This window comes from Puma concolor, chromosome B3 (genome assembly GCF_028749965.1).
Source record: "Puma concolor isolate L17-30 chromosome B3, mPumCon1.1.hap2, whole genome shotgun sequence".
Lineage (NCBI taxonomy): Eukaryota > Metazoa > Chordata > Mammalia > Carnivora > Felidae > Puma > Puma concolor.
This window is the reverse complement of record NC_141672.1, coordinates 117772727-118051990: the sequence shown is the minus strand read 5'-3', so window position 1 is coordinate 118051990 and position 279264 is coordinate 117772727. Positions and strand designations below refer to the sequence as shown.

At 49.5% G+C, this 279264-nt stretch overlaps 12 protein-coding genes across 29 annotated transcripts; 5 read left to right on the top strand and 7 right to left on the bottom strand.

Annotated features, from left to right (window-relative positions):
• Positions 1 to 42052: 42052 nt before the first annotated feature.
• PPCDC (phosphopantothenoylcysteine decarboxylase) lies at positions 42053 to 66698 on the bottom strand. Of its 4 annotated transcripts, XM_025918831.2 has the most exons (6): positions 66564 to 66698; positions 62034 to 62245; positions 47899 to 47994; positions 46895 to 47023; positions 43040 to 43208; positions 42053 to 42623 (listed from the first exon to the last, which is right to left on the bottom strand). In XM_025918831.2, the coding sequence occupies exons 2-6, from the start codon at positions 62169 to 62171 to the stop codon at positions 42538 to 42540; spliced, it is 618 nt and encodes a 205-aa protein (XP_025774616.1). In that variant the 5' UTR covers positions 62172 to 62245; positions 66564 to 66698; the 3' UTR covers positions 42053 to 42537. The 4 variants fall into 4 exon arrangements, with proteins under 4 accessions (XP_025774616.1, XP_086567364.1, XP_086567363.1 ...); XM_086711238.1 differs by lacking the exon at positions 46895 to 47023; XM_086711237.1 differs by lacking the exons at positions 62034 to 62245; positions 66564 to 66698 and adding an exon at positions 59842 to 60141.
• A 911-nt stretch (positions 66699 to 67609) lies between these two features.
• Positions 67610 to 88606, bottom strand: SCAMP5 (secretory carrier membrane protein 5). Its single transcript, XM_086711236.1, has 7 exons — positions 88451 to 88606; positions 76699 to 76762; positions 75755 to 75883; positions 72337 to 72493; positions 71088 to 71189; positions 70543 to 70660; positions 67610 to 70278 (listed from the first exon to the last, which is right to left on the bottom strand). The coding sequence occupies exons 2-7, from the start codon at positions 76703 to 76705 to the stop codon at positions 70084 to 70086; spliced, it is 708 nt and encodes a 235-aa protein (XP_086567362.1). The 5' UTR covers positions 76706 to 76762; positions 88451 to 88606; the 3' UTR covers positions 67610 to 70083.
• Positions 88607 to 110534: 21928 nt separating this feature from the next.
• On the top strand, positions 110535 to 112416 carry RPP25 (ribonuclease P/MRP subunit p25). Its single transcript, XM_086711235.1, has one exon. The coding sequence runs from the start codon at positions 111086 to 111088 to the stop codon at positions 111725 to 111727; it is 642 nt and encodes a 213-aa protein (XP_086567361.1). The 5' UTR covers positions 110535 to 111085; the 3' UTR covers positions 111728 to 112416.
• A 10660-nt stretch (positions 112417 to 123076) lies between these two features.
• Positions 123077 to 136396, top strand: COX5A (cytochrome c oxidase subunit 5A). The gene is made up of 5 exons (XM_025919439.2): positions 123077 to 123281; positions 129438 to 129554; positions 131459 to 131580; positions 132767 to 132889; positions 136230 to 136396. The coding sequence occupies exons 1-4, from the start codon at positions 123176 to 123178 to the stop codon at positions 132878 to 132880; spliced, it is 459 nt and encodes a 152-aa protein (XP_025775224.1). The 5' UTR covers positions 123077 to 123175; the 3' UTR covers positions 132881 to 132889; positions 136230 to 136396.
• A 13555-nt stretch (positions 136397 to 149951) lies between these two features.
• FAM219B (family with sequence similarity 219 member B) lies at positions 149952 to 155810 on the top strand. Of its 4 annotated transcripts, none has more exons than XM_086711234.1 (5): positions 149952 to 150256; positions 150469 to 150556; positions 151249 to 151326; positions 151713 to 151871; positions 153293 to 153486. In XM_086711234.1, exons 1-5 carry the CDS (start codon positions 150043 to 150045, stop codon positions 153294 to 153296), a joined length of 543 nt encoding a protein of 180 aa, XP_086567360.1. In that variant the 5' UTR covers positions 149952 to 150042; the 3' UTR covers positions 153297 to 153486. The 4 variants fall into 4 exon arrangements, with proteins under 4 accessions (XP_086567360.1, XP_086567359.1, XP_025775717.1 ...); XM_086711233.1 differs by having other exon boundaries at positions 149953 to 150256; positions 153290 to 153486; XM_025919932.2 differs by having other exon boundaries at positions 149964 to 150256; positions 151713 to 151761; positions 153293 to 155810.
• Positions 155811 to 156106: 296 nt separating this feature from the next.
• Positions 156107 to 164427, bottom strand: MPI (mannose phosphate isomerase). Of its 3 annotated transcripts, none has more exons than XM_025918861.2 (8): positions 164337 to 164427; positions 163729 to 163856; positions 162823 to 163023; positions 162018 to 162159; positions 161271 to 161453; positions 159102 to 159275; positions 158138 to 158340; positions 156107 to 157610 (listed from the first exon to the last, which is right to left on the bottom strand). In XM_025918861.2, the coding sequence occupies exons 1-8, from the start codon at positions 164350 to 164352 to the stop codon at positions 157392 to 157394; spliced, it is 1266 nt and encodes a 421-aa protein (XP_025774646.2). In that variant the 5' UTR covers positions 164353 to 164427; the 3' UTR covers positions 156107 to 157391. The 3 variants fall into 3 exon arrangements, with proteins under 3 accessions (XP_025774646.2, XP_086567358.1, XP_086567357.1); XM_086711232.1 differs by having other exon boundaries at positions 164260 to 164379; XM_086711231.1 differs by lacking the exon at positions 163729 to 163856 and having other exon boundaries at positions 164337 to 164361.
• Positions 164428 to 170729: 6302 nt separating this feature from the next.
• SCAMP2 (secretory carrier membrane protein 2) lies at positions 170730 to 194625 on the top strand. 2 transcript variants are annotated; one of them, XM_025918472.2, is made up of 10 exons: positions 170730 to 170906; positions 183554 to 183622; positions 184055 to 184153; positions 184727 to 184855; positions 185987 to 186104; positions 186658 to 186786; positions 187466 to 187625; positions 188692 to 188793; positions 192759 to 192879; positions 193070 to 194625. In XM_025918472.2, exons 1-10 carry the CDS (start codon positions 170850 to 170852, stop codon positions 193202 to 193204), a joined length of 1119 nt encoding a protein of 372 aa, XP_025774257.1. In that variant the 5' UTR covers positions 170730 to 170849; the 3' UTR covers positions 193205 to 194625. The 2 variants fall into 2 exon arrangements, with proteins under 2 accessions (XP_025774257.1, XP_025774258.1); XM_025918473.2 differs by lacking the exon at positions 184727 to 184855 and having other exon boundaries at positions 170735 to 170906.
• A 525-nt stretch (positions 194626 to 195150) lies between these two features.
• ULK3 (unc-51 like kinase 3) lies at positions 195151 to 201828 on the top strand. 4 transcript variants are annotated; one of them, XM_086711228.1, is made up of 16 exons: positions 195155 to 195341; positions 195998 to 196138; positions 196225 to 196345; positions 196821 to 196925; positions 197668 to 197811; positions 198020 to 198102; positions 198543 to 198608; positions 198753 to 198858; positions 199058 to 199098; positions 199327 to 199429; positions 199559 to 199623; positions 199709 to 199787; positions 199864 to 199904; positions 200293 to 200340; positions 200515 to 200581; positions 200700 to 201828. In XM_086711228.1, the coding sequence occupies exons 1-16, from the start codon at positions 195240 to 195242 to the stop codon at positions 200714 to 200716; spliced, it is 1329 nt and encodes a 442-aa protein (XP_086567354.1). In that variant the 5' UTR covers positions 195155 to 195239; the 3' UTR covers positions 200717 to 201828. The 4 variants fall into 4 exon arrangements, 3 of the variants coding, with proteins under 3 accessions (XP_086567354.1, XP_025774787.1, XP_086567356.1); XM_025919002.2 differs by having other exon boundaries at positions 198453 to 198608; XM_086711230.1 differs by lacking the exon at positions 195155 to 195341 and having other exon boundaries at positions 196000 to 196138; positions 196302 to 196345; positions 198453 to 198608.
• Positions 201829 to 206226: 4398 nt separating this feature from the next.
• Positions 206227 to 210544, bottom strand: CPLX3 (complexin 3). Its single transcript, XM_025919808.2, has 3 exons — positions 210276 to 210544; positions 209026 to 209113; positions 206227 to 207329 (listed from the first exon to the last, which is right to left on the bottom strand). The coding sequence occupies exons 1-3, from the start codon at positions 210437 to 210439 to the stop codon at positions 207105 to 207107; spliced, it is 477 nt and encodes a 158-aa protein (XP_025775593.1). The 5' UTR covers positions 210440 to 210544; the 3' UTR covers positions 206227 to 207104.
• A 123-nt stretch (positions 210545 to 210667) lies between these two features.
• On the bottom strand, positions 210668 to 227218 carry LMAN1L (lectin, mannose binding 1 like). 3 transcript variants are annotated; one of them, XR_015252807.1, is made up of 14 exons: positions 222995 to 227218; positions 220039 to 220193; positions 219811 to 219918; positions 219662 to 219720; positions 218229 to 218328; positions 217715 to 217835; positions 216817 to 216872; positions 216084 to 216216; positions 215628 to 215779; positions 214430 to 214497; positions 213454 to 213577; positions 212701 to 212828; positions 211451 to 211636; positions 210668 to 211272 (listed from the first exon to the last, which is right to left on the bottom strand). XR_015252807.1 is itself a non-coding variant. In XM_086711225.1 (13 exons), the coding sequence occupies exons 1-13, from the start codon at positions 223398 to 223400 to the stop codon at positions 211504 to 211506; spliced, it is 1743 nt and encodes a 580-aa protein (XP_086567351.1). In that variant the 5' UTR covers positions 223401 to 227218; the 3' UTR covers positions 211348 to 211503. The 3 variants fall into 3 exon arrangements, 2 of the variants coding, with proteins under 2 accessions (XP_086567351.1, XP_086567353.1); XM_086711225.1 differs by lacking the exon at positions 210668 to 211272 and having other exon boundaries at positions 211348 to 211636; XM_086711227.1 differs by lacking the exon at positions 210668 to 211272 and having other exon boundaries at positions 211348 to 211633.
• A 1180-nt stretch (positions 227219 to 228398) lies between these two features.
• On the bottom strand, positions 228399 to 246613 carry CSK (C-terminal Src kinase). The gene is made up of 13 exons (XM_086711224.1): positions 246474 to 246613; positions 233425 to 233504; positions 232970 to 233083; positions 232735 to 232847; positions 232135 to 232354; positions 231186 to 231279; positions 230934 to 230999; positions 230751 to 230850; positions 230559 to 230649; positions 230025 to 230098; positions 229734 to 229929; positions 229535 to 229621; positions 228399 to 229271 (listed from the first exon to the last, which is right to left on the bottom strand). Exons 2-13 carry the CDS (start codon positions 233437 to 233439, stop codon positions 229089 to 229091), a joined length of 1353 nt encoding a protein of 450 aa, XP_086567350.1. The 5' UTR covers positions 233440 to 233504; positions 246474 to 246613; the 3' UTR covers positions 228399 to 229088.
• Positions 246614 to 271984: 25371 nt separating this feature from the next.
• Positions 271985 to 279054, bottom strand: CYP1A2 (cytochrome P450 family 1 subfamily A member 2). Of its 4 annotated transcripts, none has more exons than XM_086711223.1 (7): positions 278928 to 279054; positions 277012 to 277839; positions 276345 to 276480; positions 275779 to 275868; positions 275476 to 275599; positions 274472 to 274558; positions 271985 to 273746 (listed from the first exon to the last, which is right to left on the bottom strand). In XM_086711223.1, exons 2-7 carry the CDS (start codon positions 277828 to 277830, stop codon positions 273449 to 273451), a joined length of 1554 nt encoding a protein of 517 aa, XP_086567349.1. In that variant the 5' UTR covers positions 277831 to 277839; positions 278928 to 279054; the 3' UTR covers positions 271985 to 273448. The 4 variants fall into 4 exon arrangements, with proteins under 4 accessions (XP_086567349.1, XP_025774496.1, XP_086567348.1 ...); XM_025918711.2 differs by having other exon boundaries at positions 276345 to 276465; XM_086711222.1 differs by having other exon boundaries at positions 277012 to 277842; positions 278928 to 279033.
• Positions 279055 to 279264: the final 210 nt, after the last annotated feature.

Here is a 279264-nt window from a genome sequence, read left to right as displayed (position 1 = left end):
GATTTACTGCAATCCCTATCAAAATACCAACAGCAGTTTTTCACAAAACTAGAATAAACAATACTAAAATTTGCATGCAGCCTCAAAAGACCCAGAGTAGCCCAAGCAATCTTGAAAACAAAACACAAAGCTGGAGGTATCACAACTCCAGATTTCAAGTTACACAACAAAGCTGTAGTAATCAAAATAGTATGGTGCTGGCACAAAAAAAATAGACACATATATCAATGGAACAGGATAGGCCCAGAAACAAACCCACAATTGTATGGTCAATTAATCTATGACAAGGGAGACAAGACTATACTATAGGAAAAAGTCTCTTCAACAAATGGTGTTGGGAAAACTGCGACATGGGCAGCGACATGCAAACGAATGAAACTGGACCATTTTCTTATACCATACACAAGAATAAACTCAAAGTGGATTAAGGACCTAAATGTGAGACCTGAAACCATAAAAATCCTAGAAGAAAGCATGGGAAGTAAATTTCTGACATCGGCTGTAACTACTTTTTTCTAGATACGTCTCCTGCGGCAAGGAAAACAAAAGAAAAATAAACTATTGACACTACATCAAAACAAAAAGCTTCTGCACAGCAAAGGAAACAGTCAACAAAACTACAAAACAGCCTACTGAATGGGAGAAGATATTTGCAAATGACAAATCCAATAAAAGGCTAGTATCTAAAATATATAAAGAACTCATAAAACTCAACACCAGAACACCCACGAAAAATCCAGTTAAAAAATGGGCAGGGACCCCTAAGTGGTTCAGTTGGTTAAGCATCCCACTTCAGCTCAGGTCATGACCTCACAGTTCTTGAGTTCGAGCTCTCTGTTGTCAGTGCAGAGCCCGCTTCAGATCCTCTGTCTCCCTCTCTCTCTGCCCCTCCCCTGCTCATGTTCTTTCTCTCTCAAAAATAAATGAGCTTTAAAAAATGGGCAGAAAACATGAACAGATGTTTTTTCAAAGAAGACATACAGATGGCCAACAGATACATGAAAAGGTGCTCAACATCCCTCATCACCAGAGAAATGTAAATCAAAACTACAATGAAATATCACCTCACACCTGTTGGAATGGCTAAAAACAAAAACAAAAACAAAACAAAAACAAAAACAAAAAAACAAGAAACAACAAGTGTTGGTGAGAATGTAGAGAAAAAAGAACCCTCATGCAGTGTTGGTGAAAATGCAAACTGGTACAGCCACTGTGAAAAATAGTATGGAGATTCCTCAAAAAATTGAAAATAGAAATACCCATGGGGTGCCTGGGTGGCTCAATTGGTTAAACGCCCGACTTCAGCTCAGGTCATGATCTCACAGTTTGTTGGTTGAAGCCCCGCATCAGATTCTGTGTTGACTCTCAGAGCCTGGAGCCTGCTTTGGATTCTGTGTCTTCCTCTCCCTCTGCCCCTCCCCTGCTCATTCTCTATCTCTCAAAGATAAATAAATGTTAAAAAAAAAACAACTTTTTTTTTTAAAAGAAATACCCTGTGATCCAGTAATTGCACTACTGGGTATTTACTAATTTGAAAGGATGTATACACCCTATGTTTATAGCATCATTATTTACAATAGCCAAATTATGGAAGCAGCCCAAGGGTCTATCACTAGATGAATGGATAAAGAAAACGTGGGGTATTCCGTATATACAACGGAATATTACTCAGGCATAAAAAATAATGAAATCTTGCCATTTGCGACAATATAGATGGATGTAAAGAGTATAATGGTAAGCGAAATAAGTCAATGAGAGAAAGACCGATACAATATGATTTAACACATATGTGGGATTTAAGAAACAGAACAAATGAACAAAGGGGGGAAAAGAGACAAAACAAACAAAAATAACCAGATTCTTAACTATAGAGAACAAATAGATGGTTATCCCAGGTGGGGGGTGGGGGGAGGTATGGGCGAAATAGGTGAAAGGGATTAAGAGTACACTCATCACGATGAGCACTGAGTAATGTATAGAATTGTTGAATCACTATATTTTCCACCTGCAACTAATATTAACACTGTATGTTAACTATACTGGAATTAAAATTTAAATTTAAAAAATTCAAAAAAACAAAAACAAACAAAAATCTTCCTTTGATGATTGGAACATTTCTGTCATCTTGGCATTAGCGTCTCTTCACTGTCTTTTTTCATGCAGTGTGAGACTCTCCTGGTTTCTGGTATGACAATCATCTTCTATTGAAACCTGGACATTTTAGGTATTATGAGACTCTGGATCTTATTTAAACCTTCCATTTTGACACTGCTCCAGAAGAGAAAGGGAGACGCCACCTCGTTACTGCAAGGTGGAACTAGAAGTCCAGGTCCCTCACTCAGCCTCTGTATTAGTCATCTAGGGCTGCCATAACAGGATACCACAGAATGGGTAGTTTAAAGAACACAAATTTATTTTCTCATGGTTCTGGAGGCTGAAAGTCAAGATTAAGGTGTTGGTTCCTTGATGAGACCTTTCACTTTGGTTTGAAGACAACCTATCCTCTCACTGTGTGCTCACATGGCCTTTTCTCTACTGGCACATCCCTGGTGTCTCTTTCTTTTTCTTATATGGATGCCAGTCTTACTGGATTAGGGACTCCTTATTGCTTCATTTAACTTTAATGACCTCCTTAAAGGCACTGTCTCCAAATACAGTCACATTTGGGGGGGTCAGGGCTTTAACTTGTGACTGAGGGAGAAGGGCAACAATCCAGTTTATAACAGTCTCCACTGACTCTTGAGTTTGGGGTACTGCTTGTCACTGATGGAAGGGCATGAGAGTTCTGGCTCCCACTGCACCCCCATTGCGAACTCTCTGGCTGTGAGGGGCAGATATGTCTCCTTCCTCTTCCCCACATGGCCTCCACTTACACTGGACTCTTCAGGATAGTAGCAACCCCTAGAGTGGAAAAAGGAGATATAATTTGGGAGGAGACAAAAGAGGCTTCAAGGAACTGGGAATTTTTTTTTTTTTTTAGTTGGGTGATAGGTATGCACGTGTTAACTTTATTGTTATTATTTAAACTGTACATATGTTATATAAGGCATACCCTTTTGTATATATGATATATTCTAGAATTTAAACAGTAAAAAAATGGAACCCCTCCCCCCAAATAGAAAAACCCAACCACAACAAAACAAATATGGTCTCTTAGAATATTTATAAATGGGCAGAGAATCTAAATAGATATTTTTCCATAGAAGACATACAGATGACCAACAGGTACATGAAAAGGTGCTCAACATCACTCATCATCAGAGAAATGCAAATCAAAACCACAATGAATTATCACCTCACACCGTTAAAATGGCTATTATCAAAAAGACAAGAAATAACAAGTGTCGGCAATGACGTGGAGAAAAGGGAACACTCATGCACTGTTGGTGGGAATGTAAATTAGTGCAGCCACAATGGAAAACAGTATGGAGATTCCTCAAAAAATTAAAAATAAAACTACCATTTGACCCAGCAATTCCACTTCTGGGTACTTATCTGAAGGGAAAAAAAAAAACTAATTAAAGAAGCTATATGCAACCTCATGTTCATTTCAGCATTATTAACAACCGCCAAGACATGAAAACAACCTAAGTATCCACCAGTGGATGAATGCATAAAGATGTGGTGTATATGTACAACAGAATATTATTTAGCCATAAAAAAGAATGGAATCTTGGGGTTCCTGGGTGACTCAGTCAGTTAAGTGTCTGACTTTGGCTCAGGTCATGATCTCACAGCTCATGAGTTCAAGCCCCGTGTCAGGCTCGTTGCTGACAGCTCAGAGCTTGGAGTTGCTTCGGATTCTGTGTCTCCCTCTTTCTCTGCCCCTCCCCTGCTCTCTCTTTCTCTGTCTCTCTCTCTGTCTCTCCCTCTCTCTCAAAAATGAATAAGCATTCAAAACATTTTTTAAAAAAAGAATGAAATCTTGCCATTTTCTATAATGTGGATGAAATTTGAAGGCATTATGTTAAGTGAAATAAGTCAGACAAAGAAAGACGAATACTATATGATCCCACCATATGTGGAATCTAAAACAAAAAAACGAACAGAAAAATCAAGCTTATAGATATAGAGAACAGATTGGTGGTTGCCAGAGGTGGGGGCTGGGGATGGACACAATGGGTGAAGGGTGTCAAAAGGCACAAACTTCCAGTTATAAGTAAGTTCTTGAATGGTGACAGCATGGTGACTATAGCTAATAATAATACTGTATTATATTTATTTGAAAGTTTGTAAAAGGGTAGATTTTAAGAGTTCTTAACACAAGAGAAAAATGTGTTAACTACGTATGGTGATAGATATTAACTAGACTTATTGTGGAGATAATTTCACAATATATACAGATATCAGATCATTGTGTTGTATACCCAAAACTAATATAATTTATATCAATCGTATCTCAATTAAAAAAAGAATATTTAGGGGCGCCTGGGTGGCGCAGTCGGCTAAGCGTCCGACTTCAGCCAGGTCACGATCTCGCGGTCCGTGACTTCGAGCCCCGCGTCAGGCTCTGGACTGATGGCTCGGAGCCTGGAGCCTGTTTCCGATTCTGTGTCTCCCTCTCTCTCTGCCCCTCCCCCGTTCATGCTCTGTCTCTCTCTGTCCCAAAAATAAATAAAAACGTGGAAAAAAAATTTAAAAAATAAAAAAATAAAAAAAGAATATTTAGGGGCACCTTGGTGGCTCAGTCAGTTAAGTCTCTGACTTTGGCTCGGGTCATGATCTCATGGTTTGTGAGTTCAAGCCCCGCATCAGGCTCTGTGCTGACAGCTCGGAGCCTGGAGCTTGCTTCAGATTCTGTGTCTCCCTCTCTCTCTCTCTCTGCCCCTCCTTATCTCTCTCTTTCTCTTTTTCTCTCTCTTTCAAAAATAAATAAACGTTAAAATTTTTTAAAAAGAATATTTATAACATAGCAGAGGTCTTCAGAAATAACAATCTAACATTGGTGTGAGTAGGCATTATTTATGTACCAGGCAGTGTGCTAAGCACTTTACACATATCATCTTATTTATTCCTTACCACACTCCTAGGAGGTAAATATTAACCCATTTTACAGATGAGTAAATTTAGATTTGAAGAGGTTATGTCACATGTCCAGAATCACAGAGATGGGACTCAAGCCTAGGCCTGTCCCATAGTACATTGAACAAGGTTAAAACCAATTAATATCTTTCAGCATAACCATTGCATGCCACACACCTGCCACAGCTAATAAAGTCTGACAGGGAACATCAGACTCCAACAGGACAGATAATGACTCTTGTGAGTACAAGTGGTGCCTGTACCCAAATTAATGCAGGCTATGACCTGAAGTGGATCAGGATCCACCCAGGTGAGCAGGCCTTGGGGCTGGCCAGCCAAGAACTGTGCTGAGGCCTGTCAAACTGTGTGGCCAGGGCCTTGAAAGACAGCAGAATGGGGAGGAAGGGGAGCCAGAGATGGGGAACCATGAAAGGGATCTCATCTCTTCTTTCAGAGGGAGGGATTCCAACAGTGGGGCAGGAGCAGTTTGAGCTGGAAGTATGGAATGGGGCCTGAAATGGGAAAATACTAGATCTACAGCCACAGAGACCCAGACACAATGTAGCCTGCCCTGTCCACACCTCCTCTGAAGCATAGAAGAGGGAGGCCACAGAAATCGAGTGATGATGTGCTAAGGTGGCCCTGTTGGGGAGCTCTAAACCACCTGCCCAACAACTGAGTGGCAAAAGACCTGCCTGGCCACTGGGCTGAGGGAATAGGCTGAGCCACCAGTCAGGAGCCCACATGGTCATTGACCATGGGAAGGTGGCTAAGGCCAAGAAGATGGCAGTTTCCATCGAGGACTATCCAACCCCCTCTCTAAGGCCACAGGCCCTGTAGTCCACTCCAGAATCAAGCTTGGAGTGTTCGTGCACCCCAGATTCAAGCTGAATCCCTAGCAGCTGAGAGCTTGCCTAGGATGAGGGAGACATATCTGGGTACTCTTTTAGACATCAAACAGAGTGACTAGGGTGGCAAGTGGCCCATACATTTCCCCTCAGAGCTGCTGAAAGGGCAGTTCTCCCAGCCCCAGTACATTCTGGGGATGGGTAAGGGCAGCCAATTTACAGCTGATGATGGCTTGGAACCTGGTCTGGCTATACAAGTGGGCCAAATAGATAACCCTTTAGGAATTTTATATTATTAAATTATTCCCTCTTTTCCTCTCATAATACTTCTTAAAGTCTATATTTCTAATACTAGTGTATCCATATCAGCTTTCTTTGTTTAATGTTTACAGACATACTTCTCTGTAAACTTTTACTTTGACTTTCTGTGTTTTTCTACTTAAAGTGAGCCTTTTGTATGCAGCAGGATTAAATTTTGGTTTTTTATCAAATCTGATAATCCTTGTCATTTAATGGCATATTTATACTGTTTACATTCATTGTAATTACTGATATAGTTGGATATCTCTTGCTATTTGTTTTCTACTTATTCTTTGTACTTTTATTCCTTTTTTCACTTTCCTTTGAGTTAATCAAGTTTTAATTATTGTTGTTGCTATTATTCCATTTTGCTCAACTATTACCTTTTATTTTTTAATGTTTATTTATTTTTGAGAGAGAGACAGAGGGAGGGGCAGAGAAAGAGGGAGACAGAGGATCCAAAGCAGGCTCTGCACTGAGAACACAGAGCCTGATGTGGGTATCAAACTTAGAGACTGTGAGATGAGGTCATGACCTGAGCTGAAGCTGGATGCTTAACCAACTGAGCCACCCAGACGCCACTCGACTATTAGCTTTTTATAACTCCATTTAGTTCTCTCCCATCTTTGGTGCTATTATTGTGCATTTATTTTTATGTTAAATTCTTATATTTTGTTATTTTAAATAGTCAATATAACTTATAATCATATACATACTTACCCTTTGCCATAGTCTTCATTCCTTCCTGCAATTCAATCAGAATTCATTTTCTTTCAGCCTATAGAACTCCATAAGAATTTCTTCTAGGGAACCTGGCTGGCTCAGTCAGTGGAGCATGTGACTCTTGATCTCAAGATTGTGGGTTTAGGCCACACATTGGGTGTAGAGGTTACTTAAATATAAAATCCTAAAAAAAAAAAAAAAAAAAAAAAAAAAAAAAAATTCTTGTAGTAGAGATGTGTACTACTAACAAACCAAATTCTTTCAATTTTTGTCATCTGGACACATTTATTTTGCCTTCATTTTTGAAGAATATTTTGCTGGGTATAGACTAAATTGACAGGGTTTTTTTCTGTTAGCACTTTAAAAATGTCATTTCATTGTCTTCTGGCCTCCATAGTCAGCCACCAATTGTATTGTTGATATTCTGTCTGTCTCTGTTTAAAAATATGGTTGCTTTAGGGGTACCTGGGTGGCTCTAAATCGACTTCAGCTCAGGTCATGATCTCACGGTTCATGAGTTTGAGCGCTGCATGATAGTACAGATCCTGCTTGGTATTCTCTCTCTCTCTACCCCTCCCACACACACTCTCTCTCAAAATAAATAAATAAATAAATAAATAAATAAATAAATAAATAAATAAATAAAATATATAACCATATTTATTTATTTTTGCTTTTAAGATTTTATGCTTTGTCTGAATTTTCAGAAGTTTAACTATGATGGGCCTATGCATAGTTTTCTTTACACTTACCCTGCTTAGAGCTCATTGATATTCTTGAATCTGTGACTTGTTGTCTTTCATCATATTTGGAAAATTCTCAGTCATTATGTCTTCAAATATTGCTTTTGTCCTATTCTTTTTCTTTTCTCCTTGTGAGATTCAAAACACATATTAGACTTTTTGAGCATGTCCTACACATCTCTTATGGTCAGTTCTGTTTACTCCTTTATTTTTGTTCATTCCGTGCTTTAATTTGGATAATTTCTATTGACTGGTCACTAACCTGTGTTCTGCTGTATACAGTCTCCTGTTATACCCATACAGCAAGTTCTTAATTTCAAATATTTTATTTTGCAGCCTCCAGTGTCAACTTTTTCTGTTTTATAGATTCAAATTTTCTGTTTACATACTTAGTCTTCTCACCCATTTTACCCATCTTTTGTTCTATTCCCTTCAACATATTAATCTTACTTATTTTATTTTTAAAAGTTTATTTATTTATTTTTTAGAGAGAGACAGCATGAGCAGGGGAGGGACTGAGAGAGAGGGAGACAGGAGACAGAGAATCCCAAGTAGGCTCTGTGCTGCAGGGTTCAAACTCCCAAATAGGATCATGACCTGAGCTAAAATCAAGAGCTGGACTCTTAACTGACTGAGTCACCCAGGTGCCCTATTCTTGTTTTAAAGCCCTTGTTTGCTAAATCCAATATCTGGATCATCTCTCAATCTATTACCTCTTTTATCTTTTGATTTCATGTCACTTTTTCCAGTTTCTTCATGTATCTAGTAATCTTGATGGTAGTTACTACACTTTAGAATCTGTGAATCTTATTATCTTTCCTTGACAAGTGTTAGGTTGTGTTCTGGTAAGCATTTAAACTACCAGTGGGTCACCTTCATCTGTAGAGGTTTGGTTTTAGGCTTTCTTAAGGTAGTCATTTCAGTTTTGCCCTTTCTCCCAGAATTTAGCCTTTACTCTTAGGGCATAGCCTTTCTAGAATCCTAGTTGAAGCTCTGGGATACTTACCACCATCTCTCCCCTTTGCCTGGGCCTGAATTTTAGAGTGTCCCTGGGATTGTTCAGCCTCTGAAGTCTGCCCGGCTCCCTGGATCTTTCAAACCCTCACCCTGAAACATGTGTAGGTTAGGGGTTGACCAAGGAACCAAAAGGAATTTTTACAAAGATTTTTGTATCCTACACTCCAAATCCAAGTGCACATATCTAATTTTGAGGTGGGGGAGCAGTGAGACACTCACTTCCTGCTTGGTCCAACTTCTTGCACTTCATTTTGGAAAATAGCCTCAGGGGGCAAGCTGGGTAAATGTAGGACTCACCTTGTGTGCCCTCTGTCTTTCAAAGATCATAGCCCTATACTGACTGCTGTCTACTGCCTACAAAAAACTGTCATATATATATATATATATATATATATATATATATATATATATAACATATATATATTTGCTTAGGATTTATAGTTGTTTACCAGGGAAGGTTCAACCCAAACCTCTACCATGACTGGATGTTCCTCCCTTTGGAATTTAAGAGTTTGAGGCTAAGTTGAAAAGGGGAGTATCAAAGAGGTCATGAAACTATGTCTGAAATCAGAGGTCATGCCCAGTAAGCTAAAAGATGAAGAAGTTGAAACAAATAATTTACTATGAGGAAGAGAAAACTGAACATATGGTGGGGAGGGGGGGTGGTATGACAGAAGAGGAGAAACCCCAAAGGAGGTCAGGAAGTGCCATAAGGCTATCTACCATGCCTTCTTGTCCTGACCCTATAGTGCCCTACACCCTGTGCCAAACTCTAGCTCCCGCGTCCATGCAGCCTGGAAAGCAGAGTGTCAGGGCAGAGTCAAGAGCCTAGAGAATCAAGCCCTAAGGCTCCTGTGAGCCACTGGGGCCCCTGAGGATGGCTGGAAGAGGGAGTAAGGAAGCATGAACAGCCTTCAGGCCTGGGTCTCTCAGTCAGAGAGGCCATGGAATAAGATGAGACAGCTCTCTTGGAACTATCCTCCACCCAGAGGAACACAGTATCCCATGTCTACTAGAAACACCAGGGCCCTTAATACTGTTCACATTTATTTGCATCTTTTTGCATGTCATTTGTCATTTTCACGGGGTCTCATTTTATGCCAAATCCACTCTTTCCACTTACTCTTCCCTATCTGGATGCAAGGAGAGGGTGGGCCTCCAGCTAAATCCCTTGGGAAATTTCATTTTAACTCACAGTATACCATCAGGGTCCAGATCAAACAGGCTGTGAAGAAGCTCTATGACACTGACATGGCCAAGGTCAACACCATGATCAGGCCTGATGAAGACAAGAAGGCAAACGTTCAACTGGCTCCCGATTATGATGCTTTGGATGTTGCCAACAAAATTGGGATCATCTAAACTGAGTCCAGCTGGCTAAATATAAATATATATTTTTTTTACCAAACAAGAACAAATAAATAAATAAAACATATCATTGGACTTGAGTGATCTTTTTTTAAAATATGTATTTATTTATTTTTGAGAGACAGAGAACACGAGCAGGGAAGGGCTGACAAAGAGGGAGACAGAGAATCCCAAACAGGCTCTGCACTGTCAGCACAGAGCCCAACGCAGGGCTCAAACTCATGAACTGTGAGATTGGGACCTGAGCCTAGTTCAAGGGTTGGACGCCTAACCAACTGAGCCACCCAAGCACACCTAGACTTGAGTGATCTTATTTTTTCCTAGATCTTAAAGCATTTTGCTGTTTCATCCTCCTCTAAGAATTATTTCATCATTATTCATTTATTCCCAATCATGTTTTTTTTTTTAAGAGAGAGAAACTAAAATAATAATAAAACAGAAGAGTGAAGGAACTTCCTGGAAGATTGATTCAATAGTGATATGAATCACTATTATTCCACAATTCTTCAGCTTTTCTTACTGCTTTCTCCAAAGCATTAGACCATCTTTTGAGGAGGTGTAAAAGGAGTCTGGAGACATTATCTTTGTGTGTGGTGTGTGTGTGTTTTAGCTTCCATTGCACACAGATGAGAATTCAAAATATTTCATTTTCCTACAAAGAAGGAGAAGACTGACAGAAGAAGAAATTTCATGGTTATTACAATGCAATGTGACAGACAACAGCAATCTAGACTGTAATGATGATGGTAAAATTATTGTATAAGCAACGTTGCAGACCATGAGTCTTCAGGTGAGGCTATCCTAGATGAATTTTCTCAAATTCAATAATTGTCCTCATTTTCCTGAGGGATCAGAGAGGAGGATACCAGAGAGGGGTGTTTCTTTTCCCAGGATCTTGCTTTGTCTATTACACAGAGATCTGTGACTGATCCATTCTTTCTCATGGCATAAAATAGGTTCTGCCTTGCCAGACAGGATAGAGATGGCTCTTGAGGTGAGGAGGCTGTCCAAATGCTCAAGTGCTGGCGCTCACCCAACTCATCCTGCCACCTTTACTTAAGCCTTGGGGTTCTTGAAGCTGTGGTTTTCCTCTGGGTGGTGACTCAGTGGCCAGGGCCCACCCCAAAAGTGATCCTCCCTTCCCCTGGGCCTCACTGACCACCCTGAAGAGAAGGCAGCTGTGGTTTCCCCTGAAGCAACAACCACAAACTGCCAAGCCCATTCCTACCCTCCATTCCCCACCCCACCCCTCAGTGCCCTTGCCCTAACCTCAGGGTGTCAACTGTAAGAGAACTGGGAAGGGTTCACACATCCATGGGCTGTGGTGTTTTTAATGAGCTATGCCTTTCAGAGCATGCTTGTAGAAGATATACCCATTAAATAGATGCAGAAAATGAGGCCGAAATGTTTTAGGGGCTTCTTTCAACGTAATCAACTCATTCATTCATTCATTCATTCAACATTCCTCAAAAGCCCACTAAAATCCAGGACAGTAGACACAGAGATGCAGTGCTCATATTCCCCTTCAGGGAAAGACTTGGTGCCCAGAAGGGTGGAAGGTCGGGGTGGGGCTGTAGCAGATGCTGGGTCTGGTCTGGGATACCTGGAGGGGAGAAGACAAGGGGCCAGAAGGAAGCAGGCACAGGATGATGGTCTTGATACACCACTGAGTCATAAATTGTCGAGGCAGTCAGGAAGCTGTAAGACTTTCCTGCCCCTTCACCAGACAGAGTGAGAGAAGTAGGTCTATAGTAGAGGAAATTTCCTAAGATCCCACAGTGACATGGAAGCAGAGTGGAAGCCTAAAGTGTGGATTCTTGGTTTGAAGATCAGCCTTGGGCTGAGGGGTAGACTGCATGCCCCTCAAGGCCGGCAGAGGACTCTTGGAGAAGGCCCAGGGAGACAGAAGGAAGTCCTTCCTAATTATTTGACTTGTCCAGCTCTGGGAACTCTCCTGGGGCTGATAAGAGATGAGAGTGGCTAGAAGTCAGCCTGCCCTCCCGACTGACCCTAGAGGGCTGCTTAGAGGAGATGTCCATCACTAAGAGCAGGGCAGCAGCTGCAATAAGCCAGTTTTCTGGCAACTCCCAGAAATCGTGTTGGAGAAATGTTGTCTTGGTGAAAGATGGGAATGAAGAGTCCAGTGTGGGAAACAGCCAGTTCAAGGTTGTATTTGAATATTTTGATTAGTGAGATTACTCCCTTGCAGCAGAGAAGCCGTAAAAAGTGCTTTCCATGCCAGACTCCTTTGTTTTGAACAAGGATGACTCATCACAGAGTGCACCATGGGCCCCACAATCCTCCACCCGCTCAAGGAGGAGCAGTGGGAGGGGACAGAAATGGACTGGGCACAGATTGTGGCTTTGAGTCTAGTCCAGGACGGAGGGAAACCACGTCAGAAAGTTTAGCCAGGCCACAGCTGCACCAACTCTGTCCCTGAGACAGCACTGGAGAGGGATGGAACCCGGCCATCCATGTCTTCTAGGCCAGGCCCAACTTATGTTCAGTTGTAAACACCATTAAGGAAGCTAATGGCGAGGGGTGAGGGCTCAGTCTGCAACCAGCATCAGGACTGTCTATGACCAGGATCAGGGTTCACAGCGTGACCAGGATGAGAGCTCAGTCTGTGCTGGCATCAGGGCCCTCACATTAAGGATCACCCTCTGGGTGGGGCTCAGAGCCAGGGAAGTTGTGGACAGTGTCCGAAGGCAGCGGGGGGGGGGGGGGGGGGGTGTGCCTGTGGGAGAGGTGAGAGGAGGAAGCATGAGTGCTAAGAGGTAGCTGGGCCTGATGCCAGCTGAGTAGAAACTAGACAGGCGGTCAGGACTCCAGCTGTGCCACTACCTGGCTGTGTGATTTGGAAGGTTACTTCCCTTTTGGGGGATCTCTTTTTTTGTGTGTGTAACATGAGAGATGTTTCATTCTGCCGTGCCTGATACCAACCATCCAAACAACATGCAACTTCCTATTTTACAAAAGAACCCTTCACAAGAACCCTCTCAAGGCCTGCCTCCCTGGACCACTGACAAGGGTGAGAATGCACTTTATGGCATAACTGACAAACTGGATAGAACTATTTGCTCAGTTTTTAAAGGGGAATTGCTTCAGAGGACAGGAAACTCTCAAAAGGGAAGACCCTTATTGTGGTCATGGTTTCTCCTCATACGTCTTTTAATTTTTATTTTCCAAGGTAATACATGCAAAGTGTTTGCAGAGTCACAGTGGGCTAAAGGGCTGTAACAAAAATAGCACTCTCCAACCCCACTCCATCCTGCTCTCCAAAATCAACCACTCCAACTCATTTGCTTACTTCCTCTGGTTTTTATCTCCTAAAGAAAGTATTTATTGCTATTATTGCTATCACCAGAGAGGTCCAATTTAGATACTGTCTCTTTGGTCTTCCTGTCATGACAAGTGAAGTTCACTTACGTCCTTTCTCCTCTCCTTTCAATATCACCAACCCCATATTTCTTAATTACATTCTCATCAGTAAATAGTGCTCACTGCTCTTGACACAAAATGAACAAATCTTTTAGAATTTCTTTTTTTTTAATTTTTTTTTTCAACGTTTTATTTATTTTTGGGACAGAGAGAGACAGAGCATGAACGGGGGAGGGGCAGAGAGAGAGGGAGACACAGAATCAGAAACAGGCTCCAGGCTCTGAGCCATCAGCCCAGAGCCCGACGCGGGGCTCGAACTCCCGGACCGCGAGATCGTGACCTGGCTGAAGTCGGACGCCTAACCGACTGCGCCACCCAGGCGCCCCTAGAATTTCTAAAAAAAAAAAAAAAGGAAGAGAGTTTTATTGAAGCCCAAGTTAGGACAGTTGCCTGGGATACACAATCTTCACAAAGCAGAGAGTTCTCCAGCAAAGGAACATTTGGTGTAGGGTTATATACATTTTTTACATGAAAGTTACCAATCAGGGACACCTGGGTGGCTCTGTCAGTTAAGCATCTGACTTTTGATTTCGGCTCAGGTCATGATCTCATGGTTTGTGACAGTGAGCCCCACTTTGGGTTCTGTTTTGATAGTGCAGAGCCTGCTTGGGATTCTCTGTCTCCCTCTCTCTCTGCCCTTCCCCTGCTCGCAGGCTCTCTCTCTCAAAATAAAGAAATAAACTTAAAAAAAAAAGAAAGGAAGAAAAGTTACAAATCATTAAACAAAGGACATTTTGAAAATAGACCTTATCTTACATTTCTGGTATCATACAGGGCTGTATCACTTTAATCTTATGGGGACCAGGGAAGTGGATTCCTTTGTCTTATTTTTGTTCAGAATGCTCCTTTTTGGTAATTTTCTTTTTTTTTTTTAACGTTTGCTTATTTATTTTTGAGAGAGAGAGAGAGTGTGTGCGTTCGCGTGCAAGGGACAGAGAGAGTGGCAGACAAAGAATCCGAAGCAGGTCCCACGCCATCAGCGCAGAACCCAACTTGGGGCTTGAATCCACGAACCATGAGATCATGACCTGAGCCGAAATCAAGAGTTGGAGGCTTAACCACCTGAGCCACCCAGGAGCCCCTTGGTTATCCTCTTTAATGAAGCAGATGTGCAATGTGTGCTGGGGGCAGAAATAGAGCCCATGCTTTGAGGATTTTCCCAAGTCATTTTGACTCTGGTTAATGTTAAAGTATAGCTTCTGTGGGAGCCCAGGAGCAGTACACACAAACATTAAAATTTGAAAATTTCCTTTATCACTGTTGAACCAATATGCTAGTACTACCTGCCTTTCCTTTCTTTGTAAACTTCTTTTCCCCTTCAGAGTTAATCATTGACTCATTTTTTTCACTTGCTTATTTTTTTTGACTTGTAGTTAAACCTTCCCACATCCTACAAATGACCTACAAAATGACTGTTAATACGCATTTCCACTATCAGTTCCAGTTCCTTTAAAAAAATTTTTTTCCCTCACAGACACCCTTTCTGGGGTCTTTGGTTCTCCTGTCTCCATCTGAGCTAAAGGCTTTCTAGATCAGCTACACAGCTGTCATCCTGGAATTTCTCTTTGCCATTCCTGAAACTTCTTCTCTTTCTTTCCTGGATTCCATTTCTTTTTCTTGGTTTATGCCCTTCTATGGTAAAAATACATCCTCTAGTAGCTTCCTGAGGAAGTTTGCATGGAAGATAATTTTTCAAACCTTGCATATATGAAAATATCTATATCCTACTCTCACACTATACTGATACTTCGGCTGGATATAGAATTTTCAGTTCAAAATTATTTTCCCTCAGCATCTTTAAGGCATTGCTCAATAGCCTTCTAGCTTTTAATGTTGCCATAGAGGGGTCTGATGCTGGTCTGATTCTTGATCCTTTGTATAAGATCTGATGTCACTTTCTGGACTTTCCTAGGATCTTCTTTCCATTTTTAAAAACAGCTTTATTGGGGTGCCTGGGTGGCTCAGTCAGTTAAGCATCCGACTCTTGATTTCTACTCAGGTCATGATCTCACAGTTCATGAGACTGAGCCCTACATCTGGCTCTATGATTTTAGAATATTTTCATTACCCATAATGAAACGGTCTCCATTACAAGTCACTCTCCACTCCCCCCAAATCACTCAGCTCTAGGTAACCTCTAATCTACTTTATACATGGATTTGTCTATTCTTGACATATATATAAATGAAATCAGGGGCGCCTGGGTGGCTCAGTCAGTTGAGCGTCTGACTTCAGCTCAGGTCATGATCTTGCGGTCTGTGAGTTCGAGCCCCGTGTTGGGCTCTGTGCTGATGGCTCACGGCCTGGAGCCTGCTTCGGATTCTGTGTCTCCCTCTCTCTCTGCCCCTCCCCTGCTCATGCTCTGTCTCTCTCTCTGTCAAAAATAAACATTTAAAAAAATGAAAAAAAATGAAATCATACAATATATGGTCTTTTGTTACTGGCTACTTCTGCTTAGCACCATGTTTTCAAGGTTCATTTACAATGTATCACACATCAGCACTTCATTCCATTTTATGGCTGAATCCTATTGTATTGTAGGGATATATCACATTTTGTTTACCCATCTGTCAGTTGATAAATGTTTTTTTTTCAACCTTTTGACTACTATAAATATAGCTGCTATGAGCATACCTGTATAAATTTTATATGGACATAGTTTTCATTTTTCTTGGGTATATACCTAGGAATAGAAAGGCTGTCATATATGGTAACTCTATGTTTAACCTTGGAGGAGCAGCTGAACAATTTTTCAAAGCAAGTCTACAATTTTATATTCCCAACATCAATATTTGAGGGTTCACACTTCTCCATATCATTGCCAATACTTGTTATCTGTCCTTGTTATTATAGTGGATATAAAGTGGTGGCTCGGGGTACCTGGGGGTTAAATCAGTTAAGCATCCGACTTTATCTCAGGACATGATCTCATGGTTCATGAGTTCGAGCCCCACACTGGGCTCTGTGCTGACAGCTCAGAGCCTGGAGCATGCTTCGGATCCTGTGTCTCCCTCTTTCTCTGCCCATCCCCTGCATGTGCTCTGTCTCCCTCTGTCTCTCAAAAATAATTAAATACTAAAAAAAAAAAAAATTTTTTTTAAGTGGTGTCTCATTGTGGCTTTGATTTGCATTTTCCTGATGCTTAATGATGTTGAGCATGTTTTCATGTACTTATTGGCTATTTGTATATCTTCTTTGGAGAAATGTCTATTCATCTCATTTGTCCATTTTTTAATTGGATTAAGTTTGTCATTCTATTATTGAGTTGAAAGAGTTCTGTATATGTTGTAGATACAAGTCCCTTATCAGATGCATACTTTTAAAGTACTTTCTTCCCTTCTATAGGTTGTCTTTTCACTTTCTTGACAGTGTATGTTAGGAGTTGAATTGTGTTCCCCAAAAAGATATGTTGAATACTAACCCCCAGTATCTCAGGATGTGAACTTATTTGGGAATACAGTCATGGTAGATGTAATTAATTAAGCCAAGATCAAACTGGAATAGAGTGGGCCTTAATCCAATATGACTGGTGTCTTTATAAGAAGATGACGTCAAAACACACATGGAAACCCTGTATCCATTACCAGTCACTGTGATGCCAGAGAATACCAGGTAATGACAGAGCAGAGATTGTAATTACGCAGTTGCAAGCCAAAGTATGCAAAGGATTGGCAACTAGGAGCTAGGAAATGGCAAAGAAGGATTCTCTCCTACAGGTTTCAGAGGGAATGGCTCTGTCAACACCTTGATTTTGGACTTCCAGACTCTAAAACTACAAAACAATAAATTTCTCTCGTTTTAATCCATCTAGTTTGAGATACTTTAAAAAAAATTTTGTTTAATGTTTATTTATTTTTGAGAGCAAGACAGAGTGTGAGTGGGGGAGGGGCAGAGAGAGAGGGAGACACAGAATCGGAAGCAGACTCCAGGCTCCGAGCTGTCAGCACAGAGCCCGATGCAGGGCTTAAACCCACGAGCCATGAGATCATGACCTGAGCCAAAGTCAGGCACTTAACTGATTGAGCCACCCAGGCACCCCAAGATACTTTTTTAATGGCAGCCCTGTGAAATTAATATAGTGTCCTTGTAGTGGAAGTGCCTGATATTAAGCTTTTTTTTTTAATTGTAATATAAGTACGTGACATTAAGTTTTTCATTGTTGAGGCATCCATTTCAAAGGCATACATCTTGAATAAACATATTGCCAGCTGTATGACACAGGTACCAGCTAAACAATTAGATACGAAGCCAGGCCACCCCCACCCATGAAGTTCCACTTTCAGAAAGTCTTCAGTAACCTAGATAATGAACCACTTGACAGACCCCTGTTTTTCTCTTTAAACATCCTAATTCCCACTCTTATGCTTTAAATTTTCCAATAAAAAGTGAACCCATGAAACCCTAGGCACCCACTCACAACCCCAAAGGCAGACCTCCAGGTCTGCACTCTCTCTCTCTCTCTCTCTCTCCATGAAGCCTTTGGTGTGTGACCCTCAGGGTGGCCATGTAAGAACCTATAAGTAATAAACCTTGTTTTTTCCCTGATGGATATCGCTGAGGTACATCTCAAAATCATAAGAGCGTCAAGGGCCAGTCCAGCCTCAACATTGGCTGCAGATGGAGAAATGTCTATGGGGGGTCAGTACAGTAGTATGGGTCCAGGAGAGTGCCTTGGGCCTTTCTAGCCAATACTAACAGAAACCAGTCCTTTGAGGCAAAAACAATATTAATTTTGATGAAGTCTAATGTATCTATTTTTTGTTCTGCTGCTCATGTTTTTAGTGTCATATCTAGCAATACTTTACTGAATTCATGGTCATGAAGCTTTCCCTTTTATTTTCTTCTAAGAGATTTTTTAGTTTTAGCTCTTACATTTAGGTCTTTGATCCATTTTGAGTCAATTTTTAAAAATGTTTATTTATTTTGAGAGAGAGAAAGAGCACAAATGGAGGAGGGGCAGAGAGAGGGCGAGAGAGAGAATCCCAAGCAGGCTCCGTGCTGTCAGCACAGAGCCTGATGCGGGGCTTGATCCCACGAACCATGAGATCATGACCTGAGCCGAAATCAGGACTTGGACACTTAACTGACTAAGCCATCCAGGTGACTTTTGAGTCAATTTTTTTATAAAAGATTTTATTTTTAAGTAATCTCTACAATGAATATTGGGCTTGAACTTACAAACTTGAGATCAAGAGTCACATGCTCTACCGACCGAGGCAGCCAGGCAGCCCTGAGTAAATTTTTGTATATGGTGTGAGGTAAGGATTCAATTTCATTCTTCACATGTGGATACCGAGATCCTCAGAACCATTTGTTGAAAAGACTGTTTTGGGGTGCGTTGGTGGCTCAGTCAGTTAAGCCTCCAACTCCTGGTCTCAGCTCAGGTCTTGATCTCAGAGTTGTGAGTTCAAACCCCCATGTTTCAAAAAGAAGAAAGAAAAGACTATCTTTCCCAATTGGATGGTCTTGGCACCCTTGTGGAAAATCAGTTAACTCTAGATATATAGGTTTACTCCTGGACTGTCAATTCTTTTTTTATTTTTTAATGTTTTCTTTCTTTTTTTCTTTCTTCTTTCTTTCTTTCTTTCTTTCTTTCTTTCTTTCTTTCTTTCTTCTTTCTTTCTTTCTTTCTTCCTTCAAGAGAGAGAGACAGAGAACAAGTGGGGGGGGGGGTAGAGAGAGAGGGAGACACAGAATCCAAAGCAGGCTCCAGGCTCTGAGCTGTCAGCACAGAGCCTGACACAGGGCCCAAACTATGAACTGCGAGATCATGACCTGAGCCAAAGTCGAATGCTTAACCAACTGAGCGACCCAGGCACCCCATGGGCTGTCAATTCTATTGCATTTATCCATATGTCTATTCTTGTGCCAGTACCACACTGTCTTGATCACCACTGACTTGTGGGAAGTTTTGAGTCTCCCAGGGAATGTGAGTCTCCCAACTTTGCTCTTTTTTTTTTTTTTTTTTCAAGATTGTTTGGCTGCTCTGGATTCCTTGAATTTCCATATGAATTTTATAAACAGTTTGTCAATTTCTGCAAAGAAGCCAACTGTATTAAATCTGTAGATCAGTTTGGGGAATATTGTTATCTTAATATTAAATCTTTCAATTCACAAATATGGGATGTGTTTCTTCCCTTCCCTTCCTTTCCCTTCTCCTCCCTTTTCTTCCCTTTTCTTTTTTCTTTTCCTTTCCTTTCCTTTCTTCCTTTTCTTTTCTTTTCTCTTTTCTTTTCCCTGCCTTTCCCTTCCTTTCTCTTTTCTTTTCTGTAGGCTTCATGCCAGGCATGGACTCAATGCAGGGCTTGAACTCATGACCCTGGGATCAAGACCTAAGGTGAGATCAAGAGTTGGATGTTTACCTGAGTCACCCAGGTGTCCCCCTCCCATGGAATGACTTTCTATTTATTTAGATCATCTTTCTCTTAATATTTTATTTTTAAGTAATCTCTACAACCAATGTGGGACTAAACTCACAACGTTGAGACCGAGTTGCACACTCCAATGACTGAGCTAGCTAGGAGCCCCAAGATCATATTTAATTTCTTTCCGCAATGTTTGAGTTTTCAGAGTATAAGTTTTGCATTTCTTTTTAAAAATTTACTCCTAAATATTTTATTATTTTTAATGCTATAGTAAATGAAATTGTTTTCTTAATTTCACTTTTACATTGTTCATTGCTAACATGTATAAATACAGTTGATTTTTGTGTATTGATATTATACCCTGAAAACTTACTGAACTTGTTTATCAGTTCTAGCAGTTTTTTATGGGTTCCTTAGGATTTTTAATATTTGAGATCATGCCTTCTGCAAATAAAAATGCCTTTCTAATTTCAATGTCTTCTATTTCATTTTCTTGGTTAATTGCCTTGGGAAAACCTTCAGTACCATGTTGAAAAGAAGTGGTGACAGTAAACATCCTTGTCTTATTCCTGATCATAGGGAGAAGTTTTCAGTCTTTAACCATTAAGTATGATGTTAGCAGTGGGTTTTTAATAGGTGCCCTATATCAAGTTGAGGCAGTTCGCTCTCCCAGTTTACTAGTTTTTTTAATTAATTTTTTTAATGTTTTATTTTTGAGAGAGAGAGAGAGAGAGGGAGGGCAGAGAGAGAGGGAGACACAGAATCCGAAGCAGGCTCCAGGTTCTGAGCTGTCAGCACAGAGCCCGATGGGGGGCTTGAACTCACAAACGACAAGATCATGACCTGAGCCAAAGTCGGATGCCCAACCAACTGAGCCACCCAGGCACCCCCCCTTTTGTTTTATCATGAAAGGGTGTTGGATTTTGTCAAATGCTTTTTTTCTGCATCTGTTGAAATGATTGTGTGAGTTTCTCCTTTATTCTATTAATATGGTGTATCTTATTGATTAGTTTTTATAGGTTGAGCAAACCTTGCATTCCAGGAAAAATTCCACTTGGTCATGGTGTTTTGTTTTGTTTTGTTTTGTTTTGTTTTGTTTTGTTTTGTTTTGTTTTGTTTTGTTTTAGTATCTGGAAAAGAACCTAGAGTCTTTTCATGTTTCTAGATTTAGTTTGCTAGTATTTTGATGAGGATTTTTTGCATCTATATTTGTAAGAGATATTAGTTTGTAATTTTATTTTCTCATGGTGTCCTTGGTTTGGATATCAGGGTAATACTGGCCTCATAGAATGAGTTAGTAAGTTTTACTGCTTCTATTTTTTTTGTAAGACTTTGTGAAGAACTGTTGCCAATTCTTCTTCAAATATTTGGTAGAATTCACCAGTGAAATCTGGGCCTGAGCACTTCTTTGGGAAGTTTTTAAATTACTGATTCAATCTTCTTATTATAGATCTGTTTATATTTTCTATTTCTTCTTGAATCAACTTCAGTCATTTTTTCTTTCTAGAAACTTGTCCATTTCATTTAAGCTATCTAATTTATTGGCATACAGTTGTTCATAGTATTCACTTATAATCCTTTTTAAGTTTCTAAGGTCAGTAGTGAAATTTTCATTCTTGATTCTAGAATTTTGAGACTTCCTTCTCTTTTCTTGGTTAGTCTAGCTAAAAGTTTGCTCAATTTTGTTGGTCTTTTCAAAGATCTGACTTCTTATTGTTTTTCTCTGTTTTTCTACTCTTTTTTAATTATTTATTTTTATTTTTATTTTTCAAATGTTTTGTCTTTTTTTGAAAGAGCGAGCGTGCAAGCAGGCTCCACACTGACAGCAGCAAGCCCAATGCAGGGCTCAAACTTATGAACTGCGAGATCATGACCTGAGCTGAAGTCAGACACTCAACGAACTGAGCCACCCAAGTGCCCCTCTACTCTTTTTTTCACATGTTTACTTATTTATTTTGAGGGGGGGAGAAGGGGGGAGATAAAAAGAGCATGCAGGAGTGGGGGAGGAGCAGAGAGAAAGAGAGGGAAAGGGAGAACCCCAAGCTGACTCCATGCAGTCAGCGAAGAGCCCTACGTGGGGCTCAGTCTCATGAACCATGAGATCATGACCTGAGCCAAAATCTAGGGTTGGACACTTAACCAACTCAGCCACCCAGGAGCCCCCATATACATCTTCACTTATCAGAATGTAGTTCAAATTTATTCTAACTTAATTCCAGTGAGATATAAGAACATTACTCCTATACAGCTTTGTTCTCTTTTCCTTGTGCTATTATTATTATATATTGTTATTATACATGTTGATATGTTTATAAATTATGTTTATAAATGTCTATATGTTACAAATTCAACAGTATATTGTTGAGATTATTACATTTATATAGTTGTATGTTTTGGAAAGAAGCTGAGAGAAGAACGGGTGTGTATTTATAGAGTTTGTTACTTACCAGTTTTGATCTCTTCCTTTGTTCCTGTGGATCCAAGTTAAAATTTGTTGTCATTTCCTTACTCCAATAGAGCTGTTTCCACCCACCTCCTTTCTGTTGTTATTGTCAAATTTATTTCATGTCTATATGTTATAGACCGAACAATACAATTGTAGACACTGTTCTATACAACTGCCTTTTAAATAAGTTAAGAGAAGAAAGAAGAAGAAATATACTTATACTGTTTTATAATTACATAATTACATTTACCAGCATTCTGATTTTTCATATGGTTTTGAATTCCTTTCTGGGTTCACTTGCTTTCAGTCTGAAGAACTTCCTTTAGTATATCTTATAAGATAGGTCTGCTGGTAACAAATTCTCTCATATTTGGGAATGTCTTTATTTCACTTTCATTTTTGAAAGCTAGTTTTGGTGAATATAGGATTCTGGGTTGACAGTTTTTTTTTTTTTTTCTATCAGCATTTTGAGTATGTCATCCCTCTACCTTCTGGCCTCCATTGTTTCGATGAGAACGTAGCTCTTATTTTTATTAGGGTTTCCTTGGACATGACAAGTCATTTTTCTCTTTGCTGTTTTCAAGATTTTCTTTGTCTCTAACTTTCAAAAGTTACTATAATGTGTGTGTGTCTGTGTGTGTGCATGTGCGTGCGTGTGTGTGTGAATGTGTGTATGTGTGTGTGTGTATCTCTTCGTGTTTATCCTACTTGGAGTTCATTAAGCATCTTAGATGTGTAGATTAATGTTTTTCATCAAATTTGGGAAGTTTTCAGCCATTATTTCTTCAAATATTTTTTATGTTCTTTTCTCTTTCTCCTCTCTTTCTGGTACTCCTATTATGCTTATGTTGGTGCACTAAACAGTATCCCACTTTTCTCTAAAGCTGTGTTCATTATTCTTAAATCTTTTTTCTTTCTTTTCTTCAGATTGCATATTCTATACCATCTATCTTCAAGTTTGCTGATTCTTTCTTCTGCCAGCTTAAATCTGCTTTGAGCTTCTCTAGTGGATTTTTTCATTTCAGTTCTTATATTTTTCAACTTCAGAGTTTCTATTAGATTCTTTCATATAATGTCTATCTCTTTATGGATGCTATCTATTTGATGAGATAGTATCATCATATTTTCTTTTACTTCTGTATGCATGGTTTCCTTTGGTTCTTTGAACATATTTAGAATGACACCTGTAAAGTCTTTGCATGCTATATCTGACATTGGGACCAAGAGGCAGCTTTGTCATTTGCTCTTTTTTTTTTTCTTGTGTATTGGTCACACTCCTGTTTCTTTGCATGCATCATACTTTTTTGTTGAAAATTATATTGTATTTATTTACTATATTATAATTGTGTATTTGTAATATAAAAATATATTAACACTTTAGATAATATATTGCAGCAATTGGATACTAGCCTCAACCCCGACACAGTTTGCTCTTGCTGTTTGCTTATTTATTTAGTGATCTGGCTGGACTATTTTGAAAAGTATTTCTTTTGCAGTGTGCAGTCTCTGATGCCACTCCTAAAAGACACAACGTTGGACATGTGCACTGTCACCTCGGGATGACAGTGGTTTTGAGAGGGCTTTGTCTCTTTCCTTGACTTTCTGTTAAGTATCACACCTATCTATTAGTCTCCACTAATTGCTGATTACTGTATTGTTTTCAACAATGCCCTTGGTCATAAATTGCTTCACAATCTAATCCAATTAAATTAAGCCCTTTGCAGGGGCAGTCTTTGAGGCTAGACTTCGAGCTCTGTTCTGAACCCAGAAGGGCTCTTCTCAGCTGTCTCTTTCCCTTCTTCTCTCTGATAAACTTCTAACTGGTTAAATGGTGTAGCTTGTTTTTCTCATGGAGCTACCAGCTTTCTCTTCATTGCTTACCACCAATATCTCCATTGTTTGTGAGAGCATCCGCAGGCTTGAATTTCCCCATCCTCTATTTGAAATAAAATCAGTTCCCTCGGGGAAAGTTTCAGCATTCTGTTCTTAAGGCCTCTCTCTCTCTCTCTCTCTCTCTCTCTCTCTCTGTACAAACCTCTGAAGTGTGTGTCTTGGAGTGACTCCCCTACTTTACAAGGGTGCTGGGTTGGAGCAGTAGCCTAATTAGCAGAGCTAGTTTAGAAAACTAGCCTCTCTCAGTGTGGAAACTCCACTCCATGGGTGAACCAGGGTGAAGAAGATCTGGGCCCCCATAGTCTCAGCCTGCCATGTTTGGGATAGTTTTCTCACCCTATGAGTTGGGGATGGGTTGAGAAAGAAAGTCCTCTTAGCTACTCTTTCCTGAAATGGAACTTCTGCAACACAGGGGTGAAGGAAATGGGAAATGCTGGTAGTATGTCACCCCCAGAGAGATACAGTAACCCTCAAGTGGGAGCCAAGGTAACAAGAACCCTGTGTTCTTGGCTGTACTCTCCTAGAGTGATGCTTCTGTTACAATGAGCTGCAAGGAGAGAGGGAGGAAGCAAGTCATAGCTCAGATGCCACAATCTCCTATTCTTCTTACCAAGTTTTAGATTTTCTTAAATAAATGTTTCTTTATTTGCTGTATGTCTTCAGAATACTTTTGAGAGAAATTTTTAATTAAATTTCATTGGTTATCATTGTTTTATTAGAGAGAAGATCTGTGGAGCTCTTCTTGTCACCATTCCAGAAATCATCTCCCTAAGATCTCTTAAATCCTGGTGTTCTAAGATTTCACAATAACAAGCCTTGGTGAGAGGTTTAGCTTTGTTTTGTTTTCATTTACTGTGCTGGATAGTCAGTGGACTCAATGTAGAAATGTTTATTGTGGGTTTTAGTTGTAGGTAGACCCAGATATATAAATATAGGATATAAGATCATATATATGATCATATATCATATATATCTATATGAGCAGCAAATATGTATCTTATATATATCTCATACCTATCTATATCTATCTATATCTATCTATATATCTATATCTATGTCTATATCTATGTCTATATCTATATCTATATCTATATCTATATCTATATCTATATCCATATCCATATCTACATCTATATCATCTATATCTATATATCTTCTCCCCTGAGAGTTGTCCCTATTCTCTCTTTCAGGAATTGGAATCAGTCAGATAGATGGTGAATCTCAAATAGATCTAATTTTCTTATCTCTTTTATTCTATTATCTATGTTTCTTTCTGTTTAACTCTCTGAAAGGTTTCCTTGACTACCTTTTCTGTCACTTAAATGTACTTGTTCTCTCATTGTTCCCCTTCTTGTGGCATCTTGTTCTTGTTTCAGGGTGCAATACTTTTCCCATTCTCTCTGAGATTATCAGTGATAGTTTCTTTGAGGTTTTCTTCTGTTCTTTGCAGCATCTTCATTCTGAGATCTTCGTTTCTGAGTTCTTTCTTTGTGTTGTTTTGGACTCTCTTACATGCTGGAAGCTTCCCTCAAATGCCTGGGGATTGGCTCTTTGTTTTGGAGACAGACATCCCAACCTGAAGTCATGTTCATGGCACCTGGACATCACTTTCCATGGAAGAGAAAAAGAGCCAGCTTGGCAGCTAGTCACACCTGACTCAAACCTCACCTCCACACCTCCCTGCTTCTTGAATCTGATTGGGTAAATCCCCTGAGAATCAGTTTCTCTTTTAGTAGAATAAGGATAATAATACACCCTTGCAGATCCCAGATGTTCCCATTAGTAACCCAATGTAAGGTACTTTAGTTAATCCTTATTGTCTCCATTGAGCATTGATGTGCACTTCTCCTTCTCTCCCTCCTTTCCTATCTGACATATTGTCATGACCATGTCTCTGCCAATTATGGAGGAACAGGCCATTCCTAATCATAAGAGCTTGCCATCATGCTGTCTTAAGAAGAGTGGTTAACTAGACAAATTTTGGTATCAGGTGGACCTGGGATGCAAGCCCTGCACTGAGCCCTGAAACAACAGATATGATGTAAAAGCAAAGATTCACCCAATGTCCCCAAGCCTTATGTGAGACCCATATTTACTACAGTCAAAAGGATGAGAGGAGGGGAGCCTGGGTGGCTCAATAGGTTAAGCATCTGACTCGAGTTCACCTCAGGTCATGATCTTGCAGTTTGTGAGTGTGAGCCCCACTGGGCTCTGTGCTGACAGTGCAGAGACTGCTTGGGATTTTCTCTCCCTATCCCTCTGCCTCTCCCGTGCTCTCTCTCTCAAAATAAATAAAAAACTTTAAAAAAATATTTTAAAATAAAAAAATAAAAATAAGCAAAAAAGATGAGAGGAAACAGGAACAATATACTCTGAGGGGTATAGAGCCCACCCAAGGGGAAGATCCTCAGTGACAACTGGCAACTGCTCCCCAAAGAACTGGAGAGTCATGTCTTAGAGCAAAGAGCACATCTTCAAGTCTCAACAGCCTGGAGAAGACACGGTTCTCCGGAACAGCTGTTGGACTTCCCGTGCCACATACACATGCTTCCCTGCCTTCCCACTTCCCCCCAACTTCTTCCTGCCATTCCCATTTTGCTGCTCAAGCCGAGGCCAAGGTTCTGTTTTCTTGAGGGTACCATGTCCCGAGCAAGGTTGTGAACTAAGAGAAGGGAAGGGACAGGCCCTCCCAGGGAAGGACACCCAGCAGGGAAGGTTTTGCTTCCTAGTGAGAATCCATGCCCTCTAACCACCCTCAGAACATTCTGCACCAGCCATTCAAAGTCTCCTCTGAGTTGGGTCTGGCCCTATTCCTTCAGGTCTCTGAACCAACCATGGCTAGTGCTCAAACCAGAGGTCTCTGGGCCCAGGTTGGGAGCTTGGCTAGTGCCCATGTCATAAACAGTGCCTTCTGGGAAGGGCATTCCATGCAAGGAGTTCCACACATCTGAGCCCTCTGTTGAGAATATGTGCCTCCAGACCTGTGTACCTCACCCTGGAGGTGGTGGGTCGCTTGAGTGGAACCAGCACAGTCGGTGCTCAGGGATTCTCCTGCACTCCAGTGACCCCATCCTTCATCTCTGTCACCTCTCCCACATTTCTGAGGGACACATACTGGGCACATATTCTGAGATATACTTGGCAAACTCTACACCCTTCCATCTAATGGACCTCAAGGGGCACCTCCTATGGGCATTGCTCTGTGCTAGGTAGGATAAGGCAAAAACAGTAAACAGGATGTATCCCTGTCCTCCAGCTAGTTGGAATAAAGGGCAACACTTGCTAAGTGTCCGATAATAATGCAGTAATGCAGTAGGAGCCTAGAGGACGGATCTATTTTAAAAGGATCGACCTGAGGGGAGCCTGGGTGGCTCACTCGGTTGAGTGTGTCTGACTTCAGCTCAGGTCATGATCTCACAATTTGTGATTTTGAGCCCTGCATCGGGCTCTCTGCTGTCAGCACGGAGCCCAGTTCAGATCCTCTGTACCCCTCTCTCTCTGCCCCTCTCCCATGCTCTCTCTCTCTCTCTCTCAAAAGTAAACATTTAAAAAAATTAAAAAATTAAAAAAAAAAAAAAGGATGGACCTGGAAATGTTCTCTAGCTTGATCTAGGTGGTAGTCACACAGGTGTATGCACATGTAAAAATCATCAAGCTGCACAGTTAAGATATATACATTTCAGTTACAAAAAAATTGTAACTGGCCCCAACCCCAGAACTCAGCAGAGAGTAGACAAGTGGGGAACAGAAGGCAGGAGGCAGTGCCATGGGGAAGAACAGGTCTGGCGGCAGTAGGAAGGAGCTAAGAGGACAGGATGGAGCCCTTGTCAAGAAAGAAGACAAAGGCCTGGGGACTAACAGAATGGCAAAGACAGAGAGGATCAAGAGTGAGCGTTCTGGAGTACAAAAGCCACAGCAGCCCTCTCTTTAGAGAAACAGGAGTTTTGGAAGGTCTCAGTATGCACACAGTTGATGGGGAAGTAAGGGACGGATTTGCTGGCTTCTTTTAGATTCTGACTGAATGGGGACCATATGATGGACAGCTGGAATGTCCAGGGTACCAGAAAACACTCAGATTTTGGAAGAGGTGCCCTGGTTAATGATTTCAAATGAGGACCAGCAGCAGCCAGCCCACAACCCAGAGACCATCCCCATTCCCAATGCCTGGTTTCCTGAAAGCAATCTAAACAGAACAAACCCAGAGCCCACTCTAGGCTAGCCAAGGTCAGCCCACCACCATCTTGGCCCAAGACCCTGTATTCTGGGGACATGTGTGGGTGAGTCTCCAACTCAGAGGTGGAAGAGAGAGGGCAGACAGGATGTGCTGAATCAGTGCCGAGGACTGAATCTAGACTGCCCATTAAGCTAAGCAGTGTTCCTCTCCACATCTCTGATCCCCCAGAGCAGAAGGCTCAGCACCTCACAGCAGCTCGCTCCGTTTTTCATAAGCCCGAAGTCCCAGGGTGTTTCTCTCTCTATGGGATTGAACTTTGTCTCCAGTAGATTCCTTGGAGTCTAACACATACTCCTGTCCCCTGGGGCTGCTCTTCTCTGCTCATCCAGCATTCTTGTGCACCGGTTCAGTTTGTTGGCTCTTCTGCAGATATTGGGTGGTGAGGACTCTGAAAGAATCACAACCCTTCAGGTGCAGTCTGGGCCAGGAGGAGAAACAATCACCTCCTTTGATCTGTATGCTATGGCACTATTAACGCAGCCCAAACTTCTGGGGAAGATACATGCATTGTTGTGTGTTCTCATTTACCTCGTGGCAGAGAGGAAACTGTCATTTCACAGGCACCTGCCTTGGTTTCGCACAGATACTTGCTGTGCCCCTCCAAACCCTACCCCACTGGGCTTCTGCCCATCCTATCCACCTTCACCCATTATCCTATGCCCTATTTAAGATTCTTCTTTCAGTTCCCCCAGCTAGCCCTCCCCTTCCTACCTTTGCACATGTAGTAGCCTCGGTCTGGAATTTTCTGGCTCATCTTCTCCAACTAACTCCTGGTCACTCATATTTCTTCTGCTCCTTTCCCCCAGAAATCTTCCCCAAAGCCCCCCTCTCGCCCTCACTAAATTAGGCCCCACAGTTACCACTCCCATAGCATTCTGTACTTTTCTTCCAGGGTGCTTATCAGAGTGTTTCCTCTTCCTTATCTGATAAAGTCTGTCTCTCCCCTAATCTAGCTAGCTAGCCCCTGAGGGCAGGGTGCCTATCTGCTTCTGCCCCTCACTGTACCCCCAACACTGAACACAGTGCCTGGCCTGAGGTATATGTACAATAAAGAGGGATCAAGGGAATGAATGAATGGACGGTTTGCCACACCACTCCATCCTGCCAAGACAGAGCAAGACGCCGCAATGTGGAATGTGGGCTTGAGACACAGGCCCACGTGGGCCCGTACTCCAGCACTGCCCTTACCAAGATTATGCCTTTGGTGAGTCACTTCACCTCTCCAGGCCTCAGTTCACTCACCGGTAAAATGGGAATGCTAACAGTGTCTACCGCACAGGATGACAGGTGAAATACAATCATGTACACAAAGAACCTGACACACAGTACTCAGAACATAACGACTCTCTTTTCCAGGCGGTGAGAAAGGCGTGCTCACAGCCTAGGACCTCCAACAGGTATGTCCTCATCACCTGTGCAGGGCTCCTCCGCTGCAGGCCCAAAACGGTGGGGGTGGGGAAGAGGTTGTCCCTCGTAGGAGAATTGCTCTGGGAATTCTCTAATCTAGTTTGGGACTATCTTCACTCTCAGATGGCCTCAGAGCCCCTCTATCCTCATCCCTCTTCCAGAATCACAAGGAAAGGGTACACGTCATTGTCCCCATTTTCTGACCAAGCAAGCTGAGGCTCTGAGCGCCGGCTGCACGGGGCACCCTCGTCTACTCCAGGCCTGGTGATGCCCCTCACAGGGGACTCTAGGGGGCCAGGTGACTCTGGCTGTGCCTCAGGCTTGCTGGGGAGAGGGGTCCAAGTCCTTGCCCTCTCTGTGCCTTCTTGGCTCACACTATTAGAAAGGAGTTTTCCTGGGGCACCTGAGTGGCTCAGTCGGTTAAGCAATGGATTCTTGATTTCAGTTCAGGTCATGATCTCCCGGTTTGTGAGATCGAGCCCCACATGGTTGGGGGGGGGGGCATGCTTCTGATTCTCTCTCTGTGCCCCTCCACCACTCACACTTGCTGTCTCTCAAAATAAATAAATAAACTTCAAAAAAAAAGAAAGAAAGAAAGAAAGAGGAGTTTTCCTGTGGGATGACTGGGTGGCTCAGTCGCTTGACCACCGGACTCTTGATTTTGACTTCGGTATGATCTCATGTCAGCTGCGCTGACAGCTCAGAGCCTGCTTGGGATTCTCTCTCTCTCCTTCTCTCTTTCTCTGCCCCTCCTCCCCAAAATAAATAAATAAATATTTCTAAAAGGAGGGGGTTTTCCTTTCTTCCTGCCATTTTCCTACAATAAGCACCAGGGATAAGTAAATGGAAAAAACCTGACCTCATCTAAGAGGCCCTTCTAGGCACAGACTTGTGCCAGGTGGGTCTTATCTGCTTCCCTGTGAGATAAGACTGAGTGGTCAAAGTTATTTCTGGGCAGAAGGGAAGGGGGCATCAGCCCCTGGGCCATTAGAAAAATGACCCTGTCCTCAAGGAGCTTGCATTTGAGGCACCAATGAAAACCTCTGAAGCATCTCCAGGACACATTTAAAGCCACAAATTGCACAATCCAGTACCTGGGTTTTCCCAGACTCTTTTAAGGGCCGTTGCTGGCCTAGCCCACGCCAGTAAGCTCCTCCTGCCTGCTCTGGCCCATCTGAACCCTTCCTTCTTCAACTAAACCCCTTAGTTTTAGGCTCTGCAGGATGGGATTCCTCCTGCCTCCAGCTACCACATCCAAACTCAAAGCCAGACCTAGAACCTGTCTGTATCAGATGGGCCAGCTAGCCCCGGGCCTTTGCACACACTGCACCCTACTCCTGCTCTCCCCGTCCTCTTTGCTAATGCCTACCTCTCTTTTAGAATTCAGCCCAGGCAGTCTCCTTATAGAGCTCCTCGTTCCTCAGACCACGTCTGCAGGCTGGGTGGGTTGTCCTGCAGAGCACCCTAGGATCGCTTACCTCCGTCCCTTACCCCCTCCCTGGGCTGGTCTATCTGCTCTTCTGTCTACTTCACTAAGAAGGAAGTGCCCTAAGAACAAGCCTGGACCTTGCCCCAGGACAGTGTCTGGACACAGAGTTCGAAAAATGAATGAATACAAGGAGGCTGTGCATGTGTTGGGGTTGGGATATGTAAGAACTCACTATACTTTCCACTCAATTTTGCTGTGAACCTAAAGTTGCTCTAAAAATTAAAGTCCATTCATTCTTTTTTTTTTTTTTCTTTTAATTTTTTTTTCAACGTTTATTTATTTTTGGGACAGAGAGAGACAGAGCATGAACGGGGGAGGGGCAGAGAGAGAGGGAGACACAGAAGCGGAAACAGGCTCCAGGCTCTGAGCCATCAGCCCAGAGCCCGACGCGGGGCTCGAACTCACGGACCGCGAGACCGTGACCTGGCTGAAGTCGGACGCTTAACCGACTGTGCCACCCAGGCGCCCCAATTCTTTTTTAAGTGAATGAAGGAATGAAGAAAGATGATCAGCCTTTGATGACACAACATTGGCTTACAGAGGCCTCAGGCTACTGTACTTGTGGAGACGCCACCCACAGACCAGTCACCCCTGAGGGAAAAGACTTCCCCTCCCTGCCAGCCTGCAACCCACCAGGGCGTGGGTGCACCCAGGTGGTGTGGTCTGCCGGGCTGGATGCCCAGCGGCCAACCCTGCCCATCCACCTGGGATGTAGTATGTCGAAGGGTCTGCAAAAGCCACCTGACCTTTGGGGCAGGCCCTCCGTGTCTGCCGCTGACCCCACTCCTGGAAGGCCAGACTGGCTGGTGAATGTAGGAGGAAGTAACTTGGAGGCTCACAACCCCTCCAGGAATGCATGGTCTTACCCACTCTCTGCCCATAACCTAGAGTATTGCGGCATCCCAGACTACCACAGTCTCTCCGGGAGCCCCAGAAGGACTGAGCCGGAGCCACGGCAGGATCTTTAGACCAGAGGGGACATTCCTGGCTCCAGGAAGTATGCCATGAGATTTCTTAGTGTTCCTGTTCACCGATTGTAGGAAGGGGGCAACTCAGTGAAGATTTTTTCCCCTAGAAATTCCATGCCTTGGCCACTGCCCCCCTGGAGGTCCGGGAAGATCAGGAAAGGCTGCAGAAGCCTTTGGGACCTCCACCCTGCCCCAGCCTCCTACCACACACTCACTCACCTTCCCCAGCCACTGCTCGTAGGCCAGTCCTGGAAGAGGCCACACGTAGACTGCCTGCCACACAGTCTGTCACACTCCAAGACCCAAGCTTTCCAGCTGTTTCTCCAGTTGGCCTCTTCCTCTGGTCATCTTCCAAAGGCTCTGGGCCTGGCAGACAGCCAGGGCTTGGAGCTAGCCAGTGCTTCCCTACTTCAAAGCTGTAGGAAGTTAAGCCTCAGTTTGCTCATCTGCCAAATGGGGACAATTTCCACCTTAGGGATTGCCATGAGGATTACATTAGAAATGGTGCCTATCACTTCCCTCTGGTGCCCTCCCATGAGAGTACTCTCCAGGAGGCCATGTCTCGGTTTGTAGTTAGGACAACTTTTGCACCCATCTCTCTGGGCCTCGGCTTCTTTTTTTTTTTTTTTTTTTAATGTTTATTTATTTTTGAGTGAGACAGAGACAGGATGCGAGTGGGTTAGGAGCAGAGAGAGAGGGAGACACAGAATCCGAAGCAGGATCCAGGCTCTGAGCTGTCAGCACAGAGCCCAACATGGGGCTTGAACTCATGAGCTGTGAGATCATGACCTGAGCCGAAGTCAGACGCCCAACCGACTGAGCCACCCAGGCACCCCTCGGCTTCTTTATTTTAATGGGATAACAATGCCTACGTTGAAGGATGGTTAGGAGGATTAAATGAGATAAGGTATACAAAGCACATGCCAGGTCCCAGAGAAGCAAGATTTCCCTTCCATGGTCTCTCCCTCGTTCCCATCATGTCAATTTTCCCACAAGAGTGGAGCTCCAGAGCTCAACTTCTCCCATCAAGAGAGTGATTGTTAGGGACACCTGGGGGACTCAGTCGGTTGAGCCTCCAACTTCGGCTCAGGTCATGATCTCACGGTTCTGGGTTTGAGCCCCACATCGGGCTCTCTGCTTGTCAACGCAGAGCTCACTTCAGATCATCTGTTCCCCTCTCTCTCTCTGCCCCCTCCCACTTGCGTGCTCTCTCTCTGTCAAAAACAAATAAAACATTAAAAAGAGAGAGTGACTGGGGCGCCTGGGTGGCTCAGTCGGTTGAGCGTCCCACTTCGACTCAGGTCATGATCTTGCAGTTCGTGAGTTCGAGCCCCTCGTCAGGCTCTGTGCTGACAGCTCAGAGCCTGGAGCCTGCTTCAGATTCTGTGTCTCCCTTTCTCTCTCTCTGCTTCTTCCCCGCTAATGCTCTGTCTCTGTCTCTCAAAAATGAATAAACGTTTAAAAAAAAAAAAAAAAAGGAGAGAGAGAGAGTGTTCAAAGTTGATGAGGGAGCTTAAGGCAAGCTGACGCGCCCCTACAAACATACCCCGCCCCCCTCAGATTGGATAAGTGTGACATTCCTAAGTCTGTCCTGGCTGCCCAAGAACAAAGGAAAGGACAGAAAACAAATGGTTAAACAGATAGAGTCTCCACCAGTTTACAAATAAATATCTTAGTCATATTAGAAGAAAAGGGCAATCTTATCAATAGCCTAATCTCCAGGAACTCCCTACCTTCTTAATCCTCTGCTAGAGGAACAAACAACCTAAACTTGACAATAGCTAGGCCTCCAGTAACCTGTGAGTCTTCTTTAGCATATGGAAATCCCTTTAAGAAACTTCCTCTGGACTTTACCTCCCCCACCTCCATAGTATATAACCAGTCACTCTTCACAACCCCAGGTCAGCTCTTTCTGCCCACAAGTCCTGTCCCGTGCTTTAATAAGATCACCTTTTTTGCACCAGAGACGTCTCAAGAATTCTTTCTTGGCTGTTGGCTCCGGACCCCACCATCGCTCTGAAACCCCATCAAAGTGACATATGAGCTCCCAAGCTGTGCTCTTTCTTGAGAGCCAGAAATGATCTTCACCCCCACCCCCACCCACGCTCCACTGCAGACTCTGAGGGGCATCCCAGCTTCCCCTTCCTGCATGCATCCATGTGTTTCTACCCACGTCGGCTGCTTCCAAGACCGCCGCTACAGCTGGAAACCCTCAGCCCTCACCCACCTGGCCCACATGGAGTGAAGGCACCTTTGAACTCTCTCTGCTCTTCCAGGAATCCAGAGGCCCAAAAGGGAATTTGTTGGGCCTCCAATCCCCATGGACCTGCTATCTGGGCCAACAGGCAAAGGGTAACCATGTACTTTCAGCAGATAAAGCCACCATGAGACCAGCCTGTTGCAGCAAGGAAATGACATACTCTCAGATCATAGCTGGATTAGCAGCATATCCTCCAAAGGCCCCGAAGCCCAAATCTCCCATGCCTCTTGCCCTCACACCCACCCACTCCTGACATTCCTTTGCTATTAGACAACTGACAGTTCCTCCAGCCTGATCCTTGCCTTGCTCCAGGTAGCACCAAACCTGCCTTGACCGTTGTAGAATATTCGGTTCCACCAGGAAGCTCTTGGTATAAACAACCTGTCAGTCACTGGGATCTGATTCCAGGCCTCTTTGTTCAGAGGCATTTGCGTGACATTTCAGATTTTTGTGCTGCCCTAGAAACCACAATGCATGTATGAAGGAAGCCAGAGGAGGACAAAGCTAATGAGGCAGCTACTAAATTGAGGCTACGAGAAACAGGCATCTGGGGGTAGTAGTGGTGTGTGGTAGAAGGAGTGTTTCAAAGGACCCCAGCGAGGTAAATGCTAATGAGGTGGAGCTCTGGTTCTGAGGCGACAGCCAGAGTGGAGGTGGCTGTAGGGCAGAAAGAGAAACTGGGTGGGGGACCCTCACTTCCCCATCTATAAGACGGAATTAAATATGTTAGTTGACTCCATCCTGAAGCTGTTGTTGTGTTAGGAGGGTGAAATGAGATCAACGCATAACACATATGCACAACCTGAATATAATCCAGGGCTCCAGGTGGCTCAGTCCTGCGCAGAGTCACATTCGGAGAAGCACACACTGGCAGAGGAATTTAAGAGGAACCCCAATCCTGGGGCGCCTGGGTGCTCAGTCAGTTAAGCGTCTGACTTCAGTTCGGGTCATGATCTCACGGTTCATGGGTTCGAGCCCCACATTGGGCTCACTGCTGTCAGCACAGACTACTTTGGATCTCTGTCCCCCTCTCTGCCCCTTCCCCCACTCACATTTTTCCCTCTCGCTCTCAAAAATAAACATTAAAAAAAGAAAAGGAACCCCAATCCTCAATCCTTACGTGGGTCTCTTGAAGAACCTTTAAGTGTGCCCAATGCAGGAGCGTAAGGCAAGCTCACAGGCCGCAAACACCCCCTCCCCACCCCCAGGTGGGATATGTGTGATATTCCTCGGGCACTCCTGGCTGCCCAAGAACAAAGGAAAGGGGAAAAACAAATGGCTAACTGATAGAGATCATAGTTCTGCAAGACTTGAGTCTCCATCTATTTACAAATATCTTAGTAAATTACAAGAAAAAGGCAATCTTATCAATAGCCTAATCTTCAGAAACTTATAGACTCCGGTTCCTGGAGTCCCAACATCACCCCTCCAGAGTGATGTGGGAAATAAAGGCAGAAGGAAATGGCAGATAGAACTAAATTTCCTTATAACCTGCACTGACAAATACTTGAGGCAGGCAGAGTAAAAGGTTTCCCCAGGACCTCCCTACAGTCCTAATGCTAATGCTTTGCTAGAGGGAAAACTACCTTAGCTTGACAATAGCCAGACCTCCAGTATCCTGGGAGTGGGAGTCTTCTTCAGCATATGGAAACCTCACTGGAAACTTCCCCTGGACTTTACTTCCCCCAACCCCATAGTATAAAACCAGTCTCTCCTCATGGTCCCAGGGCAGCTCTTTCTGCCCATGGGTCCTGTCCCGGTGCTCTAATAAAATCACCTTTTTGCACCAAAGACATCTTCAAGAATTGTTTCTTGGTCCTTGGCTCTGGACCCCATGAACCCCAGTGTCACCCCAAAAAACCTCATCACTCAGCAACATCCCTCAAAAAATCCCTTTTTTCCCCACCTCCAGGTTCTTGTGCCCCCTAGCAGCTCAAAAACTATCAAGCTAACATACAAACTGTACCCCAACTCCCAGCCAGACTGCATGGCCTTTCACGAGAGTCTCTCTCAGCTATTTTGGAGTTACTCAAGTCTCTGCTCCTGGCTTTAATTTCTGTCCCCATTTACCCAGTACCAGAATGTACCACACAAAGGAGACACAACCCCAAAAGTAAGACTCCCTCCCTTCCCTTTCTTCCCATCTCCCCAGTTCTCTAGCTCAGTCTGCTTTTTCCAGTTCTACACACAAAATGCCCAGGAACCATGAGGGCAGACTAAATTATCCCAAAAGAAAAAACAGTGGCAGGCAAAGCAAAATTCCTTTTAGTGGGTGGCACTGGGGACTGTTAATAAATCTTACAGTAACACACACACATAATTGCTATTAAGTAACCCCCGCAGCCTCGCCACAAGGACAGTGGTTCTTATACTTTCTAATCATGCTGACTTTTCTTCACATCATCATTCACTTTTGCACTCCATTTCCTTTCCAGAACCACAGGTCTGACCAAGGCCTTTAGCACAGCCTTGCTTCCCTGGCTTTGCATCTGGCTTCTTCCCTGACTCCAGGGTCTCAGTCCTCCATTCTGTCCCATGAATCACACAGCTGATCTTTGCCACACTCCCCATTCGTCCTGCTCCCCTGCTGAAGTTCCCGATGTCCCACCACACACAAAGCCTACGTGCCTATCCAGGTACCCCACATGAAGCATATGGCAGCATGTATTCACCCTTCACATCCACTTTTTTTTTTTTTTAATATTTATTTTAGAACAAGCGAGCAAGAGAGAGTGCGCGTGCACGCACAAGCTGGGGAGGGGCAGAGAGAAAGGAAGACAGGATCGGAAGCGGGCTCTGCATTGACAGCAGAGAGCCTAATGTAGGGTTGAACTCACCAAACACGAGATCGTGACCTGAGCTGAAGTTGGACGCTTAACCGACTGAGCCACCCAGGTACCCCAGTTTCACACCCACTTTTAACTTCACTGGTCCTCCAGTACACATGGGCCTGAGTTCCCCGCCCTCCAAAAGGGCCTGCCCTAACTACTTCTTGATTCTGAACATCACACTTTGTACCACACAGTCAGGTGTTTGATTCTGTCATTTGATTGTTTTAAGGCCTTAGATCTTCTTCCCATAAGCTCCTTGAGATCAGGGGCCTCAAAGGCTTGTAAGTAGCACCCAGTATTCAAAAGTTGTCGTCTATTAGCTCACGACAAGAAAAACAGATCCGTTTCTACTCCAAACGCCTTGATGGAAATCTCCAGACGCCCCTGCCAAGTCTTTTGCATTAGCTCCCTGCCAAGTCATTTTTAGGAACTTCTGGCTAAAGGACAGAAGGAACCCTTTTAAAAATGTGTGTATTTACCACTGTCTTGGTAGATAATACATTCATCTGCCTCACAACTTAGAATGAAGTCAGCCTCCCACATTTCTCAACCACCCAGCTCTGCGGCCAACAGGCAAACAATTGGGCTGGTTTCCTGTTCATTTTTCAATAGGTGTTTGATGCATCCACAAGCCAATAGAAATATATCCTCCTTCTCGCCCTTCACTTTTTTTTTTTTTTTAATTTTTTTTTTCAACGTTTATTTTTGGGACAGAGAGAGACAGAGCATGAACGGGGGAGGGGCAGAGAGAGAGGGAGACACAGAATCGGAAACAGGCTCCAGGCTCTGAGCCATCAGCCCAGAGCCCGACGCGGGGCTCGAACCCACGGACCGCGAGATCATGACCTGGCTGAAGCCGGACGCTTAACCGACTGCGCCACCCAGGCGCCCCCACTTTTTTTTTAAATACACAAGCTAGCGTGCAATGACACTGTTCTGCGTCTTGCATTTTCTGCTTAGCAGTGTATCTCAGACAGCATCCCCCATCCACGCCTAGAGAGCTCCCTCACACTTACCTTGTAGCTGCGTAGTGTCCAGTGTAGGAACAATTCTAATTTATGTAACCAAAGCTCCAGTTGTTGAGATAGCGAGGGTGTTCCCAGCCTTTTACTGCCACATACAACGCTGCAATGAATAGCCTTATTCAGACATAATGTGTCTGTGGGACAAATCCCTGGGAGTAGAATTGCTGGGTCGAAGGGTAAAGTACATATGTAATTTTGATAGATATTTCCAGATTGTTCTCCAACAAGGTTGTACCAAATCTGCACTCCTACTAGCAATGCAGCAGGGTGCCAGTGCCCTTGCCCTCACTGATCTACTAGAACCTCCCTTGCAGTGCAGTCTCCATTTGGTTTGCACCCCTCTCCCATGCATGTGGTTGAGCTTCTTCTTTTTTTTAATGTTTATTTATTTTTGAGAGAGACAGAGAGACAGAGAGAGAGCAGGGGAGGGGCAGAGAGACAGGGAGACACAGGATCCAAAGCAGGCTCCGGGCTCTGAGCTGTCAGCAGAGTTTGACATGACGCTTGAACTCACAAACCGTGAGATCATGACCTGAGTGAAATCAAGAGTCTGACCTTTAACCAACTGAGCCACCCAGGCAGCCCTATGAGTAGCATTTAATATTTAAGAGCCATGTGTCGCATACACGCACACGCACACACACGTGGACTCTATTTTTTATCCTCTGCTCACTTCTTTTATATTCTTGGTCTCTTGTATGTATGTATGTATGTATGTATGTATGTATGTATGTATGTATGTATGTATGTATTTAGAGTAGAGAGAGAATCCCAAGCAGACTCTGCACTGTCAGCATAGAGCCCTACACAGGGCTCAATCCCACAAACCATGAGAACATGACCTGAGCCGAAATCAGGAGTCAGATGCTTAACCGACTGAGCTACCCAGGCACCCCATTCTTGGTCTTTTTCTAATCAATGTATGACTTTTTATATACTAAGGGAATTAGCCCTTTGTTATATGACCTGCAGATAATTTCCCATTTGTTTGCCTTTTGACCTTGCCTATGGGCTATTGCTAGGCGGAATTGTTTATTTTTCTGTAGGCAAATTTATCAGCCTTTGCTTTTATGGCTCCTAGGTTGTATGTCTTTCTCAGAAAGGAACAGACTCCCCCTCCCCCCCACACACACCTTTTTTTATTTTGTCAGTATAAGAAGCTTGGAATGACTTACCAGGCTTTGTGAGGAATAGGACAACTCCTGCCCTCCAGATCCCAATTTCAGTGGATAATAATAGGGCCTGAATAAGGACCATTTAATCTAGCCTGAGTTGGCCAAGGACGACTTTCCAAAAGAGGTGGCACCCAGGTGTATCAGAGGCATGAATAGGAGTTAGCTGGGTGAAGAATGGCCTTCCAGTAAAAGTGGCAGCAAGTGCAAAGGTAAGAAGCTACAGGGCTCAGTCAAGGCTGTCCAGTCTGGCTAGAAGACAGGGAGCCTTGCATGGTGGCATGTAATAGGGGTGAAGCTGGAAAGGTAGGCAGGGGCCAGATCATGGAGGGCCAAGCTGTGTACTTCCCAGGAGTCAGTGGGGGGTGGAGGGGGAGGCATCAGAAGAGCTAGAGACAGACCAGTGTAGAGGCTGGGCCCTGGCCTGGAAACTTCTGCCTCTCACCCGGCAGTAGCCACAGGAGCCTAGAGAGGCTCCAGGGTGCCAAACAAGAGTGTGACTTTTAGACCCAAGTATTCTGTTCTGTCAAGCTTCCAGAATTCTATAAAAATAATCAGAGAAACTAGCGCCGTCTCTGAGAAACACTTTGAACTTAAATGCTGACAACTTTAAGAGCTTTGACTCTCGGTGGGGAAAGCTGTGGCCACTACTCCCACCTCAGCACTCCTCTGCAGCTGGGGCCAGCTAAATGCAGTCTGGATGCTAACTGCCCTCTCCTCTTAACTCCAACCTTAGGGGCTCGGGGGACACCTGGGCTCTTCAGCTCTAGCCAAGGCCCATTCATCCAGACCCTCATTCAAAATGGGCAACAGGGATCAGGACTGCAGTGATGGAAGAAGTGGACCCCAGGACAGAACCTCTTGCTGGCTGGCCCACGTCCATGGGGACATCTCTTCCCTTCCAGCCAACAAGGCTCAGTCCTGCTCTGAGGAGTCACAGCCGTTTGCAGACATATTAGGTAGAGGCCTATCAACCTCTCTGCTCCTGTGGCCTTTTAAAACAGGCGTTGTGGGGGGGCACCTGGGTGGCTCAGTCTGTTGAGCGTCCGACTGCTTTTTGGGGCTCAGGTCATGATCTCAGGGTTTGGGGGATCGAACACCATTTTCATGCTCTGCACTGATGGCATGGAGCCAGCTTGGGATTCTCTCTCTCCCTCTCTCTCTCTGCCCCTCCCCTGCTCGTGCATGTGTGTGTGTGTGTGTGTGTGTGTGTGTGTGTGTGTGTGCGCGCGCGCACACATGTGCACTCTCGAAATAAACTTAAAATAAAAAATAAAACAGGCATTATGTAGCAGGTCTTCCTAAAATGCCCAGCACAAAGCCTTGCACACAATAAGCACTCAGTAAATGGTAGCAGTTTCTGTTAATATTGGAGAGCCTCACCACTCATTAGCACATTGCTGAGGAAAAGACAGGGCAATGTGGACATGAGGAGGGGAGTTGGAAACCATTTAAATGGAACTTTGGGATTGTCTCTGGATTTCAATTATCCAGGCCCTCCCCATACCTCAACCTTCAAACCTGTCAAGAGGTTAGTTTGTGGTGCTACCACTTTAGTTATATTTTCTTTATTGCCGTAAGGCAATTTCATCCCAAAGGGCCACTTTGATTAAGTCAAGCACTGTAAAGATAAAGGCTCTTGGAGGCTACTGGAGGTCTTGGTCCCAGCCAGCAGGCTTCCTGGTGCCCCTCAGAGGTACCTCCCACCATCAGTGGTCCAAGAGCATGCATGGAGTGCCGACTCACCCGTGGGCTGGAAAGCAGGAATCAGACCCGACCTCAGCTCCAAACAGGCAAACAAGCCCCTCCCCACTGCAGCCACCAAACAGCAATTAGGTCAAAGACAGGGTGGTGGGGTTTTCTAGGGCAGAACATGCTTCTCTCTGGAGTCTACTTCCCATAATCACAGGTTCCACTGGGTGGGGTTGGAGGGGAGGCAGAGACACCCAGGTTCCCAGTCCTAGGTGCAGCAAAGCTGATGAGGACATCAGGAAGCAAGGGGCCTGGATTCCAAGGTGGGTTCCAACCCTGCTGTCTGTGTGCCTGTTATTTGCATAAAAGGCCATCTCGGCCTAGGGCTGGGGATTTTATTTTTCCCAAAATGAGAGGGTCTATTTCAGTCAATGTTAGAAAAACTCATTGGCCTGAATGCATACCTAGCTTTAACTTCCCTTTGACATTTACTATGTAAGGGGGGGGGGGGGGGCGGGGAGGGTATCTTGCACACATTATCTCATTTAATCTTCTCAAAAACTTCATGAGGGTAGGATAATACAGATAAGGAAAGTGAGGGTCAGAAGGGCTGAGCCTTGAGCCAAGGTCCACTGCTAGCACATGGCAGAGCTGGGATTTGAACTAGGGTCTGTCTGGCTTCAGAGCCCTCTGCCCTTAACCACCATATGATATTGGCCAGTCAGTCATCAGCCCAGACCCTCCCCCAGCCACCCCAAGCAATGCCCCTGATCTCCGAGGCCACAGGTAAAGGAAGGACACAGTCTCCTAAAAGTCACTCTTCTTTATTCCCCAGTACCCCCGATCTCACAGCATGGTCTGTGGAGAAACTCGGCATCTTGCCAACTTACAGGCTTCCCTGACTCTCTGCATGGCAGCTGGGCACCCCACCAAGGAGCTGAAGCGGCTCCCCTGCACGATGCAGAATCAAGGTTTCTCAGTCCTCCCTCAGTCCCCTTCCCAGAGCACAGGGCCACACAGCAGCAGCTTGCTATGCCTATCCCAGGAGAAGGTGGGGAGGGGCCCAGAATGCAGCCATCTCTTAGTTGGAAAGAAGTTGGGACCTGGGCCTTTGGTCTAATTTAACCTGAGGCAAGTGAGGCCCCTGGGGAGGCTCTGGAGCAGGCCCAGGCTACACCCCTACTCAGTAAACCCAGAAGTCTTCACCATATTTTGCCGATGTCCATCTTCTTCATAGACTTGGCCTGAAAACACGCAGGGTACAGAAGGATACAAACAACAGAAATCCCAGGTTCAGCTCTGCTGAGAGCCGCCACGACAGAAGAGGACTTCTTTCACCTTGTCCACAATGGTGCCCACCTCAGCCATGGCCCCTAGACCTAGAGAGCAAAGTTCTGCTGTGGCCTGCAGACCGAGGCAGGGCCCATCCCCCACCCACCCTGCTCAATGCCCCCCCGAGTGTTCCACCCAAAGCCCAAAGCCTTGAAGGCCAGAGCCACCTCTACATGAGCCAGACCCATCAAATCCCTTCCAAGGCACCCCCAGGACAGGACCCAGTAACAGTTACAGGAGCATCATGACTGTATATGGGCTGCGTGCCAGGGACAACGCAGGCCCTTTACAAACACTACCTCGTTTAATCTTACCAACTCTGAGAGGAACTAGGACTTCCATTTCCCAGATGAGAAAGCTGAGCTCACAGAATGGTTTTACCCAAGGTCACAACACACTGGGGTGTGACCCCAGAGCTGAGCCCTTCTGCGACCCTGGGCTGTGAGCCTGGCCAGATGCCCACCTTCATCTCCACACACCAACTTCTTGGCCACACAAGGAATCTCCACATAGCCGAAGGCCTTGAGCAGGCCCACCTGCTGCGCGGTGACAGGATGCTCCCACATGGCGGTGTTCATTGCCGGGCAGAAGAGCAGGGGCTTTCGGCAGTCCCAGGCCCGGATGACACAGGTCTGTGAAGAAGGGCCGGAGTGGGGCAGGTGGGTGCCTGCTGCTCTGGACTCCCAAATCCTACCCACCATCCTCTGGGTTGCAGCCAGCTTGGGATGACCGGGTGACACTTGTCTGTATCCCCCTACCTCGAATCTCCTCACCCTCTCCCTCTCTCCACAGGTGCTGGCACAGGGCCTGACACACAGGAGGTCCTCCAACACTCGCAATGGCCCAGCCACCCCCACGCAGACCTCCACTCCTATGCAGAAAGGTGCCTCTGAGCCAAACCACAAGGCTTCTCCACTGTGGGACACACACCACAGACAGAAAGCAGCCAGGTGAGCAGAAGTCAAGCTTCACAGTTACCTCCCAAAGCGAAGGCTCAGACCACTCATCAGGTGTGGCTCACCTACCCCAACACAGGCTCTACTTCGAGGCTGACTAGAGTTGGGCAATGAGAACACCTGCCACGTGACAAAAACTCTCATATGTATTATCCCATGCACCCTCACCACAACCCTGCAAAGAAGGTGCTGTCCTGTTTCCCAGATGGGGAAGCTGCACTCCTCACAGTCCCACGGAGACAATGATCCGGGGCATGAAGGTTTGCACGCCACCCAGTGTGATCCTCCGCCGAGGCCATCCCGCCACGTGCATGCCAGAGCAGCTGTGAGAGGGACCCACCGGCTCAGTGAGTTGCAGAATCACACAGACCTTGGTTCAAATCTTGGCTGTGCTATGTACGATTACTGCTAGCCGTGGGAACCTGGATGAATAATTTAACCTCAGGAGTCTTAGCTTCCTCTCTGCAAAAGCTCACTGGATGGTTGTGAGCACAGAAGGTGAACATGCTTAAGGCTCTTCACACAGGGCCTGGCCTCAAGTATGGGCTCCAGAAACAGTAGCTCCTGTGATTACTACAGGCACAGGCTCCCTGGACCAGGTGCTGCCTGGGAGAGAAATAAGCTTTGGGGCCCGCAAAAGCGTGCTCCCCTGGGCCCTCACTGCTCCAGCACCTCCTTCCCAGCTGTGGGCCCCTTGGGGAGACAGTGGTCAACACAGCCCTTCCCTGAAGCGCAACCCATCTGGTAAAAGATGGGGGAGTCCAGAAGACAATGCCGTGAACAGGCCAGAGCTGATGCCTACCCCTCTCAGTGCCCCTGCCCCCTCCTGGGGATAGGAAGGAAGTGGGACAGCACACAGCCTCAGGATCTGGCTGCCTGTGTAGTCCCAGACACCAGTGTCTGTTTCCCACCAAGTCCTCCCAATTTGGCAACTGGGCTGAGTGGACAGTTTCAGTCACACTTCCTCTTGGCCCCGTGCCACCTGCCGCTTCTGCAAAAGTCACGAACATACCTAGAAGAGCCCCCTGAGTGTCAAGTACAGTGGGGGCTGGGCTGGGGTTTCTGAGTGTCTTCAAAGCAAAGCACACCAACAGAGAAGAAACCAGTATGTCCGTGTCTCATGCCTCTGTAGCTTTCCCACCTCATCTCGAAGCTCAGTGCTTCCTGGACAAACCACAGCTCCTCTGAACCTTCTGGCAGCAGGAGGGATGAAAGGAGGTGTCAGTTCCTACAGTCACATCTGTTTGGCCAGTGCTGTGTTCAGTACCTCAGGCTCTGCCCCTGAGAACCCACCTGGGTGGAGAGAAGGCCTAGATTCTGATCAGGAGGCCAGCTCCTAGTTGACTGGTGACCCAGGGAAGTCACCTCCTGTTTCTAGATCTGCTTAGATATTAAAAAAAAACAATTTTTTTTTAAGTAATCCCTACACCCAACGTGGGGCTCAAACTCGACCCTAAGATCAAAAGTTGCATGCTCTGCAGACTGAGCCAGCTAGGTGCCCCTCTGCTGGGCTATTTAGCACACAGAAGGGGCCGGGGCCCACGCAGGTGAGAAGGCGGATGGAGAGGCACAGCACCCAGGCCAAGGGCCTAGAGGCCTGGTGCACAGGTCACAGGTCACAGGTAGCATGCTGCTCTAAAGGCCCCACAAGTTCTGGGTCCTGGAAAAGGGACAAGGTCTGAAGGAAGGGGGCAGCAGGGTGATCTTTTCAGGGATAAAAGGACAAAATATCTTCTGAGTGAGGACAGAGCCACAGAGCAAGGATGATGACAATTTAAACTTTATGAGATTTCTAATTGCCTGAAATATTTGTGTGTTCAAGTGAAACCTTTTGAGGCAAAAAAAAAAAAAAAAAAAAAAAAATTCCTGGGGGAACATATTACATTGCTCAGCCAACTCGGGAGGAGGGAACCCCCAAGACTTCAGGGAGTAGGGGCAGCTCTGATGAAAAAAAAAAAAAAGGAAGCAGCACTTTGGAGAGGCAGAAAGGAGCCCTCGGAGAGCCAGCCCAGCCCAGGGCATGACTCCCAGAGGCCAGTGTGTTTCATCCCACCAGCTAGTGCTGGCCAGCCAGTGGGAAGCCCAGAGGTCACACACAGCCCAGACCCACTGAGATGAAAGTGGCCAAGAGCCTCACCTGCTCCTACTGCCCGGTCAGCCATGCACCAGCCCCACTGGGAAGCCTTCCTGATAACACTGCCCCTAGGCTCGCCCCTCTCTCTACTCCCCTACCCCTGCTCCTTGCCACACAATCTGTGTGTTGCTCTTCTTCTGGTCATCCTGTGCTCTTATTCAAATGATGCTTCAGTCACTAGCAGATTCTTCGAGAAGTGCCTTATGCACCCATCAACAAGCATACAAGGAGACTAAGTTCCTGTCTGACCACCAAAAACTTTGGCCCAGCTTATCACATTAAACTCTGAAAAACTCTTTGCTCTTTGCCAAAGTAGAATAATTACCTCGTACATACAGTATTCACTGAACACTTACTATATGCCTAGAACTGTGCAAAGTGGTGACTCCACTGTCAAAGGACCGATTGGGGTCATTTAAGGCTGTACCACACACCAGAGCACATTCCCTTCTCACCTGTACGGGTAACCAAAAACCCTCTCCTTCCAGACTGAGAGCTCCAAGTGTCCTGTGGGTCCCTCAGCACGGGCCGGCTCATGATAGGGAAAAGCTCAGTGCACAAGGGAAGTGGGTAACAATGGAGAGGGAGGAGGGGAGAGAGATCACACACCTAGCTCCTCCCAGGATGATCACATAAACAAGGCCTTTAAGGACAACAGTTCCCTGGAGGTCCCTTAGGCCTAAGACAATCCCCACTTTGTGTAGCTGGACTTCTGTTCCTCTCCTCCACCATCCACCGGCTGGCACCTCTCACCCTTGCTCCTCTCTTCCTCTCTAAGTTTTCCAGAACATACAGGAAAACCGCATTTCTGCGGCCAATGCTACAGGAGAGATAAGTGTGCACAAGAGATCCATGAGGAAGTAAACACTCTTATCAGATTGCACATGTGGATGTCCAGATCCTGGGGAGAAGGCAGAGCTAAGGGGGACAGGCAATGGGGCCAGGCAGGGAGACCAACGGACGAGCATGTGGAGGGTAGCCCGTGAACGAAGGACAAAGTGTCAAGGGGCAGGTGAGAGGTGGATGCCCTCAGAGAATACATACAAGCTGAGTCCATCCATGTGCCCACTTGCCGGAACACAGGTGAGACCAGGTGGAGGGCAGGGGGTCCAGGGGGCAAACCAGCCCACCATAAAGAATTCCAAGGCAAGAATCCCATACAAAGGCAGTCCTGCAGCTCAGCAAACTGGGAGTGAGGCCCAGGGAGGAAGAAAGCAGAATCACTCACAAGCAAGTTGTCACATATACCACTGGCCACCTTCCCCAGGGTGTTGGCATCAAGAGGAGCCACCAGCATGAGATCTGCCCACCTCCGCAGGTCAATGTGGAGAACGGGGTCGGATCGGCACTTCCACATCTGGCAGAGGGAAGGAAATGGGGTCACTGAGCTAGCTACTCTCTCAGCATGGAGGGAGGATGCCGTGGGGGGGCAACGCAGGCCAGGTGCACTAAGTCAGAAACCGAGGAAGACCACCTGAGCACCCCGGCCCGAGTCCACTGCTGTTCCTCTCATAGCTAAGCTGGTGAGCACCGGCTGTGGAGCCAACCGCCTGAGAGAAACCAGGCCTGAGGAAACAAACGCCCCTTGTCTCTCCAAGCTATTCCCTTTATGGTTTGGTTTTCAAGAGAACTGACATCTGGCAGGGAACTCCTGGCCTGTCTGCTTGAGGCGGATGCTTGGGGTGTCCAAGCCAGTGGAAGGGCTCTGGGGCGGTGAGAATGGAGGGGGTGGGGTGGAGAAGACAGGCCAGCCAGAAATGTTCTAGGCTGAGAATGTTTAAAAATGCCTGGCAGGGCACCCCTGTGAGGCCCACACTCGACGTCTGGTGAATCGGCCGGTGCCCGCCCCTCTGCGGGAGAGGAGAAGCAGAGCCCAGTGGCCGTGGGAAGTGAGGCGCTCTCGACAGGCCTACACTGGGAGCCACGTGGACAAGGGTGGTGGGAAACAGAGCTCCTCTGTGGTTTCATCAGCCCAGATAAGTACAAGGACACTCCACCTCAGGCACAGGGCCAAAGCTGAGCTCTGCCTGGGGTGGGAGGAGACTTCAGGCCTCCCGCAGGCCAGAAGCTAGACAGATGTTTTCCTCATCGCCTCTGCCCAGAGGGCCCTGACCACTGACTTGAGCCCAGCCTGTCTGCTCTGGCCACCAGGACTATGAACTGCAAGGAGGACACTCCTGTCCCGTTGGTGGAAACACGATGGAACTCAGCCCTGGGGCCCCCAACACTGACCTCCCATTCATCAGCGTCGCTGTAGAGAGTGACAGGAATGTCCTGGGGGCTGTAGAAATGTTTGGCTCTCTCGGTGGTGACCACTGCTACTTCCAGCTGTCACCAAGAAAAAAAATAGAGGCGGGGAGAGAGAGGGAAAGAAAACTGTTACCAGAGCCACAGGCCTGGATGCCACACGGGGCCAGGCCAGGCAAGTGTTTTCTTCAGGGCCTGGCTGTGGAGACTTCTCCCTCCTCGGCAGGGAGCCCCATGTTTGCATAGCTACTTCCGCTGTCACCCAAAGGTCAGGCCCCACCAGATGTGGCTGTTTCACTTCCCTATTTGAGGGGCTGCCGAGGAATGAGTCACCAACTGCCCAGTGCATATAAAGCTGCAGGCTCCTGCCACTCAGGCAGAAAGACAGAGGCAGCGGGGAAGGAATGCAGGGCAAGAAGGCCGCAGAAGGCAGGAGGGGCCACTTCAAAGAGGCTCACAGGTCCTGAGCTCTAATCCACACCGCAACCCTGCCCTCTGCAGGCCAAGGTACCAGGGAGCCGGGGCCTGGCTTGCAGTGGCTGCATCCAAGCCCCAGAGAGAAAATAGGCGGTCGGTCCCTTCTCTACTTCTAGGAACCAGGCCTCGTGGGCGCTGGTTGCAGACAGACTCCAGGAAAACCAAACCTGGAAGTGTGCCCTTCACTCATGGGGCAAAAATGAAGTTCACCTCCACACTACTCACTCACAAGTAATTAATAAAGCAAACAAGGTGGGGGGGTGGCTAAGGTGCTCAGAACAAACGGTTGTGAGAAACAGCACACGTAGTGTGGACAGCGCTAGACCAGTTGCCATCATTTGTAAAATGAGATGTTAAACTAAGACGGCACAGTAAAGGGGCTCAGAAGCGGCTGGGAGGCGAAGGAGATATCTCTGGGGGACATTTATCCAGGAGAGAGAAGAGTCAAGGGTGACAAGGGCAGGATCATCAGCTGACCAGAACAGGAATCACGTATGGCATGCAGGCCAGATCCAGCCTACAGACATGCTATTTGGCCTGCATGAGGTTATAAACATTTTTGAGCCAATATATACAAATCGGGAGATTTCACATAGAAAATCCAATTTCCTGGCTTCTCTTGAAAACTAAAAGCTCTGGCACGGCCCAGCCCACATTCCTACTTGATAATGGTGGTACTGCAGGTATCGTGTAACGGCCACCTCTCGGAATGGGACGTGCCCGTGCCAACTCCAGTCCCCCAACCCTCCCTACCGTGTCACTGAGGCCCCCCTCATGCTTCCTGCCTACCAAGCGACAGCATTCTGCATAGCATGTAAGAGCAAAGCCGGCAGCAGGCAGCAGAAGTCTCAGAGAGACAGAGTGCACAACTTCAGAAGGTCTGCCGCTCCTAGCTCTGCTGGAGAGCTCTCAGGCGTGTCCGTTCTCTCTCACTCCCCTTAGAACCTAGCATCCCCAGAACCTGCACAAAACCTCGGTGACCTCTTTATTTATTTCTTTTTTTTTATTTTTTTCAACGTTTATTTATTTTTTTGGGACAGAGAGAGACAGAGCATGAACGGGGAAGGGGCAGAGAGAGAGGGAGACACAGAACCGGAAACAGGCTCCAGGCTCTGAGCCATCAGCCCAGAGCCTGACGCGGGGCTCGAACTCACGGACCGCGAGATCGTGACCTGGCTGAAGTCGGACGCTTAACCGACTGCGCCACCCAGGCGCCCCTCGGTGACCTTTTTAAAGGTCATTTAAACCAAACTCCCACTGAGCACTGGAGCCCTTTCTAGGACAGCTCTGAACAAGATGGCAGTGGGGCACCTGGGTGGCTGAGTCAGTTAAGCATCTGACTCTTGACCTCAGCTCGGGTCTTGATCTCGGCGTTGTGAGTTCAAGCCCCACGCTGGGCTCCACGCTGGGCATGAAGCCTACTTAAAAAAAAAAAAAAAAAAAAAAAGGCAGATGAACAGGGCTGCCATCTGTCCACAGAGCTCAGCCCATGGGCCCAGCACAGATAGGGAGAGCAGAGGGAGGCAGAATGGTGCTGAGACTCTCAAGACACAAGACAGTGACAAGGTAAGTTATGGGAATGGTAAGTCAGAGGTAACCAGAAGAAGAATAGGCAACTTTCAAACCACCAGAAGAAAGCTCAATCTATATGATAAAGGAGAGAAAAGAGAAAACAAGAAGCAGAGGACACGTGACAAGTAGAAAGCATTAAATAAGATGGCAGAAGTTTAGCCCTAATAGAATAGTAATATATAATAAGCTAAGTTCTCTGATCAAAATGCAGACTCTCATATTGGAGTTTTAAAATTAATCAATCACATCAAAAAAGACACATTTAAAACAAAAGGATATATTGGGGTGCCTGGCTGGCTCAGTTGGTAAAGCATGCCGATTTGATTTCAGCTCAGGTCATGATCTCCCAGTTCTGGAGTTCGGGCCCCATGTCGGGTTCTGCACTGACAGCACAGAGCCTGCTTGGGATTCTGTCTCTCCCTCTGCCCCTCCCTACTCGTGCTCTCTCTCAAAATAAATAAATAAAACATTTTTAAAAATTAAAAAAAGAATCGGGGCTCCTGGGTGCTTCAGTCAGTTAAGCATCCGACTCTTGATTTTGGCTCAGGTCATGATCTCATGGTTCACGAGATTGAGCCCCACATCAGGCTCTGCACTGACAGTGTGGAGACTACTTAGGATTCTCTCTTTCTCTCTCAAAATAAGTAAATAAACATTTTTTAATTAAAAAATAAAAAATAAAATCTTAAAAAAGGATACATAAATGTTAAATAAAAGAATAAACTTTCAGTTAAATAATGTGGATTCAACTTTGCTCCCTCCCAAAAGCCCAACTAAATAAAAGTAAAGGGATTTTTTTAATGATATAAACCAAGAATGAAAAGAGGACCAAAAAATAAAAAAATGAAAATGAAAACAAACAAACAGAAAAAAAAACCCAGAAACCAGCAGTTAAGACATGTCAACACTCTGGAAGATCAGATGAGATCAGATGAGATCAGATGCTAATGTTTTTTTATGAACATTCAGGGAACAACAACAAAAAAAAGCCTTGGAAATTAAAATTATAAACAGGAAAATAAAAAACTCAATATAAGTTTAGAAGAAATCTTCCAGAAAGCTGAACAGAAAAGATAAAAAAAAAGATGGGTAATGTTAGAAAAATAGATGAGAAGGTCAGAGGATCAATTCAAGAGGTCCAAAATCTGAGTTCCAGAAAGAACAGAAAAATGGAGGTGAGAAAATTATGAAAGAAATTAAAGGAAACTTCCCAGAACTTAAGAACTCAGAGGTGGGAGACAGCTCTTCTGCCTGCCCGGTGTTTGGTGAGGCTCAGGCGACCTGGAGTAAAAGTCCCTGGTACCCACTGAGTGTCTGCCTACGGAGCCTGAGCCCACATCAGCTCTTCTGGAAGCCACATCCTCCTGCTGACATATACGGAGTTTGCAATCAGCAAACTCAAAAGAGTTTTTCTCACCCCTGTTGCTGCTAAACCACAAACCCCAGCCTATAAGTGCACAGCTACTTTTCTGGTCCGTCACGCTTCCCTGGTAAATCCCACTTTCCAGAGGAGGCCCACAGAGAGTTCCTAAGATCTCAGTCCTCTTAGCACCACCATCAGGAGCCCCGCTGAGACATGAATCCAAATCCTGAACATAAGGTCAAGAGAAAAGCTCTTCCACAAGGTCCACAAGGTGGGGGTGAGAGATGATGGGAAAGAATAAAAAACGGATCCTTTCTGGGGCAACTGGGTGGCTTATTCGGTTAAGTAACCAATGCTTGATTTCGGCTCAGGTCATGATCTCATGGTTTGTGGGCTCAAGCCCCACATCAGACTCTGCACTGTGACAGTACAGAGCCTGCTTGGGATTCTCTCTCTGCCCCTCCCCTCCCCTCTCTCTCAAAATAAATAAATAAACTTAAAAAAATGTTTAAAAAAAAAAAGGAATATTCCAGTTCATCCTCTATCCTGAAATACAGAAAGCAGCTTCCTGAAGATCTAGTTCCCCTACTTTCCCTAACTCCCAAACTGCCTGCCAGTTCTCAAGTGAGGACCGTGCCAAAGGCCAGCCTTCAGAAACGTTCCCAATTTGGTAATGGCCCTGTTCTGGGGCTCCCTCCTCCCTCTCAGCTACGCCTACATCCCCACTCACGGTTTGAGCCCTGCCTTCCCTGGCCCCTAGGGAGTTCTGACCAGGGGGCCAGGTAAGCCCCAGCATGAATTATTCCTCTGAGCTCCTCCCCCAGTCTCTAAATCAATTCCTTCTCTGGCTACCCTCCCAGGTTACATAGTCATTGTCAGGGAGCGTCCCGGGGTCAACGTCTTTACCTCAAATGAAGAGAATGTGATGAGCCAACCTTCTCCTTGCCCGTCCCCTGACCCCACTGAAGCAGCTACCTCTCCTTGGCAGTGACCCTGACCCCCAGGCTGTCCAGCAGGCCCAGGCCAGTTTTTCTGGTTTTAGAAGGATGTCACTTGATCTGATTCATCAACCCCATGGGCTTTGTTCTTTCATTTTCATTTACTCTGCCAAATGTCCTAGGAGCCAAAGGCTAGGTCCTGGGTTTGCACACACTTTAAAAGAAAAAAAAAAAAAAAAAAAAAAAAGGACATGTTGGGTTACCTTCTGAAATACTAAATAACTCAGACTATTCACTCATTCACCCTGACCTTTCTCCTAGCAAATGCCAAGGAGCCCTGGAGGGGCAGGAACCCTCTTTTCTCTTACACCCTCCCTGGGTCCTGGTAGAAGTAGGGCTGGGATGAAAACAATCTCCCCCACATTAGAGAGTTCCTGAAAGGCAGCTCTGTGCTTGGTCCCCTAGTGAGACCCTGCCAAGAGTTTTTATATCTAATATTTAAAACCTGAACTTCTTTGTGTGATGCGATTGAGGTTTGGCCAGACTTTATTATATAAGCTGTCTGCATTTTGCCTGGCATTTACAGAGTTCCTTCCTGAAACCAGTTGGCAAGTCTAGTTTCCTTTTCTCTGCTGAAGGTATGTTAGCAATCCCATCTGGGGTTCCTGGAGAGTCAGAGAGGGGAAATGGAAACAGATTTTGGGATGAAACCTCCACTTTGACTTTTAGGCCCCGAGTCTGGCCCAGGCTGCCTCTGGGGCAGACTACCAAAGGATCTTGGGAAGCAGCACTGTCACGGCCATAGGTTGAGACAAATCCCATGGCCTGACTTTTCCCCTCCAATCCCATCTCTGGCCTCTACCTATAACCAGGAGCCAGCAGCACCCCCTCCCCAAGTTCAGACAACCAAAGATGTTTCTGAACCTAGTCCAATGTCCCCTGGGAGGCCAAACTGCCCCAGTTGAGAATGACCACGCTGCAGGATTATTCAACAGAACTCTGCAGCGATAGAAACATGTCATACCTGTGCTGTCCCCTATGGCAGTCTCTGGCCACATGTGGCTACTGAACATTTGAGGTGTGGCTAGAGTGACTGAGGAACTAAAGTTTTGGTTTTATTTAATTTTAATAATTTAAATTTAAATTTGAATGTGGCTAGTGGTTACTGTATTAGATAGCACAGCTCTGGCATATAGAAGTAAAGGAGAGACCCAGTGGGAACCCCCAGCTGAGTGGCCCCAAAAGAGCAGGTGTTTCTAGTAGGGCGTGTGATGATGGCTCCACAGGAGGCTCTAAGGATTCTAAAGTGGAAGCACCTGCCATGATTTAACCTGCAAGGTTTGGTGGCTCAGGCCTCTGGGCTGACACACACAGCAGAGACTCTGACACTGAGCTGACCGATGTTGACACTGGCAGTGCCCAGGGCCTGGAGAGCAGCCAAAAAGCTGACCCAAACCTGAGCATGGGGGCGGGGGTGGGAGGGTATACTCTAGGAAAAAGGACCCTTGGTGCCCAGAGCAGTTAGCACATAGGGTGGGGAGCTGTGGCAGTGGCGGCCTCATTAACAAATACCCCAGAGTGTTCCGGTTGGCTGAGTGGGTGTCCCAACTTATAATGTTCCAGCTCATAATGATGCCTTGACTTGTCAAACATTTACTGAGTCTACTATATACATGGGGGCCAGGTGGGGGGAGGTGGTCTTGGGCGAATCCCCTTCCTCTCTGGCCTCGGTTTCCCCTTCTGAGCCATGAGCCATTTAAACCACATGGCCTTCAGGGGCCCATCCAGCTCACTATGCTGTCCCAGCCCTCTTGTGGCCCTTGTCCTTTCCCACCAGGCTCTGGGGGTGGGGGGGGAAGCCATTCTCTCCTGGGCCTCCCTGTGGGCCTCCTGGGGGAGCTGGTGTTCTGGTCTCACCAGCCCTTCCTGCCATTCAAGTGAGACCAGGCTGCCAATCCCTCTGTGCCCTTCCCCAACTACAGAAAATTCTCAAGAACAGAACTTGAGAGGCAGACTGCAGAGCTGACTCCCTGGAGGAGCGGGCCAAGGACGGAAGGGGCTGGCCAAACCAGCAGAAGCCCAGATAAGCGCCTCAGACCACTGCTATTGAACACACCCCTTTCCACAACACTACCACAGAGCAGGCAGGTGGGCCCTGCCCAGAAAGAAAGGAAAACCTCAAACCAGGTCCTGTTTCTCCTGCTTCCTTTCCTCAGCGAGCATTTAAAGAAAAAAAAAAAAAAAAGCATACAGTTACAAAGAATGTTCCATAATATTCCCACTAAGAGTCCCACTGACTTTAAAAATAAATATACACAGAGGTTAGAAAATTAAGATTGAACACAATGATACCAAATGTGAGTCTCCTTTCCTGCCCCCTTTTCTGCACAAAGGTAACTACCTCCAGAGGAAAATCTGTAGGCAGTAACTCAGATATGTGAACATATAAAAGGAACCAGACAATACGCCAGCGGTCAGCAAACTTTTTTCTATAAAGGGCCAGATACTATTTTCGGTTTTGTCACAACTACTCAACTCTGTAGTAGCAAGACTGCAGTCACGGGCAATACTTAAACAAATGTGTGGCTGTGTTCCAATAAAACGTTAAGGACACAGAAATTTGAATTTCACGTAATTTTGTGCTCTCAAAATATTCTTTAAAAAATTTTTTAACCACTGGAAAATATAAAAACCATTCCCGGCTCACAAACCATACAAAAGCAGGTAATGAGTCCAGATTTGGCCTGTGGCCCATGGTTTGCTAACTCCTGTACCAAACTGATTTCATTTCTATCTTGAGGACAGTCCCACATCAACACAGAGATCCAGCCATTGTTCTGAAGGGCGCCTGTCATCCACTGTGAGGCTGCACCAAAGCTCTCTCTCTCTCCTTGGATGTTTTGTTTCCACTTTTATTTTTATTTTAAAATTATAAACAATGCTACAATGAACATCCTCCTACATATGGTGAATTTTGGCACACTATAGGATTCAATCCTACAGGTGAATCAAGAGCTATGAACTCTTTTGACCTCTCCAGACACTGTCAAATGGTCCTCCAGAGAAGCAGAATTCACTTCATCCTGCACGTGAGTGGGAACTTCTTCCCCTCACCCTTGACAGCCCTGAATGTCCTGACAGGCATTCTAGAAACGTAACCTTCTCTAAGCCCAAGGCCTGCCAACTCCCCAAATGGCAGACTCTCTCCACCTTTAGAAATCCCCTGCCAGAGGTGCCTGGTGGCTCAGTCAATTGAGTGTCTGACTCTCTCAGGTCATGATCTCATGGTTCGTGAGTTCGAGCCCCGTGTTGGGCCCTGCACTGATGCTGTGGAGCCTGCTTGGGATTCTCTCTCTCCCTCTCTCTCTCTGCCCCTTCCCTGCTTGCATGTGATCTTTCAAAATAAATAAACTTAAAAAAATACTAAAAAAAAAAAATTTAGAAATCCCCTTCCGGCTCCAGCCCTGCTGACTTCTGCCCTGGCAAAAGCTAAAGAGGTGTCTGTCTTCTCCCAAGTGAGAAGGGTGCTCAGACAGAACTGCAGCCCAATTAACATGACAATTATGGAACTGCAAAAGCGCCCTGAAGCTCCTGAATCCCAGGACCTTCTCCCAGGCTGCCTTCAGGTCCTATTCCTTTCTGCCCTCACATCTAGAACCTTCCACCACTAGTGCCAGAAGAGGCCTTGGAGACAGATCATTTTAGTACTCCCCCCCAACCCCTTCATTGCAGGGCTGAGAAAAATAGGGACATATGAAGACCTAAGTTGCCCAGAATCCTTTTGCTCAGCTGCCTCTCTTGAGGTACAGCTGACCCCCACTATCCAACTTCCCCGATCATATAAAGGCTCCAAGGCTTCTTTGCAAGGACCATTCTTCCTGAATGCTGGTATATGGGTCATGAGGCCAAATCCACCCCTCTCCAGCACCCCCTCACAATCTCCCTGGTCTGGCTCTAGCCATGCCTGGGCACACTGGTGAATCAGTAGAGGCATACCTTGGGATATGGTGGGTCTGGTTCCAGACCACTGCAATAAAGCAAATATCACAGTAAAACTTTCTTCGGTTTCCCAGGACATATAAAAGTCAGGTTTACACTGTAGTCTCTTACATGTGTAAGAGCATTATGTCTGAAAAAGCAACGTGCATATCTGCAGGACTGTGCTGTAGGAGTGCTGACAACACCGACTCCATATTGGACTCTCCATCTTGTTCATCCTGTGCAATGACCTCCCCGCAGATGCGTGTATGTACGTCCTGACCAGAATGCACGAAGGTTTGTTTGGACAGAGGGAGCCACTTGAGGTAACATACATATGACAGGCACACAGAGGGCATCACTTTAAAGCTTTTTTTTTTTTTTAGTTTATTTAGAGAGAGAGAGGCAGGGAGGGGCAGAGACAGAGGGAGAAAAAGAGAATCCCAAGCAGGCTCTGCACTGTCAGCACATAGCCCGATGCGGAGCTTGAACCCACGAGCCACAAGACCATGACCTAAGCCAAAACCAAAAGTTGGACGCTTAACCCACTGAGCCACCCAGGCGCCCCAGAGGGCATCACTTTAGAAAACCACCACAGAAGATCTGCGCACAGAGGGCACCACATTAGAAAACTACTCTGACCTCACCACAATGACCTGCACTCTATAGAAGCTGTGGATTAAGGTTCAGACTTTGCAGAGAATAGCTGCATAGTGCCTCGGTCATCATCTGCCCAACCTGCCTGCCCTCCTTATCCTGAATAAATCTCTATAAACGGTATGGAGTAGCTCAAAGTGCCTTCTCAGTCTGGAGGATACTTTATTCTCTCTCACCCACTTCTAACAATACCTTAATTAAAAGTACCCTATTGCTGGGGCACCTGGGTGGCTTGGTCAGTTAAGTGTCCAACTTCGGCTCAGGTCATGATCTCACAAGCTCGTGAGTTTGAGCCCCGCATCAGGCCCTGTGCTGACAGCTGAGCCTGGAACCTGCTTTGGATTCTCTGTCTCCCTCTCTCTGCCCCTCCCCCAGTCTCTCTCTCTCTCTCAAAAGTAAATTTTTAAAAAGCATCTTATTGCTAAAAAAGGCTAACTCATCTGAACCTTCAGCAAGTTGTAATCACTGATCACAGATCACCATAACAAATAATGGAAAAGTTTGAAATATTATAAGAATTACCAAAATGTGACATAAAGTGAGCAAATGCTGTTGGAAAAATGGCACCAGTAGACTTGCTCGATGCAGGGTTGGCACAAATTTTCAATTTGTAAGAAAACTCAGTAATGTACAAAGCCCAATTAAATTAAGTATACCTATAATTATGAGCCATGTCTGCAGACTCACTCAGCTCCCTGCACCCCACACTTCAGCTGCTTGTTTGCTGGTCAAACTCTAGCGATGCCCAGGGAGCTCAGAAAAGACCCAAGCATATGAATTCATGATGTAGGCAAAGGGCTGAGAAGGACCTTTCCAAGTGACAAAGACTGCTCCTGGGGGTGACCCAGAAAGACGGCAAAGGGGAGATCAGTACCATCAGGGAGTAAGGAGAGTGCGGGGGGTAGGACGAGGGGGAAAGCCACTGCATCAAGGCCAACACGAGGCAAGCAAGGATCCCCCTTTGGTTACCAAAACCTCACAAGGACTCCACCAAGCAAACCCAGGCTCTCTGGAGAGCTGTTCTATCTGCAGGAAGAGGTGAGAAGGTGGCAGGCCCCTCCACAGGAGCAGATGGACTGTGGCTCCCACGGCTCTTCCCACATGGGCTGTCTCTCACCAACCCAACAACCCCACCACGTGCCTGGCCCAAAGGACATGACAGCAAGGGGAAAGAAAAGGGTGAAGGAGAGGAAACACACACTGGTAAGTGCGTCCATGTGCCAGAAGCTGCACCCAGTTATTGGCACAAGATGAGAAACTTTTATTTCTATCCCTTCTTGAAGCCTTTACAAAAGCCTGAGGGGATGGGTGGCAGCAATCAGCTTTTTTTTTTTTTTAATTTTTTTTTTCAACGTTTATTTATTTTTGGGACAGGGAGAGACAGAGCATGAACGGGGGAGGGTCAGAGAGAGAGGGAGACAGAGAATCGGAAACAGGCTCCAGGCTCTGAGCCATCAGCCCAGAGCCTGACGCGGGGCTCGAACTCACGGACCGCGAGATCGTGACCTGGCTGAAGTCGGACGCTTAACCGACTGCGCCACCCAGGCGCCCCATCAGCTTTATTTTTTTTTTTTAAGTTTATTTTTTGAGAGAGAGAGCGAGCACCAGCAGGGGAGGGGCAGAGAGAGAGGGAGAGAAAGAATCCCAGGCAGGTTCTGCACAGTGTGGAGCTCAAACCCATGAACTTCGAGATCAAGAACTGAGCTGAAATCAAGAGTCAGATGTTTAAGAGTCAGATGCGTAACCCTTAACCAACTGAGCCACCCAGGTGCCCCACTAATCAGCTTTATTTTAATTTAATATTTATCTTTGAGAGAGAGAGAGAGAGAGAGTGCGAGCGGGGAAGGGGCAGAGAGGCAGACACAGAATCCGAAGCAGGCTCCAGACTCTAAGCGGTCAGCACAGAGCCCGATGTGGGGCTCGAACTCATGAACCACAAGATCATGACCTCAGCTGAAGTTGGGCACTTAACTGACTGAGCCACCCAGGTACCCCAATCAGCTTTATTTTAAATGAGAAAGGCAGGGGCCACCTGGGTGGCTCAATTAAGCGTCCAACTTCAGCTCAGGTCATGACCTCGAGGTCCATGAGTTCGAGCTGCACGTTGGGCTCTATGCTGACAGCTCAGAGCCTGGAGCCTGCTTTGGATTCTGCGTCTCCCTCTCTCTCTGTCCCTCCCTCACTCACACTCTGTCTCTCAAAAAGGAATAAATGTTAAAAAAAAAACAAAACATAAATGAGAAAGGCAGGCTCCAAGAGGCCAAGTCATGGAGTCCTCTCTCCTAGGTCAGTGCCCTTCTTGCTGCCTGACTTTCAGCTTCAACTCCAGCCAGAGAGGGAGAGCAAAGTTCCTGCTCCACACAAGGCTTGTCCCCACAGTGGGCCAGGCCAGAAGGCCTGGGGTGGACTGGAGAGCCTCCCCACTTCAGGCAACCCTTTCCTCACACCCCTGTAAATGCTGGCTGTGTGGGATGACAGGAAGCTGTGGAGTTGCCATTTCCTTCCGCTCTGAGGCTGCCCATCTGTTTCCTGGGATAGGACGCCCTGCCCCCACTCACCCCCAGTCCGGAAATTCACTTGCTCTGGGGCTATGGGAAAAGGGAACTGTATGGCTCCCTCCCTCCGGAGGGGGCAGAGGCTGTCACCGCTGCAACAACCCTTTCCAGGCCCCAGGCCTCCCCCCCATTCCGGGTGTAGCTAGTCAGCTGTACCAAAGGTGCTGCGCATGTGTCTGGGTGGGGGAGGCCACAGGTGGTGCTCTGGGCAGTACCAGCACCTGGCCTCAGAGCATCCATGAGACTCACCTCCCTTCCCCCTTCTGACCTGGCTGGCATCCCTGGCTGCCTTTCACTGCTTGTTCCGCATGAGGGGTGGAGTGAGGGGGTGACTTTCTGGGTAGAAGTTTGTGGAAAGTAAGAAGAAAAAAAATGAAAGATTTCTCACCCCTGCCTTCCGTGCTGACATGGTCATCTGCAGGTGAGCACTGCCCCCTGCTGGACACACTGGGTACATGCACCTGTGTCACACGTTAAGCTATGGGGCAGATACAAGGAAAAAGCACAGCCTGGGCCCCAGCAGTGTACACACAAAAGCAATGGGCAACAACATGAACAATATCAAAGGCAACCAATGATCCCATATCTTGGTCAAGATATGGTCAAACTCTAGTCAGGCTCCTATGTGTCCCTTTTTTGACTAGGGCCATCTTGGGGCCTGGTCCTTAAGAGCAAGATTCCCATTAAGTGGGTTTAGCCAGAATCCCCCACCCTCAATGTCTAACCAGCCTGGACAGCTCATCAGGCTCTTCATCCCTCAACAACCCCCCCCCCCCCCACCAGTGATTCATCACCCTGGCTTGCCTGCACCAAGAATCCTGTCAGGGCAGTGTAGCCAGAACCCTCCTTATTCCTGATGTTTCCTCTTAGTAATTTCCCATCCACTGCCCTCCACCTGGCTCCTTGCCTATAAATCCCCACTCTTCCTTGTATTTGTAATCAAAACCTAGTTCTATGCTGAGGCCTCTTTTCCCGTATTGTGATAGGTTTTCTGAACAAAATCTGTTTTTACCACTCTAACTACTGCCCATCTCTGGGTTTTTAAAAAAAAAAATTTTTTTTTTAATGCTCATTTATTCTTGAGAGAGAGAGAAACAGAGCATGAGTGGAGGAGGGGCAGAGAGAGAGGGAGACACAGAATCTGAAGCAGGCTCCAGGCTCCGAGCTGTCAGCATAGAGCCCAACGCAGGGCTCATGAGCCAAGCCAAAGTCGAACCCTTAACTGACTGAGTGACCCAGGCACTCCATGGTTTGTTTTTTTAAGTAGGCATCACGGCTAGCATGGAGCCCAATGTGGGGCTTGAACTCACAACCCTGAGATCAAGACCTGAGCTGAGACCAAGAGTTGGATAGATGTTTAATGGATGGAGTCACCCTGGTTTTTCTTTAATGCATCAAATGAGTTTGTTTGTTTGTTTGTTTGTTTGTTTGTTTTGAGAGGGAGAGATAGCATGCAACCCAGGAAGGGGCAGAGAGAGGCAGAGACAGAATCTCAAGCAGGCTCCACACTGTCAGCATAGAGCCCAACACAGGGCTCGAACTCACGAACCATGAAATCATGACCTGAGCCAAGACCAAGAGTCGGATGCTTAACTGAGCCACCCAGGTACCCCCAGTAGTTTATGTATTTTTAAGTAATTCTATGCCCAACCTGGGGCTTGAACTCACAACCTGGAGATCAAGAGTTGTGTGCTCTATCAACTGGCCATCCAGGCACCCCTCATCAAATGAGTCTGAAAAGGAACAGACTAAAGCCACAGGGGTTGAGGCAGGCCAGGAAGGCTTTCTTGTGAAGTATTTGTGCAGAATTTAGAGAGGCAGAGGAGCAGGAGGGCAGCACAGCCTGGCAGGGCCAGGCCAAAGCAAAGGCCATCAGGGTGGAGTATAGGCAGTGGGCGTTCAACAGAAAAATGTAGGACCTTAGATACTAGACAAGGAAATGAGGTTTTTACCTGCTGGCTTTCACACGGTCTAAAGCCTTGAACTTTCCCCACAGAAGAATCTGCCCCAGAAGCCCAATATATATAAAAACATAAAACTAATCAAAATTGAGGTACCCCTCCCCAGTACACTGTGGTGGCCCCTAGGCATCTCTGAACACATGAAGGAACAGTTTAAAACCAGAGCCACAGGCAATGGGGTACCCCTAAGGCTCCAGTGCATTTGGACTGACAGGACAGCCATGGTGTCTAACAAAGAGGAAGAACAGAGCTGCAGTGTTTGAGACGGAGTGGAAGCAGGGGTGGGGAGTCCAATGCAGCAAGGGGACCCGATGAATGTGCTACATTTCTGCAGCCAGCCTCCTCCCCCGCCAGAACCTCAGGGAACCAGGGTCAACATATGGGAACACAAACCCTCCACTAGCAAAGCATTCCTCCCCTCACGCTCTGTCCACACCTGCTAATCTAGCTCCGGATTATACTGGACTGTCTCAGGGACCCCCTACACACCAATGCACACAGAGGGCTTCCACAAACACCATTAACAAAAACCCCAAGCACTGCATAAAATGGGCTGGCTCCAGGTGCAGCAGCTCTCCCAGGCCAGAGGCTGCCATGCCCGTCTAATAAGGATACTCACGCCAGGAATGTCCAAAAGCCTAGACACCAGAAGAGGCAACTTCAGGGCTGCAACACTCCCAGTGACACCCACAAGGACACGAAACTGTCTCTTCGCCAAGGGTGCTGCATCTGCTGGACATGACGCACTTGATTCCATGTGGGGTCTAATAGCTTCGAATCCTGGGAAACTGCCAGGACTGGCCTCCAGAGGGCTCTATCAGGATTTAAAATCTAAAAGCAGAACAAGGGGTACCCACTTCATTCATATATTCGACCAAAATGTACAGAGTACCTAGGGCCAGATGCTGGGGTTGCAGAGGGGTCAGCAGTCCTGGCTGCTGGGAAAACACAAGTTAATGAGGTCAGATACCCTCACCAGACACAAGTCAGTCACCATGTAACACAGCCCAGTGCTGTGAAGAACATCTATACCGGGGAGTGCCTGTCCAGGAGTAACTGTCTGAGAAAGTCAGAGACCAAAAAAATGACATTCAGGGTGAGTCCTGAAGGACGAGTACATTTTCCAGAGACAGAAGAAAATAACTTTGCAAGAAGGAACCATCTCACAAAGGTGAAGAGGCCTAAGGAAGGCGGCAGGTTTGGGGAACAAGGAGAAGCTTAGTAATGAGGCTGAAGTGCGATGGGAGGTTGGGGGTAGCAGAAGGTAAGGTTACAATTAGGTCAAGGGCAGTGAGGGCCAGGGTGAGTTTTCACTTTAGAAAAACAGTGCTGGCGCCGACTGTGGAGGGGGCCCAGGACGCGGAGATTGGAGGAGGCTGGGCTGACTGAAGGGAGTAGCGGGATGGGACAGGTGCAGGGATGCCTGAGAGGTGGTAAAACCCTAGGCAACAAGGGGACTTGGGTGCTCCTGGCAGTTGAGAGATTGGCCTCTCTGTCACTGTCCCGGTATCTCAAACCCTACAAATCCAAGTCCAGGAAGAAACAAGCATAAAAGGGATGTTGGCCACCCCCATGAGACCAGCTGCTTAGTCTCTTCCTCTGGCCCTCAAATGTTGCCAGAAACCAGTGCCCACGATAATATGACTGATGGACACACCAAAACCTATATTCTACAAGCTGGGCCAGCAAAACGTACCTGCTCCATCAGGACAATCACTGAGGGACACTGAAATCTAGCACTGGGCAAAGGAATTGTGGAAAACATGCCACTGCCTTCAGGGAAGTGAGTTGAGAAGACAGGTGTCATACCTGCAATCATCTGAGATGGGCCCTATTCTGGGAGGCGCCTTTCTGGTGATCAGTGATTCAATTTGTTCATCTGTTTCCTTGCCTCTTCCTCTATACTTCTCCACCACCACTGCTGCCACCAGCAAGCTCCCTGCACTGTGACCAGGTCTAATTGTCAACCACCAGGCACCTGCTGGATGAATAATAAACTGCACCTTCTAAAGCAAGGTGGGGCACAGAAGTCTGGCTGATGAAGCAGGAGCCCTAAGCCCTGTCCATGGTTGGGCTCCCGAGCTGGTGCGTGAGCTCAGTTCTGGGTACTTCCCTCTGTGGACCTGTCTGTTCATCTGAAAAATATGGAGGTAGGACCAGGTGATCTCCTTCCAGCTGAAACTTGAGTCAATGTATAAAAGACAGCAGTGAGGACTCTCTGTAGCAGAGTCCTGGCAGATGCACTCAAAATGGGCAGAATCAGCAGCAAGAGGGGACACCAAGGCCAACTCCAAGGAGAAGCATCTGTGAGTCACGCAGTGGCTACCTCAGTGACTGCACACCCAAAGGGTCTTCCTCTTCACTCCACCGACCCCTTGGCTCCCTAGGGTCTCTTTGCCCAGTATTTGCCTTCGAGACTCAAGCACACACCCACATGAGCTGAGGATCATATTTGGGTCTATTATCCCACTCCTACTGGAAAGGTCTCCCAGAGGCCCAGACCCAGGGGTTAATCAGCAGGAGGTTAAGCACAGGCCAGTTCCCTAGAGCAAGACTCCTCCAAAGTTCCATTTGCCAGTAATTTCAATCTCTGCTCTACATCAGGGCCTCAGCCAGGGCCATGCTTGCCCAGAGCAGAACTGAGTCTACTCCAGGGCTTGGGGAGCCCTGTTAGCAACTGGCAAGGTCTAGAGGGCTTATCTGCAAGCTCCTTCCCAGGTCTAATCAGCACGCTGATTAGCACCCTCAGTAGGTGATGGAAACACATTTCTTGACTCTCCAGGGAAACCTACCTTCCAGATCTCAAACCCTGACACTGTCCCGCCCCAGCCAACTGGTGCCAAACCAGAGACTGAACTTTGTTTTGGCAGACCCTTAACGTCCTCTACATCAAGCTGATGATCATTCCCAAGGAACATGTTACTGAAAGTAATCAGCTAAACTTAGGGCACAAATGCATGTTGGCGACTTCAACTACTTCCTCACAGTTAGGTGGTATAGCCCGAGATTTACTACTTAGCCTGCTGAGCAAGTTTTGCTAAGGGCCAAAGCCTACCTACCTTTCTAGAAAAGTGTGTTCGTGTTGCAGGTTGGGGGGGGGCAGGTGTACTTGAGGAATAGAAAGTGGATAATTTAACCGTTTGAAGGCGAGGTCAAATTGGTTCAACCCAACAGTTATGTGAAGGGTGATAGCTGGCAGTTCTTTATGTTTACGCTCAAAAAAGATCAAATCCCAAACCAGTAGGCCCATTACTCTAGTTAGTTCCTGTTGGAACCACCTATTTACACAGCCAAGGTAGCTGTTGACAGTGCTTGATTCTTCTGAGCTTTGCTGGACTCATAGGAACTGTTGAGCAGCAGGAAGAGTTGGCAGGCAGAGAGGTTGTAGGGCTGAAGCCTATGATTACTGAGCCTCAAGCTCCCAGGACATCAGTCATGCAGGTAAGCCACAGCCAGAAAAATGGCAGGTTCTGTATCTACCCTTTAGAAAGACAGGGCCACAATAAAGAGCCTCGGCTTGTGGCAAGCTTGTGATGTGTAAGCCTCCTCTGTTGAGTGTAATTAGGGCAAAGTAAAGGTTTCAGGAACACCTGCCAGTCACAATAGGGGCATGTGTGGAGCCACACAGAACCAGGGCTAAAAAAAGGGCCAGAGAGTAAGAACCCTGCTCAACACAGGAACAGTGAGGGGCTGGAGCCTAGGACAAAGCAGAACCAAACATGGAGGGTTGGGGGAAAGGGAGCCAGGATGCCCTCACTGCTGGCTTCTGCTCTGGCCTTCTCCCCCACCAGTCAACACACTCTACTCTCTGCCCCCATAATAATGAACAACTTCTAGCTCCCCCAAATGTCACCCTGCTCCCAAACCCAAAGACATTAAAAGGCCACAGGGCACTTTAAATCCCTGGCTCCAACGTAAGGCAAGGAACTCAAGAGAGAGCTCAAGGGGCTGGCATTCTGCTAAGACTGCTCTTCTCGCTCACTAGAGGCAGGGATGCTTGACTCCGCAGCTTCTGAAATCCCATTTAGGCACTCCTGAAGCCCACGTGTTGGGGATATATACATATATTATATGCTACATTGTACATATTTTATATATATTTGTATTACATTAAACCATATGTAACATATTCACACACACACACGCTAGGAGCAAGGTGGTTACAGCCACTACAAGAGATGTGTGGGAAAAACCCTGCTCCCCAGACATTCACCACTTCCCCTACTTAGGAATGTCTCCTACTTATCCTCTGGTACAGGCTTCTAAACACTTCTAAAGACAGTAGGAAGTTTTCTTCTGGCAAAATTTAGCCTCACTCTAATTTTTAAATTAGCAATTTTAGGAGGATCTAGGGGATATAATTCCAACATGCCAAGGCTCTGCATTTTCTATTTTACTAACTTTTAAAATAAAGGGAACTGAGAGGCGCCTGGGTGGTTCAGTCGGTTGAGCACCCAAGTTCAGCTCAGGACATGATTTCACATCTCGTGAGGTCATGATTTCACATCTCGTGAGGTCATGATTTCACAGCTCGTGAGTTCAAGCCCCCCAAAGGGCTCTGTGCTGACAGCTCGGAGCCTGGGGCCTGCTTCGGATTCTGTGTCTCCCTCTCTCTCTGCCCCTAACCCACTCACATTGTCTCCCTCTCTCTCAAAACTAATAAATAAACACTAAAAATAAAAAATAAATAAATTAAAATAAAATAAAATAAAATAAAATAAAATAAAATAAAATAAAATAAGGGGAACCGATAGGGCACTAAATACATTTAGTTAAACGGCACTAAACAATCGCAGTGCAGCAAAAAGCAGGGGTGGGAACGCACAGATACAAATCCCCCCACTCCGGACTCGAGCCAGAAAGAAGTCCCTAATGCTCCGGCCCCACGGGCAGATAGGTAAATTCAGTCCCAAAGGTTCAACAGTCCCTACGCAGACATAGCGGCTAATCCACAGTGGCGAGCAGAGCTTCACCGGCATAGATAGGAAACTGAGGTCACACACACACACCTGCAGACCCACATCCTTCACACTCACACGCACGCGCGCAGGGACAGTAAGGTCACACACAAACAGTCGCAGATACACAATCAAGCGAAGCTCCTCGAACCTCCCTACCACCCGGCCAAGAGGACACAACCTCCAAGTACCCTGAGATTCCTCTCCAGCACCAGGCGCGTCTCGGGCAGCCCCAAATATCGCGAGATCTCAGCCGCCACTCCCGCCGTTTCCGCTTAGCAGGTAGTCTCACGAGAGCACCCGGCTGTCTACGTGCTCGCGCCGCCTTCTGGGAGTTGTAGTCTACTTCTCTGCCTTCTGGTAGTTGTAGTCCATTCGAAGGAATCCTTCCGCGGACGTCCGCTAGCTGTTTTTGATACTGCTGGTGCCAGCTGTTTTTGATACTGCTGGTGCTCTGCCCTGGGCCAAGCCTAATTGTCTGACCTCACCCCACATCCTCATACCACACATACGCACTGTTCATCCTTGTGGCACTTAATACTGAACATTTGCCGAGACTTTCCTGTGCTAGGTGTACAGGATACAAGGCTAAATCAGACCTGTCCCTGCTCCAGACAAGCAGGGACACAGGGAATTACAGAATAAGATCCTCCATGGGGAAGCATAGGGGCTAAACAACCAGAGGCAGGGAAGCCCTCTGAGGAGGTACTCTAGGTGAATCTTGAAGGATGACCAGAAGCTTCAAGTGCCAGCACAGCAACCCAAATGGAGGGCACAGCCTTGGCAAAGGGGTAGCAACATGAGAAAGCATATTGGGTACACTTCACTGCCTTCTTCATTCTCTGGCACCCAGACCCCCATAAGCCCTGTTTGTTGAGGCTGCTCAATCAGCTGCCAGTCTCCCATCAGTGAGACGTGAGGTGACCCCCTGTGTTCTATCCTTGCCCTTGTCTTGCAGCAACCATCTGGACCAAACCACCCCTCACCCGTTAATCCAGGCTTCTACTTCCTCCTCAGGCAACTCAGAACTCCTCCTTCTAACAGGCAGGAGGCCTCTGTGGTAATTTCAAGGCCTACTCAAGGCTGCCTCAGAGAAAGAACCACAAACAGATGTGTGACTTTTGGGCCCTGGGAAAGACAGGCCACAGACCCACTTGACCCACCCTACCTCCATGTCCCACAGCCCACAGTGAGGCTCCACACAGGCCCACATGAAGACACAGGACGCAGCAGGACACACAGGGCCAAATGTTCCCCTTTATTATGGTTCACTCAGTTACCACAGACAGACATTAGCTCAGGCAGGTCAACTGCCAGTTGGACAATGGTCTGTGTCCCCCAGAAACAAGGAGGAGCAACGGGCACCAGCAAAATGCAAAAGCAGGTCACTGGCTGGCCAGACCTGAGGATTCCCAGAACTGACCTGGGCCTTCCTCCAGCACTCCCCCAAGACAGACCATCCAGCAGAGATAAATTCGTGCCCAGCCCCCACTTCTCATACCGGTTCCCACCCTAGGAAAGTGCATAGTTGCCTGGAGACGCAGCATCCCAGGGCCTGGACAAGCTGGGCCACAACCAGGTAGCAGGCCTTCCCAAGAGCAGAGCCAGGGCATAGCCATATAGGTCTGGGCCAGGAAAGAAGAGGGGCAGGTAGGACAACAAATCGACCACAGGTGGCATCCAACAGGAATGGGAACCACCACAGCCCTCCTGGAGCTACTAGAGACCAAGGGAAAGGGAGCCAGAGGTCTAGGGTAGGGGAGAGGAAAAGTGAAGAAAACCTAGACCTAGGGTCTCTTTTTAGGTACTAGAGGCTTGTGACTAGAAGGCTCTGCCTTCCAGAGAGAAAATGGTAGAGCAGAGAGCCAATCATACTCTGGCCCAAGCCTAAAGGACCATTAGGAAGAGAACTTTCCAGAGCCCTTGGCTCCCCTTACAGAAAATGAAGTACCTGGAGCTCAAAGCTCAGATGGTACCTGGAAGCCCAAGTGCTGGGTTCCAGCCCAGAGTGACCAAGCTGGGTTTGGGTTTCCAGGCTAAACAGCCCAGGCAGAAGGGAGGATGGAAAACAGGTGGCTGCTCCTTTGCGGAGAGTCCACTCCCCTCCAGGCCTCAGAAAGAGCCAGGGCCTCCACCAGCAACATTTTCACGATGCTTAGAACAGAACAGCCCCACAAGACTTAAATCACCACCCTGCAAGGGAAAAGGAGTTCTGACAGGGTGAGGAAGGGCCAAAAACCAAGTCTAGTAGGCAGAAAGGAGCAAGTAATCTTGATTTGAAAAAAAAAAAAAAAAAGCCAGAGGGCTTTCCCTCCCATCCGGTCTACCCTGAAATCCCATTCCAGCCATTCATTGTGCTTGTGGATAGGACTGAGCATGTGCTTCTTCCTGGGCCCTGACTTCAAGAGCCCAGAAGTGCTCTGTGACCAAAAGCAAGCTGGGGTGGGAAGAGACACCCTCTCCTCTCACTGGGCCCTGCCTGCCTTCTCCTCCAATCTTCCGTCCAGGCTCAGCCCTCTGAGCCTGCCCCTCTACCAGACCCAAACAACAGCTATAGCTCCCAGAAATCCAATGGTCTTTCAGAGACACCTGGCACCTGCCCAATGGGCTTGGGCCAGCCAGATCTCCCTCAAAGACCATTACTTGCATACCCTCTGCTCCAGCTGCACCTTTATACCCCCAAATCACCTGGACACCACCCAGCTCTTCAGAGAAGACAGTGGAATCTGCCTTCATGGGTAGCAGATGCCACCTAGCATGGGACGAGGAGAGTGACATAGGCAGAGGGGCTCAAGGGGACTCTGGAAAGAGAAGGAGGAGAAGCAGGACAGAGAAGAGAGGAGCCTTCCCCTGTAGGCCACACTCTGAGAATCAAGGAGATGACCCTGCACTTCCACTCCCTGGGAGTCAGGTTCCCAGGTGAGCTCTGCATCTCCAGCTGCGTGCCCTCCCACGTCACCACTAAAGCTCAGCTCCTGTCTACTTCCTTGATCTGGGAATGGGCTCAGTCTCAGGAGCAGACACAACTGGCACACGCAGCCTTGGGGAAGACAAAGAAAAGCCACATGGGAAAGACAGAGACCCTGGGCAAGAAAAGAAGCCACAGGGAATCTGACACCAGGAAAAGAGGAGAGGAGAAGTGGGAAGTGGAGGAGACCAGATCAGAAGGAGCAAAGGAAGATCCCTGGCCTGTCCCCACCCTCCTACCTACCACCCCCATGAGCGCTAAATACTGTTGCTTCCCAGTAAGACCAAAAGTGGAGACAGTTTCAGCTCATGACCCTGGGGAGGGGCCAGGCTTTCTGCTATGCCTCCCTGGCCCATAAGGGATCCCTGGGCCAAGGTCAGATCCCTGGTGGAGGGTGGGGGCTGGTTGAGTTCTAAACATACATCTAGCACCACAACAACAGAGACCTCCACTGTGTACTATTTCACAAGGGGACATGGACATAGCTACCACTGCACGGGACAGCTCCACGTGCAGCCCACAGCTCTCAGAGTTCTGAGAGCAAAATCCAGAGGGGTGGGGAAAGGGGGGAGACATATACATATATATATATGTATATATATATATAACTCTGATTCTTTGTACAAAGTGGGGGAGGAGAAAAGGGAGGGGGGGAACCCTGCTTGGTCACCACAACTGATGATGTGGCTTGAGTCCCCATCCCACTGACCCCCAGCCCTGCCCTCCTGGTAGGCGTGGCTGGCTCACATCTCATTGGAGTATGTGTAGTTGGGGGTGGCGGAATACTGAGTCTGCGGCTGATTCATGGCACCCTGGGCCGCCCCCATGGCTGCATTCTGGGCCGCCTGCTGCACGTGTGGGTTCTTCCATGCCCCCGTGGTCCACTCCTCCTGAGCTTTGCTGAAACTCCCCCCACTGCCCCGGTAGAATTTATGAACCTGTAGGAGGAGGAGCACAAGGAAGGGTTAATCAAAGGGAAGGGGCAGACCTTCCAGGAAAGACCTGGAAACCAGAGACAAGTCCCTGTAAAAACCAATCCTCCCTCCCACACCTGCCCTGTGTACTAGGAGCAAAGTCCACCAAGCCGTTCTAGAGTGAGTCCCTTGGAAGACCTCTGGGTCCTCCTGTAACTTGGAGGAGGGTCGTTACAGATCGCAGCCCCTTCCCAAAGCCACCCTCTCAACCTTGAGGTGACCACATACCATGCTGAGAGCGATGAAGGAAAACACAGCCACAACCGTGAACATGATGGTGGGAATGAGCATCACCACTGCTGAGCCAACGTTTGTTCCGAAGAAGGAGATGGTGGCGATCCAGCCGCTGTAGAAAGAGGCCAGCTGTGGGGCTGCCGGCATGGTGACGGGTAGCCAGGAGCCACCCCACCACAGCCAGGAGCCATCTCAATGTCACAAGGAGGGGCCATATCATTGGATGCAAAGAGACCATCCAAAGGGCCTGTGTCAGTGGTTCAGAAGAATCCTGCCCCATGGCTCAGGACACAAGCTTCTCAGGCATAAGGCTTCTTTCCCTTGGGTTCTCCCATGATGCCTGACACACCTTAGCACCCCCAAAAGCCACTGCGAGGTTCTCCTTCCCCCCTGATGCCATGGGTATGTCACTATGACAACTATACTACCCTGATTCCTCTCACAGGCTAGGCAGCTAACACAGAGAGGTAAACAATGGACACACCCGAAGTGCCACCCATACCAACCCTGGGTCAATCCCAGACACCCCGGTCTCTTACCAGACTCCCCAGCCTGGGATGCCCACAGCCTGGATGATGCTGATGACCAGCTGGGCCATGAAGGTAAAGAAGAATGCCATGAAGCTGAAGGAGCTGTCAGTCCTGCACCAAAGGAGATGACTCCCATCACCTGGGAAGAGGGCCAGGGCTTCCCTGCCTTCAGGACCCCCAAGCCCTTCCAAGTTTAAATGAGTATGCAACAGACAGAAGAGACCCAAAGGCTTTAATTGAGAGGCAAAAATGGGACAGTGTTTACGAGGATCTTTGCAAGTTTCCGTGTGTAAGTTTCCGTGTGTTAATCTTGTGCGTGCAACATTACATAGGGAGAGATCTCCTCATAAATGGACCCTCACAGTACATGGATGGTTGGCCCTATTGGCATAGAAATAGATGGGTCGATTATGGTAGGAATAAGTAACCCCATCGTCAAGGGGATGGACAGCCTTACTGGCACCAAGATATCTAGCTCCACTGGCACATGGATGGACATTCCTATAAGCTCAGAGACAGAAAGTCTCATTGGTACAAGAATGGAACCCTACTGGCACCAAATAGTAGCCTAATTGGTATACAGTTGGATGATCTGATTGGCAAAGACATCTGAGGCCCCATTAGCACTGAGATTGATACTCCACTGGCACCAAGACAGATAGCCTTGTTGGTACATAGATGAATAGTCCCATTAGCACCAAGACAGAAAGTCTGTTTTACACAAGGTAGACACCCATTGGCACCAAGAGAGTTAGCCCCACTTGTACATGAATGGGTGTTCCCTTTAGCACATTTAGCATCCAATGAGTTGGATGACATCATTGGCACATAGTGTCAGTAGTACCTGGATGACTGGTTCCATTAGCACATGGCAGAGAGTCCACCTGGTGCCAAATCAGCTAGCCCCACAGGCACAAAGACGGGCAGCTTCACCAAGACAGGTGGTCCCATTGGCAAAACTTAACATACAGCTGCCTGGGGAAGGCAAAACTAAAATAGGCCTGATATCTATGTGGTGCCCACCCAAGGAAGTGAGAAAGTAAGGGGTGGGAAAGGAAGGAACTAAGACTCTTGACTCCCAGCACTGAGCTCTCAGGAAGCCCAAGTCCTACCTGGCAGTCTGAGCTGAGGGTGCAGAAGTGAAAGTGAGTCTAGGGGGTGGTCAAAAAAAAAAAAAGTGAGAAAATATGTAGGGAAGAGACAGGGTAGATGGGCAAAGAGACAGGGCTAGGAGCTGGGGTCAGCACCAACAACTTACTTGAAGGCCTTGTAAATGGGCCGAAACCAGCAGACGTAGGAGCAGGGTGTGAAGAGGATGAGCCAGAGAAAGGCCAGGCCAAAGTTGGTGGCTCCCCCGCCTCCGATCAGCCACGCGAGACAGCCCACCAGGTTCACGGCCAGCGTGACGCTGTTCACTGCAGACCCAGGAGTACATGCACGCACAGAGACAAACACCAGACACGCACACAGACACCCAGGCCCATGCAGAGATATGTGAGCACCCAGACATGGACACACACACACATAACTCAACAGACCCACAATCGAACACATGGAAACAGCATATACACAGAGAGGTAGATACACACAAACATGCATGAAAACCACATTTACAGAGATTCACACCCACAACGCACATCAGAGAATACACACAGATACACGAGACACACATGCATACACACACAGAGGGAGTACAGACTGTAAGAAAGAAAACTGGAAGCTTAGACCAATTCCATTCTCCTCCCCACACCCACTCCTAGAGATCTGAGAAATCCGGAGAACAAAGAGTCTCCAGAGCAGGAACCCAGAGCCTCAGCCCAACAAGCCCCGTTAAAGGGCCCCAAAGCCTCCAGGTGGTAGAAATGCTCTTCTTATAAGAATGGCTTCAGCTGCTGGCCCTCCCATATTCACAGCAATCACCAAGCCCAAGGCACAGGAAACCCTTACATCTTCTTGTGCAAGGGGTCCAAAAAGTGGAAAGTAAAAGGCCTCGTGGAAACATCTCTTCAAGCCGTTGTACCATCTACCCTGCTCTTAAAATGGGGCATGCATTGGGGCGCCTGGGTGGCTCGGTCGGTTAAGCCTCCGATTTCAGCTCAGGTCATGATCTCACAGTTTGTGGGTTCGAGCCCTGCATTGGGCTCTCTGCTGACAGCTCAGAGCCTGGAGCCTGCATTGGATTCTGTCTCCCTCTCTCTCTGCCCCTCCCCTGCTCATGCTCGCTCGCTCTCTCTCTCTCTCTCTCTCAAATAAATAAACATTAAAAATTAAAAAAAAAAATAGGGCATGCAGCAGTGGCTGGGATCTCAATCTCTATCTAATTCATTTCTTAGATAACTATTATGCCACTTCCTCCAAGAAGCCTTCCTTTACTACTCCAACTTTATTCATGTCCCATCCCTCTGACCTCTTTCAGACCTGGGCTGCTCTCATGCATGGTTTCCCAAGTACAAATCCCAGCCCATCAACCACACTAGCTCTGCAAGAGCAGAATCCAGGATCCCTCTCGTCTGTGTCCATATACTCTAGATGAACTCAGAATCACAGCATCACTGAGTCACAGCCAGCAGAAACCTCATACACAGGGCTTCTGACCTCAGGGCGCTCCCTTCCTCAAACGTTAAGTTGAGTCCCTTCAAGGCTCCACAAAGATCTGCTGAATAAACAAAAGCAGGCGGGCTCACTCGTGGCCTCAAACACGAGACATCTGGTCTTGGTTTCTGAATAGAACCCTTAAGCATCTCAAGGGTTATATACATTTCCTTGGGAGCATAGCATCTGGCAGGTGCCTGGTGAGGACTTAGGAAGATATTTATAGCCCTTAAATCCAGCCCCTGGATTTTCTCAGGGGCAGAGTTCCCAGAGCTCAGGGTCAGGTGGGGTGCTCCCCAAGTCTGCTCTGACAATGCTGTCACCTGGGCATGAAAACCCATCTCAGGGCCCCTCCTAACACCCTGGAGCATTTCTTCCTGTCCCCTTCAGTTGTATTTCCTCCATCTCTGTGTATTGCCCCCCAATTCCCCACAACTTTGGTGTTCTTACTGATTTTATTTGCTCTTTACATAGAACAGATATTAACTTGTTTTTATATTGGTTTATATCTCTCTTCCCAGATCCCATCTCTCTCCAGCTCCCTGGATCTAGTGCCTCTGTTACAATTATTCCACTACCTCTTTGGAACAGACATCCATTGACTTGGCTACTCTCTCTCCAACCATCAGCTTTTTTCTATCTCCACTTCTCTCTCTGTCAAGCTTGGATTCCATAATTCATCACACTTTTTCTAATTCCCTCCCCTGCCTGGTCTTCTGATCACAGTCACCCTTGATGAACACAATGCCCACCTGCATCTGAGCTGAATGTTGCTAGAAAAGAAGGAGCCTACGGAGAAGCTTGGTAGGACTATGAATTCACAGCAGCCAACCCCAAACAGACCCTGAGCATGGCCCAGAAGTCTTCAGGGTCATGTGTCTTTGGATAGTGTCCTCACCCTCTGCCCACAAATGCTATCATTCTAATCCCACTTTCCTCAAAACTCCCATCCTCACTTCTACATCACATTTGATGGGAAGAAATAGAAGCCATCAGAGGCAACCTCCTCATTCTCTTCCCAACATCTACAGACCTTCTCACACCTGCCCCATCTCTTCCTCCTCTCATGTTACACAGGGAAAGATTCCTTCTCTGCCCAAAGGCTAAGCCAGGGCTTGAAACTGAGTCTGTCTGTCCCCACACTCTTTCTATCACTCCATGAAGGACCTGCTGCAAAGACAGCATTCTTTACCACCTTCCTGGCACAAGCAATCACCTCCCCAAGTCAGCAGCTAAGTGCAGGCCTGACTCAAGGCAACATCACACCTGACACACCCTGCTGTGGTCACACTGCAGGTCTAAGGTACCTTGAGGCCAGTACCCAGCACAGGAAAACCAGCCTGCCCTGCGTGTACCTGCCTAAGAGGTACCTTTGACCAGCCTGGGCAGAGCAAAGTCCCATCCCCCTAAGATGACACTTTTCCACCAACCTGCCACAGCCCACCAGCAACTGGAGTCTTTAAACTCTGGATCTCGACATTGTAGAACATCAGAACTCTAGATTCTTAGAGAAGTACAGACCGCACAACACAGAACTCCTTGGAACCACGGTGATCACTGAGCCAACACCCTCTTCCTATAAGTGAGGAACCTGTGGCTTAGGATATAGGGCAATCAGCCCCATTTGATCTTGTATCTCCCAACTTCTAGTCAGTGCTCTTTTCTCTGAGCAGTTTTCCAAAGAAAGCAAGACAAATGTGGCTTTGAGACAAGGATTCCCCTCCGAATCCAGAATCCGGAGGTCCTGGCAGCCACCTGGAGAACCACTCCAGTGGGAAGGGGAAGGGAGAGCAAAAAGAGAAATGATGCTACAGACAGAGCCCCTCACCTAGATGCTCTGCGAATGGGAAGTGTAGGGAGAGAAGGGAGGAGAGGCCTAGATGGGGGGCAGGGAGGATGAGGGAAACCAGGGCCCAGATGGGTAGTCAACCCATGAGCAGAACCTGCTGGGAGGTGGCCCATGCAGATGCTGCAAGGGTGGACAGCCAAGCCCGCAGGCACCCCACCTTGATGTCTGGCACGCACCAGCCGTCCTCCCTCCCCCACCCCGCCCCCGTGGCCCACCCCCATCCTACAGCACTCACACATCCAGAGGTAGTAGAGGCGCTTGGTCATGCTGAGATGCTGGGGAGGAATGTCTGCCTCAAAGTCTTGGTAGAAACATGGCTTCAAGGGGATGAATTTGGGCAATGGTGGGAAGTTGTTCACTTTCTCTGTGGGTGAAGCACATCACATAGCATCACCTTGAACGTCCCCCTCCCCGATGACCCAGTGTGATCACTCTTGCCCTGGTTTCAGCTGTCCCCCGGCCCCTGTGGTCACAGGCTACTTTGCTATCCCCACACAGCCATCCCTGCTTCCTCAAGTCTGCTACAAGGTTCCCAAAATAACCAAAGGCCCTGAGGCAGTGTTGCTGTCTCTCAGAAGAGAAACAATAAATACTGTCCATCAGGGGCACAGCTGCCTCCATGGTGGGGGAGCCAGTTCCAGGCAGATGAAGCAGGATGGGTAAGCCTGGAGACAGGAGTTCCCGTGTCCACTCCAATATTCATGTTCAGGAGCAAGTTACCACCCCTCCCAGGACCTCCGTTTATCCAGTCGGGTAGGGCTTGAGCTAGATAGTGTCTAAAGGTCCCTCCAGCTCTGGCACTGTGTTTGAGCCTTTGGAAACCAAACAACTCAGAAATCAGAAGGAAAGGGTCTCAGAGTATTAAAGAGCAATAGTGACAGAGGGGACAGGGACTGAGCCACCCTTGCTGCTTATCACTCAGATGGCCAGCAGGACCAAGGCATCAGGGTGCTCAATCTCTGGTCCCCAGGGTCAGAGATCTGACAGAGAGCTCAACAATGTCATGTTGAGGGTCTCAAATAGATAGTCTCAGGGGGAGACCAGGGAAAGCCTGGGGAGAACAGAAAGGAGGACAGAAACAACTTGACCTCCAAAAACTAAAAGGGATAAGGAAACTAGGAAGGGGGCCACCCACCCTGTGCTCACCTGCATATCCTATCCACATGACCCTGTCCTTACCTGCCATGATGGCACGGGTGGCACCAGCTGGCCCAGAGGCCTGCCCACACCTCTTTGTCTTGACCTGGAAGGAAAGAAAAGCCAGAGAAGGATGAAGATCAGGCCTGGCCCAACCCAGTCCCTCTCTCAGCCCTGGTAGGGCTAGAAGCTCCTTAGGGAAGAACTGGGCTGTAACCCCCACAGTGGGATGAACCCAATGGAGGCAGCTCCCACACTGAGCCACCAGCCCTCCTTCCAAGCACTCCTGCCCTTTGTTTGAAGGCATAAAGTCTATCTTCAGAAACAAACCTGGGAGGGGATTCCATGAGGGAAGGCAAATGACAGAGAAGGCCTGAGGAGACTAGAGACCTCTGAAAAAGAAAATTCTATTCCTTGACCCTGAACATGGCAGACCTGGCATCAGTCACAGGCTGGCCTCCCCACTCTCCTGCCTTTGCCTTCCATCAGTTGTTCACTTACTGGGGATTTGTAATATGTTAGGCACCAGGAGACAGCACGATGTGGTTCCTGCCCTCTGCATGAAACAGTCAATAACCTGTGGAGTACCTATGCTAAAAGGGAAGGGTGGCCACCATGAAAATATGCACAATATAGAGCAAGGTGATCTAACCCAGTGTGGGAAGTCAGGGAAATTCAATGTAAGCAGTGAGCAAAGACCTGAAGAATACAGAGGAGTTGCCCAGAGCAAGGCAGCCTTCCAGGCACAGCAGAAGGCAAGCACAGACTCTGATGCAGGAAGAAGTCTCACACTTTTATGGGAAAGAGGGCGACCTTGGCCAAAGCAAAGAGTACAAATGGGAAGCAGCAGGAGTGAGACTGGAGGGGAGGTGAAGGAAGCAGGGAATGATTCTTGAGGCCCTTAGGAGGCAAGTTTGAAGGGGCTCAGAGGTGGCTCTGGGGAGTGGGGGGAGTGACACCATCAAGAAGACTTCCTGCCAGCTTAAACCACTGATTGCATGATGGTGGGGCTATTAACTGAGATCTCCATCATGGGCAGAAACCAAAAGAACAGGCACAGGGTCCCAAGAAATACAAGAAGCTGCTGCCTTACAGACATGCTAAGTCCAGGGCTGCCTTGTGGGCATTGGGAATATTCAAAATCAGAAAATGGTCTATGACCAAGCACCAAAGTGATGCAACACTTAAAAGTTGGGTAGAGAGTTCTATAAAGCTTAAAAATAGGCAAAACAAGGGGAGGCTGGGTGTCTCAGGTGGTTGAATGTTGGACTCTTAATTTCAGCTCAGGTCATGATCTCATGGTTCATGGGATCAAGCCCCATGGAGGGCTCTGTGCTGGCAGCACAGAGCCTGCTTGGGATTCTCTCTCCCCCCGCCCTCTCTCTCTGCCCTTCCCCTGCTCTCATTCTCCTGCTCTCATGCACTCTCTCTCTCTCAAAATATATAAACAATTATATATATATATATATATATATATATGTGTGTGTGTGTGTGTGTGTATATATATGTATATATATATATATATATATATATATATAGGCAAAACGAATCTATGGTGTTAAAAGTCAAGAGGCAGGGAAACAAAAAATAAATAAATAAATAAAGTCAAGATAGTGTTACCATTGAGGGAGCAGGGAACATAAGCTGAAGTATTGGTAATGGTCTGCTACTGGGTCTGGGAGCCGGTTACATAGTGTTGACTTTGTGCAAATTCATCAAGTATGAGATTACAATTTGTTCACTTTCCTATGTGTTAGGAAATTAAAAGTTTGCATAAAAAACAAGAACAAAAACAAAAAACAAAACCCTCGTAGAGTTCCAGTCAAATTCCTCTGGATCCAACTAAAGGTTTGGGCAGTTATAATCTTTTTTTTTTTTCTTAAATGTTTTTATTTATTATTTTTGAGAGACAGAGAAAGAGCATGGGGGGGCGGGGGGAGTGGAGGCAGAGAGAGAGGGAGACACAGAATCCTAAGCAGGCTCCAGGCTCTGAGCTGTCAGCACAAAGCCCAATGCGGGGCTCCAACTCACCAGTGGTGAGATCATGACCTGAGCTGCAGTCAGACGCTTAACCAACTGTGCACCTAGGCGCCCCATAATCTTTTATTTAATGCTTTTTTTTTTTTTTTTTTTTTTTTTTTTTAAGAGAGAGACAGAGTGCGAGTGGGGTAGGGGCAGAGAGGGAGACACAGAATCTGAAGCAGGCTCCAGGCTGTCAACAGAGGCTGATGCAGGGCTCAAACTCATGAACTGTAAGTTCATGACCTGAGCTAAAGTCAGAAGCTCAACCGACTGAGCCACCCAGGCGCCCCAGGCAGTTATAATCTTTAATGGCCCCTTTGTGATATTAAATCAAATACCTATATAGAAACCCAACAACACCTACTATAAAAGGGAAAAAGATAGGCATGATAGAGGGCCACAAGAAATGACACCCTTATACAGATGCATTCATTGTAGCATTGTTTGTAACACCAAAAGATTGGAAACAATCTACACATCAATAGAGGACTGATTAAATAAATGGTACAGTCATACAATGGACTGTTCTGCAGTCCTCTGCAGCTATTTTTTTTTCTATTTTTTTTTTTAATGTTCATTTATTTTGGGGAGAGAGAGATAGAGTACGAGCTGGGGAGGAGCAGAGGCGGGGCGGGGCGGGGCGGGGGTGGGGGAGCTCAGGCTCCAGGCTCTGAGTTGTTAGTACAGAGCCCAACGCAGGGCTTGAACTCAGGAGCTACGAGATCATGACCTGAGCCGAAGTCAGACACCTAACCGACTGAGCCACCCACGTGCCCCTAATGTTTATTTATTTTTGAGAGAGAGAGAGCGTGAGTGGGGGAAGGACAGAAAGAGAGGGAGAGAGAGGATCTGAAGAGGGCTCTGCGCTGACTGCAGAGAGCCCGATGCAGGGCTCAAACTCACAAACTGAGATCATGATGTGAGCTGAAGTCAGATGCTCAGCAGACTGAGCCACCCAGGCAACCCCTCTCTGCAGCTATTAAAAAAAAAAATAGTGATGTAGGGGTGTCTGGGTGGCTCAGTCAGTTAAGCATCCAACTCTTGATCTCAGCTCAGGTCTTGATGTCAAGCTAGTGAGTTTAAGCTCCGCACTGGGCTCCACACCTATTTAAAAAAACAAAACAAAACATGAAGATCTTCATGATTACTAGTCATTGAAAAAATGACAGACATAAAACAGTCTAGACAACAGACAACAAAAGATATAGACATAGTCAAAACAATATGCTACCTTTCATAGTAGGAAAAAAAAAAGGAGGGGAGAGGAGAATAAAAATGTTTTTTCCTTTTTACCCAATAATCCTACTCTGGTTATTTACCCACAAATAAGAAACAATAAATACATATGTCATTCAATGTGACACTATTTTGCAATAGCAAAATGTTGGAAGTAACCTAAATGCAACTGTTTGAATAAACTATGGTATATCATTCAATGGAGTACTACATAGATGTAAAAAGAATGGAGATGATCTCTATTAATTGCTGTGGAATGACTTCCAGGATATACTGTTAAATGAAAAAAGCAAAATACAAACAGGTATAAATACTATGCTATCTTTTGTGCAAAAAGGGGGGGGAAGGGGAAAGAATATACATACAAATTTGCTTATTTTTGCAAAAGAAGCACAGGAAAAGTAAACCAGACACTAAGGAAAAAAAAAAAAAATGGCCACCAAAAAAATGTGATAGAAGAGCTAGGATGAATAGTGAGACTTCCCTGGGCAAAAATTTATACATACTTTGTACATATAATATCTTACATATTCAAAAATGTACACCAGAAAGAAAAGCAATTCTAAAAGTGAAATAAAATCAAATGAAGCTAACTGTACAGGAAACTGATAACAACCACATAGAAAAAAGAACTAGCCAAGTAACTTTATCAGAGCACTCTGTGTTCTCTTAAAAGGATACATCTCAAGGACAAAAATAACTGGAAAGAAACCTGAAGTATAAGCAACTTTACTGTTACTGTTGGTATAGTGTAGCAATGCTGAAACCTTGTCACGTGTACCCTAAGAGAGGACATATGATGTCCGGGGTTGATGTCGTTGGAACCTGGGTTCTCACTGTTAAGAGTTTGGAGAGAGAATATGCAATGTGGGAAAGTAAGAGCCCAGGAAAAACAAGTTTTTTATACATGTTTCGGTATCATTACATCTTAGTATTATTATGGAAATAGTTTTTTTTAAGTTTTATTTATTTATTTTGAGAGAGAGAGAGAGTGTGCGAGTGCAAGCAGGGGAGGGCAGGGAGAAAGAATCCCAAAGCAGGCTCCAGGCCATCAGCACAGAGCCCGATGTGGGGCTCGAACTCACAAATTGTGTGATCATGATCTGAGCCAAAATCAAGAGTCAGACGCTTAACCCACTGAGCCACCCAAGTGACCCCGGGACATCTTTCTGAATTAAAAATCACGTAAATGTATCATCTGTTCAAAAATATAAATGGAAAAAACAAAAAAAGGCAGAAGAAGATGAGCTGGCAAAGAATGAGAAGGAGCAGCCACTGAGGCAGGAGGAAAACCAGGAGAGCATGGGGTCTCCAAAGCCAAGAGTAGACAGTGGACAAATATGACAGATGCCACTGCGAAGTCTGGCATGAAAAGAGCCGAACACTGAGGTGCATATAACACTCAAAAACATCAAGTCATCTGTGACCCTGCAAGAATTGTTTTGACGGCCATGGAGATGTGTGGGGTGGGCAGTAGAAGCCAAATTACAGCTAGCTGAACAAGCTAGCAAACTGAGAGTAGACACAGACAGCTCTTTGAAGAAGCCTGCCTAGGAAGAGAATAGAGATAGGTGAGATATGGGATCCAGAGAGGGCTGCAGCTGATGATTGTTCAAGATGGAAATAAGCTAGGGATGTGAAAGATCAAGGGAAAGGTTGCATTTACAACAGACACAGAGGTTAACCGGAAAAACAAGCCCCTAAAAAGGGGAGAAGCACGGGGTCAAGGAGGTGGGACAAGCCCCAAAGCTAGCAGATGGGAAGGAGAACATGATGCAAGCACATACAGGCTTGAGACCCTGGAGAGGACAGTAAGAGTCCCCTCCTTGTATCTGCCTCAATTTTGTTTATTGTATAGGAGACAGGATGGGGTTGAGAAGGAAGAGGTAAGGGTGGAGAACCCAGCTAAGTCAATGGACAATTACAACACAGCCTGAGAGATGCCCTGGAAGAACAAGTACAAAAAGCTGTGGGAACAGAGGAGCACCTCCCTGATCTGTCCTGGAGGAGTCACAGAGGGCTTCAAAGAAGAAGCAATATCAGAGCTGAATCCTGAAGGATGAATAGGAGTCGGCCAGGAGAGGATAGGAAAGCAGGTGAAGGTCAGGAGAGCAACAGCATGCATATTCAAGGGATTGAAAGGGTAGAGCAAGAATGAAGCTCAAAGTGAAGGGAGGGAAGGAAAGGCAAAAATAGTGCTGAAAGGTAGGAGGGGCCAGGTCATCCTGGCCTTGAAGGCCACCGGCAGAATTTGGGCTTTATCCTCAAGAGCCTTGTGAGCCACTGAAATATTACATTCCTCTTCTTTTAAAAAATATAGCCTTGGGGCACCTTGGTGGTTGAGTCGGTTAAGTGTCCAACTTTGGCTCAGGTCATGATCTCAGGTCATGATTCGTGAATTTGAATCCCACACTGGGGGTTCTCAGCACTGAGTCCACTTCAGATCCTCTGTCCCCCTCTCTCTCTGCCCTCCACCACTCATGTTCTCTCTCTCTCTCTCTCTCAAAAATAAATAAATAGGGACTCTCTCAAAAATAAATAAATAGGTTCAGTCAGTTGAGTGTCCGAATTCGGCTCAGGTTGCAATCTCATGGCTCATGAGTTTGAGCCCCGCTTCAGGTGAACTCAGGTCCCACTTCAGGCTCTACGTGGACAGTGTGGAGCCTACATGGAATTCTCTCTCTCTCCCTGTGTCTCTGCCTCTCACTCACTGGAGCTCTCTCTCTCTCAAAAATAAATTAACTTTAAAAATATATAGTAAAATATATATATGTATATAGCCTGATAGGGCACCTGGCTGGCTCAGTCAGTACAGCAAGTGACTCCTGATCTCAGGGTTGTGAGTTCAAGCCCCACATTGGGCATAAAACTTGAAAGGAAGGAAGGAAGGAAGGAAGGAAGGAAGGAAGGAAGGAAGGAAGGAAGGAAGGAAGGAAGGAAGGAAGAAAGAAAGAAAGAAAGAAAGAAAGAAAGAAAGAAAGAAAGAAAGAAAGAAAAATAGGGGTGGGGGGTCACCTGGCTGGCTCAGTCAGCAGAGCATGCAACTCTTGATCTCACAGTTGTCAGTTCCAGCCCCATGTTGGGTGCAGTGATTACTTAAAAACAAAATCTTAGTGTCAGAGAACTAGAGACAGAGAGAGAGAGAGAGAGAGAGAGAAAGTCTCATTGTTAACTAATTGTAATTTAAATAAAAAGTAAAAATATATTTGTATAGCCTCACCGTTTTGGTTTTTTTTTTTTTTTTTTTATAAAATGAAAATATGTTGCTTTTTAGCTATGTATAAAAATATTTGCAAGTTATAAAAAACAAAGTGCACACGGCGCCAGGGCGGCTCAATCAGTTGAGCATCTGGCTCTTGACTCTGGCTCAGGTCATGATGTGGAATTGAGCCCCATGCTGGGCTCGGCACTGAGCATGGAGCCTACTCAAGATTCTCTCTCTTTCCCTCTACCCCTCTCCCCTGCTCGTGCTCTCTCACTCTCTTTCTCTGTCTCTCTCTCTAAAAGAAATGTTTTTAATCTTAAAAAAACAAAGTGCATAAAGTTGAAAATAAAAGTTCTTCTAAACCCACCTTCTCAGAGGCCACCCCTTTAACAGTTTGACCTTTAGGGTTTTGTTTTTGTTTGTTTTTTTTTTTTCAAAGTTTATTTATTTTTGGGACAGAGAGAGACAGAGCATGAACGGGGGAGGGGCAGAGAGAGAGGGAGACACAGAATCGGAAACAGGCTCCAGGCTCTGAGCCATCAGCCCAGAGCCCGACGCGGGGCTCGAACTCACGGACCGCGAGATCGTGACCTGGTTGAAGTCGGACGCTTAACCGACTGCGCCACCCAGGCGCCCCAAGGGTTTTGTTTTTAATGTATATATTAGCATACATGACCAAAACGAGATCATTTTATACATGCTGTTTTATAACCTGTTTTTTTCCACTCAACAATATCTCTTGAAAATGTTTCATATCAATGAATACAGGTTATCTCAATATTTTTAATGACTGATCAACTGGGTTGATGCTATCACGGCCATGAAGCAGGTGTGACATGGGTTGATTTGGCAATTCAGAGGCCACAGTTTCAGGAAGTGGTGGGTGGGGTAGAGGCCAGCTGCCAAGAAATGAAAACAGGAGGAAGAGAAAGGAACAAGTCTAGCAGACTAGTTTTTCCAAACTTTTAGCTGAAATTAAAAAAAAAAAAAATTATGTTTTTTATTTATTTTTGAGAGAGAGAGAGAGAGAGGGCAGAGAGAGAGGGAGACACAGAATCCGAAGCAGGCTCCAGGCTCTGAGTGGTCAGCAGAGAGCTCGACGCAGGGCTTGAACTCACGAACTGTGAGATCATGACCTGAGCCGAAGTCAGGCACTTAACCAACTGAGCCACCCAGGCACCCTTGGCTGAAATTTTAAATACACACACACACACACACACACACAGAACATCAGTGACAACACTGAAACACCATAAAGCAAAGAACGAACAGCCGTCATCTCTGGGTAGTGAAATTGAAGTTGTTGGTTTTCTTTCTTTTTATCTTTATTTTCTAAAATTTCCACAATGGCTCATATCACTTTTGTAGAGGACAAAGCAACAGGTTTACAACAGCAGCAGCTGGAGGAGGACATAGGGTTAGAAAGGTTTATCCAGATAGAATACTTGAGCATTTATATTTAGAAGTGGGAGGAAGGCATTATGGAAAACAGTGGAGAGGCTGAAGATACAAGAGAAGGGAAAATAGCTGATGGCCAGTGGGACCTCAGAAGACAGAAAGGGCCAGCATCCATAGCGTAGAGTAGGAGCATTAGACTAGGAGCCCTCCTTCCCCTAGGATTTGAGAAATCCAATTCAAGAAATGGGGAAACATGGTTGCGGCTTCACCTCCCACATACCTAACCAACCACCCTCTCTGTGAGTAGAGTTTTAGGAGAGTAGTCCAGTTTGGAAAACTCCTCCCATGAAATGGAATGGGGAGCTGATGGGAAGAGGGGAAGGGTTTCTACAAGTAACGGAGGGACAGCTGAGGCTGTAGACCATGCTCTGAAGTAGAACCAGACTGCTCTGGTATATGACAGCCCCCAGAAACTTCCACATTCTGAGTGTAGAATCCAGATTTGAGGGGTCTGCTGTTAGAGTGGGACATACTAGCAAAGTTGTATGGCTGTTGAGAGCGCGGGCCGGTGGGCCATGGGGTCTTGGAAGGACATGGAAGGTGTGGGACAGAGAAAATGGAGATGTTAGGAAACTTGAGGTCTCCTCGAGGTCACAAAGCAGATAAAATAGAAGTTAAACTGTGCTTCAAGAAGACTGAAGCTTAAGATTTCAGAGGTAGTCACATGCCAATGATGACCAGACTCAAATGTGGCTGGTAGAAAGGGTAGTAGAAGGAGGCAATGGAGTGAGTGACGGTGGTCCAGCACTAAAGTCCTCCACGAAAACAAAGAAGAGAGGTGTGTGTGCATAGGGGGCAGGTAATAACTCAGATTGTGGGAGACTCAAAGGAGGAGACTCTAACCCTGCTCCAGCCTGACTCCCATCCTGCTCCCAGGCTGTCACCCAAAGGTGTGCCCATGGTTACAGAGAAGTCAGTGTAGCAGATTATGGATGACTCAGTGCAGGAGAAGCCAGAGGACAGAGCAAGGCTGTTTCCTTTGTTAATCCAGAGAATTTAGGATTGGGAGGGCTGTGGAAGGTTAGGGTCACAGTAATGGAGCGCTCTAAGCTACTCTGCCCTTATTTCAGAGCTAGCCTGTATGTGTGTGTGTGTGTGTGTGTGTGAGAGAGAGAGAGAGAGAGAGAGAGAGAGAGAGAGAGAGAGAAAGCCTGCAGTCACTGGTCTCTGCAAACCAAAATTCTTAGACTGCAAAATGGAAGAAGGAACAATCTGTTGTTCAACTGAGGTTTTCATAATATTGGATAGAGAGCTAGAGGGGTGCTACATACCTCCTAAAAATGTAGGTCTAAGGAAGCACCTCCTTAGTTATTAATAAGATAGCAAACACTACCTGAATTTTGTTCCAAAGAACCCAGACTGTCATTTATTCCATTTCTTACTATGAAGCTGGGAGGACAGAAAATCTTGAAGTGGAGAGAGTGAGGTCCAGGGCAGAGAGAAGGGAGTCAAGCCTGGCCTCAGATCAGGCTAGAGACCTGGGGCTAGTTCGAGGGCTTCCTGCTTACCAGCCTTCCCTCCTCTCTAGCATGAGTCTCTCATCCTTGGCTTAGCAATGGTCATTTTCTTCCCGTCTGTCCAGAGCCTATCTGCTAAGATGGAAGTTCCCCGCTCTTGCTCTACCTCTGGTCCCCTTATCCCACCCCAGACCCCACATCCCCAGCCCTGAAGTCCCAGAACTATGAATCATCCTCAGAAAACAGCACTCATCTGGCATTGCTATCACTGTCGTGTGATTACTCTTCAGTACCCGTGCTGATCCCGAGCCTGACATTCAAGGCCTCGTGTCAATCAGCTACAAACTTCCCAAACCACCACCTCTGCCTCTCCACCGTAGGCTGACCTGCCTCTGACACAACCTAGTTTCACGCAGAAGATCATGTCCAGCCACCTCCTTGGCCTCCAGTGCCCCATACCCTGTCACCTCCTCTAAGTCCTACTATTTCTTCACATCCCACCTCTTCTGGGAAGACTTTCCAGACATCCCTGCTGCACATCCCACTGCTTAAATTCTGAATCTGTTATTGGGCAGCAAGTGCTCACTCATTCTCATCCAATCTCTTCCTCACTCCCTCATGGATGAGTATTCCAGGAGGGATGCAGCACAGCACAGCACAGGGATGCAGCACAGGGCAGGGCACAGAGCACAGTCAATCCCTGTTCTTGCTTAAGATTTGAGTACCCTCCCAAGGGGTGAGAGTGGAGTGCCTGCTGCCCTCCCCCCAGTCAGGCTAAGCCCACAACCTCTGTCAACCCTGCTCTACCACACTTCCTCCTGGAAACTTTCAGAGATTCCAGGCTGTCAGCAGGGAACAAAGTGGAGTCAGTAGAGGAAATGCTGTGGGGAGGGGGAAGAGGTGGGGGGAGGGAGCAGGAAAGGAAAAGTTAGAAGAACTGGGAGGGACACTCTAAACTAGAACAAGTCCCTTCCTCAAGGGAGGACAGTACTTAGTCCTGTTACTTCTTCCCCAGAGAAAAGTGCTGGCAAAGAGCTACCCAAGAGGGGAACCAACTTGTTCAGAGGTAGCCAATTAGCCAGGGAAAAAGTGAAAGAAACAGCTACAGAGCCCAAGGCCCCTACCCAGAGCTCTCCTCCCAGGATCCCACTAACTCTCCACAGGTTTGCTACACCAAAAACTCTTTCTGTGACCTATTACCAGAGACATCCTTTCTCAGCTCTAGGGACTTTGCCTTCAGGCTCTCCAAGTGAACCCAGGTTAAATTTAAACTAACAAGATTTGTATAGCCCCAAACAAAATCTGTCAGTCATGCTCCTACAAGAACCATTTCTCCTTCAGAGCCCTGCCCCTGTGCAGGTAGAACAGGTAGGGCACAGGCTGCAAAATTCTCCAGACTTCCGCCACCCCGTGGGCACCTTCACATGGCTGGGGTCCCAGGGGGGCCTCCCCAACAGCTGTGCTTAGTTCCTACCGCTTTGCCCATACCACTCCCAGGGAATGCTCTTTCTTCACTCTCCCCCATCCAAATCTCCCCTCCCCCCAGAAGTCTATTCACTGGCTCTCGCCTCCCTTTCTCCTTATGTCCCTGGGAAAGTCTGCCAGGCCCTAGCTGATTTCCCCATCCCGGAGCTGGGGCATTACCGGTTTGAACCGCCAGAGATTGTGATGAATTCTCAGTAGAAATCTCTACTTGGTTTCCCCAACCCCCAGAGCAGGAGCTCCCTGAGGTAGGGGCTGGGATGGGTTCCCAAACGCCTCACCCCCACCCTCATAGCCAACTCCTGCCAATATTGGAATGAGCTACGTCCTGCGTCCCCAACTCACTACCCCAAAACCCTGGTGGAGCCCAGGCTCAATCAAGCCAGTGTACCCATCCCCCATAACCCTTAGGCGGTTCGGACCCGCCGACTAAAGGTCGGGAGAGGGACAGGGGACACAGCCTGGGTCCATCTGCAGGGACCTCTTGTGAGAAAGGACCCAAAGGAGGCCACTGTCACCCCGTCTCCAGTCGCCCCCATCCTTGGCCATGTGCAACATCTCCCCCACCCCCCGACAGGGGGAAGAGGCCGGTTTCCAGGGAACACCAGGTGGGGCTGGGGGAAAGGAGGGCCCAAGGCCCAGGCTCCAGAATCCAGGGGTCTGACGTCACCCAAGACCCAGGTTCCCTCTGCGGGAGCTGGGAATGGGGATGGTGGGGGTTAGAGGGACCTGGAAGCACCTGGGGCGCTCTTCTCCTGCCCCAATCAGGGAAGGTCACCTCGACTCCCCACCTCTCTAGCAGCTCGGCCTGCCTGCCCCTGCATGCAAAGGTGAAGCGTAGGGGGTACAAAGCTGGATAGTGGGTGACCGCATCTCGCCCTGCGCCCAGCTTCCCTGGAAATCCCTTCTCCCGGCCTTCAGGCCCAGGACTCACCCGCCGCTGCCGTTCGGCTGCCGAAAGGCCGTCGCCCTGCTCTGCGCTTCACCCAGCGATGCGGCGCGGAGCCTGCCGCGAGCCGCTCCGGGGCTGGGGGCGGGGAGCGCGCGCGCGCTCCTCCTGCCGGCTCCTCACGCGCCCGCGCCACCCTCGCCCGAAGCAGCAGCAGCCGCTCTCGCGAGACTCCCGCGGCACCTCTAGGGCCGCTCCTCCCGCGCTCGCGAGAAGGAAGGCCTGGCCACCCACGCACCTTACAGGAACTGTCCGAGGTGCTAAGTTCCCAGGCACGGCCGATCAGGTGGTTGGTGGGTACAAAGAGAACAAGAATACGTGGAGAACTAGAACGTAGAGAAAAAGAACCAAAGATGGGAGCCTGGTACCAGCAGCCAGAGCCTCAGCTTACAAGTCTGTAAATTGGGAAGAATAACCTCCCATGCTGACCCCAGGGGCTGCTGGGACGTACCAGAAAAGAGGAGAGAGAAAGAGCTTTGCGAGCAGGATAACTGATGACGGTCCTTCAGATCCGCAGGCCCAAAGTGACAGAGAGAAGACAGAGGATGGAAAATCTTAGATGAGACATGAAGAGACAGAAACAAGACATAAGGAGAATGAACACATAGATCCATGGAAAGATGGACATAGACGAGGAGAGTCACGAGCATAAAGACATAGAAACACGGAGAGACAGAGACACGGAAAAATAGGAGAAAGAGAGAACACGAAGTGAGAAAGAAATGAGAAAGAAATAGGGACAGGCAAGCTACACAAGGGAATAGAAAGACAGAACTTTAGAAAGAGAGACACAGAATAAAGAATCAAAGAGACTGTGATAGGCAGAGATGAACACCTAAAGAGAGTAGAGACCAGGGTTAATATTTAACAACCCAGAACTAGTGACAGTTGAGAGACCCACTTGGAGAGACGGGGTGGGGCTGGGAGTGAAAGATAAGCTTTTATTGTAAATGGTGTTTACATTGTAAACCTCCTGTGGGATCTCTACTGCCAGAGCCACCCTCTGTCCTGCCAGAAAATGGCTCCTGCCCTCCACAGTGCCCTCCACTAACACTATCCTAGGCCTGGAAGGGGGCCTCAGTGGGTGGGAGACACTGCGGGGATTCTTTGCCCAGAATAAGGGCCCATTGTCTAGCTCTAGCCTGCTGGGAGTGGGGCCTCACTCCCACAGCTGGGATGGAAAGGGGGTAGGAGTGAAGAAAAGCACACAAGAAATAGTGAGGGAGAGGGAAGAGAAGGGAGGGAGACTCAGGGGCTATGCAGGGTTGAGCAGGAACCATAATCTAGCCACCAGGCCAATAAGGAGGAAAAAGTCATGTGCTACAGGGCAGGACCCTGGGTTCTGCTGTTAGTCCTGTGCCTGGTTCACTCACATGGTCACTGCTCTCTGTCCCTGCTTAATGCAAGCTTTAACTGACTTACAGAGCTGTGGGGAGGACCCAATAAGATGATGAATGGAAACCTGAGGAGGTTGTCAAACCTCCTACAGGAGAGATTCTGGGAGTCCACGTGAGCCTCAGGGAAGATATAGGGATTCCCATGAGCCTTTAGGAGAGAGGTCTGAGGTCCACATTGGAGCTCACAGAGTACATGTCTGGGACACATATGGAATTTACAGGAGATATTTGTGGTTCATGTGGGTCCTACAGGAGAAATGTTTGGGTTCCCATCTGATGACCACAGATGACTTTTTCCCAGTCAGGAGAATCAGAAGGGCATTTAATTTCTCCAACAACTAAGGAAAGAAAAGTATCCATGTCTAAAGTCATAAGCACACTTTTGTCCCAATAGATTGCACCTTTAGAATGTGGGTAAATGAGGGGAGCCTGGGTGGCGCAGTCGATTAAGCGTCCGACTTCAGCCAGGTCACGATCTCGCGGTCCGGGAGTTCGAGCCCCGCGTCGGGCTCTGGGCTGATGGCTCAGAGCCTGGAGCCTGTTTCCGATTCTGTGTCTCCCTCTCTCTCTGCCCCTCCCCTGTTCATGCTCTGTCTCTCTCTGTCCCAAAAAAAATAAATAAAAACATTGAAAAAAAAAATTTAAAAGAATGTGGGTAAATGGAAGGGAATAATGCTGTCAGTAATGACAATCATTTAAACAAACTTTTATTCAACAATTATTTGTTGATCACCTACTATGAGAAACAGCATAGTGCAGTGGTTCAGAATATGGACGTAGAAAGCAGACTACCTGGCTTTTCCCAGCTGTGTTAGTTTGATCAAGGTACTCATTCTTACTGAAACTTAGTTCAGTGATATTATCAGGTGATAATAGGACCTGTATCTTAGGTTTCCTGTGATGATGAAATGAATTAACACCTGTAGACACATGTAACACACGGACAGTGCCTGTTACAGTGTTTGTTTATACTGTGTACACTGGGAATATGTCTTTCTGATGGTTGAGGGCAGGAATGAGAAAGCCTGGGCCAAATCATGCAATAATATATACAAAGCTTCTTCTCAAATATGGTGAATGCCACATGCCACTCACCAAACCTTGTCATATGGCTAATGCATGATAGACAGAAAGACATGCTCTCTCTAAAGGATGCAAGGCATGAAAAACAGTGAGGATGTCTAATTCTATTGCAGGGAGGGAGAAAGTAACTGGGAGCAATAATCCAATCTCTCATAGGGTCAGCTCCAGGCTGCTTGTCTTTTCTTGCCCATCTATGGCTGCTGAGGCATGTCCAACAAAGGGTCTCTGGGATAATATAGGATAATATATACGTTACAGGCCAGTAAACAACTGAAAATACAAGAGGACTTCTCTAGAATTTACTAAATAAATGCATTTTACTAAATAAATAGCATTTAATATGTCCAAATGAGATGCTAAGCCTCATGACTATTCCATAAAGTTGTGCTATTATCCCCAATCTGTATATGAGGAAAGTGAGGTTCAGAAAGGTAAAGTGATATGCCCAAGGAAACAAAATGGATGTATCTAAGAAACTAAAGAACCGGTATTTAAAAAATACCTGGTTTAAAAATACCTAAGGTTGAGTTTCCCCAGAAGCGGGCACCGTGATAAGGATGTGAGTACAAATAGTCTGTTTGAGAGCTGATCCTAGGAAGCACTAGTAGAGGAGTGGAAGAAGTTGAAACAAAGAAATGAATAATAATAATAATAATAATAATAATAATAACAACAACAACAATAATAAAAGCAAAGTGCAATAATGAGCAGGTTACCACTATGGGCAATGGGGGGCAGGGGTCCATCCTACTGGGGACCTCTGGAACACACTGCAGAGTACAACACAGTTGTCCCACCAGACAAATGAGGTTTGTTTGAGCTAAAGGTTGAGGGCTTCTGGCATTTCTAGATTTTCCTGTGTGCCTTCTGAGCAAAGAAAGCCCTCAGGCAGAAAATTCCAGGGACCTTCAGTAAGAAGCCATCAGATGGTTAAGGAAGTATGAAGACAGCACTATGTAGTAGCATCTACTACAACCAAGATGTAAACCCAAGTCCGCCTGGCTCTCAAGCCACATCATGCTTCCTCCAAGGTAGGCCATTAGTCCTGTGGAGGTTTGCAATATGGAGTCTCCTTAGTTAAGAAAGAACTCCCTGCTCCCCGCATCCTCTTCATGCTTCTGGTCTTGTGAGATGCCAAATCCCTACACTTAGCATATGTTTCTAATCGCACAGCACTGCATTTACAATGATACATATTCTTGCCTCCAGAACCATGGCAATGTCCGAGTAGCTCATCAAGCTCACTTACTACAAAGGTGGGCAACCCTGAAACTCAGAGAATTCACCTTAGGTCTCCCCATACAGTGCCTCTCCCCTCCACACCTCCTCCTTACCACCCTGCTCCTTGTGTTTGTCTTCTCTCCCCAACCAGACTAGAAACTCCCCAAGGCAACCCACAGAATAGGAAAAAATACTGACAAATCACATATCTGATAGAAGACTTGCATGTAGAATATATGAAGAATTCACAGGGGCACCTGAATGGCTCAGCCAGTTAAGTGTCCAACTTGTGATTTCAGCTCAGGTCATGATCTCATAGTTTGTGGGATTGAACCCTGAGTCAGGGATTGGGATCCACTCTCTCTCTCTCTCCCTCTCTGCCTCCTCCCTACTCAAATTCTCTTTCTCTCTCTCTCAAAATAAAGAAATAAACATTTTAGGGGCACCTGGGTGTCTGAGTAGGTTAGGCATCTGACTTCAGCTCAGGTCATACTCTCACAGTTAGTGAGTTTGAGCCCTGCATTGGACTCTGTGCTGTCAGCTCAGAGCCTGGAGCCTGCTTTGGATTCTGTGTCTCCCTCTCTCTACCCCTCGCCCATTCATACTCTGTCTCTGTCTCTGTATTTCTCTGAAAAGTAAATAAGCATTAAAATTTTTTGAAAAAGAAATAAACATAAAAGAAAGGAAGAAAGAAAGAAAGAAAGAAAGAAAGAAAGAAAGAAAGAAAGAAAGAGAAAGAAAGATCTCCAAAGAAGATATACACATGGTCAATAAGCATATGAAAACATGCTCACCATCATTAGTCATCAGAGAAATGCAAACCAAAACCACAATGAAACACCATTTCACATCCACTGGAATGGTTATAATCAAAAAGACAGATAATAAGTATTAATGGAGATGTGGAGAAATCAGAACCCTCATACACTGTGGGTAGGATTGTAAAATAGTTTAGCCAATTTGGAAAATAGTCTGGCAGTTCTACAAAAAGTTAAACATAGAGTTACAGTTTGACCTAGCAAAGTATAAACCCAAGAGAAATAAAAACATAGGTTCACAAAAGACTTGGAAATTTATTGCAACTTTATTCATAGTAGCTAAAAACTGGAAATAGCCATCAATAAGAGAATGGATAAACAAATTATTGTATATTCATACAACGTAATATGACTCAAGGATAAAAATGAATAAGTAACTGATACGTGCAAACAATATGGATGAATCTAAAATACATTATACGAAGCAAAATAAGTGCCCCCCCCCTCAAAAAAACAGCACTCTATGATTCCCACTTATCTGAAGTTTAACAACGGGAAAATTAATGTGATCCAAATAGAATAGTGGTTGCTGATTGGGAGATAGACTGACTAGAAAGTGACAGAAGAAAACTTTCTAGGGTGATGGAAATATTCCTGATCTTGTTTTGGGTGGTAGATACAAGTTATATAAAATTGTCAAAAATTATTACACTGAAAACTTAACATCTGTGTACTCTATTGTATGTAAATTATAACTCAGTAAAGTATTGTTAGCTTAAAAAGATGGGGATCCTGGGAGCAGCTTGCATCTAAGAAACAAGGATGATTCCCAGCCCCCAACCTCTGGCTGTGTAACAAGCCCTAGTCAACAGCCACTCCTCAGTGCTTCCCTTCTACAATCAGTGCCTCCAATAGACCACTTGGGGGCACCCACGCCTGCAGTGACTAAAACTTGCAAGAGCTAATTTTCCACCGCTAGGTTGCTCTGCTGGCAGCTGTAAGTACTGGGTGCTGAGTACCCCCTTGGCCTACACACAGTTCATCTTCTCACCACCACCTCTGATAACCTAGCCAGCAGCTCTGAACATGCAACACCCACTGCTTACTTGTCAATTTAGAACAGAAGTGCCCTTTCAGGGGCGCCTGGGTGTCTCAGTCAGTTAAGCATCTGATTTGGGCTTAGGTCGTGATTTCACAGTTCCTGAGTTCGAGCATCGGGCTCTAAGCTGACAGTGTAGAGCCTGCTTGGGATCCTTTCACTCCCTCTTTCTCTGCCCCTTTCCCAGCTTATGCGTGCTCTCTTTCCCAAAATAAATAAATAAACACTTTGGGACACCTGGGTGGCTAGGTTGGTTAAGCAGCTGGCTCTTGGTTTTGGCCCTGGTCATGATCTTGTCGTTTATAAAAACAAAAAACAAAACAAAACAAAACAGAACTACCCATCCAAAATTGCTCCTACCAACTGCCAAAAGAAAAAAAAAAAATGCCTTTCACAAATCCCAGCCTGATCCTGGCCTCGGCAGTAGTGACCTTGGGCTCTGGCTGAGCCCCTAGATGCCAAATCCATAGGACCTGTTCCAGTCCTCACCTGCTCGACCACTTAGATATATTGCAAAGCCAGTCTTGCTTTTACCCCCACGGTCTACCCTCCCCCTCCTCAGCCTGACCCTCCTGCTCTGGCAATCTCACCCCTTCCCAAGTCCTCAGCCACATCTGTGGTGCCTGATACTCCTAGAGTTTTGTCTCCGGTCTGAATTCTTCTCTGCACTCCAGCTCTATCCCAAACTGGAACCCCAGATCTTTCCCTATATTTGTTCTTCCTCCAGTGATCCTGTCCCCAAGAATGGTCCTATCATTAGTAATGAGACATATTGGCATCATGTACCTCCTGATATGATTGACTTCTGTGATATTCTTGCCAAAAAATGCACTTTAGTCTAACCACAGGAAAATCAGAAAAAACAAACTGAGGGACATTCTACAAAATAACTGACCAGTAGTGTTCAAAAATGATTGCAGGGCACCTGCCTGGGTGTCTCAGTCATTTAAATGTCTCTTGATTTCAGCCCCCAGTTCATGAGATCAAGCCCCACTTCGGGCTCTGCTCTGACAGTGCAGAGCCTGCACGGGATTCTCACTCTCTTCCTCGCTTTCTGCCCCTCCCTACTCATATGTGCTCTCTCTCTCTCTCTCTGAAAAATAAACTTAAAAAAAAAAAAATGATTCTGCCAATCTTCTGTCCTCTAAGCCAGACCCCTGGAAGTTAAGTCCTATCAATTCTGCTTCCCCATACCTTCAGAATCAATTCTCTTTTTTACATCCTCACACCCACTCCCCAATTCCATCATCTCTGTGTTAGTGTCCCCAAAATTTTCACCTCCTCCAGTCTTTCTCCACCTGATACCCTCTCAAGCCATTCTCCTGCAAGCAGCCACAGGGATCTTAATCGTGCCACTCACTCTCCTATGTAGGACCCTCCTGAGGTTTCCCACTGCTCTTGTGGATACATACCCTCTCCCCAGGCTTGGCTCACAGCCCTCCTTACCTCACCCTTGGCCACTTCTTCAGCCTCACCTCTTGCACACCCTCCCCTACAGACACTCCAGCCACCCAGTACTGCTTACAGTTCTAAGCACACGCATACCGTCCTCTCTTCCCCTCATCCGACTCCCATCCTTGTTCCTTTGCTCAGAAATTCTTACTCTTCCAGAAGACACTGTCAAATAAAAGCTGGTCTTTCCCCACCTTCGCATGGCCTGCAGGTTTCTATCCTACCTGAAGGCATACCACACCCTGGGTCCCTCAACTTCCCATCCTCTGTCCCTATTGTTTCTATCAACAGCTGGGCATTGCTCATGTTGGTCCTTTGGCTAGCTGATTCCTACTCATCCCTTGAGTGCCCACATGAGTCTCAGATTCTCTGAACACCTCCCTGGACTAAATACCTCAGCATCTTCCTTCCCCGCCACCCAGTGCTGTGTTGTTACCTAGGTTTCTGACTCCCCATCAGACTGAGTTCAGGGCCAGGGCTGAAGGAGCAGGCCCACATCTGTGTTGCATACCACAACCCACTGCCAGTCTCAGGGACTGGGGACCTCAGCTGAGCATGTGTTTGGTAAATGTTTAACAACCAGCTCTTCAGGGAAAAAATGTACATATATATTTATTGTAAGTTTTACTGATATAAAGGATGTATAACATAACAAGCATAATAAAATATACAATAGAATCTTATTGTAAATTCCATATAGCCAATTGAGTCTCACAGAATACTTTCATTGGTTTGTCCTTTATCCATAGCAGCCTACAGTTATAACTGATGAATGAGCAGAGATAATTAACAACGGCAACAAAAAACAATAAATCAAGCTCTGTATTTTTTTCAATGTTTATTTATTTAAGGGGGGGGGGGGGACAGAGAAAAAGGGAGAGAGAGAATCCCAAGGAGGCTCCACATTCAGCAAGGAGCCTGACACAGGGTTCGACATGGGGCTCGATCTCACGACCCTGAGATCATGACCTGAGCCAAAATCAAGAGTCAGATACTTAATTAACTGAGCCACCCAGGGGCCCCCAAGCTCTGTATTTGTAGTGTTTGTCGATTTCTGTGATGTAAGTACTTCTCCCATGGCTGATTTCAAGCTGCCAATAGATGTTACTAAATGCTGTGTTGGGCAAAGATACACCATAATGCACCCTCCTATAGTATTTCCATCACACAAATATGAGAAGCATAAATTAATTCAAGAGCACGAATAGTAAAATGTCATAAAGTTATTAGAAAGTGATGAGTTCTGAATGAGTTGAATATTACTTTTCTTTTAATCCATTACACTTAATTGTAAGCTAATACAATTAAATTTAATATATATATTTTTTAATTTATTTTTGAGAGACAGAGAGGGAGAACGCAAGTGGGGGTGGGACAGAGCGAGGGAGACACAGGATCTGAAGTGGGCTTTGTGCTGACAGCCCAACACGGGCTCGAACTCAGACCACGAGATCATGACCTGAGCTGATGTCAGATGCTTAACCAACTGAGCCACCCAGAAGCCCCCAATATAATTAAAATTTTAATAATGGCTATATTGAAAATTGAAAATCGAAAATTTAACAATTGGCTATTATGAGCCAGTATGAACTGCTTCTAGCACTAGTGTTAAGCTTTTCACTTTTGATTTCAAGGATCTGGCTGCTTCATTCTTTTGTTTTTATATGCAACTTACTATGAAAAGAACAACATGGTTATGCATACTCCTTCAGAAAAATTAAATCTTTTTGAAGCAATTAAAGTTTTTATTTATTTATTTTGAGAGAGAGAGAGAGAGAGAGAATGCACATGTGCAGGCACAAGTGGGGATGAGAGAACCCAAGCAGGCTCTGCACAGTCAGTGCAGAGCCCAATGCGGGGCTCGAACCTATGAACCATGAGATCATCACCTGAACCGAAATCAAGAGTCAGATGCTTAACCAACCGAGCCACTCAGGCATCCCATCTTTTTGGACCAATCAAAACAGTTAATATCATACATGACTGTCCCTAGATAACAATTTTGGTTATCATCAAATTCAGAGACTTGTTGCTCTGGCCTTGTTCCTCCAACAGTGCTTGGGCCACTTGATGCTGGGCTCCTTTGCACACTTCAACTCTTCCCTGGGTTCTGGCCCCTAGCCTCTTCCCAACCCTCATCTCTTTTTGGAACTGCTGGTGATCAGCTCCCAAATCCCCAATTCTGTAGCATGAAGAATAGTTTAGCCTCTACTTTCTATTCTCTCAAACATTTTAGTCTGAGAGCTATTTCACATTTTTATTATTATTTTTTAAATGTTTATTTATTTTTGAGACACACACACACACACACACACACACACACACACACACACACAGTGTGAGTGGGGGAGGGGCAGAGAGAGAGGGAGACACAGAATTCAAAGCAGGCTCTGAGCTGTCAGCACAGAGCTCTGCATGGGGCTGGAACTCACCAGCTGTGAGATCATGACCTAAGTCGAAGTCGGATGCTTAACCAACTGAGCCACCCAGATGCCCCTGTTTTACATTTTTAAAAATTATTCCTAACACCGTAGCACTTTGTAAGCATGATTTACCGAGATTTGCTGTATTATAAATTAAAATTGGGAATCTAAAAAATGTTTCTTCATAAAGTCATTTAAAATAACAATAAACTCATCACATGATAACATAAAAAAATATATTTATTTAAAAGAATTCTATTTTCCAAAACAAACACACAAAAAAAGTAGTGAGAAGTGTGGCACTGTTTTACAATTTTGCAGATCTCTTTAATGTCTGCATGAATACGAAACAGTTGAAGTCCCATATCTGCTTCTGCATTTAATCTGTTACAATAGGGGCATTTGGGTGCCTCGGTTGGTTAAGCGACCAACTGTTGGTCTCAGCTCAGGCTATGATCTCACAGTTTGTGAGATTGGAGTTCTGACTCAGCCTCTGTGAGACAGCAGAGCCTACTTGGGATTCTCTCTCTGACTCTCTCTGTCCCTCCCCCACACACGCATACATGTGTGCACGCTCTCTCAAAAAAAACAAATAATAAAAAAGAGGCGCCTGAGTGGCTCACTCGGTTAAGCGTCCAACTTTGGCTCAGATCATGATCTCAGCTTGTTGAGTTTGAGCCCTACGTCAGGCTCTCTGCTGTTGGCACGGAGCTCACTTTAGAGCCTCTGTCCTCCTCTCTCCCTGCCCCTACCTCGCTCATTCTCTCTCTCTCAAAAATTAATACACATTAAAAAATGCTATTTTTAAAAAAAGAACAGCTAAAAAAAAATCTGTTGCACTATCACACATCATGCAACCTTTGGAAAATTCACTGTACACTCATGAAATAATAAGAATGAAAAAGGCAAATAATGTCTTAGCATTGTTATAAAAATAGTTTTGACTTCATGGTCTCCCCCCACCAAGAAAAAGTCCTCGGGCTTTCCCTGGATCACACTTTAAGAACCACTCATTGCTCTAGACCATGTCCTGGGGGTGGAATGCTGACTCTTCACATCCAGAGAAGCCCATCACTCATTCATTCAACAACTACTGTGCACTGAGTATCAGACACTGTTCTTGAGTGCCAGAGACGCAGCTGGGGACCGAAGAAAGTCCCTGCCCTCGTGGAGCCTACATTCTAGTGGGAAAAGGCGGCAATAAACAATAAACAAATATAGTTATGTCAGATGATAACAAATGCCATGACAAAAATAAATAAATAAAACCAGAGAACAGAGATTGAAGGAGGAGGGATGTTATTTTAGGGTGGTCAGGGAGGCCTCTTGGAGAGGGTGATATTTGAGCAGAGCCTGAAGGATATGAGGGAGAGAGTCAGGGAGTGAACCTTCCAGGCAGAAGGGGCAACAACTGCAACAGCCCTGATGCAGAAGTATGTTCATCGTGTTTGAGGAAAAGCAAGGAAGCTGGTGATGTTTGAGCGGAATGAGTGAGGGGGGAGTAGGAGAGGAGGTCAGAGGAGGGATGAGTGTTCAGATTCTGGGTATATTTCAAAAGGGTAATGAGAGTTTCACTATCATTCGTGTTCCTTTTTGAGGCCACAGCAGTTTATTCTCCAAAAACGCCCACAGAAATATTTCTAGCCCCACATACTCTCCCAGAACATTGCCGTTCCCAATCAGGAGATAAAGTCTACTTCCTTTCCCCTTGAACTTAGGCAGGCCTTAGTGACTTCCTTGATAAACAGAATGTGGCAGAAGTGACACTGTGTGACACCCAGGGCTAGGTCGTAAAACACAGTATGGTTTATGCCTGGTTGTCTCTCTGTCATTGCATGCTCACCCTGGAATCTGATCACCATGCTGTGAGGAAGCCCAAACTAATACAAGCAGAAAGACCACATGGAGAGACCCACGGAGATCTGAGGCTTTCAGCTGACAGCCAGCAAGAACCAACAGACAAGCCAGTGAACAAACTTTCAGATTATTTCAGTCCCCAGCCTTCAAGTCCTCCAGCTGAAGCCCCAGACATCGTGGAAAAGACAGGGCATCCTCACTATGCCCTGTCTAAATTCCTAAGCGTTAACAAATGATTGTTTTACACAACTGAATTTTGGATAATTGTTATTCAGCAACTGAGAACTAGAACAGAGGGCTCTTGGCATTCTGTGTGACCTTTCCAAATTACTAATATAATCAGTATAGGCCTGATTAAAATCCTGCAATGATTGGGGCGCCTGGATGGCTCAGTCGGTTGAGTGTCTCAATTCAGCTGAGGTCATGACCTCACGGTTCATGAGTCTGAGTCCCACACTGGTCTCTGTGCTGACAGCACAGAGCCTGGAGCCTGCTTCAGATTCTGTCTCCCTCTCTCTCTGACCCTCCCCTACTCACATTCTCTCTCGTGCACATGCAAAAATAAATAAACATTAAAAAAATTTTTTTTCAATCCTGCAATGATTTAGCAGGCTAAAGTCAAAGGTGGTGAGCCCACTAAGGTATTAGAAAAGATGTCAGCGATCACTTGGCCTTCTTCCCACCAGGTTATGACTGGGCAGCTCTGGGATTCAGGCTAATAAATGGAAGCAGTCCCAAAGCAGGGTAATAAGAAGTAGTAATTGTCTGGCATGGGCAGTGCCTAGTTCCTGACATTCTTCTCCTCCAACGAACACAGGCCACATAAACACAAGAGAAAACTAAGGGTCTCCTTCCCAGGCTATTCTCACCCCTTCTTCTAACCATTAAAAAGCTCTTGGTTGGGGCGCTTGGGTGGCTCAGTCGGTTGAGCGTCCGACTTCGGCTCAGGTCAAGATCTCACAGGTCGTGAGTTCGAGCCCCACATTGGGCTCTGTGCTGACAGCTCAGAGCCTGGAGCCTGCTTCTGCTTCTGTGTCTCCCTCTCTCTCTGCCCCTAACCCACTCGCATTCTGTCTCTGTCTCTGTCAAAAATAAATAAACATTTTAAAAAAAAATTAAAAAAAAAAAAAAAAGCTCTTGGTCATGGGGAGCCTGGGTGGCTCAGTCGGTTCAGTGTCCGACTTCGACTCAGGTCATGATCTCGCGGTTTGAGCCCCGCCTTGGGCTCTGTGCTGACAGCTCAGAGCCTGGAGCCTGCTTTGGATTCTGTCTCTCTCTCTCTCTGCCCCTCCCCCACTCACACTCTGTCTCTCTCTCTGTCTCAAAAATAAATAAACATTAAAAAATTTTTTAAAAATTAAAAAAAAAAAAGCTCTTGGTCATGAAGAACTTCCAGGTGAATTCCTTAAAAGTTTCAAGTAGAAATTGCAACTGTGGGCCACACAGACCTGCATGAGGTCTTGTTTTAAAGCATGAGTTAGTTGATGTGGTAGACTGTCCACAGAATGGCTGCCATCTCCCCTGCCTGTACTACAGGTCAGGCCTTCCACTGAGAGGTGCAGTTTATTTCCCTACTGCTAGAATCCAGGCTGGACATTTATCTTGGTTTGACTAACAGAATGCAGGGAAAATAATACTGTGTGACTTTGAGGCCGAGGCCAGGGAGGCATTGCAGCCCCCATTTTCATCTTTTGGGGATCAAGCCACTAAAGAAATACACTTGGGACAATATGGAGAGAAGTTCAGCCAGCACCCCAGCCATTCCAACCAGTCCAGCTTAGGCACCAGACATGTGAGGGAAGCCACACTGAGTATTTTAGCCCCAGTCAAGTTCCCTGTTGAACACAAAGGAGTGAATGACCCCAGGATGTGGTACAGAAGAAATGCTCAGCAGAGTCCAGCCAAACTACAGAAGCATTAAAAATAATGGAGCACCTGGGTGGCTCAGTTGGTTGAGCTTCTCTTTTTTTTTTTTTTATGTCTATTTATTTTGAGAGAGAGCGAAAGAGAGCAGGAAAGTGTGTGCATGAGCAGAGGAGGGGGAGAGAGAGAGGGAGAGAGACAATCTCAAGCAGGCTCCGTGATTTTAGCATAGAGCTCGACGTGGGGCTCGATCTCATGAACCGTAAGAACCATGAGATCAAGAGTCGGACACTCAACATTAAATACTCAGGCAACAACAGATGTTGGTGAGGATGCAGAGAAAGAGGATCTCTTTTGCACTGCTGGTGGGAAGGCAAACTGGTGCAGCCACTCTGGAAAACAGTATGGAGGTTCCTCAAATAATTAAAACAAGAACTACCCTACAACCCAGCAATTGCACTACTAGGTATTTATCCAAGGGATACAGGTGTGCTGTTTCGAAGAGGCAATGTTTATAGCAGCACTATCAACAATGGCCAAAGTATGAAAGGGCTCAAATGTCCATCGATAGATGAATGGATAAAGAAGATGTAGCATATATATACAATGGAGTATTACTCGGCAATCAAAAAGAATGAAATCTTGCCATTTGCAACTGCATGGATGGAACTGGAGTGTATTATGCTAAGCGAAATTAGTCAGAGAAAGACAAATGTCATATGAATTCACTCACACGAGCACTTTAAGACACAGAACAGATGAACATAAGAGAAGGGAAGCAAAAATAATATAAAAACAGGGAGGGGGACAAAAACATAAGAGACTCTTAAATATGGAGAACAAACAGAGGGTTACTGGAGGGGTTGTGGGAGGGGGAATGGGTTAAATGGGGAAGGGGCATTGAGGAATCTACTCCTGAAATCACTGTTGCACTATATGCTAACTAACTTGGATGTAAATTAAAAAAAAAAAACAACAACAAATTATAAAATTAAAAAAAAATCATCTCTCACTGCAGTTTAAACCATTCATACATAAGATGAAAAACTATGTCTTTTTCATCTTATGTATCCTTAGCATCAAAAGGGCACAATAAAACCATTTAAACTGTTAAAAAATAAATTATCTCAAATGAAAAAAAAGAGATAGTCGGACACTCAACTGACTGAGCCACTCGGGAGCCCCAAGCGTGGGACTCTTGGTTTCAGCTAGGGTCATGATCCCAAGGACGGACCCTCCTGTGTTGGGCTCTGCCCTGAGCATGGAGCCTGCTTAAGATTTGTTCTCTCTAGGGGTGCCTGGGTGGCTCAGTTGGTTGGGCGTCTGACTTTGGCTCAGGTCCGTGAGTTTGAGCCCCACATCGGGCTCTGTGCTGGCAGCCTGGAGCCTGGAGCCTGGAGCCTGCTTCGGATTCTGTGTCTCTCTCTCTCTCTGCCCCTCTCCCACTCACACTCTGTCTGTCTGTCTCTCTCAAAAATAAATAAACATTAAAATAAATTAAAAAAAAAGATTTGTTCTCTCTCTCCCTCTCTAAAAAAAAATAATAATAATAATTAAACCAAATTAAAAGAAATAATAAATTATTATTTTTAGCCATGAAGTTTTAAGGTGATTTGTTACCCAGAAATAGGGAGCTGAGGGGCGCCTGGGTGGCGCAGTCGGTTAAGCGTCCGACTTCAGCCAGGTCACGATCTCGCAGTCCATGAGTTCGAGCCCCGCATCGGGCTCTGGGCTGATGGCTCGGAGCCTGGAGCCTGTTTCCGATTCTGTGTCTCCCTCTCTCTCTGCCCCTCCCCCGTTCATGCTCTGTCTCTCTCTGTCCCAAAAATAAATTAAAAAAACGTTGAAAAAAAAAATTAAAAAAAAAAAGAAATAGGGAGCTGAAACAGGTTGATAACATTTTGGGACATGAACCTGTAACACAAAAACATGAAATTTTTTACCTTGTTTTTTTATTTTTTTATGTTTATTTTTGAGAGAGAGAGACACAGAGTGGGAGTGGGGGAGGGTCAGACACGCAGCTTGAACTCACGAACTGGTGAGATCAGACCTAAGCCAAAGTCAAACGCTTAACCGCGTGAGCCACCCAGCTGCCCCTTAACTTGTTTTTTTGAAAACACTTGGACTTCAGGGCAGAAAGTGTGCACCCCCAACCCACAGTGAAGATATGTGGGCACAAAAGACAAGTAATTCATGGGCACCTGTGTGGCTCAGTCACTTAAGCATCCAAGACTTTGGTTCAGGTCATGATCTCACGGTCCATGAGTTTGAGCCCCACGTCGGGCTCTGTGCTGGCAGCTCAGAGTCTGAAGCCTACTTCAGATTCTGTGTCTCCCTCTATCCTTCCCCAGCATGTGCTCTGTCTCTCTCTCAAAAATAAATAAACATTTAAAAAATTAAAAAAAAAAAAAAGACAAGTACTTCAGAGATCTGCCTGTCCTCATGACTTCTCCTGGAGGGCAGAAATGACAGGGGCTAGTGACATCCACTCCTAACTCTGTTACCTTTTCTGAGGCAGGTTCACCAGGAAGGTCATTAATCAGCAAATACACATTATTTCTAGGCAGAGAGAGTTCTTCCAGAAATTCTGCAAACAAAATATGCTCTTTCCCTTGTTGAAATATATACAATTAATCTTCCGGGACAGTATGTACAGGGCACCTTGTGACTTACTTCAGAACAATAGACAGCAGGCACACTTGGTTAACTTCATCTTCTGCTCAAGAAAAGGAAAGACAAAATTAATTACCTAGTGAGAACAGGGAACCCTCATGGCCATCAGGGACTTGACCAGGTAGCTCCCTGAACTGGAAGGAGCCCCAATTCATCCAGCTTGATTTGGGGGCTCTGTTCTAGGCTGGTAGGACAGGGGGATGGGGTGACAGGGTGTCATGTAGAAAGAGCTGTTTCTATTCTCACCACCACGGAGAGGAAGGGGGCAATTGCCAGGAAGAGAGGTGACCCAGGGAAGAGAGAACTGTTTCCTGGCTCCTTCCCAGCGCTCCAGACCCTAGATGTCTCTACAGCAACAAAATGACATCGTTTTTCATAAGCCTGACTCCAACAGGATATGATGGGAGAAGTGCTCTCTATATGTAGCATGCAAAAAAGCTGATGCAGTCACTCCCCACTGAAATGAAGCCAAAGCGTTAAATCACACACAAGCCAAATAAAACCACTGGGCCTGCATTCCTGCCTGTCAACAGCTGGGGCCCAACAGTCCTGGCTGCCCCTGGAGGCTACCATTTTGTTCTGCCTCTCTCTCTCTGTCTCTCTTTTTTTTTTTTTTATCACACCTTCTGTTTGCCTACAAGCTTTATTGCTCAGTAGCTGAGTGTTTGGGCAAGGGATTTAGCCTGTCTCTGAAAAGCAGGAGTGATGATCTCACGGTAGTATTGGGAGGATAACCCAACAGTTCCAGGAGGTAAGTACTACTACCACCAACATCGCCATTTCCATTTAACAGGGAAGGATACTGAGGCACAGGGAGGTTCCAAACTTGACCAAGGGCACAGCTAGCAAGTGGCAGAGCTGGGGATTCAAACCCAGGGAATGGGCTCCAGAGTCTATGCCCTGAACCACTGCACTAGCTGCATCTGCGTGTCAGATAAGCAAGCATTTTGCAATTTGTAGAAAAATTCACACCCCTGAAGTGTATCCCTGAAGGACAGTTTTAATTCTAGTAAGGCATAAACTAAGAACCTCCAGGTTGGAGGAGGAAGAGCAGCCTTGGTGCCCCCATCCCAGGCAAGCGCTGGCAGAGCAGAACCATGCCCGGGGGTTCCAGGAACTTCGTTATGGATAACTAGGATGCCTAAAGCTGATGGCTTTCAGCCCTGCTGCCCTTCCTCCTGCAGGGGGTCAAGTGCCATGGTCAAGGACAGATTCTGGAGCCACGCTGTCTGACTCTGGATCTGGTTCTACCTTACTTATGACATGGGTAGCAGCTACTGCGTAGTGCTGCTTGTATGAAACGAGTTAGTACGTGGTAAGTGCAGAGTACGGTGTCGGGCACGCCGTAAGTGCTAAGTAAATGTCGGCTATTATTGGTAACTGTTCCCTCACCTTATCAGCTCTCTACCTTCCTCCTACCCCCAAGGTTCTCAAGCATCCTGTTTCTTTGGTTTAGGGTCAATTCCCCCCTGAGAAGTATAATCTTCTCTTCTGAGGGTAAAGCTGCTCCAAAGGTGTAAGCAATAATGGGGATTTCAGGGATCACTGCAGGCTCTTGGGAAGTCTTTTAGGGACCAGCACTCACTCTCCTGGGAACTCTTAACTTTGCCCAGGTGAGTGGCTTTATACACTTGCCTCTGGAGTCTGGAAGGAAGATGGGGAGCGGGGGGTAGTGGCAGCACCCAACTTTTGGGAAGATGGGGAAACAGCTCTGTTGGTTTTTTGCTTCTCCTTCCCCCTCCTACACTCCCATCTCCTCACTTATTCTAGGCCCCACATATCCTGTCTCCTCATCTTCCTCTTGGGACTCAGGTATCTTGGCCTGATGCTAGGAAAACAACTGAATTTCATGCAAGGTTGATGTTCACTGGGTCTGAACCACAAACTCCTATTCTCCGTCTGTAGGGCCAGAGCCAGCACAGAAGGAGCAGCCTGAAGGCACAGGCTTGGCTGTTGTTGGAACTCCTAGGCTGTCGTGGCTGGCCCAAGGGCAAAAGCAATAACTAGAGATGAGACATCTTAAGGAAGCTGGGCTGGGCTGGGCTGGGCTGGGGGTGGGGAGACAGAGATGGGAAGCTGGAATTAGAGCATTGCCCTAGGGCTTGAGACTCATTTTAGAGAAGAGGAACCCAGCCTGGGCAGGGACTCCTCCAAGGCGGAGCCCTCGAGCTCTCTCTCAGGCCAAGTTCCCCTCCAGGCTTCTTTGCCTAGCCACGTTAAATTTGCAAAGAGCTCTGATAGCTACAATCCCATGCATCCTTCCGGAGAGCCCTCTAAAGTGGCGGCTGCTCTTGTGCTCATGACCAAAGTCTTGAAAACGATCTTAGAAAAGTTGTCACGCATGCACCCATTTAGCAAAATTTAAGTGCTCTCTGTATGCCAGGAAATAAATCCGGCTTTCCTGAATAAGGTCTTGCCACATATTTGCTTCAATATATTGATTCCTGATTGCCCCTCCTCCTAAATTTGCCTCCCAAACACCCCCTTTCTGCTGTGGCTTTGAAGTATCTACAAATTTTTTGACACTGCTCCCTTCAAGAAGTAAAACCTAATTTCTCTTCAGAGGAAGCTGGGCTACAAAAGGCACTGTGGCTTCCTGCTCAGTCCCTCTCTCTCTGATCACTTGCTCTGGGGGAAGCCCACTGATATGTAATGAGCACATCTATGGAGACATCCAATGTGATAAGGAACTGAGACCTCTAATCAACATGTGAGTAAGCAGGGGAGCAGATCTGCCAGACCTGGCCAACATCTTGGTTGCAATCTCAGGAAAGGTCCTGAGCTAGAACCCCCCCTCCCTACAAGCTGCCCTTGGATCTCTAGCTCTCAATAACTGTGTAAGATGTGAATGTTTTTGTTTCAACCTGCTGAGTTTGGGGGGTAATTTTTTATGCAGCAATAGATAACCAATATATCTTCCTCACTGTAGGAACCCCCACTTTCCCCAAAACCAACTCATACCTTTCCCAAGTGGCTCAAATCATTTAAGTTTCCTTTCCTCTTACACTCAGGTGAGGTAGTAAAGTGAGTCAGCAAACCCTGCATTCAAATACCTGTGGCTGCTGCTTTTTAGCTGCGGTGCATTGGGCAAAGTTACTTAACCTCTCTGTGCCTCAGTTTCCATATGTCAAACAATGATGAAAAGGAAGATTATAAAGATGGAATCAGGGAATAGATCTGTGAGAATACCTGGCCCAATGCTGGATGTTTGGTAGGCACCTGATAAATCTGAGCTCCCTCTGGCCCCCTTCTAATCTTCCAGTTCCTGACCCCTTTGCATGTTCCCAAGTCCTTGCCTACAGAGGCTGGGACTAGGACCAGCAGCTTTAGGAGCTCCCCATTCTCTTCCTGCCTTTGGAGACAGAAGAGGAGGAGACCTGTCCTGAGCCTGGGTTTCTCCCAGTCTTGGGGTGAGAAGAGACTTGTCCAGAGGCAGGATGTACAGCTGGAAAGGCCCTTTTGCAGAGCAGGGGCTCCAGCCTAACCACCCCATCAGGTCCTCTAAGGATGAAAGGAGTCTACAGTGCCACTAACTAGGCCCTAACATATTAGGAAAACTGCTCTTACCAAGGCTTTGCCCATTTTCCCTTCCTTTCAACAGCTTTCTCCCCGCCTTTAAAAATTTTAATTTATCTTAATCTCAAATAATATATGAAAAATACTAGCCAACATTTCCCAAGAATTTACCAGCTAAGTTTCTAAGATGCTATGCGTCTCCCAACCAGTTTATGAGGCAGGTTCCTATGTTAGCCCCATTTCACAGTTGAGAAAACCAAGGCATAGGAGTTAAGTAAATTGCCCAAGGTCACATAGAGGCAAAAAGAAGCTAAACGAAGCTCAGACTCCAAGGTCAGTACCTCGTTTACACAGGCTGTTCCAAGGCTCTGCTTTAATTCTATATTCATATTTAGCAGTGCTTTTCTTAAAGAGGCTCACAAAATCTGGATGCTGCCTCAGAGGCAACAGATGCAGTATGCTCTTTTCTTAAAGATATTTTAAAAATACATTTACATCTACAAACACATATGGAAATAGATCCCCCCCCACCCCTCCGCCGCGCGCTTAAAAAAAAAAAAAAAAATACTTACGGTCCTACCCAGCTCTTTTAACTGAAAGCCTTGACCGTCTTTCCGTTTCTAACCCTCGCGGGGTATGCGCCACAGAAACGCACAGATATTTGCTCACCTTCCCAGAGTTCAGCCCTCTACTCCTCTACCAACCGCGTTCGCCCCTTCTCCGGGGTTCCTGGCCGCCTCCCCACGTGTTCTGCCTTCGTCCGGCTCCTCGTCCCCGTTTGCTCTCACATCGCCCCCTCCCTCGTGTCCTCGCCACCTCCCCTCCGTCCCCCTCCCTAGCTGCCCGAGCATTTCTCCCCTCTTCCAGCCTCGCGCGGGTACATCACCGCCCGTTTTTTACACCCCCATTGACCCCTCTCTCGCCCCCGCTTCTTCCCGGCCAATCTCCCTCACCCTTACTCACAGTTCCCCCACGCCTGACCCCTCCCACTTCCACCCCTCCAGCCCAGCCACCCTGTCGCCCAGCAGGAGCGCACAGCCGGCAGGCTAGGACGCGCGCTGACAGGGTAATGAATGGCTTCAGCGGTAATTAGCGACCCGGCGGCTAATCACGATGTACATTTACATTTTAAGTGCTGCAGAGGAAGCGGGGAAGGGGAGGGGCGCCGGAGGGAATGCGGGCCTGTTTGGCGCTCTCCCTTCGCTGGGGAGCGAAGTGAATCCGAGTCTTCTACAGCTGGCAGTAGTAGAAGGGGGAGAAGGGTGCTTTCGAGGGCCAACCCAAGCGGACGCAGAACAGCCGCGGGCTAACTCGACGCAAACCCGGAACTCCCAGGCCCCTTCCTCTAAATTGCAGACCCTGCCTGTATCCCCTCCAAGTGAAACTTCAGCCTAGGCTTGCATACTCCTGCAAGGAGTGCTCGCTTCTTCCCTAACCAGCCCGTTCTAACGTAGATTTCACCCGTTCCAGGACTTTCTTCCAGGCCTAGCCGAAATTGCTGCCTGAGGTTCCCTGCGCCCCGCCACGCGCTGCAGTCTTTGTGTTCTATCGAGGCTGCCGTGCCCGTTCTCCGTGGGGCTCGCGGGAGCTGGGGCACAGCTGAAGTCCCGGTTCCAAGTGGAAGGCGACCCCGAGAGCTCCTGAGCCCAGCGTGCAATCAGGAGATCCAGGCCAGAGTCGGTCACTCATACGTTGGGGCGCAAAGGTCCAGCCACTCCCCTAAGGGGCGAAAATGGGGTCAGCCGGGTTCTGAACAGCAGGGCCGAGAGCTAGGACATACAAGATGACGAGGAGATGAGAACAGCTGTGAGAAGGGAGAAGGAGACCCTGGCAGCTCCGTCTCAAGACTGGGACCCAGCTCCCCCCAGGCACCGTCAACCCGCCCTCACTTTGAGGTTTCCCGCCCGCCGCAGCTCTCCGGGAACCTCCCCGCCACGCCCGGCGGTAGTACCCCCTACCCGGATCAGGTCTGCACCGCTTTATCTGTGCGCGTGAGCGAGGGGGTGTAAGGGTGAAGGGCAAGGCCCTAGCGCACTTCTAGGGAGGGTCCAGCTCCTTTTAACTCCCCTCCCATCACCAGTCCTTCAATCCCAGCCTCACCTCTCACTGTCCACTTCTCCAGGTAGGAGGTCGGGCCACCCTCTCGGTCCTGTGGAGTTCCCGGAGAAGGGCACCCAGTAGTTTCATAACGCCCCCGAGGCTTCAACTTCCCACCTTTCTTCTCCCTCTCAAAACCTGCCTTCATCCAGCCTCCTTTTTGAAAAAGGACCCCACTGGGTCTCAGACTGACTAACAACGAGTACCACCTGGGAAGAAGGGGGTTCCACATTACCAGGGAACAGTGCCTGTTTTACCCTAAAACCTCCAGCTTTAATAGTAGACGTTGCGTGGGCGGAGGGAGCTTAACTCCTCTTGATAAGGTCTCTCCTTGTTCTCTTCCCGTTCGCCTCAGGGTCAGCCTGGCCTGGAGCCTCACCCCCTCGGTCCAGGAGTGTACTGGGGTCCGGGAGCCTCCAGCTCCGGTCAGGCGCGGCGAGCTGAGACCTCATTCTCTGGCCGCACTGGGAGTACCACTCCGCGACGTAGTCGTCCGAGGGCGGCACGGGGCGCAGCGGCAGCCAGCGCCTCCGCACTCTGCTGACCGTGCACAGGCTGTCCTTGAGGCGAAAAGAGCGGCTCCGGCGCGGGAGGCAAGTTGTTGGGGGGGGGGGGGGGGAAGAGGCCCCAGCAGGCCTCTCGGAAATACCTCCTTGAGAGGGGACAAGGGGCGGCCTTCAGTTGGAACGCGCAAGGGCTCGGGGACCGGCTTGAAGCGGCTTTTGCATCGCAAACGCAGTTTTTATTTAGGTTGTCCGTTAATGAGGGTTGGCTTAGGGAGGGCACTGGCGATTATGGGGGAACTTCCTCTGGCAAGTCACCCCCTGGCGCTGCCATTACACCTGCCGGTGCGCACCGCTCCCACGCCCCAGTGTCTGGACTCGACTGGATTCTGGAGCCGGGAGAGTCTAGGACGCGGGCGGGCCGAGCCGAGTTAGAGGCGGGGCCTGGCGGCAGGGGCGGGGGCTTCCAGGCTCCCAGGCGGGGCCTCAGCTAAAGGCGCGGAGCACCGCGCGCCTAGAGCGCGGCGTAGAGCAGCGTCCACTGGAGAGAAGTCGGAGGCGAGGATCGCGCCGTCCCACCCCGCCCAACAGCGTCCACGCCGCTTCCGCACCCTTACCCCTGCCGGCCCTTGCCGGGCGCGACCGGCGGCCATGCAGCCCCGGGGCTGAGGCGGCCCCATGGCGAAGCCCGCGTCGCCGCGGTCCGGGCAACGACGGCGCATGGAGAACTTCCGTAAGGTGCGCTCGGAGGAGGCGCCGGTGGGGGGCGGGGCCGAGGGGGGCGGCGCGGGCCCCGGCCCTTTCGCGGACCTGGCGCCGGGAGCCGTGCACATGCGGGTCAAAGAGGGCAGCAAGATCCGGAACCTGCTGGCTTTCGCCACCGCCAGCATGGCGCAGCCAGCCACGCGCGCCATCGTCTTCAGCGGCTGCGGTCGGGCCACCACCAAGACCGTCACGTGCGCAGAGATCCTCAAGCGCCGCCTGGCGGGCCTGCATCAGGTCACGCGGCTGCGCTACCGGAGCGTGCGCGAGGTGTGGCAGAGCCTCCCGCCGGGGCCCACACCGGGTCAGGAGCCTGGTGAGCCGGCCGCCAGTCTCAGTGTACTTAAGAACGTGCCCAGCCTCGCCATCCTACTTTCCAAGGATGCACTGGATCCCTGCCAACCCGGCTATCAGCCCCCGAACTCCCATCCTGCACCCTCGTCCCAGCCAACTGCACCGACGTCCAAGAGGAGCCTAGGGGAACCCGCAGCTGGAGAAGGCTCTGCGAAGCGGTCACAACCTGAGCCAAGTGCTACGGAAGAGGACCAGACGGCCTGAGAACTCGTGGGTCTGGGCCACCTACACCGGCTGGGTCTCACCCGCAGCGCCTCGACCTTGAGACATATCTCCAGCCTTTTACGCCTCGGTGCTCTGGACACAGCTCCTCAGACTGTCAGCGTGGAGCACAAGGCAACAAGAGAGGGACCCTAGGGAAGCTTCGTGGGTGGTTGCTTCTCTACTTGTGTTGCCTGAAGACGCAGAACTCCCACCTTCAGCTTTTCTGAGCCATACTAGGACCTTCTTGGAGGGGGGGCGAAGGTGGGTAGTGGTGGGCAGTGGGACTCTTGAGCCTTGCTAAAGACCCCCAAGGGTTAAAGGTATCCAGTATTCATGCGGGGGGCTGGAGTGTGGAAGCCCGGGAAAGCTCTTGGAATCATCTTCATTGGTGGCTAAGGGCCAAGGGTGAGAAGGCAACTGCTGGAGGGCAGGGGAGTCTGAGTTGGGGGGGAGTGTATTCTGCACGTCCCCTGGGACACCACTCCCTTCTAGTTTTCCTTACCCTGCTCTTAAGGAGCATCCTGAGGTCATACTGCAGGAGTGCCTCCATGGATGGACTCTAGCTCTTTTAACACCCCCCCCCCCCTTCCCCACTGGCCCAGAGGGAAAGACCCAGCACAGAAGTCTATGCCTACTCCCTGAATCTCACAGCTGGAGTCCTGCTTCCAATAAAACAAAAACAAAAAATGGCTCTGGCCCCCGGTTTTTTCCTTATCACTTAACCTAGGTGGAGGCTGTTTTGGCCTGCCCCCCTGTGTCTCAGTCCCCACCAGCCTGGAGTCCTTGGCCTTTGGAGTCTTCAGGGTCAGGCACAGAGACTGGATCGCCTCAAAATGGAGCAAGAGGTACATTGTCCAGTTTCTGTCTTCTCCCTCTCCCAGCCTTCCCTGGCTGGCTCTAGCCTCAGGGGCTTGTGGCCAGAAGGGGGCCTTTGTCCCTTGATGCATTACCTCTGAGGGTTGGTGCATTACCACATTGCTTTTCTGAGAAGGGAAGGAAGGCAAGCACCAATGAACTCTCCTGAGGGTCACTGCCAAGGGAAGCATACCCCACTGGGTTCCCTAAACCCGCAGCCTCCTGCCAATTGACAGCCTTATCCAAAAAGCTGGCACAAAACCCCTCATCGCCATCGGTAGGATCTCCCCTTCACTGCTCTCTCTCTCAGAAAGGACAGCACACCCTTGGGAGAGGGGGAGGAGTGAGGGTGAGGAGAAAGAATGAGCACAAATCCACTGCTGGAAATTACTATTCAGCAGAGAAGCTGGAACTTGGGCTGTGAATCACTGCAGGCTCCCTGATAAGCTGCTGCCTCCAGCCCTGCACAGCTGTCTGTTGAGAGATAACAGCCTCATAAGCCATTCTGCCCAACTCATAGTTGGGTGGGGGGAGGGGTGCTGTGTACAGAAGGACTCTAGCAAGTGAGGGTGGGGGCAGCACAGAGCTCCAGGATCTCAGAAACAGACCCTACCACGTGCAACTCAACATCACCTCTGGAAAAGAGATGGGGAGAATGTAAGTCACTTCGCTGGCAGAATCCTGAATAAATTCTTCCGGTGACAAGAGGTGAGTTTCTGCAGCTGAGAGGAGGGGCTCTTCAGGGAGTTGTCCCCCACCTATATTTCTCCTTGAGCTTTGGATCAGTGAGCCCTGTCATCTAGACTCTGGCACGGTTTACCCTCCCCAATTTCTTGTTCTTGATGAGTCCCTGGGAAAGGCCAAGGGGTTTATGTGTACTTGTCTGACCCTCTCACAGGTGGTCCAAGAAAGCTGGAAAAAATGCACTAGGTGCCCTGGGCTGGTCCTGGGCTTTGTGCCTCTAAAGGAAATGATAAAACTTGGAAGAGGCCCTGCATGGTAGAAGCTTACAAAAGACTGGTCTTGGTTCTGGAAAAGGGCCAACTTTCCAAAACCAGTATCTGAAGTCCTGATTGCCAGGTCACCAAGACTATGCAAGCAGAGGCTTGTCCGGGAGGGGAGGCTGCAGAGGCTTTCTTTTTTTGATGGCAAGGATCAGCGAAGTCCCTTTCCTGCCTAGAAACTCATCCTGTGGCATGGGGAGAGGGGCTTGTTTCCCCACCTTTAGGGCATTAACCTGCCCTGATGGTGGGCTGAGCTGCCCTCCGTACCAGAAAGCAAGTAATGAAACACTTTCTTTTCTGCACCCCCACTCCACCCCAGCACATTCAGTTCCCAAGCTTTTGATAGGTGCTTATGGGTGCCAGTGGAACCCAGCACCCATGAGCACCCCATCCCCGCCTTACTGATCCTCTGGCCCTGCTGACCCAGGAGCAGGCTCCAAAGGAAGGTGACAGATATGCATATACACCCCCCGCCCCCGAGACTGAGGTGGGAACCTGAGAAGTGCCGGAATAAGCGGGGAGTGGCTACAGGAGCACTCATCCACAACATCGTCAGGTCACACAGTCAAAATCCATTTGGGAACATAAATGTATATAATACAAGGACGGAGCATGTGGTCAATGGGCAGTGGATCTCCAGCTGGGCATTAAGGGACTTCATTATTGTTGTACCAGATCCCAGTCTAGGCACAGGGTGGGGCTAGGGCAGGGGGCTAGGGGAAAGGATCACAGTAAAATCAGACATTATTCCTGCCTCGAGGACGTCCCAGTTAGTGGAAAGAAAGAAAAGAAAGTTATAACACAATGCAATGGTAGTGGGAAAAGGTGGGAGCTCTGAGAAGGGGCGCTTAATGCACCCACAGGTGCTGATGCAGCTGGTTCCCCAAGGACCAGAGGAGTTAGCCAGCCTAGTAGGACTGGTCTGGCAATTCCAGGCAGAGCACAGAGAGGTGATGCTCTGTCTCGTGTTGAGGCAGCCACAAGTATCTGAAGGATATCTGGTTTTGTTTGACATCTGCTGATTATCATAGATATTGTGGGTTGAAGTGTGTCTCCCCCTCCACCCCCCAAAAGATATTTTGAAGTCCTAATCCTGGTACCTGCGAATGTGACTATGTGGAAATGGGTCCTTACAGATGTAATTAATATGTAAGAAGGGGTCATACTGAAGTTGGATGGGTCCTTAATCCAATATGACTGGTGTCCTTATAAAAAGAGACAGACATGCAGAGAGAAAAACAACATCTGAAGACGTAGTCAAAGATTGGAGTTACACAGCAAGCCAAGGAATGCTGAGGATTGCCCGCAAACAATAGAAGCTAAGAAAAATGCATGGAAGATTCTTCCCCGGATCCTTCAGAGAGAGCATGGTCCTGCCGACAACTTGATTTTGGACTTCTAGCTTCCAGAACTATGAGAGAATAAATTTCTGTTGTTTCAAGTCACCCTGTCTGTGGTAGTTTGTTACAGCAGACTTAGGAATCAAAAACAACAGGTATTCTCACCATATCCAGTGGAAACAGGGAAGAGGAATGTAAGGTGTTTGCCAAGGTCCTTGCTATCAGAATTCCCAGTCCTGCGTGGAGAGAGGCTCTCTATTCCGCAGGCCTGTGCTAGCAAATGTAATGCCTAGTGTCATATAGAACATACCATAGGCTTTGAAGAAAGTCAAGTTGACTGTGATTTGGGGCAACTTAATTCTTCACTGAGCCTCAGCTTTCTCCTCAGCAAAATGGGCCAGATTGCTGTGGGATAAAGGACATAATAATACCTTGCTTCCCAACCATGGTTCATCATCAGAATCACCTAAGGAAATTGTTAAAAAAAATACAGAATGCCTGGGCCGAACTCCAAACCAACAGGGTCAGAATCTCCTACAAAGGACCTGGAAATAGGCATTGTAATAAGATCTTCATATGATTTTTGATGGTTAATCAGGTTGACTATTCCCTGAGCTAAAATGTAGAGAACAGCACTCACTGGTAGGAGAGACATGAAATTAAATCCTGTTTCTTTCCCTTCACATTCAGCCACAGTTTGAACCCTTTTCTGGGGAGAGAAACTTAACTGTTGAAGAACTGTTGTGAGCTGCCCCCTAGAGGTGGTTCTGGAAAAGAGAGACCAGGCTCAGGGAGCTGGGAGGTAGAGGGAGATCCCTGTTGAAGAGCAGGTAATGAATGGACTCAGAGTACAGGGCTCCCCTGCCCTAGGCCCTGTTTCCCAAAAGGAAACTGAGGGTGTGGGGCCCAGCTCAAACAGCTACAAAGACTGGGGCGCCTGGGTGGCTCAGTCAGTTGAGCGTCCAACTTCAGCTCAGGTCATGATCTCACAGCTCGTGAGTTCGAGCCCCACGTTGGGCTCTGTGCTGACAGCTTGGAGCCTGGAGCCTGCTGTGGATTTTGTGCCTCCCTCTCTCTGCCCCAACCCACTTGCATTCTGTCTCTGTCTCTCTCAAAAATAAACATTAAAAAAAAATTTTAAAACAGCTACAAAGACTTATCTTTCTTTGTAAACAAATAAATTATAAGGATGTGGAAAAACTGGAAACCTGCATACGTTGCTGGCGGGAATGCAAAGTAGTACAGGCTACTTTGGAACAATTTGGTAATTCTTCAAAAAGTTAAACACAGAGTTACCACATGACCCATATCATACTACTAGATGTATACCCAAAAGAACTGAAAATATATGTCCATACAAAAACATCACGTTTGTACACAATATCCACAGCAGTCTTATTTATAATCGCCAAAAGGTAGAAACAACTCAAATGTCCATAAACTAATGAGTGGGTAAACAAAATGTGGTATGTCCACCTAATGGAGTATAATTCTGCGATACTGAGGAATGAGGTACTGATTCATGTTACAACATGGATGAACCTTGAAAACATCATGCTAAGTGAAAGACCCCAGACACAAAAAAACCCACATAGCGTCTGATTCTAATTATATGACATGTCCAGAATAGGCAAATCCACAGAGACAGAAGGTAAATTAGTAGTTGCTTAGGATGGGGTTGGTGGGTGCCACTGGGTAGAGAGATTCTTTTGGGGGTAATGAAAATGTTCTGGAATTAGTGACAGTGATAACACAACATAGTGAATAAACTACAACTGAACTGCACACTTCAAAAGGGTGGATCTTGGGGAGCCTGGGTGGCTCAGTTGGGTAAGCATCCAACTCTTGATTTCAGCTCAGGTCATGAACTCACACTTTTGTGAGTTCAAGCCCTGCATCAGGTTCCGTGCACTGACTTCACAGAGCCTGTTTGGGATTCTCCCTCTCTCCCTCTCTCTCTGCCCCTTCCCCACTCATGCTTTCTGTCTCTCTCAAAATAAATAAATAAATAAATAAATAAATAAATAAATAAATAAGGGGGGGTGGGTCTTATGGTATATAAGTTATATCTCAATAAAAATTACATCTGATTATAAAAGTAATATTTTAGGGGGCACCTGGATGGCTCAGTCAGTTAAGTGTTGGACTTTGGTTCAGGTCATGATCTCGTGGTTTGTGGGTTCGAGCCCCACGTTGGGCTCTGGGCTGACAGCTCAGAGCCTGGAGCCTGCTTTGGATCCTGTGTCTCCCTTTCTCTCTCTGTCCCTCCCCGATTTGTGCTCTCCCTCTCTCTCAAAAATAAATAAATAACCATTAAAAATGTTTAAAGTAATATTTTAGGAAATTACATAATAGAAATAATTAACTACATTGTGAAAAGGTACCATTAAAACCTCCTAATGGCAGCCCCACAGGATTACCTTTGAAGGCTATTTCCTTCCGCTACCCCTTCTCCCTGATTCTCAGGTGACCACGGTGGTGTATTTGTCCATATCACCTGCATGCCTTGTTACCCGTATCACAACCTGCCCTGCCCTGGGAAAAGAACTATAATTTTACAATAGGAAAATACTTTTTCTAGTTGCCATTTATTGAGCCCTTACTGGGTGCCAGCCAGGACAGTGTTTCACATGCATTATCTTATGTAATCCTCCCAATCTATTAGGTAGGTTCCATTATTATTCCCATTTTATAGATGAGGAAGCTATGGTTCAAGAAGTTGAAATAACCTGTCTAAGGGCATGTGGCAGAGCTATAATTCAATAGCAGCAAGAATGTCACGGTCTCAGGTGCCTTCCCTTGTTCATCCCCAGCCCCCTAGTAGTGAGATCCTCATCACTGGAGGTGCTCAAGAAGGACCCAAGGAAATGGAAACAATGTGCAATCGGTGAGACTAATGGCCACAAGGGTGACTTCCAGCCTTGAAAGGCAGCATTCATTTCTTTTTCCAGTACATGCTTCATTCCTATCAGAGAAAATAAGAGCTCTTCTGGACTGTGATCTTCCCTTTACTAGACATTCACATGGTGGAACACTGCCTCTATCCTCACAAACTCCTCAATCGCCTCATCCCCCCTTCTCTGCACACATCAGAAGTGCCTTATCACAGCTCTTCCAGGATGAAGGCTCTGGGCTGCAGCAGGAAGCTGACAGGCTGGTGACTGACACCCTTGAGGCGACAGAAGTCCAGCAGCTGCTTCTCCAGAGGGGCAGAAAAGGATTCAGGGCAGATGATGGTAGTAAGAGACAAAAGACTCTGATGGCTTGAGCAAGAGCCAGGATGTCTGGCCTCAACCTTTCGGGGAAGGAGCACCCACCAGAAGCAGCAGAATGGACTGGGGGCCTGGGAACATAGCTGGAGACAAACTTGGGAACAAGCAGCCCCCGTCAAGTGATGTGGTAGGCTGAATAGAATCTTACCTCTCCCCCCGATGTATATGCCTTGTATAATTGGGGAGGAATCTGTGAATGTTGATGGGGTATCATTTCCAAGATGAGGCTACTAATCCATTTACTTTGACTTAAAAGAGGTTACTCTGGATGTGCCTGACCTAATCAGAGGAGGTCTTTAAAAGAGAGTAAAGTGTTAGAGACCCTCTCGTGCTGGCTTGAAGATATAAGCAGTGGTAGTGTGAGAGGGCCTATGGAGAGGCCACGTAGTAAGGCCCTGAGGGTGGCCTCTCATAGCTGAGAGTGGTTCTATGCTAACAGTTAACAAGAAAAAACAGGGGCACTCAGTCCTACAATGTGGGGAATTGAATTCTGCTAACCACCTGAACAAGCTCAGAAGAGGATTCCGAGCTCCAGATGAGACCACAGACCTAACTAACATCTTGATTTCAGTCTTCTGAGACCCTGAGCAGAGCACCGGTCATGCCATGCCTGGACTCCTGACCTACAGAAACTGGGGAATAATAAATGGGTATTGTTTTAAGCTGCTTAGTTTGTGGTAAATTGCTATGCATCAATAAAAAACTAGTATAGGTGATGAGGGCTGAGAACAGTCCTCAAGGTAGCAGGGGCCTCAGAATTCACTGAGAAGCCATCAAAGCCTTCCTTCAGGGGTGGTGGGTGAAAAAAATCCACAACTTCTAGAATCAGACAAACCTGGGCTCAAATCTAAGCAGTACTATTTATTAGCTGTGTGATTCTTGGCCAAGCGCCCTTTGAGTCTATTCCTTTATCAATAAAATAGGGATAAGTACTTCTCTCACAAGGTTGTTATGAGACTTAGATGGGATAATAGTTTGCAGGAGTGCCTGGCTGGCTCTGTCAGTAGAGTGTGGGACTCTTGATCTCAGAACCTTGAGTTCGATGGGAATGCAAACTGGTGCAGCCACTCTGGAAAACAGTATGGAGGTTCCTCAAAAAATTAAAAATAGAACTACCCTACCACCCAGCAATTGCACTATTAGGTATTTATCCAAGGGATACAGGTGTGCTGTTTCAAACGGGCACATGCACCCCAATGTTTATAGCAGAGCTATCGACAATAGCCAAAGTATGGAAAGAGCCCAAATGTCCATCGACAGATGAATGGATAAAGAAGATGTGGTATATATATACAATGGAATATGACTCGGCAATCAAAAAGAATTAAATCTTGCCATTTGCAACTATGTGGACAGAACTAGCAGGTATTAGGTTAAGCGAAATTAGTCAGAGAAAGACAAATATCATGGGACTTCACTCATATGAGGAATCTAAGATACAAAATAGATGAACATAAGGGAAGGGAAGAAAAAATAATATAAAAACAAGAAGGGGGACAAAACATAAGAGACTCTTAAATACAGAGAACAAACTAAGGGTTGCTAAGGGGTTGTGGGGAGGGGGATGGGCTAAAAATGGGTAAGGGGCATTAAGGAAGACACTTGCTGGGATGAGCACTGGGTGTTATACATAGGGGATGAATCACTGGAATCTACTCCTGAAATCACTATTGCACTACATGCTAACTAACTTGGATGTAAATTTAAATAAATGAATAAATAAAATTTTTAAAAATAAAAAACAAAGATGTTAATCACACATTGTTCTGAAGCCAGAAAATGACTCTATGTCAAAAAAAAACAAAACAAAAACATGAGTTTGCGCCCCACATTGGGGGTAGAGCTTACTTTAAAACACAAATAAAAAGGGGCACCTGAGTGGCTCAGTCAGTTAAGCATCTGACTTCAGCTCAGGTCATGATCTCACAGTTCGTGAGTTCGAGCTCCGCATCGGGCTCTGTGCTGACAGAGCCTGGAGCCTGCTTCAAATTCTATGTCTCCCTGTCTCTCTGCTCCTCCCCTGCTCATGCTCTGTCTCTCCTTCAAAAATAAATAAAAACATTAAAAAAAATTTTTTTTAAACACAAATAAAAAAAAGCTTGCAGCATGCAGTGACACATAATAAATCATAACCATAATTGTATTAAACAACAATGCTCCATAGCCGAGCCAAGGCACTGTAAGCAATGTGGAGAGACCGACAGCAGAGAGACCAGTTGGGCCCAAGACTTTCTTAATTATGAGAGTCCTGACCTCATCCTGAGCTTCTAGCCCTTGGAGATTTGAAGAATACGAATTAAAACGCAAAGAGGTCAAAGCTTTTCCAAGTATCCTTTGGTTAGGATGGTGGGAGAAGGTGAGGGCAGATGCTTTGAAAAGAAAAGCTTTTTTATCCTTTTGCCAGCCAGGTTCATACCCCCTAAAACCACACTGCTAGGGAGGGAAAAGAGAATGGTAGATGCTTCCGCCCTGGAGAAAAGGCCAGAGTGAGCAAGAGGAGCCTCAGTGTCCATCTTTTCTTTCCTCAGTGAGTCCAGGGATAGAGAGTGAAGGATACCAAGAGACTGTCTTATTGACTCTGGGTGGCGGCACGGTAATTCAGGCCTGGGGAAGTGGCCCAGACCACATCCTATGTCAGGATGTAGTTAGTAAGTCCAGATTAGATGTTAAGAGCCTTGGAATTTAATCAACCCCATTTCAGAGCAGTCTGCTGTCGAAACCCTACTGTAGGGATTGGGGGCAGGCGTCTGGCCAGAGATATTGTTTTTGTTTGAGGCATGCTCAAAGACCGGGACTGTCTTCGCCAACAATTTACTTAGCACAGGTTCACTGTTAGTTATAATATATAATAATAATATTTCATAAGCCAGTAGCATACAGGATAATGTCTTCCAAAGAGTCAATAAGAAATAACACACTCCAAACCAGTGACAGATTAATTACACTATTATTACAGACAAACTGGAGATGAAAGAAACAAAGTCCATATTTAGTTGAGGTGTACCTTTTTATGAGTTCTTGGTAGAGTCTGTCCTTCCAACTAAAAGCTGGGTATCAGCTGCCTGCCTAGATCCCTCACTATTGGAGCACATAGTAAGCAGGCCGAGGCACTGCAAGATAGGCTGCTCTAAAGGTTACTACTCCAGGGACAATTACATGGCTTGTGACACTGCCTACAAGGAGTGGCCTTGCCAAGGCAGGAACAGATGTCCCTTATCTACCTAAAACTGCTGTGTGCTTTAATACCACTGCCAGCCAAGAGCAGCCAGCCTGGCCATGGCAGAAGCAAGTGTCTCAACTTCTTCCGAGAACAACAAAGGGTAGTGTTGTTCAGACACTCTGGTAAGTCCTCACAGATTCTTTTTTTTTTTTTTAAGTTTATTATTTGAGAGGGAGAGAGAGTGAGAGCACTCAAGTGGAGGAGGGGCAGCAAGAAAGAGGCAGAGAATCCCAAGCAGATTCTGCACTGTCAGCGTGGAACCCCGATGCAGGGCTTGAACTCAGAAACGTGAGATCATGACCTGAGCCCGAAGTTGGACGCTTAACCAACTAAGCCACCCAGGCGCCCCCTCACAAATTCTTTTTTTATTTTTTTTAAAAAAAAAATTTTTTTTTCAACGTTTATTTATTTTTGGGACAGAGAGAGACAGAGCATGAACGGGCGAGGGGCAGAGAGAGAGGGAGACACAGAATCGGAAACAGGCTCCAGGCTCTGAGCCATCAGCCCAGAGCCCGACGCGGGGCTCGAACTCCCGGACCGCGAGATCGTGACCTGGCTGAAGTCGGACGCTTAACCGACTGCGCCACCCAGGCGCCCCACAAATTCTTTATATTCAGAGTTTAAAAGTCCATCATGCCCTCACCTTGCTGCCAATGACCTAAGGGTCCCCTCCACTCCAGGTGCCATTGCTCATTCCAAAGTCTTAATATCTGGGGCGCCTGGGTGGCTCAGTCAGTTAAGCATCTGCCTTCAGCTCAGGTCATGATCTCATGGTTCTTGAGTTCAAGCCCCATATCCAGCTTTCTGCTCTAAGTGGAGAGCCCACCTAGGATCTTGTATCTCTCTCTCTGCCCCCGCCCCATCTCTCTCAAAATAAACATTAAAAAAAAAGTCTTAATATCCAACTTCAAAGAAATTTCAACAAAATAAGTTATTCTAAACAGATTGAAACCGCAAACAACTTTGTCTAAAACAAACTTTCAAAACATGGATTTGAAATCGTAAGTCGGTACGCAACAAACACCCAGGTTAAGTCGTCAGAACTGGGGATTTGAGAGCCTTGATTGCCAGCAAACAACCTACTTTCTGAGCTTATTTCTTAATCTGTAGTGAAGTGGCTGAACTCATTTTTTAATGCTTGCGGGTTTGTGATATAAGAATAGTTACTAATAAGATCCCTTATATGTAAGCAGTTGTTTTTTCCCATTCTCTTATTTTAGGCTCAAACGGGGACGTTAAACAAAGAAGGTCTTTTTATTACAACTTGACAATGTTATTATCGTTATCGGTTCCTTTTTTTTTTTTCCTTAAGTAATCCCTAAGACCAAAGTGGGGCTCAAACTCACGACCCTGAGACTCACGGTCGACTGACTAAGAAGGCCAGGAGCCCCTTATTGTTCCCATCTTGACGTGATGAAATCGCTTCCTGAGCGGACTTGAATCAGGATACCATCTACTGCCCACCGCTCACCTTCCTTACATCCTGGCTCCCGGAAGGCCGCTGCAAACAGAAACGCGGCAGCGCGGGACAGGGTACAGCGTTGGAAATGGTTTGTCCTTAGCGCGCCGCCGTAGCCTCCCAACATCCTCGTGGTACCCCGCCCTCCCGCCAAGGCGCGAGCGGCGCGGTGGGCGGGACCTCACGCTCCGCCCACCGTGCGTCGGTGCGTGAGTCCGGCCCCCACGAGCTCCCGAGCGGCCCTTGAGTTCACACCCGGCTTCCCTTCAGCCTTAGACTGCGCGCCGCCATAGCCGTCATGCTCGGCGCCGCTCTCCGCCGTTGCGCTGTAGCAGCAGCCGCAGCCCCCCGTGCCAGCCCCCGAGGCCTCCTGTACCCAGCTCCGGGTCCCGGCTCCGCCGCCGGTAAGGCCCCCGCCACCGCTGTTCGCGCCCGCGTGTCCTTGCGGTGACCTGGGTACCCGCCGCCACTCGAGGGCAGGCTCGCCCAGCGGCCTAGCCCCTGCCCTGCGGGCGTGCGGCGGAACCTGGTGACCGTTGGCAGCTCTCTCTGTGCTGCCTCCAGTTGTGGGGGACTGGAAGACGCGGTCCCCAGGCCCCCTGCCCCCGCCCCCAGCGCGACTTCCTGGTGCGGGCACCGCGGACCAGTCTGGTGTAGACCTGCTGCGGGCCCCAGTGAGGGGGCGCAGCGCACCTCTCATGCCCACTGGACCCCTTCGGTCCCTGGGCTGTGACCGTTCCCTGGCGCTGACCCCTGCAGCCATCTGACTGGGAGTGTCCGCCGCTGGCCTACAGCGCTTCGGCGAAGGTGACATTGAGCCGCTAGGCGCGTCTCACTCAGTGTAGGAGCAGGGGTGGCCCTTCCGGAGACCCCAGCATGGACACTCACAGTGTCTTCTGCGAGCACTATATGCTTACTTGTAGGACACAATATACTTTTTTTTTTATCAGGCCTTTCTCGGTTAGAGCTTTGTATGTCACCTTCACTGACCGTTCTGTCATTTTAGAGACTGCTATGCTACGTTTTAATTCTTCCGTTTTTACGATGGATCGTTATGTATGGCTGCTTCTTGAGCTGTGGAAGAGAGCCTGAATATTGATAGGTCTTATGATAAGAATATTACTCTTTCTGGGCGCCTTGGTGGCTCAGTGGGTTAAACGTCCGACTTCAGCTCAGGTCATGATCTGACGGTTCGTGGGTTCAAGCCCCACATCGGGCTTTGTGCTGACAGCTCAGAGCCTGGAGCCTGCTTTGGATTCTGTGTCTCCCTCTCTCTGCCCATCCCCTGCTTGTGCTCTCTTTCTCTCTCAAAAATGAATAAATATTAAACAATTTTTTAATTAAAGAAAATTAAAAAATAAAAAACATTACTCTTTCGAAAATTGAGTACCACAGACTCAGGAATACTGTGTTCTGCAAACATAAGGGAACCTTTATTCCGTGCTTCCAATTGGAACTCTGATTGCTGGAGTATGAGATGTGCTGCTAATTCCTGTCTCTTATTTTGCCTTCCCCTTATGTGTTTGGGGAGATTTTGTGTCCAGCACTGTACTTTTACTTAGTGTAACTGCACTTTAATCTTGGTCCATGATGATAGTATATGCTGCATTATGAGATTTAGCCCCTAAGCATGCATATTTAAACATGAACTCAAACTCAAAACTAATAAGGTTGTTCTCTTGACTCTTGAGTGTTCTAACTAGACTCTTCAGAACCTAAGAAATGTATTTCTGTTCATTCAATTTAGACTTTATCTTTTCTCATTTACAATAGGACAGAAAGGCTGGCATGCACTTTATGAAGACTAGCTTATAGAGGAGGAAATTGAGGCCCAACTTGGAAAACAGATCCTTTTATTAGTGGTGGAACTGTTTTCTGTTTCTTAGCCATAGTTATTTTTGGCCCATCCTGATGTTTGTCAGATTTTATGTTTTTTTAATTTTTTCCTTACCTAAATGTTAAAGTACTACAATTTTTTCATATAGATACCTTTTAGGGAGTTTTCTTGTGGCCTCTTGAAAAGGATTGCTACCTTTTTTTTTAACATTTATTTTTTATTTTTGAGAGGGGGAGGGGACAGACAGTGGGGGGGACAGAGGATCTGAAAACGGGCTCTGCCACTGACAGCAGAGAGCCCGATGTAGGGCTCAAACCCACAAACCATGAGATCATAACCTGAGCTGGCCAAAAGTTAAAGGAACTCAGCCACCCAGGTGCCCCAAGAATTGCTGCATTTTGTGGCAAGCTGGAGAAGAGGCAGAGATTTTTGGCAGACTAGGTTAAGGGGATTCATCTTAGTAAGTTTTGATATGTTGGTTTTTCTCCTAGCCATTCTATTCCCACTCTTGAGTATAATTTATAAACAAAAATCTTTATTTTAGGTGTCTGTCCCATAGACAACCTAAATATTTGCCACAAGGAGGTAGTATTGGTTACTTTTATGTTAGCTACTTTCTAGTTGCATGACCTTGGACATGTTAATTAACATAAAGATCCAAGTTGGCCATGGCGCACCTGGCTGGCTCAATGGGTAGAGCACTCAGACTCTTGATCTCAGGGGATGACTGACTATTGATCTCTGACTCTTAATCTCGGGGTGGTGAGTTTTGGCTCCACATTGGGCGTGGATCCTACTTTAAAGGAAAAAGACTCAATTGCCTCATCTCTAAAATCGGGATATTTGGCAGTTGTGAGGTTTAAATGAAATAATGTAACTCTTAGCACCTTGCCTGGCACAAACGCTTAATATGTCTTTGCTTTATTATAGGGGATTTCATTTGTGCAAATTATACATCAGGGTTTGTTACTATTATGAAACCGAACAGGTTGTATAAAATGAAAGTCAAAAGGATTAACATTTTGGATGGGACTATTCAAGGTCAAATGAGAGCATACTTCAAAGAGCTCTGGAAGGGTTAACCTGAGGGGCTTCAAGTTTGCTCTAGTTAAATGGCACCCTGAATTCCAGAAGCCTCCAACTTGAAACAATCGTTTTCCAGTAACTGCTGAATTAAAATGTTTTAAATAGTGGTTAGATTCTTTTAGTCAACCCTTAAAACTTAACACAACCCTAGCTCCTATAACCCTACCCTGATAACGTAGGAAAGTGAGTTTCTTGGCATAGGGCTGAATTGAGGTAGCGCTTATTTTTTAAGTTTATTTATTTTGAGAGAGAGAGAGAACGCGCGCACCTGCACTAGCGGGGGGGGGGGGGGGGGGGGGGCGCAGAGAGAGAATCCCAAGCAGGCTCTGCATTGTCAGTGCAGAGCCCAATTCAGGGCTCCATCCCACAACCATGAGATCATGATCTGAGCCCAAGTCCAATGGTTCACCAACTGAGCCCCCAGGCGCCCCTAGGTAGCATTTTTAATCACTTTCCAACCTTCTTTTTTTTTTTTTTTTTTTTTTTTAATTTTTTTTTTTTTCAACGTTTTATTTATTTTTGGGACAGAGAGAGACAGAGCATGAACGGGGGAGGGGCAGAGAGAGAGGGAGACACAGAATCGGAAACAGGCTCCAGGCTCTGAGCCATCAGCCCAGAGCCTGACGCGGGGCTCGAACTCACGGACCGCGAGATCGTGACCTGGCCGAAGTCGGACGCTTAACCGACTGCGCCACCCAGGCGCCCCTCCAACCTTCTTTTCAGCACTGTTCCCACACTTCTAGATTTCCAGCCTTTGAGTCCCAAAGTCCATGCTGTTCTTCAGCCTTGCACCTCAACAACGCCACCTTTGAGCTTGTTCTAGTGCCCTTTGCCATTATTCGTTTCTTTCCATTTCTCCTAGAATTACCACCACCAAAATGTCCATTTTGGGGGCTTTATCCAAGCTGACTAGTTATTAGTGGAAAGCTATCTGATTTAACTAAATTTAAACTAAAGGGATTAATTTTTCTGAATATGTTAGCTTTTTTTTCTTTTAAATAGCGTGCTTAACTGAATGCCAAAAAGTAGTGTTAGAAATACCTTTTTAGACTGAGTTTGTAGAAATGTCTCAGTTTTCAGGTACGTGCTTCTCTTTTCCTACTCTGGAACCTTCAGGTTGTATGAAAGCACTGCACAGTTGTTTTCCAAAATACTTTGCCTTGCAAACCTCAAACCTAAGTGGAAATGCTGTACGAAAGTTGGGTTAGTAGGGGAAGGAAAGAATGCCTATATAGTTTACTTAAAAATCAAAACGTTAAACATATGATAGGCATGTCCACAGTGAGGAGAATAGATCCTACTCCTACCCATTACTGAAATTAGGAATACAGTCTTTTATTTATTTATTTGTTTGTTTGTTTGTTTATTTTTATTTCGAGAGGAATACAATTTAAACCATGTAGGAGAACCTGATTTTGCCATGCTAGAAGGGGGATGTATGTTCGCAGTGTGTGTTTGGTATTATAAATAGTTGTTACCCATAAAGTTTTTTGGGAATACAACCAGTTTGTAATTTGGGACTTCCAGAAGGACGGTGAACAAATTATTGAAGGTGATCCATTGTTCTCCTTGACTAGGATGTGTAGTTGCTGATCATCTTTTTCTTTTGTTAGAAAACAAAACAAAGCTGCCAGCCATCTAGTGAAATCATGCCCAGCAGTGAGCAAAAGGAATTGATTATCATGAAACACTTCTGGGTGGTTGGAAAGGTACTTGTAATAATTACCTCCGGGGAAGGAATAGATATATTTCATTTGTCTTGAGTAAGTACTTAGAAATAGATTTACTAGGTGGTATGGTGAGTGTATTTAACTTGTCTTCCAAAGTGGTTGTAACATTTTATACTTGTGCTTTAAGTATTCAGCTAAGGATAATTTTAGTTTTTGAAAAAGATAGCTTCTAAATTTTTGATAACAGTGAGTTAGAGGATTGTTGTGACCTATACATTCTGATATATTAAATGTGAATATTAGTACTGTAAGAGTTATTAAGTATCCACATACTTTTGATGATGAAATGTTTGCACTTATCAAATATATTTAGGTCTAGAGATACATTATTTTTTCTTGTCATAGAAGTTAAAGCATGGCCAATTCCAGCCCATTTATATACATGTCCTACTTCATTCTGGGCTTGGATAATGGAGATATTTAGGTCTCTGGGAAGATTGGAACTTGTGCTGTGGTCTCTGTGACTAATGGCAAGTATTTTGCTATAGGCTCAAATGGTAATTTAAGTGAGAATCTTTTCAGTTGATATAGCAGTGACAGTCCCATCTCCAGAACTAGCTAGTCGTTCATATCTTCATCTTTTTCTGTTTTCTTTTATTTTTCTCTGCTTTCTCCTGCCATTTATTGCATTAAGGATGTATAGGAATAGGGGCCCCTGGCTGGTACAGTCCATAGAGCATGTGACTTGGGGTTGTGAGTTCAAACAACATATTAGGCATAGAGTTTACTTTAAAAAAAAAAAATGTTCAAGATATTCCTTACATTTGGGGTGCCTGGGTGGCTTAGTCTGTTAAGCATCCAACTCTTTGAGCTCAGGTCATGATCTCACAGTTTGTGAGATCAAGCTCCACTTCAGTTAATAAACGTCTGACTCTTGATTTCGGCCCAGGTCATGGTCAAGCCCTGCATCGTGCTCTGCACTGACAGCATGGAGCCTGCTTGGGATTCTTTCTCTGCCCCTCTCCTGGTTGCACTCGTACTTTCTCTCTATATATAAATAAATTAAAAAAAAAAAAAAAGAATTGGAATGGGCATCTTTTAAAATTAGGAATTAATACTGTGCTTATCATAAAAATTCAGACATTGTGGAAGTGTATAAAGAAATAGTTTTTCCTGGGGTCCTTGGGTGGTTAAGCATCTGACTCTTGATCTCAGTTCAGGTCGTGTGTGATCTCACAGTTTATAAGTTCGAGCCCTGCATTGCTGACAGTGCAGAGCCCACTTGGGATTCTCTCTCTGCCCCCTCTCCTGATCTTACTCTCTCTCTCTCTCTCTCTCTCTCTCTCTCTCTCTCTCTCTCTCTCTCCCTCTCTCCACCCCCCTCAAATAAATAAATAAACACAAAATAGTTTTTCCTTCCAAAGAACCACTTTTAGCAATTTGAAGCCAGCATTACACATTAGAGGGAAAAGATTTTTTTCATATCAATTTATAAAATTTTTTCCAAATGTTTATTTTTGAGAGAGAGAGCAAGCACACAAGCAGGGGAAGGGTAGAGAAGGGGGGAGACAGGATCTAAAGTAGGTTCTGTACTGACAACAGAGCCTGATATGGAGCTTGAACTTGAGAACCTCGAGATCATGACCTGAGCCAAAGTCAGATGCTTAACTGACTGAGCCACCCAAATGCCCCATCGTATCAGTATAGAAGATTTGTTTCATTTGACCTGCTGAGTAATTTTCCTACCATAATGTATATACTTGATTCAGAATTTAATGCATTGAATATATTTAACACCACTGAACTGTGCACTTAAAAGTAGTTAAAGTGGTAAATTTTTTGTATATATTTCAACACAATTTAAAAAAGAAAACCAACAACAACAAAAATACCCCAGTGTATTAACAGGATACATCAAGTAGTGTTTCTTTCTGAACATTGAACTCATTGCTCTTTTTTCGTTGCAGCTGTCCAGTCAGTTCGCTGCTACTCCCATGGGTCACATGAAACAGATGAGGAGTTTGATGCTCGCTGGGTGACATACTTCAACAAGCCAGATATTGACGCCTGGGAATTGCGTAAAGGTAATTGGAACATAGGCATATTTGTCTACTTTGGCATAGAATTGGGAAATACTTCATAGTGTTTGACTACTCTGTTGAAAACAACTATTTGGAAAATATGCATCATGTAAGCATAGGTATTATCATGCAGCTTTCAGTTGGGAAAGTTTATGACTTTTGGGGCCAGATAATTCTTGGTTGCAAGGGCTGTCCTTCGCATTATAGAATGTTTCGCAGCATCCTTGGCAACTGTCTGCTGGGAGACAAAATCACCCCTGATTGAAAGTCACTGTTAAATGATAGGTCAATGTGAACAAGAGTTAACACTTTTGTCCTTTATAGATAATTTAAGGAAGTAGTTATTTGGTTCTCCTCCCATCTCGGTAATAGTTTGGTTTTTTTGTTATTTTCTTCTAAGTTATGATTTGTCTCTTGCCCAGAATAAGTGTTCAGTCTAAGTAAGCTAGAACTTGTTTTTCCTAATTGTAGATGTGTACTGAACACGAGTAGGTAACATTAATGATAACTAGTCTAATAGGTAGCTAAGTAATTTTAAGAGTAGGTAATTTAGTTCAGTCTCTGTGACCATATTCTTTTTTTTCTTTTTTGTTTTTAAGAGAGAGAGAGCACGCTTAAATGAGAGAAGAGCAGAGAGGGGAGAGAGAGAAGTGGGGCTCATCCGAAACAGGGCTTATCTGAAATGGGGCTCATGCTCACCTGAAGCAGGGCTCACCCAATACAGGACTTGAACTCAGGAACCGCAAAATCATGACCTGAGCTGAAATCTCATGCTTAACTGACTGAGCCACCCAGGTGCCCCTCCGTGATTATATTCTACCATTGTAGTCACTGTGTCTTTTGTTTACGTATTTCAAAATAATTAAAAGCGAGAAACCTAAGTGATTCACATTTATCCACAGGAATAATAATCCTTATTTTGCTGCAACTAGGAAAATCCTTACTGAATAATCTTGAGTAGCAGTAATGAAAAGAACAGCAATTCTGCACTCCCATTAAGAGAATCTTAAATTTTATTATGTGTCATTTTGTGCAAAGCTGAAAGTAATTATGCCCAGTCATTTTCTGGTTGAATGTGCACTAATGCTTCTCTGTATCTACTTAATGTCCTCATTTGAGCTTCATTAACTCTCCCTAAGCATTTCTCTGGTTGTTTTTTAGATTATTTTCCAACCAAATCTATCTTAAAGCAACAAAAGTACATACACTGTGTAAGAGTTAAGGATATGAGTTGAAAATGACTCTTGGGGCGTCTGTTCGTGAGATTGAGCTGCCTTTGGGCTCTGTGCTGACACTGCAAAGCCTACTTGGGATTCTCTCTTTGCCTAGTTCTCTCTCAAAATAAATAATTAAAGAAAAAAATAACCCTCTTGTTTGAAAAGAAACCAGCTAATTATGAAAATTGTGTTTGCATGTAAGAAGACTCTTGGTTTTTGGTTGTTTTCTGTTTTTTTCTTTAATCTGCATGCTATTGCATAGTTCTTTCACTGTGGAAGATCCACTGTGGTCTTACTATCTAGAATTTGTTAAAGGTAGGTTCTCTTTTTTTCTTTCTTTTTTATTTTTTATTTATTTATTTGGTTTTTTTTTTTTTGAGAGAGAGAGAGAGAGAGAGAGAGGAGGAGACAGAGAATCACAAGTAGACTCTGAGCTGTTAGCACAGAGCCCAAAGCGGAGCTCAAACTCACAAACCGTGAGATCATGACCTGATCCAAAATCAAGAGTTGAATGCTCAACCCAATGAGCCACCCAGGCAACCCTAGATTCTCTTACTTTTATAGATAAAAGAATAGAGGCCCAAACAGACAAGATCATGTGTCTTTGACTCAGTAAAAATATAAGTAAGTATATTGTAATTTCTATGAGGATATCTCAGGTTGATATGGCTCTTGTTTTTAATTTGACAGGAATGAACACGCTTGTTGGCTATGATCTGGTTCCAGAACCTAAAATCATTGATGCTGCTTTGCGGGCATGCAGACGGTTAAATGATTTTGCTAGTGCAGTTCGCATCCTAGAGGTTGTTAAGGTCAGTGAAGTAACAATGCTAAATAAAGTTGTTCTGGAAGTGGGTGGGCTGTTATTAAGTATCGGCATATTCTGTGTTTTTGAATTTGTTGAAATAACCTAAAATTAGTTCTGATATAGCTAGAGGAAATGTAGATTGCAGCTAACAGTCTTTCTGGGGGGCAGTTTGGCAGAATTTATGCAAGATTTTAGAAATTGTGCTTGATCCCCATTTGTTCAGCATTTGAGAATTTATCTTAAGGAAATAATTAAGGATGTACAAAAGTTTAACTATAGTTTATCTTTGTTCTAATTGTGATATGAAGTTAAATATTAGTGGTTTCTTAAGATGAGACTTTTCAAGAGGTTATCTATTAATAGTGTGGAAATGTATTTAACATTAAACATTCATAGTGTATTAATTGAAGAAACTTCAGTTTTTGTGGTGTGACCTCATACATAGTTCATTTGATACATATGATCAAATGACTACATTTTAAACAAGAATTTTATAATTAAAAAAAAATACAATTAAGGAGACCTAGAATTTGTTAAAGGCAGAAGAATTACAGCTTGTTATTGTCTTAGTTCATTTGACTTTTTAATATTTGTCCTTGAGGAATTTTGTGAAAATACAGATATAATTATATATTATGGTGAGTATTTGTCAAAACTCTTTTGCCCTGGAAATCGGTAGTCTTTTCAAGTCTGTAAGAGGGAAAGTGTGACATTACTTTATCTACAATGGGTAAAATAATTAAGGGTTCTGTAGGCTATCAATCCATTCAGCACCAGTACTTAATTTAGTTAAGGTCTCAAATTGGAGGCAAATTTAAAAACTTTTTCTTGTGTTAACTTAATTATTCCTGTAGCCTGCTGGGCATGTTTAATTATCTTTACAAAATTCTGTCATCACCACCTTTTCTTGTAACTCAAGGCTTTATCCAGGCTTTAAAATGTTATGTTTTATTTTGTTTTGTTTCTGGATTTAGCCTAATGGTCTTAGTTTTTCTCAAGGTGCTTTAAAGCCTACCTTGAATAGCGCCTACATAGCTTATTCTCTTTATTGGACTAATAAGTTAAAAGTATGCGACTTGTATTCTCTGCTGTTAGCCTCTGCATACATGATTAAAAGTATTCTCAAGTTCATTTTTTTAATAGAAACAGCTTTTCAGAGAGCTAAATGTGAATATTTTCTTTGCCATCAGGACAAAGCAGGACCTCATAAGGAAATCTACCCCTATGTCATCCAGGAACTTAGACCAACTTTAAATGAACTGGGAATCTCCACTCCAGAGGAACTGGGCCTTGACAAAGTGTAAACCCCATGGGTAAGCAACACACCACTGAATAAAGGCAGGAAATGAATCCAGGAAGGGGGAGTCAATGACATTTCAGTGTTCTCAGAGTAAGACCTTTTTAATGGCCTCCTTAGAGGCCATGAACATAGAGATTTAGAGAGTACTAATGATAGGCTTAAGGAGCTAGAATTGTTATTTTTAGTTGTTATAATTGTTCTTTTACTGTTGTAATGGCAAGAAGACGCCTCTGTAATTAAAAATCCGTATAAAATATTTCAAACGTAAAGAATAGCATATGGGGTGCCCAGGTGGCTCAGTCATTTAAGTGGCTGACTCTTGATTTTGGCTCAGGTCATGATCTCATGGTTCGTGGGATCAAGCCCTGCCTCAGGCTATTTGCTGACAGCCCAGAGCCTGCTTGGAATTCTCTCTCTTCCTCTCTCTCCCACTCATGCGTGCGCACTCTCTCTCTCACAAAATAAATCAACATTAAAAAAAAATAGCATATACAATAAATGTAATCACACCCAGATCTTTCAGATATTAATATTTTGCCATAGTTGCTTCATTTTCCCTCCAAGAAATGACTGGTTTCACAGAGTTGAAACTCTCTGTGCACCCTTCCCTAATTCCAGCCCTCTTACCTCCCCCAAACTAAAGGTAATCCACTGCATATAAGGTATTTGTTACGCATGTTTTTGTACATCTGTTTCTTTTTAACGACAGAGTTTTATTAATTTGATGCATTTGTTTTTGCCCAAGTTAGAATTTAATAGTCAAGTAAATATTCACTGATAAAAAACCTTGTTTGATGGGGCTTGTGGGTGGCTCAGTCAGTAAGCATCCAACTTTGGCTCAGGTCACGATCTCACACTCTGTGGGTTTGAGCCCCGCGTCAGGCTCTGTGCTGACAGCTCAGAGCCTGGAACCTGCTTCAGATTCTGTGTCTCCCTTTCTCTCTGCACCTCCCCCACTCACGCTCTCTTTCTCTCTCTCTCAAAAATAAACATTAAAAAAAAAAAACTTATTTGATACCTTGTTCTCTGTGGGAAGGCAGGTAATAAAAACAGCCACAAGATTGTCTAGGTAGTGAGGAATGTGCAGAAAATCTTTTGTTTTACAAAGGATTTTGTAAAGCAGGAACTCTATTTTATTTAATAAACATACATAGTGTATATAACTCTTACTATGTCAGGTGCTGTTTTAAGTGCTCTATAAATATTAATTCTTTTTCTTCTTTTCTTTTTTTAAGTAGTGAAGCCCAATGCAGTGCTCTCATGACTCAGATCAAGTCCTGAGCTAAGATCAAGAGTCAGACACTTTACTGATAGGTCATGGAGGTGCCCCAATATTAACTCATTTAATCTTCATAAACTGTCCCATGAGACAGTACTATCATTTATTTATTTATTTTTATTTTTTGAGAGAGAGAGAGAGCGCGAGCGCACGCACAAGCGGGGGAGGGGCAGAGAGAGAAGGAAACACAGAATCCAAAGCAGGCTCCAGGCTCTGAGCTGTCAGCACAGAGCCTGACACGGGGCTTGAGCTCACAAACCGTGAGATCATGACCTGAGCCGAAGTCTGACACTTAACCAACTGAACCACTCAGGCGCCCTGAGGTAGTACTATCATTAGAATTATTCTCCTTTTCCTATTTTATTGATGAGGAAACTGAGACACCTTGTCCAAAGTCATATAGCTAGTACTGGAACTCACACTTAAACCTAGGCAGTCCAGCTCCAGAGTCCATTGCTCTTACTGTGCTGCACATCCTGTTTAGGCATTTACTAAGGCCATATTCATTCCTCAGAGGTAAACAATGAGGCTTAAATAGAGAATTTGCTTCCTAAGACATTTATTTTTAAAATAGTGGAACTAAACTGTCTTATAAAAGTGCACCCAAGGGATCCCCACCTGGCTCAGTCAATGGAGCATACAGTTCTTAATCTCACAGTCATGAGTTCAAGCCCCACGTTGGGCATGGAGCCTACTTTAAGAAGAAAGAGCGAAAAGTGCACCCAAAATTATTGAAGGAGCTAATGTCAGATCCCTCAAAAGATAAAGATCCTTTGAGCTCGGTTAAACGTTTTAGAGCAGGAGTCTTAATTTTATCTTTGTCCACTCCCATACTACTACTACTGCCACTACTAACTACTACCACCACCACCACCACCACCACCACCACCACCACCACCAGCGCTTCCTCCTCCTCCTCCTCCTCCTCTTCCTCCTCCCCCCCTCCCTCCTGAACTCAGATAGCCCATCTTTGTAATAAATGGAAATGTTTTTAATGTGTGTACTAATGATTTCTATGAGAAAATGAGGCATTCGGAATAGAATATTTCCTACTTACATGTTTGAAGCTCTTGTCTGTTGTTCATATTACGTAATGGACTCTTACAAGGTTGTCTAAACACTTTAGCTTAATTTTTATTTTATCAAGTAGTATTCCAAGGAGTCTAGAAGATCTTTGTTATTATATAGGATATATTCCAGCTGTGATGATATTCTTTCTTTTTTAATATATTTTTTAAAAAATTTGTTTAGTATTTTTATTATTATTTTTTAATGTTTTATTTATTTTTGAAAGAGTGAGAGAGAGCACACACACTCCTGCGGGGGAGGGGCAGAGAGTGAGGGGGACAGAGGATCCAAAGCGGGTCTGTGCTAACAGCAGAGAGACCGATGCAGGGCTTAAGCTCAGGAACTGTGAGATTATGACCTGAGCGAAAGTCAGGGGTTAACTGACTGAGCCACCCAGGTGCCCGTAAAAATTTTTTTGAAGGGCAATTCCCTAGCATTTTTCTGACTGGAAAAGAGGACTACCCCAGTAAGTACTAGGTGTATAAACAACAAAAAGGCGCAGAGCCAGTCCCTTGTGAGTTGGGTATAGGCAGGAGTAAGTAAGAACAGAAAAGGCTACACAGAGACAGTGATTTCCCTGGACCATTGCTCTAAAGAAGGTTAATTTTAGGGCACCTGACTGGCTCAGTTGGAAGAGCATACAACTTTTTTTTTTTTATGTTTTATTTATTTTTGAGAGAGAGAAACCAAGCACGAGTGGGGGAGGGGCAGAGAGAGAGGAATACAGAATCCAAAGCAGGCTCCAGACTCTGAGCTGTCAGCACAGAGCCCGATGCGGAGCTCGAACCCACGAACCATGAGATCATGATCTGAGCCGAAGTTGGATGCTTAACCGACTGAGCCACCCAGGTGCCCCGCAACTCTTGATCTCAAAGTCATAAGTTTGAGCCCCGTGTTGGGTGTAGAGGTTACTTAGATAAAAAACTTTTTTAAAAAAGGTTATTTTTAGTAAGATTTCTACGCTTCCTTTATTTTTCTAGCTAATTCTTCCTGTTTTCTCTTACAGATGGGCTTCTCAAGGATTTATTCATAATGCTACTTGATTGTAAACAATCACCTGGAAATACTGATGATAACATATTACCTTATTTGAACAAGTTTTCCTTTATTGAGTACCAAACCATGTAATGATAACTTGGACTTTAATAAAAGGGAAATGAGTTTGAACTGAAATTAGGTATTGTTCCATGTGTTTGCTTTGAAAAGCAGAAAATGAACTATCATAGAGCCATTGATTTCATGGGTTTTTTGCCACTGTATGCTGAGAAAACTTCTTAACTGGCTATGATAGATTTGGAGGCTTTCAGTGCTTAAAGAGCTAATAAATAGGTTTACCTCTTGAGAGAATTAATAAAATACACAAATCCCATCTTACTTCGGAAGCCACATAATATTGGAGACCCAGCTGTTGGAGAACCAGACTTATAGGTCTGAGGGATTTCTAGGATAGCCATTCAGACTACAGTTTCAGAGGAATGGGATTAACACTAGGTTGAGGTTAAAGCTAAGGAAATGTTAGTAAAATTCATTTTGGTAAGTGATCAACACAAATAACCTTTTATGAAAAAGACTGATTCCCCACCAAAAAGCTCCCCTCCCCTTTTTAAAAAAGAAGAAAGGTAAATAAACAAAAACAGCCACATATGTTTATTTAATTGCATGGTTGGTAGGTATGGTTCTTAGCTTTGACCCCTCTGTGGGCTAGCTCTTTCCCCCTCGTTCCATGTAGTATAATGTCCCAGTCACACTGCTCTGTTTTTTCTCCAAATTCTCTTCACATTGCTTCCCCCTAGAAATGACATGAACCATCAACGTAGGTCTGCCCTCTCAAATCCTAGAGGTGGAGAGGGGGTGGAGCAATCACATATATAAATATATATATGACATGTTTGGCCTTTGCACCATTGGAATGAGGAGGAGGGATTTTTTTTTTTTTTTGACAGCTCCCATATGTGCATACATAATCACAGACAAAAGTCTGTTTTTTCAGTTCCCCAGATCTAAAGGATTTACTATAACTAGATGAAAAAGGACCGTTCAGTATCATGGGCTCTTAACATATAGGAGGAATGCAAATGATGGAAATGGCTTCTGTTAAGGTCATGGGAGGGGCCTGAGGAGGGAACATAGGTTTGTAACTATTTACAAGGATAAGAAATAGTGCTATGTGGGTTTTCACACCACAAACATTTTAATACCTACCATATACCAAGCATTGTGCCGATTATTGATAATAGAGCCATGAATAGGAGATTGGAGATTTGGAGTTTGGAGAAACTGGAGTTAGGGTCCCCAGTACAGGAAATTATACAGTGTAGTTGTAACTTAATAAAGATTTTGAATTAGGATGGTAGTAGTAGGAATGGGAAAAGATGAATATTTTTTTTTTAAGTTTATTCATTTATCTTTGAAAGAGAGCGAGTGCACATGAGCATGAGCCACTGAGGGGCAGAGAGAATCCCAAGCATGCTGCATGCTCTCAGCACAGAGCCTGACATGGGGCTGGAATCCACGATCTAAGAGATCATAACCCAAGATGAAATCAAGAGTCTGATGCTCAACCAACTGAGCCACCCAGGCGCCCCTGGAAGAGACTAATTTTGAGAGTCACATGATTTAGGTGTAGTTACTAATTTGGTGAGGGGGAACGAGAACTCTGAGAAGGGCCATTTTACAGATTTGAGTGATGGTACTTACCATTCATGGGAAAATTGGAGTCAGCAAAACCAGGAGTTTGGTGCAGGGTCAAGAAAGTACTGCATTTGGGGCACCTGCCTGGTTCAGTTGGTAGAGCATGCTACTCTTGACCTCAGGGTTGGGAGTTCAGGCCCCACATTGGGTGTCAAGATTACTTAAAATCTTAAAAGTAAGTACTGCATTTGATCCTGGACCTGTCAGATTTCAGGCATCAGTGAGGGTTAGGCCTAGAGCTTTGAAAAGAGCTTGAGACTAGAGAAGAATTTAAGGTTTGAAACAGCAAAAAGGGAGTTTTCTAAGGCCATTTGGAGACAGATGTAATGTAGGCTAATGGCTGAAATTGCAGGAGCAGGTCCATTTAGAGGGAAAGGAATTTTTTCAAAAATTTCAAACATTACAAAGATAGACTATTATTTCTTAAGTTTCCATGTACTCATCACTCTACTTTAGCAATTAATAATTTATGGCCACACTTTATATCCTCTCATTTACCCCCACTCCACATATTTTCAGTCAAATCTCAAATATCCTATCATTTCATCTGTAAATAAGTATTTTGGAATATCTCCATTGTGTGTGTGTGTGTGTGTGTGTGTGTGTGTGTGTATTTAACCACAACTACAATAAAGACTTAAACTTTTTTTTAATGTTTATTTTTGAGAGACTGCAAGTGGGGGAGGGGGAGAGAGCAGCAGACAGATCTGAAGCAGTCTCTTTGCTGACAGCAGTATGTAGGGCTTGAACTCCCGAACCGTGAGATGACCTGAGCCCAAGTCAAATGCTCAACTGACTGAGCCACCAGGTGCCAGCCCCCCTTTATAAAAAGGAATTTTTGGTGATCTTTTTTATTTCAAATAAAAATATCTGTTACTGGGGGCACCTGAGTGGCTTAGTCAGTTGAGCATCCAACTCTAGATTACAGCTCGGGTCATGATCCCATGGTTCGTGGGTTTGAGCCCTGCCTCGTTGGGCTGTGTGCACAGAGCCTGCTTGGGATTCTCTCTCTCCCTCTCTCTCTGCTCCTCCCTTGAGAACACATGCACTCTCTCTCAAATAAATGAACATTAAGAAAAAAATAGATCTTTACTGGATTTTCTCATTTTAAGCATGATACATGTTCATGAAACAATACAGAAAAGTACAAGAATAAAACACCTGAAATTCCCCTATCCAGTTACAACCATGACTAGTATTTTGGTGACCATCTTTCCAGATGTGCATGTGTATATGCTTTTGCATGTTGTAATACAAACCTGTTTATCTCCTCCTTGCTAGGTCAAGACTATTATAGACCATTTTCTATATTGATTAATGTACCTCTGTCTTCTGCTTTTTAGTGGGACCTAATATTCCATGGTTTAGGTGTTTCACCTTGAGTGATGGCTTTTCTAATGACCTTGAGGCTGAATTATAGGTGAAGAAGAAGTGATTCTAGGCAATGAGGTAGTAGGGAGGAGTCCTGAAGAATGATTAAGTCCCAAGCAGGTGATTCGAAAGATGGTGATAGTTACAGTGTTAGGACTTCTCTGACATTCTAGAGATTTCGTATGGAGCTGGAAAGAATTGACTAGAAGTTACTGTTTCCTTTGCATCTTAAGTTCTGTTGATATTTCAAAATTTAGTTTTTGCCTAAGTAAGTCATTTGTGCTATTAGAAACAGATGGGTATTCTGATAACTTTATTGTAAATGCTAACTTTTAAGGCCCTTGAAGTTTGCTACAATAGTACCTTTGCAGAAATAAGCACTGCCTTTTAAATCGCTCTCATTTTGTATCACCTTTATCTCCAAGATGAGGGTGGCAAACTGTGGCCCTGGACCAAATCCAGGCCATCAACTGTCTTTCTACTGCCCATAAGATAAGAATTCTTTTTTACACTCTTAAATGGTTGAAAATCAATAAAAATAAGATTTTGTGATATGAGAAAAGTATATGAAATTCAAAATCCATTGTCCATAAACAAGATTTTATTGGAACACTGCCACACATTTTATTTATTCTGAGAGAGAGAGAGAGAAAGAGCCCGTGCAAAAGGGGCAGAGAGAGAATCCCAAGCAGGCTCTGCGCTATCCATGTAGAGCCCAATGCAGGGCTCCATCTCACGAATCCTGAGATCGTGACCTGAGCCGAAATCAAGAGTCAGATGCTTAATCGACTGAGCCACCGAGGTGTCCCACGGAATGTACAGTTCCGAGGCATTAAGTACATTGACATTGTTGTGAAGCATCTATGGCTGCTTTTGCAATACTGTGGCAGAGCTGAGTAGTTGGGATGGATATTACATGGTCTCCAAAGTCAAAAATATTTTCTTTCTGACCATTTATAGGAAAAATTTGCCAACCCCTAGTCTACAATAATAGATATTCTTTTCAAAGCAAGCAAGCTTTTAAGTCATAGGCCTATTACTAAGAGGCAAAAGTGACTAGATAAATTTACTGATAAATTTCTTATTCCCATCAACTGCCTGTTTTGTCATGTCAATCCCCACATTGTCTATAAGTCAAATTTGACTCTTTTGCTGTGCTTGAGAATATAGGTACATCTGCATGTGTGCTCTTGCTTTCTCTCTGTTTCTGTCTCGCGCTCTCAAAAATAAACATTTAAAAAAATAAAATCTTTTTTTAAAAAATTTTTTTAACTTTTTTTTTTTGAGAGAGACAGAGACAGAATGCAAGTGGGTTAGGGGCAGAGAGAGAGGGATACAGAATTGGAAGCAGGCTCCAGGCTCCGAGGCTGTCAGCGCAGAGCCTGACGCAGGGCTTGAACTCACGAGCTGTGAGATCATGACCTGAGCTGAAGTCAGACGCTCAATCAACTGAGCCACCCAGGTGCCCCTAAAATAAAATCTTAAAAAAAAAAAAAAAAAAAAAAAAAGGAGCCTAGTTCTACCTGACTGGTACAAAAAGAGGAGAGGCTTTTGAAGCAGGTAAGGATTCAATCCTCACCTCTACAACTCCGTGGTCTTTCGCAGATCAGTTAATCCCTGTGACCATCACTTTGCTTTCCTTATACCTATGTGAAATGGGTATGACAGTGACACATAAGGATGTGAGGATTGGGAAATATATCTTCCCAATGAGTTAATGTGGGGATGAAAGTAGAGCTGGTGACCTGGGACCCCAAAAAGACCTGTAGATTCATGGTATCCATCTGTCAATTATCTGCTCTACCAATAATGGGAAAAGTCAAAGGCTAGAGTCTGAAACCTGTGAGATGGGAAAAGAATTTCAGAGGGAAATAGGATAACAAATTCACTCTTGATGAACATGATGCAAAAATACTCAACAAAATATTAGCAAACTGAATTCAAAAATACATTAAAAGGATCATACTCCATAATCAAGTGAGATTTATTCTAGGGATGCAAAGAGGTTCAACGTCTGCAAATCAATGTGTTGTACACAACATTAACAAAATTAAGGATAAAAACTATGTGATCATCTCACTAGATGCAGTAAAAGCATCTGACAAAATTTAAGATCCATTTATGATAAAACCTCAACAAAGGGAGTATAGAGTGAACATACCTCAATAGAGGCCATGAATGACAAGCCCACAGCTAACATCATACTCAAAAGTGAAAAGCTGAAAGTAAGATTAGGAGCAAGACAAGCATGCCTACTCTCACCACTTTTATTTAACATAGTATTGGAAGTCTTAGAGTAACAATAAAAGGCATCCATATTGAAAAGGAACAAGTAAAACTATTTGCAGATGACATGTTATATAAAGAAAACCCTAAAAACTCCAACAAAAAAATGGTTAGAACTAATAAAGTTGGTAAAGTTGCAGGATACAAAGTCAATATATAAAAATCTGTTGCTTCTATATACTAACAATGAACTATCAGAAAGAAATTAAGAAAACAATCCCATTTACTATTACTTCAAAAACAAAATACCTGGGAATAAATTTAACCAAGGAGGTGAAAGCCCTCTGAAAACTCTAAGACATCGATTAAAGAAATTGAATAAGATAGGAAGGGGAAGATATACCATGCTCATGGATTGGAAAATTAATATTGTTAAAATGTCCATACTACCCAAAGCAATCTATAGATTCAATGCAATCCCTACCAAAATCCCAGTGGCATTTTTCACAGAAATAGAAACAAGAATCCAAAAATGTGTATGAAACCACAAAAGACCCTGAATAGGTAAAGCAATCTTTGAGAAAGAACAAAGTTGGAGGCATCATGCTTCCTGATTTTAAACTATATTTCAGTGCTGTAGAATCAAAACAGTATGGTATTGGCATAAAAACATACAGATCAATAGGACAAAACAGAGAGTCCAGAAATAAACCCACACATATATGGTCAATGAATTTACAACAAAGGAGGCAAGAATATACAGTGGGGAAAGGACAGTCTCTTCAATAAATGGTGTTGAGAAAACAAAATGGAAGTCAACCTATGGAGTGGGAAAAAACCTTTGCGAATCATTTATCTGACAAGGGGTGAATATCCAAAATATATAAAGAACTCCTACAATTTAATAGCAAAAAAAGAAGGGGGGGGGAAGGAGCCTCGGTCACTCAGTTGGTTAAGTGTCCAATTCTTTTTTTTTTTTTTTTTAATTTTTTTTTTTTTCAACATTTATTTATTTTTGGGACAGAGAGAGACAGAGCATGAACGGGGGAGGGGCAGAGAGAGAGGGAGACACAGAATCGGAAACAGGCTCCAGGCTCTGAGCCATCAGCCCAGAGCCTGACGCGGGGCTCGAACTCACGGACCGCGAGATCGTGACCTGGCTGAAGTCGGACGCTTAACCGACTGCGCCACCCAGGCGCCCCAGTGTCCAATTCTTAACTTCGGCTCAAGTCATGGTCTCATGGTTCAAGAGTTCAAGCCCCGTATCGGGGTCTTTGCTGACAGCTCAGAGCCTGGAGCCTGCTTCCAAATCTGTCTCCCTCTCTCCCTGCCCTTTCTGTGCTCACACTCTGCCTCTCTCTCAAAAAATAAAATAAAATAAAAACATTAAAAAATATTTTTTAATGGGCAGAGGACCCGAATATACATTTTTCCAAAGAAGACACACAGATGGCCAATAGGCATATGAAAAAGTGCTCAAAGTCACTCATAAGGTAAGTGAAAATCAAAACCATAATGAGATACCACCTCATACCTATTAGAATGATTATTATCAAAGAGACAAGAAACAACAAGTGTTGGCAAGGATGTGGAGAAAAGGAAACCCTCAGGTACTATTGATGGGAATACAAACTGGTGCAGCCACTATGAAAAACAGTATGGAGTTTTCCTCAAAAAATTAAAAATAGAATTACTTTATGATCCAGGAATTCCACTTTTGGGTATTTATCCAAAGACAATGGAAACACTAATCTGAAAAGATATGTGCACCTCCCAGGTTCACTGCAGCGTTATTTACAACAGCCAAGATATGTAAACAACCTGAATGTCCATCGATGGATGGATAAATAAAATATGGAATACATATACAATGGAATACTATTAGCCAGAAAAAGAACAAAATTTTGCCATATGCAACAACAGGGATAGACCCTGAAGGCATTATGCTAAGTGAAATAAGTCAGACAGAGAAAGACAAATGCCATATGATCTTACATATATGTGGAATCTATAAAAAACAAACAGGGGCAGGGGCGCCTGGGTGGCTCAGTCAGTTAAGCATCCAACTTCAGCTCAGGTCATGATCTCGCAGTCCGTGAGTTCGAGCCCTGCGTCGGGCTCTGTGCGACAGCTCAGAGCCTGGAGCCTGCTCCGGATTCTGTGTCTCCCTCTCTCTCTGTCTCAAAAATAAATAAAACGTGGGGTGCCTGGGTGGCTCAGTCAGTTGAGCGTCCAACTTTGGCTCAGGTCATGACCTCACAGCTCGTGAGTTCGAGCCCCGCGTCGGGCTCTGTGCTGACAGCTCAGAGCCTGGAGCCTGCTTCTGCTTCTGTGTCTCCCTCTCTCTCTGCCCCTAACCCACTCACATTCTGTCCCTGTCTCTCTCAAAAATAAACAAACATTTTTAAAAATTTAAATAAATAAATAAATAAATAATTTTTAAAAAGTTAAAAAAAACAAACAAACAGGGGCACCTGTCTGGCTCAGTCAGTAGAGCATGCAACTCTTGATCTCAGGGTTCTAAGTTTGAGCTCCACATTGCATATAGAGATTATATTTAAAAAAATAAAATCTTAAAAAATAAAAACAAAAAATGGGGCGCCTGGGTGGCTCAGTTCATTAAGCATCCAGTTCTTGATTTCAGCTCAGGTCATGATCTCACTGTTCGTGGGATCCAACCCAGCACAGAACCTGCTTGGGAATCTCTCTGCCCCTCCTCCACTTGTGCACGTGTGCTCTCTCTCTCAAATAAATTTTTAAAATTAAATAAAAATAAAAAAACACCAAGCTCCAAGCTTGTAGATAGAGACAACGGATTGGTGGTTGCTGGTGGTGGGTGGTTGATGGTGGCAAATGAGTGAAAGGGATCAAAAGGTACAAACTTTCAGCTATAAAGTAAGTCATAGGCACACTCAAATGAGAAATTTAAGATACAAAACAGCTGAACATAAGGAAAGGGAAGCAAAAATAATATAAAAACGGAGAGAGGGATAAAACATAAGAGATTCTTAAATATAGAAAACAGAGGGTTGCTAGAGGGGTTGTGGGAGGGGGGATGGGATAAATGGGCAAGGGGCATTAAGGAATCTACTCCTGAAATCATTATTGCACTGTATGCTAACTAATTTGGATGTAAATTAAAGGTTAATTAATTAATTAATTAATTTTTAAAAAAGAAAACAAAATAAGTCATGGGATGTAATGTACTACATGGTGACTGTAGTTTATACTGTATTGCATATTTGAAAGTTACTAAGAGAATAGACCTTTAAAGTCCTCATCACAAGAAAAGAAATTTTGGGGGCACCTGGGTGGATCAGTCTGTTGGGCCTCTGACTTAGGCTCAGATCATGATCTTGCACTCTGTGAGTTTGAGCCCCACATCAAGCTCCATGCTGACAGCTCAGAGCCTGGAGCCTGCTTCGGATTCTGTGTCTCCTTCTCTCTCTGCCCCTCCACCTCTCATGCTCTCTCTCTCTCTTTCTCTCTCTCTCTCTGTTTCTCTTTCTCTCTCAAAAATAAACATTAAAAATTTTTTAATAAATAATTTAAAAAAAAAAGAAAAATTTACTTGTAACTATGTATGGTGATGGATATTAACTAGACTTAACTGTGGTGATTATTTTGCAGTGTATACAACCTGAAATGAATATAGTATTATAGGTCAATTATACCTCTCAATTAAAAAAAAAGAAAACCTTCACAACTGTCCCCTTTCCCTTCCTATGTCTAATCCCAAATACTTGCCTAGATAAAGGAATTCAGCTCCAGTGGAGAGCAGAACCAGAATTCTCAACAGATGATGAAGATTCATCTGTCCCAGGACCATGAAAAGTTAGGAAATGGGTGAGATTCCCATTACCTGGAGTCAGGGATAAAGTGACTACACAGTGAGGTCAAGAGAGCCTGAAAGCCAGGGCGGAACTCCTTGCTCCTAACAGCCAAGAATTTACCCACCACCAACCCCAATGAAGAATAAAGTAAGTCTGAGAATCAGAGACAAGGAGGTACCTTATCTGTCCTGTTCATCATTAGATCTGCAAGGCCTGGGATAGCACTGCCCCACATTAGATGAATAAAGCTTTGCTGACTGCAAGAGCTAAGGATCCCCAGGCCCAGCAGGGGAGCCAGCACAGTCACTCTGGGGCTTTGTGTCCTGTGCACTGTGGAAGTTCTCGCCCTGAGGACTCGTCCTCTGACAACCTAGGTTTTATTCTTTGTTGTTTCTTTTGGGGAATGGGGAGTCATTTATTTTTTTCTTAGGTTCCTAGTGAACATGATATCTTAAGCGGAAAGGAGAATTGCTCACACCCAGGCAAGGACAGTTGGGCAATCACAGCTTCTTCATTAATAAAATGAGTTTGGACTGTATAATTTCTAAGATCCCTCCCAGCCCCAAAGTTCTATGATTCTAAACTAACTAAAATTTAAGAGAAAGATATGATATTCAACAAATATGAATTACTAGGACTTTGTGCTAAAGACAAGAGTTAAAAAGAAACAAGGTAGTCTGCCCTTTGGGAGTGTAAAGCCAAGTGAGAGAATGAACACTAAGTTTCTAGAACACTAAACTCTTTAAAGGTTACATTTTTTTAAAAAAGATTTTATTTTTAAGTAATTTCTGTACCCAATGTGGGGCTCAAAGTTACATCCCCAAGATCAAGAGTCGTATGCTCCATTCTCTGAGCCAGCCAGGTGCCCCCATAAGGTTACATTTCTTGAGTCTTATGAGATGCCATTCCAAGCACTTTACACTTTAACCTCACAATTCTTTTAGATACGTACTCGTATTATCCCCATTTCTCTGCTAAAGAAACTGAGACGCAAAGAAGTTAAATACCCTGCCAGTAAGTGGTAGAACACATAATCAAGATTCAAGGTCCATGTTCAATCACTTAGCAGTTAACTGAGCACTAATGATGGAAGATCCAGGAGGGGTATGGAGGAGGGCACTCCCACTCTTGCTACAAGTCCCTGGAGATTTTGTGACGTCATGTGGGTTATGACATTTTCTTTGGCCCTTAGTGAAGTCCCCATCAGTTTAACAGGCAGCACAGCTGATGTGGGAAACAAAGGCAAAAGAAAATTTAAATTTTCTTACAATTTACAGCCCATGAGACAGGCAGAGTGACCTTCCTCTAGGAACTCAGCTGCCTCAATGTTAATGATGAGGGACCATAAGGCAAGCTGAGGGCCAAGCACAAGCTAGCACAACCCCCCACCACCCAGGTGGGTTATGTGTGATATTCCTCAGGCACTCCTGGCTGCCCAAGAACAAGAGAAAGAACAGGAAACAAATGGTTAAACTGATATAGTCTCCATCTGTTTACAAATATCTCAGTAATATTACAAGAAAAGGGCAATCTTATCAATAGCCTAATCTCTAGGAACTCCCTACTGTCTTAATGATAATGCTTTGCTAGAGGGCAAAACAATTTTGACAATAGCTAGGCCTCCAGTAATCTGTTTCTTCTTTAGCATATGGAAATCCTTTTAAGAAACTTCCTCTTGGGGTGCCTGCATGGCTCAGTCGGTTAAGCATCTGACTTCAGCTCAGACCATGATCTCACAGTTTGTGAGTTCAAGCCCCGTGTCAGGCTCTGTGCCAAAAACTCAGAGCCTGGATCCTGCTTCTGATTCTGTGTCTGCATCTCCCCCACTCGCACTCTCTCTCTCTCAAAAAAAAAAAATAAATAAACGTTAAAATTTTTTTTAAAAATAGAAACTTCCTCTTGACTCTACCTCCCCAACTCCACAGTCACTCTGAACAACCCAAGTGCAGCTCTTTCTGCCTACCCTGTGCTCTAATAAAATCGCCTTTTTGCACCAAAGAGGTCTTTGAGAATTCTTTCTTGGCCATTGCCTCTGAACCCCCACCACCATTCCAAAAACCCATCAATAATACTTTGCTAAGGGCAAAAGGCAATCTTAGCTTAACATTATCCGACCTCCAGGATCCTGTAAGTCTCCTTTAACATATAAAAATTTCTTTGGAAACTTACTTTATATCCCAAGATACATGTTAGCAATCATCCTCCAAGCATATGGCCCTCTGACATACATCTGAAGGGTCTCCTAAGGTTTTATTAGACAGTAATAAATGAACTTTTCCTAACAAAGCTAGTCCCCTCAAGGTCCTGGAAACCTTGCCTCCAAATTCCTTAGAGACTTATGCTATTCCTAACCCCTTTCCAACTTGGAAGTATATAATCAATTGCTTCTCATAATCCCAGTGCAGCTCTTGCTGCCCATGGGTCCTGTCCCCATGCTATAATAAAATCACCTTTTTGCACTGAAAACATCTCAAGGATTCTTTCTTAGTCATTTGCTCATGAACCCAATTTCATAATTTCATCATCATGAGAATTAAATACAAAGTTGAGCCATACGAAGTTGTTTCTAGACATCAAAAACGGGTGGAACCTACCAAAATAGTTAACATTCCTCCGTGCTTCAGATTTTTCAAAAACTCCAGTCCTAAATTCCTTTATTCCTGTCCTAAAACACAGTTCCTCTCAACTGTTAGGGTGGCCCTGGGGATTCAAAATTGCGTATTGTTGATCTACCCTGTGGAGGCCAATCAATTAGCCTCATGGCAGCCTCATGAGATCTGGCAATTCCTACATGGATCTGGAGCTTCTTTCCAGCAAGGCATAAGCACATCCCTTGGGGGCCAGAGAAGCCAAGAGCCATGACAGCTCCTTGCCCTGCTACACAGAGAGTCAGTGCACTTTCACCCTTCTTTCCACAGCCTATTTTGCATTATTTGTTGCTGTATGACGGGTAGTGACGTTTGGTTCCATTTTAAAATGTGGAAACTGGGGCGCCTGGGTGGCTCAGTTAAGTGTCTGACTCTTGATTTCGGCTCAGGTCATGATCTCACAGTTCATGGGTTCAAGCCCCACATTGGACTCTGCATTGATGGGTGAGGAGCCTGCTTGGGATTCTGTCTCCCTCTCTCTCTGCCCCTCCCCTGCTTTCTCTCTCTCTCTCTCTCAAAATAAAAACATTAAAAAAATTTTTTAAATGATAAAGTAAAATGTGGAAACTGACAAGGGTGCTACAGGCAAGCTGAGGGCAAAGCACAAGTTAACAACCTCCTCTCCCCGCAGGTGAGATATGAGTGATATTCCTCAGGCACTCCTGGCTGCCCAAGAACTAAGGAAGGGGGAAAACAAAAGGTTAACTGATAGAGATCACAGCCAGGACACAAGTCTCCATCTGTTTACAAATGTCTTAGTAAACTACAAGAAAAACACAATCTTATCAATAGCCAAACCTCCAGAAACCCATAGTCTCAGTTTCCTGGAGCCCTAACATCACCCTTTCCTCCACAGTGATGTGAGGAACAAAGGCAAGAAGGAAATGGTTAACCCGTAGCCCATTGGCAAATACTTGAGGCAGGCAGAGTAACATTTCTCCCTGAACTCTCTACTGCCTTAATATTAACGCTTTGCTAGTGGGAAAAACAACCTTAGCTTGAAGACAGCCAGGCCTCCAGTATCTGAGTTCTCTTTAGCATACGAAAATCCTTTTGAAAACCTCCCTTTTTTTGAAAAAAAAATTTTTTTTCAGTCTATTTGTTTTTTGAGGCTCTGTGCTGTCAGCTCAGAGTTCCACATGGGGCTTGAACTCAGAAACAGCCTTGCACTCACAAAGTGAGATCATGACCTGAGCCAAGATTAAGAGTTGGAGGCTCAACCAACTAAGTCACCCAGGCGCCCCTGGAAACCTTCCCTTTGCCTTTATCTCCCCCAACTCCATAGTATAACATCAGTCACTCCTCAGAACTGCAGTGCAGCTCTTTCTGCCCACGAGTCCTGTCCTCGTGCTTTAATAAAGTCACCTTTTTGCTCCAAAGCGGTCTCAAGAATTCTTTCTTGGCCTTCAGCTCCGCACTCCCCTCCCTCCCCGCCCCACTCCAAAACCGCATCAGAAAGCAATGTCTACAGAGGGTTTAGTACCAAGTAGTATTAGAAATAACATGGGTTTGAAGTTAGATGGATCAGTCCAGGCACTGCCCTTAGTGTGTGACCTCCTCAAGGTCCTTGAACCTCTCTCTCGACCTTCTGGAGAAGGGCGTTAATATCTCCCTTTCTCATACAGCTCTTTTCAGTTCAACCCAGACTCTCCATGACCGGGTGAGACGCAGAGAGAACCCCACGAGGAGGCACTGCGGTAAGTGCTGGTGCGCTAGGGGGTGAAGAGCCCCGCCCAGCGAGCGTACAGCCGGGGCTTTCCATAAATATAATACTTTGCTTCCACTGAAGACAGAATTGGCCTCGACATGCCCAAGTTCAGGTGGCCGACGAGTACCGCAATGTGTCCCAAAACCCGGAACTGACCCTAACCAGTTCCCCAGGGTGCGGTGTAATTGTGCCAGCCCACAGCAGGCGGGGCCGGAAGTCTCGGGCGGCTGCGGCCTGCGCCTGCGCGCCGCCATCTTGTTCGGAAGAGACCGCCTCCCTGCCCGCCCAGGACTCGAACGCCAGGAGGCGGGGCTGTGCGTTGCGGCGGGCCGTGGCCGGGCCATGGCGAGCGCGGAGCCCAGCACGCCCGGGATGCGGGCTTCTACCCCGGGACCCCGGCCCGGCGGGACCCCGGACTGCGCACCGGGCGCCGCGAGGCTGCCCTTCGGGCGAAGCGGCAGCGGAGTCCCCCGACTCGGGGAGCGGCCCCGGGCTGTTGTGGAGAAGAGGGGACCGTACATGGTGACGCGCGCGCCTTCCATTCAGGCCAAGCTGCGTGAGTGCGGCCAGATTGGGGTGGGGGCGTTCTGCCTGGGCGGGCTACCTGGTCCCCTGGGCGGGCTCCGGAGCCCTGCTGGGGATACCCTGGAGGGGCAGCTGCAGCCAGCTCCCGTCTCGAGAATGTGTTCGGAGAGAGCGGGCTCCTGGCGTTTGGGAGACACGGCGGAGTGGGGAAAACCCCGCTGACCCGGGCCCTTTGACTTCCAGAGAAGCACCGGGACCTGGCCAAGGCCGTTCTGCGGAGAAAAGGCATGCTGGGGGCTTCGCCGAACCGCCCCGATTCTTCAGGGAAAAGGTCTCAGCAGGCGCCATCTCCTCTGTGCCAGCAGTTTCCAGAGAAGGCCTTACTCCTCACGCTGGGAGACAGTTCTCACGCTTTAAGACCGAGCTAGTGATTCACCTGGCGCCAACCCATTTAGTTTACTATTTTAAAATGGGAAGAGGAATGACCTTTTCTTTTCCTTTAAGGATGTGATGATGTCAGGGAAATGGCTTTGGAATAACAGTTTTGTCCGTGCTTAGGCTTGTTCACTGTTGAGTGTCAAGCTAGGCAGGAACACAGTGGCTGGGGTCTCCAGGAGTGAGGATAGCAGTGTGGGAACAGTCAGTCCTGTATTTCTTTTGAACAGAACGGTAAACTCTGAGGGCTGGATGGGACCTTATCCAGTGCATCTTACAGTTAAGAGCTAAAACTCAAGAGAGGGGAAGAGAGATTTGCCCAAGGACTTGCAGTTGGTTGGTGAGGAGGGGGAGCTTTCCCAGTTCTGGAAAGAGTAGCTGTGGTTTTCCTCAGGAGCAGTAGGGGGAGTGGTGTGGGGAACTGCATATTCTGAGGAGCTGTAGCAGGCAGTGGTGGCTGTGTGACCAGGTAGAAGGCAAGACCGTACTGCAGCCAGTTCTTTTTTCCATAAGGGCAAAGACTCTTGACTTTCCCTGGGAAATGTTGGTGCTTCATCTATGCCTGGTCTCTTCCCCATCTCCCCTCAGGTCAGTGAAGTTTAACAAGGGCTACACTGCCCTTAGTCAGAGTCCAGATGAAAACCTGGTGTCCCTCGACTCTGACAGGTGAGTGCTGTCTTTGGAACTATCCCTTGGGGGAGTGATATGGGTAAAACAGCAGATCTCTTCCAAGAACCTTCATGCATGTTCCAGGGCTGTCTTCAGAGCATTGTCCCTTCCCAGGATAGTTTGGTTAAAGCACTCAGGCGATCATGCTGTTCTTGGATTTGGAGTACCAACCTTGTGTGGGGGAATCATCCTCCCCTGTTATGTCTTCAGTGTTAGTGACAGTGACCCCGTCCCTGCTTGAGCCCATGGAAAGAGCCACTGGTACTCATGACAGATTCTGGGTTTCAGTTCTCTGATGTGTGGTCTTCATTTCACAAGTCCTCCAGACCCCCTTGCATGCTCTCCACAGGCATCCCCCTGAACTGACTGTTTTCCTCTTCTAGTGATGGGGAGCTGGAATCCAGATACTCCTCCGGGTATTCCTCTGCAGAGGCAAGTCCAGAGCGCCTTTCTGCACGGGGCCAGGCTGCAGGCAGCATCACCACCACTGCCAAATGCTTGTCTTGTGCCTGCTGTATGCACGGCACTGTGCCAGACTTACGGTCTGTTCTCCAATCTTCTACTCTGTCTTAGTCCCTCAGCAGAGGTATAGGTGTCTGAGGAGGGCTGTTGAAAATTCAGGAGACCATAGGGCTGAAAAGGACCTCACAAATCTTCTAGTGCTGGTCACCACTTAGAAAAATCCTTTTGGGAGGTAGGGGAGAATAAAAAAAGAGAGAAAGAGAAAAGGAATCCTCTTGCCAAACCCTGCCGAAGTGTTCGCCAGCCTCTGCTTGCTTGTGCCTGGGTACTCACTATCTCCAGGAAGCTTTCCCGCCTGCCCTTCCTCTAAAACAGACACATACACACACATTCCTTTTTCAGGTAGCTCTTAGATAAGGCAATATTATTGACTTGAAATGTCTCCTGCACGCTGGACTCAGTGGTCCTAGGCCTGTCTTCCAGTGTCACCCAGTAATTCTGGTTTCCCTTCCTTTGATTGCCTTTTATCTGAGATCAGCATTCCTGTCCCTCCCTTGGCCATCCTCCACCAAGGTTACTTTCTTCCAGGCCAAACAACTTCAGTTGTTCCATCTATGGGAACTCAGACTAAGATACTACTGGGCTGGCCTTTTGGACATGTTTCCAGAGTGACAGCCCCAGACACACAAGGACTGTGTCTGTTTTGGCATGTGCAGCTTTCTGCCTTAGAGGTGAAGTGCTGGAGACATGACTGTATGCCACCGGTATTTTTCCCTTGTTCTCCTGGAAACCCTTGGCCACTCCCTGAGTTTCTGCCAAAGAGAATAGAGGCAGTCTGTAATTTTTATCCTTGACTACCTGGGTGCCTAACATTGTTAAACCTAAGAAAAGAAAAATTAGCCAAGAGCCAGGGAAAGTTCTATGCCATTCCCAGCCTCCTGTTCCTTCTGCTCAGCAGAACTGGTAAAGCTAGGCTGACAGGTTCTGCTTTGCAGGGAAGGAGCTCTGCTAGCATGGAAGGCTAACATGTCTAACCAGCAGTGCAGACAAAGCTGCTCCCCACTTCGTTTCAACATAACTCATGTTCTATTCTACCCCATTGTTCTGGTATCATTGTCCCATATTCTTCAGCCTTCACAAGGACCAGTCTCGGTTCCCAGTGGGAGCAGTCAGGCCATTGACTTTCAAACATAATCTGGAATCTGATATTTACGTCAGATGCTTTGGGATTCTTTAGTGGGAACAGCTCCCCTGGGGGTTATTGACATTGCAGCCTGTACAGTATTGGCTCAGGGCACTTGGGGCCCCTCACTGCTGGGTGAGGCACAGGTAGAAAAAGGTATCACTTCCTCACATAGTCCAGTGATGTGTGGAGTTGGCCTAAGTAAGGGTGGAGCATGAACAGGAAGTTCTGGTAAGGAAATGTAGGTCTGCCTTTGGGCAGCAGTTATTTTTGCTTTACTGCCTGGCTTAAAGTTTTCTCCTCTCCTGCTCTTAGCAGGTGAACCAGGAAGTGAGCCGGCAGCTGCTCCAGGATGGGTATCACCTGGATGAGATTCCAGATGATGAGGACTTGGATCTCATCCCTCCCAAGCCTATGGCCTCTTCAACATGTTCCTGCTGCTGGTGCTGTCTTGGGGACTCTTCCTCCTGTACCCTCCAATAGACATAAGCCCCCAAGATGGGCCCTGCTCACCATGCCTGCAGAGCCCTTTTGGCCCTTCTTAGGTCACAGAGTGCAGTGGGGACTGCTGTCAGCCTCAGAATCACTGGAGGCACTGACCCTCTGGGAAGGTCAATGACCTATAGTTACCCCTTACCTGGTGCTTCTCAGGCCAGAGGCCCCCCATCTGGGCCATAGGGTGATAGGTGGAATTCTGCAGTTTTCCTCTGCTATTGGAGCAGAGTTTGGAGAAACCACCTTTATAAGGGCAGGAACAGATGAATTCTGGTTCTTGTGGTCAGTGACAAAGCTGGCTAAGGAAAAATTGCAAACATCTTGACAGGTATTTGTCATGCTCTTTGGAGGGAGAAAGCTTTTGTGCCCAGCCTATGCTGGATGGTGTATGGAAGCAGAAAATAGCACTTTATGGCTTTCAGTTTGGGAGTCTGAAAAAGAATAACTATATGGGACCAGTTTAAGAAATTGCATATGCGCTCCTCTTCCTGGCTCCATGATGGGTTACGTGCTTGACACTCAAGGAAGCATAAAGCAGGGCCCTTTGGCTCTCTTCCCTTGTGCCTGTTTGGCTATGGCAGGGAGTACAGCAGGTTGCTTGATGGCACAGCAGGATCAAGACTTTCAGAATTCCTGGATCCAGAGCATCTCCAACTGGCTCAAACTGTCTGGGTAGGTTTAGTGACTGTGGTCAGCCCACCCTAGTTAGAGAAAAATTGCTCCATTATGTACATATTTATTTATTTGTCTTTCCTTGGTGGCCATTCTTTGCCTTGTTGTTAGCTAGTTCAATACACTTTTTTGAGCGTAAAGGTCAGGTGAAGGGCCTGGAGCTTGCCCCAGAAGCCTGCAGGTTTGGGTTACCAGCAGAGGGAGCTGCAGGGAGCAGTCAGGTGCCTTCCTATTGAGCTTTTTAAACTTGAGAATAGCGATGGGTGAGTAGTATAGTCGTACAGTTGTGTGGGCTGTGATGTAGTCAGAGGCTCACAGGATGGAGAGGAGGGACCCATGGCAGCTTCCGAGAGCCTGCCTGAGGAGATAATATGCCATTGCAGAGGGTTTCCCTTCATCCAGCATGGGCCTCACGGCAGATACAGAGGATTGGGCTTCACGGTAAACCTCTGGTGCCACGCAACCCTCAGAGTAACACAGCTGGGACAGGCCTAATCTCCCCAGTGAACACGCTGGCCCCCTGCCCCCAGTATTTCATGCATCTCATCATCTCTTGCCATCCCAGTCCTCTCTAGAATTTAGTTTTCAATGCTTTTTCTTTTCTTTTTCCTTTTCTTTTTTTTTGGCCTCACCTAGAGCCCCGGTGAGGATTGAACGAGAGTGGACACAGTTCCCAGCCCAAGGGACATGATGGTCAGGATTGGGGTGTGGGCCCACATGGGAAAGTACCTGGTCTGTTACTTCATTTGATGTCTTGTGGCCTCTAGAGGTATGAGGAATGACATGGACTCTTGCTCTACCACGAGGTGATTGGACGGCTGAGAAGGTCCTTATTTGTTAGGTGTAATCTAGTAGCATCACAGCAGGAGGGAGATGGGACAGATGCCAGAGGCACCTCGAGTTAGGGTCTGGAGGATAGGGGACACAGATGCTCCCGAACGGGACAGGGCGATGTCACACAGGTGCCTCACATTCTGATAGCTTTGTGCAAATGCCCACAGGCATTTGAAGATGTGAGAACATCCTCATCCTGAACCCTTTGCCCATCCACCAAAGACTATTCAGGCCTTTCTGGTTTCTGCAGACACATGAAGAGAGGCCCCGATGTAGGGCAGTGTAAAGAAACTGATGGTGGCAGGAAACCCAGTGGGGGCCAGAAAGTGCTGTGGAAGCCCAGGGGGGCCACATTTCTGTGGGGGAATTGGTTAGGAGAGGGTAGCTGAGCATTTGGCAACAGCTGTGGTGAAGGCAGCAGGGCCCTAAGATGGACCTCCAGCTGGTAGTTACCGTAAATCAACACTGATGTATTTGCCTGCATCTGTTCCTGGAGAGGATGTTCCGGAGCTGGTTACTCCGTGTAGAAGGCATTACCTTTGAAGTTTTAGGAATAGGGTAGCAAGGCAGGGTAGAAACAGTCTCCTGTTTGGGGCCAGAGGTCCCAGGCTAAAATGTCACCAATAAAGGCACCAAGGTGCCTAGAGCCAAACTGCCTTAATTCAGAGTGCTGGATATTCTGCAGGTGACAGTGCCCTGGGGAGAGAGGGGTGTATTTGCACTTACCTCACAGAGGGGAGTATGTGTATGGTGTTTACAGAGTACTCTACAGAACTTTTGGCTTAGGCTTCTACAGCTCTGGGGGTTTCTAAGAATAAACACAATCATGCTAGTAGTTAAGCCGTCTCTGTGTTACAATAGGATTTTAAAGAAAGCCCTAGACCACAGCCTTCTGAAATGAAGAAACAGCCTAATAGCCCCAACTGTGACCATTCGTCCTAGGACCTCTTGTTCCTACTATTCCCAATGGGCATCATTTTCAGGCCTGTGTCATTGGAGACCATGGATGGAACAGGCCTTTGCACAGCACTTCTCTTTAGACTGCGTTCCCTTTGACAGACCTTTTCTTCCCAGGTCATTTTTGGGTTTTAGCTGAAGAAAACTTGGAGGCCAAAAAAAAGACACCCCAGAACAGATTTGCCAGAACTTTTTTGAAGGCAGTTTCCTAGATTTCCATTGTATAGGAGCTCTAGTGTGGGCAGTAGCCCAAGAAGATCCTTTTGTGCCAGTCTAAACCCTTACCCCACAGGAAGGAGCCAACAGCCTGGCTCTCTGCTAAGTCTGAGGTGACAGGATCTCGGACTGCAGTCAGGTACTTCAGTGGCAGAACCGACAGCTGTGCCACCTCTTGCAGACTAGAGGGTAGGCACGGGAAGAGCAGACGCTCTATGTATTTCCTGCCAGTTTAGAAAAAGTAGCTAGGTTTCTCTTCACAACACAAATTGGATTGCCCTGACCCCAAATCCCTGTGTATACAGTGACTGAATGTGCTCTAGAGAAGTGGCTGACAAACTCGGAAGGGTTGGTCCATATGTTTGGTGTTGCAGGCCCTACAGTCTGGTGCATTTACTAAATTTTGCCACTGTAGCCTGAAAGCAGCTGGATGGTATGTAAATGACAAGTGTGGCCAGCTCCAGTCTGCTGGCCTTAACATGCTGATCCTGGCCCTAAGGCCAACTGAAACATTGGAGAGGAGAATCTTACACTGACAGTACCTGTCTTTAGATCCACCTTCCCCATATGTAGGACTCAAGGCCTGCCTGCAAGCTCTGCATCTAAGGCTGAAGCCGGCTGCCCTTCCTATAAAAGGGCCCTGAAGTCCAGCCTGCCCTCCACAGGGAGCTCTTAGACGCAGAAATTAAAGCAAAAACTGGACATCCAGAAAGGGCTCTATCCTGGAACACTAAAGGTTGACTGCTCTCCATCAGCCTCAACACAATGATCTTTAATTGCTTTGACAGAGTCAGAGGGTGGCAATGAGTAATGAGTCCATAGGCCTACTCTTTTCCCTCCTTTGCGTTTGAGGAAATGGGCAGTCCCAGGGCCAGAACCCTGTTCTTAGAAATGGCCTATCCTTTTGCTGTGAGTGATGCTGAAATAGTACTAGATTTTAGCAGCCTGCTTAATGCCAAAAGCTGGAACAGCTGCTGCCTCCTGCCTTGAGGAGAGCCTGGCTGAGGTATGGTGAGAATACAAGGGGAGTGTCTGCTCTTAGTTCTCATCGGGGTCCTTCTCCCAAGAGAAAGATGACGGTTTGTCCTAGGCTTGCTCAGGAGGCACTACCTTCAAGCTTGCTACTCTACCCCAGCTCTTCCAGTGCACACCCAAGTCCAGAACAGGGAAGGGTTTGAGCTGGGCCTGAGAGGCTGGCTAGGATTTAGGGTAACTCAGAGGAGAGCCAGACAGGCTGTGGCCTCTACAGCAGGCAGCAGGCTCGGAACATCAGCAGGTCATCGGGCACAGTGAGCTTCAGTGAGACGCTCTCATTGGCCCCAATGAAGAGCACCCCACCACGCTGCAGGGGGATTGGTGTCTGGGCTGTGGGAGTGCTGGCTGTCACTCTTCCCTGTACTATCAGGAGGATGCTGGCCGAGTCCACTGCCAAAACCTTGTATTCAGTGATGGAGCCAGGGACCTGGGCAAAACAAACAGCAGGATGATGCGCTTCACTTTCTGTTCCTATCGGCTCACAGTGGGCCCAGGACAACCCCAAAGACAGTGAGAGGAGCGGTCAGTTATCTTCTTCCCCACTGCTCAGTCTCTTGTCAGCATGGAGGCCCACATCCAGTCTCTGGTACAAAGAAGAGTAGGTAGGTCCCGTGGCTATGCCTCCCGTACCCCCCACCAAGTGAGCTTAACAGAAAGGAAAACCAGCCCCAGGTACACTCCACATTGTGGACCTTGCCAGGGTTTTTCTTTTTTTTTTTTTATGTTTATTTTAGAGAGAGAGCATGAGCAGGGGTGGGTGGCAGAGAGAGACAGAATCCAAAGCAGGCTCCACACTGCACAAAGCCTGATGTGGGGCATGAACCATGAGATCACCACGTGAGCTGAAGTCCAATGCTCAACTGACTGGGCCACCCAGGCGCCCCTTGCCAGGCTTTTTCATGCCACACAAAGACAATCATCATAGCTGCCACCATCCCCACCCTCCCCACTCACCTCCATCTTCATGACAGTGAAGTCTGGCACAGGGGGGTTATAGATAGAGAGGTAGGGGTCTTCTTGACTCTGTGTTGGAAGAAAGAGCCTGTCCTTGCTGGGGGTATAGTTGAGCATTTCACACAGAGTTGGCACATCGATGAACTTGGGTGTCAAGCCAGCACGAACAGTATTGTCTGAACACGCCATGCACTCCACACAGTCTAGGGATAGACAGTTGTCATGCACTAACCTGATGAAGGATGCCTTGAATTTAGACTCTCCAGGGCTGGGCCTCCTAACGTTGGGTAAAACGTGTGAAATGTATAATCTGGGAGAATGGGCTAAGATATGAGATACTAAATAGTAGGTCACCTGCATATTGTCGGTCACGTTAGCCCCTGGGGGAGCCCCAACCCTCCCCAGACTATTCTACCACAGAATCCTGTCCATGAGTGGACAAATAGCCAAGAGTCAAAATGTGACACCTTTCTGTGAGAATGTATTTTCGCATAAAAATCTCTGGGTAAAGACACATGTAAAGGTAGCATAACGTAGGGGAGAGAACAGCAGCCTCATCCAATATAGCCTGGGTTCAAATTGTTAACCACACATGCACACAAGACTCAGCATGAGAGTACTGGGACCTCAAAGGGTGTGAAGAGTCAAGCAGTATATAACACAAAGCTGTCGTTCTCCATCCCTACTGGTTACTTCCCTGCCCACCCCAGGAACCCTGGGAGGTCAGAGCTGGATGGGACCTTAAAGGTCTCTCCTTGACCACCCCCTCCCCTTTTATCTAAATGAGGAAGCAAGGCTTGATAGGCTTGGTAGACTCACTGCTAAAACGTTGCTCATCTAGGGGCGCCTGACTGGCTCAGTTGGTGGAATGTGCAACTTTCGGCCTTAGGGTTGTGAGTTTGAGCCCCACATTGGGTGTATAGATTATTTAAATAAAAAATCTTTAAAAAAAAATGTGACTCACCTCCTTTCAGGTAGGCATGGGGCACATTGGCCTCCAGAAACATGGCCTCTCCTGGCTTCAGGGTAAGCAGGTTCAGGAAGTAGATGGCAAAGCATCCAATATCACCTGGATACTGCTGATGCAGCTGCAGCAAGAGCTCCCCATTGATGTCCTCCATGTTGTTTCCAGCAGCCACTGAGGGTCACAGAGTGCCCCAAGGCCATTTAGGAACCCCCAGTGGTGTTTACAGCCCCACCACGGCCACGAAGTCCTGGGGAAGTCCCTACCCTCAGAAATCTAGAAACTGGTGGGTGTGTCTGTCTAGCCACATCCCCACCCTTTGTGGGCTGGCCTTCCTTGATCTTCCAGCCCACAGAGGTGCCATTTTCCCTTGTTCTGACCGTCTATATGCTCAGCATTACCCTGGCCACTGGAAGAGCTAAGGTTTGGGGCCAGATAATCCTTTGTTGTGGAGGCTGTCCTGTGCATTGCACTATGCTTAGCAGCATCCTTGGCCTCTACAACCAAGATAGCACTAGCACCCCAATCCATGTTTTGAAACAAAAAATGCTCTAGACAGTTGCCAGTGTCCCCTAATTGAGAACCACTGCTGTAGAATCTCAATCTATTTAAGGGATAACCCAAGAGTTCCATGCGGAGTGACCAACTGCCCCAGTTGGCCCAGGCCTTTCCATTTCACAGCACTGAACATAACATGTCTCAGAAAAAGTCCCAGACAAACCAAGATGGTTGATTACCCCAGAGAGCAAGAGGCAGAATGAGCCCAGGGTCAAAACTGTGTCCTGGAGACTGACCAGGGTAGGGAGACCTCAGCCTGGGCTAGATTAGTGAGGGAAGTCTTGGAAATTGGGGCAGGGGAGGGTGGTGAGCTGAGATTTCTTGAGTGTGCAGAGAAGTGGGGAGGGCATGAGTAAGTAAAAGCTGAATGTGTCAGTGTCACAGTGAAGGAACTGGCTGCTCTGGATTGGAGGGTGGTTCTGAGCCTTCATACACAGACAAGCTGAATGTCTGTTCTGTGCAAAGCACTGGGAACACAGTCTCAAGGGGACAGATTCCTGGCCTGGAGAAAACCCAGGTGATACATGTGGTGATATAGACTCACAGGTGCTACACCTCACATATCAACAGGGTGTCCTGGGAGCTCCCAGCAAGAGTATCCCATTCTGCCGTGAGTGCCACTTGGAGCACTCTGAATGCCTCTCACACCCTCCAGCGATCAGCAGCCCAGAGGCTTACCGCCCGCAATCTTGGGTCTCAGTATTCATTCATTCGGTCCTTCACAGGACACAGATTTACTGAGAACCGGCAAAATATCGTGGGATGTTCTAAGGGCTGGTGATGATCCAAGAACAAGATAAGGATCCCTTTCCCTTTGTAGAGTTTACATTCTGGCAAAGGGAGAACGTGCAAATAGGTATAAAGGGGAGGCATGCAAGCAGAAACACCAAAAGCAAAAGAATCCAAAGAAAACAGTATGTTTGGGTAAAAGAGCTCCCTATGGCTCAGAGGTGACAGGAGAAATGTGTAGGGAGCCAGAAGAGCTCTGGGGTTGCCTGGAGAAGGGGCTGGGGCCTCATCATGTGTGTCACATAAGCTCAGAGCTGGAATGCACTCTGCCTTGTTTTACACTGCTTGTACTAACCTCCAGACCCAAATGTGACAGCCACACCCATCAGTCATTTCCTGAACCCTCCTTAGTTAGCACAAGGCTGGGCACGGAGCAGCTATTTAAGGAAATATATCTCTATCTATCTATCTATCTATCTATCTATCTATATCTATATATGTAATTAAAAAAAGATCTGATTGAAAGCTCTGGGCTTCAGGCCTTTGGAGAAGAGGAGGATGAGCATCCCCATGTCCCCTTCCTACTTTCTAGGCCCAAAGTATAAATCCATCCATGGAGAACAACTGTAAGGCTGGGGAAATCTCAGAATGCCTAGGTGGAAGACCTCCTAAAAGTCCTCCAGGCCACTCTGTCTCCAGCTGTCTAGAGAAACAAAGACTAGGAAAGAAACGCTCAGTTACTAACAGACCATCGAAGTCATCTAAGGCCCATTTTGGTGATGCGCTTTGAGCAGAGAGGTTGAGAACCCTGTCCTCCTCAGTGCCTGGTGCCCATGCTGGGGCAGTGCAGGCCGGGGGCACCGCACCGCCTACAACACCCACCTTGCTGGGAGATCCGCTTCACCAACAGGTTGAGCTGCTCCATCACCACCTTCTTCTCGCTCTTCATCAGGTGGGAGAAACAGCTCTGCAGAGCAGAGGCCACACACTGGGAGTCACTGCTCAGGCTCTGCTTCAGCTGTGTTGCTGCATTATCTCCAATAAGAAACTGGAACTCGGGCACCTCTGCAGGAAGGCCATGCCAGGGCCCGTATCAGGAATGGCAAGGTGGAACCCGCACGAGTGGGAAGTCGGAAGAGGCCTCCCTATCCCTTCCCTAACCAAGGAGCCAGGCAATGCTAAGCAAACTTTGAGGTGAAAACCAACTGCTTGCCACCAGCCCTACCAACCATACCTGAGCCTGGTCTCACAGGTCCACCCCAGTGGCTTTAAGAATTCATAGGGCCAGGGGCGCCTGAGTGGCTCAGTAGGTTAAGCATCCGACTTCGGCTCAGGTCATGATCTCACGGCTCGTAGGTTCGAGCCCCACATCAGGCTCTGTGCTGACAGCTCAGAGCCTGGAGCCCGCTTCAGATTCTGTGTCTCCTCTCTGCCCCTCCCCTGCTCAGGCTCTCTCTCCTTCAAAATAAGTAAACATTAAAAAAAATTAAAAAAAAAAATTCATAGGACTAAGCAGCCCCTCAATTACTGTGACACTTAGCCTCTGTTCTCTGCCCCTATTCCAGTTCTGCCCTGGGTTGCCTATGCACCGTAGGCCCAATATGCATGTTCTATTTTGCCCAGTCTTACTTGTCAGAAACGTCACAATTTCCTCAACTGGCCGGAAGCCACATAAACCCTGGAAGGAGGTGAGGGCAATGGCTATCTCTGGCTTATGGTTGGCATCGGGGTAGTGCTGTGGAGCCTGGAGGTGCAATTTCTCTGCCAGCTCCTGTGGGATGGCGAAGGGAAGAGGAGGATGGTCAACGTGCAGTCATCACACCTAGCAGGACACCAGTCCCACCCAGCCCTTGCTCTCTACCCGCCCTGGTCGCCAGATAGCAGTGGCTTCATACTTTTGGCAATGAGCCCAGTCAGGGCATAATGCAGAAACTCAGGGCCTGGACTGCAAATCAGGAAACCCCAACACCAAGTCAAGCTCAGACACTAACAAGCTGTGCAAGTTTGGTTAAATCCCTGTCTTCTCTGGGTCTTACTCTGCCCATCTAGAAATGAGAAATTTGGACACACAAATGCCTAGGAGTTGGGGCAATAGTTAGGGTGCCTGCCTTGCCCTGGAAGGCAAACTTTCTGAGAGAGCCAGGTGGGAAAACAGCAGGTAGAGTAGTCCTGGGCTGGATGAGGGGAACCCAGGAAAGAGCATGGAGAAACTCCCTGGGCACAGGCTGGCCAGCTGTCCGCTTAGACTTAGCTGCCAGCATGTGTCACCAGCATCTGGCCTTCCAGAGCTAAATTGGGAGTCGTCAAGCCTGAATTTAGCTTTGGGCTGGACTGTGGCACGTGGGTGGGGTAAAAGCAGCAGTAAAAGTAGTGGGAGGGCCTTGACCTGAGTTCTTCTGTACCCCGACCTCTGCACTCCACTCTAATCCTGTACCTTGTTAGGGTGTGCCTGGATGGACAGGGCAGTTTCAACCGAGAGCACTTTGAAGAGGAAGGGCAGCTTGCCATTAAAGGTGTCCTTGACCTTTGAGCCCAAGCAGTCCTGGTTCTCAGCGATCCACTGGCCTAGGGTCTTCTGTGAGATGCGATTGTCAAGGATCTTGGCATCTCCCCGGGGATGGCACCCCATCCACAACTGGAAAAACATAAAACTTGGGAGGGAAAAAGGAAAAACCGGACACCACCAACCTGAATCCTGAGACAGGCCTCCCAGGCCTGGGCATAAATGCTCATGCCATCACAGACATACAGGAAGGCAGCAGACCCCAGCATACCAGGAGTCAGGAGACCCAATTCAGGCTCTGCCCCCAACCGGCTGTGGAAGCCTGGGTTGCTTATTTCTGATCTCTTGGTCTCGATTTTCTCATCTGTCCAATCAGGAGAATGACACCTGCACTGTCAAGGTCACTAAAAAGCTCTCAAATGCCTCTGAGAAGGGTTAACATTCATTTATTCCAATCTCAGAAGTAGAGGCCTTCGGCCTTATACTTTGGCTTTATCTCCCCTAAATGGGCAGGAAAAACACATATTTTAGGTTATTAAGATGTAAAAGTCAAAGTTTTAATTGTCAAAGACGGCTGACTTAAAATTCAGTAAGTGCTGGTAGTTCTTGGGGGAAGGAAGATACCAGAAATCCCAGCCAATTATGACAAAACCTCTCTTCTTTTGGTGCTACCATCTGGATTCATTGCCTGCCCAGATCTGAAGAGCCAAGAGGGCTTCCCTCCCTCTTTGCTGCCTCCCTCTCCCAGCTGACCTAAATGATTTGCCCCAGGCCCTCTGAGTGAAGGAATCCCTTGGTCTCACCTGCTGGTAAAGTCAAACACAACCCAGGTCTCACCTCTGCATATGGCTTGTCCTCTGAGATCTGGGCCAGCGGGTCACTGCTGGCCAGCAGCCGAGCCACTTCACTGTTAGAACCTGTCTTCCCCCAGGCATACTGCTGCACCACACCGGAAAGGGGGAATACTGGGGGCATAGAGAGTGGGTCAGCTTCCACCCCACTCCTGAGGCCTGACCCTACTGTCTTGGGGAAACTAGACACGAGCTGAGGGTTTTGTCTGGGGGACAGTCATATAAGGGGTTTGTAGGTCGTTAGTTGAGACCCTTCTCCGCAGGCCTCGATGTTCCCATCTGTAAAGCGGGCAGTAAGGCTTTTCCGCGGACATGAGTCAGGTAGATGCGCTGAGGTGACGAGGAGGAAGCGGGAGGAACCTATTGGACAGCACCCCGTCTCGAAGTGACCCATGCGCGGCCCCTCCCCGCCAGACCCTCCTTCGAGCGCTGAAATGGCTCAATCCCCATCGCAAGTGCCCCCTCCTCTGCCCAGAGCCCATCCATCTTTCCGCGGAGACGCAAGCCTGGGTCCCACCTGGCATTTCAGGTCGGGAAGGTTCCCCGCGACGCGACCCTCCCCCAGTGTCCTCAGCAACACAGCCGACAGCCCACCTTGCTGAACTGCCATCCTCGCGGTACCGGACCTGGCTGCTGGCACGTATGCACTTCCCGACAGCACCCGCAACGCCCCTGACCCAGAGCTTCCTGGGAAATGTAGTTCCTCGAGTGCCTCCTTGGAGGGCCGTTTGCCGGGGGTGGCCACTGGGAGCACTCTCAATGCCTCTCACACCCTCCAGCGATCAGCAGCCCAGAGGCTTACCGCCCGCAATCTTGGGTCTCAGTATTCATTCATTCGGTCCTTCACAGGACACAGATTTACTGAGAACCGGCAAAATATCGCGGGCTGTTCTAAGGGCTGGTGATGATCCAAGAACACGATAAGGATCCCTTTCCCTTTGTGGAGCTTACATTCTGGTGAAGGGAGAACGGGCAAATAGGTATAATAAATAAGCAAGTCATATAGGAGGTTGAGAGATAAGTGCTACAAAAAGTGGGGGTGGGAGTAGGAAGCACTTTGCAGAATTTAAAATATCTAGGGAAGTCTTATTGAGGAGAGGAGATTTGAGCACAGGCTTGGAGGTGAGGAGGAATATTCTGACAGAAGAAACTGCTTGAGCAAAGACTACGGTGGGAACATGGGAATGTGTCTGTTATATTTTGGAATAAATAGCAGAGAAGCCAATGTGGCTGGAGCAGTGAGCATGTGTGTATATGTGTGTGGGGGGGGTGGTACACGTGAGGTGGTCAGAGAGGAAAGGCAGTGCACAGAACTCTGCAGGCTATTGTGAGAACCTCAGGTTTTACTGAGTAGCTCAGTCAGTAGCAAAGAATTGCTGTGATCTAAGAAGGAACTCAGTGATGCTTGATGATGTCAAATGTCACATGCAAGGCCCTTAACCTGAGCTTCAGTTTCTTCCTCTATAAAAGGGAGATAATAATGCCAGCCTAACAAGTATGTTGGAAGGTGAGATGAGATGATGTGGGATGCAGGAAGGCAGTCAGCACTCCATGCTCCTTTGATCCTCCCTGCCTTAAGTACTGCAGGACACAAAACCCCAGCCCCTCCTCCAGGCTGAGCTGCTCACATGTCAAACACACGGAAGTCAGGGAGAATCACCAGGAGCTCGGCATGGTGAAGGCTGGCTGGGCCTTGTTTGTGGAGTAAGCATGGGGCACCTGGGTGACTCAGTCAGTTAAGCGTCCAACTTCGGCTCAGGTCATGATCTCACGGTTCATGAGTTCCAGACCCGTGTCAGGCTCTGTGCTGACGGCTCAGAGCCTGGAACCTGCTTCGCATACTGTGTCTCCTTCTCTCTCTGACTCTCTCTCGCTCTCTGTCTCTCTCTCAAAAATAAACATTAAACATTTTTTTTTTAATAAATCCTCTGGAGGGGCACCTGGGTGGCCCAGTCGGTTAAGCGTCCAACCTTGGTTCGGGTCACGATCTCACAGCTCATGAGTTCGAGCCCCGAGTTGGGCTCTGTGCTGACAGCTGAGAGCCTGGAGCCTGCTCTGGATTCTGTGTCTCCCTGTCTCTCTCTACCCCTCCTCTGCTCATGCTGTCTCTCTCTGTCTCAAAAATAAATGAACATTAAAAACATTTATTTTTTTTTTTTTTTTTCAACGTTTATTTATTTTTGGGACAGAGAGAGACAGAGCATGAACGGGGGAGGGGCAGAGAGAGAGGGAGACACAGAATCGGAAACAGGCTCCAGGCTCTGAGCCATCAGCCCAGAGCCCGATGCGGGGCTCGAACTCCCGGACCGCGAGATCGTGACCTGGCTGAAGTCGGACGCTTAACCGACTGCACCACCCAGGCGCCCCAAAAACATTTTTTTTAAAATAAATCCTCTGGAAAAAGGTTCCGACATCCGGACCTCACTCAGCAGCCCAGGAGGAGGGCCACCAGCTGGGGCACCTGGAATGAGAGCTACAGTCCTGACTCTGCTTCCCCACCCCACCACTAATTCTCACAGCTTGTACCTCACATGCCCAGGGGGAAAAGGGGGTGCTCTTTTCCCTGCCCAGCTGTGGGCATTGACCTCTCCTGGGGTCCCCTGGCTCAGATAAATCAGCCTGCGTTTCAAAAGAAGCGTCACCATATACTGAGGAATAATAAAATGGAAAACACAAGAATCCTACAAACAGCACATCTCACATACCTCCTACCTTTGAATACCTTTCCTTTACCTCGTTCCAGCTCCTCCAGCTATGAACCTTCCAGTGTAAGAATGAAGGATTAGTTTAGGCACGGAGGTGGGGTGGGCAGTGTTCTTGGAGCACCTCCCCTACTACCACCACTGAAGCCAGAGTTAGAGTCACTCCTTCATAGTATCTCTACACAGGGAAGAAAGAACTTAGATCTTTGGGACAGATAGAGCCCCACCCCACTCCACTCTTACCTTCCTTACACACAGAAAAATCTATCTGCAAGGGAGACTGGTATGTTTGGAGACCCTAGAACCTTTCACCCTTACGTCTTGCTTGTCTCTCTAGTAGAACTGATCACGCTTTACTATCTAGTGATGATCTGCTTTCTTTTCTCTTTTCCCTACTAGACCTTATATGTAATTCAGCTTCATATTTATGCCAGTACCCAGCTATAGCTCAAGCTATAACAGCAGCTGACATTTATTTTGCTATGTACTAAATACTGTGCTAAGTCCTTTTCGAAAATTGTCTCATTTCATTCTCAACATAGCCTATGAGATAGGTAGTGCCCTTAGCCCCATTTTAGAGATGATAAAGATAGGTCTTGGAGAAGTGAAGTAACTGCTCTAAGAGTACAGAGTTCCAATATGCTATACCTCTTCCCCTGTTGAATAAGTGAATGAGTAAATAGTTGCATGATGTCTCTTTCACAGAGAAGTGGATAGATCCCAGAGGTCTTTAGAGACAGATGGGTAGGCAAGCTCCACATTGGTGATACCAAGTTCCATTCTTTCTTCATCAGCCCAGCACTGTACTAGGCTGAGCAGACGAGGAGGAAGCAGGCTTGCTTCATGTTCTGTGGCCTGTTCTTTCAGGCTGCAGACAGCAAAGATCTCTATGCTGCCTACGATGATGTTGTGGTAAAACGAGTTCCTGGCCAGAGCCCCTAAAACCTTTGTAATGTCCTAAGCAATCAAAGTGTTAGAGACATCTTTTGTTTCAATATTTGGCCTTTGACCCCAGTTCCTGACACGGAGCTCCTAAATCCTTTGGAATTTCCTGGGTGACCACAGCAACTTTGGTCCTAAGGAGGCACCTCTTATTGGGCTCCTGGATAGCTTTCAGGATGGAAGGCCAAGCCATGAGTAGAAGCTTGGGAACTTCAGCCCTGCCTCTCCCATCCTCTGTCCCCTGGGGAGGGAGAGGGGAGAGATTAAATTAACAATCAATCATGCCTACATGATGAAGCCTCCATTAAAAAAAAAAAAAAAAATCCCTGAACTAAAGGGCTTGGAGAGCTTCCGGGTGGGTGATCACATCCATATGCCAGAAGGGTGGCACGCCCAACTCCACAGGGAGAAGCGCCTGTGTATCTCTTCAACTGGTTGCTCATCTGTATATCCTTTATCATACAACAAACCAGTAAATGTTCCCTGAGATCTGGAAGCCAGTCTAGCCAGTTATCGAACCTAAAGAGGGGGTCATGGGAACCCTGGTTTATAGAAGTACAGGTGACAACCTGGGGCTTGGTATTGGCATCTGAAGTGGGGACAATCTTGTGGAATGAGCTCTTACTTAACCTGTGGGTTCTGATGTTAACTTCAGGTAGACAGTGTCCGAGCTGAAATGAATGCTACTGAGCTAGTGCCAGAAAATTGGTTAATGTGAGGAAAAGGAAACCCACGTTTGGTTACAGAAGTGTTTGGTGTGAATATCAAAGGAGAAACCCAAGAGTGTTTCTCTACACTGCCCTCAGAGGAGTGGTCGTGGGGGGTTAGAGCTAGATAATTTCTAAGGGCACACAAACGTGGACTCTTTTGCTTTCTCTTGCTTGAGGAAATTTCCCTGGAGAAAAGTTGAACAGGGCCGTAAAGGATAGTTGGAATTTAGACAGGAAAGAGGAAGGTAAGAAAAGTGAATGATGGTAAGAATAAATATTTACTAAATGCCTATCATGTGCTCAGTACACTGCTAGTGCCAGAACACCAACAGTGAGCAGAACAGACCCTACTCCTGCCCTTCTGGAGCTTACAGTCTAGTGGGAGGGAGAGAAATAAACAAATAACCACCTATACAAGTGTATACTTATAATCTGCAATACGTATTGTGAAACAAAACTATAGGGTAATATAAGCATTTGTTGTGGGGGAAGGAGCTGATCTAACCTATTGAGTAGAGAGGCAACTCCTGAAGAAGAGGCTTCTGAGCTTGGGTAAAAGGATAAATTGGGGTTAACTAGTCAAGGATGATGAAGGCATGGACTAAAGAGCATACCAGGAAGAGGGAACATCATGGGCAAAGGCCCGCAGGCAGGAGGAAACAAGGAATGTTTGAGAAACTGAAAAGCCACTAGGAAGGCCCGAATGCATGAGGGTGGGCACAGGAAGGAGTGGGAATAATAGATAGTTGGGGGCAGATCCTATAGGACCTAGAGGCCACACCAAGAACTTGGGCCTTTATGGAAAATAAGTGAATGACTTTAAGCAGAAACGTTTATAATAATATATTGTTTTAGAGGAATATTTGTATAATAATATTTTGTTTGTTTATTTATTTACTTATAATAAAGAGACAGAGAATGAGTAGGGGGAGGAGCAGAGAAAGAGGAAGACACAGAATTCAAAGCAGTTTCCAGGCTCTGTGCTGTCAGCAGACCCTGATGCAGGGCTCAAACTCACGAACTTCAAGATCATGACCTGAGCTGAATTCCAACACTTAACTGACGGAGCCACCCAGGTGCCCCTATTTTGTCCCCTTTAAAGAGATCTCGGGTAACAACATGAACAACAGTAGACCAATTAGCAGCCCTGTACCAGTCCAGGGGAAGGAATGACAGTGGCTGGATTTGGTGGCAGCAAAGATGAACAAAGCAGAAAGTGTGAAGAAATAAGGGTAGTGAGATGTGAATCGGCCATCTCCCCCATGGCTGATGGCTCTATTGCTGAAATTCCTCATTCACTAACACATGCTTGATGCCCTGAGTCAAATCCCAGAGCAGGTCCTAAACCTGTCTCTGGGCTCAGGGATCCTCATCCCTAAAACCATAAAACTTGACAGCAGGGGGCAAGACCTAAAAAGAGTCAGGACTCAGCATGTGTGTGGTGATGAGAAAGATTAAGGCAAGCTGAGAGCAAAGTACAGGCTAATAGCAGCCCCCATCCCCAGGTGGAATATGTGTGCTATTCCTTGGACACTCTTGGCTATCCAAGAATAAAGGAAAGGGGTTTAAGTACTTGCCATGGTGATGTAGGAAACTAAGGCAAATGAAAGATTAAATTCCCTGTATAACAGCCCATTGACAAGTCCTTGAAACCAGCAGAGTGACCTCCCTCTAGGAACTCAGCTGCCTTGATGATGACACTTTGCTAGGGGCAAAAGGGAATCTTAGCTTAACATTATTCTGACCACCCCCACCCCCCTCCCTGATCCTGTAAGTCTACTGCTAAAAATTCCTTTGGAAACTTCCTTTCTCAACTCCCCCAAGATATATCCTGGCAACCATATTCCAAGCTTATGGCCCCGTGATACACATCTGAAGGATCTCATGACTGAGGTTTACTAAACAGTAATAAATGGCGTTTTCCTAACAGCAGCTAGGCCTCAAGATCATAGAAGCCTTGCTTCCAAAATACCTTGGAGACTTTATCCCTAACCCCCTCCGAACCTGAGGGTATATAATCAGTTACCCATCACAACCACAGTGCAGCTCTTTCTGCCCACGGGCCTTGTCTGGTGCTTTAATAAAATCACCTTTTGCACCAAATTCTTTCTTGGCCGTCAGCTCTGAACCCCCCCCTCACCCCAAAACCCCATCATGTGGGATAGCTGCATGGTTGGTTCTTCCGAAAAAAAATCCCCTCTGCCCTGCTGGGTCCTACCCCAAGTCCTCTCCTAGCTCGACTAAGTCCTCTCGGGTCAGAAATTCCGTTCCCCACTCCGGCCAAAATAGGCTCGTTCTCCTGTCTGGACCAGTTGGACTTCCCAAACTTGCCCTCCAGGGAAATGAAGGGGTTAAGTTTCCGGCTCCACTTAACAGAGTTTACTTGGGAATTTTCCAAGACAAATTTGGAAGCAATCAGACCGAGAGGCTGCTGAGAACAGGCTGCTGGGAAGGGTTCCGGCCCCGCCTTCCGCTCTCTCGTGCCTCTGAGCCACCCAGACCCTTGAGGCACAGGTATACGAAAGGAGCGCCTGGAAACGGAACGCCCACCCGCCGCTCTGTAGTGGGCTCGACAGGAGGGCGGGGCGGACCTCTGTGACGTCAGGACCACGCCCCTCTGGGAGGGTGCTGCGCCTGCGCCAGAACGGCTGCTTCGCTCCCGGAAGTGGTGGGTTGGCACGGAGAGCGCCGCTGGGTCTGGGTGCCCGGAGGCCGAAGCACTCGCGGAGCTCGCCGGTCAGTCCCCGACCGCCATGTCGTCCTTCGATACCAATCCCTTCGCAGACCCAGTGGACGTAAACCCCTTCCAGGTAGAGCCCCCAGCTCACTTCTCCCCGGTGCCAAAGGCCACCGCCCGGGCCCCTCGCTGGAGCAGAGAGACGTGGCGTAGGAGACGGCCTGTCTGCCCAATGGGAGAATGGGCTCTGAGGGCTGGCCTTTCGTAGTGTCTGGGGGGCGGGACTAGCAGCAGGTGGAACTGAGGAGGGGCGGGACGCTGTAGCCTGGGAAGAAGTGGTAGGACCCTCTAGCTCCCCGGATGTAGCTAGCCCCTTTGGCCGGACATTGCTGGGGAAGCATACGGTCGGGGAGAGAAGCGACTTCACCTGTGTGGGAAGTGTGGCTACTACATCCCGCAGTCTTGGGGAGACACCTGCTTTGAGTCACGTTAGGAGAGGGGTGACAACAACATAATGAAGAGGTAGAAGCCTCTAGAGGGACAGAGAAATGTGGGAACATGCCACGTTCCACTCTCCCCCCCACTCTCGGAACAGGCAAACTAGCCTACAAGGTATAGGAGACCCACCGAGATTTGCTAGGAAAGGAAGGTTGGAAGAGGGTGTGGAGATAACCGACGCACGCTGAAATACGGACTTGAAAAGAATTCCACACTTTGGCCATGGGTCTATTTTGGACTGGGATTTGGCTAGACAGGAGAGAGAGCCCAGGTTAGGGAGGGAGGAAAAGTGAGGGGGCTCTGAGGGTCTTGAAACACAAGGAATGTTGGTCTGATGGACGCGTGTGTTGGCTAGGGAGTTGAGATGTGCTGACCTTTGAGCTGGCTTGACCTTTTGAACAAAGGATAGCTGAAGAAGTCTTCCTACTTAAAGCGGAAACCTTTCTGCCTCTGAGCTAGGATACAGGGGTAATCCAGGGGTAATATTTTGCACAGTGACAGGCTGGGGCTCCTGTTAACTCCAAATCTCCTGTGCCTCCTTTTCATGTCTGCTCAAAACCGGTTCTAGAGAAGCTGAATTGTGCTGACTGGTGATTTATGAGCCCTGAGGTTTCTGCTCTGTCAGTATGTTACTAGGCACATTAACTCATCTTGCTTGTGCTTTATCTGGTCATTGGCAGCTGCAGAGTTTCCTGCAGGTGTGGGGAAAGTACTTTGACAGATCTTTCCTGCGACTCACAGCATGAGGTTTCTCCCCTTGAATTCCTTCAAGGTCGGTGCAAAGACAAAGGAGACTAGAAGGGAATAATTGTACACTCTCAGGGGAGTGAACGTTTTATGTTTCTTTCTTGGTCTCAAGGTACTTAGTCAAAGAGAGCCCTCAAAGCAAATTTTGGTAGCTTGGTCTTTGTAACATCCTGAACATTCCTCTTACAACTTAATGCTTCTTGACAGACCTTTGCAAGGACCTTGTCTCTTATGTAATTCAGTCATCTCTATTAAGTAAAGAAAAAAGCATTTGCATTTTTTTTTTCCCCTGCCAGTGTCATCTGGTGGTAACAGTTTGGTTTAATTACAGAACTGCTGTATGACGCTGGGATCTAGTAGTCTTAAAATTTTTTTTTAATCTTTATTTATTTTTGAGAGAGAGACAGAGGGTGAGCAGGGGAGGAACAGAGAGAGAAGGAAACACAGAATCCGAAGCAGGCTCCAGGCTTTGACCTGTCAGCACAGAGCCCGACGCGGGGCTCGAACCCACAAACTGCGAGATCATGACCTGAGCCGAAGTGGGACGCTTAACCGACTGAGCCACCCAGGCACCCCATTTAAAAAAAAAAAATTTTTTTTTAATCTTTATTTTTGAGAGAGAGACACAGCATGAGCAGGGAAGGAGCAGAGAGAGTGGGATCTAGTAGTCTTTTGGAGTGTGTTCTTTGTAATGATTTGCTTTTTTTTCCCCCTCCCCTGTCAGAATTGGAAATAAAATGTCTGCTGCTGTCTGTCTGCCAGAGGCAGTCAGCCATCCAGAGATGCGGAGAGCTTGTCTCCAGTGCTAGCAGTGGGCGAGATAGTTGGCCCGAGTGCTGCCCAAGATTAATAGCAGCTTGAAAGTCTTAGTCTTAAACCACATCTCCAGCCCCAGGAATGATTGTGCAAACTGTGGTAGAAGTAACTTCTGCATTCACCGAGACAGTCTGTCCATCAGGCAGCCCCAGGATATGGCAGGACAGGAAGCAGCTGTGGTCCTGTAAAGAACAACATCTGGTGGGGGAATCCTGTGTGGGAAGACAAGAGCTGGCTGGCTGGGACTCTGCTCCTCCTTACCCTTGGCCATGTTTTTCCTCTTGGTGCACAGTTCTTCGGGGAGAAGGAACTTTGGACGTGATGCCCCACCAAGCTCTTTCGCCTGGAGAGCTGCCCTCCCTTTTTGTGATGCTGGTGTCTGCTTTCCTGACTGCCAGGGCTGGGACATGGGAAGGGTGCAGCCCTTGGGTGACTGGGTGTGAGCCCAGCTTCATTTACCCAGGGTATTAGCACAGAGCTCAGGAGAAAACAAGGGGAGAGGCAGCAGACTCAGAAACTGTCACACCTAGCCAGCTTTCAGAGCAGAGTCATGCTTTCCATCACTCTGTGGTGGTTCCTGAAAGTGTAGTGTTCAGAGTCCATGGTGGAGTACTGGAGCTGGGAACATCCTCAGGAATCTATTCTAACCTCTCGGTTTAGAGAGGAGGAAACCAGGAACCCAGTGAGGATGGTACCTGCCAGAGTCACCAGCTAATTTGCAGTGGGAAGGGGCCTAGATCTGGGTCTCATTCTCAGGACCTTGCTGTTTTAAAGGTTTTTGAAGTTCAGATATTGGTCTTAAACTGCGTTGGGGTTATTTAGGCCAGCTTCGTCATCACTGTCCCCATTCTTGAAATGAGAGTACTGGTAGGGGTGATTAGTACTAGCCAAGTGAGTTTTACCATTTGCTAATTAGTATTAGCTATGCAAGTTTTTTTCCCCAGTGTGTGGGGCTGGGATAATACAGATTATACTGTGCTTTTTAAGATAGTACTTTATTTATTTTTTACAAGTTCGAGAGAGAGCTCATGCTTGTGCGTGCAAGCAGGGGAGGGGCAGAGAGAGAGGGAGAGAGAGAATCCCAAGCGAGTCTCAGTCCCACGAACCATGAGATCATGACCTGAGCTGAAACCAAGAGTTGGACGCCTAATCCAACTGGGTGACTGAGCCACCCAGGCGCCCCAGGATAGTACTTTATAGCAGTTATGTTCTGAGTAATAACCAGTCCTGAAAGGTGCTCAGGGTTATGTGGTCAAATAATTTTGGGAATCACTATTTTTTTCTTAAAGATTGGCAAGACTTATTTGTTAAAGGCTCTGAGCAATCCTGCAATAAAGACATTTGCTCAACTTTTTTTTAATTAAAAAAAATTTTTTGTTTCATTTATTTATTTTTGAGAGACAGAGCCCAAGTGGGGAGGGGCAGAGAGAGAAGAAGACAGAATCCAAAGCAGGCTCCAGGCTCTGAGCTGTCAGCACAGAGCCCGACGTGGGGCTCGAACCCACAAACTGTGAGATCATGACCTGAGCCGAAGTCGGATGCCCAACCGACTGAGCCACCCAGGCACCCCTAGCTCAACTTGATCTGACCCAGAATTTCTCAGTTATCCAACCATGGAATCCTTTTTCTGCTAACTCTTGTGATCTGCCCTGCAACTTCTGGTGTGCCTTTAAATTGACTCCTTTACTCTTGTTTTTTATCCACCTCCTACTTCCACCCACCTCCCCGCCCTGCAATGTGGGTGTGGGCTTATATGACCTCTTCTCTGCGTGGAGTTATACTTGAGATTCTTAGCAAACTTCCTGCAAAGCAAGAGCTGTGAATGCAAAGTTGTCACAAGAGTGCAGCAGAGGTTTTACCAAACTTCCAGGCGGAAGCAGGAAACTGCAAGCCAAGTGTTGCCGATTTCACAACCTCCCCCTGGCACTCCCTAATTCCTGTGCTTATTATGGTGCATCTGCTTTGTACTCTCTGGATCTTTGGGTCCTACTGTGGACCGATTCCAGCATGTCTGATCCCAGAAATTTCTCAGGCAGTCTTGTCAGGTGGTGAAGAGGTAGAGGGCTAAAGGTGGGCATCGTGCCCATTTGAGTTTTCAGCGCTTAGCTAACAAGAAGGTCACCCAGGCCAGTGCTGGGCCTGCTTTCCTACTGGGCATTTCTTCAAGGTGGGGGGCGGTGTGAACTAGCTGGTGGTGCTGAACAGAGAAGGCCTTTCAGTGCCATGAGTTGCCAGATCGCAGAATATCACTTTCACACGTTGCCTCCTTGCAGTTAAAAGATAATCTCGGTGGTGTGGCTGCTTCCCGAGGATTTAAAACTTTTCTCTCCTGTGGGAGGAGAAAGTGGTGGCAGAAACGTGATTTGGGTGTGAACAAAGTTCCCTGCACAGACACTTCCCAGAGAGGGTGGGCTCCAGCTTGACTGTAGCTTTGGGAATTCTTACAACCACCAGATGGGCCTGTTAGAACTTTCCTGTGGAACAGCAGCATTGTCTCAAGAAATTTGAAAATGGTGAAGTTCATATAGTTTGAGTCCAGACAGCTGCCAGATCCGGGGGGTGGGGATGAGGGTAAAGGGGATGGGGGTTATCTCCCTGCCTTTATGGCTGGCACCTGGAGCCAGGCTGGGTGATTCAAAAGCACTTGGCCAGAGACACAGCTGGACTTTAACCCTACAATTCTGTTAAGTTTTCTTTGGAGCTACTTGGAGTAGGATAATCCTGTGTTCAGAGAAATGGTAATATTTAACCAGGACAAACAAGGGGTCCTTGCCACTCTTTCAGAGAAGAGTGCTAGTGCACATTACCAAGGTGTGACCCGCCCAGCAGTGCTTCTTTGAGGTGCCTACACATTTATGCACATCGCTGAGCTCCTGCTGTTCCAAGGGCCTGTGCAGGAGATTGAGGTAAATGAGCACACGGCCTGCCAGAGCTTCTGATCTGGCAGGAGAGCCAAGAAATGCTAGCTGTTCAATGATAACACACCGTGGGTATGATGAAGGCAGTCGAAACTTGGCAGAAGGAACTATGAGGGATCTGAGGAGGAAGAGCAGAGTCCTTTGGTAGAAAGGCTCAGGCAGAGAGCGGATGGGAAGAGAGGGTATTTCATATTTCAGGTGACAGAGCACCAAGAAGCGAAAGGCACTTGTGCATACTGTGGCCCTGCAGCCCCAGGCGCCTCCTCCCTCTTAGAGCCTGCCACCTCTCTGGCCACTGGCCTGGGACACGTCTGCTGCTTGTGGCACACTCGCTCGCCTGGCAGTCTCTCCTGTACTTCTCTCTGCCCTCAGCCTCTTTAACACTGGGGCGCTCACCTCCTTCCACCCGTTTTGAGGCTGTGAAGGCTGCAGTTCTGTCCTTTGACTTTGTTCTCACTGTATACCTCTCTGAGTAAGGTCTTCCATTTACACTATAGCCAAGGCGCACAGGGGTCCCATACAGACCAGGTTCGGCCAGTGGCCGCTGACAGAATCCAGAGGCAGAGAGACAAGCGTGGTGGAACAAGAAAGGAGTTGATTTCAGCGAGGCCAACACCAGGAAGACGGCGGACTAGCGGCTCAGACTGTCTCCAAAGTGCCGAAAATACTTCAGGTTTATATAAGGAAAATGTGGGACAGTGGTGGGTGTGTACATGTAGGTGGGCAGTGAAGGTCAAGTCGAGCGTAGTCTTGGAGTCAGTCAGGTGTGGGGCCTTGCTGGCTCAGGGCAGTTCTTGTTGCTTGAGGGGGTAATTTCAGTTCCCTGTTCTCATCAGGGGACGCTCTGCCCTTAGGGTCTTCAGCCTGAGCCCAGAGACCAACTGGAAAGAAGAACCCAACTAGAAAGCGTGAGGTCACAATGGAGGCGACTGAAGTCGTCTTTCACTGTGGCTTCAGAATAGCATCCACATCCCAGCGATCCCAGATCTAGAGCTGCTCTAGGGGCTCCTGGCTGGCTCCGTTAGTAGGGCATGCAACCCTTTTCTTTTTTTTTTAAGAACATGCAATTCTTTTTTTTTTTTTTAAGTTTATTTATTTATTTTGAGAGAGGGAGAGACAGCACACACATGAGCAAGCAAGCATGAGCAGGGGCGGGGCAAAGAGAGAGAGAGAGAGAGAGAGAGAGAGAGAGAGAGAGAAAGAAAGAATCCCAAGCAGGCACCTCACTGTCAGTGCAGGGCCTGACTTGGGCTTGATCTCAGAAACCATGAGATCATGACCTGAGCTGAAATCGAGAGTTAGATGCTTAACCAACTAAGCCACACAGGTGCCTTGAAACTCTTGCTCTCAGGGTCATGAGTTGAAGTCCCACTTTGGGCATGGAGCCTACTTTAAAAAAACAAACATGGGGCGCCTGCTTTCACACACCCGCTCCTGAAAAGCCTGTTCCTCTCCCGTGAACACTAATCTTGCTCAGGGGTGGCACTGTTCCCCGGTCACCCAAGTTAGCCACTGAGTTCCTCAACTTCCCTTCCCCTCCCCCTTTCTTGCCCTAGAGAGTGGCTGAGCCCGTAGCATCTACCTGAGCAGGGCCTCTGGAGTCTGTCGCCTCTTCTCCACCCCCAGTTATCATGCTTTTAGTTCAGTCCTCACCATCACCCCTGTGGACTGTGGTCCCGGCCAGTCCTCCCTCCCCTCTCACTGTGCTCTCCTCACCGTGGCAGAGATGACAGTCTCTAGTTGTCCTCCACCGCTCATGGGTGGAGTCCAAACTCCTGCTGTCTGGCTCAACCCTTTGTTCAGGCTGGTTCCTTGGCACACCTGGCTTCTGTCTCTCTTCACTTCACTGCACGGCCCCCAGAACCTTCTGTATAGAGGCCACTTTTCAGCAACAGACCTCAGTGGTGGAAATCTGAGTAAGGTAAAAGGGCCCAGAGTGACCACTGGGCTATATGCAAACAGGCTCATTGAGGCGACCCACCTCAAAATAGCCATTAGTCCTGGCTGACCAGTGGACTACTGACAATTGGCTACAGGTACCAAAAAGGAAAATTTTGTGCATTCCCATACCTCCTCACCTCCCCCCCATAACTCCAGCCCCCCAGCACTGCCTCTTGACAGTCTCTCCTTTGCTGTCCTGCCCACTGCTCCCTTGCAGTGTTTTCAATAAACTTCTGTGTCCTTTGTCCTCCTGTCTTGGGTGAATTCCGGCCTCCACCCTATTGAGTCGCCCCACATCCTGTGCCCTGAACACATAGAGGTGTGTTTGCCTTTGCACATGTTGCTTTTTTTTTTTTTTAATGTTTATTCATTTATTTTGAGAGAAAGCACAAGCAGGTGAGGGGCAGAGAGGAGAGCCAGAATCTCAAGCAGGTTCTGTGTCATCAGTGCAGAGCCCAGTGTGGGGCTTGAACCCGCAAACTGTAAGATCATGACCTGAGTCGGGTGCTTAACTGACTGAGGCACCCAGGCGCCCTGCAGTGCTGCTCTTGCCTCCCTCCTTAGTTCTTGCTAAACTTTTGTCCTCTCTCAAGATCCAACTCAGGTGCCATCTCCGTGAAGCCTACCCTGACTCCCAGACAGCTTAGTCCCTCCCTCCTCTGTGAAGCCCTCCCATCGGCCCTGGCCCTGCACTAGTCACGTGCTGTCACTTCCTGCCCTGGCTTCTTGTTCTCTGTACTGTCCACTTCTTTAGGGCAGGAACCAAGGCTTTTTGGTCTGGGTCCTAGCCCCGCACTTGGCGTGGGACGGTTAGCCTAGGGAGTAAACGAAGGTGGAAGGAGATGACAAGTGTCTCAGTTTGACCAAGGACAGGCTGCCGCCAGGGGTGCTGGCACCAGGTCCGGGAGAGCCTCAGGCGCCAGGCCAGGTGGGTGAGCCTCACTTTTCTGGGCCACTGTGTCCATCACTGCTGTGGCAAGGAGAGAGGCCTGGGTGCACGTTGCTCATTTGATGGGTCCTCAGGCTCTTTTTAAAAATGTGTGGGTATGTGTGCTTTTAAGGTAAAAATAACATCACATTGTGGAAAATTCAGAAGACAAAATAGATCATTTGTATTTCTGCCAGTCTTTTGCAACCATTGTTGTTCTGATGTGTTTTCCTGCCAGTCTCTTTTCACATGAATGCTTTTGACAAAATTGTTATGTGGTATTCATATAACAAAGTCTTTTCCATATTGCTGCTCTATGTTTATAGCTGTGATTATTTATTTTAAAAATAAAGTTTATTTATTTATTTGGAGAGGGGTGGTAGGGGCAGAGAGAGAATCCCAAGCAAGCCCATTCTGTCAGCACAGAGCCCGATGTGGGGCTTGAACTCACAAACTGAGAGATTATGACCTTAGCCAAAACTGAGAGTTGGACGCCTAACCAACTGAGCCATGCAGGTGCTCCATAGCTGTGATTTTTAATGGCTGTTCAGGCCATTGAGGGGATGTGTACCAAAACATTGTTGTGCTCACTGTCGTTGGACAGTTAAGTCATTTCCTGATTTTTTTCCTCCTGTTGTAAGCACTGGTGCAATAAATCTCTTTGCAGGTACAGATTTTTACATATTTGTGTCATATTTCCTTAGGATGGATTTTCAGGTAAGAGAGTACTGAGGTTATCTGTGGCTCTTTTTACTTGGGACCCAGCCACTTGGTTGGGGATGATTGCCCTTTTTTGTCCTATGACACACAGCCTTGTCTCCAAAGCAAATAGGACTTCCCAAGAGTTCCAAAGTATTGGTAACTCTGCCTCCCAGAGAGAATGGCCGAGTTTTTTTAGCTCATGAGGTATTTATTTAATGTGTTTATTTGGAGCCTGAAATAAACCCCACACTGGGAGCTTGGGTGGAGTGTAGGAGGCGAAAGCAAGAAAGAGTCACAGCTCAAGCACAGCCGACACCTGTGACATGGAAGGTGATTGCCAAACTGGAAACGAATGTGTTTTTCAAGGCCCTTCCCGGCAGAGCTCCAGCGCCTGCCTCTTTTCCTCTGGGTCCTCACACCCCAGCCACACGAAGGGTTCCCCTGCGCCAGCGGTGGTGAGCCTCTCCTCCGCTTCCCGGCCTCCCTTCCCCTCTTTTTCACTCTGCCCTGGGCTCTTGTACTATGTGCACGTGTCTCTGCAACAGTCATCCGCTCCCGAAGGTCAAGAGCTGCATCCTGTTGATCTCGGTTTGTCACTCACACTGTTTGTGACTCTTCCCAGAATGAAAAGAACCAAGTGCAGGAGCATTTTCTTTGTTATATATTCAGTAAAGGGCATTAGCCAGGCTCAGTCCTTTGTGTACCGGGGGGTTTTGGGTTACCTCTCTGTAGGTGAAACTTAGCTCTCGCCATCCTTTGAAATGACTACTTGACCCACTTCCGAGCCAGCTGATGCTTAGTGGGAAAGAAGCTTGCTGCTGTTGACTCGTTACTTGTGACTCAGAGTAGAAGCTGAGGGTCTTCATTCAGACCAGTCAGTGTGGTCCTTAGTGCAAGACTCGCTGCATGTCTCCTAACACAGGTGTTCCCCCAAGGACTTCCCTGAAGTCCAGGAATAAAAAACTGAGCAGAAGTAGTTGTCTTGGTCACTCATGGTGTCCCGTCAGTGTTCCTCAGGAGGGGGCTTCGTTCATTCAACCACACATTGAGCACCTTCCGTTTGTCAAGTGCCCTAGGCTTTGGGGGTACGCTGCTGAACAAGGTAGACCCTCACCTTGCCCTCTCAGGTTTACCACTCGTGTCCCTGGATACAGACAACTTGAATTCAGAATCTGGCTCAGCCACCACCCCTGGGATCTTGGACGAGCCACTTCCCCTCTCTGCGGCGGGGCTTTCTCCAGCTGCAAACTAAAAAGACATCCCTCACGGGGTGGTCATGAGGTTGAATGAGGGGACACCTCAGCTGAGCCACAGGGTTCAGAAGCTGGTTGAAGTGACGATTTATCTCTGTTCTTTCAAGGATGGAATAGAACCAGGATTATTCTAGATGCACAGGAGAGAAGTCAAGTCATTTCAGACAGTGGATGCCTTAGGGCACTGGGCCTTAATTCTTTTGAAGAACCAGGTTGAGGAAAGCTGGTAGAACCTTCTTTTCTGACAACTCGACACAGTGGCCGGTTCTGGGGTGACTAGAACTTCAAAATCACATCATTGTATAAGGACATTCAGTAAATGTCAGCTCCCTTCCTCTTTCACCAGGCCTGAGCTTCTCATCTTTCAGAAAGCACCCAGGTCTCCCAGAATGTTCCAGGGCCGTCTTCCGTGGCAGGGTGCTTGTGGGCCCTGGGGCTACCACAGTGATGCAGGTACCCTCCAGCTTTGGGGCAGTACCACCCAGAGAAAGTAGAGGAGAGCATGTGGCACATACTGTCAAATACTGTTTGACCTTCTGCTCTGCATCGGCCCTTCCCCAAGCACTAGGAGCCAGAAGTATGAACTTGAGAGAGAAGCATCTGGCTGTGGAGGTTACAGCATGCTGGTGGAGACAGTATTTGTTTATGGCAACTCTGGTGAGGGGTAAAGGACCAAGCTTTAAGACTTTAGAAAAAGGAGAGATCACTATGGACAGAGTAGTCAGCTTGCCCACCCCCAGAATCCTCTTCTGGCTGACCTTGGTAAAGAAAATGACATCTCTGCATGGGTCTGAAGGTTGCCTGTTAAACGCACGCACCTCATGTGGGACATGTGGGTCAGCGCCCGAAACAGCTACCAGAGCCACCCCTCTGTCTTCTGTCCTGTGACACACACTCAGGTAACCAGTTCCTTGCATGGTGGATCTGATTTCAGTGACTTCATCTCACTCACTGTGCTGTAGCTTGGTGTTTGCTGAGTCAGAAAGGGGAATGGAACCTGAGCTCCAGATCTTCCTTGCAGAAAGTCAGCCCAGTAATTCTGGGAGAAATCATTCAGCCAATAAATAACCTCAAGGCCAGTTCCTCCATCTCAGGTGGCCTTCTGAACCTTACCTTGTCCCTTTATCCAAGTTTCAGGGGCCACCGGGCAGGAATGCTGTCCAGCAGAATGGACATAGCCACATTGCCTCCTTGCAGAGGAAATTGGGTGGGGGTCCAGAGATGAGGTACGTCTAGAGAGAAGTGAGTTGGGGCTCTGGGCCCAGGGGCCAGCCAGCCAAAGTCTCACTCTTCAGGAACTGGAGACCCAGGTGGGAAGATGAGAGTTAGTATGTGTGAAAAACATCAGAGAACACGCTCACTGCTGACATTCTGTGAATGTACAGAAGAGGGAGCCAGCCATCTTGAGACCTAGGACAAGTACGGCACCACAGTAGGATCTGTTTCCACATCTAAAGAATTGAGGGGGTTGTTCCCTGAGGGTCTGTCTAATGTTAATATTGTGTTTGAGAATCCAGTCTGTGGATTCTTGGTGGAGGTGAGGCCAGGACAGCAGGATGGGAGCCTGTGGACCAGAAGTGAGGGATGGGGGTTAGGTACACAGAGCGGGGCCTAGGGGAGGCCTTGTAACCTGGGCCTTGGCAGAGTCCAGCCGTGGTGTGCCCAGCCTTCACAGCTGCTCCTCCCAGAGCCCAGGCATTGCTGTGGAGCTGGACTTGAGCCCCATACCTATTACGTACGGGGAAGGGGAAAGGATGATGGAGTGCTGGGAGGGGGTGAGATGAGGCCAAGTGGCCCCAGGCCATCAGGGAGGTGCTCGGTGGAGGAGATGACAGGAAGTGCTGTGCAGGCCCTAGGCGGGAGGGCTGGCCTTGGAGAAGGGAAAATTGAAAACTCAGGGAAAGACTGCGTTCTGAAGGACATTTTTGCATTTTCTTGAGGGGAAAAAAAAATGAACCCAAAAACATTCTCTCCGCTTTTCATCTGAGCCCTTCATGCCTCTGTTCTTAGCAAGTGTGCCTGATTTAACAAAATCAGTACTGGCAGCCCGCAGTGTGTTTTTGTTCCAGAACCTTAAACCGTCCTTTAAAAAATAAGAGGAGAGGGTGCCTGAGTGGCTCAGTCGGTTAAGTGTCCGACTCTTGATTTCGGTTTAGTTCATGATCTCATGGTTTGTGAGTTTGAGCCCCATGTCAGGCTCTGCACTAACAGTGCAGAGCCTGCTTGGGATTCTCTCTCTTTGCCTCTCCCTGTTTGTGCGGGCACAAGCCCACTCTCTCTGTCTCTCCCCCTCTTAAAATAAATAAATGAGCTTAAAAAAAAAAAATAATAAGGGGCACCTGAGTGGCTCAGTCAGTTAAGTGTCCAACTTTGGCTCAGTTCATGATATTGTAGTGTGCAAGTTCGAGCCCCTCATTGGGCTCTGCATTGCTGGTTCGGAGCTTGCTTGGGATTTTCTCTCTTCCTCTCTCTCTCTCTGCTCCTTCCCACTTGCGTGCTGTCCCTCTCTCTCAAAATAAATAAATAAACTTTTTAAAATAAATAGGAATAAATGCTTTCTGTAAAATAATAAAACAGTACAGCAAGGTTATGAATTAAAAAGTGAGTATTCCTACCACGCACTCCCTCCCCCCTGGAGGTAAATACGGTAAATTCTTTTGAATCTGTAAAGGGCACTAACAAGGACATGGTAGTGTCTGTTTTGAGGTCTCAGAATGTAAAGCTTGCTCTGGGTCTCTTCTGGGAAGTCATTGGGGCTGAACTCCTTTCCCAGAAAGGGAGAAGAGGTTGCAGCTCTGGTGTGGCAGGGGCTGGGCAGAGGAGCCTTTCTGGAGAGGCTTTTCAGGCCACCAGGAAGGGCCTCACCTCAGCCCCGTATCCCTGGGGCCTGCTGGCCTGGGAGGGGCCAAGAGATGGTTCTCTCTTCTCCCCAGCGGCTCATGGCTGTTTTTGTTTGTTTTGCTTTTTACCTTTGCAGGATCCCTCTGTGACCCAGCTGACCAATGCCCCGCAAAGCGGCCTGGCTGAATTCAACCCCTTCTCCGAGGTTGGTGAGCATGCCCTCTTTCCGAGTCCCTGGGTCCCCTGGGTGGTGCCAGGTTTCTGAGGCAAGGAGCCTTGGCAGAGGCAGAGACAGCTCTGAGAAACTGCAGTCCTAACGTGAACTTGGGGTGAGGATAAGGGTGAAGAAGCCAGCAGTTCTCCCCTTGGGATTTGTCATCTGGGCCCCTCCCTGAAGAGGACAGGACAGTGCTGGGGAGCTGTGGCTCCAGCAAGGCCAGGGAGGCCAGGTAAAGCATCACATTGCCCAGAGCCTGAGGCTCAAAGGCTAAGAATCTGCAGGGCCGGGCTGAGGCCTGCCCCAGAGGGAATGTCCCTCACAGGCAGGGGCACAGCACTCACCCCGCTGTGGGTCTGCCCCCGTGTGGCCAACTAGTGGAGCCCTACTCATCTGCCTCCTTTGGTGTGTCCCACGCAGACAAATGCAGCGACAACAGTTCCTGTCACACAGCTCCCTGGGCCCTCGCAGCCGGCGGTTCTCCAGCCCTCAGTGGAACCAACCCAGCCAACCCCCCAGGTACTGTTGACAAAAATCCCTTTGCTTCTTCTTTCCTGAGAGGGTAGCACCAGTAGCTGAGCCCTGAGATTGGGGGAGGAGGTGGACAGAGGGCCTTAATTCCTGGCTGCCCTTTAAGGGCCCTTTTGATAATCTCTTTGGAGCTGGTCACTTGCACATGGAGGGTCTGCTCAGCCAGCCTATATCCTCACCCCCACCCCATTACCACCACCAAACAATAACCAGGCTAGGGTCGTTGGTGCCTTCAGAGAGAGCATTTGCCTCTGTTGTGCCATTCCAGATCCTCGTGGGGCCTTTGGTTTGTCCTCTCTTACTCAGGGCCCTGAATCAATCGATCTATCCATCCATTCATCCATTCTCCTGGCCTTCCTCCCTCTGTCTCTCTGTCTCTCTTTTCTTTTTTTAGCCTCTTTTATTTCTGCCTTCCTTCCTATTTTCCTTTGTCCCTTCACCAAATACCGTGAATCTTGTCTGCTTTGTGTCTGACACTCGACTCCCCATCACCTCGCCGTCCTGCCCCATGCGCCTCACCACCCCAGTGAGCGTGACCCACAGTGGAGTTGTATGTTGCAGCTCCTGCGTAGACAGGCCAGCAGGTTCCTGCCTACCAGATTCCTGGCAGTGAGCGAGCTCTCAGAGAGGCAGATGCTACTAGGAGGAGATAGTATTCTCAGAGACAGCTACATGCAAAAGCTTCCGAAGGTAGGCGAAGTGTAGATGAGCATGAGGGAGGGCAAGGCCCAAGCCGGGCTTTGGGCTCTCGTGGGCCCCAAGAGGCTCTCGCCTTCTGACCAGACTTGGGAGGGAAGGCTGAGATGTTCAGCATGGTCCAGGATGGTCCATTCTGGTCCTGCTTTGGCCCCCAGTGCCTGAAATTGACCTGCTAAAGTCAGCCTTGGCTCTTTGGAGAATGCCTTTTGGAGAGAGTGAGAGAGCGAGGGTGTGTGTGTGCACATGCGCGCGTGCACGCGCGCACACATATATACACATATGTCTGGCTTACCATTCTGCGAGGTGACTGGTCTGATACCTGTTTCCTAAAACGACTGTAGACTTCGGGAATAACCAGGCCCCAACAGCTGTAGCCCCTGGAAGGAGTGGGGCCCTGGGCTGAAACGCCAGGGCCAGCTCTGCTCGGCCTCACGTTCCCTAGGTGCCTCACTCAGAGGCTCTTTCTGGACAGGGGATGAAGCTTGGACTCCGCATATCATCAAAGCCGGGCAGAGCAGGGCCAAGCCTAGGGGGCTGCGCTGGGGTGTAGCCGGTCACATTTTCAGGTGGACCTCAAGGGGTCAGCTCCTGGGGGTGGGGTGGGGTGGTACTTAAATATGGATCCATGAGGCTCCAGGTGCACGTGATCTGTCCTCACGTGTCCCCTCCGCACTCACTGCTAGCAGGTTGCACTGTTTCCCCTGCGCACACGCACCCTCCAGGCTCTTGAGATGAGGTGCAGCTCTCTGGGTTTCTGGCTACAGCTTAGTCTCTTGTGATGCCGTTTTCCCTTCGCTATTACCCCAGAGGTCAGTGTAGCTGAACTTTGCCTGCATTCCAGAATGGGGGAATGTTCTCTCGTCTCCAGCTCAGGGGTCTCTCCTTCATCCCTGATCCCAGATTAAGGCTGGTTAATGGCTAACGGGACAGAGGTGGTGTCGAGGCAATAGGAGACAGGTCACCTTGGCCTGTCTGTGGTGGTCTCTGGTACCCAAGACAGCATGGAGCTGGGACTGTCTCTCCCTGCATGGGGCAAGGCCCTTCTGACTTTCTGCTCACACTGACGACTGACATTGCCCCTCTGTCTCCCGTGTCCGGCTGCTCCACTTCCGTGCCCCCCAGGCCGTGGCCTCCGCAGCCCAGGCGAGCCTGCTCCGGCAGCAGGAAGAACTGGACAGGAAAGCAGCCGAGCTGGAGCGCAAGGAGCGGGAGCTACAGAACACTGTGGCCAACTTACATGGTAAGGGAGGCTGCCGGGCCCTGGGCTGCCAGGCCTGGCACGGGAGGTCTTCCTGAGCCTGCTTGTCCTGGGGCAGCCCTGGACCCCTGTCGGGCTTTTGATCATCTTAGAGCAGCCCTGGTGCTAGTGCCAGGCAGGGCAGGGAGATGGAGGCCAGGAGACCTGCAGTGTGGACCTAGCGGGTGTGGGTTATTTCTGCACTCCTTCCCAGCCCTGAAATTTTTGCTGAAGTAGGGACACTGGTCCTGCGATTCCCCTTCATCTTCACGAAGATGACCCCTTGTGCTTATGGGTTGGTTGTTCATAAAAATAATCACATAGGCCATTTTGCTCTGTTTGTCAGTGCATTTGGGATCTGTTAACCTTGGAGCAGGCTTGTGTGTGTTCGTGTCCCATCACCCTTTTCCCATCCCACTCCCTACCCTTGGAGACCCTGAGCCCCACTTACCAGTGCCCTTCTGGAGCCCTGGTTTGGCCCGTAAACTGCTGGAGTGTGCACCTCGCCATGCTGCTGTGGAGGCTGGGCCTCACCTCGTCGCGTCTTTCTACACAGTGAGAGAGAACAACTGGCCGCCCCTGCCCTTCTGGTGCCCTGTCAAGCCCTGCTTCTATCAGGATTTCTCGGTAGAAATCCCTGCTGACTACCAGCGGATATGCAAGATGCTCTACTATCTCTGGATGTGTGAGTCCCGCCCCGGCCCTCTTGAGCTTACGGGTGAAATGGGGTGTGACTCCAGGGCCCTTTCTGTGCTCTGTCTGCTCCTCCCGCAGACTCCAGCCTTCCTCAGCGCTGGGCTGGGATAGAAGGTACCTTCTGCCCCCCTAATTGGCCCTCCACAGTCTACTCCCTGTGCTGGGAACCTCCCCAGAAGGGCCAGTTCACACCATGGATCACGTAGAGTGAGACTAATGGGAGGCTTCAGAGTTCCTGTGGGGCTCGTTGCATTGAAAGGCCACCCTTAGGTGAAGGCCTCCCTCTACCCAAGTAGCCCAGCTACTCCCTGTAGCTCCAGGGTGGGCCATCTAGGGACAGGGACAGGAGTCTCCAAGGGCTTCTTTCCCTCAAGGATCAGCCCTTGAGTCTGCACCTTCCCTTTACTGCCACTCCCCACCCCCATCATATATCATATATCTGGTCCCTTCACCTCTTAGGAACGTGGTTTGGTCCCTGGTTTTGCTGCCCCAGAAAATCAGGATCTGGGAGCTCACTGCACCTAGGTGCAGACGAAGGTCCTGTAGTATTTCTGCAGCTCCCCTCACTGTATGGACCTCACGTCCTCCCAGGGGGTGGTTCACCATGCCTGGGAATCCTTCAGTCACCTTGGCACGAGCCCGTATCTCTCTCTCCTCCCCCTCCCCAGTGCACTCGGTGACTCTGTTTCTGAACCTGCTTGCCTGCCTGGCCTGGTTCTTAGTTGACAGCACCAACGGAGTGAACTTTGGCCTTTCGATCCTGTGGTTTATCATCTTCACCCCCTGTGCCTTCCTGTGTTGGTACCGACCCATCTATAAAGCCTTCAGGTGAGTGGGGCTTGGACAAGGGGTCAGTGTATGACTGGCATCCCAGGTAGCAGGCCAAGGGCCTTAAGCCCAGGGGCCCCATCCTAGTCTTAGAGCAGAATAGATTGGTGGGGAAATCCACTTTCCCATTCCCACCCACAGTGAGAGCAGACACGGATCAGGAGCCATTTTCCTAAGTTGTTGTGCCTGGGGTCTGCTCTGGACACTGTCCTTGGGTTAGGCATGGGAGATCTAGGGAGGGGTCTGCAGCTCTTCCCTGTGTTCTCACTGCTCCCATTCTGTCTGGTGCATTAGGATTTCAGATGCTGGGTAGAGGGAGGGGCTGCTCAACCCCTTTCTGAAGCATTAGCTACTCTCAGAAAGTCTGACTTTGATAAGCTCTCCATGGCTTATCACTCTAAGCTCTCTTGAGCCTGCTGAGTGCCAAAGCAGTTGACCTAGAATAAATACTGTGGACCTGAGTGGAGCTACCTCACAGACCCCTAGGGCTTGTGCAGTTGTGCCTCGGAGTTGATGCTTTCAGGCCTGGGAGCCTAGCAGGCCCCGGGAAGTTGGGGGGCAATGGCTGAACCCTTCCATGTACTCTGCAGAGGAGACCTGCGGCCTCAATCTATTCTAGCCCTCAAGGACATGGAGCTGGAGGTCTGGTCTAGGGTTCTGTGCTCCCCAAATACCTTTTCTTCCACCCAGGCCTACAGTTTTATTATTAGATATTTATACCTTTGGCTTAGATTTCCTTGCCTTCTATGAAATGCAAACACATACACCAGGAAATGGACTGTTAGGCTCTTTATATTGTTTTTTTGAGTGAGCAACTTTATTAGCTCTTTGAGTAAGGGGTCAAGCATTGACCCCTTAAACTGGAAGGCAAGGAGGGGCAAGCCTGTTTTGATTATGGTTGTGGGTGTCTGTGTCCCTGTGGACAATGTGGCTGGTCCCCTGGAGCTGTCTGTGCTCCCATCCTGCCTCCTGGCTCCTAATGAGGACCGATGCCATGCCAAGTGAGGAACCTGAGGAATGAGCCCCAAGCCCTCTTGTGACTTCGGATTTCCCCCTCTCTCCACAGGTCTGACAACTCTTTCAGCTTCTTTGTATTCTTCTTCGTATTTTTTTGTCAAATAGGGATCTACATCATCCAGCTGGTTGGCATCCCTGGCCTGGGGGACAGGTGAGACCTGGGGCAGCACGATGGAATTACATTTTAGAGGTGGCTTGGCCTCTCTCGCTCTGCTATCCTCATTCCCAGAGGGCCCTCGCAGATGACCCGTCTTCTACCCTAGCCGGGAGAGGGGTTGGGTGGACTTGCATCTGCCTCCGTGCACTGCCCCCAGTTCTTCACCGCTCACCAACTCACTGCCTTGCCTCATCGACCACTTTCTGGGGCGTTGTAAGTGGACTTGCCCTGAATCCTTAGGCTACCTGGCCTAAGTCCTATGGAGGACTGCATTTATTCCTTTTCTCCGGCCACGCCCTCCCAGAGGCTAGGGCTACTTCTCCCGGCCCCAGACAAGCTCTTGGATTTGGGCAGCTGCTGACAGATGCCCTGGCTTTTGCAGACTCTGTGCTGTGACTTTTCCCAGAGGCCCTGTAATGTCAGGAGATGGAGCCCTAGCCTCTCTCCTGGGTTGCCTCCTTCTTGCTTTGAGCATATAACTGGCTTGAGTTTCCTGGGCGCTGTAGTCCTCAGTTCAGAATTAGCCTTAGAAAGAAAACCTGATGGCTGATGTTTTCCTTTCCGCCCCAGTGCACAGGGAACATCACAGAATGGTCAGGCTGACGCTTGGCTGAAAGCCTGGGCCTGGAAGGGCTGCACTATTTTGGTCCCCTCCCTCCAGTGCAGCTGATCCAGAGAGGAGGGAGGGGCTGACTCACCTTGCATTCCGAGCACGTCCCCGCTGCCCTCCCACCACCCCTCTTCCCTCTCACCTTGCTGTTTCTTTTAAAAAAAAAAAAATTTTTTTTTAACATTTATTTATTTTTTAAGAGACAGAAAGAGAGCGTGAGCAGGGGAGGGACAGAGAGAGAGGGAGTCACAGAGTCCAAAGGAGGCTCCAGGCTCTGAGCTGCCAGCACAGAGTCCGACCTGGGGCTCGAATTCAGTATGGTGAGATCATGACCTGAGCTGAAGTTGGATGCTTAACTGAGCCACCCGGGCGCCCCTCACCTTGCTGTTTCTAATCTGGCCCCTTTCTCTTTGATTGATGACCCGGTTTCATTACTCACTACTCTTAGTGAGATCCTGGAAGACAGGCTGTGGCCTAACTGCTGTTTGCTTCTGGACTCGGAGTCAGAAGGCTTGAGTTCTGGTCCGGACTCCCCTCCGCCGCCCCCCTACCCCCATGACCTGCCTGGGCTTCCCTCTCTAGCCCTGCAGCCCCCAGTTTCCCAGTGCCTTCCTCACCTCACCTCCGGCCCCCCACAGCTGGCTGGATGTAATCCTCCTTTCTTGTTACTGATTGTGAAATACCCATAACATTTGTTTTATTTACTACTTAAACCGTCTTAAAGCAGAACATTCAGTGGTGTGTAGTAGATCCACAGTGTTGTGCAGCCCTCACTACTGTCTAGTTCCAGGACGTTTGTTATCACCCCAAAGGAAACGCTATACTTAATCCCTCCTTCCCCGAGCCCCTGGCAGCTGTTAAGCTGCTGTCTGTCTCTGAATCAGCCTATTCTGGACATTTCATATAAATGGAACCATACAGTAGGTGGCTTTTTGTGTCTGGCTTCTCTCAGCATAATGTTTTTTTTTTTTAATTTTTAAAAAATTTTTTTTTAACGTTTATTTATTTTTGAGACAGAGAGAGACAGAGCATGAACGGGGGAGGGGCAGAGAGAGAGGGAGACACAGAATCTGAAACAGGCTCCAGGCTCCGAGCGGTCAGCACAGAGCCCGATGCGGGGGACTCGAACCCACGGACCGCGAGATCGTGACCTGAGCCGAAGTCAGACGCTTAACCGACTGAGCCACCCAGGCGCCCCTCAGCATAATGTTTTTAAGGCTCATGTTGTAACATGGATTAGTATTTCATCCCTTTTTATGGCTGAATCATATCCCATCCATCTGCTTATCCACTCATCAATTGATAGACCCTGGGGTTTTTTCCACCTTTTTGCTGTTGTGAATACTGCTGCTATGAACGTTTTTGTACGAGCTGTTGAACACCTATTTTCAGTTCTTTTGGGTATGTACGTAGGAGTGGAATTGCGGGGTCAGATGGAAGTCTGTACCATTCCATTGGCGGTGTGTGAGGGCTGTGGTTTTTCCACATTCTCACCAACTCTGGTTTGGTTTGTTTTTTTTTCCCAGCCTAGAGGTAAGATACCTCACTGTTCTTTGTTTTGTTTTGTTTTTGTTTTTGTTTTTAAACTTTAACATTTATTTTTGAGAGAGACAGCACGGGTGGGGGAGGGGCAGAGAGAGGGAGACATGGAATTCGAAGCAGGCTCCAGGCTCTGAGCTGTCAGCACGGAGCCCAACACAGGGCTCAAACCCACAAACTGTGAGATCATGACCTGGGCTGAAGTCAGACGCTTAACCGACTGAGCCACCCAGGCACCCCCCTCCCTGTTTTTTGATTGACATTTCCTGAATGACTAATGATGTTGGCCATTTGTGTATCTTTGGAGAAATGTCTATTCAAGTCTTTCTCTAGTAATTGGGTTGTCTTTTTGTTGTTGAGTTCTTTATATATTCTGGATACCAGCTCCCTATCAGGTATGTAGTGAACACATTTTCTCCCCCCTGTGTATTATTTTTCTCATTCTTGTGATAGTGTCCTTTGGCGCACAAAGTTTTTTGTTTTTAAAAAAAAATTTTTTTTTTACATTTGTTTATTTATTTATTTAATTTTTTTTTCAACGTTTTTATTTATTTATGGGACAGACAGAGACAGAGCATGAACGGGGGAGAGGCAGAGAGAGAGGGAGACACAGAATCGGAAACAGGCTCCAGGCTCCGAGCCATCAGCCCAGAGCCTGACGCGGGGCTTGAACTCACGGACCGTGAGATCGTGACCTGGCTGAAGTCGGACGCTTAACCGACTGCGCCACCCAGGCGCCCCTACATTTGTTTATTTTTGAGAGACAGAGAGAGAGCATGAGCGGGGAGGGCAGAGGGAGAGGGAGACACAGAATCTGAAGCAGGCTCCAGGCTCTGAACTGTCAGCACAGAGCCTGACGCAGGGCTGAAACTCACCGTGAGGTCATGACCTGAGCCGAAGTCGGACGCTCAACGCACTGAGCCACCCAGGCGCCCCTTTTGTTTGTTTTTTAAAGTTTATTTATTTTGAGAGAGAGAGGGAGAGAGAGAATCTCAAGCAGGTTCTGCACCGCCAACACAGAGCCCAACGCAGGGCTGAAACTCCTGAATCATGAGATCGTGACCTGAGTCAAGACCAAGAATCAGCCGCTTAACCGACTGAGCCACCCAGGCGCCCCAGGTCTCTGATCCATCTGGAGTTAATTTTTGTGTATGGTTGAAGGGAAGGACCAGCTTCATTGTTTTCCATGTGGATTCTTTCCCCATTTACTGGTCTTGGCATCCCTGTCAAAAATCAGTTGATGATCGAAGTATCGGTTTGTTTCTGGACTCTCAGTTCTGTTCCATTGATCTGTATGTCTGTCCTTATACCAGTACTGCACTATTTTGAGAACTGTGGCTTTGTGGTAAGTTCTTATTTAATTCAGGCAGTGTGAGGATATCCCCTTTTATAGATAAGGACACTGGGGCCAGGAAGGTGATGCTGGAGGCAGAGGGCCTGCCCTGGGCCCCAGCAGGAGGAGCTGAGGTGACAGGATGGATGCGATGGCTTGGCCAGTGGTCCTCCTTCCCAGAGGGGGGTCCTTGGAAGCAAGCAGCCAGGCTTTCCATGTCCCCTAGAAGAGCAGGAAAAGGCCCTCCCCCATGCTACTCCTGACTGTGAGGGCCGTGTGGGGCCCTTCCCTTCAGCCTTCACAGAGGCCTGGCCTCTCCCAGGCCAAGGGCTCGTGGCCCCCTGGGCTCTGTGCTGGAGGGAGGTGCCTGGGTGGTGGCTGGTCAGCATACAGCGGCCACCTAGAGAAGAACACCTCACAGGGACCTCTGGGGCCCATTCCCACTGTGTCCCTTCTGGCTGCCTCCTCCCTTTGCAGTGGTTGGATCGCAGCCCTGTCTACACTGAAGAAAGACCACTTGGCTGTGTCAATCATCATGATGGTGGTGGCTGGCTTCTTCACCCTATGTGCCGTGCTCTCACTCTTCCTTCTGAAGCGGGTGAGTGCTGGGTGCTGGCCCAACAGCAGCCCAAGGAAGCCGGCACCTCTCTCCTGCCTTTGCCTCGAGCCCATCACTAGAACATTTGGGCTTCCCGAGTCCCAGAGGTCCAGCGGCTGTCACCAAGGCTCTGGATGGGAGGTCAGGTGGGGCCCCAGGGCGGCCTTCTCACCCCAGCCTCTTTCCCCAGGTGCACTCCCTATACCGCCGGACGGGGGCCAGCTTCCAGCAGGCCCAGGAGGAGTTTTCCCAGGGCATCTTCAGCAACAGGACCTTCCGCAGCGCTGCCTCAAATGCTGCCCGAGGAGCCTTCCAGGGGAACTAGTCCCCCTGACTGTCCTTCCTCTGCCCCAGCCTTTTCTCTTGCCTGCCTTCTAGCTGCACTTTCCGTGGGTGCCTTAAACGGTGGTTATGCCCAGCCCAGACCGGGGGAGGGTCTTGCCGGAGTTCTTCCTCTTTCCTCAGCAACCAGCTCTCCGTTCTGCCCAAGAAGGGGAGGGAGGGACAGGGACTTATTTTTTACATAACAGGAAAAAAAAAAAAAAACACAAAAAACCAAAACAGTCTTTCCTTCTCTGGTGGTGGTTTGGTAGGATTCGAAGCTGTGGGACTGAAGTTCACTTCCCCGTACCCACGTACACATGCACATACATGTACGTACTTGGGATCAGCAGCTGACCTGGGCCCATCCCAGGTGGAGTCTTACTTCTCCAGGGTCCTGGGACTTCACTTCTCCGCTAGCAGGCCTGGCCCAAATATGGCTCCACACACAAAGCCTGTGGCTTCCACAGTCCTCCCTTTCCTTCCCTCCCAGGCTGGGGTAGTCTCCCAAGGGCTGCCCTTTAGGTGAACTGCAGTCCAGGTGGATGGCAGGCTCTGTTCCCCAGAGCACTCTGGGGTGGTCTCTGAGCTTCCAGAGCCTCTGGCGTTGTCGCCCCAGGCTCTTCCCTGCCTTAACGTTTCTCACAGATTCATAGACCTTTAGTGCCCCCTGCACCTTCCTGGTATGGGCAGCGCCTGTGCCCTCTGGGGCCCTCTCTGAGCTCTTCCCTTTTTAGACTTACTGAATGTGCAATGGGATTGTTGGGATTTGGGAGTGGGGTGGGGAGGGATAAAAGACATTGACCCCAAGTTGTCTTGCCCAGCCTTTGGCGGTTTTCTAGGAGGGTGGAGTCTGGTTGTCCTGGTGTGGTGTGGCCCTGTTTGATTTCCTCTCCTCCTGAGGGATAGCAGCTCTTTACCGTGGCCTCAGATTCTACCCCACTCTGCCTTCCACTATCAGCAATAAGTCGTCTGTATGACTCTTAGGGAGGGCAGGAAGAATCAGTCCAGAACTGCACCCCTTCATGCTGGACTGATGAGCCATTTTTTCTGAGGGTTCCAGGCTCCATACCCTGAGTAGAACCCAGGTCACCTTTCACTGTTCCTGGGGATTCCTCAGGTGTGTCAGTGTGATTGGCACCCGGGAGTCCCCAGGTAAAACCTGTACCCTGTCCTCCAAAGGCTGTAGGGGTGGGTGTGTGGACTGAGAGGACCCCTCAAAAAGCTGGCCAATTGCCTGCCTCTGGGACCTGGATCCCACCCCGAGGCAGCCTGCAGACCGCCAGCTCACCAGCCCCAGAGCCACTGAATGACAGTGGCAGTGACCAAGGTTTTGTAAACTTTCTGGTGTTTTTTCTTCATGTATAAATGTATATGTTATGTCTCAATTTTTGTGCTTTAAATAAAAGTGACATTTTCAGACAACACTGGTCCTAATGTCTTGTGGACTTCGGAGGATGGGGGTGGCCTACGGAACCTGAACGGAGCTGCTCCAGTGATGAGGGGACAGTTAAGATTCTGCGATTCTGCAGCTGGCCACCCTGTTCTGGCTGGTCTAGGAGGGGCCAAACTCCTTCCTGAGACTATTGGTCTCTTCCAAAGGCACCTTCTTGTCCCAGTACCTCTAGTTCAGAGCTGTTGGTCTAGGTCGGAGGGGGACCCTCTGGAGCCTCTTTGACTTAACCCCCACTCCACACACCTGCTCAGCCTGGCGCCTCCCCTGTTGCCCCTCACGTGAGCCATAAAGCCTGGATGGGATTCCTCCTGGTCACCTTGTCTGCTGGCCTCGGCCCTCAAGGACCTCAGTGTTCCCAAAGGACCCTTGCGGGCCCTGGCGGATCACGCAATCACCAGGCGCCCGGGAACTGCACCTGGGGAACCTGGTGCGAAGCCAGCGCCCCGCCCACCGCGCTGCAGTCCCGGCGGGCGGCGCTGGGGGCAGCGTGGAGTGCTCCCCGCGGCCGCGCGTTCTGCCCGCTGGGCTGCGCGCCGGAACCCCGCGCCTGAAAGCAGGAAACGGCGGGAGCGGGGCGGCGGGGATGGCGGGGCCGGGTTGGGGCCCCCCGCGGCTGGACGGCTTCATCCTCACCGAGCGCCTGGGCAGTGGCACGTACGCCACGGTGTACAAAGCCTACGCCAAGGTGGGTGCGGGGCGGTGCATCCCCGGGGCCGGGGAAGCGTCGAGGGCCGGGCCCCTGTGCCCGCCAGACCCCGAGCTAGCCCCGGTGGGCGCCCGTCCGAGAGGTGAGACGCGGCGTGCGAGCAGGGAGGGGCCCGCGGGCGGCCGGCAGCGTCCGTGTGTCCTTCGGTGGGTGAGGTGGTTGCTGAGAGCCGACTGCCACCCTTAGGTCTTAAACACAAACACGCGCCCACGCAGCCCTGTTTTCTCCGGAGAGGCGGGTGGAGACCTCGGTGGAGCTCGGTGTCACTGGCCGAAGAACAGGCGCAAAAGAGGGAGGATACTTGAGGGGCTGGGAAGACCCTGGGACAGGGTTCTAGAAGGCTGAACCCAGTTAGGAAGCGGAGTGTGCCGGTCTAGAACGCTGAATGACATGCCTCAGTGGGGGCAGTCTAGAATACAATGGAACAGATTATGGAACAGGGTTGGTGAACATCAGAGTGGGTGGGGAAGCGGGGGGGGGGGGACGGGGGGGGATTCCAGAATCCGATGTCTCCCTGTCCTGAGAAGGGTAAGATGGGAAGCCGGTAGGCCCAGTTGATGGGGGAAGAGGGGCAGAGGGAACCAGAGCCCTCTGGCCCCTTCAAGGCAGAATCATCTCATCTCCTGTCCCCATAGAAGGACACTCGTGAGGTGGTAGCCATAAAGTGCGTGGCCAAGAAGAGTCTGAACAAGGCATCCGTGGAGAATCTACTGACAGAGATTGAGATCCTCAAGGGCATTCGACACCCCCACATTGTACAGCTGAAAGACTTCCAGGTGCGGGCCTGGGGTGGGGCCACCCCTAAAGGGACCTGGAGAAGGGCGGTTCTCTTCAAGCTGTTTGTCTGCTTGTATAATCACAGTGGGACAGCGACAACATCTACCTCATCATGGAGTTCTGTGCAGGGGGTGACCTGTCTCGCTTCATTCATACCCGCAGGATTCTGCCTGAGAAGGTGGCTCGTGTCTTCATGCAGCAGTTGGGTAAAAGCCTCTGACCCCAGCCTGACACCCCTTCCCATGATCTCTGCCCCCCCTCAGTCCCCCTCCCCAGGCTTAGAGCCCTTCTTAGCAGTTGCCTCTGTTCCAGCTTGGATTTTTAGGGCCCCCTCTTTCTCATGTGCCTATCCCTGACTTAAGGATGCCATGAGAGACAGAGAGGAGTCCCCATCTGTGGGGAGTCCAGGTTTCCATAATATAAGGAACTCATAGAATGTTCCAGGGCCCAGGGGTAGGACCCAAGTGCTTTGCCAAGGGACATAACAAGAACCTAAAGGGCTGGGGAGCCTGCCGGGAGGGGGAACTTGTGAAGAGGTCCAAGAGCATAAGGGGCAAATTCTTAGAAGTGGCAGGAACCTGATACTTAAGTATTAAAGCTTGAAGAGTCAGATGGGGAGGCGAGAGGCAGGTGGGAGATGGGCTCCTCTGACCTGTTGCTTCACATGGGTTTGTTCCCCAGCGAGTGCTTTGCAGTTCCTGCATGAACGGAATATCTCTCACCTGGATCTGAAGCCACAGAACATTCTGCTGAGCTCCTTAGAGAAGCCCCACCTTAAATTGGCAGGTGTGTCCGGAAGAGCAGGGATGCAGTTTGGAGGGTGGGTGTGCAGAGGCCTCCCTCTGCCTGGGCACATTCAGCAGCCCTGGTTCTCATGCACCCTCTGTTGAGTCATCACACAGTGATGGGCTGGGGAGTGCAGCCCCACCACCAAAAGGCAGGACTTTTCTCAGGCTACCCACACCCGACTCCAGAAGTGGACTGGACTCAGTGGGGCAGGGCTCAGTCTAGTGTCAGGGTCAAGACTCAGTGCGTGACGAGGCTCAGTGTGTGAGCAGGGTCAGGAATTGGTCTGTCACCAGGATTAGGGCTCAGCTTATAACTCGGTATGTGGCAGTGTTGGAGGGTGGGAGGTGGGGGAGGACGTGGCTATGGCCCCTGATGGCACTTGGAAAAGAATGGACTTGAGGCTGGAGGCCAGAAAGCCAGGTATAACCTGAGCTTCTAACCCCTAGTGGGCCCTTATCCTTGTAGCTCACGCGATCAGGGTGGGCTTCCTGGAAAAGGAAGCCTGAGGAGGCTGTGCAGGGTGAGTGGGATTTATTCTGGCTCCCAGAGGAGGATGTAGGAGGGTGTTCTAGGCTGATCTGGAGTGAGGGGCTGTGAGCAGAGGCTGCAGGGTAGGATTGATCCTGGTGAGCCTGGAGGGTGGGGAGGAGCCCTGCCCTGGAGTCCAGGGTGAGGCTTTAAAGGTCTGGAGTAGAAGCACCTACAAGTGGAGCTCTGCTGCCTTGCCTCTTGCCTGCAGACTTCGGCTTCGCACAGCACATGTCCCCCTGGGACGAGAAGCATGTACTGCGTGGCTCCCCTCTCTACATGGCCCCTGAGATGGTGTGTCAGCGGCAGTACGACGCCCGTGTGGACCTCTGGTCCGTGGGGGTCATCCTGTACGGTGAGAACTCTGTCCCCGGCCCTACCCCGGGGCCTGCATCCTACATCACATGTCCTCACACCGGGCCTCTCTGGGCTACTCCTGAAGGGGTCTAAGGAATGTGACTCTGCGGGCCCAGGGACCTTGCTCTGGGGGTATCTTCCAAAGGTGGGCCAGGCCAGGCTTGACCCTGTCCCCTCCCAGCCTCCCATCTGCCTCCCTTCCACAGAAGCCCTCTTCGGGCAGCCCCCCTTTGCCTCCAGGTCGTTTGCGGAGCTGGAAGAGAAGATCCGGAGCAACCGGGTTATCGAGGTGAGTCTTGAAGGGCCTTGGACACTTGTTGGGCAGAGGGATTCAGGGCCCTGAGTTTGGAGACCTCACTGCCAGCTGCACAGATTGGGGTGTGGGCTCTGGGCCAGCTCTGTGGTGCTGGGGCATGCTCTAGAGGGGAAGTTGAAGTTCCGTATGGTTCTGGAAACCCAGACCAGCTCACAGCAGGCAGCAAAGGGCTGGCCCCAGGGATTCTTGTGCAGGCCCCTTTGGGAGGAAAGCCAAGCAGGCGCACGCGCAGGCCCAGCTTGGCGCCCCCCAGTCCTGACGGACCCCTGGGTGGGGTTGAAGTGCTGGAAGCCCATGTGATCTGTCCTCCATCCTCCCTGCAGCTCCCCCTGCGGCCCCCGCTCTCCCGAGACTGCCGGGACCTGCTGCAGCGGCTCCTAGAGCGGGACCCCAACCGTCGCATCTCCTTCCAGGACTTCTTCGCCCACCCCTGGGTGGACCTGGAGCATGTGCCCAGTGGGGAGAGCCTGGCACGAGCGGTGAGCAGGCTGGTGGGATGGGGTGGGGTGAGGGCAGGTTGGGGGGCTGGCTCATCTACCCCATTCGGTGGCGAACGGGGGACCTGCCCTTCTCTGTTCATGGTGAGCATGGGAAGCGGACATGACTCCCGATCTGTCCCCCAGACTGCCCTCGTGGTGCAGGCAGTGAAGAAGGACCAGGACGGGGACGCCGCGGCCGCTCTGTCTCTCTACTGCAAAGCTCTGGACTTCTTCGTGCCCGCCCTGCACTGTGAGTGCCTGGAGCCCCTGGGTGCAGCAGGGGTGGGGCAGCCACAGCTGCGGTGGATGGATTCCAGAAGCAGCTCCCCACCCAGAATTTTGTGGGAGACAAAGCAGAGGGTAAATCTGGAACTTGGTCCTTTTGAGGATTCCAGAGAATTTGGTGTGGGGCAGGGCAGACTCCTCATGTGAACCCCCCCTTTCTACAGATGAAGTGGATGCCCAGCGGAAGGAGGCAATTAAGGCAAAGGTGGGTGAGGGAGTCTCCGGAGGGAAGCAGGTGAGGGAGCCTGGGGCCTCTGCAGACTGGTTCCTTAGAACTTAGAACCAGAACTTCCTCTCCTAGTTGAGCCTCAGTCGACCCCCTGACATTACAGCTTGGAGTAGTCACTGAGGACCCAGAGGGATAACTTGGAGGTGGGTGCTGGTGAGGGAGGTGGGGTGGGACGGCCCCTCTTCAGCCCCTCGCCTTCTGCAGGTGGGGCAGTACGTGTCCCGGGCTGAGGAGCTCAAAGCCATCGTCTCCTCCTCCAATCAGGCCCTGCTGAGGCAGGGGACCTCGGCCCGAGACCTGCTCAGAGGTAGGCCTGGTTCCTGGCCTCGGCCTCCAGCAGCGTCCCACCAGCCCGAGGGGGAGGCAACATGGGGTGGTCTCCCTGAGATGAAAAACAGGCTGCTCTCCTCACCCTGCACCCTTGCCCTCATCCCAGAGATGGCCCGAGACAAACCTCGCCTCCTCGCTGCCCTGGACGTGGCTGCGGCTGCCATGGCCAAGGTTTGTGCCCAGTGCAAGGGGTCCTGGTGGGGCAGGAAGAGTCCGGGTCATGACCCGAAATAACCTGGTGTCCCCGTGGCTGCAGGAGGAGGAAGCTGGTGGGGAGCAGGATGCCCTGGACCTGTACCAGCACGGCCTGGGGGAGTTATTGGTGCTGCTGGCAGGTGAGGCCCCCTATCACCACACTCCCCAGGCCCTGGGCTGTCCGGCCCTCACCACGTGTCCTCCTTCTCTTTGTAGCGGAGCCCCCAGGCCGGAGGCGGGAACTGCTTCACGCTGAGGTGCCCACTGGGTTTGGGAGCACTGGGGGGCTTCCTCTTGTCTTCTTACCCTGCTCCTGCATGGGGGACCTCCTCAGCTTCCCTCGGGGTGTTCCAAGTCTGCGAGTCAGTCCTCACAGACTTGGTAAATCAGTAGCCCCATGCGCTCCATAGGGGGCACGGGTGCTGGGGGTCAGGGCAACGGAACAGACGGATCTGGGAACCCAGCAGCAGGAAGTGGGCTGGGCTGCTTCAGGTGGAAAGGCTTTCTGGAGAAGGGAGGGATGACGAGGTCAGGGGGAGGTTGTTCCGATGGGGTAGAGGGCTGTGGAGAGTTTCAGGAGTGAGGAGGCAAGCAATTTGAAGGCCCCTTTGACCCACACCCCATGGGCACGTCTTCCCTTGGCAGGTTCAGAACCTCATGGCTCGAGCTGAATACCTGAAGGAACAGGTCAAGGTGGGCACACGGGCCAGATGAGTTCTGCTCCCGGCTGGCTGTCCCCTGTGCCCCTTTGTGTGTCTCCCTCTCTGGTCTCCCCACTGCGTCTCTGTCCTTTGCCCTTGTGCTCTCAGTGGCTCGGTGCCTGCCTCTGGCTGCCTCTCACCCCTGTGCCGCCTTTATGCTCCACAGATGAGGGAGTCCCGCTGGGCAGCCGAGAGCCTGGACAAAGAGGGGCTGTCGGAGTCTGTTCGTAGCTGTGAGTCCTGCCCTGGGGTCTGACCCTCTACGAAGGAGGGGTGAGGGCTGGGGGCAGCCCTGGATTCTGCCTCTTGGCCAGAGACTTAAGACTGACTTTCTCCTTTTCCCCTCCACAGCTTGCACCCTGCAGTAACCCCAGAAGGATGACTGGACAGACCATAAGCCACCTGAAATGGGGGACACACTCACCTAGACTGATGCCCAGAATTCTGTGGTCCTCTGCAGTGCTGTGGAACAGGCTTCCTGGATGGGCAACTCTGCGACCCCCCACATCCGAGGATCCCCAGCTCCCCTCAGGATACTCTGCACTTCCCAGACCCTGATGGCCCGTGTTTGTGTTGGGAACACTAGGCCTTGGCCCCTGAGGGAAGGGGAGCAGGACTCTGGGAGAAGTTTCCTTCATATGACTTCTGTTATTTGGTGGTTGCTGGACCCTGAGCCTGTCACTTCTGGGGCATCGGGCTCCTGTTTTTGTTCTGGGAACAGGACAGGGAGCCCTCTGCTCTTGCCCTTCTCTGTCAGCAGGCAGCTGTGCCTGTGCCCACCCCTGCCCTTCCTGGGAGCCCTTATGGCAACTCCCTTCACTCCTTGCACTGGAATGGGGCTCTCCAAGACCCCTCAGGGACCACCCACCCCACGGTATGCACCCCACAGAGCTCACCAGTCTTCGTGGGAGCTGACCCCTGCCCACCCTCTCAATATTTTAAGATAATCCTTCAGACGTGAAAATAATGTACTTCATATGGGTGGGGCAAATTTAAGAAAGCCATGCCTTGTTCCTGCTCTGGCCCAGGGGGCACGAGGGGAGGGGTCCTCAGCCTTCATCCTTGGCCCCTACTAGCCACAGAGCTGGTTCTGGCCTGGAAGGGGCCCGCATGGGGGCTGCCTGACCCATCAGGCTGCAGAGGACCCGGCGATCCAGGAGGTCTGATGTTGCTGCTACCCCAGTGTGTGACCCTGGGTGCATCCCTTCCCTTTTCTGGGCCTGGATCCGCCCATCTCTCTAATGGCGCTGTTAATACCTCCTCAGCTCGCCACGTGAGCTAAGTGACTTTAATCTGGAGAAGAATGTACACACGTGGAGTTACTTGGGGGATTCTTTTTAAAAACTGCACAAGGGTGTTGACGATCTCTAACCTTTGTGCCCTTCAGTGCCTCCTTGGGGCAAGAGGAGTCTGTCTTCCTTGCAGGAGGCTAGGTGTAAAGAATATAATTCATGGTTTCTCTATTAAATTATTTTCTGAACTTGTGCCTCTCTTCTTGCCCTGGGAAAAACAAGAGAGGTAGCACCTGTTCTCAGGCTGGGGCTGGAGAGGCCCCAGGAAAAGCTGGGAAACCTCAGGGAGGGCGGGGGAAGGTCCCAGACAGAACCCCTGGCCACCCTATCCCCCCTTTCCCTGCACCAGTGAGTGAGCAGTGAGCCAGACTGGGACACAGGGCATCCTCTAGGGTGTCTTGTGCTCATACCCAGCTCTCCAGGGCTTCACACTCTCCCCCTACCAGGTCTCAGGAGCATCTTTGGGGACTTAAAGCCCAACCCCTGGGGCAGCAACAAAGGCAGCAGTTGCCTAGCTCAGATACCACCAAGATGCTCAGCCTTCCATACTGGAAGGGCTCAGAGGGATCGGATTTCCCCAAAACCCTTGGCCTGGCCGTTGGGGGGCAGTGTAGAGCAGTGGTCCAGAGGGCAGAAGGCCTGGCTAAGGTCTCAGCTCTGCCATTTGGCCCTGAAGCTCAGGACCCATAGATTAGCCAGTTTCTTGGTAAAATGAGGATAAAGATAAGCGCCTTGTGGCAATTTGTAAGGATTGTTACTGTGAGCCTGACACATGGTACAAGTTCAATAATGTTAATTTTTAGATTTAGGGAGAGGAATGCACTCTGGGTTATCTCGGGATGGGCTGCACAAGAAAGCTTCAATGAGAAAAATGAGGGGAAGGAAGAAGAATGACCGGACCCAGTGGGCAGGTGAATGGAGAAGACTGGATGGGGGAGACAGTGGGAATGAGGAAGGACGGGATTCAAAGGACAGTTGAACAGAAGGGTTATGGGCTGGAGGGTTGGCCCACAATATCTGCATTGGCTGTGCAAGAACAGAGCCCAAAACTGTCACATGTGTGGGTGTGGAGAGGAGTGGCCCCACTTTGGGTATAGCAAAGGCCTGGGAGGCTGAGGCTAGCGAGGAGGCCCTGGGGAAGGGCCCTTCCTGAGCAAAACGTGTAGATGACCTCCTGGCTGTCCTTTGTCTAAGCTACCTGCCAAGGAGGGAGGCAGCCCAGCCAGAGGAGGTGGGGCTCACTCTCTAGGGTTCTCTTTGGCAGAGACCTATGGGAAATATGCTAATCTGTCCTATGCACAAGTGCAAAGGACAGAGACGGCAGTGGGGAGACCTTCAGAGGGAGACCAGAGGGGGAGACACACAATACATATGTATATATGTGTGTGTATATATATATATATATATAATTTTTTTTTCCTCCTAGGAGCAAGTTTCCACTTCTCACCTTTATCAGTTTGAAAGTGTGCAAAGCAGGGCAGACATGCACCAGTGTCTGCGTGCCTCACTTTGCCCTGTCCTCCCACCTCCACTTAGTCCCCCGAGCCCAGAGCCAGCACCAGGTCAAGCTGGGGGAGCACCTGAGCCTGGACCCCTGTTTCCCAAGGAACCAGCCCTGGGAGAAGCAGGTGGGCCACTGGAGCAGACTGAGGGACCCAGGTGTTCCTGGGCCCAGCCTGCCCTGTCTTTTGTTAAGCAGGGACATAGGGCAGGACATCGAACCTTGGTCCTTGCAGGAGGTCATCGAGAAAAGTTCTTGTCCCCAGAAGCCAGCTGCTGTCCCAGCCGCCCCCCCCCCCCCCAGCACCTGGGAGATAGCCCAACCCTGAGGCTGCGACATGAGGGAAGGGCCATATCACTTTCTCTACAGTAACTCATACCCACACTTGAAATCCCACAGACACACAAACACACAGACACAGACCCTAACAGGCCACAGGCAGCATACAAAAACAACAAAGCCATGTTCAGGTTCACAGAACCATGCAGACCTGACATGGATTTATGCTCATGATCATGCACACAGAGGCATAGTTCCTGCTGAATAAGGCTGAGGCAGCCTCAGTGCCACTGCTCCCCCAGATCAGCCCACCCTGGCCCCCTTGCTCTCCCTGTCTTGCCCCATAGGATTCTGGGAACAGCTAGGCCTGGCAGGCACAGGGTTAGAGGGAGGGGAGCAGGCTCTGTGGCTCCCTCCTGCTCCCCTTGCACAGCTCCCCACCCCCAACCCAGCCTCAGGCATCAGCTGGGTCAGTAGGCACGGCCAGCCTCTCAGGCTCAGCAAGTGAACATTCCCCCAGATGTCCCCAGTGCGTGCCCGGGGGCCTCCATGTCTGAGGAGGTACCATCTGGCCAATGGGGGAAGGGGAGGTCCTCTGAACTCCAAATCCCCTCACCCTCCCAACTTCTCCCTGGAGACCAGCTGGCCTCTGGAAAGTCACTGCTTCCCTCTGTACCACTCTCCCTCTGAGAGCTAGGCCTGAGCTGTCTGGGTGGGTAGAAGGCAGAAGAAAGGGACTGGAGTTGGTCAGGGATCACCAATCTTCCTGAAATCTCCAGTATTATGGGGCCAGAATCAGGAGTCAGGGTGAGGGGAGCAGGCCGGCCATCTCTGCCATTGCTTTCTTCCTGAAAGCGTGCAGGGGGGTGGCAGGGGCTGTCTCGTCCCCTTTCAACATCTCCTGTATCCATAGACTGCCTACAAGCATGAGAGGAAAGAAGGAGGGAAGAAAGGAGAAAGAAAAAGGCCCAGAGAGGTAAATGGTTTACACTAAATGATGGTGCCGTAATGGCAGGGATTTGCTTGCTATGAACAGGGAAGTTTGGGGGCAAGTGGCTTTCTTTGTGGCCCTCACATCACACCAGGTGGGCAGACCGGTCATGGACCAAGTGACTGAACAGGTGGAAGCAGAAGCAGGCTGGGAAGAGAGTAGTCACGTAGACAGGCGCTGAGGGCTTGGGAGTGCCGGCAGGTACAGAGGAGGCCCCAGCGTGGCTGTTAGCCCCCAGCTGAGGGCATGGGTATAGACAGGTATGAGCCAGGAATGAGGCAGAAGATGGGGAAGACAGAAATGAAAGGGACATGGAACTGACAGAGAAACCCTGAGAACAGGGGAGGGAAGTGGGGAGGCAGGGAGAGGCCAGCAGCGCCTGGGGACCCCTTAGCCTGTCCTCCTCGTCTGTCTCTGCCCGAGCCCCAGAGCTGGCTTCTTTAGCTCCAGAGCCTTCTGCCCCCATTCCAGGGATACACAGACACGTCAGGGCTTCCTGGGGTTCCCAGGCGTGAGGAAGAAACCAGTGTGAGGGCTGAGCCCCCTCCCGCTCCCTGACCCTAGGCCCCAACCAGCTCATTTTGTGAGGGTTCAGTGAGTGCTAACTGCCCACCTCCGCAAGGCCTGCCTCCCTGCCTCTTTCATTCTGGGTCCTGCAAACCACTGAGGGAAAAGGGGTCTGTCCAATCCCATTAGGCAGAAGGCCCCTGGAGGGTGGAGTGCTGACGTGGGCCTGGCTGCTGATGCTGCTGAGGAGGCCCCCCCGCCCTACATCCAGCCTGGGGCCCCAGCTTGGGTCTCCTCCAGCTCTCGGAAGGTCAGGATCGGTTTTTATCCAGAGACTGCCCCCAGGGCCCAGGCCCCTTACCCGGAGATGCTCAGGAGGGAAAGCCCAGCGTGACAGCCCAAGCCTCCCTGTCCTGAGCCTGCGTCCCTCCCTCCCCCACCCCCCTAATTCCTCATCCTCCCTTTCTTCTCTCTCTCCCACCTGCTTCTCCCCACATTACCTACTGAACAGGTTTTATGTTTCTTGTCCTTATTTTACAAAGGACACCTAATGGAAACTGCCCTTGAAACCAAACCCTCAGACGGCTGTTCGGTCTCTGAATCTTGACTAGCTTCCCCACGGGCTGGTGCAAGCAGGGACACCTGGGGTTAGCCTGTAGCATGTTGGGGCTCAGGCCCCTTGGGCGGTCTGCTTGTGGGGCCTCCTGGTTGGTTTCCTGGACCCCCCACAAGTAAGTAGCATGAGATTTGGGCTCCTCATTTCTTTGTTAAGGAATGAGTTGTCATTTATTGATGGTCTACCATGTGCCAAAGGCTTTCCAGACGGCTTTAAAACATGTATTATTATTTAGGGAGGCGGTAGTTCTTCATGTCACAGCAGGGACAATAGGCTCCGAGAGGGAAAGGGGCCTACTCTAAGTCACACAGCAGTGCCAGGACTGGAAAGCGGTTGCCCTGCCTTCTTTTTGTTATACCTTCCATCTCCGAGGTGAGAAGGGGGTATAGGCGCAGGCGCCAGAGACAGCTGTGATTGAGCCACAGCCCCTCCTGTGGTTCCAAGTAGTGGCCCGGAGGCCTGACCTTCTCCAGGTGCATCCCCATCCGGCTGGCTGCCACATCCTCCTCAAAGCCCAGACCTATTCTGGCCCCGGGCTGGACTTGGTGCTTGGGCAGTGTGGGGACCCCGCTCTTGCCCAGGGCCCCCAGAGGGTAGAGCTTGCTGGCATTCCTATGAAGCTATGGTTGAGGAGGGTTGTGGGGCTGTGAACCCCCAGACTCCTGGAGGTCCATAAGAAGTGGGAGGATAGGTACATCTTTTCAAATTTTTATTTTTCGCTGAGCAGAGAGAAGAGATCCAGCTATGGAATCCGGAGAGAGTTCTATGGGAACAGAACAGAAATTGCCTGGGCCTGGGTCCAGAAAAGGCCTAGAGCCGCCTGGGCTACCGTTCAGTGCCAGCTTCGTCCTTGGCACTCGGCCCCTCACACAGCATCGCTCAGCTCCTGAGAGCCAGAGCCCACAGTACAATGGCAGCCACTAGAGGCTACAGCTACAGCTGCTGTCCTGCCCAAGGAGTGGTGTGGGGTTGGCTCCGAAGGCCAGGGAGGCCAAGCCAGAAAGTCTTAGAAATTAGCCAGTCCATCGCCATTTTAGAGATGGTGACATGAGACCCAGAAAGAGCAGTGGCTTCCAAGGAGAATGAACGTGGAGGCTCAACCTTGGGCCTCTTGTCTCCTGAGGGTATCTGCCCACAGACCCTGTGTATGTGCGTCTGTGCCAGGGTGTGCCAGGGTGTGCCAGGATGCAGCTGTGGCATACGCCTCGGCACATGCCACAGCTTCTATGTCCCTCTGTGGGTCTCTCTATGAGTGATCCTGTGTGCAGGAACTTAGGGCAATGGCCAGAGAGGGATGGGCCTATTCCTACAATCTTAGGAGGCCTCTCCAGGCTGAGTAGAGAGGGTGGGTCCTGAGGAGAAGGGTGAGGAATGGGGACTTTGTTCCTAGTGGAAAGAGAAAGACCAGAAGGCAGACTTGGGCCACAGATGGGAAGGGTCCTGAGCTAGCATGGGACAGGGGGAACAAAACTAAGATGGGGTATGGGTCCCTGAACACTGGGACATGCTCTTAGCCCTCATGTGGGCCCAGCCCTCTGGTCACCCCAGCGGGCAGCCCCAGAGGAAGTAGTCACATGATGTAGCACTTCTCAGCTGATTGCTTGAGGTCCCCCAATGTGGCCTGGGCCTTGTCCTTGAGTGAGCCGAGGTCTAGGCCAGGGAGACTGGCCAACTGCCCGAGGACGGAGGCCTTCTCCTCCTCCTCCTCTGTGTCCTCCTCAATCATCTTGGCCAGCTCCCGGGGCAGCTCCACGTCTCCACCTGCCATCTGAATCTGGCTCTCATCTGTCTCGTTCTGAAGGGAAGAGGGGAGGGTGGAGTGTGGTTGGAGGTCCATGAAGACCCAGAGTTGAAGGGACAGGGAGGACGCCTGGACTGGGCTCCCAGCCCCTAGATTCTCGAGCCGCCTGAGAACTCACTCTGGTGAGTTCAGCCACCCACTCCCCCACCCCCATCCCAGGATCAAGCTTTTGACACTTGGACATGGAGACCTTGCACTTTTATACCACCTTACTTCACTCTGAGATATTGAAGACACCAGCATAGTGAATAAAGCAAAATGAAAATACTTAGGAGTCAAACTGTGCTAATCAGCCAAGTCACATGCTGACTATCATTAACTACACTGGAGGACGTTACTGATAATAGTGATGGGTACCATTTATCAAATGCCTGCTGTATGGCTGACATTCAAAATAACCCTGTGAGGTGGGTATTTTTATCTGTATTTTACAAGTAAGGAAATTGAGGTGCAGTTTAAGTAAATTACTCAAGTAAGCAACTTGGGCAAGGTCACACAACTAGGAAGCACAGACGCTCGTTTTAAACCTACATCATGGATTCCAACATCTGTGCTCTCTTTGCACAACACCTACTGACTGCCATTGCATTTCTCTTTCCCTTTGGGAACCCTGGGGCTTTCCACTTTATGTCCTACTCAGTTACCGCCAAGTCTTCCCTCTTCTACTAGACTCAGAGTTTCCTGGTGGCAGGAGTTGTTTCTCTTAATGTGGCTCGTGCAAGCATTTGAGGAATGACTCCATTCCTGGTTGTTTTTTTTTTTTTTTTTTTTTTTTTTTTTAATGACTCCATTCTTAGCTGGGTTTAACTCAGTAGCTTTCTAGGCTTTCTGGAGTGGTTTTCCCTCTGAGAGACTTCCAGAAGGCTGGTGCCCTGTGGAACGTCAGAGGCAGCCAGGGGATCAGTAAACATTTGTTGAATGAGTGAATGTAATGTTCACATGTCTGATCTTTCAATTCAAGTGGAAGATTCTAGGCACTGGGAGTAGCTTGTGCCTCAGTTCTCTCCTTAGGCAACACTTACATGCCCATGTACTGCTGTAGTGCCTATGGGAGACGTCTTCCTGGCTGCTTGGCCAACCAAGGGGCATTTTGCTCTCTGCAGACAGACACCACACCCTGGAAGCCAGCCAGGAGTCCTGGAGCAAGCTGAGGTTCAGTATTCACAGGCTTGAGCTCTGACCCCAGCTCCATTACTAGCTGGTTGTATGGCCTTGACAAGTCCCTCAACCTCTCTGAGTCTCAGTTTCCTTATTTGTAGTGTGGGTGATAGCTACCTGGAAGTGTTATTGAGGGGTTACATAAGGGCATGAAGGTCAAGGGCCTGGCACACAGAGGGTGTGCATTCTCTACCCCACCCCACCCTCCATGGGTGTTCAGGAGCTCGGAGTGTACTCAACCCTGGGGTAAAATCTACTGCCTTCCACTTCTTCATCTGCCTGGGCTTGACTGGAGGGTTGGGAGAGTGGTAGGTGGGGGAGAGAAGGGGCCTGAACTGGCGCCAGAAACACAAACCTATCAGCCTTGGGAAGACTGGGCTTTGAGTCCGAGAACGAAGGATCCAACCAAGAACTCGTCTCCATGAGTTTTAGGAGCTGAAAGTTGTGGTGCCCAGCTGTGCTGGGAGAAAAAGTGGGGAGCCCCAAGCTCAGAATCCCAGATGTACCTGCCAGCCCAGGCTCGTAAGCTTACCTTGGGCAGTCGGTATTTATCTCGGAAGTGGCTCCGCAGCGTGGCCCGCTCTGCCTTCCTCTGCGTGAACTGCGCATCCCGCTCCATCCTGCGGGGGCACCGGGGCGGAGTCATCTCAAGGGCTGAGAGAATGGGCGGGGTCTGCGAGGAAAGGGCCGGCGGGGTCTCCGTGTCCCGGCGCCAGCCCGTTAGCCTCTGTGTCTGACCTGGCGGGCCTCCGTCAGTCTTTGCTGCCTCTCTCCCATCATAACTGTCCTTTGTTGCCTCTGCACCAGCCACTGGACTATGGGGCTGGAGAGTCAGCTGGTCTGGCTCACTCTGCAGACCCTAATGGGTACCTCTCGCGGCCTCCAACTCCGTCTGTCTTTTCCCTTCCTGATAGATTGTGTCTTGTGGGGGAAAGTATTCGGGGCAGACTTGGGTTTGCGTCCTGGCTGCACTACCACTTTCGGTATGTCTTTGGATAAGTCACTTATTTTCCTCTTTTGCAACTTACAAAAAAACTGTTATCAGGAGTAAGCAAAATAATAGCTAATATTTAATGATTTACTATGTTCCAGGCACTGTGCTATGAAGTTAACATGCGTTAAATAATTTAATTCTTATACATATATAAGGCATGCTTTATGATTACCATCACCATTTTACAGAAGAGGAAACTGAGGCACAGAAAGGTTTAAGTAACTGGCTTAAAGTCATCTAGCTAAACAGACACAAAACCTGGATCTAAACCTAAGCAACCTAACTCTGGGGTCCAGCTCCTTATCCCACCCCAGCTGCCTCTCTGTCCCAGCACTGCCTGCACACAAGAAGACACTGAGGCTCAGTATCTATGAGTGCCCCATCTCAAGATCTGTCTCCGTGATTTTGAGCCCCCTCAGATTCATTACTTTTCTCGGAGCCTCAGGCTTAGAGGAGCTCCAGTTGGAAGATGCAGACGGTTAGGACCAGATCGGATTAAGGGATTACTTGTTTCGTCAGAAATGCACGTGCCCCCACCCCATCCCAGGTCCCTATTGCCCCTGCCCCCACTCCCTCTGAGCCCTGAGTGCGAAGCTGGGGCCGGGTCCTGGGTCTGAGATGGGGCGGCACTGGGGGCAGCCTAGAAAGCACAACCCAGCCTCCTACCGCATCTAGAAAAGTAGGGTGAGAGGGCTCGGGGTCTGAAACCGCCCTAGAGGTGGGCCAGGTAGCTGGAGGGGGTGGGGGTGGGGGGAAGGTCGTTGGAGCCAGGAAGGGATCCCACTCACTTCTCTTCCACCAGTTGCTTCTGATACTCCTCATACTCTTCTCGGCTCATGCCTTGCGCTTCGGCCGCCGATTTGTCCCCGTCCCCCTTGTCCTCGCCGCCCCCCAGGCTCCCGGTGAGGTTCTTCAGCTGGCCGCCCACCATAGTCTTCACCATGAACGCCATGGTCTTCGCTGGCCCTGGCACCGGGCGCCGGGCGCCAGGCACGTCCGCACCTACTTCAGCACTAGGTCTCGCGGACAGCTCCTGCCGCCGGCCCGCGCCCCACGCTCTGAGCCTCCCGCCTCCCGCCCCCGCCCAGGCCCGCCCCCACCTCCCCAAACCCCTCCTCACGGGGGGCGGGGGGCATGCACGGGGCTGAGGAGGCTGGACCACGTGCCCGCTCCGCACTCCCGCCTCCCCCACGTGCCTCCTTCAACGCCAAGCTCCGCCTGGGCATTGCTAACAACGGATTAGGGCCTGCGCGGGGTGGGGTCGCTCCCCAGGGAAAGGGGCTGCACTGATGCGCGTCCAGAACCCTGTTTCCTACTCTCCCCCCACTTCCTCCTCTCCCAGGTCGCTGATAGCCAGGATTTCAGCTGGCAGATCCAAGTGGCAGCAAGGGGCAAAGATCCAGCCCTGGGCCCTACACCATCCTCCCCACCCCGCTGCCCCAGCAGCTGCCCAAAGAGCTGGACGCTGGGAAAGGGAGACCAGAAAGCGGGAATCCCAGTTATGTCTCCATGGGTTGCCTCAGAGTTCTCCCTCATATGCCAGCTCTGCTGACCCCTAGAGCTACAGGAAGTGGGGAGGGAGAGAGTTGTTCATGGTGATGCTGGCTGGGCTGGGCCAAGAGGGGCACCTGGAGATTCCACTCTTTGTTCTGGGGACAGAATTACCACAGTTGTGACTCCCTCTCGATCCACAGTCCAGAGCTCGAGGCTTGTGGGGTATCTGGTCTTTTGGCAATCAGACCAGTCCTTGATGTCCTTGCCCGCTTGGAGCCCACTCCCAGCTACCTATCCAGAGAAGGTGAAAGCCTTCAGAGAAATTAAGGTAAAGCCAGAAGGTAAATGAGCATATCAAACAAAACGTGGGGAGATGGAAATCACCTTTAATAAGATTGGAGCTACCCAAAAGCTAAGGTGTGGGCAAGAGCTGGGCACCCAGAAGGAGAAGTACGGGCCAAACCCTCACCCCCTGGACACCATCCACTTCCTGGGGAGATTCCTTCAGGGCTTCGAGGTGAGTCATGCGTGTATGCTGGAGGAGAGAGGCTGCCTCCTCAGAATCCCCAGGGCGCCAGGAATGCGTGGTGCAGGACACAGAGGAGGGCTGCCTGTGGACAAACAGTCCTGAAGGCTCTTGTCCAGCTTCTGCCTACTGCCAGGGAAAGGAGAAGAAGGTTACTTGGATCTCTTCCTTCAGGGCTCTTGAGACCAGGCTTCCACATTCACCTCTCTACCATCTCTCCATTACAGCCTCCCTTGTTCTAAGACCTTCTATGGCTCCCTTGGCCTGCCCCATCAGGACCAGACTCTTTCCTTGGCATTCAAGGCCTGTCTAGGTGGCTCCAGCCTTATGGCCACCATCGAACTCGTACATAATGCATAAGCTTGTCATCATTTCCACTTGGTACCTTTGCTATTTTTACCTGGAGGCTGTCCCTCCTTCTACTCTGCTTTTAAAGCTCAGCATGCTTCACTCCTCCAGGAGCATCCCAGACCACACTGATTCTTCTTGTCTTGACATTCCACCAATAAGGACTGTAAGTCCGATTTCTGAGCACCTTAGCACACTCACCATCTCTAAATGTTTCATTCATTCAACAAACACCCGTCAAGCAGAATTAGTGACCTCCTTTTTATTCTCTTTTAAATTCTCTTTTAAATTCTCTTTGCCCAGTTTCACAAACTGGTCCCACCTTTTGCTTTGACACTGAACTTGACACTTTTTCTCCAGAATATTGTGCTTTTTTTCATGCTTCCATGCCTTTTCTTATCCTGTTCCTCTGTATTGATGCCTTTACTTATCTTGTCAGGCTAGAAAACTCCTAGTTATCTTGACCCACATCCAATGTCCCTTCTAGTCAATTCCTTGATCTCCCTAAGCTGGGTCAAGTGCTTTTTTCCCATACTGTTACAGCCCCTGAGCTCCCTGCCATTGTGGCACTGACCAGATAGGGTGTGACTATCAGTTACTCATCGGTTTCTCACATTAGCAAGTGAGTTTTGTGAGGGCAGGACTTAGATGGGACAAGCGGTTGAGCAGGCGGCCAGTAGAGCTTGTTGGAAAAATGGGTCCTAGCCTGGGTGCTGCTCCTTGTCCCTGGTAGACCAGGCATGTTACCCCTGGGCTTCAGTGCCCCATGTCCCAATCGAATGGCTATGACCCCGAATCAAGAGATGTCAAGTAGTATAGCATGTCTCAGTCATGGGAAGACCCACCTGAAGTGCACATAACAGAAGAAGCCTATAGTCTGAATGAGGAGGAAGAACAAGAAGATGCTGGGCCGCAGGCACAAGGAGGCTTCTGGGGGTTGGCCAGGTGGGCGGCGGTTCTTGGCTGCCGCTTTCTGAAAGGGGACATTCTAAGGTCCTGGATCGGCTTCTTACCCAGAAGGAAAAAGGGGACCTGGAATCTGGGCCATGTGTGGGCTCTATTTCCCTCCCCCAGGCTTGGGGCACCCTGGTTCTCATCCAGGGAGCTTGGAGAGGAAGCTACTTCCCCAACCCTAGCTCCCCTGGCTCCATCTGTGGGGACGGCTGGGAAGGCCTGGGGCCAGGGATCACCAGGGGTCTGAAGGCTCTAGAGATGAGAAAGAAATAGAGTGAAAGACAAGGTGATGGTGAGGGCCAAGGTAGGAGCAAGATGGGCTAGGGACACAGGGAAGAGAAGGTTCCACCATCGATCTCTAGTACTGCCATTTCCCTTCTGGTCACTGAAGGGGTTGGACCAAATGGTCCCCAGGGCCCTGCTGCCATTGAGAGTCTGTGGGACTCTCCAGAGTGCAGAGAGGGCAGAGAGAAGGTGAGATCGGTATCACAGACACAGGCACAGATACAGGTGTGCCTGTCAGCAGTCCCGGGAGGGGAGTGCAAGGGCAGAAGGGGCCTGGGGACGCAGAAGTGCTGGAAGAAGGGGGCTGAGCCAGAACCTCAAGGATGGGGCCCCCATGGCACCCCTTCCTTCCCCCTTACCAGTGGGCCCCGAAGGTCCTTCTGCAGGAGGCCCAGGATCTGGGCCAGCTCTGAGAAATGATGCTTGGTGCCCACAGGCAGATAGAAGAGCTGGGCTTTTGAGACCACGTGGGCAGCTGCATCCCTGGTGGGGGGTGGAAACCAAGGGAGATGACTCATTATCTCTTCTGGTTGCACCCAGGCCTCCTAACCATTTCTCACAATCCCTAACGGCAGCACCTGGTGGGAAACAGGCACCATCCATAGGGCTCCTTCTTAGGGGCTGGTCTTACCCCAAACCTTCTTCCTATATCCTCAGACAGCTTTGGCTCAGAGAAGGGTCTTCCTAACGTTGTCTGTTTCAACTCCAGGCTCCCTGGGCTTTGTTTTCCATCCCCAGGCCCCAGGGGATTTGGTTCCTCTCCCTCTTCCCATCTTCCCATCCCCAAGCATCTAGATGTGGGTGAGGGACCCAGAATCCAGCACCCAGCCTGAAGCTTCCGTGCTCTGTAGCATCAGGGTGACTTCCCTGTCCCCAGAGCCCCGTGGGTAGCTCCCTGGGCTTGGCCTAGGGTGGGGTGCCGGGAGGCTGGAGGGGGGCAAAAAGAAGTCAGGGACTGCCCTCTTCAGCTCAGCCTGATCTTGGTTATGGTTCCTCCAAGAACGCCATCAAAACATCCCCTCATTCCAGCAGCTGTCCCTGAAGGAAGGCTCAGATTTACTAACTCTCCCTGGGGAGGGGGTTTGTGTCCCTCCCCAGGGAGAGTTACTTTTAAATTAGGATTTTCAAAACTTTAAACTTGATTCAATTAAATTCAGGTCAACTGGACAGACTTAACTCTGCCCCCGCCCCTCCCTGTGTGCCAGGCTTTGTGCTGGATGCTCAGGAAGTGAGGAAAGGAATAGGGGGCCAATGGAGGAACTTGAGGCTGAGCAAGTGGGTGGAGCCGGACTTCTCTGCCCCTCCCCCAGAACCCCTCCTCGCAGGTGCCCTTACCTCATCTCTTGCAGGTCCTGGAGCAGAGACCTCTGTCCACGGAGCAGGGCGCTGACCTTGGCAGAATCCTGCAGCAGGGCCGGCCTGTTCTCCAGGGCCCAGGCCACAGCCCTTTTCTTCTCAGAGTCTACCTTCCCGAGGACACCGTAGCCCTCTTCCTTCTGGAACACCTTACCACCTCACCTGGCCCTTCCTCAGTTTGGACATTATCTGACACGTTGAGTTTATCCCCTGTGCATCTGGGCTTCTGGATTCCCCCTCTTCTCAAATCCCTCCCCCTGAGGGTCATGGGCTTCCTCCCCCTTTCAGAAGTGGTTCTGCCCTTAAAGGAGGCAGAGGCCCAGTCCAGTCTTCTACCTACCGCCCCCCTCTCCCCGACCCCAACCGCAGGGCACAGTCCAGGATGGGACCAGTGCCGAGCAACTCTCAATGCTTAGGCCTCTGTCTCGGTGAGTGGCCTGGAGAAGTGGCTGCCCCTCTCTGGGGTGGAGAGAATCTGGCAGCAAGAGTTCTGGGCCTGGAAGTAGGATCATAGAGGCCTAGCCTTGGAGTGTGGCCCCGTCCCCACTCCCCCACTCCAGCAGCCCAGCCTCAGCTGCTCTGGCCTGAGGACACGAGATGTAAACCCTGAGCTGCCAGAGCCCAGCAAAGCCCACAGGAGCCGCCGGCCTCTGCTGCCTGGCATCTAACAGCTTGACTGAGTTCAGCTCTCGGGCCCCAGGCTGGGCGTGCCACGGGGCATGACTGTTTGGAAGAGAAGCCAGGATGGCAGTGGAGATAAAAACGAGGATTCTGGTGCGTCTGAGCATTAAGCAAGCCGTATGGGAACCAAATCACATGTGGAGCTACATGCAAATTAGCACCCGGTCTATTTCTGGTGCTTGTCTACAGACCCGTGTCCAAATACCTGGCATCTCCTCTCCCCAGCCCCGGCCGCGTGGATCCGTGGGCATTTGCTCGTGCAGGGCTACCCTCCTGTATGCTCCCCCGCCTGGCAGGTCTACCCCCTCCTGCAACCTGCAGCACTGCACCCCTGCCCTCCTTTCCCTCCAGACCTTGGGGGAGACTAGATCCTAAGTATAGTGCTTGCTCCTCTTTCTGGACAGAGGGAGCTCACCGGTGCCAGGAACCCAGTGGCTAGGGAGCTTGCTTTTCCAGGCCTGCAGGCAGGGCCTTGGGTGCCCAAGGGGCCACTCACCCAGGCTCCCTCAGGCCTGGCATGGCCTGGGGTCCCCAGGTGCTTCTTCCACTGCCTCTCGGCCTGGGCCAACTGTCTGGAGAGACCCTGGAGAGCCTGCAGGATCTGGCGGTGTCTGCCCAGCGTCTCTTCCAGGCCAAGGATCCTTTTTCCTGGAGATTGGGGCAGAGCTGGGCCAGGTAGCCCACTGCAGTGGGGTAGCAGATCCTATCTTTGGGACTTATTGGAGAGGAGGGGCAGAAAGACATGGCTTCTGCCTCCAGCTCTCCCCCAGAAAGTTGTGTCTGGGTGGTGGGGTGGGGATCGGACAGAGCCTGGGCCCCGGGGTCTGCTAGATATGGCCTCCTCGAATCTTCGTCTCCCGATTGGTTAAAGCACTCCTGATTCCAAGGGAAGAGGATCCTGTGATGCTCAAATGGACCCCTACTTCCCCTGCCTGCTCCCTGGGGTCCCTACCCTCTTCCTGGACTTCGGAGCTCAGCTTTGGGATCACATCCTCCCTGGCGCCCAGGGCCAGCCTTGCCCGAAGCCCTTCCAGCTGCTTCACCAGCCGGAGCTGCTCCATCTCCAGAAAGGGTGGTGGGGGAGGCTGGAGGAAGAAGACCAAACTCAGGCCTGAGACCCCTGGGAGAGCTGCGGGTGAGGGGAGCCTTCCCACGGGGCCTCCACAAGTCCAGTCCCGCTCCCGGACCAAACACGCATCCCACCCAGGGAAGAAGCACCCGGCCACCAAGCCCTGTGGTTTCAGGCTCTGCTGCTGCCGATCCCCCACGCTTATGTCTCCAGCTGCCGCCCAGGCCCCAGCGGCTCGCCCAGGACTCAGACCTTTGTGCTGCTCCTCCACTCAGCTACTCTCTCTGCCCTTTCAAGCTCATGCCTTCCAGGTGGCTTTCCCTGCTCCCCTGGCTGGTTAGGACCCGTCCTCTGTGCTCCCACAGCCCCCTGACGGCCTGGGAGGTGCTTCAGGAACGGGGCCTAGCTCTAGGTCACCTCTGGCCCCCCGCACTGCCCAGCACAAGGCCTGGTCTGAGCAACTCAGAGAGAGAGAAAGAGAGGGAGAGATCAGTAGAGATAGCGGCTCGAATGACAGGGCTGAATACATCATGACATAGAAGCATCCGGGGCAGGAAGGGGTCCCTGGACTGTCTCCCCCAGCAATCCCTGAAGGCTGACCCAGGGGTGGCATCACCTTTGGATCCGGCTCACTCAGACTGAAGGTCAGGAAGGACAGGATGTCATGGTCATCTGGAAGGGGGGGCAGAGAAGGGAAGGTAAGACCCCCGCCCTTGCCCAGCAGCCCACTCAGCCCTCACCCCCCCGCCCCCCGGTCCCCCTGCCCGGCTCTATTATATTCCAGGCAGGCAGGAGATCTGGGTGACTCTGGGCCTCTCTAACCTTCGTCTCGCTCACTTCATGGGAAAGGTGTGAAGGGGCAGACAAGCAGATGGGTGGACCGTGAGGGTTGACCCACACGCAGAGCCAAGGGTGAGCCCACACTGAGTGGGAAAACTGGACGGTCCTGGGCTACAGCCATGGCAACAGAATGAGTGACACCCTCAGGCCCCAGAGTGGCAGAAGCAACCATAGGACGGCCACCTCCTCAGCATGGCTCTGAGACCGTGTCACTTTCCTCCTTGGAAACCTTCCACTGCTCCCTAGTGCTCAGAGTCTAAAGACTAAAGTCCGAGCCTTCAAGAACTCCCACCCTCAAACTGCACCCTGCTTGCCAGCTGTGGGTCCCTCCGTGGACTCTTCATTATGTTACACCCCTTTGCGGTTTCCTCAATGTCCTCATGGCTGTCCCTCTTCTACTTGCCCCACAGTTCCCAGCTTGGGGCACTTATGGGGCCATCACTGGAATAAAAGCTTCTTGTGCTTTATCCTATTTGAGACTTTCAGCAACTCTGCAAGGCAGACATGACCTTGCCCCGATGGTAACAGAGGCCCAGAGAGGGCTCATGACTTGCCCAGACCACACAGAGAGGAAGTGGCTGGCCCCACACCCAGAGCTCTTTGGAAGGTGTGCTCAGGATGTTTCATTAGGTACCATTCCTCTGCTCTCACCTGCTCAGAAGGAAGGCCCTCACCTGCCAGGGTGCCAGTGGCTGCCGAGACCCCAAAGAAACCTCCAGGAGCCAAAAGCAGTGGACCCACGTCAACACAGACCTCATCTAAGTCGTTGGGAGTGAGGCCACTGTTCAAGGACACCTGAGGGGCACAGAGGAGTGAGCCTCTCACGGTTGGAACCCCCCACCTCTCCCCTGACCCCGGCAGCAGGTTGTCATCCCCACCTTTGATTCACTGGCTTCCCTGGTTCTAAATGTGGGCAAGCGGCCACCCAGCTTGGTGTCAGCATGGCATGGAGGGGCACGCTTGCCTGGTCTCATGCTAGCCCTCGTCAGTATGTGCTCTGGGATTAGGAGTCTGTGCAGGGAGGAGGGTCCCGTGTGGGTGCCACCTGTATGTGTTGGGCCCCTGTGTGGTGTCACAGGCACGGGTGTGTTGGGACCATGGGCACTCACATAGTAACTCCGTAGCTCTGAGTGCTATAGTTTGCACTCCCTGCCCAGAGAATCTGAGAAAGCAGGAAGGGCTACTCACCCGCAGCCTCTGCCCCCAGTAGGTGATCCGAACTCTGAGGGGGTTCGGCAGGTTGCGGAAGTCCCGGCGGCAGGAGCCCAGCACCCCGCTGGCTGCATCCCTATGGGCACTTGGAGTTCAGCCAGGCCACACAGGACGCAAGGCCTGGACAGTGGGGGTTGTCCCAGGGGCCCTTCGGCCCAGGCCTACAGCACACCCCCACCCCCCCACCCCACGGGTCACTTGGGATGGAACGTGTCCCTGTTGTCTAGCATGAGTCTCCCTTGCTTCTTTAGCAGGAGAGAGGGGAGCTGGAAAGCAAGCCTTGCCTGGCAGAAGACGCCAGGGCCTTCCTGTGACTCTTCCTTGGGGGGACAGAGCCTGGAGCAGCACTGGAGCTCTGCCCTCAACCCCCCAGGCCCACCACCTCCCCCACTGTTCCCCCCCCCCCCCCCCCCCCGACTCCTCGTTCCCCTGCGCCTCTGGGGAGGGCTCCTCTTTCCTCTTTTTTCTGCCAGGCTCAGACTGCAGCAGGACAGACTCAGGACAGAGGACGGGAGCCACGTTCTGTGGGCCCGAGAGGTCCCAGGTTTCTCTGGGCACACAGACAGCGCTTCCACCTGCGGCTAAGAGGGAGGCCGCACAGAGCAGGGAGAAGCCAGCTCTGCGATTTGCACTCTGTGTGACCTTGGGCAAATGACCACATCTTTCCAAACCCGAGCTCCCCCGTCTTTAAAATGAGGATAATAATTGGAACTAGCTCATAACATTGTTATGAGGGTTAGCTAAGACAATGAATGTAAAGTGCTTGGCACTGTGCCCCGCAGACAGGTAAGCTCTACTCCATAAATGCTAGCAATTATTCTAATTGTTATGAGCTAAGGGATGCGTGCTGGGAGACACTGATGACGGGCCTGGGTGGGATGGGAAGCCTCGTCATCGTCATCGGGGAGAAAGGGAAGGCTCTGGCAGGCAGGCGGCTGGCTCGGGAAGGGCGGGGACCATCTGACCTCAAAGCTCAGCTCTGCGAACGGCTGTGTGACCTTGGGCCATTCACTCCACCTCTCTGGGCCTCAATGCCCTCATCTGTAGTTGGGGACTAATGATCTCCCCTTCTCAAGAGTGTTGCTGATCAGATGAGACGGTGTGAGTGGCAACACTCAGTGCAGGCTACGCCCTGTGTCGTTTCACGTCCCGCCCCCCAACCTGGGGCGTTAGGTTGAATGAATTGAGGACTCAGTGGCGCAGTTCCTAGGAAGAGCACGCAGACTCTGGTCCCTGTCCTGGAGGAGCCACAGGTGGGACAAGCGAGAGGCGGTTCCAGGGCAGCAGCTATCAGCTCAGATGAGTCCCCGTCAGAGGCTGGGGCAGGGGCTTGTGTACACAGTGTGGGTCACCGCTGAGGCCCTTGGGGCCCAGGAATGGGGTAGGGGTGTGTCCGGACAGGCCCTTACCCACGCGGCTCGTAGCGAGTGTGCGCATCACTGGCCAGTACACGGATGATGGGGCTGCTCTGCATGGGAGGTGACGAGTAGCCTGAGCCGTGGGCACGGGGTGGAGGGGGAGGGGGAAGGGGGGAGGGGGACAGGAGATCACTACTCACCTGGGTATCCTCGGTGGAGGAGTCGAAGAGGATCCCGATGCCGTCCCACGAGGCCAGCCCCTCCAGGACAGAGCCTACTTGGCCCCTGCCCCGGGTGTACCACACGGCCTGTGGGTCCCCAGCTGCTCAGCCCGGGGGGGGGGGGGGGCTGCAGGACACTGAACCTCGGGCTCACCACCCACCTCCCTGACTCACCCCCTCTGCCGGGTGTGGTTTGGGGCCACTCACCATGCCCTGGGCTCCCCGCCGCCCTGGCCCGGTCACCCTCATCTGCACATGCACCTCCCAGGCAGAGAAGGGGACAGGGGCCCTGCTCCACACGGCGCCGCTGCAGTTCCGCATGGATGGGGCCAGCCGCACTGCCTCCAGGCCCAGTATGGCATCTGTGGACGGGGGCAGCTCAGGGCCAGGGCCCCACCATCCCCTACGCCCCTAGCAATCTCTGTCACTGGCCTGGGCTGGGCTCTGGGGTAGGAAGGAAGTAACATCAAGGCTTGCCATTAAGAGGTGGGCAGTCAGACGCAGGAGAAGTGGGACACGGAGCCCAGCAGGGCTGGCAGGGCCTTTGCCAGGGGGCGGATGCCTTCTCACATAAGCCTCACCACAAATCCGTGCCGCCTGCTTTTCTAAGACCCCACCTGACACATGAGGAAACTGAGGCTCAGAGAAGTTAAGGAACTGAGTGGATTGGAACTCAGCTCCATCTGATTCCATAGCTTTGAATGGCACAGGTCCACTTCCATGTGGAGTTTTTTTTTTTGTTTTGTTTCGTTAAAAAAAATTTTTTTTTTTTACCTTTATTTATTTTTGAGAGACAGAGAGACAGAGCCCAAGTGGGGAGGGGCAGAGAGAGAAGGAGACAGAATCCAAAGCAGGCCCCAGGCTCTGAGCTGTCAGCACAGAGCCCGACGCGGGGCTCAAACTCACGGACCGTGAGATCATGACCTGAGCCGAGGTTGGACGCTCAACCGACTGAGCCACCCAGGCTCCCCACATGTGGAGTTTTTTTTCGATAAATACAGTACGATAGCGTAAATGTATTTTCTCTTTCTTAGGATTTTCTTAATAACATTTTCCTTTCTTCTCCGGCTTTATACCGAATATAATACATACAACATAAAAAAAAAAACGTGTTACTCCACGGTCTATGTTATTGGTAAGGCTTTGGTCGACAGCAGGTTGTTAGCGGTTAAGCTCTGGGGGAGCCGGGTTATTATTATGCTCGAATTTTCCACTGTGTGTGGGGTCGGCGCCCCTAACCCCTGCGTTGTTCGGGTGTCAGCTGTAACACGTTTCTCCAACAAGAGACATTTGCGTCCACCCCTTTCTGTTTCTCAGGGGAAGAAACAGGCCCCGTGAGGGAAAAGGACACGCCCGAGGCCACCAGACACAGGAGAGTACTTTGCGAGAACAACCATGTTGGGGTTTAGGACTCCAGGCTGTGGAAGCATGGAGAGACTCCAGTGTGGCCCATTGAGGCGGGGGCGCAGGGTGGGGCTCCGGGTGCAGGTCCCCAGGGGGCATTCCAAGGTGAGGAAAGCCTGAAAGCAAAGGTGACAACTGGCTGACAGGACTGTGAAGAAAGGGAGTGTGTGTGAGAGAGAATTCACAGAGGCTGGGGGTGGGGGAGGCGAAGGAAAGGGGAGAGAAACTGAGGCAGGTTTGGCAGGAATCAGAGGGGAGATCAGAGGCTTCACCCCAGCTGGCTCCCCACCCCTCTGGTGCCAGCCTGGAACCTGGCCCAAGGCCCAGTCCCTGCCAGGACTTTCCGGAGACTGCTAATCCAGGCTGTTTGCTCAGCAAAGGCCAGGGTTGGGGGCAGGGAGGCTCGGAGGCTGCAAGGCCAGGAGTCCTGGGGGGCCTTAGAAGCCACCACTGCCTCCGAAGTGACTTGTGGGAGGCAAGGATTGCCCACTGTATACTACACTTACGCATTCAGCTCTATGTGGATCGTTCATGAGGCCTCACCCCAAAGTGTGGGCTCCCTGAGTCTGACTCAGCCCTGTGTCTCTGGCCTGGGCACAGAGGGGCATGGCGGTAGAATTCTGGCAAAAGGATGAGTGAATGAGTGAGTGAAGGAATGACTGAATGGACGGTAAGCATATCACTGCGTGATCTTGGAGAATGTGCCTCTGCTCCCCGCTGTGGTCTGTGACACGCCAGACTTGACAAGGCCCCCGGCAGTGAGTGCTGTACAGGCCCTGCCATCCTAGGCTTGAGGCAGGGCCTGGCTTGGTGCTGTGAGAATCAGCCCCTTCCTTTGTTTACCTCCTGTGCCTCTGTGAGGGAAGATTGGGCCAAGACCCAATCAGAAATCATGCCGTTCTCAGAACTTACATCTCACAGACACAGAAATACATAACGAATCCGCTTTCTCTTTTTGCTTTGCCTGCTAGGTGGTTCTGAACCAGATCCATGGCCCAACTCTGAAGGGTGGGCAGACCTCACAGCATATTTTGGCCACAAGCCCTGTTCCTGGATTCATTTCATGCCTCCGGCCCTAACCCTAAGTCTCATTCTTCTTGCTCATTCCTAATTTAAGCTCCTCTCTACTGCATAGGTCCTTGTAAGTCCTCAGAAATCCTTAATGAACAAGATCAAGTAGAAGACAGACTCCTTGTAGGTCTGGGTTTGGAAGTTCCTGAAGTTAAGATGCTCTCGTGCCTGTTTCCACCCAGCACACACACAGGGCAGAGCTGGTGCCCTCTCTGGCAAAGCAGCTGGCCGCGAGGGTGCCTCCCTTCGGGCAGTCCCCCCGTTCTCGTGGGCAGCAAGGAGCAGGGAGAAGGGAGGTTGGTGCTGGTCCCAGCTGCCTTGCGTCTGCGTGTCTGGGACTCAGCACGTGAGCATGTGTGTGTTTACGGGTCCAAGGGGCAGAGGAAGGAGAGGGGGTCCGAGGAGAGGCAAAAGGAAAAGAGAGAAATCCTAGGGCAGAGAACGAGAGAGGCAGAGAGGAGAAACGGAGACTGGTAGATGGGGTGGGATTGTGGTGGGTGGGACGGGAGACAAGCCTGGGAGGGGTCCCGGGGCGAAGGTCCTGCCTGCCCCAGGCCTGGCCCCGTCTTGGGCAGAGGCTGGTACCGGCAGGCCCGCTCTTCCCCAAGTCACAGCCACCCAGAGCTGGTCAGCCCCTCCAGCACTATGAGGGACCCTGGGCATGGCTGGTCCCCACCCCACCCCTCACCTCCATGATGGCTCCAGAAGGGTATTCCAGCCCCAGGCAATGCCAGTCTTGGTCCTTTGAAGCTGAGCTTATACTCAAACCTTCTCTGAGGAGGACCGGCCCCCACGGGGTTGTGGGGGCCCACGAGCAGGAGGAGGAGAAGGCAGAACAAGGGATCAGGGCCCCTGATCACCAGCATTGTGAAGGGAACTGGTGTCTGGGCCCCTGAGTGGAGCCGCAGCTGGGAGGCCAGGGGAGGGGCCCTGGGGACGGGGCCAGGTGGGGAGGAGCTGGTTTCTGTTGGCACTCCCCTCTCTCCCTTCAGCCCCAACAGACATCCTGTTCCTTCCAGGCCTGACCTCAGGCCCAGCCCCTTCCTCATCTCCAGCCTGACCCCTGACCTGTCGCCCACCTGGCTCTGCCCCATTCCTGGGCCCTGGCCATCTTTCCACCTCTCTTCAGCTCCGGCAGCCGTAAGGCCTCAGGGATCATGAGGACAGGCCTCAGCCCTCAGCAGCCCTGGCCTCTCCCCTTGCTCAGGACGGGCCTCCACATCCTGCCTCCTTCCCGCAGCTAGGTGCCCCGACTATCTGGTCATCATCCTGCCAACCCCGGACTTCCCCGTCCTGCTTGCTCCGCTGTGGTGCCCAGCTCTGTCCCACATTCCCAAACACACATGCCTCCGGGCAGCCCGGTTTCCTCAACACGCAAATGACACGAAGAGAAGAAAGGGAGTCTTAACAGACAGAGCAAATAAATGCCATGTGTGGACTTGTTTGGAGCCTAATTTTAACCTACCAACTGGGGGGGGGGGGGGGGGAAACGAGACTGTTGGGGAATCCGAACAATGAATGCTTGATTAAATTAAGGAATTATTGTTAAAGATTTTAGGCGTGATCATGGTATTGTGGTCACGGTTTTCAAAAAAGGGTTTTGTCTCTTAGAGAAACGTACCAAAGCTGTACAAACGAAATGATACAATGTCTAGGGTTTGCTTCCAAGTGTCCCAGAGTTTGGGGGCAGCGGGGTGTGGAGGGCACAGGACTGGTCTGGAGCTACTGTTCACGTGGGATGGTGAGGATGTGGGGGTTCATTACAGTCTTCTCCCTACTGCATATGTTTATGTGATTATATCCATACTAAAAATGTTTTTGAAAAGAAATCCTATATTTCAAATCTTTTCACGCCAATAAATGTTCGTTTTCCTGAGTGGCTCGTTTGCCAAGAATTCTGGCTAGCTGAAGTTTTACTGTGCTTTGTAAGTTCCCAGTAGGATGGAGTTACCGAAGCTCTACCAATGAATTAAAGTCAAGGCTGTAAATGGAAAATTTTAGGACATGCTAAAGGCAAACCTTCATTTCTCAACAGTAAGTAAGCCCTCAGCCGCCTCCCCCCGCTCGCCCCTCACCTCCATGGCCATGCTGCGGAAAGGCAGGCCCCAGTCTGGTCCCGCTCCCTCGCCTGTCACTCAGTCCCCTTCTGGCTCCGGCCCCCACTGCCCCATGAAAACCACTCCAGCAGGCCTGACGGTGACCCTGTTCTTTGTTTCTAGTGCATACTTCTCAACCTGTCTCTGCAATGAGGGATGACGTGAACATCTGCTTCCTTGTCTCCCCTCCCCTGTGCTCTGAGAAGCCTCCTCGTGCCCCGCAGGACTCCCCTACCTCTGACGGCCCCCTTAGCTGCTCCTTTGTCACTGCTCTTCCTGCCTGGCCCCACACACCGGGGCTCCCTGTGTTTGCACCTCTCTTCACTCTCCACGTGCTCCCTGGCCAAGTTCACCTGCGTCCACGGCTTCTAGCCATGGATCCCCAAACCTCTTACAGTCAACCCGGCTTCTCCCAGAGCCTCAGGCCTGAATGAATGTCTAACTCTGCAGGGGACCTCTCTGCTTGGATGTCACAAAGGCCCCCAGACAACATGTCCAAATGAAACTCGTGTTCTCCAGCCTCTGGCCCATCCTGGTCCAGGGCTAGGGTCTCATGGATGGCAACCCCCACCTTGTCAAGCCTGAGCAAGCTCTTCAATTTGTTCTTGCTACTCTTATATTGCCTTACCTGATCCTCTAATCCCCAAGCCTTTTCTTTATCTGTACAATGGGGCCCCGAGAGTCGACCAGAGGGGTACGCGAGACGATATGTCTAATGTGCTTAGAACACAGGGCCTGGCAGACACTGAGCACTCAGCTCAGTAAAACGTCAGCTGTGTTCACCTTCCTTCCACCTCCTATGGCTTCCCCAGTCCAGGCCACCACCAGTCCCCTCCTGCCTGGCCACCATAGCCTCCTCGCGGTCTCCCTGTCCCCCCTCTGGACGCTCCCACCCCCAGGGCCAGATTATAACCAGAATTATTTTTCTGAAATGCAGATCTGACCACACCACTCCTTGCTTGTCCCTGAACACAATTGCTCCTGGCCACCTTTGTATGAAGTTAAATTCATGGGGCCTGCAAAGCCAGGTGGGCCTGGGCCCTGTTCTCTCTCCAGACTTACTTCCTCCCAAAAGACCTTCATTGGCTCCTTGGGCCCAGCCACGCTGAAGCACGTCATCTGGCCAGGGCACCTCAGCACCTTGGCCTGGGCAGTGCCCCTCATTTGCCAGAAACACCTCATTCTCTGTCCCTGCCTGACCTCTGCATGTCTGAGAAGCCACCTAACGCCTCTCGCCTCCTCCACCTCACCAGACCTCTGGGCACCAAGTTGAGCCTGAGTGGGATCCCTATTAGTCACGAACAACTTGAGGGTAAGAGCTCCATTTTGCCCGTCTATGGTACGCCAGCGTCCAGCACAGAGCGGAAGAGAAGGATGGGAGAAAACAAAGGAGGGAACAAAAAAGCCATAAACCAAGAGAGAGAAAGGAAGTAAGGAAGGGATGGGGAGGACTCATACCACCAGGCGGAAAGCTTGGGAGCACCTGGCTACCTGGGCCTGCGTTCCCGCAGCCCATCATCTGCTGGACACCGCCCCTTCCTGCCCCTCCCTGCTTCCTGCTCCCGATCCCGTGGCCCATTGCAGGTTTCTGAACCCGAGCCAACAGTCAAATGTGCCTCCAGTGAAGTCAGGCTGGGAGCTTGACATCGGCCGTGGTGAGAGTACGCCACGGGGATCAGCAAACTCCAAACCAGAACTCCCTGCCACGCCACCCGGGGTCTGATTATTATTGTCACCGGGGCGTCGCCCATGGGTCCCTCTGTCCTTCGTCAGGACACGGGCTCCCATTGCAGGCACACGCCCTTGTGCTCTAAGGAAGGCTCCCCTTCGATCATCACCATCCCTGCACCTCTATCTTGTCTGTCTGCTCAGCACATGGGTGCGGCCAGAAGGTAAATGTCATTTCCTTTGGCATCGGATCTGCCCACGCCTCTGCCTCCTTCCAATCTTCTACCTCATCCTCTTTCCTCTTCTTACAGCTGGGTCTCCCAAAACTGGCGACATTCCCACATCGCTCGCACCCTCCTCTAGTGAGGCCTCAGATCTGCACCCCTGCAAACTCAGGTTTTGCTGAAGTCACCGGCAACCTCCTCGTGGCTAACACCGGCAGTGGGCTCCGGTCTTCTGGGAAGAGGGGACCTGCTGCCTTGTCGCTCACCTGTCACAGGGCACTCTGCTGCCTTCCTGTCTGTATCTGGCCTGGTCAGCCTCCTCTCCTAGGCCTTTGAATGTTAAGCGCTCCCCCAGGCATGGTCCTGGGACCTCTCCTCTTCTGCACGTCCTCCCACAGTGACCTCCTCCTTGTCCATGGCTTTAGATCCAAGCCACACGCTGATAATTCTCAGATTCCCCTCTCCAGCCTCTGGGTTCCAACAACTTGCTCATTGCCTCTTGGCAGTTCACAGGCACGCCTGAAACTCAGCACGTCCTGAACAGAACTCAAGATGTTTCCTCCAGAAGAGGAGTCTCCTGGTGCACCCCCCACCCCCAGCCATCCTGCTTATCAGGGGTCACGGTGGCTCCTCTCCCTCCTTCGCCTACGTTATGAATCCATTGGCAAGTTCGCTCAGCTTTCCCTTATATCCTTCTGGAAGCCATCCACTCCCACCGTCCTCTCCTACACTGATCAGTCCTCACTGTGCTCCCTGGAACTTCACCAGGAGCTCAGAACTGTCACGGGCTCCCCGTGGCTCTCAGTGTGATAAAAGCCAAACCCTTGCCCCAGCCTCCCTGTCCACCTCAAAGCTCACCGCCCATCTTCACCATCTTCCCGGAGACCTCAGAACAAGCTATCCTGCCTCCTGTCCCAGCCTCTCTTCCTGGAATGCTGCTGCCCACCCCCCCTACCCCCCCACCTCCCGATCATCCTTCTGATCTCAGCTTACGTGCTGCCCCTTCCGGGAAGCCCTTCCTGACCTACAGACAAGATCTGACCCCCACGTTATATATGTCTTTTTCCATAGCACGCTATCAGTTTGTAGTTGTCTGAGTGATTGTCTTCCCAACTGGAAACTCCTCCAGGTCTATTCTGCTCATTGCTGCATCCCAGTCCTGGCACAAAGCAGGTATTCAAATGTCACTGAACGAATGGTCTGGTCTTAGAAAAACGAACCTCGCAGTGTGCAGAAGGGACGGACTGGGGGAGGTGAGGAGGCTCCTGCTCTGGGCTGGAGGGCAGGGGTGGGGGCAGACACTGGCGGCTGGGCTGCAGGGGGCTGAGGAGCAGACACGAGGCACACTACAAAGTCAGAACTCCCTGGATTTCAGGTCCTGCTGGCTGGGACAGGGCTGAGACAGGGTCAGAGCCTCAGCTGCCAGTCTCAGGGAATGAAATGAGCCTCCCCCAACCATGATAGCTTCCGCACTGACCACAGCACCCGGGGAACCTGAGTAAGGGGAGGAAATACGGTGGCTGGTGCTCATTCTCCATCTGTGGTCCCCCAGGTGGGGTGGGGAAGCCCCCCCACCCCCCAACCCCTGTATCCTCAGGCACGGGGCTGGGCACACGTGAAGGGACAGGGCAGCGCTATTACACTGTAGGTGAGTCGTGAGAACCACCGGCAGCTCAGAGCCTCCCCCTCCCTCACTCTCCAGGGTCAGGAGACATTCGACGCAGGAGACACGTACGTTGCCTCCTACCAGGGGGACCCCACTTCCATCCAGTCGGGCTCGGCTTCCGCCCTCCTTGTGCTTGAACAACGTGGCAGCCGAGGTGGCTGGGACCCTCAGACCTTACCCTGTGGACCGGGTCCCAGCAGGACGGTGGGGGAGGGCGGGTGGCGACAGCTCCCCCACGGCAGACACAGGACACTCGCTCGTGCAGCTGACACAAAGCGGCGGCTACATCTCCCGGCCGTGCTCCCCACCCCCCTCCACTCCCAGGGCAAGCACAGCCCCGCTCACAGAGACAGGGGGATGGACAAGATGGCACGGGGACAGGGGGCCGGGCGGGACGGGCAGGCTCGGCGGAGGAAGCGCCGAGGCCGGGCAGCGGAGTCCTCATGGAGTGGTTTATTACGATTCCATCTCACAAGGCAGGTGGGTGGGCGGCAGCGGCACATGAACGAACTCCAAGCCCCTGACAGACGTCTGCCTCGGGCGCATGCAAACAGTGCAACATGGTCAAGCGCAAACACGGGCGACCGAGGCGACACGGGACACGGCACACGGAATGGGGAACGAGGCTGGGGCGATGGGTCCCCAGAGAGGGGCCTGGTCTCCCCAACCCTCGTGGGCAGGACAGGAAAAATAAGATTCGTACTTCTTGTAAAATGCCCATTTGCTGGGTACTTTCTTTCTCCTTATCTTGAAAAATAATAAAAAATAAACACGCAGGAAAAAAATCTCAAAAAAGGAAAGGGATAAAACTCTAAGAAGGCGAGAGATGGGAGGCCAGGGGGAGCCTGACCGCGGTACGGGGGGCGTCTGCCTCACGCTCCTCAGCCCCCTCCCTTCTTGGCCCCTTCAGTGGGGCTCCTGAGCCCCACAGGTGGGTCCATGAGAAAAGGTGCCAGGCCCAGGCGGGGTCTCTGGGAGGCCAGAGGGGGCGCAGGCTGGGTCAGAGGAGAGAGGCCCGCCGGCCCGCTGGGCTCAGTTCAGGCTCGGGCCCGGCAAGTGGGGGCACCGGGTCCACAATCTATCCAGGTTCAGTCCCCGCAGGCCCGAGACCTGGGCGGCGGCTGGCGGTCACAGGTGCAGCTCATGGGTTTTGATGTGCTCGAGCTGCTCCCGGAGCTGCAGGAAGGAGGGCCGCGTGGCGGCGTCCAGGTGCCAGCAGCTCTTCATGACCTCGTAGACCGCGGGCGGGCAGCCGTCCGGGGCGTCCATCTTGTAGCCCTTCTCCACCCGAGGGACGACGTCCTTCAGGGGCTGTGGGCGGGTGGGTGGTGTAAGTCCACACGGGGCCTCACCCCCAAGAGGACCCCTACTCAGCTTCGGGGATCCCCTTCAGACCTGGGCCTCAGAGCCTGGCCCAGGAGGTCACCTGGAAGGTCCCAAGGGCAGGCCTGTGGCTTCTAGGCCTCAGAATGGGAGGCGGGGCCCGGAAAGGGCCCCCTCCCCTGCCACCCCCTCCCTTGCTCTAAGCCTCACCCCCAGCCCCAGCCATGCCCTGGCCCCAGCGCCCAACTCACAATTCTTGGGTAAGGCACTCGCCCAAAGGAGTAGATTTCCCAGAGAAGGATTCCGAAGCTCCACACGTCAGACTTCGTGGAGAATTTCTGCCACGTAGATGGGAGAAGCGGTGTCAGACCCTGGGAGGCTGTGGGGGGAAGGGGTGACCCAGGACCCCCATCCACCGCTCCTCAGGCTCTGGGGAGAGGCCCGCTTCACCTTCTCTCTCAGGGCCTCTGGGGCTGTCCACTTGACTGGCAGCTTGCCCGTGTCCTGGGTGCTGGAGGCCTCCTTGGTGAGGCCAAAGTCGCTGACCTTGGCCACGTTGTCCTCAGACACCAGCACGTTGCGGGCAGCCAGATCCCGGTGCACGAAGTTGTTGCCCTCCAGGTATTCCATGGCCTCACAGACATCTCTGGGACACAGCCAGCCACATGTCCCCTCAGACAGGGCTTCCACGGCAGCACGGGGTCCGCCCCCCGCCCCCCCAAAGGGTGCTGCTTCACTCACAGTGAGAACTTGAGGAGACAGTCTCCGCCCAGCACCGACCGACCTCTCGACCTCAGATAGTCCACTAGGCTTCCCTGGGGCGGGACAGACAGACCAACCGGCCCCACAGGTCAGACCTGCCCTCCAGCCCTCTGGCATTGTGGGCTGGGGCTGAGTAAGCACTCGAGGGACGTACGAGGGGAGGGAAGGAGCAAGGAGGGGTTGGGGTATCACTTCTGAATATCAGATTCTATAAGCTGGACACTGCACTCAGCAGTTTTCATGCATAAATCTCTAAGGTAAACTGTGTTACAATCTCCACTTCACAGATGAGGAAACTGAGGCTTGGAGAGGTGACACAACTTGTCCTTGGACATAGGGAATAAACGATGAGTCAGGACAAAAGCTGAGCCCTGCCTGGTGACTTCAGAGCTCAGCTGTGGAGAGGGGCCTGGGGGAGCAGGGACCAGAGGACGTGGTGAGGGGTTTGGGGCAGTTGGAAAGCCCAAGTGTTCAGCTCCGGAGTGGGGATGGGATCTCGGGGCAGGTGCACACCTTGGCCATATACTCAGTGACGATGTAGAGCCCGCCCTTCTCTTCCACGATCACGCCCAGGAGCTGTACCAGGTTGCTATGCCGAAGTTGCCTAGGGCAGGATGGCGTGCTCAGAGCCTGCCAGTCAAGCCTCCCCATCTCTTCCCTATCCCGGGGAGGTGACCTCCGCACCCACCCTCGGCCCCGACTCACGTCATGACCGAGGCTTCAGCCAGGAAGGCCTGGGCGGTGGCGTCGTTTTTAATGCACTTGACAGCGACTTTGTTCCCTCTGTAATCACCGAGCATCACATCTGGGGGAGGAAGATTGGAGCTTGTCCCCCGGACTCTCCACGGGCCCTTGGCCCTCCCAGGGCTGCTACCCCCTCCCGCTCACCTCCAAACTCCCCCTTCCCGATGGTCTGGAGCAGCTTCAGGTCCTTCATGTTCAGTGCCCAGCCGCCTGGTGGGGGGAAGGGTGTCAGTGAGAGGTGAAGCCACGGCAGAGCCCACGGCAGACACAGGCGGGACTACGTGTGTGGAGTGCCCTGGAGGTATCCAGAGCCTCTGGGATGGGGGCAGTGCCAGGGAGCCCGGGTGGGAGGAGGCAGGCGGGCCAGCGAGGACTGGGGGCAGGGATGGCACTCACTGCGGAAGAACTCATCCTGGGCCGCCACCGTGCCCTCCATGACTTTTGGCTTGATGAGACGAGTACAGAGTCCATCTGCATCTGAGGTGTAGTGCTGTGGAGGGCAGGACAGGCACTCGAGGGCCAGCCCACCGAGCGCCAACAGCTCACATGCACTGCCCGGATCTGACCACCAGAGGGCGGCGGAGGCCGATCCCACCCAGCCTGGAGCGGCTCTGCGCTGGGAGGGCTCCCCATTTCCCACAGGGGAAGGGACGAGGGCGGCCCAGACTCAGATCCGTGACCCATTTCCCATGCCACCTCACATCCAGGTGCTGGACAGCGGGCTGCTGCTACCACTCCGGGCCTCACCAGTATCCCGAGGCAGAAGGTAAGCCCTGGCTCAGTCCACACATACACTAGCCTCTAGCCAAATGTGGCCAGGACCCTCCCAGCCACAGGCCAAGCCAGTTTAGCAGGGGGAAGGGAGCTGAGAGTGCACGCAGGAGAATTCTGGGAGACTTCTGGGGCTACCAGAAGCGAGCTGTGGCCTGAACAGGGCTAGCAGAGTGGGCCTTGGGAGTTGCAGGGACACGTGGGCACATCCATGTAGGTGTAGGAGCCTGGCAGACCCTAGCCATCAAGGTGTAGCTCATGAGGACATGCTTACATACACATACTTGGGCATGTAGTTCGGACTGCCTGGAAAGAGGCCGGGTTCTGGGATTAGACAGACTCAGATTCTAGTCCTGGCACCTCTAATTTATAACCATGTGACCCAAAGCAGGTCCCTTAACTGCTCTGACCCTTTGTTTCCTGGCCTGTGAAGTGGGGACAGTGCCACTCTCCCTGTGGTGGCATCATAGCAGGTGCTTCATCAAGGTGTGAAGAGACACAGGCTCTCAGAGGCTGCACGTGCCGAGGCCACGTGGCCAGATACGGTGGTGCTGTGCCGGGTGCCCTGGCTCACCTCCACCAGCTGCATGAGATTCTCGAAGTACACCTCCTCGTCAATGCTGAGCTTGCTGGCGTGGTACATGATGCGGTAGTGCTCCACCTTGCCGTCACAGCTCACGCACAGCGTGTAGTCCCCGGGGTAGTTGGTGCTCTCCCGCACCAGGAACAGACCTGTCTCCGGTGGGCACAGCAGCCGCTCTGCCTGCTCCCGTGTGATCTTGCCATGGAACCAGCTGCGGGAGGCCAGGCCAGGGCTCGTGGTGGCTCAAGGGTACTGACCCCTGCCCCACACATCTGCCGGGCTCCACTTTCTGAAGGCCCCCGGCTCTGGCTGACACTGCACCACGGCCCCCACCGGCTCAGTCAGGTATCAGAGGCCCTTATGTCCTGCCTCCCACCCTTCTTCCTTCAGTCCTCCTCCTGGGCCTGCCCCCCGCCTTTGAGGTCCAGTACCCACACCCTTCCCCTCATCTTGAGAAGCCTTCACACATTCCCCCCCCCCCCCCCCCGCACTCTTGCCTCTGTTTTCGTGAGTCTTCTAGGGGAACCAGGCCTTCTTGTCCTCTTTCCTCCCCAGACTGGGAGACCCCAACTGCTCCTCAGCAGTACTCACGGCATGAGGCTGAGCTTGGTGCCTGCCTTCACACCCTCCCGCTTCTGGACGTAGTTGGCTGGGATGATGCCCTCACGGCCCACCTTGTTCTTGGCTTTGTACCAGTTTGGGTCCTGGGGAGATGGAAGCCCAGACACGCTCTTAGGCCCACCGTACCCTGCAGGGGAGCCTGGACCCAGCAGGAACACCCGGAGGTGGGAGGGGGTAGGTGTGGGCACGTGAGGTCCCTCATTACCTTGGTGACGGCCACAATGGTGAGCACGTCTCCTTTGCAGAAGGGAAGGTCCTGCTCGGCAGTGCCGTGGAAGTTGTACTTGGCAATACATTCTGTACCGGACGGCCAGGCGGCCTGCGGGGCAGGCGGCAGGTGGGCGGGTGGATGCAGCCCGGGGCCCACCTCCACCCACTTGCCCACCCACTCTTGAAGTCACAGCCTCCTGGTTGGCCTCTGTGAGCCTGAGTGAGGTGCTCCTCCCCATGAGAACTCGGGGGGCCTTCCAGCTGAGATTCCCCCATCTCTCCCAGATCTGTACTCCCATCTTCAGGGTCCTGGGTCTAACAGCACACCCTAGAATCTTCCCTTGTTGAAAGCCAGGGTTGGGAAAAGGGGAGCAGGTCTACATGAGCCCTCATTCTCTCTCTTCTGCTCAGCACCCCCTCAACTGCCCTAGACCCCTGCCCCCATGGTACCTGTATTGCTGACATCTTCTCAGAAGATCTGGCGTCCCCGTGTCACAGGAAGGCCAACCTGTCACTTGGTACCATGAGAGCTGCGGGGAGAAAGGGAAGATTGAGGAGGGGTGTGAGGAGCCGGTCTCCCCGACTCACGGAGCTCCCACTCCTTCCCTGCAGCAATGTGAACAGGTACCAAAGGCCCCCAGAGCCGGAAGCTGGGCCAGGGCCATCCTCTCCAGTCTCAGCAGGCTGAGCGCACTGGATAGGGAGGAAGCAGGAGCACAAAGGCGGTGGATCCTCAGGGACAGAGGGGTCACCGACCCTAAGCCCACAGGGGCCTCACAGCCCAACTGAATGGCCAACACAGGCAAAGGAAGCTCAGAGGTGAGCAGCACCAGTGCCACCCACCCCACGAGCCCCAGGCCCGGATGTGACTTATGTGGTCTGTGGGGGAAGGGAGCCCAGGGCAGCTGTGTGAACCTGGGGAAGGTGCAGTGCAACCTGGGAAAGTCACTTGTTCTCTGTGGGCCTCATAGTTCCTCTGCCTATAAAAACGTGCCCGGGCAGTACGTCTACAGCCAAATGTACATCCCAGTCGCCCCACATCTAGGTGCACCCACAAGAGAAAACAGGGCTGGTGTCCTCTGAGATGGGCACGAGAGCGCTCACGCAGGATGACTGTAACCAACCTCACGCTGGGAACTGCCCAGATGCCCATCAAGAGTCAGATGGGTAGACTGTGGCACGGTCACGAGTGGGGCGCCGCATAGCAGTGGACGTGGATGTTCAAGAGCACAAGGACAAACTCCCGAGTAGTAGTAACCGAGACACCAGACTGAAGAGGACAGACTGTGTGACCCCGTTCACAATGCATACGCCACATCCACGGTGCACCATGGCGAGTGCCCTCGGGAGGGGGCGGTGTGACTGGAAGTGGGGGAGGGGGGTTCGCTCTGTGGCACCCTTATGATTGGCGCACTTTTTGGTGTGTAGGTTTACTGCAATAAAGTCAAGCCCCTCCAAAAAAGCTACCCCAGCCAATGCATACCTCAAGGGCAGTAAGCCAATCCGTCCCGCACATACTTTGCGGCCCCTGCTTCAAGCTCCCTGGACTGCTGGCATTTTCCCAAAGCCCAGAGCCCTTGTGTACCTGTCTCAGGAAGTAGACAGGCTAGGGCTCCTGTTCTCTTTTTACAGATGGGGAAACTGAGGCAACTGACGTGTAGACAGGGCCAGTGACTTCTCCGTGGGTACAGTGTGTTAGAAGAAGAACACCATGAGCCCTGTTCCCAGGCTCATTTGACAGGATGGACCAGGTCTAGGGCCGGCTGTAATACCACCTTCCCCAGGCCAGGCAGTGGGAAGAGACGCCAGCATGCACACATCTTAGAGGGGTTGGGGTGTGAGGCAAGGCCTGCAGGGTGTAGGCGGGTTTCTTGGAGCCCCAGAGCTGAGCCCTAAAGAGCGGAGGGCTTAGACGGCAAGAAGGCTGGCCGGAGAAGGCGCCCCTCCTTGGTGTGACAGCTGAGCAAGGGTGTCCAGGCAGACAGGGACAGCCGTGAGGAACTGGCCTGGCTGCAAGCTCGTGGGGAGGGAGGGTGGGAAGCAGACCCTGACCATCTGAGCACCCTACCAGTCTGCTGTCAGGGGACGGTTTGGAGGTGAGCCTGCCTGGCATAAACCCTGCAGGGTGGCAGGAGCTTCAAATGACAATGTGAGGAACCGGGGCTTGCTTCTGGGGACCTCAGCCGAGAAGCGCGCGGCTGAGGAGAGCAGAAGCCAGGGAGTGCCACCACCACTCCCAGGCCTCACTCCTGCTTCAAGTCAGGCAGACCTGGCTCTGTGGAGTGTGCAACTCAGAAGAATGACTCAACCCTTCTGAGCCTCAGATCCCTCGCCCTGAAAGGCCTCCCCTGCAAGCAGGCTGTGGAGGGAGAGAAGGAGAGCCCTGGACTGGGAGGGTCTGGCACAGGGCTTGCCATAAACCCCCTCCCTCTCCTCCAGACAAAACGGCTTCCCTTCCTCCCAGGGTACACAGTGCTTCTTGTCCCCAGACGCCAGCCCGTCAACCTCTGCTGTCAGCACAGGGAGACGGGGGCCCACCAAGGCTGAGCCTAGACACCTCCCCCCACCATCAAACACGTTCAGGTGACTGGGCTGGGGTCAGGAACCACCCGCTGGGCTCCACAAGCAGTGGTGAGCTGTGAGCTTGTCTCACCCCCGTTCTATAAAAGCGGAAACTGAGGCTCACAAGGTTGAACACCTTGTGTGAAGTCACACGGCTAGTTATAGGCGACAGGGTTCCACTGGGGTTGGCCGGGTCCTCGACCTTCAGGACTTCTGAACACGGGCTCTGCTAGCTTTCCACATCCCCATGCCTCCTCTCCCCACCTACCCCCCCACCTCCAAACTCGCCACCACTACGCCACCACAGAGGGTGTGGAGACTGTGGCACCGTTAGTCACCCTCCCTGCTGTCAGTTTGCAAACACTCCCTTCCCGGCCTGCAGCTGCTGCTGCTGCCGCCTCCCCACTGACTTGATGATAATAATAAAAATAATAACAGGCCCTGTTTTCTGAGCACTTATTCTGTGCCAGGCCCTGCCCTTGGCACGTAATGGCTCATCAGATCCTCTAACAACTGACGCTATTCTTACCCTCATTTTACCTACGAGGACCCTGAGCGAGGTCAAGAGGCAAGGTGGCCTTGCCTGAGGTTTATACCTCCAGTAAGCATCCTGCTCTGCTCAGGTGTCAGATGCCCGAGCCCCTGCACCATGCCCTGGGAGCATCATGCCCCGGGAGCACCATGCCCCGGGGCCACATTGGCCTAGAAAAAGGACAATGCAGGGCAGAAGAGAAGCAAGCGGTGCCCAGAGTGGGGACGAGCCCACCTAGAGTGGTTGGGGGCGGGGGGCGGGGCTTCCTTGAGGGGCTGGGCTATGACAACCACAGATATGGAAAGCAGGGGGAGGAACTGACTCCTCTCCCCTTTTCTACTGGCAATGACTTTGGGACCAGTTTTTCCATCCATGCACTGGGGTAGTGATAACCCTGCAACACCTGGGGCTGCTCTGAGGATGGGAGCTGCCGGGAGCCCACTGCAAGCCGTGGGCTCTCTCTGACAGCTCCTCTCTGGTGAAGTCACAAGCCCAGGGTGGCTCAGTAATCTCCCTCCTTAAGGCCCCGAGGGTCCAGGGGCCATCCTCCTCCAGGTTAGAGACTAAGAGCCAGAAGGGCTGGAGGAACCATAAGGAACCTAGGCTTCTAGTCTGGCCTGGGCCGGGCACACAGGGGTCCTTTCTGGGTTATGTGAACCTGCTTTCAAGCTACTTTGTGGAGTCAGAGGCTCTGAGTCCTGGTCCTGGCTCTGCCACCAATTTGCTGTGTGTGACCTTGGGGTAGTCACCTGGCTTTTCTGGGACTTGCTGGCTCTCCAGCACCTCCGCCAGACCTGTGTCCCACCTGCTGTTTCCACCTCCCTGCCTATTGCTCCCTCTCTACTCCCTCTCTCTTCTTTGCCCAAGGAACCTCCTCTCAACCTCCGGGATGCAGTTGAGGAATCGCTTCTGTTTCACATGTGCCTAAAAATCCCTGTGGAACCGTTTGTGGTAGCAAGAGACTGGGAGACAACCTTTCATGTTCATCAGTAAGCGATCAAGTAATAAATGGCCCGATATCCCTAAAACGTAATGAAAATTCCAGCGGTGACAGGGCCCAAACAGAGTTTCAGGTGCTGACACAGAGCACCCCCCAGTTCAAGTCGCTGAAGGAAAAGCTGCTGGGGGGAGCGAGACGGTGACACGGCTTCCAAAGACCACTCCGCAGATTAATCGAAAGAAAAAGCACCTGCACAACAGGTAGGTCTGACAGACACCTTGTTAACCATGCGATTGAATTAATAAGCATCACCCACAGTGAGAGGGACAACACAGAGTGGAGCGCCCCCTGCTACGACGAACGGAGGAGGGCACAGGGTCCCTGGGCGGTATTCTGGCAGAGCCGGCTAACACGACTCACATCAGGAAGGTGCAGTCAGGCACAGCCCCAGCAACTGGCTTGGACTCTTGAAGTAAATGTCGCAAAAGACAAAACAAACAAACAGAGGCTGGGGAATGTTCTAGATTAAACAGAACACTAAAGAAATGGGACAAAACAACAAAATGGTATTCATGTGAGGTGAAGGAGGTGTTAACTAACCTTACTGTGGTTAACTGGTTAGCAATACAGGTACACCAAATCACCACACTGCACACCTTAAACTTATGCAACATCTTAAGTCAGTTACACCTCAGTAAAGCTGGAAAAAAAGGAGAAAGGAACATGACAACAAGATTCAATGAATGATCCTGAACTGGATTCTGGCTCAGAGGGAAAAAATAGTAGCTATAAAAATCATTTGAGGACAGTTAGGAAAATGGAAATGTTAGGTAATATTATGGAATTTTAATGTTAATTTTCTTAAGTGTGATCATGGTGCTGTGATTATGTAAGAGGTGCACGCTCAAGTACTTAGAAATGAAAGATGATGCTCACGCTAATGCTCAAACTGGCAAAAAACCACATATACTCACATGTGTAGGTATACAAAAGAGGTACCGAGCACAGCAAAATGTTAAGACTTGGTGAATCTGGGTAAAGGATACATGGGTATTCGTTATACTATTATTTCAGCCTTTTCTTTTATTATTATTGTGTTTTTGTTAAGTCATCCCTACTCCCAACATGGGGCTCGAACTCGCAATCCCGGGATCAAGGGTCGCGTGCTCTACTGACTGAGCTGGCCTGGGGCCCCTACTTCAGCTTTTTAGTAGGTTTGGAACACTCCACGTTTAAAGGCTGTGACAAAAGGCAAGGGGCAGGACACCCATCTTCCATGTTATGTTAAAAGTTGTGTTTTTTAAGGAGACACACAAGTCATTCTGTAACTCAGACATGCACAGATTATCTTTGAAAGAGAAAACGGGCAACAGCAGTTGCCTCTGGGGTAGGAAGGCGGGAGTCAAGTTTAAGGGAAAATTACTTTTACGGTGCATTTGCTATTTTGTCCTTCTTGATTTTTTTTTTTTTTTTTTAAACCACATGTATCTATTACTAACTTCCCCCTAAAAGGAAGATTGAAAATAAATCACTTTTTGAAAACCACCCCTGCCAGGAGCATTCCTTAGTTCCCCGGCTGTGCTGGCTGCTCCAGGCCTCTGCAGCCTCTCACACATCCCTGCGCTCCAGTGAGAAACTCACTGATCCTGGCCTGGGAGCTCTGCAGGGGGAAGGCCGGGAGCTGACTCATGTCCCCAGCAAGGGCTGAGCCCAGAGTGGCAGCTCAGTGAATGAGTGCTGAATGAATGAACCAACAAAGGAAAGGAGGAAGCAAGGCCGGCTGCATCACACCGAGGTCCCATAACTGACGGGACTATATTTAACCCCAAAGGGACAGCAGCTGTCACCACACCCACAGAGGACTAGGGGACAGGGGGCTTGGAACTCTGTGAAGTCAGCGTTTCACTCTGACTTCCTGCCCCAAACCCTGCTCCCAGCAGTCCTTGTGCCGGGGTCCCGGGAACAGGCTGGGCATTATGCCCAAGCACTGAGGTCAGCGGCTGCAGCCTCAGGCAGGCCTTTCTTGGTCGCCCAGGCTGGTGGGGAGGGGAGAAGAAAGGAGAACTGGGAGCCCAGAAACTCCCCGGTTGCCCTTTCCCTGCCCTGGGGGCAGCTGTAGCCCTCACAGTCTATCATGTGTCCAAGGCCGGGGCAGGTCAAGGGGCTCCTTGCCCTGCCCCCCTCACCAAAACTCCACTGCCTAATGGGGCGTGGGAGCCTTCAGTAACTGTTTACACCCATCTAAAAATACCCACCGAAAAGGGAAGTGCACAAGGGACCCTGTGGCCCCCAGAGAGTTCGGTCCTGCCACAGGACCCAGCTGGAGTGTCTGGGGGGGCAGGGGTGGCCACCAGAGCAAGAGGCATGTTCACTATGCCTTCTCATTCTTTGAGCCAGTGTTTCAGGAGCTTCCCTGTGCAATCAGCCCCTTGCTTGGTGGGCCAGGATGGACAGGAGGAGGAAAGGGCCCATGAGACACCAGGGGGCTCTGAGAACTCCACTCATCTGTCTCTCTTCTGTGCCCGGCCCAGGGCCACCACCAAAATGCAGTCCTGCTTCTGTCCTCTTGGCTACCAGACGATCATGGCCAGGTATGCTCAGTGACCCAACAGACAGGAGAGACAGGGGCAACCCGGGAAGGCTTCCAGAAAGAAGGGGAGGGGAAGTGGGAGGATTTCAGTGAAAGCAATTGGGAGGGGGGTGTGCTAGACCAGACCAGAATTAAGCTTCCAAAACTGGGATACGGAGGGAGTTAATTAAGGCAGAAAAAGGCTCAGGGTGGGGGTCCACATAGGCTCTGAACCAGCCCGGAAGTTCTGATCAGTCACAGGACAGATAATAAGTAAAACTGAATTTCCGATGTGGGCACGCCCCTCTGAAAGAGCAGTGCACCTGAGGAGGGTGGGGCACCGCCAGCAGTCAGGCTGGTTTGGCAGCAGTAAAATCAGCCCCACTTCTAGTTCTGCAAAGGACACTTGGGCTGAAGGCACTGTGATGCTCTCCCCCTCCCACCCCCTGCCACACACCAGGCTGTGGGGCTGGAGGGCTCCCACTGACCCAGGCAAGCAGTCCAGAGCGCTCAGCATACCCACTGCACATGTCTCAGGGTCAGGCACTGCAGAATTGGGCACAAGACCCTGGGAGATGCCGAAACCTCCTGGGGGTCAGGAAAGGGCTGAAAGGATGGCCCCACTTCGACTCCAGAGTGTGCTGCCTGACCCTCCCTCTGCCAGCCACGGGCCTCCCTCAGCCTTCAGCACCCCTGCCCCAAGGGTAGGGGTGAGTTTAACGGCTGACAAATGTTTAAAACTAAATTACAGCAACTCACTGGCTTTTTCCTGCCTCCAGTGGCTTGTGGGACCGGAAATCCCATCTAGTGGTTTGGGAGAGGTGGGGGCTGGAGTCACAGAAGGCTAATGGGGAGCCTCCTCCCCCAGGCACCACTGCGGCCTGAGGCTGACACTCCTGGCCCAGAAAGGTTTCTAATTACCGCTCAGGAGCCTAATTACCTACATGCACTGGGCAGCAGGGACTTGGGGCTTCCCCAGGGCCCTAACACAGGCCTCTGTTCTCCTGCCCCCAGCACAGGCTATAGCCTTTGCGTGTCCATTTGCCTACATTTACGTATAGCCTCTCAGCACTGACCTCCAACAGACACTTAACAATGATGAGTGTTAGGGGCCCCTGGGTGGCTCAGTCAGTTAAGCGTCCGACTTTGGCTCAGGTCATGATCTCACGGTTCGTGGGTTTGAGTCCTGCGCTGGGCTCTGTGCTGACAGCTCAGAGCCTGAAGCCTGCTTCAGATTCTGTGTATCCCTCTCTCTCTGCCCCTCCCCAACTAGCACTCTGTCTCTGACTCCCCCCTCCCCCCAAAATAAATAAAAACGATAAAAAAAAAAAATGATGAGTGTTGGCCCCTACCTTGAAGCCTCCTATGCACATTACAGGTGGGGGGGACTGAGGGCCAGAGGCCCATGAACTAACAACTTTGGCCCCCAGATTCTTGGTCTCTCCATCTCAGAACTGGGACCCACAGAACACAGAACTCAGAAGGTAAAGCTATGGGGGCCCAACGCGAAGGACTTCCGGTCTTGCTACCCACCTGAGGGAGGAACCTCCTCCCCTAGCAGGATGGGCTGTAAAAATGAAAGTATGAGATAAGAGCCCACTGACCCAACCCTATGTTACTTACTTAATCCTCAAAAACCCCTGTGAAGTTTTACTGTTGATCTCTGTTTGATAGAGGAGGAACCAGGCTGACAGGACACCCACCTTTCAAGGGGTAGAGCAGGGATTTGAACTAAGATCTGTCTGAACTTGGTCAAGAGAGAAACCTCCAGCCTTTCCTTGGGTAGGACGGATGACACTCGGAAAAAGGGCAGCTAGGTGAGAGCGGGCGGCTGAAGGCAGGTCTGCCTAGAGCTTGGCCCTCCTGCTCTGGGAAGCAGAAGTTACATGGGTGCCCAATCCTTGCTCGTCTGCCATATCCTGCATCGCACAGAGAGGCCAACAGTCTGTCCATAGCCACAAAGCAACTAGAGAAGCCAACAACTCTAGGGAAGGCAGAAGCTCCAAGCGAGGAACTCAAACACTTGATTTTCATGGCCTTTCCCTTCTAGGAAGCCCTCCTGGCTGCTGCAGCCTACGCAGCTCCCCGGCTTCCGAGCTCCCACCAGCCCTGCCAGGAAGTGGAACCACAGGCCTCCCCTGACTCCTCTCTGCGTCTCTACTGGCCAGCAGGGGGGCTCTCAGGGTTTTCTTCATTCTGCCCTCCAGTCTCCCTGCAGCGTGGACAGCACAGGATGACAGCATAGGATGACGGGGCCTGGGTAAAGACCAGGTGTGGGGCTGGACAGGGCTGAGAAGCAACAGCCAGGGTGGGCAGGCGTCAGATGACACCCAGGTTCTCACCCGCCCACAAGGCTTCCAACTGTGCAGAGAGCAGCACAGGCAGGGGGGCGCCTCTCTTCTGCTTGTTCCTGCAGCTCTGGGCCCAGATCACACGGAAGGGGCGGGTGTGGGGGGGAGCAGGGGGACGGAGGGAAGCTGCGGTTGGAGGCCCAGCCCCGCTGAGGCGTACACAGCTAGTGTGTGATGAGAAGCTCCTCTCATCACAGTACCTCAAAACCAGGAAGAGAAACTGAGCAGGCAGAAAGGGCAAGCTAGGCTGTGTGGGGCCCTCAGGTCCCTGGGGGGCTGCCAAGGGGCGTTCCGGGACAGTGGCTGGACAAAACATTTCCCCTTCTGGGCCTCAGTCTCCCCACAGGAAAAATGAGATTCTCTCCCTGGTCCTGCCAGCCTGCCTGATTGGTGCAGGCTGCATCATGCCGATAAGACAGACGCCCCCCGGTTGGTGGAGGACTCCTGATCCCCCAGTGGGCTCTGGCCTCTCCTGGGAAGCAGGGGCTTGGCCTCTGAAGCTAGCCTCGCCCTGCTCACTTCTCCCCTCAGCCACACAGGGAGCACACTAGCTCTTCCTTCACCAGCTCTTTATTTTTAGGTCTGAATTTGACTTTAATCATTACTTAGCGGATTCTATTTCCAGCCCTCGAATGAAGGGACCCACAGGAGAGGAGGAAGGGAGGCAGTGCTCCCTGCCTGGCATGGGGGGCAGCCTGTTCCTCCACCCATCCTGTCCCCAACCAAGGCAGGGGGGAATGAGAAACACCCAAAGGGTTTGCCCCAGCCAGGCCAGCATCTTGCAGGGGACCCCACCCTGTGACCTCATCCCAGCCCAAACTGTGGGACAGGAGGGCAGTTGTAATGCCCACTTCCCCTAAGCCAAGACCGGGGTGGAGGGAGACATTCCACAGGCAAAAGTCTAGTGGCTAGAATCTGAGGTCATGTGCCTGGGGATCTCTGTATTGAATGGCTCACCTGGGGGAGGGCCTCCCGTGAGTATCGGGCTGCCTTAGGGTCATCTGGGGCTATGGTCTCTTAGGCCCAGGAGTGCCAGGTTGAGACTGATTTCCTCCTACTGCCCATGGGGTGGCCCCAGGAGGGTATTCCCAGTTACTGTGGTCTCCACAGAAGCAGAACAAGGGGAAGCAGGGGGTGTGCTCAGGTCAGACCCGGAACACCTGCCGAAGAGGAGGCCGCTAATGCACGAAACTTTCCCAGTGATTTGTGGACCATCCATGTTCCCTTCCAACTCCCATCTGGGAGACTGGAATCCCTGCCCCACCCCCACCTCCAGTTTTCTTCCCTTCCCCCAACCACTGGGAAAGGGTAGGGAGACGAGGCTGGCATGCTGTCCCTGGGTTGGGGCTCAGGATGCCTGGGCTCCTTGCCCAAGTTTTGGTTTTCCCAGGGAAAGTAGGCCTCTGTCTCCACTGGGGGAATTCAGGGGTGGCCTAGGAAGCAGCCGAAACCAGGGGCAGGCAGCGGCCGGTTTCTCAGAGGATAGACCTTGTCCGGTCAGCTCTGGTGCTGGCAAAGGGGGATGGGGAGGGTCAGGCCCCAGAAACCAACCAGCAGCCCATCTTCCCAGGGTCGGGTCCATGCCCAACCATAGCCCAGTACCTCAGGGACAGAGAGTTTCAGAAGGGTTCCATGGGCAAAGCCTCGCCCTGCTGGGTGGACCCACCAGCCAACTCTGGCCCAGGTGTCATCCCCACACGTTAAGGCAGCCTGCACTTGGGTCCCCTGTGAACGCTAACCTTCCCTTACAAAGTGCTTATTGGGGGCCCGGGGCTGCACCAGGTACGTTCCAAGTACTTCGGTTAGTTCATTCACACTCTCCTCAGATTCCCGTCTGGCCCAGGTAAAGCCATCCTTTTGTGTACATAAAAGAACCCCATCTCAGAGGGTGACCTGTCCAAGGCCCCTCCGTGCTGGCCTAAATCGCGCAGCTGGGCGGGGAACATCGGATGGGTGCCAAGCTGCCCACTCTTTCCAATACCCCAGGCTGCTTTGGGGCCTGTAGTAACAACAGCTATACCAGCGACAGATGGGAACAACAATGCGCGCGCTTAGTACGAGGGTTTGGGTGACGCTGCTGCAGCGGAGCTACTTGGAATGCGGTGTAGCTTCTTAGAGGTGAAGTTACACAGACTGAGAAAATGCCCAGAAACACAGAATGAAGCGAAAAAAGGTGTCATGGCGCGCATACTCAAATGACAACAGAGATGAAGTGGGGGGCGGGGGGGGGGCGTGGAATCAGGAAGAGACAGGCAGGGAACTCTAAAATGCAAACGGTCACTGCTGGTGAAGAAATTGTGATTTCTGTTTTGTTTTCTAAGTCTTCCTATAGTGCTGCTTTGTTACTTTATTCATTAAGAAAGTAATCCGTATGTAGTTTTCCCATGAGATCAGACTTGGTTCCCTGGGACCCATCTGGCCCCCAGCTCTGGCCCTGATGTCTGGAACATCTTCTACCGTGAGATGGCCTTTCTGATATGCAACAGCCCCTCAGGGACCTCAGGGTCTCTCCCTACCTTCTCTTTCCCAGACCGAACACCTCTTTCTTTGGGGACTATGTGTCAAGGCTTTCAAATGCCTCAAAAGGTAGGGCCCAGAACTGGACGCAGGCCGTTCTGCCCAATCAGGCCAGCTGGCAGCTTGTTTGGGTGGCTGGATCACACTGTGTATTCTGGGCTGCTCAATGGTAGCTCAACCTCTTGGGGCCTGGTGCCCTCGGCAGTGGCCCCGGAGACTATCATCTGGTCCTTCCTTGCCCCTGACCCAACACAGAGAAAAGAGTAGCCACTTCTGAGAGGGAGGAAGGCACTAGGCTCACCAGATAAAAAACACATCTCTGCACACGTGCTAGCCTGAAGCCAGAACCCTTTTCTACAAAGGCCTTGGGACCCTGGAGCTGCACCCACACAGCTCACGGTTGGTATAAAGTGCCCAACAGTCAGGCCTCAGCCCCAGGCCCTCAGGCTGCAAAGGAAGTTAGGGCTGGCTGGGGGGCTGGGTGACGGGAGTCTCTCAGGCCCACCACATCTGGGTCCCTTCCACCAAGCATGGTGGGGCAACCGTTAAAAAACCCTACATCAAGAGCAGAGTCCTGAACAGGACGAAACCACCAGCGGCCCCAAGGGGGCCCAGACACAGCTCAGCATCCTCCAAGGAACCTCTTATCCCTCCAGGGAGCAAGAGGATCCTGCCACACTCCCAACCTTCCTCCTGCTGCCTTTGCCCTGTTCCTGCTGGGGCCCCTCCAAGAAAAGACACTGGGATCACCAAAGTGTGGGGGGCTCGAACAGGCCCCCTGGGTGTCCCCACTCTGACAATGCTCCTATGCCAAGGCTGTGGAAACAGGGCTCTCACCTTCCCCATCTGGATCCCATTCATGTTCTGAACTTGGCTGCTTCTGTGCCAGCTAGACCACATGTGTGGGAGGCTTGGGTCAGGACTGACTACCAGGTTGTTTCAACTTAGCGCCAGGGCCACACCAGACAAGGTGCCCCTCTCCCACCACATCCTGTCAGTGGGGCCCAGCCTCAGGCACCAAGGGGAAATCCCATGGGCAGTGCTGATGCTGCCTGAGCCCAGACCCAGGCAGAGCTGGGGCCGGAAGCCCTCTGCAGGGAAGCACGTGTTCACCCCACAAAGTCCCTTGGGTCAGGCTGGGGGCCTGGGTCCTTGGTGGGTGAAGGTCCCTGCCTGGTTTCCCTCCATCCACAGGAGTCCAGCTCTGTAGAGCAGAGGATGAACGGACAGACAGCCCGGCCCTGCTAGAGGCCTAAGGTAGCAACTTCCCCCTTTGAGCTTCAGTACCCTGGTCCACAAAATGGGAGGGGAGGTGAACCCCCAGTTAAGCTCCAAGGCTCTGGTGGCTGGACACGCCTCTTCCTGACACCTGGCCTGGGCCCTGAGAAGCCTGGGAGAATGAGTTGACTAGGCTGCCAGGAGGTGGGAGCATGGTCCTGATGCCCAGTGTCACGTCCACCCACACAGAGGCCCTGCCCAGTCTCCCTACCCAAGGGTCACAGGTCTCTTGGCTTAGGCCTTGTCTTCTGGGAGGCAGACAGGCTCAACCTCTGGCAGGCTCCAGGGAGGTGGCTGGGCCCTGGACTTCGTAGAGCCAGCCGGCTCCTCTCAGTGGGGGGATGAGGGAAGGTGCAGGATAAGGCAGGCCAGGGAACCTGCAGGGAGGGCCCGGGCAGGGAATGGCAAAGTGCCCACTCTCCAGGGCCCTGGCCCATGCTGCCCCTCCTTCCAGGCTCCAGCCAGCCCCAACACGGCGGGGAAAGGAGGGGACAGACTCGGAGTGGCCTGAGACAAGTCTGTGGGGCTCACAGGGCAGTACCTCCCTGGTGAGCTCCCCTCCCAGTCGGGCTGACATCGACTCCCGGGAGAATTCGAACCCGGGAAGGAGGGGGTAAGGGAGGTGGGGGATGGGAGTGGACGTGACCGCAGCTGCAACGGAAGCAACAGAAGCGGGACGCGCGACCTCCACCCTCATCCCCTCGAGAAGCACTTGGACGCCCACCTCCTCCAGGCCCTCCAGGCACTCACCTCTCTCGGGGCACTGCGGTCCGGGCCACCTCGCTGCGGGCAGCATCAGCGGCCTGCGGGACGGTCCATGCGGCCAGGGGGGAGGGGAGGGGCGCAGGGGTCCCCGGGGGGTGCGGTACAAAGAGGTATTGGTGCGAAAAGAGGGGGAGGAGGGACGGCCAGACAGAGGCAGGGGGATGGCCGCGCGGCCCGGGTCGGGGAGGGAAGAAAGGCGGGGGAAGGGGGGCGGGAGGGAGTCGGGGGGAGGAAACAATGTAGCCGGCGCGGCCCCGGCAGAGTTCCGCTTCCGAACGCCGCCACCGAGGTTGGAGTTTGGAACGTCGCGCCGGCTGCCGGGGGGCTGCCCCGGACGCTGGATCGGGGGCCGCGGGGGCTCCCCGAGCTCCACGCCCCGGAGGCTCTGGCGGCCACAGGCTGGCTGGGGCGGGAGGGACGGCTGGCCGGGGGACGGCCCCGACGGCGGCGCGGCCGGGCGGTCGCCCCGCTCGGACCCCACCCCGGCAGGCCCCCCGGGCAGGGTGCGGGGTGGGGCGGGAGCGGGAGGACGGCGGCGGTGTCTGCGGCGGCGGCCAAGCTCCGTTTGCCCGGGGCTCCGCTGGGAGGAAGCTCGCAGGCCTGGCGAGAGGAAGCGCGGCCCGGATCCTCCGCCCGCGGCAGCGCGCCTGCGCGAGGGGGCCTGCCCGGCGCGCGGCGGGGCGTGGGCCGGAGGAGCGGCGCCCCCTGCCGGGCGCCGGGGGCACTGCGGGGGGTGTGTCCGCGCCCACGCCCTGCCCCCACCTGCCGGCCAGCGCTGAAGTCTCCCCAAGGTCCCTCCCAGAGGGCTGGCCCGGCCGCCGTGGAGCCTGCTCCGAGCTTTCTCTGGGCGCAGACTCCCCCGATGTAGCAGCAATTGAGGCCTCACCTGGGCCTGTCTCCTCGGATCTCTTTGTGGAGAGTGGGCCTCCTTCGCAGCAGTAAGCATTCATTCAAAAACATTTCCTGGCTCTGACAGCGTGACGGGCTCTGAAGTCTACGAGTAGGGCCACTTGGTTACTGTCAGGGAGTTCTCCGTGGGATAACTCACAGGCCAACACACCAGTGCAAAGAAACAACTGATAAACGTGGAGACGTGGTGTACAAGGTCCACAGAAAGCAGAAAAGAGGAGAGGGCTAATGGGAAGACTTCATAGAACTGGGACCCCAGGCAGGAGAACTGCATGAACAAAGGCAGAGAATGGTGAGAGCCTTGACGGCTCTGGGAACTGAAAATAGCTCAGTACGGCTGCAAATTGCAGTGTGGCCTCAGGAGAGTGGTGGGAGACGGGGTCCCTGCAAGGTGCAGGGACGAGAGAGATCCAAAGAACTTTGTGGGACTTTGTTGCGCTTTGTTTTCAGCCTGGAGGCAATGAGGAAGTCGTCAGTAGCTTTGTGACCTTGGGAAAGCTATTTAAACTCTGTCCTATGGTTACCAAATGGGGAAAATAATAGCACCAATTTCTTAAGGTTCTGTGGTGAGGAAATGAGTTAATTCATCTAAGGTGCTTAGTATGCAGCGGCTGGCACCTGATCAGCCCTCAGTTAAGTGTCACTGTTACATATCATGGTTAATGAGGAGCAGGGAAGTGGTCTGCTCTCAGCTGCAGGAGCAGACCGTGTGTGTGTGTGTGTGTGTGTGTGTGTGTGTGTGTGTGTGTGTGTGGCGGTGGTGTGGGGGGAGGTTAGTGATGGAGGAGAGACCAGAGACTCCGGTGTAGGTCGGAGGCATCAAGGCACTTCTTAGGGACAGGGCTGGGTGGGCAGAGAGGAGGGGCACTGTCTGGTGGGGGAAATGAGGTATACTGACAAAGGCTAGTCCACCCAGACCTACGGAATGGGAGGGACAGTAACGGGCCCGTCGGAGAGTGGGCTGGAGAGACAGTGTGGCGGCAGTTTGCATAGAGCCTCAAATGCCAGGAGCAGGAGTTGGGTGTGACTCCCCAGACAAACCACAGGCTGGCTCTGTGACGCAGCGCACCCCTGGGCCAGCTTCCCAGTGAGGGACTAGCTCCTCAAAGTAGGGAAGAAGTAGTCCCACTCCTACCCTTTGGGGAGACATCAGGTCCCAGAGATTGCTATGGTGTAATGCAAAAAAAGCATGGATTGGGGGTTCAGATCTCAAAGTTCAATCTCAGCCGGGCCACTTACTAGCTGTGTGACCTTGGGCTAGTTACTTAAGGTCTCTGAGCTCAGTTTCCTCTTTTGTAAGATCAGGCTCAAAATATACTTCTGCTCATGAGAGATGCTGCAGATTCAGCAAGATAACAGCTCTAGGGGTGGGGTTGGGGAGGGTTTTCAGCTCAGTTGGTTTCCCTTTCTTTCCTCTGAGGTCAAGATGGAATGATAAAATAGTGCCTGATGGGGCCTTCTCTCAGCCTAAAGGAAGGCCCTTCAATAGCTCTGCAAAGGCTTCTGAAAGGGAGAAGTTGACATCTCCCCTCCTCTGATGGAGTCGGCTGGCAAAAGGGGAAGGGACTGTGGGCATTTGGGGGAAATGCTCTAATTCCTGTCCCAGTTTGGTTACCGACCCATCTTCCTTTGCCTCCAACACATTTGACTTCTTCCCCTGGTTTGCTGTGGCAAGGAGTGTGAACTTTGGAGTCAAATAGAGTTGCATTTGAATCCTGGCTCCACCTCTCCATAGCACAGTGAAATACGTGTTTTAACTTCCCTGAACCCTAGGCCCAGGAGGCAGATCAGTAAGTACTCTGCCCTATTAGGTGTCCTCTCTAGTGAAAGAGCCAGTCAATGTTCAGTCACTTATTCATTCACAGACTCACTCAACAAACACTTATTGAGCACCTACTAAGTGCTAGCCGCCGTCCTGGATGCCGGAGATGAAGGTGTAGGCAAGGTCACCGTGGTTCTTGCCCAGCAGGATAAACAAACAGGGCGATCAGACACTGTGGCAGGAAGGCAGTGAATTCTGGATGGAGGAGAGCAGGCTACGGGAGCCAGGCACACAGGCTCGGCAGCTTCAGGAACAGTCAGGAGGCCAAGGTGGTGAGGCCTGCAGGTCGGGGAGGGAGGTATTCAGGGAAGGGGTCAGATCCTGGGGGCCCTTGGGGGCCAGGTGTTTTATGACATGAGTTTGGATTTTATTATATGGCCAATGGGGAGCCAGTGGTGATGGGCTTGGGCTCCTGTGGACAAAGGTGAGCCATGGGACAGCTCTTGTTTAGGTGCTGTTTGTGGGGAGTAAGGCCACAGGAGAAAGCAGGCCTGATCTTTGGGTGTGGCTGGAGCATCTGGGCAAATAGCCAGGGAGGCTCCTGCTAGCTGTCCCAGGATGGGCTACTTGTCGCCACACTGGAGGGAGTCCAGAGAAGAGAGGCTGGAGACTCCTGGATGTGGAGGGTGGAGGTCAGGACTTCGGGCTGGACTTAACAGTATGAGCTAGACCAGCGCTATGCACAGATGGGTAGGTCATTGGTTGCCAGAAGTCCAGAGCTTAACCACCTTTATGGACGGACTGCGCTGTGTTCCCAGGGTCGGTCCCTTGGGAAGGGAAGGGTCTCTCTCTTCCCTCCATCCTGCCTCCTCCCCTCCCCCAGCCTCTTTGCTCTGAGATGACAGTTTAGAGAAGCTGGTGTGAAATAGTTTGAAACTCAGAACTTCTGGGCGGTCCCACAGGGCAGAAAACAGGAAGCCAAGATTAAAGGCAGATTTCCAGCAAAGTCCCCTTGCACTTCCTGCGGAGCAGGTGCTCAGGCCAAGCTGACTGTGAGCAGCTGCCCTTGCTTGACAGTACCTCAGGTGGCCTCCTGCTTCGGGAATATGCTTCGGCCTTGTCATCACCACCCCCACTGGGGAGGTCCTGCTAGGCCCTTGGGGAATGAGCCTCCTCCAGAAGGAGGCTGTGGAAGGTGGAAGGGGAGGTCACTGGGAAAGAGGCCGAGTGGCACCAACAGGAAATAGCACCTGGGGACACCTGGGCAGCAATGAGACCTGGTGGAAAAGGCATGGCTTTGGGGTCACTCAGGCCTGGTGTGAATGCCACTGCCCTGCTGCAGGGTCTCGCAGACCCGAGGGCTGGGTTGAGGGGTGGAAGCAGTAGACAGGGGGGCTTGAGGGAAAGTGACCAGGGAGACCAGACCAATGGCAGCGGCTGGGAGTACCTAGAGAAGGGCAGAAACCAGGAGAAAGCAAGAAGCCACAGTGGCCTCTGATATCTCAAAGCCAGGGGCTGCTTGGCCGGATGGCCAAGCTGATATCCATAGCTGCTAGAAGCTCAGGGAACCAGGGGCCAGGATGGGCCTCTCCTGTGGCCTCTTTCCCTTCCTGACCCACAGGGGAGCAGGCTTCCATGGGCTCCATCAAGTCACAAAGCTGCACCTGCCTCATGTAGGCCTGAAGCCTTGGCTTTCCAGATAAGCCCTTGTGCCTGAGCCTGAACTCCCACCCTTACAAAGCTGTCCTTTAGAGTAAGCAGTGTCCACTTGAATCTAGAGGTGTCACACATTGAAAACCTCCACCCTTGGGCTGCAGAGTTTATCATGAGGATGAGGTGGTGGCCTGGGAAACCCAGGCTCTAGGGACAGATCTTGCTTGTGACTTTGGGCAAGTCCTCCCTGTCTAGGCCTCAGTTTCCCCACCTATGTGCTGAAGGGCTACATTTGGGGGTCTCCTACAGGTCTGACTCCTTGTGCAAAAGTGTAGGCCCTGAGGATGAGGGGAGGTGGCTGCCGATTGCCTCCAATTGACCCCCTGGGACCAGAGAACTACCGAGCACCTACTATGTGCCAGGCACTTCATTATCATTACTGATGATGACAGCTAAAATTTACTGAGCACTTACTATGCACAAGCATTGCTGATGTCAGATAAAGGTCTCTTCCCTTCACGGCACCAGTTTGCTCAAGGGAAATGTCCTAGGAAGTTAGTCTTTGTTTCTGACATGATGGTGGTAGAAGTCTTGGTGGTGGCAGTTTGGTGGCTTTGTGGCTTTGGCCAACTGAAAGGCCGCTGGGGAGTTGGAGGACCCCACTCTTGTGGCCTGAGTCCACCCACACACAGGTCTTCCCCCGCTATACAGGGGTTAACTGGCCAGTCCCCTGACTGCAAAGGTCACGGGTACTGGGCTGCCTGATTTAGAACCTCCCTGAAGTGGGAGAATGCAGAGCTAAGTCCATGACATGAACTGGTCAAGATACCTGTCATCCCTGCAAGCCGTCTCGGTGCCGCCCTCATGGCACAGATTTCTCTCCTCCTCGGTCCCTGTCTTCTTGGAATGTTCTGGTTGGGGGGGCACACATGTTGAGCAAGGTGATGAGCGTTACCAAGAGGATGTGCAGGTGTGCCGTGGGTTCAGCGCAGAGGAGCCCTCCTCACCTGAGTGTTCAGACCCAGCCTGGGGGGAGTCAGAGGGGATGACAGGAGCAAAGGCACTGGAGCTGGAAGGAACTGAACTTGAGAGGAGGGGAAGGAGGCCAGGATGGAGTGAGGGGCAGGGCAGGGTGGCCGAGCCCTGAAGCAGAGCAGACCTTGAGAGTCTGTGCAGCTCCTCCCCAGGTAGAGACACTGGGCTCTTTGAGGGTTTTACCATGGTCCAGCTGTGCATTTGTGTGTTTCTGAATATTTTATTATTTGTTTATTTATTTATTTATTATTCTTAAAAATATTTTTTTAAATGTTTATTTTTGAGAGAGAGAGAGAGAGTGATAGAGTGTGAGCATGGGAGGGGCAGAGAGAGAAGGAGACACAGATCTGAAGCAGGCTCCAGGCTCTGAGCTGTCAGCTGTCAGCACAGAGCCTGACTCAGGGCTCGAACCCACAAGCCGTGAGATCGTGACCTGAGCTGAAGTCGGACACTCAACCGAGCCACCCAGGTGCCCCTATTATTATTATTATTTTTAAGTAGACTTCAGGCCCAGTGCGGAGCCCAGTGTGGGGCTTGAACTCCCAACCCTGAGATCAAGACCTGAGCAGAGATCAAGAGTCAGGCACTTAGCCCACTGAGCCACCCAGGCGCCTCTTTGCCTTTGAATTTTTTTAAATTTACTTATTACATTTTTTAAATGTTTACCTATTTTTGAAGTCGAGAGAGAGCGTGAGCAGGGGAGAGGCGGAGAGAGAGAAGGAGACACAGAATCCAAAGTAGGCTCCAGGCTCCGAGCTGTCAGCGGAGCCCGATGCGGCGTTGGAACCCATGAGCCACGAGATCATGACTCGAACCAAAGTCAGACGCTCAACCCACTGAGCCATCCAGGCACCCCTGCATTTGAATTTTTAAATGACACTCCTGGGGTGCCTGGGTGGCTCAGTCAGTTAAACTTCTGACTCTTGGTTTCGGCTCATGTTGTGATCTCATGGTTCATGGTTCATGAGTTCAAACCACACATCTGCACGGACAGTGTAGAGTTTGCTTGGGATTCTCTCTTTCTCCCTCTCTCTCTGCCCCCTCCCCTGCTCTCACGTGCACTCTTGATCTCTCCAAATAAATAAGTAAATAAACTTAAAAAAAAAAAAAAGAGAGCTACTCCTGCTTACAGGTGGAGAATTTGCTTTCTGTCCTACAATGACCTTCTCCAGATCCCAAGGCTAGACCACTCCCCTCTGCTGGGCCCCTCAACAGGCCCTGTCAGCACTCACTGACTGCCCCTTGGTGGGGATTTCCTGATCTGCTCTTGGAGGCTGAAATGCAGTGTTCTCAGATGTTGGTGGGATGAATAACGTGAATTTTAATCAATAATAATTAAAAAAACCAATAATGAGGCAACACTAATATGGGGCTGACAATGTGCCAGACAATATCCTAAGCACTTTACGTGTCCTAATAGTCATTTAATCCTTGCAATATACTCTTGAAGTAAGTATCATCATTATCTCTGTTTTGCAGATACAGAAACTTAAGAGGGATTCTGTCAGGGAACTCAGTCATCAGATCCTGGGTAGGGGAGGAAGGACCCAGAATGCCACCGCATCATTATCACCCAATTTATTTTAACAAGTCTGGGTTAGAGTCCTGGCCTCACTCCTGCCCAGCTGTGTGACTGTAGGCAAAGGTCACTTAACCTTTCCTAGCCTCAGTTTCCTCATCTCTAAAATGGGGATGAGAGGCCCACCTCACAGGGTACTTGTGATGCTAACGGGAGACGATGTAAAGCTGATCATTTAGCACAGTGCTTTGGCACAAAGCATGCTTTCGCTCACTGGCAGGCAGAAGAGAGTTTTTGCTCTGAGTCCCAAAACGGGCTGTGTAGTCCTGGCCCTCTCCTGTTGTCCTGTGAGTATTCAGTGCACCTCCCTGAGGCTTTTGTCTGTGCCTGTCCCTACGGTTGGCTACAGAGTGGCTGATACATTCAAACCCTCCTTCATCCATTCACCAAATATTGAGGGTGTATTTACTCCTCTCCAGGCCCTGGAGCCCCTGGGGTTGGGCAGGGCCAAAGCTTCCTGGAGTGCTGGGCTCACAAACCCTCTTACAGGTTGATGCCCAGAGAGCTTCACCTGCCAGGTGTCATCTTTGAGCTGAACCAACCCCCACCCAGAAGTGCCCAGGCTCTGCCTCGCAGATTGGAAGCCCCAGTTGGTGCTGTTGGGGCTTCTTCATGGGAACTGCTTGGGGGAAAGCAAGAAAAAGCATCCTGGGGTTCTCTGAGGTGCAGAGGTTGGAAACGTGGCCCGGGTGGGGACTGGCAAGGAGAAGGAGCAGGAGGTTTGCCTGGCTTGGGCAGCAAGGTGAGAGCAGCTGGGGGTCAAGCTTTTGCAAATCACATGCAAATCCTCCTGCCCTGTTGCACCTGTGAATACACCTGTGTGTCAACACCTGTCCCTGTGGGAGATTAGGGGAGCTTTGAAAAGACCCCTCTTTTGGTTGGGAGTGGAGTGGAGCTGGGCAGGGAGGGGACCCTCCTTGAGCTGAAGGAGGTTCTAGAAGCCACCTGAGTCAGGAATGAGGCCTGGAGGGCCCTTCTTCAGTGGGCTGCAGGGAGCCCGGAGGAAAGTGTTCCTTCCCTCCGGCTGTTAAGCCCCCCAGAGTTGAGTTCTGGGTTGTGGGTGTCTTGGGGACGGGTGAGCTCTCTGAGGACAGGGGCTGGCTTTTTTTCCCTCTGTCTGTCCATGGGGGGGGGGGGGCACAGTGCCCATGGCAGGCCAGTTCTGGTTGGAAAGATGGCCCTCTTATTCCCCAAAGACCTCCCCCCACCCCAGGGGGCCATGCAACTCCAGTTCCTCAGCAGCTAGGGTGTCGCCAGACCTCAATCCCCAGCTCCACTGGCCAGTCAGCAGTGAGAGTGGCAGCTTTAGAGAGAAGTCAGGCCTGCCTGAGTCTGGGAGCCAAGGTCCTTGGTGCTTGATGTTGACAAGGGACCTAGTGTTGGTTGAATGAGTGAAGGATTAAGCTTGGGGTGAAAGTGACCAAAGCTTGGCAGGAGCTGGTTGCTCCCCTGAGCTGTGGTGCAGAGAACACCAGACCTCATGTCAGCTAGGGTGAGGGTGCGTGACAGAAGGATGCAGTGCCACAAACACCAGCAACCCTTGGAGATTATTTTCAGTGGCAGCTGGGAGCCGAGAGGCTGGGGGCAGCATCCTGTTCAAACCGCACTGAGAGCCTGATCTTAGCTGTCTCCTTGTGGCCGTCTTCCTTGGATGACTGCCATTTCCCCTGCGTGTTCGGTCTCTTCTGCTGCTTTTGTGAACAGTACGTTTATTTTTTGCTTATATGAGCCAGAGGTCAGTTTCCGTTTGTCACTTAGAACCCTCCGCAGTCACCCTGAGCCCATACCCGTTGTTGTGGCAGGAGTATGAGGTAAGGTCCTGCGTGGGAAGTGTCAAATTCATAACAGTAATCAGACAAAGGTCATTTTCTTCCCCTTGCACTCCTCACAATGACTTGCCTTCTGTTCTCTTTTAGAATGAGTTTGGTCTCTCTGATGGTGCTGGCCTGTGGTCTCATCAGGTCTGAGAGGGAACAGCGCCTCCTGGCGGCCAGAGAGGAGATCCCAAGGGAAGGGGAAGGTGGAGGGGCTGGAGGGGCAGGGCAGAGTCACAGGGCTCTGGCCAGCAGCCCCAGAGCCACGTCTGGAGAGCAGGTGCATGTCTGGAAATAGTTGTCTGCTAGAAGCCTGGAGAGGACCCTGTCCCGGACTCAACTAGGGCCAGAGCCAGAGCTGACCCTCTCCAATTGGGAGTGTTGCAAGGCAGGTTCTGGGCAAGGCTGGCCCGTGTAGATGAGGGAAGGGAACCAAGGGCAGCCGGAAGGGGAAGAGATAAGGTGACTTCTGGAAAACATGGGTGGGTTGGTCATCCCTTCACAGAGAGGCAGAAGTCAGCCCTTCAGAGAACCACTCCTAGCCGTTCTCCATCTGGCTCTGGAAGGCCTTTTTCCAGATGGGGTGCTAGTGAAGGACAGCCAGATCAGCACCAGGCTGCTAGGATTCCCCAGGGTCCCCGACCTCGGGCTGCTCTCTGATTCCAAGGCCACCACCACACTGGCTCTCAGGGCATCTGGCCTGGCCTCAGCATTGCTGACATCACTGGAATTCTCCTGAATAACAGGAGCAGGGGTGCCTGGCTGGCTCAGTCGGAAGAGCATGCGACTCTTGATCTCGGGGTTGTGAGTTCGAGCCCCACGTTGAGGATAGAGATGACTTAAAAATAAAATCTTAAAAAACAAAACAAAACAGGAGCAAGGGAGGGTGAGACAGAAGGAAGGCACCGTTTGTGGAACACCTATCATGTGCTGGGTGTTTGTACACTCGATCTCATTTCCCCTCAAGGGAAATAGTAGCATCTTGATCTTATCTGTACAGCAAAAGAGAGGCTCACAGAGGTGATTTGCAGAACCATCCCAAAGCCTGGGCTCTCTCTTCTACCCCATGAGAGGCTCTCAGACAGCGGTTCCAGAGGCGGGCCCCACGTCCTAGGTTTGTTTGGCAGTGAGCTGGGGGAGATGTTTACACCCCGCCTGCCAGGCCTCCCTTGAGGAAGAGAGGAAGCTCTCTGCTGCTCTCTGCCGCTTCAGAGCCTTCTCCTGCCAGAAACAGTCCAGGTAGGAGTGTCTGGGTTGAATGGTCCTGGACCCCGAGATGGGAGGCAGAGCTGGGACAGTGGTGGAGGCAGGGCTGGGATGGAGGGCATGAGGGGGCAGATGGGGGTCACTCGTGAGCTTTCCTAGCATGCCTGGTGTGGGCCCCGGGGGCATGCTTTGGTGCAAGGACTTCTGCAGGAGCTGCAAGAGTCACAAGCAAAGCTGAGGTCAAGTCTGACTCTGTAGATGGCTAGTGGTGTCATCCTGGGCAAGGGATCTCCTCTTCTGCACCCAGCGGGCATGAGCACCCTGCCCTCACAGAGTGCCGTGAGGACCAAATGGGCAAAGAAAGCAGCAGGAGGGATCTGGCAGAAAACAAGTGCTCAGGAAACTCAGGTGGATTCTCAAGCAGAATCAGGGGAGCATCTGGACATCTTCCAGATTCTAGCATTTAACCCCTTTGGATAGAAGATCTCTGAGAAGAGGTAGGTGAAGGTGTAGGTCCCTGTAGAACAGGCCGCTCCCGTCTCTGGGCCTGTCAGTGCACCTGTAACCCTCATTTGCTCACCTGTTGCTCCAGTAAGTAGCAGTGTGAGTCCCTGGAAGTCAGGAAGGGTCTACACCATCAGTGTTCCTGGTGTCCCCAGCACGGGGAAGATGATGGGTCAGCCTTGGGGGTAATGATTCCCTGAACCTGGAAGAGAACAGAATTGAACTCCTGGCAGGGAGTTGGACAAGGAGTTTCTACTTCAGGCAGATCTATGTAGATCGTGCCAGGAATGATGGAGGAGGGGGGTAGGGGGAGAGCATCCTCTGACCATTCTTTTTTTCTAGAAAAAATTTCTAAATTTGAGTATTGCTGACAAACAATGCTACGTTAGTTTCAGGTGTACAACATGGTGATTTGACAAGTTTATACATTATGCTGTGCTCACAGATGTCACCTACAACACGACTACGATATCACTGACTATATTCCTCATGCCATGTATTTTATTCTCGTGACTTACTCCCTGCTTGTAGGTCTGTATCTCCCGTTCCCAAACCTCACCCATTTTGCCCATCCATCTCCCCCTCTGGCAACCATCCGTTTGCCTCTGGCCATTCTTAGTGGCTTCTCCAGAATTTCTGAGTGGGAAGCGCTTGAGACTTGTCTTGAGGCTGCGTTTGCAAAATAAACTTGCTTTTCCTTCGCTTGTCCATCCCGGACGGGGTCGTCAGGGCTGCCCCCTACCTTCCGCGGCTTCGGGACGCCTGTTCTTCTCCGAGTGGCCACGAGGGGGCGGCCCAGACTGCATTCTCGCTGCGGCAGCTCCCGGCAGGGGTGAGGGGGTCAGATCTAAGCCTGAGAGCTGAGAACCTGGCTGGGGGCAGGAAGAGGGCTACAGAGTTGGACAGCTGCCTATGCGGGGGTGCGAGAAAGGGCCACTCGCCTTCCCGCAGCTCACAAGGCTGACTTTTGGGGGCGGGGCAGGTGGGAAGATCTCCTTTGAACAATGAGCCCTAGTGCTGGAAAAAGCTAACAAATTTTGAAGACCACTGTTGTGGCAAGCTTCAAGGAAGCCTGGGCATCTAGGAATGGATTACCCTTCCTGTGTGGCAGGGAGAACAGGAGAGTGTGGCTGCTGGGAGTGGGGCACAGGAGGAGAGGACCCCCCCCCCCCCAACCAGGGCAGTGCCCACACCCAGGTGGGAAGCATAGAGGAGGGGGACAGCAGGCACAGAGGTGAGCTGGCGGGGAGTGCCTGGAGTGCCTCTCATCATCCCCTGGGTGGGCAGACCATGGTGCTGGCTTTCCAGTCTCCCGAGCTTGCATATCCGGCTTGCAGACACCTTGCAGAGAAAGGAGGCTGGAAGGGGTGCTGGTGTGCGGGACTGGTCTTCCCAGGTCGCTCCTCCCCTGGGCTCCACCCCGGCTTATTAGCACAGGCACAGCAGTGGGTAAGGCCTCAGGATTCCACCTCCCCCTGAGAGTGGGGCTGGGACCCTCTCTGGGAAAGGAGGTGGCGGGGCAGGGGGGGGCGGTGAGTAGCTTGAGGAGAAGGCAGCTTCTTGTCAGATTCACCAAGTATAGGTCAGAGAGGGCCAGGACCTTCTTGGGCTCCAAGTTGGGAGTGCAGGGCAGGGGCCAAAGAGTCCAGCCAGACCCCAGGATGGCAAATAGGAGAACTTGCCCAGATATGATCATAAGACAACTATAATTATATATATAAATGAATTTTTTTTTAACATTTATTTATTTTTGGGACAGAGAGAGACAGAGCATGAACGGGGGAGGGGCAGAGAGAGAGGGAGACACAGAATCTGAAACAGGCTCCAGGCTCTGAGCTGTCAGCACAGAGCCCGACACGGGGCTCGAACCCACGGACCGCGAGATCGTGACCTGGCTGAAGTCGGACGCTTAACCGACTGCGCCACCCAGGCGCCCCAATATCTGCCTTTTTAGTAGATAATAAATTCCATGAAAGCAGAAGATAACCATGCTAATCTCGTCTATTTTGGTCTCTCTACCAGCCAGCATAGCACCTAGTAGTACATAGTAGACGTTCAATCAATACAACATAAATTCCTTTTTTTTGAAATAGGAAATCTATATACATGGTACGAAATCAAAAGTTACAAAAGGATGAAATCTCTCAAACCCACGTCCTCCAGATGTGTGTTACCTTCTTTAGAGAAGAGCCTTACTTGTTCTTTTACATCTTTGCAGGACACTCTCTGCACATATTAGTAGATGGTTTTTATTTTATTTATTTTAGTTTTTTAAATTATTTTAGTTTATTTTTATTATTTTAATTAATTTATTTTTTTTTTTTTGAGAGGGAGACAGAGAGCAAGAGGGAGAGGGACAGAGAGAGAGGGACACACAGAATCCAAAGGAGGCTCCAGGCTGCCAGCACAGAGCCCGATGTGGGGCTCGAGCTCATGAACTGTGAAATCATGACCTGGGCTGAAGTTGGATGCTCAACTGACTGAGCCACCCAGGCGCCCCAGTATATGGTTTGTTTTTTTTTTTAAATTTTTAACGTTTTATTTATTTTTGAGACAGAGAGAGACAGATCATGAATGGGGGAGGGGCAGAGAGAGGGAGACACAGAAGTGGAAACAGGCTCCAGGCTCTGAGCCATCAGCCCAGAGCCTGACGCGGGGCTCGAACTCACGGACTGCGAGATCGTGACCTGAGCCGAAGTCGGACGCTCAACCGACTGAGCCACCCAGGCGCCCCAGTATACGGTTTTTAAAAACATAAATGATAACAAAACTAGATATTCTGTCCTGGAGAGTCTTCCATATCATGCATGTTGTCTTGTATGGGTCTATTATAATTTATGTAGTCACTTCCAGGTTATTGGGATTAATGAGATGCTGCAAAAAAAAAAAATCACTGAACATACTGTCATTTGTGTCAGCTTAACTGAAGCATGAGTTTCTAGAAGTGGCATTTCTGGGTCAAAGGTATACACTTTTTTCCCTAAAGATTTTACTTTATTTTATTTTAATTTAATTTAATTTGTTTTAATTTATTTTTTAAGTTATCTCCACACCCAATGTGGGGCTCAGACTTACAACCCCAAGATCAAGAGTTGCTTGCTCTGTTGACTGAGCTAGCCAGGTACCTCCAAAAGTATATACTTAAAAATCTTTTTTTAAGATTTTTTTTTTTTTTTTTTGTAATCTCTCCGCCCAATGTGGGGCTCGAACTTACAACCCTGAGATCAAGAGTTGCATGTTCCACTGAAAGGGCCGGCCTACGCCAGCCGACTCCATCTTGTTCTGTGTCCTTCACCTTGACCACACCTCCTCCCCTTGAGTAACCCCCCCTCACCTGCCTAACAGGACTCGACCCTTCCCCAGGACCCTTCCCCAGCCAATCGGCTGAGGCCATAGCCATTACCTCACCAACTGCCCCCAGGCCCCAATAAAACCTTTGTCCTTTTGAAACTCGCTCTCTTTCCCTGGTATCTCACCGCTGCGTCGGTGCAGGTAGGGGATTGAGCTCGAGCTAGCTCGAATAAAGGCTCTTTGCTTTTGCATCAAACTCGGCTCCCTAGTGGTCTTTGGGGATCACGAATTCTGAGCATAACACCACCAACTGAGCCAGCCAGGTGGCCTTATGCTTTAAAATTTTTGACAAATATTGTCAAAATTCATTTTTAGAGATTTATTTTTTAACTAAAATTCACTTTCACCAGTAATGAATATGAGTGACTGTTTTTAATCCTGTGGCCAACACAGTGTTATCAAATATTTCATGTTTGCCAATATGATTGGGGAACAAATGTCTGTCATTTTACGGTTTTTTTTGAAGTTTTATTTACTTAAGTAATCTCTGCCTTCAATGTGGGGCTCAAATTCACAACCCAAAGATCAAGAGTCACACGCTCTTCCGACTGAATCAGCCACGTGCCCCTCTGTCATTTTTGTTTTAAGTTATATTTTTGGGGGCACCTGGGTAGCCAAGTCAGTTAGCGTCCAACTCTTGATTTTGGCTCAAGTCACAATCCCAGGGTTGTGGGATCAAGCCCCGCAGTGGGCTCTGTGCTGATCATAGAGCCTGCTTGAGATTCTCTCTCTTTCCCTCAACCCCTGTATCCCGCTTGCATTTTGTCTGTCTCTCAAGTAAAAAAAAAGTTATATTACAAGTGAGGCCAAGTATCTCTTTATAGTTTAAAATTCATTTGTAAAAAAATAAATAAATAAATAAATAAATAAAATTCATTTGTATTTTCCTGTTCTGTTAACATTTCATGTTCTTTGTCCATTTTTATTAGATTGTTGTTTTTCTGTAAGAACTCTTTGCATATTAAGGAAATTAACCTTTTACCTATTTATCATGTATGTACCTAGGTATCATGTACCTATGTATCATGCAGGGTTCCGACAGGAAACAGATGGCATTCTTGTTTTTTTATTTATATAAATAGATATCTATAGATCTATATATATATAAAGAAAGAGAGAGAGACAGAGACAGGGAGAGACAGGGAGGGAGGGCGGAGGGGCAGATAGGGAGAGAGAGAACCCCAAGCAAGCTCTACACGTCAGGGTGGAGCCTGACGTGGGGCTTGAACTCACAAACGGTGAGATCATGACCTGAGCTGAAATCGGGCATTAGACGCTTAACTGACTGAGCCACCCAGATGCCCCCAGATGGCATTCTTAAATAAGTTTAATTTGAGGAAGGTTTAATACAGGGATTATTTACAAGGGCATAGGCAGGGAATAGGGAGGAGCTAGAGGGATAGTTCAGTTGTCTGAAGGACGCTGCTGGAGGGAACAGCTGAGCCCCAGGGAGAGAGCTGCATGGGGAGGGAGGTCTGAGAGGACACATCCCCCATCTTCCATTACAGCTTAATTTCCATGTACCCAGCTAGAAAGCAGAGGGCAAGCGAGCCTGTGGGGGAGGCTCCTGCAGGTCGCCTTCCCATGACAAAGAGCAGAAGGGTAGAGAGGGGGATCTGCAGGGGCAAAATGGAAGACACATTCATTGCATGTCTTTTGACTTTATGATTCATTTACATGCAGAAATGATTTACTTTGGGGGCGCCTGGGTGGCTCAATCAGTGAAGCGTCTGACTTCGGCTCAGGTCACGACCTCACAGTTCATGGGTTCGAGCCCCGCATCGGGCTCTGTGCTGACAGCTCGGAGCCTGGAGCCTGCTTAGGATTCTGCGTCTCCCTCGCTCTCTCTCTGCCCCTCCTCCGCTCACGTTCTGTCTCCCTCTCTCTGTCAAAAATAAATAAACATTAAAAAATTTTTTTAAAAAGAAATGATTTATCTTTATTGTAGCAGAATCAATCTTTTAGAGCTTTTGGACTTGTGTCAAATTTAGAAAGGCTTTTTCCACTCTCAGATTATTTTCAAGAATCCATTAATTCCATTTTCTTTCGGCCTTTTACGGTTTTATTACCAACATGTAAATTTTTGATCCGTTTGAATTTATTTTGGTTGTTAGGACAGAGGGAGGTATCTGGTTTTTTTCAACATCATTGATTCAATGGTTGAACCATTGATTCCCACACTGGTTGGAAACGATGCTTTGTAATAACTTGTATGAATGAGTGAATCGGTAGTATTGCTGAAAGCAAAAACTCATTGTTGTATCACTTGCTACACAGCGCTAGACCTCCGCCATTATCCCTTGGCTCTGTCTGGGGTTCATCTCCAAAGCCCTTTTACGCCCTAGTGTCCTCTGAACCTCCAAAGTGGACATAGTGTGGGGTCCACAAGAAGATGTAGGTCCGGGGGTGGCCCAAGAGCACCAGTGGGCCGGTGGGGAGTGGCGGTAGGCGTGGGCACGCCTATCGAGCACTAGTCCTGGGGGGGTGTGTAAGAGGCTGCGGATGGGGTGGGGGGCACCTGCTCTCGGTGGGTGGGTGCACGCGGGCGAGTGTGGGCCTGGAGTGGCCAGGTAGATTTGCGTGCGTGAGTTTGCCAGGTGTGTGTTCAGGCGAATCAGCACACCAGCCAAGTATGTGCGTGCTTGCAGCCAGGCATGTGTTCGCAGGTGTGCCTGCCATCTCCTGTGCCCTCCGGGCCACGGGAGCTGCCCGCTCGCGTGCCTGAGTCCTTGCCTTGAGAATCGTGAGAATCAGGAATCTCTCAGTCCCCAGATTAGTGCTTCCTCCGCAGTGGGGGTGGCCGTGGGGAGGTGGCTGGCAGGGTAATTAGGCAGGTTTAGGAAGGATGTGTTTGCTCCTCCTGCTCACAGGCAGTGGTCGCACCTGAGAACCTGGAGACCTGGACCTGTTGGCCAGGGGAGCTGAGACCCTGCCCAGAGCTCTGGGCGGGGGCGACACGGGGAAAACAAGTAGCTGGGGCAAGATCCAGGCGGACCTCAGCTTCCATCGCACATCAGACAAGGCTGCGCTCTGGGCCGTAGCATCCGCACACCCAGGCCAGGAGGGCCCCGCCGCAGGGATGGTCTCATCCAGTCCACACCTCATGCACACACGGCTTCTCGGTGGGGAAACCGGTGCCTAGATGGGGGTGCTGTCCAGAGCCTCAGGTGGCTAGCACCCCTGGTGTGAACCCTCTGACACGTGCTGCTGGGTATGGACAGGCAGAGTGGGAGAAGAGCGCCCCCCTTCCCTCCACCCTCCTCCCTGGCCTTAGAGAGCCCCTAGTCTGAAGGAGGAGGCACTGGACCCACCCGGAATGAGGGGGATGTGCGTGAGAAAGTTGGGGTTGTAGGTGAAGGAACTGCTCTACAAATGAAACCCTGTGTGGTGGAAGGACTTTTGAGGGAGAGCGAGAGCACCCTTGGCCCCCCAGCAGTGGGCCCTATGCTCTCTCGAGGGATTTCTGGGGCGCTGGCCTCATCGCTATCTGCAGTGTAAGTTCTGGCTGAGCTGGAGCCTTCTCTCTCTCATCTTTCCTGGCTCAGCCCTGGGCCCCCGACTATCCCTGGACTGGCTTCCTGCACTCAGTCGCTCACTTAGTTGGTCAACACTCATGGAGACTGCTCCAGCCGGGCCACACACTAAGGGACACAGGGATGAATGACAACGGAGTCCTGGGCTCCTGTGGAGGGGGGCAGGGATGCCTTGGCCAGAGCAGTACAGGAAGCCAGTCCAGGTGGTAGGGACAGAATGCACCCAGAGGAAGAGGCCTGGAGCACACAGAGGCCCTCCCCTTGAGCAGCATGGGGGTCTCCAGGCTTCCCTGGAGCAGGCGTCAGGGTGGTGGCGGCCTGTCCCACTGGGAGGTGAGTTTCCTTCCGGCAGCTCCTTCTCACGCAATGGGCCGGAAGGGGTTGGGGGCCTATTGTTCCCTGGCACGCCAGCACCCCCAGCCCTTCCCAGCTTCTGGGCGGGGAGGGGGGGGGAGCAATGGAAGGAAGTGGGCTGAGCCCAGACCCTGGCAAGACCCCAGTGAGAGGTTGTAGGGTCCCGGGAATGCTGGCTCACACATGTGTGCCTGGCATACGCACAGCTGCAAATGCAGCATGCGTGTCATGGTTTTGGTCTTGCCCCGAGACCTCACTTCCCAGCATTCCTGGTGTGTGTGTGTGTGTGTGTGTGTGTGTGTGTGTGCTGAGCATTGACCTAAATAATACCTGGCACTTTACCCACTGTATCTCATCAAGCCTCCCAGCAGCCCTGTGGGGTAGGATTGTCATCCCCAGTCGCACCATGGGAAAAGCTACACTCAGAAAGGTTATATAACTGGCCCAGGGGTGAGCTGGGATTTGGACCTCTCCTTGTGAGCCAGCCTCCTGCCTTATCTCCTTTCCCTTTCCCAGGCCCTGCTGGGGATTGGACTCCTATCATCAATTACCTGCCCAGAAGGAAGTGGGAGGTGCAGACATGAAGGGGCAGTGTGGGGAAACGTATCGAGTATCACTGTGTTATCCTTCTAAAACCAGAGAAATCTGCTGGCCCCCAGGGCCCCCAGGCAGAGTGCAGGTGGCCTCAGAGAGGACCAGAGATGGCCCCCCTCGTTAGTGCAAGGTGAGGGCTTTGCACAGGGCAGTCTCCTTCCCCCAAAGTTCTCCTACCCTTGCACATCTTTGAATTTTGGCCCCAACTCCAGGGGGACCCTGCGAACCTGGTGTTATGTCATGGTAGAGGCATAACCAAAGTGCAGGGGCTTGGGGGCTAATTTTGAGGGAGGGCATCATTGCAAGGTGGGGCACTCAGGTGAGGGTGTGATGAACTCTGCTGGCAGCCCCCTCTCGGGCACAAGAGCCAATAGCAAGGATGAGGCGGAGGACAGACTCAGGGACTGACTTTCTGAGCCAGATAAACTTTGGAGTAGGAAAATCTAGCCTCTGCTTGGTTTCCCAGACGTGCACCCACCACCCTGGTTTCAGTCTGCCCTGTCCCTCAGATTTCTTTTTTTTTTAAATTTTTTTTTTTCAACGTTTTTTTTATTTATTTTTGGGACGGAGAGAGACAGAGCATGAACAGGGGAGGGGCAGAGAGAGAGAGGGAGACACAGAATCGGAAACAGGCTCCAGGCTCTGAGCCATCAGCCCAGAGCCTGACGCGGGGCTCGAACTCACGGACCGCGAGATCGTGACCTGGCTGAAGTCGGACGCTTAACCGACTGCGCCACCCAGGCGCCCCTCAGATTTCTTTGTCAACTGGAAAATCTTTCCTTGGGGAGCAAGTTGCCTTAGGACTGAGACTTATCTGGGCAGATCTGGGTTCATTTGCATCGGGACCGAGGGGATCCTGGGAGAGAGGTCACCCTGCTGACAAAAGGATCAAGGCAGGACCACCTGGCTCAGCATCACTATAGCCCCTTCAGAGATGGGTTGAGCTGCCTTGGAGTAAGAACAGGGATGGTCCTTCTCCTTTCCTAATCAGAAGGCCCAGTCTTGGAGTATCAAGGAGAATATGGTTGTTCTGCACTGAGGGTGTGAGGAGGGGTGGGCCAGGCAGGAAAGTGACAGGTGGGAGTTCTTGTGCCATCATCTCTCCAGCGTGCTGTGACCACTTGGATCAGACGTGAGCAATTGCTCCAAGGTGACCCAATCACTGGCTAACCTGTGACCTCTCACCCATAAGGCCTCGGTGGAAAAAATGGCTTGAGCCCATCACATTCCTCTCCAAGAACATGAACTAAGACCTAGTAGGTGGATGATACTTGAGATAAAAGGAGTTGGGGATCTGACTGGACATGCTGGGAGGCCGAGGAGTCATTTCACTTTCCCCCTGAGGCAGAGGCGGGGTTCCCACTGTGTTCACCAGAATTAGCCCTCCCCTGTGCACTGCCCCTCCAGGTGTGCCGGAGCTTCATGGGATTTTGCCCACAGCCTGAAGTGAGGCTGGCAGAGCAGGGATATTGTTCTTGGCCCTGGCTTCAGGTTTACGGTGCTGGAGAAGACATCAGAGGTGGTTGAAGACAGGGGTCTGAGGCCCAGAGATGGGGAGGGACATGCCCAAGGTCACCCACACCTGGAACCTGAGCTCAGGGCTCCAAACCGTCCCACTGAGTGCCCTTTCCAACTCTCCACAGGGTTCACTGATCAAACTGCATTTCGAGAGCCATCCTGTTCCAGTCCTGGCTAAGTGGGGGGGTGGGGGTGGGGGTGGGGTGGGGTGGGGAAGAGGAGCAGGCAGGGAAAGAGGCTCTGCACAGGTGACACAGCCCTGAGTTCCTCCCCCACCGGTTCCAGCACATGCTTTCCCAGGCGTGGACTCCTTGTCTCCAAGCAGGGTATAATGGTGCCTACCTCCTAGGGTTGAGAGAACACCTTGCGGTGATGTGTGTCCCACACCTGCCCAGGAAGGGGCAGGACATGACTGTTCCAATCGGCCTCCAGCCTGCTGTGGGGGGCAGGGATGATTAGCAGGGGTGAGGGGTTGTGGAGTCTCTATGTCTAATTCCTCCAACTTTGGCTCTGGCCAGAGGTGAGCCCTAGGCCAGCCTGGGTGAGTTAAAGATTGGCCAGGCATGCGTGAGAAGCTCAGGCCAACTCCTGACCACAGGGAGCAGGACAGGGTGGTGACCGCTGAGTGACCTGTGAACCTGAAAGTCAGCTGGGACCTGGCTGGAATCTCAGATTGGCAAAGTATGGCACTGTTTGTTGCTTGATGGGGTCTTCATGTGTGCCACAAGGGTGCATCCATGGAGTTTTCCACGAGGGAGAGGATCTGAAGGATTGGACCATGTTTACCCTCAGACTGGGGCTCCCAGAACAAGGCAATGTTTCCTTCTTCAGACAAGGCCATGCTTCTTGAGATTCCAGGGCTGGGCTCCACCCCCATCCTCAGACCCGGACTCTCAGGGCAGGCTCATTTCCCCCTCAGAGTGGAGCGGCCCCCCCCCCCCCCCCCCCCCGCCCCCGGGGCTGTGTCTCCTCCCCTCAGTTTGGGATGTCCAGAAAAGTTTCAAGTCCCCAGGGCAGGACTTTGTAGTCCTCCTCAGGCTGGTGTTCCCTAGGGCAGAGCTGTGCCTCTTCCATCTGATAGGTGAACTGAGTTTTCTCTCAGATGGAGGTTCCTTGGAGAGTTTGCTTTAGGTTTGAGGACAGGTGTGGGCACAGTTGGCTGGAACCCAGGTGGGGTGCATCCTCCCTTCAGGCTTTTAGCACAGACTCCAGCTGATTTTGCTTCTTAAAATGTATTAACCTTTTCAAAGCTACAGATGACCACAATTGTTTCCAGAACGTTGGGGGCCGTTGTGCCATTGGATGAACACTTCAGAAATGAAGGTCTGGCTCATTTTCATCTCGTCTCATCTCGGAGAATTGTAATTTGTAGGACAGATGAGGCTGAGTTTATTCCAGAAAGCAGGGGGTCATAACAGCTGGAGGGGCACAGCCATTCTTTCTGTGTCCGACCTCCTTCAAGGGCCCGCCCTGAGGATTCCTCCATGATTTTCTCTCTTCCATCCCACTCACACCTGGGTGGGTACTCTGGAGTCAGTTGGTCCCTTCAGGCATAAAGGCGTGTCCCTGGAAAGAGCCTGGGGCCAGAGGGGCATTAAAGAGTCAGGTGGCCATTCAGGTGTGTGGGGGAAGGGGGGAAGCCCAAATCTCAGCATCCCCTAGTTTCCTGTTTCTGTTTTTCAATGGGGAGGGGATAAGAGATGATGAACAGCTTTCTCTTTTTGTAAAGAACAAAGCAAACTTCTTATACACTTAGAACCTAGGGCTCTTATGAGATCCACTAATCCGACTCTGCCTCCATTCTGCAGGTGGAAACACTGGTGGTGAAATCAGGGGGCACTGGAGTGGAAAATGGGGGCTCCACCCCCAGAGCTACGTGGAGAGATGGAAAGGCCTGGACCTTTGTTTAATGTTCTGGCACTATATTATTGTGTTATTTGTCTTTTTTTAATTGATAAACTTTCATTTTTTTATTTCAGAGAGAGAGCTGAGAGGGGCAGAGAATCTTTTTTTTTTCTTTAAATGTTTATTTTTGAGAGAGAAAGACAGAACATGAGTAGGGGAGGGGAGAGAGAGGGGGAGACAGAATCTGGAGCAGGCTCCAGGCTCTGAGCTGTCAGCACAGAGCCAGCCACGGGGCTTGAACTCACAAACCATGAGATTATGACCTGAGCCAAAGTCGGATGCTTAACCGACTGAGCTAGCCAGGCGCCGAGAGAGAGAGAGAGAGAGAGAGAGAGAGAGAGAGAGAGAGAGAGAATCTTAACCAGGCTCCATGCTCTGCACTGAGCCCAACGCAGGGCTCAATCTGGGATGAGCCTGGGATCATGACCTGAGCTGAAATCAAGGTTGGAAGCCCAACCAATTGAGCCACCCAGGCGCCCCAGATAGGCTTTAATTAATTAATTAATTGATTAAAGCAGTTTTAGGTTTAGAAAATGAGCAGAAAGCATGGGGAGTTCCCACATACCTGCTTGCCCTGCTTCCAGTTTCCCTGTTATTAACATCTTGCATGAGTAGGCACATATTTTGCAATTAATGAACCAGTATTGATTCTTATTATTAACTAAAGTCCATAGTTTACATTAGGATTCACTTTATGTTGTACATTCTGTGGGTTTTGACAAATGTATAATGCCATGTATCCGCCATCATAGTATCACATGGAATAGCTTCACTGCCCTAAAAGTGCTGTGTTCTACCTGTTCATCTCTCCCCCACCCCCACACCTCATCCCTAAACTCCTGGAAACCACGGATCTTTTCTTTGTCTCCACCATTTTTCCTTTCCCAGGATATCATACAGTTGGAATCATAAAGTAGGTCACCTTTTCAGATTTGCTTCTCTCTCTTAGTGATAGGCATTTAAGCTTCCTCCCTGTCTTTTTGTCACTTTGGTAGCTTATTTCTTTTTACTGCACGCAATATTTCATTGTATTACTTGCTTTTTAGAAAAATTGTGGTAGGAGTGCCTGGGTGGCTCAGTCGGTTAAGTGTCCAACTTCAGCTCAGGTCATGATCTCATGGTTCCTGAGTTCGAGTCCCACGTGCTGTCAGCACAGAACCTGGAGCCTGCTTCGAGTTCTGTGTCTCCCTCTCTCTCTGCTCCTCCCCTGCTTAAAAATAAATAAAACATTAAAAAAAAAATTAAAGTCCCCTAGTATTGTATTACTGTCTATTTTTCTCTTTAGGTCCATTAGTATTTATATATTTAGGGGTCTCTATGTTGGCTGCATAAATATTTACAGGTGTCATATCCTTTTGTCGGATTGACTTCTTTATCATTATGTAATGACCTTCTTTGTCTCATTACGGTCTTTGTTTTAAGCTCTTTTTTTGTCTGATGTGATCCCAACTTTCTTTTGGTTTCCATTTGTATGGAATATCTTTTTTTCATCCCTTCACTTTCAGTCTGTGTGTCCTTACATCTGAAATGAGTTTCTTGGAGGCAGCATATAGTTATTTTTTTTTTAATCTGTTCATCCACTCTATGTTTTTTGATAGGAGAATTTAGTCCATTTACATTTAAAATAATTATTGATATGTAGTGATTGCCATTTTGTTAATTGTTTTGTGTCTCTTTTGTATTTCTCCTGCTCCTCTTCTTCTTTTGTTCTCTTCCTTTGTGATTTGATTATTTTCTGTAGTGGTGTATTTATTTTTGTTTTTGTTTTGTTTTTAAATAGGTTCCACACCTAACATGGGGCTTGAACTCACAATCCTGAGATTAAGACCTGAGATCAAGAGTTGGATGTTCTACTGATTGAGCCACCCAGGTGCCCCTTTTGTTTTTGTTTTTGTTTTAATTTTGAATATAACATTTTATTTAACACGCTATACCAAAAATATAATTTCACCAATATACAAAATTGAGATATTTTACATTTTTTGTACATCTTCAAAATCTTGAGTGTATCTTACACTGACAGCACATATCAATTTGGATTAGCCACATTTTAAGGGCTCAATACCCCCATTAAACTAGATTGTATGAAAAGAAATTGGCCTGTACCTTTCTTTTTTTAAATGTTTTTTTAAATTTACTTTTAAGAGACAGAGAGAGACAGAGTGTGAGCAGGGAAGGGGCAGAAAGAGAGGGAGATGCAGAATCTGAAGCAGGCTCCAGGCTCTGAGCTATCAGCCTAGAGCTTGACATGGGGCTGGAACTCGTGAACTGGGAGATCACAGCATGAGCTGAAGTTGGACACTTAACCTACTGAGCCATTGAGGTGCCCCAGCCTATACCTTTCTATTGTCTGGTCTTACTAATGTACTTGTGGACAAACATTCGAATGTCTGCTACTCTCCAAACTCTATATTCTATCATTACAGATTTGGACCAAGATATATTACTAGCAGAATTTATATATTAACAAAATTAAACAGTGTGAGACCAGTACCACATCTGATACTAGATAAATTGCAACAAAAATGTCTACCATATGAAGTTCCTTTCAATTATTTATCCATTTATAGGTATTAACACAGCTAACAGTGAGTGGACAGTCTTGTTTGTAGTACTTACCACAATTACTCATTTTCTGTATTTTTTTTTTTTTTTACTCATAAAAAATGTGTGTTGTATGTGTGTGCATCTGGATGTGGAGTGTTTAGATTCCTTTCTCTTTATCTTTTGTGTATCTACCATAGGGTTTTGCTTTATGGTTACAATGGAATGACCATTTATATTTATTTTTTTTTAATTTTCTTTTTTTTCAACGTTTATTTATTTTTGGGACAGAGAGAGACAGAGCATGAACGGGGGAGGAGCAGAGAGAGAGGGAGACACAGAATCGGAAACAGGCTCCAGGCTCTGAGCCATCAGCCCAGAGCCTGATGCGGGGCTCGAACTCACGGACCGCGAGATCGTGACCTGGCTGAAGTCGGACGCTTAACCGACTGTGCCACCCAGGCGCCCCACCATTTATATTTATATAACAAATTATTTTTATAACCATCTAGGTTTTTAAAAATCATTATTATAGCCATTCTAGTATGTATGAAGTGGTATCTCACTGTGGCTTTGATTTACATTTCTCTAATAATTAATGATGTTCAGCATCTTTTCATGTACTTATTGTTCATTTGCATGTTTGCTTTAGAGACCTCTATTCCAGTCTTTCTCCCATTTTTAAATTGGGTTGTTTGTTTTCTTGTTGATTTGTAGGATTTCCTTGTGTATTCTGGATATTAATCCCTTATCAGATATATGATTTGCAAATGTGATTTGCAAATCTTTTCTCCCATTCTATGGCTTATGTTTTTACTCTTTGATAATTCCCTTTGATGAGACCTGGGCTCTTGCAGATAACCTGAGGACTTCTGGGGAACTTGTCCTCCCCTAGCTGTAGATGAACAAATGAAGGTCTTGTGAGAAGTCAGATGTTTTGAGGATGGGTCATGAAGTTCCCCCCATTCAGCCATCTGGGTTTGGTCCACAAACCTGGGTCCCTTCCTTCATATTCCCTTCAAGTGTTCAAAGACTTGGGTCAAACAGGAAAGGAGAGAAGAGAGCAGTGAACAATGTACCCTCAATGATGGAGGAAACAAACCTGGGCCTACTCATAGTACTCAAGACATTTGATACTGATACATGCTATAGCGTGGATAAACCTTGAAAACATTACACTAGTAATGTATAGTAAAGTGAAGAAGCCAGTCACAAAAGACCACTTGTCACAAAAGTCACAAAAGACCTCTTGTTGGATAATTGCATTTATATGAAATGTGCAAAGTAGGAAAATCTATAGAGACGGAAAGTAGATTAGTAGTTGCCTAGAACTGGTGGGACTCGGAGGAGGGTTGGGGAAAATGGGGAGTGACTGCCAGTGGGTATGAGCTTTCTTTTCCAGTCAGTGAGAAGTTTCTAAAATTGATTATGGTATGGTAGTACAACTCTGTTGCAATTTGTGGTTTATGAGAAATAGATGTTGGTCATACGAATGACCAAACATATTTCTCATATATATTTGGTTTTTGTCCACAGATCCTGGCTCACAGCTTCTCAAACCCTTGGAATTTCCTAAGTGTTGAGAGTGATGAAGGTGTCTTTTGTTTATATATATGTATATATTAAATGTATATATATATTATTATATATAATATATAATATATATTAATATATATTTAATATATATAAAAAGTATATATGTATTTTAGAGAGAGTGAGTGAGTAGGGGAGAGGGGCAGAGAGAGAGAGAGGGAGGGAAAATCTTAAGCAGGCTCCATGCTCAGTGTGGGCTCAACCCTGGGATCGTGACCTGAGCCGACTGAGCTACCCAGGCACTCCATCTTTTGTTGCATTAATGAAGGTAACTTTGGGAGATGGTTTCCAGGAGGTCCAACCATGTGATTAGAGTGTTGGATCAGTCTCACTCCCTGATCTCTGGGGAGGGGAAAGGGGCTGATGGTTCAATGAGACAGTGGTCAAGGACTTAGTCCTGAGTATGCAATGAAACTTCCATAAAATCCCAAAAGGACTGGGATCAAAAGCTTCCATGTTGGTGAACACCCAGAGATTGGGGAGAATGATGTGCCTGGAGAGGGCATGGAAGTTCTATACCCCTTCCCCAGACCTTGCCCTGTATATCTCTTTGTCTGGCTGCTGATTCCTATCTCTCATCATATCTTTTAATAAACTGGTAAACATAAGTAAGTGTCTCCCTGAGTTCTGTGGGCCACTCTAGCAAATTAAAGAACCTAAGGAGGGGAGGTCATTGGATCCCCCAGTCTGAAGCTGGTTGGTCAGAAGCACAAGTAGCAGCCTGGGGCTTGTGACTAGCAACTAAAGTCAGGAGTGGAGGGTGGGGGGCAGTCCTGTAGGATTGAGCCCTTAACCTGTGAAGTGTAATGCTATCTCTGGGTAGACAGTGTTAGAATTGAGTTGAATTCTTGGACACCCTGTTGGTGTCCAAGAATTGCTTGGTGTTGTATGTGTGGGGACCCCCCATGTTGAAACTGGATCCAGGAACCCCCTGAGATCTGTGAATATACTAAAAGCCATTGGATTGTCTACTTTTAAGAAAGTGAATTGTATGGTATGTATATTATACCTCAATAAAGCTTTCATTTAAGAAAAAGGCAAAAAACAAGGGCTGGGGACCCATGGGTGATCCTCACCCCTCCCTCTGCCTTGGCATGCTGGTGTCTTCACTTGATGGAGAAACGTGGCCGGGCCTGGACGTGCTCACAGCGGACGTGCTTCATGGTCAGTCCATAGATGGGAGTTAGGTCTACTTTCACACCCGCTGGCACGCTGAACTCCAGCTGCTGCAGCAAGATGGCTAGGAAGAGGAAGACCTCCCACTTGGCCAGGACCTCCCCTATACACCGGCGCTTGCCCAGGCCAAAGATCATCACCTTCTCACTTAAGATCTTGTTGATGGCAGTGCCATCAGCAGTGAGGAATCGCTCTGGCCGGAACTCAAATGGATCTCCCCACACCTTTCTGCAAGAGGAACAGAGGAGATGGGATTTCTGGGTGGGGGAGACCCTGGGAGGAAAGATCTGGGGGAGACTTCTGTTGATGGTACAAGTGTTAAAATGGGTCGAGAGTGATGAAAAGAGAGTGGAGAAAGTGGCCAAACCGTATTTTGATGCTTATTTCTTTTACAAATCTCTCTCTAAAATGATTGGCCTTGCAAATGGTGCTTTTTAATATTAGTTTGTTATTTTAAAGAAATAATGCTTCAATTACAAGAAATTAAAAGAAGGAAAATGTTATCTCCATCCTACTCAATATATAAGGGGAATCAACAGTACATCCTGGTTTATGCTTATTGCTTTGGAGGAATTGTTGGTAGTATCCCTTTTCACACTCAGGAGCGCCCCCGTTTAGATGGTAAATTATATGGTCCCCCTACCTACAGGCTAGAGTGGGATTTTCTAAAGAGAGGTCACCAGGCCATTGCCATCAGAATCACCTGAGGTACTCCATTTTACCTACCAAAGTGGAATCTTGGGGGATGAGGCACCCTAATCTAACCAACCTGCTGGTCATTTCCTATGTGCACTATAGTTTGAGAAACATGGACCTAAAGTCTGTTACTTAGAACAGACTATGTATAGCAATCAAGGCCCCATTCCTCTATTATATAACCAGTTCCCAGGGGGACAGACAGCCTTCCTGACTGCTGAGCCTCACGTAGTTTTTAGTGGGAGATGTATACTCACTGGTCATGATTGACCTGCCACTGGTTTATGAAGACAAGGTGTTTCTCTGGGATGTAGAAGCCATTCAGTGTCGTGTCCCTTGTTGTGCTGAGGAAGGAAGAGGGGGCAGTCAGGCTCAGGGCAGGAAAACTGGGGCATGTCTTTGGGAACTATTCTCTCCTACTTCCGCCCCAGCCCAATAGCTTGCTCGCCACAGTCTCCATACCCCACACTGGGAGGGAATGTCGGGTGCAGGGAAGCGGTGAAGTTATCCTTCCCCTTCCTCAGCGCCTGTTTTTCACCTTCAGCCAAGCAAGTGTTTACTAAACTTTTTTGTGCATCTGGCTGTGCACTTGGCCATCCTCTGGAGCCAAGAAGAAGGCAGTCTGGGCCAGCCCTGCGGGAGTTCCCAGCTTGGCTGAGGAGTCAGACCTCTTGCTCCAGGAATGACTAGACCAATATATGGGTAGAAGTAAATGTTCACTAACTCTCTTGACATTGTGAAAAATCCCAGGACATTATCAAAGACAAACGGCTGAAAGTTCTGCAAGATATCAGAGAATGAATCTGTGCCAGCCAGTTGAGTCAAGAAAGCCTGATAGCGAAGGGGAAGTTTGTGTCAGGATGGACCTTGGGCAAGCACAGGATTCTGGTAGCCAGAGAAGAGGGTAGATGGCATTCCCGGCCCAAGGTCCAGCATCAGCAGGATTGGAGGTTGGCTTCATCGTGCTGGTGAGGTCCAGTGAGGCCAGCCTGGCAGGGCTGAGAGTACTTGCAGGGAGGGAATGTGAGCAGAGGCGAGTGAGAGCTGAGGTCAAGAATGTGACTTTCTCCTGAAAGTGGGGTAGTTTGATCAGGCTTGGACTGGCTGGGGGACAGACTAGAGGCTGAGGGTCTGTGAGGAACTTGGTGACATGGCCAGAAATGAGATGCCGAGATCTGAGCCAGGGCCAGGGCTGAGAAGATGGGAAGAAGAGACATGGTGAGGACTTCAAAGGCGGCAGGGCAGAATAAACAGATCTTACCTGTGGGGGACAGTGAAGGGGATGAAGGAGGAGTGTCGGAAGATCTCCAAGATGGAGGCCTCCAGGTAGGGCAGCTGGAGTCTGTCAGACAACCGGGGCCGCCGTGCCCTGCCAACCACTGTGTCTGTAGAACACGGAAGACCAAACAGGGCTTAGGGCCGTCCTGATTGCTCCATAGCATCTGCGTCCCCTATTATGTCCCCTATTACATCCCCTGTTAGGCCCATAACGGCCACGTGTAGATCGAACAAATCACCTGGGGATCCCAAGGCTTCTCTCAGCCAATGCATCTCTGCCACGTACCCAGCTCCTCCTGGATCTTTCTCTGTTTCTCAGGATTTGTCACAAGGTACATAAGGCTCCAGGAGATGGCTGTTGTGACAGTGTCAAATCCTGGGCAGCATGGTGTAAGGTAAGGAAGTAAGAAAGCCAAGAACAAGAAACCGGCATTCCCCAAACACCCAGCATGAATGTACCAAGCATTGCTTTCTCTGCCTTCTTCCCCCCTACCTTCTCCACCCCCTCCATGAGTTTTCTGAGGGCAGAGACAGATCTTCTCACCGCAAATTTGGTCACTGGTTTTAGAATTCGTTTCTGGAATTACAGGGACCCAGACTTCCAGGCTAGAGAACCCTTTATTATTCAGGTAGGGAAACTGAGGCCCAGAGGCAGAGAGGGGTTTGGTTGAATTTCCACTGACAGTTGTTGGCATGGCCTGGACTCAGACCCTGAACATGGGCCAGGTGTCTGCGTGTCCTGCACCCATCTGGTATGTGGTTGGCAAGTTATCTGATGGACTCAGGGGCTGAACAAGTCTGTGGGTGGACAGCAGGCAGTGATGGATGGAGAAGCAAGGGTCTGACTCCTACCGGCCCCAAAAATGTCGTTGATAAGGCTGACAATCTTCTCGTGAGGGATGCGGCCACCATTAGCTCTGGAGCCCTTCTTACAGTGCTTCAACAGGGCGCCTGCGATGTCCTGGATGTTGTTCTGTGAGGACACAAGCTTAGGGACAACCCTGGCATTTCCAGGGCCAACTACTGAACCTTGCCCCATTCCACATGGCACCTCCCCCTGGCCTCTAGGCAGTAAGCTGGGCTTACAGTGGGAGCTGGTGGCAGCCCTGGGGACCCTTCCTCCCAATAACCCCAAGGGTCCAGTTTCCAAGGAGGAGGCTGGGGTGAGTACTGGGAAGCAAAGTGCCACCTGAGCTGGGGATTAGCCTCTGTCAGCATTCAGATTCCTGCAGAACAAAAGCCTTCTTAAGACAACAACCCCCCACATTGCAGGACTCTGCCAGGGGCCCATTCACAGCCAAATATCTCTGGGGCTTCAAGCCACCCTGAAAGAGAGGCAGGAGGGATGAGGAAACTGAGGCCAGAGAGGGAAAGGGATTGTTTCCAGGTCCCACAGCTAGTCCAGGGTGTTCCAGAGCCTTCCTAGGCCTTGGCAGCAGCATATCAGCTGTGTGTGTACCTTGAAGCTGAGTGAGAGGGACGGCACCCAGGCCCTGCAGCTCCAAAACCCTGGGCTCACCTCGTCAAAGTCCTGGTAGTGCTCCTGGATAATTTTCTGCAGGAACTGTACCAACTTCTGGTTGAAGGCCTTGAATCTCTGCAGGCCAGGGGTGGGGATATATTGAAGGATGGGGAAGAAGTCCACAGGGTTCCCGGAGGACGCATTCTCCACGAATATATTGCTGCTGTGTATGAGGCTGAGCTTTTCCTCACTGTCCTGAGGAAAGTGCTGCCCAAAGCACATGGCACCAATGACATTGGCCACTGACAGCACCACTTGGCTATGGGGATCGAAGCTCCCGACCTCTGCCATCTGTTCCTGCAACCTGCTGAGGAGGGCCTCGGCCTCCTTGCTCACGTGGTCTTCCAGGTAGCAGGAGGATGCGGAAGCCGGGTCTGAGGCAATGGAGAAGGTGTTGAGAGCGCTCTGGGCCAGGCGCCTGCGGGCGGCCCACACCGGTCCAGAGTCTGGGCTGAAGGTCATGCTGTGGCCATCAGTGACCAGACTGAAGCTGTAGAGGTTGGGCCGGCCCTTGAAGTCATCACCCTGCTGCACCAGGGCCTGCCGGATGGTGTCCAGGCCGCTGAGCACCAGCACGGGTGTGGAGCCGATGCGGATTTGCAGCACGTCCCCGTAACGCTGGCTCAGCCTTGCCAGCACCAGATGTGGGTTCTTCCCCAAGGTCAGCACGTGCCCGAGCAGAGGCCAGCCCCAGGGCCCTGGTGGTCTCTTCAGGCCTTTGGGAACCCGAGGCTGCCAGGCCCTGACCACCCAGAACACCAGGCAGAAGACAAAGGAGGCCAGGAGAAGCTCTGTGGCCGTTGGGGATATTGCCATCTGTATCAACTACTGGGGAAGAAGGTGGAGCCAGGTTGAGCATCAAGATGGAGCCATTCACTCGTTCATTCACTCAGTCAATAAACACTGGCACATGATTGGTACTTGGCTCCTAGCTAGATGCCAGAAAGACTTAAGTGTATCCACCGTAGGTCCCGTGTCCCAAAAGCTCACTCTTAGAGCATCACCGAATCTGAGGCCTGGAAAGGAGACTCAAAATTCCCAACCTAAGTGTCTGAACTCTTACCCCTGATGCTCCCATCTGCCCATCACCTCAATTTCCAATTCTGAGGCTGGAGTGGAGGCAATTGACGACTTCAAAACAGGGAAGCACCCTTGCCAGCCCCCAGTTCAAGGTTATGCTGGACATTATGCCAAAGGGTCCCTGCCGATGCTGACTTCCTGCCAATACCTCCTCCTACCCAGGGAAAGGGGAACAGCTCCCACCCAGCAACAAACACTGAGGGGGCCAGGGTCCCAGGGCTCATGCAAATGACTGGTGATGCTTCCTCCCCTGGGGCATTCTTTACCAGATCAAGGAGAGTCCTTCCTCTGAGGATGAGTCCCCACCCTCTCACAGTCTTGGAGACTGAGATTGGGCTGCAACCAAGCCACAGCCAGGGCTGCCCTCGTGCCAGGTGGGGACCCCTCCCCATCTCTCCATTCTAATCAGAGATGGCCCAGTCCAAGTTGCTAATTTAAAAATGGAGACAGAAAGAAAATTTAAAAATAAAAATGGAGAGGGGCTTTTGGGTGGCTCAGTTGGTTAAGCTTCCAACTCTTGATTTCAGCTCAGGTCATGATCTCAGGGTCGTGGGATTGAGCCCTGTGTTGGACTCCACACTGAGAATGGAGTCTGCTTTGGACTCTCTCTCTCTCTCTCTCTCTCACTCTCTCTTTCTCTCTCTCTTCCTCTGTACCTCTCCCCAACTCTCTCTCTCTCTCAAGATAAATAAATAAATAAGTAGAAACTGAGGTCTGGAACTGGTCAGGGTGGACCAGAACTCAGGCCTCCTACACCTAACTCAGGGTCTATTCCTCTCCATTCATTCCCAAGATATTTCCCAGGGACTGAGAAATGAGCCCAAGAAAGGTACCTGTAGAGGCAGGTGCTTGAGATCAGCAGGGTTATGGAGTCTGGCACGGAGCTTCTGTCTCTGGGTGAAGGGCCTTTTATAAACATCACCCTCTGTCAGATTGGCCTGGCCATCCTGGTCACCTGATATCAATGTCATCAAATGAAGTCAGAAGGGTCAGCCCTTGACCTTGGGCAAGGATCCCTCAGCTGCACCGACTACCCAGGGCCCAAGGCAGGTCTTGTCATGTCCCTGGGGAGGAATGTCCAGCTGTTTTCAGGCTCCAGGGTCAAAACGCTTTTTTCTCTCAAGGGCAGGTCAGGGTCTAGGAGCAAAAGACCCCTGGGCTGTTTCAGTC

Excerpts from the sequence above, each read along its gene's own strand:
- PPCDC (XM_025918831.2), bottom strand. The coding sequence starts at position 62,171 with ATGGAATCAAGTGCGTCATGTCCAGCAGATGCAGCACCCTTGGCGAAG. Across the intron at positions 47,995-62,033 it reads GGCTTTTGGACATTCCTGGC|CTGGAAGTAGCAGTGGTCAC; the intron begins GTGAGTATCCTT and ends TCTTGGTGACAG. Across the intron at positions 47,024-47,898 it reads GCGACGCTGATGAATGGGAG|ATGTGGAAGTGCCGATCCGA; the intron begins GTCAGTGTTGGG and ends TCCCTCTGCCAG.
- SCAMP5 (XM_086711236.1), bottom strand. Across the intron at positions 70,661-71,087 it reads ATCCCAGGCTGGGGAGTCTG|CGGCTGGATCGCCACCATCT; the intron begins GTAAGAGACCGG and ends CTCTTTCTACAG. Across the intron at positions 70,279-70,542 it reads CCTTCATCGCTCTCAGCATG|GTTCATAAATTCTACCGGGG; the intron begins GTATGTGGTCAC and ends CTCCTCCTACAG.
- RPP25 (XM_086711235.1), top strand. The coding sequence starts at position 111,086 with ATGGCGAAGCCCGCGTCGCCGCGGTCCGGGCAACGACGGCGCATGGAG.
- COX5A (XM_025919439.2), top strand. The coding sequence starts at position 123,176 with ATGCTCGGCGCCGCTCTCCGCCGTTGCGCTGTAGCAGCAGCCGCAGCC. Across the intron at positions 123,282-129,437 it reads GGGTCCCGGCTCCGCCGCCG|CTGTCCAGTCAGTTCGCTGC; the intron begins GTAAGGCCCCCG and ends TTTTCGTTGCAG. Across the intron at positions 131,581-132,766 it reads GCATCCTAGAGGTTGTTAAG|GACAAAGCAGGACCTCATAA; the intron begins GTCAGTGAAGTA and ends CTTTGCCATCAG.
- FAM219B (XM_025919931.2), top strand. The coding sequence starts at position 150,043 with ATGGCGAGCGCGGAGCCCAGCACGCCCGGGATGCGGGCTTCTACCCCG. Across the intron at positions 150,557-151,248 it reads CCCGATTCTTCAGGGAAAAG|GTCAGTGAAGTTTAACAAGG; the intron begins GTCTCAGCAGGC and ends ATCTCCCCTCAG. Across the intron at positions 151,327-151,712 it reads GTGTCCCTCGACTCTGACAG|TGATGGGGAGCTGGAATCCA; the intron begins GTGAGTGCTGTC and ends TTCCTCTTCTAG.
- MPI (XM_025918861.2), bottom strand. Across the intron at positions 163,024-163,728 it reads AGGACAAGCCATATGCAGAG|TTGTGGATGGGGTGCCATCC; the intron begins GTGAGACCTGGG and ends ATGTTTTTCCAG. Across the intron at positions 162,160-162,822 it reads TCCAGGCACACCCTAACAAG|GAGCTGGCAGAGAAATTGCA; the intron begins GTACAGGATTAG and ends GCCATCCCACAG.
- SCAMP2 (XM_025918472.2), top strand. The coding sequence starts at position 170,850 with ATGTCGTCCTTCGATACCAATCCCTTCGCAGACCCAGTGGACGTAAAC. Across the intron at positions 184,856-185,986 it reads ACATGCAAAAGCTTCCGAAG|GCCGTGGCCTCCGCAGCCCA; the intron begins GTAGGCGAAGTG and ends CGTGCCCCCCAG. Across the intron at positions 188,794-192,758 it reads ATCCCTGGCCTGGGGGACAG|TGGTTGGATCGCAGCCCTGT; the intron begins GTGAGACCTGGG and ends CTCCCTTTGCAG.
- ULK3 (XM_025919002.2), top strand. The coding sequence starts at position 195,240 with ATGGCGGGGCCGGGTTGGGGCCCCCCGCGGCTGGACGGCTTCATCCTC. Across the intron at positions 195,342-195,997 it reads TGTACAAAGCCTACGCCAAG|AAGGACACTCGTGAGGTGGT; the intron begins GTGGGTGCGGGG and ends CTGTCCCCATAG. Across the intron at positions 199,905-200,292 it reads GGGAACTGCTTCACGCTGAG|GTTCAGAACCTCATGGCTCG; the intron begins GTGCCCACTGGG and ends TTCCCTTGGCAG.
- CPLX3 (XM_025919808.2), bottom strand. The coding sequence starts at position 210,439 with ATGGCGTTCATGGTGAAGACTATGGTGGGCGGCCAGCTGAAGAACCTC. Across the intron at positions 209,114-210,275 it reads AAGCAACTGGTGGAAGAGAA|GATGGAGCGGGATGCGCAGT; the intron begins GTGAGTGGGATC and ends GTGCCCCCGCAG. Across the intron at positions 207,330-209,025 it reads ATAAATACCGACTGCCCAAG|AACGAGACAGATGAGAGCCA; the intron begins GTAAGCTTACGA and ends TCTTCCCTTCAG.
- LMAN1L (XM_086711225.1), bottom strand. The coding sequence starts at position 223,400 with ATGGGGCAGAGCCAGGTGGGCGACAGGTCAGGGGTCAGGCTGGAGATG. Across the intron at positions 220,194-222,994 it reads CTTCTGGAGCCATCATGGAG|ATGCCATACTGGGCCTGGAG; the intron begins GTGAGGGGTGGG and ends CCCCGTCCACAG. Across the intron at positions 214,498-215,627 it reads CCAGGCCTGAGGGAGCCTGG|GATTCTGCCAAGGTCAGCGC; the intron begins GTGAGTGGCCCC and ends GCCCTGCTGCAG.
- CSK (XM_086711224.1), bottom strand. Across the intron at positions 232,355-232,734 it reads ACCAAGCTCAGCCTCATGCC|CTGGTTCCATGGCAAGATCA; the intron begins GTGAGTACTGCT and ends GGCCTCCCGCAG. Across the intron at positions 231,280-232,134 it reads ATCTCATGCAGCTGGTGGAG|CACTACACCTCAGATGCAGA; the intron begins GTGAGCCAGGGC and ends TGCCCTCCACAG.
- CYP1A2 (XM_086711223.1), bottom strand. The coding sequence starts at position 277,830 with ATGGCAATATCCCCAACGGCCACAGAGCTTCTCCTGGCCTCCTTTGTC. Across the intron at positions 275,600-275,778 it reads AAAGATCCAGGAGGAGCTGG|ACACAGTGGTTGGCAGGGCA; the intron begins GTACGTGGCAGA and ends CGTGTTCTACAG. Across the intron at positions 273,747-274,471 it reads TGGCAGGTCAATCATGACCA|AAAGGTGTGGGGAGATCCAT; the intron begins GTGAGTATACAT and ends TTCCTCTTGCAG.